Raw genomic sequence first — 286,685 nt, forward strand, 5'->3', positions numbered from 1 at the left:
ATGTAACCCTTCTCAGTATTTTCAATAAAATCACCTTACATCAGACTTCAGCTTCAGCTCCTTCTCCTTCCTTGAACCTCTAACCAGACTCAGCCACTTTCTCCCATCATTATTTATACCACCTGCCTCCAAAAAACCCCATCCAGTTTCAGCACAATATCAAAAACAAGCTGAAGACCATCCACATCTCCCCTAGAGCCACGACTTCCTCAGGCATTCTGTCCTTCCAGCTGTCATACACTAAACCTGTCTTTCCCAAATCTCAGTCATTTCTGTATCACCCTCATGGTGATGACCAGATCAGGTTACAACTTGTCCAAAAATTGACAACTTTTTGAAGAGGATATCTTTCTAAACTTAAATAAACATTTTTCACAGAAAATGGTATCCATTCCTAAAGATGCAAGAACAGTACCACTTGCTGTGCTCATTAGGGTATGCTGGATTTTGTGGCAGAAACAAGCAATCCCAAATTCTCAGTGTCGTTACACATCAGAAATTCATTTCATGATGGACCAAAGTCCACCACAGTCCAGACCATCCTCTCCAGGGCAGCAGTCCACCACACAAGTCTGTTTGACGCTCAAGCCTGGGCCAGAAAGAGACTGTTTTCATTTCCAGGGTGACTCTCCCCTCTCCAAAAACTGAGATATGCAAAACACATTGTACATCTTTATTTGCTTACATTGATTTTTGAATCCAAGCCCTCATTCTGCTGGGCTGGTAAAAAATTCAGCCCTGCTTTTGTTAGTGTTTCACTAAAATCACTACCATTAACCACAATTTCCTGCTCCTTCAGGGTGGTGCACAGATGCTAAGAACTTTCGAGCACCAATTGGGAAGCTGCCCAGAGTCTGGCCATCTACCCAGAGGAGCTGCAGCCAGGAGGACCATTCCTGGTATCACTGCCTTCAGATTCACTCACTCTGCTTCTTCCATGCCAAGGGCCACACCAGGCACCTCTGGTGATGCCCATGGCCCCTGCCTGGGATGTGCTCCCCCTGTGGTAAAAATGGCCAACCTCCCTAAGACCTGCTGAAAGGCCCTGCCATATTTGGGGGTTTTCCAGGGTGCACGGCTCAGGATCCCACTGAGACCCAAGGATTTCTTCCTCCGGCCCCAGCCTATGGCATTCCTTCTTAACCTGGGGAAATGCTCCTGTCTCTTTTAACACCTCTCCTATCAGCTTTCCTTCTCTCCTCAAACCCCATTCTTCTTTATGGGCTTAGACCAGAAGCCATGAAGTCAAATGGCTTCAGGGCCTAGGAGGGCATGTAAATGAGTGAAATCAGCAGGGTATAAGGCAAAAGGGAGTGGTGAGAGTGTGGCAAACTGCGGGCCATGTGGTCCATCTGAAGAAGAGAGTTGCTATTCAGCACCAAGAGCTGTCATATGGGAATTTTAGGACCAGAGTTGCCTGATAATCTGATTTTCCTGGGGAATCTCAGAAATCCAGATGTTTAGGTGAAATTGCCCAATTTTTAAAATACTATACAGGTCAACCAAAAATGCCTTCTAGGCCACAGTGGACCCTGTGAGGGCCAGTTACACCTGGTGGCAAGATGGCAGTAGCCTGTAGCCAACTGGCTTCCAGATTCAAGTATGAATGAGAGTCTCCTTCCCAGGATGCCCCTCCCAAGCCTCCTTGCATTTGATTGGCTCTGATTGGGTCACATGTCATCCCTGAACCAATCACTAAGGTCAAGAGATTATGACGTGGTGATTGACCTCCCTCTGGGTGGTGGGCCACTGGCTGAGTTATGAGCTACCCAAGCACATGGTGGGAGAGTGGAGGGAAGATTGCCAGAAGAAAACTGAAAACTGGAGAAATGGATGCTGAGAAGGCAGGTGTTCACCATAAGACACTTCTAAAAGCCCTCACTCAGTACCCTGTTTTGCACAGCTGCTTCAGAGGAGCTTAACAATTCTGAAGCCAGTGCAGAAAGACAACCCCCAATTACTGACATTTTTTAGCATAATAATTCAGTTAGGGCCAGCTACGTAATTTGCAGGATCCAGTGAGGTGCCTTTTTCAAAGAGTAGGGGAGAAATGCTGTTAAAGGTACTAAATAGTTTTTTTCCTTTTTCCCGTGGTCTCCCAACTTATGGAATCTTATTTGCTACATAATGTCCTAAGTAAGGAAAAATTACAATTTTAAATTATGAGCATGAATTTCACTGTTTATACCATGCAATGCCAGTTTAAATGCAAATGAAAAGGGCATTTAACTCCTCTGTAGAATTACCAGAATTACACAATTTGTATTTTGCAGTTCATATGTGCATATGCAATTCATCCTTACCAGAACAGCAGAAACACTGCACAAAACTAGCTTGGCTGTTTTTATTTCACTTTTTGATAAATGCACATTCTACCAACACTGTCTACCTTCAGCTACTGATGGGTAAGGAAGACAGAAAGGAAAGGATCCCTGGGGCACCCTCATCCTTCTCTTTCCTCCTGTAGCATCATTTTCTTTTTCTTTTCTTTTTTATTTTTTAGCACAACACGGGTCTTTTTTGTAAATTTTTAAACATAGTGCTCAAATCCAGGAAAAATCTCACAGATGAAAAGCAAAGTGATCATTAGAGCCTAACTGAGGAATACATCCTTGGAATTTTTCATTCTTTCTTTGGTAAACATTGTTTACCATATATATTCCCCCATCTGAAAAAGCCTGTAGATGCAGATGAAATATCATTTTTCTTTCTAGTTAAGTGCCTTAAACTTTCAGGTGTTGAAATTAGATATGCTAGACATCATATGAAACTAAATGGCAGCGAAGTTGACATGATCAGCCCAAAGGTAAAACATGCAGCTTAATTCATCCAAAAATCCTTCCCTCCAGGTGATTCAAAACCAGTAATGACACTAAACCTATACCGCATTCTAATGAGGCAGCATGTTTTTATCTAATTTTAAAATTCCTCCAGGTAGTAGTTGTCTTGGTGTCATGAAGAAAAAATTATAGTGAAAATCATAGGGTGCTTTTCAGTAATTCTTCAAAAACAAATGTGTCTCAAAGGAGAGAAATAACCAAGATTTCAAGACGTACGGGAAACAAATAATTTGTACACATATAGTTGCTTGCAAGCAAAAATTGAGACAATTAAGAAAACTGTATATGAAAAAAGTAAGTTCAACACAGCTACAATCTAGTTTCTAATAGTATACCAAAGGAAATGTTAGTACATAACTTTTATTTTTAGAAAAAATTTTAAAGGGTAGACCCATCTGGAGCCCATGAGGAAATTTTGTTAATTCTTCATAAAAAGAATGGTCAGATGGGCTTCCCTGGTGGTGCAGTGGTTGAGAGTCCGCCTGCCGATGCAGGGGACATGGGTTTGTGCCCCGGTCCTGGAAGATCCCACATGCTGCGGAGCGGCTGAGCCCCGTGAGCCATGGCCGCTGAGCCTGCACGTCCGGAGCCTGTGCTCCGCAATGGGAAAGGCCGCAACAGTAAGAGGCCCGCGAACCGCAAAAAAAAAAAAAAAGAATGGTCGGCTCATACAGGGAAGTGAAAAAGGATAAGACAGGATCGCTTGGTCATTTGTGTTTCTTAGAACAACACTGTCTTCCTTCTGCCTTCAAAGCAGGTTCTGGTTTGAATAGAAAAATTGGCCTCTCAAGGCTGTCAGTGTCCCTGCTTATTCAGATGCACGCTGCTTATCTCGTACTCTGAGTCGTGCTGAATTCCCGTGCACTGGGTCCGCTGGAATTCATAGGGCATCGTGGAAGCTGTGTGCAAATGGGGCAACTAGGAACTGCAGCTGCTATGCACATTATATGTGTCTCCTCTACTCACAGACGTGTGATTGTCCCATCAGACTTCACTTGCAAAAACGAAAGCTCAAAGACGGAATTATTAAAGGGTTTCAAGACAGTGACAGCAGGGCATTAAAGTGAGTGCAGAGCACCTCTGAACATGGGATCTGGACAGCTGCCCATGAAGCTGGCCCTGGCTTCAGGAGATACAGCATCCCTCATGTTGACACAGACACTGTATTATTCCCGATATTTCGACCCCATCATCACCACCCAAAACAACAGACTCCCAAAAGGTAGTAATTTAAAATAGGTTGGCAAATAGACAGGAAAATAAAAGCTCTGTAGAAGCTGATGCCAAGTCCAACAGCATTGCCTCTCTGTCTAATTGTATGTTGTTCTGCTCCCTAACGCTCCCTTTATATCCATCATCATCGAGTTGGTACAGATTGAGCTGTGCCGCCTGCTTGTTATCTCACGGAAAAACGTCCAGAAATAAATCAAGCCACCATGTGTACCTTTGCTAAAGAAGTCTGCTAAAGGAGCCTGGGTCCATGAATCAAGGCCCTGGAGATCTATCACTGACCGGTTGTCCACAAAGAAATGACTCACGCTGAGTGCATTTGGAACAAATTGTCTCTTATTTATAAAGCACCTATGGAGCCCTTGATCAATGCCAGCAACTCTTCTAAAATTCTCTTATTAATCCCCAGGACAACTCTAAAAGGTAAGAAACTATTATCCTGCCCACTGTACAGATGGGCAAACTGAGGTACGGAGAGATTCATTAACACCTGGCAACACAGCTAGTAGGCAGGTGTCCAAAAGGTCACTGCAATGGTCAGAAAGTCCAAGGTCTAAGAGAACCATTTAGTCCTGTTTTTCTCACCAGGCATAACACAACCCAGCCAAAGAAAATAAACCTTTACCCAGCTTGTCTGAAGCGAATGGAGGGTTCCTCTAGCCCCCTGGTTCCCAGCCCTGACTATATATTGTAATAACCTGGGCTGCTCTTAAATATCCAGATGCCCTGGCTTCACCCCAGACACAACCTCTGTGGGCGGGGTGGACCCAGGCATCAGTATTCTGCAATGCTGCCCCCTGGTTCCAGGGTGTGGCCAAGGTTGAGACCCAGAGGGGCCTGGCCCGCTCTCCCTGGTCGGTGGTGAACGATCGGGCACCAGCGCATGAGAAGAGCCACCGTTTGGGAATGGCTTATATTTTAATATAACCTGCCTACCTCCTCCTCTTCTTTTTTTTTAAGAAATTATTTATTGCCCCAGTGATAGCTCTGACCCTAACACTGGCATGACCTAAGGCAAGAGTCCAAATTGAGGTCCACATACCCTAAGTCTCAGTATTTAAGTTATAAATCAAGGTAATAAATTGTTAAATAAATATGTTCTATCCTCCTACCTTGACAAATACATCCACCTAACAACAAAACGGAAAAACAAAACAAAACACGTGTAAAGCAACAGTTCATCCAAACAATGCGTGGACATGGACACATCTGAAATAAATTTCACTTTCTACCAAAGACCAAAGACTGTGATTTGCTCTGGAGCAGGCCTGGGAACGGGCAAGTGCATTACAAAGAATTTCTCCCTCCCTTGCTGGGCTGCCATCTGGCTTCCTCAACTAATCACACGTGCAACCCATAGACACCATTTTCTTTTCCTCTTTTTGAGAAGGGAGGTCTTTCATCCACCACCAAGGCTCATCTGCTCTCCCAGCCCCACTGGTACCACCTGGGTCCCTATAAAGGGCATCCAACATGGAAGCCATAAGGTTTCTCCTGACTTCCTTCTGGCCAGGCCTAGAATCCGCTGCCCTCGAGGTGCCCCAGCTCCCAACCCCACTGACAACACCCCTGGTCCTGGCCACCCTTCTTCCCTTCCTAGACTCAATCTTCTACCCCAAAGGGCCTTGGCCACCCCTCAGGCTGATGGGGTACCCACTGACGGCACCCAGGGAGGGCAGACCCAGGGGAGAGACACATGCAGGCCCTGTGAGAAGACCTGGGGACTTGTGACCAGGGAACCCTGGGGAATCTCTGGTACTAAGGGTCCTGGTACCCCAGGGTGGTACAAAAGAGAGGGCATGGGCTGGGGTGCACCTGCCCCCTTGTCCCCATGGACTCCTTGCCCCAGTGCAGCCAGAAGTCCCCTCCCTTAGGATGAAAGGACGTTGCCGAGGACAGGGACCATCTTTTTCCCCTACTTTGCATGTGAGCAAGAGGCGGATAAATGTACACAACTCCCAGAAGTCTACACCCACTGGGTGGCGCCAGGATCTGAACTGAGCTCTCACTCCAAAGCCCGTGTTTCTAACCTATTCCTTTCCTCCCTCTCCCCACTGTCAAAATGCACCCCTTTTACATGGTTCTGCAAAGCCCAGCTACCCCGACAAATGTCCTAACCCCCCACTGACCGTGATCTTCCCAGCCCTGACCCGACATGGTCTCTAACAGGGCTCAAACTAGGACCTGAGCACCTCAAAAACCCTGGGGTCAGCCTTAGAGGAGAGTTTTAAAAGAATCCATTTCCAAGCTCTCAAACGTCAAGGGTGGTCTTTCCAAACCTGGATCTGAACACATTCTTGGTGCCCGCCCAGGAGTGCTCTGAGCACCCCGCTAACCCCCTTCTCCTACCTTGCCCGTCTTAACCACTCTTCTCCCACTCTACAAAAGGAAAAGCCCACATCTCCCCACCCTGAAATTCACTCTGGTGCAGCATCCCCATGTCCAAACCATCAAGGGCATCACACAAAAAAAAGAACATTCTAAATACTGGAGCAAATGTTGAGAAAACAAGGGACCCAAAAGTCTGGGGATAAATCCTTCCCCGAGTCCAGGAGCTTCCAACTCTCTGCTTTCAACAATATTACAGCAGGACTTAATTAAGTTGTCAGCTCGCAGATCATTAAAAATAAATTTTCTGACAAACCAACATGGGATTTTTGGCATACAACTCAGAAGGAGTTTAAATAATTGAGTGACATTGCTGTAACAAAACCCTTTCATTTCCATCCATGCAGTGTGAACAAGTTTTCTCAGAACTTACATCTATAAAAAATGAAAACTAAGAACAGAATTAATGCTGAACTCTGTATCATTACGGTAATAAGTAATTTCCTCCTTCTAAAAAGCCTTTCTAAAAAGCCTTATCCATCTTATTAAGAGATGCAGTCCAATAAAATATTAGTTTTTATGCACAATAATTATTTCTCATATTTTAAAAGGAATTTGTTATGTGGACCAATTATATTAATATAATTAAATTGCCAATTCAGGGCTTCCCTGGTGGCACAGTGGTTGAGAGTCCGCCTGCCGATGCAGGAGACACGGGTTCATGCCCCGGTCCGGGAAGATCCCACATGCCGTGGAGCGTCTGGGCCTGTGAGCCATGGCCGCTGAGCCTGCGCGTCCGGAGCCTGTGCTCCGCAACGGGGGAGGCCGCAACAGTGAGAGGCCCACGTACCGCAAAAAAAAAAAAAAAAAAAAAAAAAATTCAATCTAGAATTTTTTTAAGCCCTAAAATCCTTAGGGTGCTAACAGACCATGATTTGGCTTCAGTGTGTATGTAAGTCTGCTTGCAGAGAACTATGATAATCAATAAACTTTCTGAAGCATAAAAAAATATTTCATTACAATAAAACTCTGTGGAAATGAAAAGAAAGATTGTAAATTCAAGGAGAAAAAGGGACAATGTAAAACCTTAAAGAACTGGTTCATCCATTTTTAAATAAATCACGATGGGTATCAAATTGTTAGGCTCTTTAGATTCCATTAGGTACAATTTTTTAAAACATGTCACATTTCTATTTTAGAACATCAATATTTATAATATGCCAGGAGGAATATTCTTTGCAACCATTTACACTTACAAAGAAAATTTATGAATGTCAACCTCAAAATGTGCGAGGGGAATTCACCGTTTTCCAAAATGCTTTTGGGTGGCGTGCAAGCAAAAAACTACTGAAACCGCTGGCCTGTACCATTCACTTGGTCGCCAGTGCCCACCTTGGCACATGGCTCGGTCTGAACAGCTACTCTGTGCTGTATTGTTTGAATTCCCTCACGGCAGCCTTGTTTCTCCAGCTCAACTAGAAGCGGAGTCACAGGCTGTTTTGTGTCCCCAGTGCTGGCAAAGTATAGAATAAAGCTGAGCCTTGACGCCAGTGTCTCTTGATCGGCCTCTTTTAACTCACAAATGAAGATGTGAGTTGAAATCTCAAGCCCGCGGGCTGTTGCACGTGCTCCATGGTCACTTCATAAGCCCCTCTGGGTCTTAACTTCCTCATCTGTAAAACAGGGTCAAGGCCACACACCTACGGTATTGATGTTACAGGATTTTTACAAGGCTCAAATAGAATCATCTTCCCTCCTAGCTTTAACTCCAATTTTTCAAATATTACCTTGCAGCCTATCTGCTTGTACTGAGCTCACAAATCCCCCTAAAATAGAAGAGCCAAAAGCCCTTCCCCCAAAAAATCAATGTCCCTAACGACCACCACCCCAAACAAGGGAACCCATTCCATCTTCCTTCCCCAATGAGCCAAACATGGCCTAAAATTCCTTCACAAAACTCCCAGCTCTCTAAGCCACCACCGATTGAGCTGCGAGGTCAATTTCCCTCTGTTGTGTTTGACTATTGATGGTTGAGTGTCGGGTATATTGATTATTGAGCTTTCGATAACACCTCCCTCCCAGGAATTCAGAGGTCTCGTGGTCGAGCCCTTGGTCCTAGAGACCCACACTCTCTCCTGCACTGGCCTGGAAAGCAAAGAAGGCGTGAGAGTACCAGGAAAAAGGAAACCACGGAAGTGGTGCCTCCCCCTCCCCTCCAAAACAGAAGCTGGGACACGTCTCCACGTGATTACAGACACTATGCAGCGTCTCTGTTCCTTTTGTGACTCTTCGCCTACAAAGCCCGTCAGTGCTATTTCAGAGCTGCCTTCCTGTGGTTTGTTTCACGAATCTGACCAGGGCAGAACCGCTGCCCTGCATGCTGCTGCTGTCATGCAAGAGGCTGGGTGGGTTTTTTTTTCTTTTTTTATAGAATTTTTAAAGGTTACTTTCTATTCACAGTTATTACAAAATACTGGCTCTATTCCCCGTGTTGTACAATACATCCTTGAGCTTACCTTACACCCAATAGTTTGTGCCTTCCACTCTCCCACCCCTCTATTGCCCCTCCCCCTTCCCTCTCTCCACTGGTAACCACTAGTTTGTTCTCTGTGAGTCTGCTTCTTTTTTGTTATATTCACTAGTTTGCTGTACTTTTTAGGTTCCACTTATAAGTGATACCACACAGTATTTGTCTTTCTCTGTCTGACTTATTTCGCTTAGCATAATGCCCTCCAAGTCCACTCATGTTGCTGCAAATGGCAAAACTTCGTTCTTTTTTATGGCTGAGTAGTATTCCAGTGTGTGTGTGTGTGTGTACACATATACATATATATACATACCACATCTTCTTTATCCATTCATCTGTTGATGGACACTTAGGTTGCTTCCACATCTTGGCAACTGTAAATAATGCTCCTATGAATATTGGGGTGCATGTATCTTTTTGAATTAGTGTTTTTGGTTCTTTTCAAATAAATACCGAGGAGTGGAATTGCTGGGTCTCGTGGTAGCTCTATTTTTAGTTTTTTGAGAAATCTCCATACTCCTCTCCACAGCGGCTGCACCAATTTACATTCCCACCAGCACAAGGGTTGCCTTGTCTCCACGCCCTCACCAACATTTGTTATTTGTGTTCTTTCTTATGACGGCCATTCTGACAAGTGTAAGGTGATACCTCACTGTGGTTTTGATTTGCATTCCCCTGATGACGAGTGATGTTGAGCATCTTTTCACGTGCCAGTTGGCCATCTGCATTTCCTCTTTGGAAAAATGTCTATTCAGTTCTTCTGCCCATTTTCTAATCGAGTTGTTTGTTTTTTTGATGTTGATTGTATGAGCTGTTTATATAGGTTGACTAATCCCTTTTCAGTCATATCATTTGCAAATTTTTTTTTTTTTTTTTTTTTTTTGCAGTACGCGGGCCTCTCACTGTTGTGGCCTCTCCCGTTGAGGAGCACAGGCTCCACGGCCATGGCTCACGGGCCCAGCCGCTCCGCGGCATGCGGGATCTTCCCGGACCGGGGCACGAACCCCTGTCCCCTGCATCGGCAGGCGGACTCTCAACCACCGCGCCACCGGGGAAGCCCATTTGCAAATATTTTATACCATTCAGTCTCTTCAATAAATGGTGCTGGGAGAACCGGACAACTACATGTAAAAGAATGAAATCAGAACATTCTCTAATACCATACACAAACATAAACTCAAAATGGATTAAAGATCTAAATATAAGACCAGATACTATAAAAATCCTAGAGGAGAACAGAGAGAGAACCCTCTTAGACATAAATCACAGCGATATTTTTTTGGATCCATCTCCTAAAGTAAACAAAATAAAAGCAAAAATAAACAAACGGGACCTAATTAAACTTAAAAGCTTTTGCACAGCAAAGGAAACCTTTGACAAAACGAAAAGACAAGAGGTTTGTTTTATTAATGAAAAGACCTCTCATCCTGGGAAGCCCCAGGAAGGCAGATAAGAGAAGCAGGGTGACTCAGTCGATAAGTCAGGGAAGGGTCTTGGTAATTGTTCCAATTCACCCAGAAAATGAAGAACACACACCAACCTGTGTTTCAAGAAGACAAAGCTGCTCTGCTTGTGGGACTGGTCCCCAAGTCCACTGCTGCCACCCACAGGTGAAAGTCAAGACAGGATTGGGCTTCAATGCCAAATCTGCCACGTCTCAGTATAACCCCAGTTCTCTGTCCTGCTGGTGAACAACAGGGCTGTACTGTCCTCCCCAAATGGTCTCCCTATTTGCACAGAGTCCAGAAGGACTTACACACTGGGCTTTACTGTAATTCGAGTCTTAGTTTCAATCAATACAGAAACCTCAGGATAGAGGGAGGTTAAGGAGCCCCCAGGACCAGTTAGGAAGCTGCCAATCCTTGTTAGGCCGAAGCTGTAGAGCTGGTTACACTGCAGCAAGTCGCCTCTGAGGCTCAGACCATGAGCCTCCCCAGGCCACAGCCTTAGAAGGCATGGAAGGAACGGGAGGGTTCCTACACTGGAGGGTGCTGGCTCCTCCATGCCAAGCACTGGTCTCGGTGCCAGGGATAGAGCAGTGAACCAAAGACAAAAGTCTTAGTGCGGGGCTTCCCTGGTGGCGCAGTGGTTGAGAGTCCGCCTGCCAATGCAGGGGACATGGGTTCGTGCCCTGGTCCGGGAAGATCCCACGTGCCATGGAGCGGCTGGGCCCGAGAACCATGGCCGCTGAGCCTGCGCGTCCGGAGCCTGTGCTCTGCAACAGGAGAGGCCACAGCGAAAGTCTTAGTGGGGACGGGGACTTCCCTGGTGGTCCAGTGGTTAAGACTCTGCACTTCCACTGCAGGGGTCACGGGTTCGATCCCTGGTCGGGGAACTAAGATCTCACATGCCGTGCGGCCAAAAAAAAAATCCTAGCTGGGAACACAGATAATAAACAAGCCAAATAAAATATATTATATATCCAATAGCAAAAAGAGAAAAGGAGAAGAATACAGCAGAGAGGCTATACGGATAGGGAGTGTGTGTGTTGCAATCTGACATCGTGAGGTCAGCAAAGACCGTACTGAAAAGTTACTGAGTCAGACGTGAAGGAAATGAAGGCGGGAGCTATGCAGCTACCTGGGAAAAGAGCAATCTGGACAGAAAGAACGTAAGTGTGAAGGTCCCAAATAAGACCCTTCATGCATTTCTCGGTTACAAAACTTAACACAGCGTCATCAGTTGAGAGAATGATGACGAAAATTGAAAGAATCTTCCTCTCTTAGGTCCTACAATGCATTTATTCATTGTTTTTCCAGAAGATATGGTATCACAGTCATCATTCCAATGGTGAATATTTGCCTCACTACTGAGAAATGTACACCCACCACGCTGTGTCCAAGCCTTTCTGTGGATACAGTAACTTTTCATTGCCATATGCCAACTTATGATGATTTCAAAGACATTTTAAATGGCAATTAAACCTGCGGTAACAACAATGCCCATCACTCAACGCCCATCATTCAAGTGACAACAATATGGACAGTTATATAGATCATATATAATTTCATTATTTTATTCAAAGAAATCTGATATGTGCTATCCTTTCCTGACACATAAATTGAATAACTCGTTTTTTAGCGGCTGGTTTTTCAAATTTACTCTAGAAACAAATTGCATCAAGCTTGGTGCTAAAAGTCTATCTGATGAGGATCTTTCCACATTCAGACAATAACAACCGTGTCATATCTGTTGCCAGCAACCCTAAAACTCCAGCTCAAGACTGCAAGGCTCATGTTTTCAGAGCTTTTCTAGTGAGATGTGACTGATTAGCATGAAGACTGAATAAAAGATTAGTATACAAAAGCCAGCCCTGGTCTCAACAGCGAAAACCCGGAAACCGAAATAATTGGCCACCAACTAGAGAATGGATGAGTAAACTGTGATGTACTCAACACAGTGTGATACGAAACGAAAGTAAAAGTCTATTCCTTATAGCAACATGTCATGTCGTTACAGCACAAAGCATGGCACAGGCAAGTGAAAGAAGTCCAGAAAGACTACAAAAGGCATGATATGCTTTTATAAAGTTAAAAATTACCAAAATAATAAACAAATAAAAATGGGCCATGATTGGACCAATATGAGGGTGTTTCATGAACTAGCTCTAGAGCTGTAACTGTCTCTGGTAGTTGCTACCTCTATGATACTTTAATATTCCCCCTTTACTCTTCCAGGTACCTAGTTATTCTATACCTGGTTAGCTTTTTTGTTTATTTCTAATTGTCTCTGTTCAAATAACTAGTATGACTTCTGTCTCCCGACTCTGATTGGTACAGGCCCTCTCTGCCTGCCGTTTGCAATCTATGACAGCCTGGAACTCTGCAAAGTGCAAAAGCTGAATTTTCTTTCTTTTTTTTTTTAAATTAATTAATTTATTTTTATTTATTTATTTTTGTCTGTGTTGGGTCTTTGTTGCCGGGCGGGCTTTCTCTAGCTGCGGCGAGCAGGGGCTACTCTTCGTTGCGGTGCACGGGCTTCTCATTGTGGTGGCTTCTCTTGTTGCAGAGCACGGGCTCTAGGGTGCATGGACTTCAGTAGTTGTGGCTCGTGGGCTCAGTAGTTGTGGCTCGCAGATTCTAGAGTGCAGGCTCAGTAGTTGTGGCGCACGGGCTTAGCTGCTCTGCAGCATGTGGGATCTTCCCGGACCAGCGCTCGAACCCGTGTCCCCTGCATTGGCAGGCAGATTCTTAACCACTGTGCCACCAGGGAAGTCCCAAAGCTGAATTTTCTGTTCCAAGCTAAGGTAAGCATGAGCAGAGACCAGCAGGCATAGATCATGGCAGAGATAAATCCTGAAGCCCCTGACAAATATCTCCTCCTATTCTGTGCTCCTTGTCTGGACGTGGAGACAGTTATACTCAAATATAAGATGTATTTCACTACCCTACAACATGGAGAAGAAGCCAAACTACAGTTGCCATAGATTATCCCTCTGCTCTTATACAGTGGGACAAGGGAGATTATCCCTCCCTTACAGGTCCTGGGTGGTTATACCCAGATCTTCATGCAGCCCCAGTGAACTGAGGTCCAGACATCAGTCCTCGAGGTACCTGTCAAGTCCTCCTTGGCTGGGATCTCTAAGTCTGTGGTCCTGCCCGCCACATCCTACATGACACCATCCTGAGTCTCTAAGGCAACTGGACCCCCCAAACCCAGGCAGGAAATGCAGGTCCTCTTTGGTTGGAAAGCTACCAACTATGGGGCCGCAAGGACACGAGCCTCATCCCCTAATCCTCCATAAGCATGTGAGACTTCTCGTGGGACTTACCACAGGATGCCCTGCTCTCCAGCATGGTTTGCACACCCAGGTCATCTCCTTTCCACCCTGTATATTTCATCTCCTGCTTGGCTGGCTATGCCTGCATAACAGATTACCCTCAACACTTAGTACCTTAAAACAACAAACAGTTTCTGCAGGTCAGAAACCTGGTAAGTGGTTCCGCTGGACGGTTCTGGCCCAAGATCTGTCACGAGGTGGCCGTCAAAGGAAGCCATCCCTGATGGAGGGTCTACCACCAGGCTCACTCTCAAGGCTGTTGGCAGGAGGCTTCAGTTCCTCCCATGAAAGCCTCCCCACAGGGCCCCTCAACAGTGTGACTTCTTCCCTCAGAGTGAGTGAGTGACCCAAGAGCAAGCGATCCCAGGATGGAAGCCACAGTGGCTTTTGTAATCTGAGGACAGAAATAAGGCACCATCACTTCTACCATATTCTGTTGGTCACACAAACCAACCCTAGGATAACATGGGAGAGGGCCACACTGGGCATGGATACCAGGAGGAGGGCATGACTGAAGGTGGGCTACCATACCTGGCTACTTGTCTGTACCCTCTACCTAACGAGCCCCTTGAGGGTGAAAGCTGGGTCTTGTCCACCATTGTGTCTCCCGCACCTGACACACAGTCTTATCCTCTGGGTCAACAGATACCAATTTACAAGGGCAGGTCGCATCGTGTCAGTCTTCACAGCCACCGTAGTGCCTTGTCTCCAACGAGGGCAAGGTGGCAGGAAGGAAAGCAGGCAAGAGCCAGCTTCTCTATTTAGGACCAGGAAGAGAGGAAAATCAAAATAGGCGAGAGAAAAACCGAACACCTTCTCCAAAGGAGACGTTGTGAGCAGCATCCTACTGCGGAGATATCCCCATAATTGTGGAAGGGCATGTGGGACTATCATTGTAGCCAGAAGACAAATTCAAATTCAGCATCTCTGCCCTGCTGGGGGCAGGGCAGGGGTCCTCTTTGATAGAAAATCTCTTACAGAAGATTACTAATATTAATAGCTGTAAAATGGGGATAATAATATCACCAACTTCACAAGTTGTTGTATGGCTCAATCGAAACAAACGTTTGTGACTGTCTTCGCAAGGTATCTGGCAATCAGGACAAAAATCAATAGATGATAGCTACTTTTATTTGGTGGATATGAGTACCAAGTCCCAGACAGCTACAACCTCCACCAGCCACGGAAAGGAGCAACATTCTCTTCTCTGAGGAGTTCTGCTAATCCTTTCAGACAAATGAAAAGGAAGGAAAAAGTATTTCCACTAGAGCTGGCTGGCTATGGGGAAACAATGAGATCATTTTCTAATTAAGTGGCTGCTAGAGAGATACTTCCTCTGAAACCTTTCGCTTCTCATCTTCAATGAAATGTACCTGCCCAGAAAAATAATTAAAACACTGGAATGTCGCACAAGCAAGTCATCCCATTTATAAATTTACATGAAGTTTTTTGTGGGGGAGGGGATTTTCATCAAAACTGAAGATAAGGGTATCACATCCATCAGGATGCAGGCATACTCAAGTTGAGTCATTTGAAGAGGCAACAATAAAATACCTATCTACAAACGTTGGGGAAATCACAAAAGATAGGGAAGTACCCCAGCTCTAGAAAGCGTACACAGATACCACCTGTAGGCTCAAAGGAACATGGGGAAAGAATGGCTATCAAAACCTGGAAGGAGAGCTTCATGCGGAGAGGGCTGCCCAATGCCTGACTGGAGCCACATTCTTTAGCCAAGGAATGCAACCATCTCAAGTCAAACCTGCAGGCAATGAGGCAGGGGAATAGACACCCAATCTCATTCCTCACTCTCATCCCTCCCTCCAGTCTCCTGATGTAGATCCCCATTGGTCAAATCCAACCTGAAGCCAAGAAAAGAGAGCCCAATGCGTTTCCAGGGGTAGAGAGCAAGGTGGAGAAGAGTGGAGAGGGGATCTGGAAGGTCAGATAGAAAATATCCAATACATATATTTATGAATTTATAAAGAAAAACAGCAGTAACACATGTAACAAATACATGTTTACATAAGTACATCATGCAATCTTTTTTTTTTAGAAATAAACAGCATAACCACTGAGAAAAGATCAGAAAAGACAGAGATCAAATAGCTAAGCACACAAATTCAGGAAGGGCAAAAATACTACTGTAAAGGTGCAACAGATTATCATAGGTTGAGTGTAAGGCTACTCCAGAACTTCGTTTTTAAGTAAGATGCAGTGGGACCCTGTAAACCTATCCACAGTATTTTTTTTTCATGTTTCTGTAGCTAGGAATGTTATGCTTAAACAAGATGCACTAGCACCAGATACAATGGTTTGCTACTTAATTTAATTCATAATATCCTATGGGGGTTTTTTTAATTCATTTTATTGGAGTATAATTCCTTCACAATACCATGTTAATTTCTGTTGCACAAAAAAGCGAATCAGCTATATGCATACACATGTCCCCACATCCCCTCCCTCTTGAGCCTCCCTCCCATCCTCCCTATCCCACCCCTCTAGGTCATCGCAAAGCACCAAGCCATGTCCCTGTGCTCTGATGCTGCTTCCCACCAGCCAACTATTTTACATTCGGCAATGTATATACATCGATGCTACTCTCACTTTGCCCCAGCTTTGCCCTCCCACCCCATGTCTTCAAGTCCATTCTTTATGTCTACCTCTTTATTCCTGCCCTGCAACTAGGTTCATCAGTACCATTTTTTGTTTTAGATTCCATATATATGTGTTAGCATACAGTACTTATTTTTCTCTTTCTGACTTACTTCACTCTGTTTGACAGTCTCTAGGTCCATCCACCTCACTACAAATAACTCAATTTCGTTTCTTTTTATGGCTGAGTAATATTCCATTGTATATATGTGCCAAATCTTCTTTATCTGTTCATCTGTCGATGGACACTTAGGTTGCTTCCATGACCTGGCTATTGTAAATAATGCTGCAATGAACATTATGGTGCATGTCTCCTTCTGAATTATGGTTTTCTCAGGGTATATGCCCAGTAGTGGGATTGCTGGGTCATACAGTAGTTCTATTTTTAGTTTTTTAAGGAAGCTCCAGACTGTTTTCCATAGTGGTTGTAACAATTTACATTCCCACCAACAATGTAAGAGGGTTCCCTTTTCACCACATCCTTTCCAGCATTTATTGTTTCTAGCTTTTTTGATAATGGCCATTCTGACCAGCATGAGGTGACATCTCATGGTAGTTCTGATTTGCATTTCTCTAATAATTAGTGATGTTGAGCATCTTTTCATGTACCTCTTGGCCATCTGTATGTCTTCCTTGGTGAAATGTCTATTTAGGTCTTCTGCCCATTTTTTAACTGGATTGTTTGTTTTTCTGATATTGAGCTCCATGAGTTGTTTGTATATTTTGGAGATTAATCCTTTGTCTGTTGTTTCATTTCCAAATATTTTCTCCCATTCTGAGGGTTGTCTTTTTGTCTGGTTTATGGTTTCCTTTGCTGTGCAAAAGCTTTTAAGTTTAATTAAGTCCCATTTGTTTATTTTTGTTTTTATTTCCATTTCTCTAGGAGGTGGGTCAAAAAAGATCTTGCTGTGGTTTATGTCAAAGTGTGTTTTTCCTATGTTTTCCTCTAAGAGTTTTATAGTGTCTGGTCTTACATTTACATCTTTAATCCATTTGGAGTTTATTTTTGTGTATAGTGTTAGGGAGTGTTCTAATTTCATTCTTTTACATGTAGCTGTCCAGTTTTCCCAGCACCACTTATTGAAAAGTTTGTCTTTTCTCCATTGTATGTTCTTGCCTCCTTTGTTGTAAATTAGGTGACCATACGTGTGTGGGTTTATCTCTTTATTCTTTCCTGTACCACTGATCTACATTTCTGTTTTTATGCCAGTATGATACTGTCTTGATTACTGTAGCTTTGTGGTATAGTTTGAAGTCAGGGAGCCTGATTCCTCCAACTCTGTTTTTCTTTCTCAGGATTGTTTTGGCTATTCAGGGTCTTTTTTGTTTCCATAAGAATTGTAAGATTTTTTAATTTTTTAACTCTGTTTAATTTTTTAACTCTGTTCTAATCCTGTGAAGAATGCCATTGGTAGTTTGATAGGGATTGCATTGAATCAGTAGATTGCTTTGGGCAGAAGAGTCATTTTCACAATATTGATTCTTCCAATCCAAGAACATGATATATTTCTCCATCTGTTTATGTCATCTTTGATTTCTTTCATCAGTGTTTTATAGTTTTCTGAGTACAAGTCTTTCACCTCCTTAGGCAGGTTTATTCCTAGGTATTTTATTCTTTTTGTTGCAATCTTAAATGGGAGTGTTTCCTTAATTTCTCTTTCTGATTTTTCGTTGTTGATGTATAGGAATGCCAGAGATTTCTGTGCATTAATTTTGTATCCTGCAACCTTACTAAATTCATTGATTAGCTCTAGTAGTTTTCTGGTGGCATCTTTAGGATATTCTATGTATAATATCATGTCATCTGCAAACAGTGACAGTTTTACTTCTTCTTTTCCAATTTGTATTCCTTTTATTTCTTTTTCTTCTCTGATTGCCATGGCTAGGACTCCAAAACTATGTTGAATAATAGTGGCGAGAATGGACATCCTTGTCTTGTTCCTGATCTTAGTGGAAATGCTTTCAGTTTTTCACCTTTGAGTATGATGCTTGCTGTGGGTTTGTCATATATGGCCTCTAATATGTTGAGGTAGGTTCCCTCTATGCCCACTTTCTGGAGAGTTTTTATCATAAATGGGTGTTGAATTTTGTCAAAAGCTTTTTCTTCATCTATTGAGATGATCATATGGTTTTTATTCCTTAATTCGTTAATGTGGTGTATCACATTGATTGATTTGCGTTATTGAAGAATCCTTGCAACTCTGGGATAAATCCCACTTGATCATGGTGTATGATCCTTTCACTGTTTTGTTGGATTCCATTTGTTAGTATTTTGTTGAGGATTTTTGCGTCTATATTCATCAGTGATGAATACATAAATACATACAGAGCAAATACATAAATCATGCAGCAAGCACACATGCAGAGGAGAAAATTTTGACTCAACACCTGCAACCAAAGTTTCATCTCTCCCATGGAACCAGAGGACCTGAATATGACCAGAACTTGAATGCCAGATCCCTCTCAGAAGCAAAGTGTCCCTTGTACAAGAAGATGCTGTCTTGCAGAAAAACAAATATCATATGATATCGCTTATATGTGGAATCTTAAAAAAAAAATGGGGGTACTGATGAACTTATTTACAAAACAGAAGTAGAGTCACAGATGTAGAAAACAAACTTATGGTTACCAGGAGATAAGGGTGGGGAGGGATAAACTGGGAGACTGAGACTGACATATACACACTACTATCTATAAAATAGATAACCTGCTGTATAGCACAGGGAACTCTACTCAGTCCTCTGTAATGGCCTATATGGGAATAGAATCTAAAAAAAGAGTGGATGTATGTATATGTATAACTGATTCACTTTGCTGTACACCTGAAACTAACACAACATTGTCAATCAACTATACTCCAATAAAAATTAAAAAAAAAAAAAAAACAGGAGATACTATGTAGAAGCCCCTTTACTACCTTACCATAAATGGCTGGGTTCCAAAGGCATCCAAATGAAACCTGCACCACCAGCACTTCAGCATAACAACCCTCCTCCCTAACTCATGAAAGTCTGAACAAACCCTAGATCAGGGAGATGAATTTGAGCCCTGCTTCCTGTCTTCTTTCCTGTCCACCTTGCTATAAAGGTCTTTCTTTGCTAAAAAAAAAAAAAAAAAAAATCTCCCATCCTCACTTGCATTCAAACATGCTTCCTCAGATAGGAAAAGGGGGAATGATATGACAGTGAGAGTCCCTCAGACAAAACATAAACCCTGTGATGGAGCAGAGACCTTCATTCCCCACCGAATATCCACGTCCTTTTCCTTACTTCCCAGCCCCCTCGCAGTAGGTTAGAGCAATGCGACCAGTTCTGGACCACAGACTGGGAGCAGAAGTGGCGTGTGGCACTCCACAACCAGAGCATGTAAGACCCTCCAGATGATGCAGCTACAAGACCATGAAGCCCCTCTCAGCCTGAGTCACCAGGCACTACAAGAAGCAAAGGCTCCCCACCAACCCATGTCGGACACGTGGAGCTAGAGAAAGATCAACTTTCATGGTGTTAAGCCATCGAAACAGATAGCTGCTTGTTCCCTCAGCGTAGCCTTGCCTATCCTGACTGGTGCCGTGATCCGGGGATGCCCTGGAAGAGGCTTAGGCACGTGGTTGACGTCACTGCCTAACTATGAATGTTAGGAATTGTTTTGCCAACAATCTCGGGTTTTAGGAAACGTTTCTTTAGAAATATTTTGTAATTATGAGAGATGTGCTACATGCGGAAAATAACATAACAGGGTACCAACCACACAAATTTGAAAAAATTTCACATTTTGCCATATTAGCTTCAACTCTTTTCATCAGTAAAACATTACAGCTATAGCTAATGCCCCACTCCACACCCACCCCATTTCCCTCCCAGAGATGACCACCAACCTATGTGTCTGTGTGTGTCCTTTGAGGAGAGTTTACTCTGCTCATAAACAGAGTAAACTTGGCATAAACATAGCAATCTGATACCTGAGCTTTCTGCTTCGGGGGAAAAAATGAGAAAACGTGATGCTCTTATGCTTTTCTTTTACAAAAGAAGGAATTGTGACATTAACTACCCTTCCTCTTTTTCCATTTTTTTCCTTCTTTCTCCTGGTTTGCAAAACTACTTTAAGGTAAGAAATATGTGACTGTTTTATTTTTAAACACTGGCCTCAAATCAAGGATATTTTATTAGTTTCAGTTTTCTCGAGGAGAAAAAAATACCAGTTTCTGTTTTTGTTTTAGATTTTAGTGAAACCTCTATTTAGCTCTTGAATCAACTGCTTCTGTTCTAATCCCCGCATGGCCTCCTATGAGCTGGGTAACCTTGACCAATTTTCCTAACCTTTCTGTGCTTCAGCTCTCTTGTGTATCACTCAAGGTCCAGGATGAAATAAATGGCACACTTGAGAGAGGCCACTGAAGAGAATTTAATACAGGATCAACTGACGAAGGTACAGGCATGACGAAGAGAAATCGGTAAGAAATGGGAAGATCCCCCAGAGCTGGTAATAGCACGAAGCCATCATTAGCCTGAACAGAGGGGCAAGGGAAAGCAGTGGGGTCCAAAATCTGTTGTGACCCTCAGCTGGAAGAGAGAACCACTTGCCAGGAGCTGTGGCCTTAGGTGAGGAGCTCAGCCTTTGCCCCCTTATGACATTATGACTTAACCTTCAGTCTCCCGAAGGCCGCCATTGGAGAAACACAACTAGAATCCAGAGGACAAAGGAGCACGATGGATGCTGCCCCACGGGCCATGCTGCCACAGCGCCAAGCACAGGAAGGAAGATCTGAAGGGCACAGAGAAAATCGAGCACAGCCCACCCGTACCATTAGGACAATAACAGCACCTTTGTCATAGAGCTGTTCTGATGATTACATGAAGAAACATATAAAGGACAGTCTCTGGCACATATAAATGCTCAACAAACAATACCTTATAGCAGAATCATTAACTAGCCCACATAATCAGTATATATCTGAAGTACTGAATATGCCTACTGATACTAAATAACTATAGAAGTGAATTCTTTCTGAAAACCTGGGTGATTTATTTGTTTATTTATATATTTGTAGCAAGAAATTTGCCAAAGAAGTCATTTCCAAGCTGAATGTTTTCACCACACACTCAAAAAGAAAATCTTCATTTACTTTCACTAGGTCTGTACTGTGATCTAATATCCATTGCCCTTTAGGAAAAAAACAGCTCCTACAAAATGGAAATGATTTTTCTTCAAAGAAATGGCCACTCCAGATTTGTTGAAAGTGATTCAATATTTGGTTCAATATTTGTCCCCATGCCTGTGTCAAAATCTGGTTAAAAGAGAAGTTTAAGGTTTAACTATGGCCTGAGGAATGCAGTGCTGGCAGGCGTTTCAGTATAAAGGATTCCTGCAGAAAGTCTCACTTGGTCTTCTCCCCTTGAAAGCAAAGGATGAGTTTCCAAAAACCAAAATACTGATCAAGATCTCAACCCTAAAATGCAAAATGGAAGGCTGCCATCAATACCAATATATAATATATATTATGCTATAGTATCTAGAATATATAATCCAATATTAACTCAACATATAAAACATATCATCTAATATGTAACATATGATCCAATATTAAATATTGGAGGGTTGTCATATCTTGTGGCCAATGACTTTGTACCAGGTATAACCAGTGATTTGTGTAAGCCTGTAGCAACTCTAGTTATACAACTTGAGCAATTCATTCATAGCACTCAAACCCTAGTTGCATAACTTTACTCTCTACTTGTCCTTGGGCAAACCACCTCGATTCTCTCCACCTCCCTCTAGATTGGGGTGGGGGGGGCGGGCAGAGTGCCCACTTCAACCTGTAGCTCTACCACTTATTAACTAAATGACCTTGAGCAAATTATTTAAATTTGAAATGTGACAGAAAGAGGAGTTGGAGGATTCTGAGGTTTTTGTCTTGAATAAGTATACAGGATGGTGTTTGCCCTTTCCTGTGTCACTGAGTCAGCAGCCTGTTCTTATTTATTAGTTTATAACGAAAAGTTCCAGGCCTCGATCTGGACTCTCATCTAATGCCAAAGCCCGTGCATTTTGGTCCTTTACACCATATTCCCGTCATGCTTTGGCAAGTAAGCCTGGGCACTGAGCCTGAGCTAATAAGTCAGTCAACAGCAAGCTCTGACGACACTCCCCACTCAGCATCAATTTCTGGACTCAGCAAGATTGAAGTGATTTGCCAAGGGTCCCACAGCAAGTCAGAACTGGTGTTTTGGCTTGTACAAACTTATCCTGCTTGCCCTGGGTGAAGCTTCGTCTCTGAAGCAGCAATTATTAACCTTCTAGAGATCCTGGACCACTCTGAGAATCTGATGAAAATGATGGATCCCATCCCCTTAAAAAGCTAGGCGTACACAGCTACACAGACAATTTCTGGAGGTTCACAGACGCTCCCTTTAAAGCTCATCTGTAAACCCACTCGGGAACCCTGGGCTAAGAATCCCTGCCTTGGAAGCAAAGTTGAAAATAAGTAAATTAATACCAAGATGCTTTTAATTATTTTGAATAGGTAATAGACACACCTGAGGAAAAATACTAAAATAAAAGAGTACAAATGAGTATTAGATGGTCTCTCTCCTAGTTCTATCTTTTAGCATCTCAATTCCCCTGACCGGATGCATCCACTCCTAACAGATTCTCCTACAGACATCCGGAGATGGAGTGTGTATGTGTGTGTGTGTCACCTTTCTCTTCACCCACAAAGTAGCATCCTGTACACATTGTTCTGTTTCTTGTTGCCTTACCCTCCTATGATTGCACAGCTGGCTCTTACTGATGAACACTTAGGGATGTTTTCATCTTTTCCCATAAAGAAACTTCCGCCCTGGATAACCTTGAGCATCCCTGTTTGTGCTCATTTCGGAGTTTATCTGTAGCAAAAGCTCCCAGAAGCGGCACTGAGGGTCCAAGGACCCGTGCGTTTTACCTTGAACAGACTTTCCAAATTGCCCTCCAAAGGGAATCTACCAATTCACACTCTCACCAACAAAATCACCAAGTATTTTAATAACACTGCCACGTTTTCCCCAGAACTGGAAGTATTCATTTTTCAATTTAAAAAAAGAAATCCACTACATGAAATGCTTTCTGGCTTCTCTTGACTAACCCAAGTTATTCCACAAATTATTCTCACAAACAAAAACAAATAGTCTGATCCATATGTTCACATTCAGCACAGGCCAAAAGAGCAAAGGCAAGCCACAGACAAGCCTTCGGAACCGAACCCTTATCTATCAATGTGGGGCTCTTTCTTGATAATAACCCTTTCATCCCATAATTAATGGATAGACCGATGTCTTACCTGAATCAAAATTTGTTTCAATTCCAAAGGAACCTCATATGAACAACTCAGAACAGAGATAAAAGTTTAAAAGATCAAAATCCCCAGGGAAATTTAAAATGCCAAGGTCAGAATCCATTCTCATTTCAATTAGTTCCAGCAAAGAACTACTGAATCAGAGTTTCCAATGCTGCTAAAGCAATTGCTCATTAAGGCAAACTGAGAGAAGGCTCAACCTTGCCGTTTTCCCTTCATGCCGAGCAGAACGTCCCACGCGTTCCGAATTGGACACATGGTACCAAGTACATATAAAAATGAACAAGAAATTTTATTAAAGCACAATACAGGGGAGAAAAATAAACTTGAAACTGGATATATGGGCCAAGATTCTGTCCACGAGGTGCAAGGGACCGAAGCTCAAACTGGCTTCAGGAGAAAAAGTTAAAAACTCAGAAAGAGAATGTGCCCCTCACCCTTTATTAAGGCCTCTGACGTCGCACCACTGCCCAATGGGGTTTATGACTTCCTGTCTTGCCCCAGGGTTACTTCTCTAGGATCCCTTGCCCTGGGTGCTGTCTCAACGGGACACACACTCAGCTACCTTCCGCAGCCTCCTCTTGACCCCTGTCAATGTGCATTGAGTCCCCCCAGGCTCAGCAAATAGAGTCAGCTTCCTCTGCTGCCCCTGCCTTCAGTCTCCTCCAGGCCAGAGAGGGGCACATGTCCAAATGCCCACCTGGCAAGCTACCCCAAGCCCTCCCTTGTGTTCTGCTGCTGCAGAACACACACACACACACACACACGCACGCACACACGCGCACACACACACACACACACACACCCCATCTTTATCCATTCATCTGCTGATGGACATTTAAGTTGTTTCCGTATCTTGGCTATTGTAAATAATGTCGCAATGAACACGGGAGTGCAGACAGTGATTTCATTTCCTTTGGATAAATACCCGTACGTGGGATGACTGGATCATAGGGTAGTTAATTTCATGAGAACCCCCATACTGTTCTCCATAATAACTGTATCAATTTACATTCCCACCAATAGCACACTAGGGCTCCTTTTTTTCCAAATCCCCATCAATACTTGTTATCTCTCATCTCTTTTGGTAATAGCCATTCTACCAGGTGTGGGGTGATATCTCATTGCGTCCTGGATGTGACTTTACCCGTGATTAGTGGTACTGAGCTCCGCTAAGCTTGTGGCAATCTGTTCCACCGCAATGGAAAGCTAGCCTTTGAGAAGCAGGAGAGGTTGCCTGATGGCTCTGCGCATCTCTGAGCTTCCAGTCAGCTGAGGAGGAGAGGCTACCTGTTGGTTAGGATGAGCCTGGGAGAAAGTGCCTGGGCTCAACGTGCAATGGACGCAAGCTGGAAGGCAGCCACCACCAACAGGATGAAAATGGAGACCACCGAGCCACACAGCTGGTCAGGTGACACAAGGAAAACTGTAAGCTCAGATGTACTGCAGAGGCTGGAATACCCAGATCCTCCCCTGTCTTTCTTTTGCCTCTAGTTTATTCTAAGGCAAGACTCCTTACCATGCCCACAAGCCCCTGCAAGGGCTTACCCTGCTGACCTCCCTGACCTCCTTCCTCTCCACACTGCCCCTTCACAGATATATTATTATTATCATCACTTATTTATTTATTTATGCTGCACTGGGTCTTCATTGCTGCGCACAGGCTTTCTCTAGTTGCGGCGAGCTGGGGCTACTCTTGGTTGCGGCGCGCAGGCTTCTCATTGCCGTGGCTTCTCTTGTTGCAGAGCACGGGCTCTAGGTGCACAGGCTCAGTAGTTGTGGCACACAGGCTCAGGAGTTGTGGCTCGAGGGCTCTAGAGCGCAGGCTCAGTAGTTGTGGCACACGGGCTTAGTTGCTCCGCGGCATGTGGGATCTTCCTGTACCAGGGCTCGAACCCATGTCCCCTGCATTGGCAGGCGGATTCTCAGCCATTGCACCACGAGGGACGTCCCCACAGGTACATTCTTATCTCATCAGCTTTATTTCAGTGCCTGGAACATACCAATCTCTTCCCACGTCTAGGCCTTTGCAATGTATGTTCCCTCTGCCTAGAATGCTCTTCTCTTGGCTCTTGCTTTGGGTGGCTCCTTAGTTAGGTCCAGCAGAAATGTCACTTCTTTTACTAGAAGGCTTTCAAGAAGCCTTCTCCAAATGCTCCACCCAAAGGAGGTCCCTCCATCTCATACTCTGTCTCTGCACCCTGTTTCTTTCCACCGCAGCACTCATGAGAATTTGCATTTAGATTATATATTCGGTTGTTTGCTTTTTCACTGTCTATCTTTATCACTAGGAAGTACGCACCTGTGGCAGCTGGGATTGTGGCTGCCTATTTAATCTCTGCTTCCCCAGAACCTAGCAGGGTGCCAGGCCCTAGAAGACACTCGATCATTTTAAGTGGACAAATGGCCTTCCTACCTGCGCAGAAGTGCTCCCCTGCCATCCCTTTTCCCCTCCTCTCATAAGACCAGCAAGGCCCAGAGCCTTCAAAGTTCTGCTTTCTGAATCCCAGACATGCTCTTCCCAAGTCCTGGTGATCGTTCACCAAGGTAGAACTATTGATTAGCCCCATTTTACAGATGAAGAAAACGAGTCTCAGAGAAATGAAGAGATCACAGAGCACCCGAAATAGCAGACCCAAGACTTGGACCCACTTCCGTCCGACTCCAAAATCCACGTTCCTCCCATGAGCGTCTGTCACCTCCAGTTTTCTAGAGAAGGCTTCTTGGGAAACCTTAACATCCCGAGTACTCACAGCAGCCAGTCCATGCCAACCCAGGTGGAGGAGAGAAGGGTAAGGGAAATCTGGCTGAAAGGAATTTGAGGCAGCTTCCAAGGCAACAGGCAGAGAAGGCGTCCCCACCAGAGGAAAGTGCTCCCTGGAGACTGTGGGCTCCGTACAGACACTGGCTTGGTCCTGCTCAAGGCTGCACCTTCAGAGGTAAGAATAGTGCCTGGTATGTGGTGGGCATTCAGTAAGTATGGTTGAAAGAACTTAAAATGCTAATATCAAACTGTTAGGAGTTCATAGGTAGGTAACACAGCAAGGGTCTCAACTTGAGTAGAATCCCCGTACACACGGGCAGGCTTGCCAGGCATCTCAGTTATGTTGGGGTTTCTCAACCTGGACGCTACGGACATCTGGTGCCAAGTCGTTCTCGTCACAGGGGCTGCCCTGTGCGCCACAGAAGTGAGCAGCACCCCTGGCCTCTACTGTAGAGGCCAGCACACGTCCCCCTCCACGTGGTGACAGCCACCGATGTCTCCAGACAGTCCCAGAAGTCCCCTCGGAGGGCAAAACCACCTTCCTAACTCATGAGAACCACTGACTTACGTGCAGCGGAGCCTAATCCTTATTGAAACATGGGCTCAGACCCTCCGAGATTTTTGCCAGAACAAGGAAATAAGCTACCAGGATGCTTGGCTTGCCTTCCTTTCTTGTATAAAATTGACAATCTCTGTTTCACGAGAAATAAGGGGAGGGAATCAAGAAGACTCTGCAGGTCACCACGAGGCAACTGACTCAGGACACCGCTGGGGCTAGTGGGGGGCTTGGAGCTGCAGTCATGTTGATTCCTAGAGAAGCTGCCAGGGTAAATTTTCCAAGCGTATGGCTAGGTAACATCTGGACTTAATCTGAAATGAGGTTTCACTGCCTTCTCTCACCTTGGGATAAAAAAATATATGTATTTTTGTTCAGCCTAAATCGGAGTCTCTAACACTTAAAATGAGAGATCCTTGAACAGAAGAAGTAAGCCATACTACAAACCACAGAAAGATAGTGGGGGGAGGATACTTCCTCCATCTGAAATGCTGCCGGATTAAAAAAAACAAAGACCAAGGTTTCTCTTACTTTGCGGGTGCGATCTTTCTAGGAACAAGCAGTGCAGAAAACATGGATAAATCAAAAGAATTTTCTAAGTGGCACCGTGAAAGCTCTGTGCACTTAGAATCTCATTCTCCCAAGAGTTTCTTATCTGAATCGTTAAATACGCTCATCAGTCCGGAACTGATGCCACCTTCCTCGTGAACCTTGAGGAAAAGCACAGACTCCGAGTCCCAAACAGACTTTCACACCTGCCCTTCCTCCACTCTTTCGAATGTAAAGAGGAATGAACGTGTTTCCATCTTAAATGTCAGGCCTGCTCCGTGGGGGGCATCAACTCGGCAAAACATCAGAGGAAACACCAATCACAGGAGGGTTTTCTATTCCAGGTTGTGAAAGAAAAGCTCAGGTTGGAGTTCAGGGAGCATTTTGCTTAAACGTGACCTGTTACTTATAGACAAGGGAGCAGGTGGCGGTGAGAGGGCTCTCGAGAGTGATTTTTAAAATAGGATTCTGATATCTGGAACATTTTCTTCTGACAAAATCTTAAGGAGGATCTCAATAAAAAGCAGATACAAGAGGAGCCTCTGGGACTTCCGTGGTGGTCCAGCGGTTAGGACTCTGCACTTCCAATGCAGGGGGCGAGGGTTCTATCCCTGGTCGGGGAGGAAGTTCCGCATGCCACACAGTGCGACCAAAAACAAAAGAAGGCTTTTTCAGAGAAACGGGAGGTCTAGAAATCCACCCCAGGCAACACTTCGCACCAGCATCTTCCCCAAAACCTCACCATGATCTGCCAAAACAACTTGGAGCTCTGCGCTCTGGGGGACTGGGTTTTCCCTTTGGCACTGGGTTGCTCCATGGATTTCCAATAAACTGTCCTTGCATTTTTTTTTTTTTAGATGTTGGGGGTAGGAGTTTATTTATTTATTTATTTTTGCTGTGTTGGGTCTTCGTTTCTGTGCGAAGGCTTTCTCTAGTTGTGGCAAGCAGCGGCCACTCTTCATCGCAGTGCGCGGGCCACTCACTATCGCGGCCTCTCCTGTTGCGGAGCACAGGCTCCAGACGCGCAGGCTCAGCAGCCATGGCCCACGGGCCCAGTTGCTCCGCGGCCTGTGGGATCCTCCCAGACCAGGGCTTGAACCCATGTCCCCTGCATTGGCAAGCAGATTCTCAACCACTGCGCCACCAGGGAAGCCCCTGTCCTCGCATCTTGAGCTCGTTTCTCTGTCCACCTGCTGCCGCTCGGTGGCCTGGGAGCTGATTCTAGAGACTGGCTCACGAAAGTCCCCTGTCGCAGCCAATGGGAGGCAACAACAGGAGGTCCAAGGGCAAGAGGAGAGAGCAGTCAGGACATTTCTTCCCCACGGGCTCCCAGGATTGGTCAGCTCGGGCTAGTTTTGAACATGGCTATCTAAGCCCAATTTTCTAAGTCTGTTTCCATTTCAAACACCGTGGTTTGGATTTGGGGCTGAGAAATGTGGTCCCTGATATCAGTGTGCCTTAAGTTCGATCCTTCCCTGAAGAACAGTCACATTTTTTTACCTGGAAGTGGAATCTACTCTGTTGGTTGCCTGAGAGACAAAATGCACCGCTTTGTACCATTTAAATGTTAAGAGGGCTCAGACATTTTTCTGCAGAAAGCCTATTTCCCTGGCACTGAGTTCCCCAGTTCTCCCAGTTTCACAGGTTAGGGAGTTCTCTTTCATTAGAAAGTTTTTTAGAAAATGTTAGGGATGGATTTCATTTATATCAATTTCTTGCTGTGCTTTCTACTAAATTCCAAATTAATGCCAGCCCAGGGTTTAATAGATCAGATCCCTGAGGTCACCGTGACCGCTATTAACTGAGCACTAGCTTTGTGCAAGGCATGTTCTATTCACTGTCTCTCATGCTCCTAAAACCCCCAAGGTAAGCAGCATTCTTCCCAATGGAAAAACTGAGGCTTCGCAATAAGTGAAGTCACTTGGAAGAGCTAGAATTTGAACTTCTATGGTCCGGAAGCCCTAATCTTTTGTACATATGGGAAATGACTGTTAAGGGGTAGGAGGGTTCTTTTTAGGGTGATGAAAATGTTCTGAAATTAGACAGTGGTAATGATTGTACAACTTTCTGAACAGAAGAAAACCACTGAATTGTATACTTTAAAAGGGTGAATCTCATGGCATACGAATTATGTCTCAAAAAAAATATTTTGAACAGCACTCAGAACAATGCTTGGCTAAGTACTAAGGAAGTTTTCATTAAATAAATTAAAGTAAATTGCAAAAACAATAAATTATTATTTCAGATTTTAAAATCTTTATTCATCAAATCCTTCGGCCACCCCACCACACGAGATTTTTCAGAATTGTCTTCAATCTTTCAGAGCCTTCACCCTTTCGCCGCTTTCCCATATTTTCTGCAATCTCTCCCTCCCAGTTGGACCCCTTCCAACTCCAAATTTCCCTCTTCCTGTTATACGAAGAAATCCTGCTTTATGTAAGTTGGTGCAGCCACTGTGGAAAACAGTATGGAGGATACTCAGAAAACTAAAAATAGAACTACCGTATGATCCAGCAGTCCCACTCCTGGGCATATATCCAGACAAAACTATAATTCAAAAAATTACCTGCCAAAGATGGCAGTGTAGAAGGACGTGCGTTCACTCCCTCTTGCGAGAGCACCAAAATCACAACTAACTGCTGAACAATCATCGAGAGTAAGACACTGGAACTCACCAAAAAAGATACCCCACATCCAAAGACAAAGGAGAAGCCACAATGAGATGGTACGAGGGGTGCAATCAAAATAAAATCAAGGGGGCTTCCCTGGTGGCGCAGTGGTTGAGAGTCCGCCTGCCAATGCAGGGGACACGGGTTCGTGCCCCAGTTCAGGAAGATCCCACATGCCGCGGAGCGGCTGGGCCCATGAGCCATGGCCGCTGAGCCTGCATGTCCGGAGCCTGTGCTCCGCAACAGGAGAGGCCACAACAGTGAGAGGCCCACGTACTGCAAAAAAAAAAAAAAAAAAAAAAACCACCTAGAGACAAATGACAATGAAAACACGACAATCCAAAACCTATGGGATGCAGCAAAAGCAGTTCTAAGATGGAAGTTTATAGCAATACAGGCCTACCTCAAGAAACAAGAAAAATCTCAAAGAAACAATCTAAACTTACACCTAAAGGAACTAGAGAAAGAAGAACAAACAAAATCCAAAGTTAGCAGAAGGAAAGAATCATAATGATCAGAGCAGAAATAAATGAAATAGAAACAAAGAAAACAATAGCAAAGATCAATAAAATTAAAAGCTGGTTCTTTGAGAAGATAAACAAAATTGATAAACCATTAGCCAGACTCATCAAGAAAAAGAGGGAGAGGACTCAAATTAGTAAAATTAGAAATGAAAAAGGAGAAGTTACAACAGATACCGCAGAAACACAAAGCATCCTAAGAGACTACTACAAGCAACTCTATGCCAATAAAATGGGCAACCAGGAAGAAACAGAAAATATGAACAGACCAATCACAAGTAAAGAAATTGAAACTGTGATTAAAAATCTTCCAACAAACAGAATTCCAGGACCAGATGGCTTCACAGGTGAATTCTATCAAACATTTAAAGAAGAGCTAACACCCAACCTTCTCAAACTCTTCCAAAAAACTGCAGAGGAAGGAACACTCCCAAACTCATTCTATGAGGCCACCATCACCCTGATATCAAAACCAGACAAAGTTACTACAAAAAAAGAAAATTACAGACCAATATCACTGATGAATATAGATGCAAAAATCCTCAACAAAATTCTAGCAAACAGAATCCAACAGCACATTAAAAGGATCATACACCATGATCAAGTGGGGTTTATCCCAGGGATGCAAGGATTCTTCAACATAAGCAAATCAATCAATGTGATACACCATGTTAACAAATTGAAGAACAAAAGCCATATGATCATCTCAATAGATGCAGAAAAAGCTTTTGACAAAATTCAACACCCATTTATGATAAAAACTCTCCAGAAAGTGGGCATAGAGGGAACCTACCTCAACATAATAAAGGCCATATATGACAAAACCACAGCCAACATCATTCTGAATGGTGAAAAACTGAAACCATTTCCACTAAGATCAGGAAGAAGACAAGGTTGCCCACTCTCACCACTATTATTCAACATAGTTTTGGAAGTCCTAGCCACAGCAATCAGAGAAGAAAAAGAAATAAAAGGAATCCAAATCGGAAAAGAAGAAGTAAAACTGTCACTGTTTGCAGATGACTGACATGATACTATACATAGAGAATCCTAAAGATACCACCAGAAAACTACTAGAGGTAATCAATGAATTTAGTAAAGTTGCAGGATACAAAATTAATGCACAGAAATCACTTGCATTCCTATACACTAAGGATGAAAAATCAGAAAGAGAAATTATGGAAACACTCCCATTTACCACTGCAACAAAAAGAATAAAATACCTAGGGAGACAAAAGACTTGTATGCAGAAAACTATAAGACACTGATGAAAGAAATTAAAGATGACACAAACAGATGGAGAGATATACCATGTTCTTGGATTGGAAGAATCAATATTGTGAAAATGACTATACTACCCAAAGCAATCCACAGATTCAATGCAATCCCTATCAAATTACCAATGGCATTTTTTTTAACAGAACTAGAACAATAAAACTTGTAGGGAGACACAAAAGACCCCGAATACCCAAAGCAGTCTTGAGGGAAAACACGGAGCTGGAGGAATCTGACTCCCTGACTTCAGACTATCCAAGCTACAGTAATCAAGACAATATGGTACTGACACAAAAACAGAAATATAGATCAGTAGAACAGGATAGAAAGCCCAGAGATAAACCCACGTACATATGGTCACCTTATTTTTGATAAAGGAGGCAAGAATATACAATGGAGAAAAGACAGCCTCTTCAATAAGTGGTGCTGGGAAAACTGGACATCCACATGTAAAAGAATGAAATTAGAACACTCCCTAACACCATACACAAAAATAAACTCAAAATGGATTAAAGACCTAAATGTAAGACCAGACACTATAAAACTCTTAGAGGAAAACATAGGAAGAACACTCTTTGACATAAATCACAGCAAGATCTTTTTTGACCCACCTCGTAGAGAAATGGAAATAAAAACAAAAATCAACAAATGGGACCTAATGAAACTTCAAAGCTTTTGCACAGCAAAGGAAACTATAAACAAGATGAAAAGACAACCCTCAGAAGGGGAGAAAATATTTGCAAATGAATCAAAAGACAAAGGATTAATCTCCAAAATATATAAATAGCTCATGCAGCTCAATATTAAAAAACAAACAACCCAATCAAAAAATGGGCACAAGACCTAAATAGACATTTCTCCAAAGAAGACATACAGATGGCCAAGAGGCACATGAAAGGCTGCTCAACATCACTCATTACTAGAGAAATGTAAATCAAAACTACAATGAGGTATCACCTCACACCAGTTAGAATGGGCATCATCAGAAAATCTACAAACAACAAATGCTGGAGAGGGTGTGAGAAAAGGGAAGCCCCTTGCCCTATTGGTGGGAATGTAAATTGATACAGCCACTATGGAGAAGAGTATGGAGGTTCCTTTAAAAACTAAAAATAGAATTACCATATGACCCAGCAATCCCACTACAGGGCATATACTCAGAGAAAACCATAATTCAAAAAGATACATGAACCCCAATGTTCACTGCAGCACTATTTACAACAGCCAGGTCATGGAAGCAACCTGTCCATCGACAGATGAATGGATAAAGAAGATGTGGTACATATATACAATGGAATATTACTCAGCCATAAAAAGGAATGAAATTGGGTCATCTGTAGATACGTGGATGGACCTAGAGACTGCCATACAGAGTGAAGTAAGTCAGAAAGGGAAAAACAAATATCATATATTAACACATATATGTGTAATTTAGAAAAATGGTACAAATGAACTGGTTTGCAAGGCAGAAATAGAGACACAGATGTAGAGAACAAACGTATAGACACTAAGAGGGGAAAGCGGGGGCGGGGGGAGGGATGAACTGGGAGATTGGGATTGACATGTATACACTGATGTGTATAAAACAGATAACTAATAAGAACCTGCTGTATAAAAAAATAATATAAAATAAAATTCAAGAAAAAAAAGATACATGCACCCCTATGTTTAGCAGCACTATTTACAATAGCCACGACATGGAAACAACCCAAATGTCCATCGGCACATGAGTGGATAAAGAAGATATGGTACATATATACAGCGGAATACTACTCAGCCATAAAAAAAATGAAATAATGTCATTTGCAGCAACATGGATGCAACTAGAGGTTATTATACTAAGTGAAGTAAGTCAGAAAGAGAAAGACAAATACCATATGATATCACTTATATGTGGAATCTAAAAGATGACACAAATGAACTTATCTATGAAACAGGAACATAATCACGGACATAGAGAACAGACTGGTAGTTGTGAAGGGGGAGGGAGTGGGGGAGGGATGGAGTGGGAGGCTGGGGTCAGCAGATGTAAGCTATTATAGAGAGAATGGATAATAAACAAGGTCCTACTGTATAGCACAGAGAACTATATTCAATACCCTATGATAAACCATAATAGAAAAGAATATTTTTTAAAAGAATGTGTATATATATATATATATGTGTGTGTGTGTGTGTGTGTGTGTATAACTGACTCACTTTGCTGTACAGCAGAAACTAACACAACATCGTAAATAAACTATACTTCAATAAAAAAAAATTTTTAATTAAAAAAAAGAAATCCTGCTTTCCCGAGGCCCTTCGCTCCAATCCAGTACCATGCTCATTTTTGCGTATCCAAACCAAGAATCAAAGCGCCTTCCATTTAACAAGATTCCACCCTGATTAAAAAGCAATTATGATTTATGTTTTTTCTTACGCAAGTTATTGTAATAGAGACAATACATGTCTTCTCTTTTTCTTTTTTCTTTTTAAAGAATTCAGAGGATAGGGTGGAAAAGGAAAAGGTGAGTCAGTAAGCCAGAGACTGAGGAAGCACAGATGGGACTGAAAAACTACGAACTCTTTTCTTCTCGTTCACCATTTCTCCCCATCGATGACAAATTTCAGACAACTTTTGGTCTCAGGACTTCGTATTTACTGTTCCCTCTACATAGAATGCTTTTCCCACAGGAAGCCACATGGCTCACTACCATAACCCACGCAGATCTCTGATCAAATGTCCCCACGTTGTGACATTCCCAGGGTTCCCTGATCGCATCTCATCCCTGACACCCACAATCCCTCTCGCCTGCCTTCTTTCCTCTCAATAGCTTGCATTATGATCTGCCATCCTATGTAGTTCAGTATTTGCTTGTTTAGGGTCTCTCGCCCCACTAAAATGTCAGCCCTCTCAAGGCAGTCTTCCGTCTTTCTTATTCACAACGTATCCCCAGCACCGAGAACAGTGTCTGGTACATAGTAAGATGCCCAGTAAATATTATTTGGGTGAATGAATGAATGAATAAATGAATGACACAAGAAGCTAATTTTCAACAGGTGTTCTAGACAAGGGGTCGTATTTTGCACAGAAGGCAGGTATTACTCTATGTTGGGTGGTATGCCAATTCACCTGTATTATTTCCCTGGGTACCACAGAGACCTCTAAGAAGCCATTGTTCTGAAATACAATTACAGGGGAAAATTAGTCACTTAATTCAAAAGTGTTCATGCTTCTGTATAATAATTTGATGTGAAAAGAAAGACGTGGAAAGATATTAGTCTTATTGTCAGCACACTTTTTTAAGTTTTTAAAAATCAAGTCTCCTCTGTGCCTGTCTTGCCATTTCATCCATCAGGTTGAGAACTCCCCAAGGGAAGGGCCAGGCGGGAGCGGGTTTCAGGACAGCGCTGAGTGTCTGGGGAGGGGCTGGATGTCAGCTTTTCCCTGAGTTCTGTGAGCTGTCCCAGCAAATTATCAAACCCAAGGAGGGGGTCATGGGAACCTGATTTATAGCCGGTTGGTCAGAAGTACAGCTGACAACCTGGGACTTGCGATTTGGCATCTGAAGTGGGGTCAGTCTTGTGTGATGGAACCCTGAACTTGTGGGATCCGACACTAACCCTACGTAGACAAAGGCAGAACTGAATTGAGTTCTAGGACATCCAGTTGAGAATTGGTTGTTGTGGCGGGGGCGGGGGGGGGGGAAATACCTACACTTCTGGACCCAGAGGTGAATAGTAGAAGAAAAACATGATAGTCCTTTTCTCTCAGACCAGCCGGGACTACGGAAGCAGATACTGGGCGTGGGGCCCAGCATTCTTGTTCTCACAAGCCCAACAGGTGACTCTGGTACGAACTCAAGTCTGAGACCATTGCTTGCTTCCCCCTGGGAAGTCCCCGAGGGTCTAACCCTCCTCCAGGTAGTCTAGTATCCACGACTCTCCCTGGGCAGCATTGTCCCATCTGGGCTCACAGCACCAATCTCCAACAAACACCAGCGTTCACCTCCAGAGCTCAAAATAATATGCTGGTACCATTATTCCTGATTTAGGTAACACATATTACCTCCCCACCAAGAGGACTTAGCCCATAACTTCCCCTCTCCGTCTCAACTTTTGATATTTATAGTTCTGTGACTCTCTAGAATTTTAGATGATACGCTCAATCCTCTATTTCTTGTTCCATCAACAAGGGGATCCTGGACCCCCTGCTTTATAAGATGCTCATTAGCTCCCATCCCCTCCCCGCCCTTCTCCTCCCTCCAAACCATGTCACAACTTCTGCCCAAGACTCCTTTGCTTTTATGTTTCTAAACAGATCTTATTTACAGTTCATTCCCTCTCAAGGCAGTCTTTTTCTTTCTTATTCACAAAAGTACCCCCAGCACCAAAAACAGTATCTGGTACATAGTAAGATGGCCGGTAAATATTTATTGGGTGAATGAATAAATGTACAAATAAACGAATGACATGAGAAGCTAATTTTCAATAGGTGTCTAGACAAGGGGTCATATTTTGCACAGATGGCAGGTATTACTCTACGTTGGGTGGTATTCCAACGTAGTGTAACACCTGCCTTCAGGTATTACTAAACTTAGAAGCTAAGTCTAAATACGGAAAACGAGTGAATAGCCTTTATATTATTACGAGAGTATGTGTGTAAGGAGCATGGCACAGTGTTTGGCAAGAGTAAGCCCTCCATCAATGGTAGTTGATTATTATTTTCATGACAAGCTAAATATTGTTCAGGTTGGTAGCCAGACTCCAAAGTGGTCCCCAGTGATGCTCACCTCCTGGTATTCACGTTTGTGTGTAATCTCCTCCTACACTGAATAGGGTTGAACTGTTTGACAAATGGGATGTTGCAGAAGTGACAGTGTATAATTTCCAAAGCTAGGCTACAAAGAGCATCGTAACTTCTGCCTTGTTCTCTTGGGATTCCTTGGGCTGGGAAAAGCCAGACACCATATTGTGAGGACACTCAAGCTGCTCTGTGGAGAGGAACCTCCAGCAGTCAACACCAACTGGCCTGCCATGTGAGTGAGCTGCTTTGGAAGGGGATCACCCAGCCCCAATGAAATCTTCACATGATGCTAGCCCTGGCCTAGGTGTTGACTGCAACCTCATGAAAAATTTTGAGTCAGAACCACCAGGTTATGAATTCCTGACCCAAAGAAACTATAAGCGATAATAAATGTTTATTATTGTTTTAAGCCACTAAGCATTGGGGTAACTTGTTACGCAGCAATAGATAACTACTACACTTTACTGTAGTGTCAGCCATCCTATTGAAGGGCCATATTTCACAGTACATGACTAATTCCAAACGACATTATTCTAAGTCAGATAAAAAGATGCATCTCAGGACTTCCCTGGTGGTCCAGTGGTAAAGAATCCGCCTTCCAATGCAGGGGATGCGGGTTCGATCCCTGGTCAGGGAACTAAGACCCCACATGCCACGGGGCAACTAAGCCCGCATGCCACAAGTACTGAGCTTGTGCGCCTCAGTTAGAGCCCACGAGCCACAAACTACAGAGCCCATGCACTCTGGAGCCCGCGCACCACAACTACAGAGCTGCCCTGGAGCCTGCGTGCCACAACTAGAGAAAAGAAAACCGACACACCACAACTAGAGAGAAGCCCGCATACCACAACGAAAGATCTAGCATGCCTCAACAGAGACCCTGTGTGCTGCAACTGAGACCCGACACAGCTGAAAATAAATTAAATAAATACATACATAAACATGGGGGGGGAAGAAAAAAAAAAAAAGATGGGTCTCTTTCAACCAAAGTGGTCCTTTCAGCCTGTGCTAAGACTTGGTTTTAATTATCTACAAAATTCTTTCTTGATCCTAGTGGCAAAAATCAAAGCCAATTCTCTATTCTAAGTTACAGGTCAGCAACTCACTGAGAGCTTTCAGCTTAGACATTTCAACAAAGGGGAAGGCTTTCCAGAGCTCAGCCTTGCACCACACTGCCTGCTCCCTCCCACCTCTAAAGCACTGCAGAAAATCACCTAAGTACTGATAGCTTGCTAAACTATACATCCCCAGACCCCACTCCCAGGGATTCTGAATCAGTGGCTGCAGCCTGGACCCAGGAATCTGCTTTATAAAGAAATAGTCCCCCAGGTGATCCCGATATAGGTAGAGCTGCTCTGAGAGAAAAGATGCTCTAAAGGCTGGCGTCTCCTCTGCCCTGATCCATTAGCTGAGCCGTCACAGCTGGTGAGATGGGAATAACACTGGAAGCATTTGCCAGCATGGTTTCGAGCCAGGCCTTCTCCAAGTCCGAAGTCAGGGGACAGCAAGCTGAGCGCCACTGCGTAAAACATATACAGTCAATCCTTTTATCTGTCTCAGAAAAGATCCACCAGTGAATAACTCAGAGAAAAGTTCCTCTGGAAGAATCAGTAGCCATTCCTACCTCTTGTAGGCTTTTTATTTTCTTTCCCCGTTTTGCAAATCTGAGGGAATTACACCTGTTTCATTATATCAGATGTTCGGGACCAAGATTGTTTTTTAATAGCTCTTTAGAGTCTCATGGACAATGCAGGCAAAACAACACGGAAACCTTGAAAATCTGAAGTGTGAAAAGAAGAGCTGGTTCTTTCCTGCTACCTCGCTTACCTCTCTCAGGGACGCTGATTCAAAATAATCATTTCCTGGCCCTAGTCAATACCCATTGATTATTCACCACTGCAGTTATTAAAGCAGGTTGATGTAAGAAAGCTAGAGCTCGGCTGGTGCGAAGCATAAAGATTCTATTTTCAAACAAGACCAGAGATAATCTTGATCAAAGAAACCCACGGGTGCAAAACTGAAAGTCCGCACCCCAAGAGGCAAGCCCGCATAGATGCAGGCCCTTTGAGAGTAGTCACAATAAATCATTCTCTACACTCACATTCAATCAGTATCTATAAATTCTCTAAGATTTACATGTGCCAAGATTGCTGCAAGCAGAAAACCAAGATTTGTTTCTATTCCATAGTCTTTATCGCATTGTTTGCAAACTGGTGATTCCTGGGGCCCCATGTGGAGCTCAGAAATATTTGGTTACACCTGTAGAGGTTCTTTGTTTGTTTGAATTCATTGCCAACGTTTTAAAATCAGGAGATTTTACACTCAATGCAGATGGCAAGCCTGGGTCAGTTAGCATTTTCTGTGTAATAACCATTTATTGTCCCATGATTCTGGCGTTCAGAAATCTGGGCTGGGCTCAGCCAGGCGGCTCTGCTGGTCTAGGCTGGCCTGACTGATCTCTGCCAGCCATGTTCATGTGTTGGTGGTCAGCTGCCGGATCAGATGCGGGCTGGCTGGTCTAGGGTGGCCTCAGCTGGGACAATTGGCTCTGTTCCACCTTGTTCTCTTCCTCCATCAGGCTAGCCCGGGCTTGTTCACAAGGCAATCACGGGTTCCAAGAGCAAGGGCAGGTGTGCAAGGTCTGGATGCCTGGGCTCAAAACTCACACACCATTACTTAAGCTGAATTCTATTGCCCAAAGCAAGTCACAGGCCAGCCTAGATTCAAAGGGTGGAAAAACAGACTCCACCTCTGGATAGGAGGGGAAGAAGCTGAGGCCGATTCTGCAATTTTACACACAGCTTATCTTAAGAAATCAACAGATGGAAGCACACAGTGTGCTAGAGTATAGAGGCACCTGCCCCCTTAAGGGCCATGTCAGCGCCCTTCTGCACAAGCCTTGCCCTTGTGATTCACTGACACAACGGTCTGGCCCTGAGGGCATGGCAGGGTTTGCCATTCCTGATCCCAGAAGAAGTTCCCACCTTGTGTATCCCAAAGATCCGTCCCCAGCACTGTCAGTACCCTGGAATCGCTTTTCACTTCTCAGAAAACATCTCCTTTCTGTTTACCCTGTCTCCCTTCCCCCAATAAATATCCCATTTTCTGCTGGGAGAATTAATGGGGGAAGGGGATGTGAAAGGGGGGAGGGTGACTCTTCGGTAGTTGGAAGGCTCAGGAAAAGAGCAGCTTTGGAGCCAACAGACTTGGGTTCTCCTTGTAGCTCCAAGACCCCATGAACATAGTGTCTCTAAGCCTGGTTTCTCGTCTGTAAAACCGTCCCTGCTAAGTTTGCTTACTTCTCCTTGAAAATGCATTATGTTCGTTGATCCATACATTTTGCATAAATATGGACCCTTTTTTTTTTTTTTTTTGCGGCACACGGGCCTCTCACTGTTGTGGCCTCTCCCGTTGCGGAGCACAGGCTCCGGACGCACAGGCCCAGCGGCCATGGCTCACGGGTCCAGCCGCTCCGCGGCATGTGGGATCTTCCTGGACCGGGGCACGAACCCGTGTCCCCCGCATCGGCAGGCAGACTCTCAACCACTGCACCACCAGGGAAGCCCTGGGTACATTTTTTGATGTAACAAAGTTAGGCAAAAAAACAAAAACAAAAAGGAAACAAAAGCAACGACAACCCAGAAAAGCACTCAGAAATGAGTGGTTAAGGTTATTTCCCGGCTCAGCCGTGAGTTTACACCAGGCTTCCTACAAAAACCAATTCAGGACTCATGTGCAGAAGCGATCTGCTGAAAGATCCAGAGACTTAATGGCCCAGGGAGCTGTTTTATGTCCTTGCATTTACAAACTGTAACTTGCCTCAAAGCTCAGAATCCCTGGCAATGCCTGCCTCTCCTTGGTGGGAGCCTTGGGAGGGCCTGCAGCGCCTCCTGCTGGGTGAGGGCTCCTGGGACAGGGTCACCCGGGGCTCAGAGCAGGGTTATTGAGGTAACTCCGGGACAGATCCTCACCCTAAGGGACCTACAAGCATCACTCAGCTGCAAGCCGGTGAAGCCGGGGTCCCCTAACACCCACTTCCGAGGCCCAGCCCTGCAGCTCCCGCCACCTTCAGAGCCCCAGACCACCTTCCCCTTAACCTTCCTAAGCCTCAATTCCCTCATTTGCAAAATGGAAATGATGAGAACGCCGACCTCATTGAGGTGCAAATGTGACAATCCAGAGGAAGCCCTCAAAGCCCGGAAGCAGAGCGCACAACGCGTAGCAGCTATTAAGGTCAGGCCCGAATCTCCTCCGGATAACAGTAACATAACAAGAGTGATCTATAGCGGTCCCCTTCCCCACCCACCAGGAGTGTGGTAACAACAAGTACCGGGGATTCACCGTCTGCCAGGCTCCGAGACCCTTAGGCGCATTGAACGTTTTTAAACCTCAAGCATTTCCATAAAGTCCATAACATTATTATCCCCATTTCACAGATAAGGAAAACTCAGATTAACTTGGCCAAACTCGGCTAGAAGCAAGTAGCAGGACTAAAATTCAAAAGCCAGCAACCTGTGTCTAGAAGTAATAAAAACTTTTCTTCCTGGATAGATATTAGCAAGTCAAAACTCTCCCCACCTCCCCCCTTTTTTCCTTGATAATCTATTAAAAAAGGGAAACTAAGTGAATCAAACCGTTTTGTTTTCCCCCAGAGACCCTCCGTGTTGCGTTTACTACCTGCAGAGCTCCTCACTGGCCTGGCGGCCCTGGGTATTTGTCCTCATCTTACAGAAAGAAAATGGAGAAGCCAGGTCAGGCTAAGCACTTCCAGTCACTTGCTTGTCACTCCCAGAAGCCAGTGGCGGGTGCCCAGGCCAGAAGCCCGCGGTCTAGGCCGCACTGACCTGGTTCAAGACCCCAGTCACGATGCACAAAGCTTGCCAGGGCGTTAGCTTTCGTAGCCTCACTGAAGCCAAGTGAGGGAGGCTGAGGAGAAACGCCTCCAAATTGCCGGGAGACAGATGAGAGACTGGTGAGCGCACACACACACACCACATACACACCACACATACCTCACACTCACAACACACACACCACACACACACATCTCACACACACCACACACACACACCACACATACCTCACACTCACAACACACACACCACACACACACACATCTCACACACACCACACACACACACCACATACCTCACACTCACAACACACACACCACACACAGTTCTCACACACAGCTCACACGCACCCCTCACACACACACACACACCTGGTCAACCAAGAATCAGCATCACTTTTCAACGCCCCAGCGCGCTGAGACAAAGGAGGCTCTGAGTTCCCACGAGGTCTCAGGCAGAAGCTTGACTCACCCTGTACGTGGGCGCTTCCCCAGCTCGCCCGGCTCGGCAGATGCCTGTCGGTCTGTCTGTCCATCCGCCCTGAGCATCAGGACCGGCACGAGGCCCTGGGTTCGCAGCTCGAGAGTTGCGGGGTGAAATCCGAAACCGACCCCTGTCAACCGAGGGCCAGGGCAGGCCCAAGAAAGGGGCGGACCCTCCAGATGGGTGGGTGGTGCTTTCAACACGCAGGGAACTTACACACGAGGCTTGAAGGTTGTAACGAGCAGTTCTCCGCCCCGCGCCCGAGAATCTTAAAAGTTTATGTCGAGGCCTTAGCGGGCCTTCGTCATCCAGACCGTCTCAGCAACACGTGACTCTCGGGCTGTGTCCTCCAAATGGTTCCCACTGTGGGATGGCGGTCGGAAGGCCGTGGGAGGAGCCTCCAATCGTCGGGGCTTAGTTCAAGCGGAAGTCACGTCCTCTCGGTGACCTCCTCCTACAACCCCGAGCCCTCCCTCCCTTCACCCAACTTCCAGGCTTCGCTCGTGTCTCCGAAGTCCTCCCACGCGGCGCCCAGAGCTCTGCAAACACCACCCGAGGGGTCTTCGTCTTCCATCTTCCTCCCCCACCCCGACCTCCAGGCACCAAGCAGAGGGGCCTGTTTAACGTGGTCATCAGATTATGTGGCTTCCCTGATTAAGATCCTTCAATGTAGGGCTTCCCCAGTGGCGCAGTGGTTGAGAGTCCGCCTGCCGATGCAGGGGACACGGGTTCGTGCCCCGGTCCGGGAAGATTCCACATGCCGCGGAGCGGCTGGGTCCGTGAGCCATGGCCGCTGAGCCTGCGCGTCCGGAGCTTGTGCTCCGCAACAGGAGAGGCCACAACGGTGAGAGGCCCGCGTACCGCACACACACAAAAAAAGATCCTTCAATGCTTACTCACCGCAGCTAGAATAAAATCGCCTGATCTGGTCCCTGGCAACTTTTCCCAAACCCCTCAAGCCCCTCACTCCTTGCACACCGGCCACTCAGGCCTCCTCTGACACTCCTGCCCCCAACTTGCCACTCACATCACTTTCTTCCTCCTTTGGACCTGCACCCAGTTGTGCCTCTGCTTGACCCCCTCTTCCCCCTGGAAGCTCCACGTCTGCTCCTGGGCACCTTGCAGATGTCCAATGCCTCCTTCTCCGGGAAGCCTTTCTGATCACCCCTCGCCCAACACAATTCATGATGCTGTCCTCCCCCGGCTATCTGTTCTCTGCCCATCAGGCCCATCCAACTCGAAGCTCCCTAAGAGCAGGGACCATTTCCAAGCCACCCACCTGCATAACCTGGCAGAGTAGAGGGCAGATCGAAGATGTTCAAAAAGTATTTGAGGGAGGGAGGGAGGAAGGGAGGGAGAAAGGGAAGGAATGAGAAGACAGACATGGGAGAACAATCAGTAATTATTAACGTAATTTGTGATTATAATAGCCAACACCAGGGTGGGCCTGCTCTGAGCCTGGCACCATTCCACGCACTTCACATGTGTTAATGCATTTAATCCTCACTGCGAGTCCCCATGTTACATGTGCAGAGACTGAGGCTCAAGTGAAGTAACTTGACCAGTGTCCACAGAAAGCAAGCGGTATGGCTCAAGCTTGAACCTGGGCTTCGCTCCAGAGTTCATGCTCTCAGCCTCCAGGAAGGAGGCCCTAGATGTCCATCGCATAGGGGAAAGGACACCCCCTCCGCAGGGAATACAAGGCAGCCGCTTAAAGAAGGATTTCCGTATTTACTGACATGGACAGGTGTCCTTGATGGGACACTGGGTGGAAAAAAAAGCAAATGAAGGACACATGTTATAATCCCATTTTTTTGGAAAACATCAGAGAAAACAACAGCCAGATGTGATTGTTCACACACAGAAACGTGGCTGGAAGGACGCACAAACCTGGCTGATGCTGGCTACTGCTGGGAGGGCTTCCCAGGTCTCTCGCTCCAGGCTCTAGGCACATGGAACTCTCCCTCGAGACCTAGCAGGCTGCCCTATCCACAGTCCCAGAGCCCCAACTCCCCAGCCCCTTACTCGGCTTCCGCGCTGCATTTGCTGCTGCCTGACACCAGAGGGCACACTTATTTGTTTGATGCCCGTCTCTGTAAGGGTAAGAATACATTGAAAAAGAAAAAAGTTGATTTTCCCTGGTGCAAAAAAAGAGGAGAACCTTTGCATTGCCACTCTCCTTTTCTTAGATCATGTGATTCTTTCTCTGCCCCTTTGAGATGTATGTAAATCTTTTTAAAGGCGAAATAAGCCGCTTGCAGGTTTTTAAAACCCGGGAATGTGTTAAGAGTCTGAGAGCTGTCTCCTTGAAAGGTAAACATCAAGGAAGATAGCAGCCTATCTCCTAGGCCAGGTGAGGGTTTAACTTCGGTGACTAGCTCTGTGCTATAATTACATGTTTGTCACAGAGGCACAGGAAGTGTATTATTCCTTTGGATAAAGACAATTAGCAAGTACAAACGAGGGTGAACTATGTGTGAAAAACGGTGCTGTCAAGTCCTCTTACCTGAGAACTAGTTATTTTTTGTCTTTGGATGAAGCATCTGCTCAGCTGCATATAACAAGGCGCTTTCTTCCTGTCTCTGAGATCTCGTTAGTGAATTGCCCGTGATCTGCATCACGTTCTAGCTTAATGTTTACTCAATAATAAAATTCTTTTCTTTCTCTTCTCCTTTTGTGGAAAGGTTTTCTGTCAGCAGATTTGTTTTGAATTCTCCCCACCACCCCTCCCCGCTGGCTTGTCTTCCCCAGTAGAACATAAGCTCTGGGATACCTTGTCTTCCTACTTCACGGCTGTGTGCCTGGCACTGAGGAGGTGCTTAAAACCTGTTTATTGAATGAATAAAAGAAGTTGCTGGCTGTGTCCTTTGAGTTTTCATTGTTTACCATGATCAAATGTTACCTATGACAATAATTTTGCTAAAAAACAATTAAACTTTTAAAGACTCCACAGTTGTGCATACAAAAGGCAGCCACTGGTTTGCTTAACAGATATTGATTTTTTTTCCTGTTAATCCCCATGCTTCTCAGGCATGAGTCAGTCGTCTTTAAATCATTATTACCAAGTACTTAAGACATTCTTATTAGCAACATATTGAGACATCGAACGAACGAGAAAATCTTCAAACATCATAGTTCCAGCTAATCCAGATCCTTCCTGAGTACCGAGAAGTGATCGTTTCTATCTCCAAGGCAGTCGAGAGGAGATTCTTGGAAAACCGTGTCAGCACGCTCCTCCTCAACAAGCTACCGCTTTTCTTGGTGGTTGTTTTACAAGTAGCATCTCTCTCCCTGAGTGGCCTCACTGGACCGCACAGCTCGGGTTCTACGCCCTGTGCCCCCCACCCCGAAGCTTTTATTGGTGTCCAGTCCACACCATTCATACTCTTCTCGGAACGAATGAATGAAAAGGAACAATAATAATAATGGCCACTGTGCTCACCACGATCAGCTTTCGGGAAGGCACTGTACGTGCTGGTCCCTGTGCCGAGCATACACGTGCATGAAATTTCTCTTCTTCTTCACAGCAATATTGTGATATGGTGCTATTATTATTCCCATCTTACAGATGAGAAGACTGAGGTCCCAAGATGTTGAGTGACTTGACCCAGCACACGGTCAGTGCACCATAATGGGGGGACACAACCCCAGGCAATCTGACCCCAAAGCCCCAGCTCTTGGCCCCAAGCCATACAACACCATTTGTTTCAAAGCGTTGGACTAATCTTCTACCTTATTTGTGGAAACAAGAGAAAACCCAGCCAGGCAGTAACCTGAGGCAGGAGGAACCCGAATTCCTCTTAATAACTCACATTTTCTGAGCTCCTGCCATCAGTCAGGCACTAGGCACAGCACTCAAAAGGTGTCATCCCGGGCTTCCCTGGTGGCGCAGTGGTTGGGAGCCCGCCTGCCGATGCAGGGGACACGGGTTCGTGCCCCGGTCCGGGAAGATCCCACATGCCGCGGAGAGGCTGGGCCCGTGAGCCATGGCCGCTGAGCCTGCGCGTCCGGAGCCTGTGCTCCGCAACGGGAGAGGTCACAACAGTGAGAGGCCCGCGTACCAAAAAAAAAAAAAAAAAAAAAGGTGTCATCCCACTTAAGCCTCACACCAACCTAAGGGAGGTTCATTCACTGTCCACATCCCAGAGGTGAAGGCTGAGAAACACAGAGAGGTGTCGTGACTTGCCAAGGTGCCACAGTCGGTCAGTGGCTGAGGTGGAATCATATCCAGGTCTCTCCGCCTCCATGGCCCATGTTCTTACTGACGATTTTTCCCCCAAATGAGGAAGAAAAGCAGAGATGATGATCCAATGTCAGCCCAAGTTCAGACAAGGACAGACCTCCCACAGGGTGGGCCACGAGGAAAAACAGGTCGCTCGGAAGTGGGTGGTGGCAGCTACCACCGGTGACATTCTCCACGCCCCCCTTGGTGCCTAGCAGAGCCCCGAGCATGACGCGGATGCTGAATTAAATAGTGACTGAAAAACTGAGAGCGAATGCACCTCTTCCTACAGAGACCTACGGTGCATGCCTCCATGGTTCCCAGTTCAGACATGGTCTGTGGGGCGTGGAAGCCCGTTTTCTCCTCAGCCCTCCTCCTCCCTTCGTTGTGTCCCACAGGCCATCTGTGTCATGATGGAGGGAAGGGGGGTGGGGAGTGAAGCCTTTGTGGGGACTGATACCATGCCCGTCGTGCACACATGGGATTGCTCTTCATTTTTTCAGGAAGTCACAGACACATGTGTCGTTATTCCCATATCACAGGAAAAGAAAGCTGAGGTTAAAGCAGGTTACATACTTTCCTTGGGGCCGCAAGGCTAGTGTCACGAGTTCCCAAACTCCACCCTGACCCATTTGCCTCCGAAGACCCTGCCTCACAGAGGGAGAAGAATCAGTAGGTGCCACATGATGGAAGAAAATGTGCACACGTGGTCAGCACCCAGTAAGTGCGTGTTGATAAGTGAATGGGTGAGACTCTTTCAAGGAGAGGGTTACTAACAGGATCTACTGCTACAAGATGTCACTAACGATAGTTCAAGTTATAATAGAGAAAAAACTGGAAATCACGTATATATTTATTATAACCTATATTAGTCAGCTCGGGCTCTCATAACAATATACCACAAACCGGGTGGCTTAAACAACAGAAATTTATTTTCTCACAGTTCTGGAGGCTGGAAGTCCAAGATCAGGGTGCCAACGAGGTCCAGTTCTTGTGAGCATCCTCTTCCTGGCTTGCTGATTGCTTCTTGCTGTGTCCTCACATGGCAGAGAGAAAGAGTTCTGGTGTCTCTTCCACTTCCGATAAGGGCACTAATCCCATCATGAGGAACCCACCCTTATGACCTAATCTAACCGTATTTACCTCCCAATGGGCCCATCTCCAAACACTATCATACGGAGAATTAGTGCTTTAACATGTGAATTTGGGGGGAAACACAAACATTCAGTCCATAACACCCATTACCAGGACACTGGATTAAATAAATCATGGAGCACCTATACTATAGAATGCTCTGCAGCTTTTAAATAATAATATTGCACAATTATGGTTTCAACAGGAAAGACATTAGTGACAGATGAAGTGAAAAAGTCACATTATGATGCATATATACAACATCACCCCATTTCTACCAATACTAGGGGTGTGGGGTACTTTGGCAAGATCTGGATCTCACACCCATACCCTGACCAGAGGGCCACCAACCATTGAGATTGGACAGCTTCATACAAACTACAATAGGGAGGGAGGGGCATCTCCAATAGAAAGAGGGAGCTGGGCAGACAAAATAGACAGAAACGCCAGCCACACTGCCATGTCTTGAGTCCTTACTGTGTCATGCCCTGTTCTACAGGCACTGAACTATATTATCTCCTTTAACTTTCACAGTAACCCTTTGAGATGGGTATTATTACTCTCACTTCTTGCAAGTGAGGAAACAAGGGACTTAGATCGTTGGAGTCACTTAACAAAGATTCTAAACAGGGCCTGCACCACACCAAAGCTGTGATGTTCACCAACAAATCATGAAACCACAAAGCCTTACTTTTACTGCATCGCCCACTGCTGGCACATAGCAGGTGTTCAGAATAATGAATGCTGATTGGAAATGAACAGAGAGGAGGCAAGAAGTGATGTATGGGCACGGGTAGTTGGATTTGCTTTGGGAAAAGGGACAGAAGCAGGAGGTGGGGAATGGTGGAGGGAAACAGGGACGTGGGCTGGAGCCATCAGTTAAGACTCAGGCTTCCCCTGAGAAGTAAGAGGCCAGGGTATGTGCCAGGAGAGAAGTCATCAGGGCAGGAAGGAGGACTCCAGGTGAGCAGAAACAGTTTAGAGCAGACACTGCAGAATCTGACAGAGAAAGAGAACTGGAAGAGAACTGTTCTTGTCCTCAGGAAGACTCAGGTACAACCAGAGAATACGTAATGGGAGAAAACGTGGCAATGTGTCCCAAACACTGTTCACTTTCTATTTTATCACAGTTTATCTGCCTGTGCTCCAGAATCTACCTTCCCACATTCTTATAGAAAGGAGCCACAGTGAGTAACCCCGAGGCCCTGGACCCCTGAGCAGATTAACCATGGTTCCCTTGGGAACTGGGAAGAAGTAGTTCCTCCTCCACCAGAAGGGAAAACTCCTTTTCCTTCCTCCAGCACCCCGGCCCCCTTTAGGTTTCAGCCCCCTCACACACACACACACACACACACACACACACACACACACACACTGATGTGTGCCCCTTCCCATGGTACACGTGCACTTCCTGTGTGACACTCACCGCCGTGCACGGGCACACAGCCCTGTCGCACTGCCTGGAGTTACCACCCCCGTCCCCCGGCAGCCACCCCCTCTACCTCCCTGCCAGCAGAACCCCGACTGTGTTCAGGAAGACGATGTGCCTACTCTGACCTAAGCCAGGCCTATTTCTTTTGCTGGATCCTCAAATTCCAGACTCCCTTGCAGCTAAGAGTGTCCTGTGACTCAGCTGTAGCCAGTGAGACAGAAGGGGCTTCTCAAGGTGGGGGTAGGGTCCTGAGGTATTGAATTTGGGCACATCGATCCCCATCTCTTTCCAGTGTAGAACGGCTGAATGGCCGGCAGAACAGCTATAATTTCCCTTTGCACCTAGGTTTCTGGATACGAACTCATTTCTGCCAGTTGAATGCACTGGCAGAATATTTCGAAGGCAGAAAGGAGGCGGAGGCATCCTCCTGCGGTTTGGGCTGTTTGCTGCTGGTAAACAAGTGTGTGGAGACGTGGGGTTTTCTGCAGCAGAATTCAGGTGTGCAGTCGCCAGCCCACGGGTGTGGACCGTTAGTTGTGGCCGAGGCAGCCGCCTGACCCTGCTTTCCAGCGTCCAGTGATCTGTTCTGTAGAAGCTGGAAAGCAGCTGCAGTGGCAGTTTCCTGATCCTGGGGTCACGGCTCTGGCAGTGTGCTCTAGAATTCATTCATTCCACTGGCCGACCCCTGCCACCCACCTAACGGCTTGTGGCTTGTGTCCCCCCTCTTGCCGGCCTGTGTTGCTCTGTCCAGAGAGCCTTTCCTGGGGGGCCAGCCTAATGTCCACTCCCCCAGCTTTTCCAATGGTTTTCCAAGCAACCGTTCCCTGTGGTAAAAAAAAAAAATTTTTTTTCTGCTTAAAATAGCAAAGATCTAGAAACATAACATTCTGGATCCTCTAGTTTGAACCAAAAAAAGCTACCGGGGGCTCAGGCATGACAAAAGGATGAGAATAAGAGGCCTCAGGGAAGGTTTCATTTCTGTGAGCCTCAGTTTCTTCTTCTGCAGAATGGAGACCAAAGATTATTATTTTTATTACAGTTAATAATTGACTACCGTGGTAGACTGCATTTCCCAAACATGGTCACGACAACATTTCCCATTCCACAAGCCCTTCCACACGTGACCTTGTCACTTCCCGTCAAGTCGGAGGAATCTGACCCCCTCACTCCTGAATCAGGGCTGGGCTGGCCTCTGACTCGCCTGTAAGCAACATGATGAGTCAGGATCCGCCGACTAGAACTCGCAGGCTGTCGGAAGGGGTGCACGTCTCCAGCCCCGCCCATTTCTCGCGGGGCTTCAGCTCCGGCCCGCCCCGGCAGCGCGGGGCTACAGCCCCGCCCTCGCCGCTCAGGCGGCGGAGGGGCGGGGGTCGGTGGGCGGGGCCAAGGACGGCGCGCGGCCCCGGCCCCACCCCGCCGCTCCGGGCTCGGGCTCCCGCGGGCCCCGCCCACCGCGCTGCTCCCTCTGCTGTCCGCTGTGCGGGCAGCGGCGCAGGGCTGAGTACCATGGCCGGGCTGCTGGCGCTGCTGTGCCCCACGGGCAGGGTGGGCGCCCGGGTCCGGTCTCGCGCCGCCTGGCTCCTCGGCGCTGCCGCCCCCCGCGCCCCACCGCCCTTGTTTCTGCCGCTGCTCGGGACCGGGCTGGACGCCCCGCTGCTGCACGCGGCCCGCGGGAACTGCCACGGCCGCCAGGTAAGCCTCCCCGCCCCCACCCCGAACCCCGCGCGCCCCGATCGTCGGCCCATCTCCGCCGAAGGAGAGCCTGACTCGCGCAAATGCCCGAGACCGAGCACCGCCAGGGTCCCCAGGCCTCAGATCTCTACAAGTCAAAGAAGCGAGTTCCCAGTTTACAGCAGGGGAAACTGAGGCTCAGGGAGGTGTGACTGCCCAAGGTCACAACCTCCAGGTGATCCCAGGATCCCAAAGCGTCAGGCTGTACTGTGGTGGTGGACGGGAGGATTGGAGATGGGGCCTGGACTTGGTATCGACGTTCTCACTGGGCGGTAGAGTTGTTCCCTTTGAAGTCGCGCCGGGGCTTCCTCCCTGGGCCGAGGAGAAAGGCTTGGTGGGTGCTGCGGTCTCTAACACCGCCCCCCCCCCAACACTTGCTGCCACTCCCTTTTTATCTAACCTAGAGGGCAGGCCTCCCTGTCAGACTGCAGGCAGGACGCGGGCAAGAAACCCAGTGTTACTTCATTGCATCAATATTTCACTTCGGTTGCTTCTGTGTTTGCTAACTGAAAACTGGTTTCCATTCAGAATGGTAATGCAGACTATCCCTTTTTGAAAGTTTTGAAGTGGGTCTCCTTAAAGAAAAAAGGTGGTAAGCAGTGAAGTCTGGAGATCCAGAGCTAACAAGTTGGGACAAGCAGTGCCTGGAGGTTTGCACCTTTGGTCCCTTTGCCTGCCTGCATCCACTCACCAGCGGTGCAGACCTACCCCAAGTGCTGAAGGCCTCTGAGCCTGTTTGCTGACCTTGCAGGCGTTTAAAATAGCACCTTCCCAACAATAGTTTGGGGAACAGTTCCATGAGCTGATGTGGGCCTCAACATGGTGCCACCGGGAGCCAGTGCTTCCTGAATGTTGCATAGGCATTTGACCCGTGACCTTACCATGCCTCTGCCACAGGTGGAGAAACTTCCTTCCCTGCCTTCTGCTCCCCCATCGGACAGGTGGTAGATCTTGTCTCTGCCTCCTGAGCCCAGTTAGGGGATCCTCATGCGTCTGGCACCCTCCGCGCACACCCAGCTGTCTCCTGGTGATTCTCTGTGGATCAGCCCAGCTGTCCCTTCCTCCCGGAAGCCTTCCCTGACCACCAGTGATACCTTGGGTGCCTCCACTGGCCCCCTCCTCAGCCCCATGGGTGTGCATCTTCTATGCACTCATCATATGGAATGTCCTCCTGACTTGCTGGTCTGTCTTGTGAGCCTGGCACTGGCAGATGTGTGTGTGTGTGTGTGTGTGTGTGTGTGTGTATACTGCTCCCCCACCCCATATTTATTAAAGTAAGAAGGCTGTATTAGAAGGGTCAGGAAGGTTTGAGGAATGAGCCAAAAATTGCTCACAAGTTCAGATTGTTTAGAGTGACACCTGTTTTCATTCATGCAATAAGTAATATTAATAATAAACACTATATTTTGTTTACTTTGTACCAGGCACTGTTCTGAGTAGTTTGAAAATATTAATTCATGTAATCCTCACAACAACCCTGTGACGTAAGCAATACTGTCATCCCCCCCCCCCACTTAAGCCCAGAGAGGTTGAGTAACTTTCTGAGAATCACGCAGAGGTTACCTGTCAGAACTGGGATCCAAACCAGTCTCGTTCCAAGGCTTCTGCCCTCAACAGCTGTGCTGTGTTCCTCACTTATTCGTGAGTGTCTGCACTGTGCTAGGCACTGCTCTAAGGCGGCGGGGGGATAGAGCAATGAACAAAACAGACATATCCCACCCTCAGGGAGCCTGACGTCTAGTGGGAGGGGAGGGACAATAAACAGAAAAGGAAAATATCAGGCTTGATGTGAGAGGTGCTACTGAGAAATGCCAAGGGGGGAGGGAGGGTGCAGATGGGCAGGGCTGCAGGGAGGGATGCTGCCAGTTAATAAATAAGGTCATCAGGGAAAGGCTCCCTGAAAAGGCAGCGTGTGAGGGAGAACTGGGAGGTAGGACACTGGGGCTCAGAGAGCCATCTGCAGGTATATGAAAGCACTTATCTAAGAACAGACACGGGTGAGGTAGATGTTGTCTGCATCCAGGGCAGCGACTAAGGATACATCACAGGTTCTTAAGGTGATATTTCACAAAGAAATGAATGTCTGAAAAGTTTCCATTCCTTGCAGGTCATCACCTCATAAATTCCTTTATTTCAGTCTCTTTATTCTCCTCCAGGGTTAGGAAGAAAAATGCATGACCCACAATGATTAAAGAGATTTCCAGGATAAAAGGAAGAAAATTGTCCATATAAGCTTCTAACTCTAGAAAGTTAAAAACTAACTGCAGGGCTTCCCTGGTGGCGCAGTGGTTGGGGGTCCGCCTGCCGATGCAGGGGGCGCGGGTTCGTGCCCCGGTCCGGGAGGATCCCACGTGCCGCGGAGCGGCTGGGCCCGTGGGCCGTGGCCGCTGGGCCTGCGCGTCCGGAGCCTGTGCTCTGCAGCGGGAGAGGCCACGGCAGTGAGAGGCCCGCATACCCCACCAAAAAAAAAAAAAAAAAAACTAACTGCAGCACCGGCTAACAGGAAATTGTCTTTTGTGTCTGAATATTTTGTCCCTCCCATTGTCTTGCAGTAGATACTGGTTATTCTGTAGCTGGAAGTCTGGCTGCCTTTTTTTTTAAGGAATAACTTTTCTTTTAATATTTATTTATTAATTTATTTATTTTTGGCTGTGTTGGGTCTTCGTTTCTGTGCGAGGGCTTTCTCTAGTTGCGGCGAGCGGGGGCCACTCCTCATCACAGTGCGCGGGCCTCTCACTATCGCGGCCTCTCTCTCTTGTTGCGGAGCACAGGCTCGAGAAGCACAGGCTCAGTAGTTGTGGCTCACGGGCCCACTTGCTCCGCGGCATGCAGGATGCGGAATCTCCCCAGACCAGGGCTCGAACCCATGTCCCCTGCATTGGCAGGCAGATTCTCAACCACTGCGCCACCAGAGAAGCCCTGGCTGCCTTTTTTTCTTTTCTGGCCAAAAGGCCTTTTGCCAAAATAGAGGTCGTACAGAAAAGGGCTCTCGAGAGAGAGACAGTTCCACCCAGTCCTGGCAAGTAGACAGAGGGGACATAATGAAGTCTGGTTGGGCCAGATGTCCAGGGTGGAAAGTGAAAGGGGCTTTCACCCGTCATCAGCCTCAGGACGTTGTTTGGCTCTTGGAACCGGGGTTTGTCCACTGCTCCTCCTATCAGGGCCTGGCAGATCTCCCATCCGGGGCACTTCATCCGCAGCCAAAAGGCGGGTGGGGAGCTGTTTATCAGGAGCCTGAGCTCCCAGCGGCCATTCTGGCTGCTAGGCGTCAGAGGACAGGGCGGGCGCGGTGCAGGCCCAACCGAAGGGTACTGGTGACAGTTTTCCTTCTCCCCTCCAGAGCCTTGACGTTCTGGAACAGGCTCTTCCTTGAGGAATGTTCAGCTCTTGGGGGACATGAAGGGGAGCCTGCAGCACGGAACTCAGTCTGGGCGCCGCCAGCCAGCTCATAGCTTTGCCCCAAACCTTGGTCTCCCATCTGTCAAAGTGGGAGCGACAGAGGTGCCCACGTCGTGGGGTTGTGAGGGTTTTTATGGGATGGCGCCTTTAAAGTGCTAAGCCCGGTACCTGGCTCAATAGAAGGGGCCTCTCTTGAGGACACTGGTGGTTTTCCTAAAACCTTTCAAAAAACGTTATGCTTTCCTGCCTATCAGAACCAGCCTCTGGGACCCCATAAATGGATACTGGATTTTAGTAGGCAGTCCCCTTTTTTTAAGTGTTTGTTTTCTTAAGTCTGAAAAAAGCCCGCAGAAGTCAAAGCTAAAGGCAGAGAGGAAATACAGTTCGTCTCCCGCCTTAGGACCTTAACACTTAATTCCCAGGGACTGAGCAGCCTTTAATGAAACAGATTTAATTTTAATTGAAGCTTTAATTTAAAGCTTCCAGGTGTTTTGGGGTTTTGTTTGTTTGGTTTTTTTTTTTTTTCAGTCCCAACTGCAGTTTGGGAACAAAAGAGATGCTCTTTCAGTTGGGAGGTAATGAAAAGACTCTTTCAACTAATAAATCTGAGTTCTGTGCCAACTCTTTTGGGAGCAGGGGCAAATGAGCAGCTGCTGTGTATGATTAAAAATCAAGGATGATTCTGGGAAAGGTTTTTGGTTTTTTTTTTTTTTTTTTGGCTACGCTGCGCGGCTTGTGAGATCTTAGTTCCCTGACCAGGGATTGAACTCGTGCCCTCGGCAGTGAAAGCGCAGGGTCCTAACTACTAGACCACCAGGGAGTTCCCAATTATGGGCAAGTTTTAATCCAAGACTGAATTCCACCCCCTCCTCGCCGTGCGTGGAATGTGGCCCTTCACTGAGCCTTACTTAGTTCTTTTGGGGACACTAGGAGAGTCTGCTTTTGTGCCTTCTTATCTTCTACGTACGTGCAGCAGCCACGGTTTATCTTCCATTCTGGCAGCTGGTCCAGAGCCAAGCCCTCCTGTCCAGCATGAAACCAAGCTGAGAGGCTGCCCCAGGGGTTACCAGACACAACAGGGCTCCAGACACTGCAGACATTCTTTGTAGGGCAAAATGTACTGTGGCTCCCAGCTTGCCCTGAAGAGTAAATTTTAGAATCTGTACTTTGTATTTCAGTTGAATCAAATTCTGCTTCATAAAAAGGAATGAAGTTTGATACCTGCTACAACGTGGATGAACCTTGAAAACACGATAAGTGAAAAAAGCTGCCGTAGTCTGTTCGGGCTGCTGTAACACCATAGGCTGGGCGGCTTAAACGGCAGACATTCATTTCTCACAGTGCTGGAGTCAAGAAGTCCAAGGTCAAGACACGGGCAGATTCAGTGTCTGGTGAGGGCCTGCTTCCGAGTTCATAGCCAGCTGTCTTCTGTCTTCTTGCCATGTCCTCACATGGTAGAAGGTTCAAGGGAGCGCTCTGGGGTCTCTTTTACAAGGGCCCTGATCCCATTCATGAGGGCTCCACCCTCATGACCTAGTCACCTCCCACCTCCAAATACCATCCTGGTGGGGATTCGGTTTCAACATACGAATTTGGGGCGGGGGAGGGCTTCCACCAACATTCAGTCTGTAGCAGAAGCCAGTCACAAAAGGCCCCATGCTGTATGGCCCCGTTTACATGAAATGTCCAGAAAGGGCAAATCCATAGACAGAAAGGAGTTTCGTGTTTGCCTTTCCCCATCAGGATGGGGGAGAGAGGAATGGGGAGTGACTGCTAATTGGGTGACAAAAACGTTCCAAAATTAGATCCTTGTGATGGTTGCACAACTGCAAACACACATAAACCATCTGACTGTACGTTTTAAACCTTAAGATGGACTTTATGGCCTGTAATCTATATACCAGCAAAACTGTTACCAAAGTGGATGGGCCTCCCTGGGGAGGAGGAAGAAACGCACGTGGGGCGTTAGGTGGTGACGGCCCGATGGAGGGAACTGCACAGGAGCAGCTGTGTGAGGGTCTCGGTTTTAAAGAGAGTGCTCCAGGAGGGCCTCCCTGAGGTGATGTCGGAATAAAGACCTGGAGGCGGGGCTATGAGGACGTCTGGGGAAAAGCATTCAGGCAGAGGGAGCCACAGATGCCAAGGCCAGGAGCGGGCCTGGCCTGGGCTGCTTAAAGCAGCAAGAAGGCCACGTGGCCCGAATGGGGAGCAGGAAGGAGAATGGGGGTGGGGGGCGGCGGGCCTGGAGGGCTGAGGGGCTGGTGCTTCCAGGAGGCCTCTGACGGGGGTGGTGCTGTAATCCCACCTCGGTTTTTACAGGCTCCCTCTGGCCACTGTGTTGAGTGGTCAAGGGTGGGATTGGGGGACCAGCTGGGAGAGAGGCCACCACAGTAACCCAGGGGAGAGATGAGGCGCCTGGGCCAGGTGGTCCTGAAGCAGCGTTCCCTAAACCCACCTAGGCTGGCACCGCTCAGCGCCCCTCCGGTCAGTACCCCTGTCTGCTGCTCTGTAGGGTCAGCCCCTCATGGGAGACCTGCAAGGTCAGGCCCCGGGCCCCTGGGTGGCCCCTGGTCTCTCATGTTCCTGCCTACAGCCCGGGCAAGAGTAGCTCGGGAGGTCTGGTCTGAGTGCCGTCAAAGAAAGAAAACAGCCCAGGAGGCCGACTGCAGTGGGCCCGGTGGAGGGCGGGGCAGTGGATTCTGATGGGCAGACACCATCACGTCCTGAGGATGGAAGGGCGGGGGTGGGCCACCAGGGCTGCTGGCTTAGGGGACAGCATGGATGAGCACGAGGGATGGAGGACACAGTGCGGGCCTGGCGTGCGATGGGGGGACGAGGCTTGGGTGGGCAAGCCTCCAGAAGTATCTGAGGAGGAAGGGGTCCTGCTGCACTTAAAACCCTTTATCAGGGAGTTCCCTGGCAGTCCAGTGGTTAGGACTCCGCGCTTTCAGTGCCGAGGGCGCGGGTTTAATCCCTGGACGGGAAACTAAGATCCCAAGGCACAGCTGTGTGGCGTGGCCAAAAAAGTAAAAACTCCTGATCACATCCTAGTACCTGTGCATGCAATCCAGCTCGACCCCTAATACACCGGGCAGAGATGGTCCCTTCACTCTCCCAGTGCTAGGAGCCAGGCAAGACGACCAGGTTCCCTGCTCCCTGGAACCACACATTCCGGGCCTCTGGCCAACAGCAAACAAGCGAAGAACGGAATGCTTACGTACATGTATTTGTTATATTTGTTACATTATAAGCAGGACAACTCCTGAAGATGGAAATCTCAGAGAGGGAAGTAGAGATGTGATAGCATGGCTGCCACTGAGGGCAGGCAGCTGAGGTGGTCAAGGAGGCCTCTTGGAGGAGGTGACGTTTGTGTTTCCAGCTTAGGAAGTGGCTCACTCCAGTCTGTTGCAAGGCAGGTACATCTGAGAAGCGACGGCCACGTGGAGAGTCTGCTGAGGGCGGGCAGGAGCAGGGCAAGGGGAGGCGAGAGTGCTGAGCAGGTGTTTACCTGGCAACGCTGGCTGATCACTTAGAAGCACCAGGGGAACTGATATCTAATCGCAGTGCCCAGGCCTCACCCCACATCTATGAAATCAGAGGCTGGGCACCTGGGCACAGACAGATGGATCAGCAGCATCCGGGTCCCCTGGGAGCTCTTGAGAAAGGCAGCGTCTGCAGGGAGGCCCCAGACGTGCTTGGTCAAAGCTCCCACCTGCCCGCCAGCAGGGGCTCTGAAGCAGGGCAGGGCCGGGAGGAGGACCTGTGCCTCGTTGCGGTTGGAGGCTGCTGCCCTGGGCACCTGTGTCATTTCACTTTTGTCCCTGGGATGCCACGCTGCATGTCATGTGTCCCCACCCCCCCACCCCCACCGCAGCCTTTGAAGCATGGCTCCACTGCAGCATGTTCTAAAAATACAAGAAAGCAGCCGTCCCGCTGCAAAGTCAGTAGCCGGAGCTGACTGACCCAGATGCTGCCTGTGAGAAGAGCTCTGAGGTCTGTCGTTAGAGCTGAAGAAACCCTTTGATGTAAAAGGCACTCTCCATATTGAGGAGTTTTGTCTTTTTAATCCAAGGTTGTTTTTATTTCTCCCAAACATTCCAGGCCCTGTAGATGCTCAGTAATTGTTAACAAACACCCCACGCAATGAATACTTTCTGTACTAACCCGGCCGCTGCATTTATGGCCGGAGAACTAGCCCTCCCTTTCTCCGTTAAGATCTCAGGGGTAAATCTTGATTCCAGAAGTAGATACGTCACGGCTTTTGCTCCATTTTATTTCGTACCCACTGTCTTGTAGAGTCTAGCATGGTTGTCACGTCACCACAAACCTGGAGGCATTAAACGACACACATTTATTCTTTGACAGCCCTGGAGGTCAGAAGCCCAAACGGGGTCTCACAGGGCTAAAGTCAGTGTGTGGGCAGGGCTGGTTCCTTCCAGTGGCTCTACGGGAGAATCCATTTCCTGCCTTGTCCAGCTTCTGGAGGTGCTGCACTCCTTGGCTCGTGGCCTTTTCCTCTGTCTTCAGAGCCAGCAGCACAAATCTCTGCAAATCTGACTCTGCTGCTGTCCTCACGTCTGCTTCTCTGACCCTCCTGCCCCGCTGTGTCCACTCACAGGACCCTTATGATTAAGGTCCCACTGGTCCCACTCAGAAAATCCGGATGATTTGCCCATCGCAGATCCTTAACTTAATCCCACCTGCAAAATCCTTCTGCCACGTAAGGTAACATATTCACAGGTTCTAGGGACTGGGACCTAGACATCTTAGGGGCCATCGTTCTGCCCATCGTACCTGGTACCCAGCCCTTCACTGCACTCAGTGGCTTAGCGGGCATTAGCCTCAGCTGACAAAGAAAGATAGTAACTTATCTCTCACTGGACAGGAAAGAGCAGAACGCTGCCTGAATCTGAAGCTGCTGATGACCACTAACATCCTTGCTCCTGCCCTAAAGCGTCTCCCCTTCTTTGGCTTGTGCGCAGGACACCAGCAAAATCACTGTGACAACAGGCGGCAACGTCAGCAGTACAGAAGAGAAAAAGCAAAGCAAGTCGCAGCAGCTGAAAAAGATCTTTCAAGAATATGGTGCCGTTGGCGTGTCACTGCACATTGGAATCTCATTAATCTCTTTGGGCATGTTTTACATGGTTGTTTCAAGGTAAGATTTTGACAGTAGTAGATATTTGTTTTTCGCTGCCATCCAAGTGTCTTTGGGAATAAGAACTTTTTTCCTAAGACTTTATATTCATCTAGCTACTTTCATCACATTTTTTAAAATACTGTAAATGTCATAGCCAAATTGATCGGTTAACTCTATCCCTTTTGTGTTTGTCTGTTTGCCTCTCTCCCCTCCAGTGGTGTGGACATGTCAGCCATCCTGCTTAAGCTCGGGTTTAAAGAGTCACTGGTACAGTCGAAAATGGCAGCAGGCACAAGTACTTTCGTGGTGGCCTATGCCATCCACAAGCTGTTTGCACCCGTGAGGATAAGCATTACCTTATTTTCCGTGCCCCTGATTGTCAGGTATTTTCGGAAAGTGGGAATTTTTAAACCTCCAGCTGCAAAGCCTTGATAAACTCTTCAACTGTGGGCCTGAAAACCTACTTCTTTGAAATGATACATTTTGGACTGGTTTTATGATGTAGGGTTTCTGGTGGGGGTGAGGCAGGGGCTAGCTGCTGTCTTCTCGTGAATAGCATTTACTTTTGCCAGCAAAAATTCAGGGTTTCAAATCACTGTAATTTTTTTGCTTTATAAGTTTTGGTGATGCTATTCATCATAGGGCTTGTCTGCATCATCTACAGTGTCAGCAAAGCATCGCCATTGAGTTATCATCTGAAACAAAACTGTCAGCCAGGAAATGTTCCTTCTGGAGGATCACTGGTGAGGGTCTGCGTGCAGAAAGAAGCCTCAGGGGTTAATCTTTGCTCAAGTTCTTAAAGGGCAGCGATTCATTAAGCTGGTTTTTAAAGTTCCCCTTCCTCTAATATTTGCTGTCAGGCGGCCTTCGTTTTAATATGCAGTAATGTGCAGAACAGCTGCCAGTGCTACAATTAATGAAGCAGAATTTAAGACTTCACAATATGGAATCAGGATCTTAATTAGCATCAACACTTTGACGTTCATTACACTTGTTTGGTGGGAAAGAAAAACAAGTATTTCTGGTACTTTTCACTGATCCCAAGACACCTTCATATCTGGACATGATGGGGCCTGCCTCAGCTGATTTTTCCCAAACTTCATCAAAGTAGGTCAGAATCATTTGTCTCTGTTTCGGTAAAACACGGAAACTTCATCCAATAGTAATGGCATCAGTTGGCCCCGGACGCATGTGTCCTCAGGAATCTGGACACTGTACATATACGCAAAGCTGAGACAATCTTGGCCTGACTAACTCTGTCTCAGACTTCAGACATTCCAGAACTAGTGTCACAGTGTTTACATTGTGTTGCTACTTATATTTTTTAATTGAGTTAAAATTATGTATGCAAAAAAAAGATTTTGTATCACTCTCTAAAAAAGTAAAATTACTAGCAGTTGCTGTAAATGGGAGACAACCGCAAAATAATAATATAGGCCGGGCAGGGACCGAGCTAGTTTACCAGGTAAAGGGCGTGTGACTTTAGGCCCCTCGTTCTCTGTTTGGGACATTGGTTAAGAACAGAAATGCAAGCACACAGATCTCAGTTGAGACTTTCTCCTTGAGCCAGTCAGGAGCAAGCAACGGAGCAGGAATCTATTCCCGTGGGCTTCAGCATCACTGACGGGACACTGGCTGCACCCCAGGAACCCCAGTGTAACTGCCCTGCCACCATGGTTCAGGGGTTGCATTTATCTTTCTGGCTCCCAGATTTATTTTTTATTTTAGTTTTTTGGTTTGATTAACTACATTTGTGACAATCAGAAAACTCAAGGAACTATAAACTGATCATCCTGGTTTTACTGAGATCTGACTATTGACAGGTTTTCCTCGTTAGCCCATAGTAACCCATGTCAATCAGTTATTTCAGTTAACTTTTATGAGAATCTTTGTGAGCCAGATTCTCCACTTGCAAGATCTTTAAAGTGGATCTATTATCCCACCCCCACCCCCCCCTTTTAAAGCCGTTAGCCCACTGCCAAAAGGTTTTAGCAATTTAAAGTTGGAATTAGACTGCCTTTCTGGGGTCTAATTCCCAGGACACGTCCACATCAGAGAGAGATGGCACCAGTGCTAAGTAATTCCTCATGAGGACAGGACCAGCACTTCTGTGTTGCTGTCTGTGTGTGAACAGTTGGCTCTGGGCTCCTAACCACCTTCCTCACCGGCCTCCCAACCATTCAACTCGTGAGTAATGCCTATGCAAAAAAGCCGACAGGGATTCCTACAGGTTTAAGGGCTTGAATGGGAGTGTACTGAAAGGGCAAGCAATAAAACAAATTATCATACCAAATAGCCATAGCGTTCTCTTGTAAGCCCCAACTCCACTCCACTCCAGTGGCCAGTTGTCAGAACAGAACAGAGTAACTAGAGAGGAGAGGCAATCAAAGGACCAGGGAGTTACAGCATTATGTGAATTCACCAGCAAGATGTACAGATCACTTGTATTTACATTGTTTTTACGGAACTAGGGGAATAAAACTGATGATCTATTTTAAACACGTAAGCCATTGTTCACCTCTAATTTTTTATCTGACCAAATGAGCAGCTTAAATTCCGTGAAACAAATAAACATCTTTGTAAAGTTTATGAAGAACTTTTTATTCTTAGAAAGCCATCACTGCTGCTGATCATGAAGCAGCAGTGCGTGTGACTAGTTTATTAATGCTGTGCTGCTACAGTGAGCTCTTTTCTGTGCTTCTGTGGGATTGTTTGGGGAAATGACAGCTTAGCTAGTGTCACTGGTGGGGTTAGTCATGTTGTGTTGACTGCATCCGGGGTGGATGGATGAACTACTACTCTGGGATGTAAAAGCTCGAGACTGTGGGAACCAAAAGCTCCTTTGTCCCAACGGGGCTAACTGGACACGGCCGTTTTACTCAGTTCTTAAGTTTCCACAACTACTTCGGCAACTCTGACATGGAAGCGTATAGCCACGTCCTTCTGTGTAGACATTTCTGACCTCTGTAGGCCTCTTGCACTGAAAGTTGGCCATGAAAGCATGTTTCCTCTCCTAGTTCCCAGTAAGTTCAACACTTCCACCTTTGCCTTCATCATGGTCAAGTTCATCATCTTTGGTTGATGCATAGGTGTTGGCAGCCAGAAATACGTCATTTTACGTGATAGGAACACATAGAACTTGAGACCAGCTCCTCTCATGGCACCTCCTCATTTCTAGGCCAAGAGTGAACAGGTGGTGAAAAGAATTACCCCATGTACTGCAGACAGGTGTACTTGTGGACTCAGGTTTCAATTTCACACAGACGCCACAACTCCAGTGTGTCCCGTGGGAACCAGGTGACACAGGGAAGAAGGGAAGCCTCTGCCAGCTGTACTGAAGGGGCAGCAGGCGTCCACTTTATAAGCCACGATGAACACTGACAGCGCCTAGATCCAAGTACGGCTGCGGAGGAGGAATTCCGTTTAGGCAAACACTCCTTCACCGGAGAATCAGGACAAAAGCCACACTTGGAAAATCCATTTGCCAAGAACTGGTTCACCCCACGTGTGAATCTCTTTGCCATCCTGTTGAGAACACAGTCAGAGGCCAGGGATGGGCAGGTGTGGATGTGTAGGACTCCCCCGCTCTGTCCTGACCACCTGCAGCTCTGGTGGTCCCCCAGAGGCCCCCGCTCAGTCTCACCAGGAGGTAAGTGGCTGAGGACCAACAAGCAGGCTCGGCAGGGGTACTGGACAGACACTGAGAGCGGTCCTAAAGGAACACCATGGAGGTAAAAATACAAGTCTATACAAAAGTCTTTATTTTAACATTTAAAAGAAAGAATCACATGTTCATTCCGACAGCTTTACCAGACTGGGCCACCCGATAAGTTACACGCACACAGGGACTTGGAAAGTTATTGCACAGATTTTCAACGGGTCGAGTCAGGACCAAACAGCCGCCCTTCCCCACAGCCAGGCTGCGAGTCCATCTTCCACAAGGACACCTTACTCAAAACAGGCTGCGGGGTGGCTGCACTTGAACCTTGCCTCCAGATTGATTATATAACCACAGCTGCTCCCACTGCAGAGTGTCGTGTCTGCGGAGGTGGAGCTCTGAACTGGGAGGCCGAGCACTGCCTGCTCATAAACAGTATTTCCTGTAGCATCTCGAGGGCGGGCAGGCAGCAGGGAGATAGGCCAGCAGCCTGTTCCAGGCAGATTATCAGCAGCCCCGTCTCGAGGATTTCTGCCCCCAAAGATTCTTAAGATTGTTTGCTAGCTGATTCTTTTTTTTGACTACTCGATGGTTTTGAATTTGCCGTGATCCAGGGGTGTTCAAGTACTTCTTTGAGGGTGGGCCGCTGGCTGGGATTATGCTTCAGCAGTCTGGAAATGAGGTCCCTGGCTCCCTCTGGCACAAAGTCAGGGAATGTGAATTCCACCTGGGTAAGTGTACAATAAGTGACAGGGTCACAAATGTGGCTAAGAGAGAACAGGATAAATATTCAGATCGTAGCCTAAAGTCAAGGCTGATAAGGAATGATGGGTCCTTTCTAGTGATGTCTTACCCGTGATATTCTTTTGTAGGTCTCTTGGTATGTGTTTGCCTCAAAAGGAGGCTTCCCAACTAGAAATTCATAGCAAAGCACCCCAAGGCTCCAGAGGTCCACCTTCTCGTCATGCATCCGGCCTTCAATCATTTCAGGCGGCAAGTAGTCCAGGGTACCGCAGAGGGTGGTTCTCCTAAAAACGCAGGCAGGTTCAGGTTGACGTGCTTCTGTTTCTGATGCACAACAGCTGCTCAAAATCACCAACCATTACACTAACGCTGAGCGCTTTTCCTAGGCTAGATCCTGTGCTACGAAGCAGGTACTGTTATAAATCCCCACTTTTAGGCAGGGAGATGTACAAGATCTCACAGCTAGCAATCAAGCTGCACTCCAAATCTGTCCAACTCCAGAACTTCCTTAAATGATATAAAATATAGGATTTAAAGTATCACCACTATAAAATTTTGTGGACAACTAGGGAAATTTGAACATGGACTAAATAGCAGGTATTAATAAGGCTGTTAATTTTCTTAGGCGTGATAATGGTTGTGATTATACAGGACAATGTCCTTATTTTTAGGAGATGCACACTGAAGCACTCAAAGGACAAAGCACACTGTCTGCAACTTATACGTAGACGACACACCCAACATGGCAAAATGTTAACAACTGTTTGAGTGTAGGCACTGGATCGACAGGTGACCAATGCAGCATGTCTGTATGTTGTTTTTATAATAGAGGTTGGAAACAAACATCAAAGCAGGAGCAAAGACCATGCAGGTTTTGCTGGTTTACATCAGTTATTCTTTCCCTGGTGCCCAGTGAGCGCACAAATGCTCGCTCGACTGCATGGTGACCCAGGATTAAGGAGCTACCTCTCCAGACACCTAGCCTCTCATCACCACCGAGATTCAGGAGACGGCCTGAATCGGGGGGTTCTCAAATGACAGCACAACATCGAAGGAGCTCTTACAGTTACCAAGGTACGGAGGCGAGGAGAAGTGACCAACATTTACACAGTGTCCTCTTCAGAAAAGGATCAGCTACCTTTCCTGTCACGATGACACCACTGGGAGGGTTAAGGTACAGTTTAGCCCTGCGATGCCACGAAGCCAGGTGCCAACAGCTCCCACCCGTGGCAGACCACGAGACTTTTTTTTTTTTTTTTTTTTTAAAGAGGCTGCAGCAGCATATTCAGTGCCTTGCAGGAAACAAGTAGGAGTGGCCTGTGAAAAAACAAGGCTCCCCACACCCAATGGCATCTATTTTAGACTACACAATTTTTTTTCAACTGGCTTTAAGGTAATCTGGCTAAAACTTTTTAAAGACCTGCCCCAAAGTTGACAGACTCTTATTGGTGGATGTATGCTTTTAAATGCCCTACTTCACATGTGGTTCCAAAAGCTCACTTAAACTCCACTTACATTTTAAAGAGGAGAAAATGTTTTAGCTCTGTTGGCAAAGTTCACTTAAATTGTTTCATTACGTTGATCTCTCCACTTTAAGAGGAGACAGGAAAGGACTGTTCTGTTGACAGAGGACGAAAGAATCTTTGCCCCCCCACCCTGAAAGCTCCGTCCTGAAAGCTCCGTCCAAACCAGTTTGGTTCCTTTAAGTTCCCTGAAGAACTGTGCTCTTGGTTCTAGATCTTTGCAAGCGATGCCCTCAGAAACTTCTGTCTCCTGGTCCGGGAAGCAGTGGAGTCTCCCTCACACCAGTCAGCCAGGTGTTACTGCCCCTGTACACATGCTGCACTTCACCTGTCATACACTTGTCTTATCTTTTACTTATTTGTCCCCTTCATTAGTCTCTAAGGACATAACGCATCTTTTAACCCCAGGCTTAGGACAGGATAAACAGCCCAAAATGGCTGCGGAGTAAAAATGTTCTTGAAGACACTAGTTTACTATCAGGCCTAAATTACACCAAAGTACGTGCGTCAGTTACCTGCCCCAACTCAGCACACATCTATACTTTACATATTTTACTATTTAGCTCATGATTAGCCCCTGGGCTTTTGCTAAACTGAGCAAACAAGTTCCACGTCTGAAGTTACATACCTGGAGGATGGGGCATGTACTGACCACCCAAAATCTGCGATCTTAAGCTCTCCAGATGATCCGAGGAGCAGGTTCTCTGGCTTAATGTCTCTATGAATAACTCTCTTTGAATGACAGTAAGACAGGGCATTTGCCAATTCTGTGATATACTATTCAAAAAAAAAAAGTATTGAAAGTCTGTGTTTTAGATTTATATAACACAATTTTAGACATCTCTTCTGAAAGGAAACCCAACATAGATTTTAACATGTTTCGTAGATTTTTAAAGCCAAAACTAGAGAAAATGGATGACTCTACAAGAAAACAAACCAATTTAGTGTGCAGCATTAAGTACAAGTGATTCTGTGCTATGTTATTTGCTAACACAGCAGATGTGATATTGAAAGACAGGAAAACACAGAGACAGCACTACATCCCCACATGGCAATATATGGCCCAGCAGCAATGAATTAAGACAATATTGAAAAACTGGTATAAATTAGGGAGTCAGACATGTAAACGGTTTTTAACATTTAAAACAAAAACGCTTAAGTACAGACCATTCCCATTTTTAAACCAAGGCCAATTTACCACAAAAGGATTTGTCTGAAGCTAAAACTTTACTCTAAGAGCACCGGAAGAAAAAAATCCTGAACAATAAACTAAGAGCAGTTGTCCTGGCATGTTAAGTAGCGAGCTAAATTTGGGGACACACTACATAGTAATTCATTAGTCAGCTTCAAAGTACACAAGCAAGTCAGTCCTTTCGTTCGTTTTGTTTGCATTTCAACTAAAAGATCTAGCAAGCAGGTCCAGAATTTGCTTTAACATATAAATAAGAATGGTTTTATAGTATACTGAAAGAATATATTTAGCTCTGACTTAAGTTAGAGAAGCGTTTGTTTCCCAAAAGTAATTCTAGACAGGACTGAACATTATTTTATACCAAAAAAGGTGTACTAAACAAATGGGTAGAAACCAGATGTTATCGTCAGAAAGGACATTTTTCATTATTTTCAGCCAAAGCCAGAGACCAAAATTTAGACCATAATAAACTGAAAGTGAAGGCAAAGAAAGCTCGTCTCCTGCACCAAAGCTGGGTTGATGATGCCCTAGGAGCACACATTACTATTCCGGAGGGCAACAGGCTGTCCCTGCTCAAACCTCGGCAAGAACCAGAGCTCTCTGGCACCCAACTCCCTCCACACCTCCCACATTAGATTGTGGGTACACGTAAAGGTCCCTAACACTTCTCTAGAATTAGTCTTATTTTTATTAGAAAAGAAAAACAGGTGCGTGTATATATCTCCAAACTAAGGAATCTAGAAAGAACCAATCTTTTCTTTCAAATAGCTGTTTACACCAAAGTAAACTCCATCTGGACTGAGGAAAACTGAGTACTACAAATATTAATTGCCAATTAAATAAGAAACTAGTTTGGTTAACTAATATTTAAAAAGCAAATAAAATAGATTTCTACTTATCCATAGGGCAAATATTTAAGTTTAAAATAGTACGTCCTCGTTGCACAGACAGGACCAGAGGGTCATTCACCAATAGTGCTGTGATTTCATCAGAAGATAAAAGTAAAACCACCTGAACTTAATGCCATTTACATCAATGCCAAAAAGAAAATGAGTGTACATACTACCCAGAGACCTCCACCAAGAAACAGAACGAAGTAACCACCATTCAACAGGCCCATCATCAGCTAATTCAACAAAAAACAGCCCAAATTAAGACTCAGCTTCTTCAAACAATTTTCACACAATAAAGGAAAGTAGAATTTGGGGGGGGGGACAAAAACCTGATAATGTTGAACTTTATTAAGATTAAAAACATCTGCCCCTGAAAAACACAGTTAAGAGAATGAAAACATGAGCCACAGATGGGGAGAAAACGTGATAAAGGACACGTACCACAAATACACAGGAACCCTTCAAACTCAGTAAGACAACAACAAAAATTTTTAATGGGCAAAAGATCTGAAGAAACACCTCAAAGATGATATACAGATGACAACTAAACACATGAAAAGATGCTCAACATTGTACGTCATTAGAGAACTGCAAATTAAAACTGAGGCACCACTGTACACCTACTGGAAAGACTGACATCCAAAAGGCTCAACACCGGGCTTCCCTGGTGGCGCAGTGGTTGAGAGTCTGCCTGCCGATGCAGGGGACACGGGTTCGTGCCCCGGTCCGGGAAGATCCCACATGCCGCGGAGCGGCTGGGCCCGTGAGCCATGGCCGCTGAGCCTGCGCGTCCGGAGCCTGTGCTCCGCAACGGGAGAGGCCACAACAGTGAGAGGCCCGCTTACTGCAAAAAAAAAAAAAAAAAAAAAAAAGAAAGAAAGAAAGAACAAAAGGCTCAACACCACCAGCTGCTGGTGAGGAGCAACAGGAACTCTCATTCGTGGGTGGGAAGGCCAAGAGGGTATATCCACTTTGGAAGGCAGTTTAACAGTTTCTTAAAAGCTAAATGTAGTCTTACCATACAAGCCAGCAATCGCACCCCTAAGTATTTACCCAGCCAGTTTGAAAACCTATGTCCCACAAAAACCTGCATGCAATTGTTTATAGCAGCTTTACTCGTAATCACCGAAAACTGGAAGAAACCAAGATGCCCTTCAGTAGGTGAAGAGAGAATAATGGAATAGTATTCACCAATAAAAAGAAATGAGCTATCAAACCCTAAAAAGATACAGATGAATCTCAAATGCATACAGTTGTTTCCCACAGGGTAACTGGTTAACAATGCTACCACTACACATGAACACTGGAATTGAACAGATAAATGGATGGCGGAGGGTGGAACCCAAGTTTCTCAATGTTGGGGTGGAGGTTACAGATAAGCAAGGGAGGAGGGTAAAATGATCCATGTGATAATGGACTCATGTTTTGCTTAATATAGATACGGATGGATAAATATAGAAATACTTTTAGATACATGCATTTACATGGATTACTATACACATATTTCCTTGCTCTCTGTCAGCTGAAAGCCTAGAAGTAATAACACTCAGTAGCAATGATCATATCCAGCGCCCAGATCTTGGTTTCTAGTAACACTTTCCAATAAAAGGAACCAAAGCTCCGTGGAGAAATAACGAATTCTAAGACTGGGATAGGAAATGTACAAGATGAAGCTGGAACATCATCTTATAGCACCAGAAAACAAGAAAGTGCTTTTCCGTGCACGCACACACACAACGATAGGGACATATCCAAAGGACACAGGAACCACGAGAGAGCTCCCAGTGGCCAAAGCTGGAACAATGAGAGCAAACTGGTATTAGATTATACTCAAAGTATAAAATAATCCATGAGTCCATGTTAATAAATGATTGACTCCATTTTCTGACTATTTTAACATCATTTTGCCTTTGGTGTGGGTATTTGTTGTTATATGTCTTTTATGTCTATGGATTAATTTTGTCTGGTGAATCAAAGGATTTATATCATTTATCAAATTTGGAAAATTCCCAGCCATTATCACTTCAAACATTACCTTCTGCCCAATTTCTCTATTATTTTTTCCTTCAGGATTACAAAATTTATTACTAAATTTATATAAGAAGTAAACATTACTTCCAAATGTCAAAAATAAATAAATAAAAATGAGTGAGTAAATAAATAATGGAAAGTAGAGAAATATCTGGTACAGAATTCCAAATAACTTATGTCGATACCCTGCCCTATAGGAGATGAAACATAACCCCCCATGGGCTGTTCCTCTGAAAGGACAGAGCATGCAAAGGGAGAAAAAGAGTAACTTTACAGTGGAGAAACCTGACAAACACTACCTCAGCCAGGTGGTCAAGGCCGACACTCAGGGATGAGTCAGGTTAATAGTATGTATCCTTGATACGAGAATGCATTTTACCTCTGATCTTCCTCTCAAAACCCCATGACCCTCATCTAATCATGAGAAACTAAAGAAATCTGAATGAAGTATGGATTTCAGTCAATAGTTATGTACCAATATTGGTTCATTAGTTATGACAACTGTACCACACTGATAAAATATAAATAGGAAAATTAGGTGTGTATTAATAGGAGAAAGTAAGTCTGTACTATCTTCAGTTATTCTATAAGTCTAAAACTAATCTAAAACAAATTTTTCTTTTTTTTTTTAAAGAGAGCAACTATACATTTCCACAGAAACAGCTGTGGAAACCAACCACAATATTTCATTTGGTACCTGATTTTATCTGTATATAAAAGGTACACCTAAGCTATTTTGATTTTTCCATTTCAAATATTTGATCTGATTAAGCTATCTTCCCATGAGACAAAACCCCCTCTATTATATAATGAAAGGTCCACTGCTAGGTAGGACAGGTATAGAGGAAACAGAATTAGTCTGAACAAATGAAAACTTACAGTAGCAGTTCTCTGCTCATCAAACTTTGACAGTTTCTGAAGTTCTCTATAGACAGCTCCGAGGGGTGCATATTCCAGAATTAGGTAGACTCTGGTAGCATCATGGAAATAACCATACAGCCTGAGAATATTTGGATGCCTGCAACGAAGGACGAACACTCTAACACCTGGTTTTGGAGCTGATATGTACTGAGTATCAAACAAATGCTCATGTGAAACCAGTGGTGAAAACTGCTGCTGGCCACAGATCCCACTTCAACCCCCCTTGAGAATTTGAAACTACAGACCCACTGTAAGAAAAAGATGTACACTGCTATCAATTTACATGCATTTCAAGGTATTAATGGACCTTGGGTTTAGTTAAGACTATTGTCTTCCTTTAGGCCATCTATATTCTTAGGTGGGGAAAGAATTCAGATAAATATTAAGTCTCTGCAAATTGGAAAAAAAAAAAAAAAGACATGGCATTCCCACAGTAGTTGAAACCCAAACACCATGAGATAGACAACACAGGCAGCGTTCACAAATGGCATGGGATGTGCTGCTGACAACTTTGGACAGCTGAGCACAGGCTATCTGTTTTTTTGTTTTGCTTTTTTTTTTTTTTTTTTTAATTCACCGAAAGAAAAAAGAAAAAGATCCACTGGCCAAAGTCAACCTGTAGGCTGCCAGTTTGCAACCTAACTCAAAATAAAAGGTATCATTCCCTTTAATTACCCACCAAAACAAAACAAAACAAGAACACCTCCAGTAAATTACTCCATCAACAAAACAAACCTTCAAGCAATTTTTCAGGACCACGGCACTTAAGTCTAGTGAATTTAGTCACTCTGCAGTACTACGGAGCCAGCCTTCTACAAAGAAGTTTACAATCGTTTAACTCTTAAAGTTCTGTACGCCACTCTTCCTGGACATCTGAAAACTTACCTAAGGTGGGACTGTATTTCTACTTCCCTCCTCAGCTGATGCTCAACTCCTGCTTTCTCCAACTGAGCTTTAAATAATACCTTAAGAGCCAGGATAAACTTGCTTTGTTTTTCTCTCGCCAAATAAACATTACCAAACTTTCCTTTACCCAGCGGGCGACCAATTTCAAAATCTTCCAAAGCCCACTGCCTTCTAGGAAAGAATTGAACATTTTAAAATGTGAAGAAAACACATCTTTTCTAACAATGTATATTAGTGAGTAGTAGACATCCTATAAATTTTATATTCAAAGTTGTATTGAGTATGTACCCTCTGCAAGAACCAAACCAATAACCACAATTAATGAGTCACCACAGACATTAAGCCCCCCATGCCCCCACCGCCATCAGCTGAGTGACTCTGTGACAAGGAACAACCTGGACTGTTAGAACTGAAGCACTCACTGGGAAGTGTCCCACGGCAGTACTATGCCCTGGAGCACAGACCTATTAACAACAACACTTAGGACCGTAAGAAGGATTAGATGAGTAACTGGAGAGGGAAAAATGCTGCAGAACCACCTGTGAGCCTCTTTCAAACCAAGCACAGCCTCCACCACTCTGGTTAAGCGAGTGGGATGGAGCCCGCAGGGCAGTGGGGCGAGAACCATTGGATGTAGATTCTCAGAAAGCCTCCGGTAGGTGCTAGAGCAAAAAAGGCTATGGATTCATTCCTGGCTCCTATCACATTCTAGAATCTAGACAATTCAGAGACTGAGAGCAGGGGAAAATACAGCCAAGCTTTATTATGAGGAACAAGTATAATAATTCTGTCAATACTTTCAAAATACCCAGACAGTCATGTATTAGTCCATAGCTCTGCAATAGGACCACATTTTGTTGTTGTTTTTTTAACTTCCACCTCTTTACTAGAATAGAAAAAAGTATAGAAGCATACATAAACCATATGTAGTAGTTACTTCTGAAGGTGGAGAGGAACTTTCACTTCACACATTTCTGTAGCAGATTCATACAAGTCATTTCTAAATTTGGAAAGCAATAAGAAAAACTTGAGTCCCTAATAAACATCCATCATTAAAATTCCTTCTCCCTTTCTTTAAAGATTGGAAATTTGAAACATCTATATTTTCTAAGTGAAAATACAGTATAAAGACCTATTTTAAAAGTGTTCCCATAACTAAATTTGCAATTAAAAGGTGTATTCTAGTAGAATGATGGCACAGAACTCTGTAAACAAGATAAAACTTTACCTTTTTGATTCTTCATTTTTCTGTTTTGATGCCGCTTCCTTTTCAGGATTATTTCCTAGATAGAGTAAGTTAAAAACCTGTTTTTAGAATAACTATGCAGAATAAGTTAGAAATCTTTGATTAGAGATGAATATTAGTGTATGTCCAAAATATTAGTGTATGTCCAGAATGATAGATCTGAACTATTTCTAGTTTTTTTTTTTTTTTTTTTAAAAAAAGGGACTTTCCTGGTGGTCCAGTGGTAAAGAATTCGCCTTACAGTGCAGGGGTTGCAAGTTCTATCCCTGGTTGGGGAACTAAGATCCCACATGCCGAGGGGCAACTAAGCCCATGCGCCACAACTACTGAGCTCGTGCGCCTCAGCTACAGAGCCCATGCAACCTGGAGCCCGTTCACCACTACTAGAGAAGAGAAAAACAGCGTGCTGCAACGAAAAGATCCCGCATGCCTCAACGAAGATCCCGCATGCCAAAACTAAGACCCAACGCAGCCAAAATAAATAAATAATAAATAAAATATTTTTTAAAAAGACTACTTACTACACTGTAACCTCACTCCTGCCATTTGAAGTCTTTATAGAACCTCGAGAGTAAAGACAAGCAGATACATATAGCTAGGCCCTTAGATAATCTCCTTGAAGCCTCAGTTTCTTTTTTTTTTTTTTTTTTTTTTGCGGTACGCGGGCCTCTCACTGTTGTAGCCTCTCCCGTTGCGGAGCACAGGCTCCGGACGCGCAGGCTCAGCGGCCATGGCTCACGGGCCCAGCCGCTCCGTGGCATGTGGGATCTTCCTGGACCGGGGCACGAACCTGTGTCCCCTGCATCGGCAGGCGGACTCTCAACGACTGTGCCACCAGGGAAGCCCCCTGAAGCCTCAGTTTCTAAATGAAGAGCTTCTAAAGCAGAATTACCAATCTTCCCATCCATCACAAGCTCCCACCTCATCACCTTTTCCCCAGGAGGTGGGCCAGCCAGCTGTCCATTTGCTACAGACAATGTGCAACAAAACATAAGCCAACCACCACCTCCTTCCACTGTCTTGGTGGCCAAGGGGAAATTACATGGGACATTTCCACTTGTCTATTTCCAGCACTTCAAACTCTTAACAGCAGCACATTTTGCTCTGGTCAGGTATTTGAATTCAGGCCTCAACTGGACTCTTCCCCTCCCTGGTTCACAATCTCAGTTAAGGCCACCAGTATAACCACCATCCCCATGTCCAGTTTATTGCCCAGTTCAGTCAAGTCTGCATCCTAAGTGAGCTCTCGGATTTGTCTGCACCACTCCATCCTGGCTGTCTTCAAATAAGTTAACACTTCAAAATCTTAGCTTCCTCCTCCACAAAACCAAGTTAAAAACCATGGCTGCCTTTGTAGAGTGGTTACGAGGACAGAATGACACAACGCGGATGAAGGAAGCCTGCGGTGTGAGCGCTCACACCTGGTAAATGCTAACTATTAGCACCGACCCTGCTCTGCCTAGGTCAGGCCGCTGCCGTATCGGCCCCAAACCACAATGGCTTCCCTCCTATCTGGTACCCCTGGGTCCAGCAATGCTACTCTCCAATTCATGCCCCACATTCAGATGAGCTTTCTATAAAGGCAAGTCAGCCCGTCCTCCGCTCAAAAACCTTTCAGCAGCTTCCCAGTGCACACGGGATAAAGCCCCACTCACCGCGGCCAGCAGTGCCCACCTCGACCTGACCTGGCCCGCCTCAGTCCACCCACTCCCCACGCCGGGCACTTCCCTCCACACCCCAGAACCCTGAAGTTGTTCAGCTCCAAGAGTACCTGCTACAAGAACCCCATCCCTCCCCTCCGCCCCTACTATGCAATCAAAGAACACGGCACTGGTGCTGTGTCCTCCCTGGCTGCCAACTCTTCCTTGAGGGTGGGAGTCCGGCCTGGCCCACAGGAGACACAGGTACTTCACCCGGACACCAGATTTTCTCCCCATCCTCAGTAGAAAATGACGTAAAAGCTAGGGTTCCAAACAATAAACACACGTCTACACACTTGCTTTTTTAGCAACTAAAAAGAATGACTCTCCAATGAGCCTCAGAGCGCTGATTACCAGGTGCTGGGAGCTGGGGCTGCTCGCTCTTTTGGGTATTACTCAGCGGCCTGGAGACAGGACGAGGGGCGCTGGCTGCCTGCGTCGGCTTCTGCTTCAGGGGCTGTACGGGTTTTTGGCTGGAGACAAGCTTTTGCACTTGTGAAGGAACACGCTGCGAGGAATTTGAAGGACACAAGACCCGCTGAGCCTGGCCACTGTTCGCAGACACCGGATTCTGAGAAGGAAATTGCTGAGTCACCGGAACACGTTTTGGGCCATCACCAAGTGGAACTGTAGTCTAGATTGGGGAGGAAAAAGGAACTTTATGGTCTCCATGAACGAAAGCTGAATATCAAGAGAATATTCCAAAAGTTTTTTTTCCAATATAAGAAAATGAGTGTCACTCACTGATAACAGACGTTAGGGGAAAGCGATTTTAATCAGCACTTCCAGAGCATACAGTGTATGGCTGCAATACCTGAATGACACCGCCTCCCCTTCCCCAACACCCACCCCTAAAAAGCACGCCCCCATAAACAAATGTTCATGAACAAACTTTCATTGAAAAAAGGAGGCATTAAACACTAAGAATTCACAATGACTTGGGAATTATTATTTAGCAAGAAGCTGCAATTTGGAAACTGTATACCAAAATCCCAATTCCAATGACATTTCTTTGACAATACCTATGTTTAGAAAAGAGACTGAAAGAAATACAACAAAATATTCAACAGTGATTTTTTTTTAATTATTATTTATTTATTTTTGGCTGTGTTGGGTCTTCGTTTCTGTGCGAGGGCTTTCTCTAGTTGTGGCGAGCAGGAGCCACTCTTCATCGCGGTGCGTGGGCCTCTCTTGTTGCAGAGCACAGGCTCCAGACACGCAGGCTCAGTAGTTGTGGCGCATGGGCCTAGTTGCCTCGCGGCATGTGGAATCTTCCCAAACCAGGGCTTGAACCCGTGTCCCCTGCATTGGCAGGCGGATTCTCAACCACTGCGCCACCAGGGGAGCCCTCAACAGTGATTATCTTTGAGTAAAGAAGTTTTGGAGAATTTCTGTACTTGCCAGATTTTCCACAAAAGCTAATTACTTTTTTTTTTTTTTAACAATAATGACCACAGTTTTAGTCCAAAAAGCTAATTACTACTGATTTAGTAGTGTTTCAATTTCCAAGTGTTCAATACTGACAAAATGCATCTGAGGCAAAAGACAAAATAAATATAGGCTCTTCAAAAAGTTACTACCAGGGCTTCCCTGGGGGCGCAGTGGTTGAGAGTCCGCCTGCCGATGCAGGGGACACGGGTTCGTGCCCCGGTCCGGGAAGATCCCACATGCAGTGGAGCGGCTGGGCCCGTGAGCCATGGACGCTAAGCCTGCGTGTCTGGAGCCTGTGCTCCGCAACGGGAGAGGCCACAGCAGTGAGAGGCCCACGTACCGCAAAAAAAAAAAAAAGTTACTACCAAAATATATTATTTACATGCCTGTAAGTTGGATGTCACGAGTTTTTAAAATACTTAAATTCTAAGGCCCTGAGCTAATCAAACACAGGGCAGGGGGCACTTCCTCTAGCTTCAATGGAGGCAATTTCCTCATAAACGAGCAAACAGTGCCAGAAGAGAAGCCTCAGAATCCATCACCAGCTTGCTGGTACAAGTGCTTTCCAAGAGAGGGTTTCCAACTTACAGGAAAAAGAGATTGCTTCTGAAATTAGCAGCATCCACAACACAGCAGACGTTCAGGCAGCAAAAGACATTTTAAACATCAAGCAATTTTCTTTTTATGTAAATTTATTTATTTTTTTTTGGCTATGTTGGGTCTTCATTGCTGCGCATGGCCTTTCTCTAGTTGCGGTGCACGGACTTCTTATTGCGGTGGCTTCTCTTGTTGCAGAGCACGGGCTCTAGAGCACAGGCTCAGTAGTTGTGGCGCACGGGCTCAGTTGCTCTGCGGCATGCGGGATCTTCCCGGACCAGGGCTTGAACCCGTGTCCCCTGCATTGGCAGGCGGATTCTTAACCACTGTGCCACCAGGGAAGTCCCTAGAGCAATTTTTTTAAATGATTTTTATCATCAGAATTGAGAATCAAATACAGTGAACCAATTTAGCCTTTTTCTGGTTGGTCATTTTTACACTTTCAGCCAGTAAAAAAGGCTAAGTATCCATTTTTCAAAGATGAAGACTTCTAAAAACAAACCCCTCTCCTCAAAAAAAAAAAAAAAAGCAGTATTTATATTCTTCTAATTTCCTAGAAGGAAAAAAACCCGGGGATTACTTATATTAAAAGGATCTTTCTGTGAGAGACCCATTCACCTAACTGCTCCACAAATATTCATCAAATGCTAAGTAAGGGCCAGGGGGTCTCTGCTCCTGGATTCCAATCTCCCCCAAGCTGAACTGAGCACCCCTCCTAGGAATTACTCAGGTTATATGTATATATAGTATGGTACTGGCTCACACACCTACCCAGAAGGGCTCTAAGTTCTTTAAAGTCAAAGACCACATGCTTTTCACCGTTGTGATCCCTGCACCTGACACAGAACCTGGCTGCAATGCCCAGGAAATGCCCACTGAACTGCTGCTCGACATTCCTCTAAAGCGTGAGCAGAACCAACTACGGCAAAGAAATTAATTTCTGGAAAGCAAGGAAGTACGGGCAAGTGTTAAGCACCTACTACGTACATCATTATCCTGCATGCAATGGAGCAATAGAGATACTTAAACAGCTAACTGTAAGACAAAGCAGAGGAAATAAAAGTTACGGTGAAAGAAGCAACGAAGTGTTATTGAATGCGTAGAAAAATGACTAATTCCCACCCAAGAACGTGGTAGAGGGATCTAAAGTTACAACCCAGAGTAAAGGTAAAACGAATTCTAGATTTTAAACCCAATCTCAAACAACTCTACCCCAATAAAAAAAAATAATAATATAAATAAATAATAAAATAAAACCCAATCTCCCTTTGGGTTTTATAAATGTGACTTGAGATTACAGATTATTCGATTTACCTTAGGCCCCGAGATGCTGTTTTCTTTACATTTGTCCATGATGCCTGAAAAGAAAAAAGAACCACCTTTAATTTGTAAAAATCCACCTGCTTCCAAGTGTTATGCTGGATGAGGGTTATAAATCCTGATGAAAAAACCTCAACAGCACACAGAATTTTACATGTTTTGTCATCCAAATGAGGCTGATAAGGGAGCAGTGTTTTCTCGCCTGATACCACGTGCAGGCATGGGGCCTTCCCCCCACCTCACACGCTGCAGCCCGCCCCTCCCCCGATACTCAGACTTCACTCCTGAACCGCCCTGTCCTGCCCCATCATCTCTCTAACGGACCACTTTCATCACTGTACAAGCCAGCTTCCACACCTGCTGCCTTCAGAACAAAAAAGGTCCTCTTTACCCCAAAACTGACTCAAGCTATGACCACATCTCTGGCCTCCCCTTTCAACAGCAAAGCTCTGCAAGTCTCTACCACTTCCCTCACGCTGCCACAAGCTCCCTCCCACAGGGCTTTTATCCCCACTGCCAGCCCAGCTCCAGACTGACCCCTGCTGTTGCTAAACCGAAAGGTCAATTCTCGGCCTTCCTCTAACGTGCATTCCCTGCATTCCAGGGGATCCTGCACTCTTTTTCCACTCCTTTCTTCGCTTAGCTCGCAGATCTGTCTTCACCTTACTGCTGTCCCATCGCAACCGCCTTTGCTGATCAGCCTCACGCGTACCACCAATCTCAGTGTCTGAGGTGACTCCGGAATGGACTCTGCAGGTCTCCATCTACACCTGCCTACGGCCCCAGGACTCTGAACATCTTTAACAAGAGAACTCGAATTTGCATCTCCTGCCCTCCCCTCTCCTGCGACTGCCAGGCTCTCTAACAACCTGCTCAGGATCCCCCAGGAAGGTCTGCCAGGCGTCTCAACCCAACACACCAAATGAAACCTCCTCTCCGGCACACTTCTTTTCCCCTTTGCCATGGGGGTTGCCCAGAAACACTTCTTTCCCAACTACACTCACTCCTTCGGTGAGCTCATCCCGTCTCCTGGCTTTCAGTACCATCCACAGGCTGAGGATCCCCAAATTTCCATCGGAACTCTGACCAGCTGGTAATCTGAGAGCATCTCAATGTTAAACTGTCCCCAACTGAAATCCTGCTCCCTTCCCCACCCCATCTCCGGCAACCCGCTCTCTCGGATGGCGGACTGGGCTGCCCCCATCTCAGTAGACGGCAAATCCATCCTGCCAGTTGCTCAAGTCTAAAGTCTTAGCACAATCTTTTACACGGTTCTCCCTCAAAACCCTTATCTGATCCATCAGCATATCTTACAGGCTCTATCTTCAAAATCACTGCTCACAGCCTTTACTACTCCCACCTCGTCAAACCACAATTTTCTCTCCCCGCAATTATTTGCAAAAGGCTCCCCAATGGTCACTCTGCTTCCACCCTTCTCCCATTAAGTCCATTTGCAACACTGTGCCCAGTGATCCCATTAACAAGTCAGATATATGGTCCTTGGTTCAGAGGCCCCTCATGGTTCCTCAACTCAAATTCAAAATCTTACTTGCACATATAGGCCTATAAAGCCTCACAGAATGTGGATCTTGACCACCTCTGTGACCAGATCTCCTCCTCTTCTCTACTGCACACCAGCCATTCAGGGCTCCTCCCTTTCCCTGGCAGAGAAGTCCCCTGCCACAGGGCCTTTGCACTTCCTGTTCCCTCTACCTATGAGGCTCCTCCCTAAAAGAGAAGTGTGGCTGTTCCTTCATTTCATTCATGCTGAGATGCCCCTTTCAGATCATCTTTTACTTAACACCTTACATAACATTATTTGTACTTGTTTACCTTCTGAGTCCCCAGACTCAGATACCCAGCTATCTGCTCAGTATCTCTAAAGAAAATAAGCTCCACAGGAGGAAGAGCTTAGTCCCATTTTGTTCACTGTTACCTCCCCAGAACATGCCTGGCACACAGTATGTATGCTCATCTTTTGGGAATGAATCAATCCATTAACAAAACAGATCAGTAATAAAAAATAGTTTCTAACACTTAGGAAGTGTTAGAATCACTTCCTGTGAGTCAGGCACAACAACCTATCAAGTAAGTAGAACATAAACTCCAAGAAAGCAGAAACCTTTCTCTATTTCTCTTACTCAGATGCTCCTTATACTCTAGAATCCAATCAGAAAGCACTCTTCAGCCCCACGCTTTCACATCCACTTTATAAGTAATCAAATAACTCCACCTCGAAGCCGGGACCAGGCTAAAGAGCCTGGAGTCCTTATAAACAGCCATTTAGACATAATAGACAAAAAAGAAAAGGAAATACATTCTCCTCGAATTTCACACATGCTCTGATGCTTTCTTCACTCTCCCTAACAGTTACAAGCAGCAGACTCATGAGAGCACACAGACCCATGAACACTGAACCATCTTCCACAGAAGCTACAGACATTCACGCCAATGTAATGCACTTTCCTTCTCAGGAAGCACAGTAACAGAATGGAACATGATTCTGATCCAGAAATTCTGGAGAAAGCCTCAAGAAGACTGCTTCTCAGGTGATTCTGGCCTGCAGCGGAGTTCAGGAGTCACATGTCCAGACGACCTGCACAAGATCCCTGCAGTTCAAACTAGAGATCCTACTAGTCTAAACAGCAAAACAGATTTGCACTGTGGGTTGAGGCTTTTCCTTCCTTCGTTAAACCTGCAAATGTCTGCACAGATGCAAGAGAGTGGAGAGGAAATGAGTATGTCGCTGAGAAGCATTTAATTCAAAGAACTAGGAAGGTTAAGGATGAGCAGGAAACAGTGAAAGGGTGATAGCTACATCTACATCAGGAGGACATTCGCTAGAAATGGAGACTTTCAGGCCCAACCCCAGACCTAACAACTACATCCTGCATTTCAAAGACACCCCCAGATGACCAGTATGTGGCTGGGCTAGACCACGAATTCTCAACGAAACATCAGAATCACCTGCAGAGCTTGATAAAAATACAGACACCTGAGTCCTACACCCAAGCGCTTCTGATCCCTTAGGTGGGTTCATATTTTTAACAAGGACGCTCAAGTAATCCCGATAAGGGTAGTCCAAGGTCTACGGTTTGAGAAGTACTGGCCCAGGAAGGCCTCTTTGAGGAAGTTATTTATTCACCCACTCATCCGTCCCGCCCGGACAAGGGCCTTTTCCGGCTAGTCTACCCAAAGTAGCCCCCGGTTCCTAGCGCCCTTCCCTAGTGGAAGTTATCTTGCTACTTCATCGTCTGTCTTCCCACCCCCCAGAACGTAAACTCCAAGACAGCAAAAACCTTCTGTACCTCCTTACCCAGGTGCTCACTGAACACGAGAATCCCATCAGAAAGCACCCCCCCAGAGCCCCCCCCCCACGCCACACAACTCAACGCACTCCAGGTGTTTAATAAACACCAGGCGGCATGTTACAGGGCGTCTGGGGACCCAGGAGCTGATGGGAGGGCGCTGGAAAAGCACAGGGGGACGCAGGGAGGAACGGGGGGGGGAACGCAGGGAGGAACTGGGGGACCAAGGGAGACTTTCTCGCCCCGACCCTCCCCTCGCCGGCCCAGCGGCCCCAAAGACCTCTTCCCTCCCACCCACCCCCAAAGGCCACCCAGGGTCCTCCCGCCCGCCTCACAGAGATGCCCCAGGTCTACGTACCTACGGCCTCCCACCTCCGACCCGAAGGCTCCGAGTCCTCCCGAGAGCTCGGCCGTTAGGAGGCAAAGTCTTCATTTTAAATAGGAGTTAAACCCTCGAACCCGAAAGCTGATTGGTCGGGGCTAGAGAGGCGCTGCATTTTCATTGGTTCAAAACCAACTCGACGGCTTGAGTCACGGCCCGGCGGAGACGGCGCGCAGGCGCACTTGCTTCGCAAGGCCCCGGAAGTGATGGAGGCAAAGGCCCGCCACATCTGCGGCCGTTCTAGCGCCCGCGGTGCTCTCCGGGTCTGACATTTGTCCGTGAGGCAGCAGTCCCTTGGCGTCAGGATTGCCGCGTCGGAGATAAAGTCGGAGGAGGTGAACGAATCTCTAGAACGCGCCCGTAAGATGGCGAGAAGGGCAGGAGCGAGTGGGGTCAATCGATAGCGCAGCGCTCGGAGCGATGCCCTTTGTGCGTGCGCAGTGAAGGTGCGCCCGGAGCGATCGATTGGGCAGGATTCGCGTCTCCATTTTTCTAGGAGAGAGCGCGGGAGACCGAGAGAGCAGGACGTTCCGGTATGGGGGAGCCCGGGGTGCGTGGAATGGCGGGTGCGGTCGGCTAGCGCCTTTGGGGCACCACAGGAAAGACGCGGGCGAGGCAGGAAGAGTCAATAGTGAGCGGGGTGGCATGCGCCCTGAGTTGCCAGGCTGGGCCCGCACTCGCTCCTCTTCCTCAGAGGCCTCTCTTTCACCCTCTGTTCTTCGCTAGCCTCTAGCTCGGGGTCATAGCGGAGCGTACGGTGAGGGGGCGTTTGTGTTCTCTCCCTGGTCTTCCTTCCAACTACGGGTACAACCAGTCCTGGACTGGTTACTTCCTGTCTTCGGGCCGCAGACCCTTCACCTGCAAATTGGGGGCGGTAATTAGGCGCTTTCTAGCCCAGCGAACGGACGTTCTATGGGGACTTGAGAAGCAGGGCTCGTCCTCTCTTTTCCTATTTTAATCTCTTGGTAGCCCTATGATGCGCCTGGCACGAGTGAAGGATGGAATAGTGGTTAAGCTCTGGGCTCTGGGGTGGGTAATCCTGGTGGCCACTTTAACCTTGGACGAGTTACGCAGCCACGTTTTACTTGCAGTATTTCCTAACCTCTTTGAGCCGGTTTCATCATCTCTGTTGTGTCCTAATATTGTCTACACAGGCATGGATTTATATATATTTGCTTAATACCCATCAGTAGAGCACAGTAAGAGCTCAGGCTCTGGGTTAGGATCCAGGCTCCGCCATTTACAGGCTGTTGGATCCTGGGTGAGTTAACCTTCCTGTGCCTCCGGTTGCCCACCTCTAAAATGGCATAAGCTGAAGATTGAATGAGGTAATGCATATTAGTTGCTTACACCATGTGTGTTATATGCGGAATGTCTAATGAATTTTATCTAGTTTATCATTAAGTTTTTAAGGAGCAGTACACGCAGCAATTAGAACACCATCTCTGGAGTCAAACCGCCTGCGTTCTAATGCTGGTTCCTCCAGGCACTAATTCTGAGACCTTGGGCAAGTTATTTCCCCTCCTCACCTGTAAACAAGATTACTGGACCTCCTTTATAGAATGTTGTTGAGGATTGAGATGAAACATGGTAAACACATTGGCTATTCTTATCATCAGTAGCCTCAGTAATTCTCCAGAGGGCCTTGGGTAGTTAAAAACACTGTTCCCGCCCCTTTCCTACAGCACCTCCCACTTTCAGAATCACCCCTGTGAAGTGGTGTTAACTGCCCACTCCCCGCCCTTCTTTCTTATATTCTTCTCTCTCTCCTGTGCTCTGCCTTCCAATTTTCTTCTGTGCCACAGCTACCTGTCTGCCTGTGACTTTTATTCTTTATCGCTGTTCCCCAGCTCCTGCAGCTTTCCGATACCTGTACAGATCTACACGTGTACAGACATTGATTTTTATAATCAGATTATCTAATCATGTCAACCAATTGGAGTTCTTTTTTTTTTTTTTTTTTTGCATAAACTGGAAACCATCTGTAATTTTCTCTTTTGCTTTCTGAGCCGGAGAGAGAACTTAAACACTTGTAAATCAATCTAAACGCACAGTCCTTCCAGTTTTTCCATTTTTTATAGTTATTTTGGCTGTATCCTATTTGCCAATATTTTATTCAGCAATGCTTTCCAAAGTATTCTGTAATTAAATTATGTAATGTAACAAGCTCGGTTGCCTTGAAACATGTTTTAAGAATGACCATAACTGACATTAGTAAACATAACAGCTTAGCTGGTGGAAACAGTAGTGTCTAGACGTCCAACAGTAGCAGCTGTTGTACCTATTGCAAACATTAGCCAGGGTTTCATTAACAGAAGAAGTGGAAGATTCTGGGATAGCAGTAAAGAATAAAAATTGCAGGTGGGTAATTTAGCAGAGAAAAAATGTTCATGAAGAGAGGTTCTACTGTAAATATTGGCTAACGTGATTTGAACCATTTCTGTGTGCTGCTGTGCTCAATGCTCTACATGTATCATCTTGTTTAGCCTTCACTGACTTATTTAACAGCTGAGGACCCTGATCTCAGAGAAACGTAGTTGCTGACCAAAGATAATGCTGATAGAGCTGGGATTTAAGCCCTGGAAAGGCTGACCAGATTCCTGTGTTGCTTCTGTGGTTTGCTAGTGCCTCTGCCCCTCATCATCTCCTTTTTTCTCTCTTCCAGCTGGCAGGGAAATTACCTTCCTCTCCTCCAAGATGTACAGAACCAAAGTGGGCTTGAAGGATCGCCAGCAGCTCTACAAGCTGATCATTAGCCAGCTGCTCTATGATGGCTACATCAGCATTGCTAATGGCCTCATCAATGAAATCAAGCCTCAGTCTGTGTGTGCGCCCTCGGAGCAGCTCCTGCACCTCATCAAACTAGGTGACTTGAGAGCGCACGTTCAGTGAGCCCGTGACAAGCGTTCAGATGTTTGTCAGGATTGCTGCCCTTTACTTTTAGTGCCTAGTATGTGTCGAGCACAGTGCTGGGTAATGAAGGAGAAAGCGAAGTCCAGAGTGTGAAGGTTTTGAGCAGGTTCTGGCCTCAGGGTCTTTATGTGAATTATCTGGAGCTTTCTGCCGCTGTATTATTGACTTCAAGTCTCAGCTCAGATGTCGTCTCAGAGTCCTCCTCATTTCTTCTAAAATAACCCGAACATCTTCCCCGTACCTCCGCAAGTGCTCTAAAACAGCAATCCCATTTCCTTTGTAACAGAATCACTGTCTGAAATTTTCTATATTGTTTTGAGTTTCCCACACAATCCATACCACCTGCCAGAAGACTGCGAGTTGTTTTGCTTTGGGTTTGGGTTTTATTTTTTTGGCTGCGTCAGGTCTTAGTTGTGGCACGCAGGCTCTTTGTTGTGATGTGCAGGCTTCTCTCTAGTTGTGGCATGCGGGTTTTCTCTCTCTAGTTGTGGCGTGAGGGCTCTGTAGTTTGCAGCACGTGGGCTGTCTCTTTGCGGCTTATGAGCTCAGTAGTTCTGGTGCCCGGGCTTAGTTGCCCCGCGGCATGTGGGATCTTAGTTCTCCAACCAGGGATAGAACCCTCATCCCCTGCATTGGAAGGCGGATTCTTTATGACTGGACCCCTGGGAAAGTCCCAGACTGCAAGTTTAATAAAGATATTGAACCTTGTCTTGTTCAACAGTGTGTCCAGGTGCTTGCCTGTGTCATAGAAAGCACTCAGTAAAATACAAAATTGCCAAACATATTTATACTCTTTGACTTGGCAGTGTAAACTGTTCGAATTGGCCTGAGGAAATAAAATGAATTCCACTGAAATGCCCAACAATATGGAATTGGTTGTACATGTTCTCATATTCATAAAGTTGGATCCAACAACATGATGTGGGTGAACGTTTATTACACTGGCCAGGTGTTTATTCCATATGGGTAAATGACCGAGTATGTCACACCACGTTACATATTGTGATTTTATTTGTGTTTTAAGAAATGAAACAACTGTGCGTGGAGAAAGGTCCAGAAGAATTCATACCGCCATGTTAACAGTAATTATCTCTGGGTGATATAATACAAGGTTATGTTTGTTTTTTGTTCATCTGCATTTCTGATTTTTCCTATACTAATAAAAATTGTTTATATGATATGTCAAGTTATTTTTCAATTTAAAATGGATTTTCTGGGCTTCCCTGGTGGCGCAGTGGTTGCGAGTCTACCTGCCGATGCAGGGGACACGGGTTCGTGCCCCGGTCCGGGAGGATCCCACATGCCGCGGAGCGGCTGGGCCCGTGAGCCATGGCCGCTGAGCCTGTGCGTCCGGAGCCTGTGCTCCGCAACGGGAGAGGCCACAACAGTGGGAGGCCTGCGTACCGCAAAAACAAAACAAAAAAAAAATGGATTTTCTTGTTAAACTTCAGTTTGTTTAAACCTCAACATTCTTTCAAAGATGTTTCACTAATGTTATTACTAACAATATATCTGACTTAGTGAGCTTCAGAGCTGCTACTAACAGATCTCAACACTAAAAATATTAAAATTCGAAATCGGGAAAAATGGACAATTTAATTACAGAACTGCTCTTTTTCAGTTTCTGTAGTTGTGGTTAAAGTAGAAACTTTTGGAGGCAAGTATCTGGGGAGGTGACTTTACCTGTTGGAACCTAACCTGCCACAACGCCTGTTGCCTTACAGCGTTGTCACTGTTTGTGCACCCAGGTCACAATACATAACTTTGTACAGTATTAAGTACCATGCAGCTCCAAGAAAGAGTAAGTTGACATCAGCAAACATCTTTCCCAGTTTGGATCCAGAACTTTGTCCTGTCTTTTTAAAATAACGTTTCTTCATGCCCTTAATTTTTATTCCTTTCAGGAATGGAAAACGATGATACTGCAGTTCAGTATGCAATTGGTCGGTCAGATACAGTTGCCCCTGGCACAGGAATTGACCTGGAGTTTGATGCAGATGTCCAGACTATGTCCCCAGAGGCTTCAGAGTATGAAACATGCTATGTCACATCCCATAAAGGACCATGTCGTGTAGCTACCTATAGTAGAGATGGGCAGTTAATAGCTACTGGATCTGCTGACGCTTCCATAAAAATACTTGACACAGAAAGAATGTTGGCCAAAAGTGCCATGCCAATAGAGGTAAAAATCCTGGTAATATACTTACCATTTGCCTTTTGTTGTTCATTCTTGGGAGAATGAGAGCATAGTTTAAACCAGTTTTAACTTAGCATAGCTGTAGAATGTATACTTTGAGCCAGACAGATTTTACACTTCAAGATTCTCTTCTCTTCTTGCTGGCCTAGGTCATGATGAATGAGACTGCACAGCAGAACATGGAAAACCACCCAGTGATTCGAACTCTTTACGACCACGTGGATGAAGTCACGTGTCTCGCTTTCCACCCAACAGAACAGATCCTTGCCTCTGGTTCAAGGGACTATACTCTTAAATTATTTGATTATTCCAAACCATCTGCAAAAAGAGCCTTCAAATACATTCAGGTTAGGAATGTTTGGAAAGGAGCTGTATGCATTTTTTTCCCTAAATACAATGAGCTGTTGTGTGGCTCTTCTCTTGTTAAAAGTCGTCTCAGTGGTCATCCTGTGAATAGAGAGGATGGCAGCAAGGACGCAGCGCCCACTGCAAATGGCACGGCTCTCATGCTGTCACGCGCCCACCTCTGGCCAGTGAGGATGGCTGCCGGTCACAGATACAGTTCAGAATGCACATCACATTTTAAAGGTTGCAGATTCCTGTTTAAAGACAAAACACAACGAACTTCTCTAACTTAGGGGAATTAAAAAATTATTCAGTTGAAATTCTCAGGTGTTTGCTGGAAAAGCGACATTTGGTGCTCTGTTTTGAATATGCGGTTCAGAAATGCTAATGTTTTTGTAGTGGCTTCCACTTCAATATTTGGAGCCCTGGGACAAATTAAAGAAACTCTTCTTATAGTTTATTTTTATTCATTAATCGTATGTGAATGTGTCATAGATTGATAGTATTCCCTTCTGAGTTCACCCATTGTTTATGTGCAAATGATGAAGCTCACCAGTGATCTTCGGAATGATCTCACCAGTAGATAGTTTCGGAAATCTTTGTTCAGATGGTCCTTTTGTGTATTCCAGAAAGTTCTTTGTTCTTCTCTTACCTGTGTAATATCTAGTCATTGTTTTATGGGTTCTTTGCATCAGCCAAATATTTTCCCCATTTCCTGTGGGTTTAATTGTTCACCACTTGGTCTCTTTCCCAACAGGAGGCTGAAATGTTACGCTCCATCTCTTTTCATCCTTCTGGAGACTTTATACTTGTTGGAACTCAGCATCCTACTCTTCGGCTTTACGATATCAACACATTTCAGTGCTTTGTCTCTTGCAATCCTCAAGATCAACACACTGATGCCATATGTTCCGTTAATTACAATCCTAGTGCCAATATGTATGTGACTGGCAGCAAGGACGGCTGCATCAAATTGTGGGATGGTGTTTCAAATCGATGCATCACCACTTTTGAGAAAGCACACGACGGTGCTGAAGTTTGTTCTGCCATTTTTTCCAAAAATTCAAAATACATTCTGTCAAGTGGAAAAGACTCTGTAGCTAAACTTTGGGAAATATCAACAGGACGAACCCTGGTGAGATACACAGGTATGTGAGAAGTTGATATTACTTCACATTTCTGAGGCATTTTAGTTTCCAGAACTCTTAGATCCTCGAACTAGATCCACACAATAAGTCTATGTGGATCAAACAAGAGGCAGAGCTGGAAATAGAACCACAGTTTCTTTGCCCTTCTCAAATGTTAACAGCTAAAATTAGATCTGATTCCATGCAAGTAACACTTGAGAATTAGGTGGTCTGTTTGTAGACCCATGGCCTGCCCACTTCCCGCAAAAACATGAAAGCAGTCCAGAGAAGAGACTCAGTAAGTGAGAGGAAAGATCTTGGCTCATGCCTGAGAGAGGAGAAGGAGCCCCCAAAAGAGACCCCAAGTGTTCCGAACCTAGATATAAAGTGGGCCCTTCAGACAGAAACACAAAATGGTCAGTCTGATTGTCTAATTTATGTTGGTCTCTAATTGTAACAGTTGTGCCTGTGAGCTCTTTTTATGAGATCTGTTTAAATTTATCCTATCACTAGTAGTCAGTGTTTGTCTAATTATTTGATAGTAAGTATTAAAATATTGTCTTTCATTTTCCTGTTCCTTGTAGCAGCAAAGGCTGTTTGGTAGAAAACTTCAGCTAGTTTCCTCTGTTGTGAGATGTTTGTGTCATACACTGAAATTTCCATGACCACAACTTTAAAACTCACAAGAAAACAACACTGTTGTAAGGGACTGCTGGGATGTTAATAAGTGAAGAAAATTGAAGAGTTGGTGACATCTGAACCACTAGGGTGCAGCATAACCTACCATAGATTTACCTTATTGTAACCAGAGTTTGCTTCCTGCCATCTGGCTTCTGATGTAGATGGTATAGCTAGCAAGTCTTGGGAAGAGTCATTTTTGTTTTACGAATGTTTGGGATGTTTTATGGTTATATGTGGCTGATTGGTTTGTTTTTCTGGAGAATTGGGATTTAATTTTAAAATGAGATTATAATGAATTTATACGCAAATTCCCTCTTTTTCTAATTCACAGTTTAAGACCCCTTCATGTTAGCACTATTGGATCTGCTTTTCCAGTTTTAATCTTTAGTTAGAATTCAGAGGGCTCTTGAAATAATGAAGGAAAAGGAAAAACTATCAAGTAAACATTAGAAATTTTGATGTTAAAAGTTAATTTAGGGCTTCCCTGGTGGCGCAGTGGTTGAGAGTCCGCCTGCCGATGCAGGGGACACGGGGTCGTGCCCCGGTCCGGGAGGATCCCACATGCCGCGGAGGGGCTGGGCCCGTGAGCCATGGCCGCTGAGCCTGCGCGTCCGGAGCCTGTGCTCTGCAACGGGAGAGGCCACAACAGGGAGAGGCCCGCGTACCGCAAAAAAAAAAAAAGTTAATTTAAAACGCTATAAACAAAATTAAATGCTGGCTAGGGAAAAAAATATATAGCATAGGTAATAAGCATAGGTCATACGCTGCTCAGTAAACCCAAGAAAAGATGACCAACTTCACTATAAACCTAAGAAATGAATATGGAAGTATCTTTTTGCTCATCAGATTTCAGGAATTTAAAAGATTGGTATTATATAGTATTGATAAACGTTTCAGGAAATCACATATTGTTAGGAATATGATTGGTAAAATACTTCTGAAGGGCAGCTTGGTGTCATATTATCAAAATTATAAATATATATATTTTTGACTTGCTATATCCACTGTTAGAAATTTAACCTAAAAAGATTTTTGGGAGGCATGCACATGCACACATAAAAAGGTTTTCATCCCAGCATTATCTGGAGTAGTGGAAAGTTAGATAGAATATAAATGTCCAGAAGAAGCATTGAGAAAATTGTTACATAGCCTTTCACGGCATGCAGCCTTTAAAAATAAATACTCATAGTAATGCTTGTTGAACACTTATACTGCAAAGCTGAATGGGCATTACACCTCATTTTAATCCCTGCAACATCTTGTGGGCAGGTGCTGTAATTATCCCTGCAGAGCAGAGGAGACAGTTAAGGCCCAGGGATGTTATTCATTCGAAGTCACATCGCTAATAAGTACTGAGTCCAGATCCAGCACCAAAGTGTGTATTTTTATCCGTTAAGCTATATTCCCTCTTTGTAGGTCTCCACCACAAACTGTTGAATAAAAACTGTATGCCGTATGCCCTGATTTATATAAATTACAAACGCACACAGATTGGAAAAGATATTCACCAAAATGTTGACTGTGTAAAATTATCAGGCAGATTTTTTTTAATAGTTCATATAATACTTGAAACATAAAATATGCTTTTTTTAATTCATGGTGAAAAACAAAAAGCATAGAGTTTCCTCTTGGAGAGTGGCTGTTCATCCATCCCAGTGATTCTAGTCCTAGGAATTTAGTCCTAAAGAAATAATGTGTTCTATACAAAGAATGTTTGTCACAGTATTACAGTTGGATACAAACTAACTGCCTAGCAGGAAAAGAATCATTACCTAATGGTGCTTCCAAACAATGGGATACTTTGCAGCCAGTAAAAACACAACGTATCCAACATGAAGTTAGATAATGTGGCACCACTTTTGTATTTTTTTAAGGTGTTTTTATGCCTAAAAATCCATCAGAACATTAATAGAGTCGCATTAGGTGGTGGGCCCAAAGGTGATTTTCTTCTTCATACATTTTTTAGAGTTACCAAAATTGCACAATAAATGTGTATTACTTCAACAACTGTAAAATGCAGTTTTTACGTCAACAGAGCTAATAACAAAAGTAGAACAGTCTGGGCTCTAAGATGTGAACTGGAAAGCTAGCCCTGGTGCCCAGGCCTTAACCTCTCGGTCTCTGCGCAGGTGCTGGCTTGAGCGGACGGCAGGTGCACCGGACGCAGGCCGTTTTCAACCACACGGAGGACTACGTGCTGCTGCCTGACGAGAGGACCATCAGCCTCTGCTGCTGGGACTCGAGGACGGCCGAGCGCCGGAACCTGCTCTCGCTGGGCCACAACAACATCGTGCGCTGTATCGTGCACTCGCCCACCAACCCCGGCTTCATGACCTGTAGCGACGACTTCAGGGCGCGCTTTTGGTACCGGAGGTCAACCACGGACTAGAGCCGCCGGCGTTAAATAGGGTTCTTTCCTCGAGGACTCCGCCCCTCCTTCCCCTTGTGTCCCGCCATCAGCTTCAGTAGTAAGTCATTGTACCATCTTTGGCAGTTGTGCCGCCACCTCTGCGTCCTTCTGGGATTTGTATGAAAGAATCTTTTTTTACCTTGATGGAGAATCATGGTGGAAAATGTTGGAAACACAGATCTGTGCGGTTGTTCTGCAGTCACTGATTATTACAGTGTGATTTTCATCAGTTTTGTAAATACAGGACTTGCTATTTCCCTTGATCATTTGAAGAAGGATGGAGTGTTCAAGTGCTTTCTAGATCCCAAGTGGATCTGTCGTGAGGAACGTTCATTTGGATATTTTGTCAACTCTTGTGCCTGTTTTACATCCCCTTTGTACCTTTCCTTTCAGAATACATTTTGGCAGATACGGGGGCATATGGCTCTGAGAATCAAGAGTTTTATGCCACGTTAAAACCATTTTAGAACATCGATAGTATCAATTCTATCCTAAAGTGACATCACTCTGATAATAAAGTTCAGATCTGCGACGTTACTGGTAACACATTTTTCACTGCAGTGAAACTAATGACCAGCTTTTCCTGAAGATTTATAGGAGGTCTGTCTCCCATCACACGTCCCACATTATCCTTTCACAGCCTAAAATGCTTGTCTTCAGTAAATGTGTTTCTGATGAGATTATTGCCATTTGATAGGAAACATTGAAAATACATCCAGTGTAATCAAAACTAGGTGAGCCCGCTATTGCTCTCAGGTGTTGCTCATCTTCAGGAATGATTACTGTCAATTGACTTTGTTCTTATGTAATTTTAAATCTTACTTTTCAGTTCCCTTCAGCATGAGCCGTAACTACTCATCGTGGATAGACCCAGCAGCTGCATTCTCAGAAGATTTTTTGCAATTAACGAACTAATACAGGTTTTCTGGTTCTTGAAACTTGACAGTGGTTCTCTGGATTCAACTCTAGCTAGGTCAGAGAGCCCTGAGCTCCCCTTACAGAGAGAAACTTTGGTTTATCATTATCTCCCAATACAAATACCTCATGGTCTGGGTAGGAGTACCTAGAAATACAGTCTGGGATCATTTGATAAAGATACTAAATATGTTAGTTGTTTTATGTTACAGGAATTTTATAGTCTTCTGAAGTTTATTGTATAAAAAGTCTGCTTTAGACATCATCCTTAAGGATCATTTTAACTCTTTGGTCTATAAAACCATTTTCAGCATTCTTAATATGGTAAGTCACAGGTTTTAGTTAAGATTTCCAAAGAGCTATATTTTTTGGTCCGTAGTGAGTTTAAATTTATTTTGTGTCCTCATTCTGCGGTATTTGAGCTTGGCCATCTGTGGGTGCTTTTCTTGTACGACCAAAAGAAACCTATTGGATAGAAACAAGGATAACCAGTTCTACCCCAAAATTACCAACCAAAACTACCCACGTTTTCCATCTTTCAGCCTATGAAACTGTAAAGCAGAGGTTCAACCTTTCTGCTTATTCTCTCTGGCACATGCACTGGGATGACCACACTGTACTCCTGATACAATTTCCATTGGACCTTTTTAACTGTTCATGTATTTAAATGATACTGCCTACTTTTTCCAGCTTTTGGAATAGTCTCAGCAATAGATCTGTAGTTTCAGGACTTCTGTTTACAAGATCAAGATGCTTTTGTGTGTTTCCAAAATAGATTTCTTTTTAAATTTTTTTGCTTTTAAAAATCACATTAATGTTTGAAACTGGTGTAAATGCCAGGTATATTACATGGACTTGGTTTCATCACATCGTTAATTATTGTACCACTTAATTTTACCACATAACACCCTGACATTCAGATGGTGAGTAATATGCAGTTAAGAACTTATAACTTCTATGTTATTTTTTAAAGACATCTGATTTCTAAAATAAACTTTTTGTATATAATGATAATTTAAAGCTAGTGTTTGTGGGGTTTTTTTTTTTTTTTTTTTGGAGCTTGCCTTGAATGTTTCTGTATTTGAACGTAAGCTCTTGAACAGCAGTTGTGACTTTGGACTGACACTTTTCACACTGTTTCTTCAGTGCTTTGTTCTAGAAGGCAGATTTTCGTAGCTTAATCACCTTTAGCTGTGTATCTTTGCTCTTCTATGAATGTACAATTTTTAGTATAATCTGTTTCTTTAGATGGTTCAGAGAAATCTGGCTTTCGCCTTAAGCTTTGGTTTCTCTTAGGAAAGGAGATGTTGGGGGCATCTAAGTCTCAGCTCTGTTGAGGCAAGTCATTTCCAGGCGATAGCTTCCTTTTCTGTGATTGAAGAACTTTATCAAAATCATCCCCAACATGCACTTCAATCACTGAACCTCCTTTTTTTAAAACACATGATATAAACAATTGGGAGAGGGGAAAAACATTTACTTCTTGGGGGACACTTCTTCTGCTGAAAAAAACAGCAGGCCAGACAGAACCCTTTCAGTACGAACCTGGATAGAATTTGTTTTTAATCACTAAGTAGATAGCTGAGCTAGCAAGAAAGTGAGGGGGTTTCTGAGGCAGACCCCACACAAAGCACACATCCAGAGGATTAACAGTGACAGAGCTGCCGGTTGCACGAAGGACATTTGTCAGTCCCTTGCAGCCTAAAGATTTCTGGGCTCTGAGTCTTCACGAGGTTAGGAACTTTGATCAAGACCCATAAAAAAAACCCAGAACCCAAAAGTGGCCCCCTCAGCAAAAGGGCGAACTGGACAAAATCCCCACCTCAGAGAAAGAGGAATCCGGCCCCACACTGCTGGTTCAGGTTTGCAGGGAAGGGTCTGGGGCGTTGGCACAGGGGAGGGTCTTCGAGAATCTCATCCACAAACAAGGGTGAACCAATCCACACTACCTATGCGGTTTGGAGAAAAGCAAGCTGAGAATTCCAAGCAACTCCAGCTGGTAGTGGCCATGAGTGCCAGACAGGCCAGCACCAGTTCTCCATGGATGAGCACATCTTAACACCAGGCCTCAATTATTCCTTCTCCCAGAGAGCGCTAGGAGTCACGTGTTCACAAGTGAACATAGGAAGCAGCCACTGTGATGAGAATCAGAAACGAGTCAGACTTAGTGGAATTAGCAGATGCACAATATATATGTAGAACATGTTTGAAGAACTAAAACAATAACTAAAATGGGGCCAAGGATCAAGAGACGTCAAAAGTAACCAAGTGGGTTTGAACAACAAAAACTATAAAACATTCAGCACGTCCATAGCTTTCGTACCTCATGTTTTTGCCCTTTTTCTGGAGCCTTTGCCTTTGCCTTTGCCTTGCTACTCCCTTAGTGAGTGTTTTCATCTATGAAGCCTCTTTCGCAGTCATTTTCTGGCCAATTTACTCTTCTCTTCCTGGCTGCTCACCCGCAATGACTACTGGCCTGTGGTGTCATTTTCTGCCCTGGTTTTTCTTGATCTCCCTGTCTGCATTCAGCCTTTTCCTCCAGCTTTACACCCCCTCTCCACCTGCAGTGTTTCCTTTGCATCCTTTTCTTCAAGTCTTGCTCTCATTCTTTTTCCCTCTCAACCTTGGGATCAAAATTCAGGCTCTTAAGCTGAGCTCTCACTAATAATTACAGTAGCTGTAGGATGCCAGTCCTCCCTGTATTATCCCTATACTAGGGTATTTAGACGAATTTCTTGGCAATTTATGAAATCCTACTTTGACCAAAGGAGCTGTTTTGAGCTACATTCATGAGGTTAAAATCTGCCAGATAATAAGGTGATTTTAAAGCAGCAGAGTCTGAAATGTCCTGCCAGGCCTTTAAGGCTTTGGACATTCTGAGTGGTGTTTGGCTGGACTTTAAGAAAAAAGTCAGGTATTGAACTACCACTCATGGAGCTGAATGGCTGAAAGTCCACACGAAAACAGCATGAAAGCATATATAAAGAGCAGTACGCAAAAGCCATCTGCCTTCTTGCACATTTATTTATTTATTTTTAATTTATTTATTTGGCAGTGCCGGGTCTTAGTTGAGGCAAGCGGGATCTTTAGTTGCGGCACATGGGATCCAGTTCCCTGACCAGGTATCAAACCCGGGCCCCCTGCATTGGGAGCATGGCGTCTTAGCCACTGGACCACCAGGGAAGTCCCTGCCTTCTTGCACATTTATTGGGAGCTGTGGAGGTGATCTGACTCCCTAGGTTCTGAAAAGAAAATCAATTCAAAATACTGTTCTCGGGAATTCCCTGGCGGTCCAGTAGTTAAGACAGAACTCTGCATTTTCACTGCCGAGGGCCTAGGTTCAATCCCTGGTTGGGGAACTAAGATCCCGCATGACACGCAGCCAAAAAAAAAAAAAATACTGTTCTCAGTGGTACATTAGTTAAGAGAGGAGGGGTGGGAATTACCTCATTAGAAGCTCTCTCACTTGGTTCTTTTGAATTCTAACCGTTTCAAACTTCCGCCTGCAGTATATTGCGAAAACCACCCAATTTTCTAGAATGGTCAACTCTCGCAATATTTGTGCACGTAAGAGACTCATTTGCCTTAAGATGTAAATATGAACGGATTGCAGCAAAATGTCTACAGCCTTTCATTCAGAAAAATCTTAGCAGGGTCAAATAGGAGTCTGAGAACTCAAGCCCCTTGTTCACAAAATACTACACTAAATATCTATGTAGGGGTGAGTATTTAATTTCTGGGCCAAATCCTATTACATTTGTATGTTGGATTTTGGTTCTGATTGTTTTTCCTTAAAAAGGCTTGCAGGGACTTCCCTGGTGGTGCAGTGGTCAAGAATCCGCCTGCCAACGCAGGGGACACGGGTTTGATCCCTGGTCTGGGAAGATCCCACATGCCGCAGAGCAACTAAGCCCATGCGCCACACTACTAAGCCTGTGCCACGATTACTGAAGCCCGCGTGCCTAGAGCCCGTGCTGCAAAACAAAGCCACCGCGATGAGAAGCCCGCGCGTCACACTAGAGAAAGCCCATGCACAGCAACGAAGACCCAACACAACCAAAAATAAATAAATAAATGAAATCAATTTTTTAATAAGACATGCAAATTACAGCATTCTAATCTGTATAGGGACCTTTGAGGTCAGCCCTTCAGTATAGGGAAGAATTACTGTCTGGAGTTTGAGAATGTGATAGGGACCGTCCAAATTTGAGTTGGTGTGAAATCTGTCTGTTGTCTTTTTTTGTGTGTGTGTGGTACGCAGGCCTCTCACTGCTGTGGCTTCTCCCATTGCGGAGCACAGGCTCCGGACGCGCAGACTCAGCAGCCATGGCTCACGGGACCAGCCGCTCCGCGGCATGTGGGATCTTCCCGGACCGGGGCACAAACCCGTGTCCCCTGCATCGGCAGGCGGACTCTCAACCACTGCGCCACCAGGGAAGAAGCCCTGTTGTCTTTTTTTGTTCATCACTGTGTGACCTTGAGTGAGTATGTCCATCCTTTCTTTTTACTTTTTTTCAAATATATACGAAAGTCAATAATACAGTAGAAACAATGGTTGCCAGGGGCGGGGGTAGAGGAGAACAAGGAATGACAGCTGACGGGTACGGGCTTTCTCATTGGGGTGACGAAAACGTTCTGGAATTAGTGGTGATGGTTGCACAACTCTGAATATACTAAAAAACACTGAATCGTACTTTTGTGGTATGTGAATTATATCTTAATAAAGCTGTTATTTTTTTAAATTCAGTATCAGCAGTACAGTACAGTGAATCCCCATGGACTCATCACTCAGACTCCCCAATCTTCAACTCACGCCCAGTATTGTTCTACCTCTACCTCTATCTACTTTCCCCTTGAATTATTTTGAATTTTCAAATTTTATCTGTAAATATTGCAGTATATATCTCTGAGAGATAAGGACTTTTTAAAATGCAATCATAACATTTTTCCGTCTCAATATATATGTGGAAACATTGAATCTTGGTTTAATAAATTCCCACTCTGGAAACATGAACCTCAGCCTTAGCTGGACAGTGCTTGCCTCTTCCTCATCTGAGGTGCTACATGGCCCATGGCCGCCGACACAGAGGAGCTGCTAGAGCCAGAAGAAAAAGCAGGAGGGAAGAGGTGCACCCAAGAGAAACACCCGGATTCACATTTAACAACATGGAAATCACCTGCTATTTTGCAGTGGCCTTTGCCTCACAAATATCACCTGTTATATGCATTGCAGTGGTACTACTTTAATGATTTGTCTCATCTGTAAAGACTAACAGGATAAAATACTTCTGTTAGGCCAGGGTCTATACGGCTCTGCCCCAGCTTCTCGTACCTTGCCTTCCTCGTGAAGCCTTCCCTAAATTACTCCCCCACTCTCCCATCTCTGTCCTCCTCTCTATGGATCTCCACCTTGAGCTTGTTGCCAAGTCAGTTTGTGATCGTTCTGTGCGATCACCGTTCCCTCCCTGTTAACTGCTCCCATCAACAGCATGTCAATTACTTGGCACTGCAAGTTAACTTCCAACACCGGTAACAATTTAAAATATAGATCCTGGGGACTTCCCTAGTGGTCAGGTGGCTAAGACTCTACACTCCCAATGCAGGGGGCCCAGGTTCAATCCCTGGTCAGGGAACTAGATCCCACATGCCACAACTAAGAGTTCGCATGCTGCAACTAAAAGATCCTGCATGCTGCAACTAAGACCTGACACAGCTAAATAAATATTTTTGAAAAGAAATAAATAAAATAAAATATAGACTGTCTCAGCCAGAAGTCAGTCAGCTATTTCCACCTGTAAATCCTTCCTGGTGCTCAGACTTGTAGGGGCTACATGTGGGATAGCCTGCAGACAAGACAGTAAGTGCTGTAATCACAGGAGAACAATGAGAGAGACAGCCCATTGGAGGTGGAAGCTGAGCCCCGCTGGGAAGGATGGGTACCCGTTTGTTTATGTGAAATAAAAGTGTGAACATGCCTAGCAAGGAATCTGCTCTCCTGTGGGTCCTCTCTGGATGTTTAGTCTGAACTTAAGGAAAGTGGAAAGACTTAGCAAGTCGTCCCGAACTGTGTGAACTAGTGGGGCATCACGTGGGTGGGTCGGTGAGATTTGAGAGATAATGTATTGATAAGTACTCCGCATAACCCTGCTGCAGAGCCAGCACTCAAAGACCAGGGGGTGAGTATGGGGGTCAGAGCAGGGGGAAGCGGAAGAGTGCACCTGACGGGAAAGATGTGGGACGAGGTCCCTTGGGCACGCCCCCCACCCCCGCTGGACTTGTTTTCTCCGGCTGTTGCAGGGTAAGTTTTAGGGGGCAGGAAGGAAGAAACACTGACTGTTATCACAAATTTGTCCTGGTGGCCTCTAATCAGAGAAATATGCTTGGTCTGTCCAGGGGGAGTTGTTCCACAACGTTCAAGGGATGAGAATGCCGTGCGTTCATAAGTAGGAACTTCACCCTGTAAAGCAGAAGACTTTTTTTTTTCGTTTTGCGGTTTCTTGTAGCAAATGTGTGACAATTTATACTTACAGACATCACACATTGAGGAGTGAGTGTGGTCTGGATTTCTGGTCTCCCTTCCTTCACCTCTTTTCTTCTCACCCTTTCCAGAAAGTTTGCCTGCTGGGAGAATCATTCTGACAATTTCCTGTGCTGTCAGCTCCATAGAATTCAGTTTCTGAGAACCAGCCAGAGGCATGCAGTGACATTGCGTAACCACCTCTGAAGTCAGAGATATCAGCCGTGGAGCTCAAAGGAGCCGTTTCACACCAGCAACATGAAAGGAGCTAGCATCACGGACGGGGCGCCCAAGGTGAGTGGCGGGGCTGTGTGCAGAGGCAGACGGAGCAGCCTGTTTGGGTTATAAGGACAGCGGCCGATTTCAGGGCTGAGTTTCTGATGAAGTCAAAGATGAATACCAGTAACATCTAAGTTTGAGAGGAGAAAGTTTCACGTGAGTTTAAGTATAGAAACTATATGTGCCGTAAAGCTCCTGACCAGTCTGACTCAGAGATGGTTGCAAATTACTTTCTCGCAAAACCCAGTTTACGCGGTTGATAACACAACCCATCCCTTTGTGTCCATTCACCTTCTAACAAACTTCCGAGCAAGACATGGGTCTCTGCCCCAGCCCTGAGTCCTCAGCGGGCCTTCCTCATGCTGTTTTCACATTACCTTCTGTACTGACATGCATGAGTGGAGCTCAAGTCTGTGACAGGAATCAAAAAGGATTTGCTGTTTAGAATGTTGAAATGGCTGCTAAAAGAAAACTGCTTGGACACAAGGAAAAGTGAAGGTCAGGGTTATTTTGCTACATCTTTTTAAAATTTTAAGTAGAACAGGAAAACAAAATGAAACAATTATGAAATGGGGAGCTTGCTTATATGATTAAATATGTGTTATTTATTATTCTAATAGTAACAACAGGTGTCACTGGTGGAATGTACAGCTGAATAACCCATGACAGTCTCTCTTATGTAGATTGCGACCCTAGAATTTTGTACCCGACTATTTGCTTTGAAAAATTTTAAACCATTGGGAAAATAGAGAAGCAAATTCAGTACACCTGTGCACATCCCTTACCTACGCTCACCGACTCCTGACACCTCGTCACATTTGTATGCATCTATTTGTATATATTTAGACACAGGCTACGTTCACGTTTTCCAAAAATCCAAAAACATCCTTTCTAGCTTTTTTGGCTGTTATTCTTTCTTTGCATGTTTACTTGTTTTTTTTCCAGCCCAGGACTCATTCCAGGATCACACATTTTGTTTGTTACGTCTCTGTCATCCTTAATCTAGAACAGTCCACTACTTTTTTTTTTTTTTACATCTTTATTGGAGTATAATTGCTTTACAATGGTCTGTTAGTTTCTGCTTTATAACAAAGTGAATCAGTTATACATATACATATGTTCCCATATCTCTTCCCTCTTGCGTCTCCCTCCCTCCCACCCTCCCTATCCCACCCCTCCAGGCGGTCACAAAGCACCGAGCTGATCTCCCTGTGCTATGCGGCTGCTTCCCACTAGCTACCTACCTTACGTTTGGTAGTGTATATACGTCCATGCCACTCTCTCACTTTGTCCCAGCTTACCCTTCCCCCTCCCCATATCCTCAAGTCCATTCTCTGGTAGGTCTGTGTCTTTATTCCTGTCTTACCCCTAGGTTCTTCATCAGTCTACTACTTTTTTATTTCTTTCATAAAACTGACATTCTCTATGAATATCCAGATTTTTTAACGATTTATCCTTTTATTTTAATGGGCCACTTATTCTGCCCAATTTCTATAGCACTTTACAATGTGTAATTGTAACATGTATGTGTGTAATTAACATGTATATATACATATAGCATATGTATATGTGATAGTCCCAGCATCCCCATGATGCTATATGTATATATACATATATGTGATAGTCCCAGCATCCCCATGAATTTCTATTATCGACATTATACAGATAATAACAGCTGACCCTTACTGACTGTCCATCTGTCAGGCCTGGTCCTGAGTGCTATTCTTGCTTTTTCTCATTACATCCTCTCGACATCTCCATAAGGTAGACGTGTTACTCTTATCCCCATTTGACAGATGAGGAAAGTAGGGTTCATTGACTTGCCAAGGTCATTTGCTAGTAAGTGGAGTGCCAGGAGCCAAACCCAGACAGACTGACGCAGACCCAGACTTAACCAGCTCACTGTATGCTGACCCTTAGGCCAGAGGTCTGCAGTCTTTTCATAAAGAGCCAGCTAGTATTTTATGCTCTGTGGTCCACCTCTGATCTCTGGTGCACATTCCTGTTTTTATTTTTTATTTCTGGCTGCACCTCGGGTTTCGGGATCTTAGTTCCCGGACCAGGGATCAAACCTGGCCCCCTGCTGTGGAAGATCAAAGTCCTAACCACTGGACTGCCAGGGAAGTCCCTCTGATGCATATTCTTTTTTGTTTTTACAACCCTTTAAAAATATGAAATCATTCTTAACTCTTGGACTGGTCATGTGGATTTGGCCCACAGGCCCTAGTTTGCCGACCCAAGTCTTAGATGAATGATGTCTCAGCTCGTACGGATGCACCCCCTACCCAGTTACAGCAGCACCAGGGCGAGAACCCAAATCTTCCATTCCTAGCCCAGAGGCAACCTCAGTTCATGCTTTCTTGGGTATCCCTACAGAACTGCCAATGCACATATAAGATAATATGATTTTTTTTAAAGGTTTTTCAAGAACAGGAGCAGTAACTGAACAACTGTTGAGCTTCTTGTCTTTTACAGTGAACAGTACATATTAGAGCTCCATCTGTTTTAGCACCACTGACCTACCTCAGTATTTTCAATGCCTACGTTGTCATTTAGGTGCTTTTGATTAAAAGGTAACACAATGCTTGAAGGAGTCATACCATGTGAGTGGTTCTCAGCATTGGTGCATCTGACTTTAAAGCAACCCTGACTTTCACTTAGGGGCACCCAGACTCCTTTCATGCCCCGAGGTCAGCCTGTGTACGTCAGGAGGTGAACTGTGCCTGCCCTTTCAGGCTGTTCCCCAGTGTTGCTGCTTGACAAACAACCAAGAGCTCCTCGTCAGTAGAATTTCACCTTTGTGCACAGTGGATTTTGTGTAATTGTCTGACTTTTATTAGGTTTCCGGAAACTGTCTTACAAAATGAAGAGAAAACTAAAAAATAAACATGGTGGTATTAGAGCTAGGAAACACTGGTCTCAAACAGTGTAATTGCAAAAGGTAGAGACCGTTGTGTGTTGCCAAGGCGGTAAATCCAACATCTCATTGGACTGTAGCTGATTGACTCCATGTTCAACTCCATTCATGAAACGCTGGAAAATTAGGTCTGAAAGACAAGGTGAATAACTGGTTTTACTATATGTAAGTCCTTGCTTTGGATTTTTGGTTGTTTCAAAAGTGCCTTATTTATGAAAATAGAGTCTGCATGTATTTTAGTGATTTGGTCCCGTTTGTTGCGGTTTACTTCTGAGCGTATGTGTCTGTGTGTGCGTGCGCATGTCCACACCATTAGAGGTGATGCTGAAAATAGCATCTTTGTGTACAGGCATCTTTGTCTCCCTGGAGTGAATGGCCAGGAATTGAAAGAGGAATCCTGGGTCAAATAAGCATGGTATTTTGTTTTCCATCACTTTCTGAGAACTTCTAAAATTTGAAAACTTAGTTTCCATAGTATTTTCTCTACAATCTGTATTTTCTCTCTTTTATAAATAGAGCCATAGGCTGTTTTGCTCACTTGGTTTTCTGAAGGGAGTTTTCAAACCAAGTGTCTTTACCATGTTACTGAAGGGTGGATGTTCCAGAGCACTGATCAAAATAATATTTATGTTTTAAGAACGTTTAAACATCCTGAAATGTTCTCAACATTTCAGATTCAGCTTCAGTTAAAAAGCAAACATCCTGTGGTCCTCTTCCATCTCAACTCTGAGTGGGATGGTTCTAGATTCACTCAAGGAGGGTCTAGGTAAAGACTTAGAATAAAAAAAAAAACAATCACCAACACTCCCAGGGTTAGTTTAGACCCTGACAGGCTGCAGGGGCATTGGATGAGTCTGCCGCTCGCCAGGACTCTTCTGCTCTGGTACTTCTGGGCAAGAACGCTCGGTGAGGCTTTGTTTGTGAATGAGGAGCAATTTCAGGCTCTCCTTGTACCTTTAAAGCTCTCAGATGGTAAGCAAGACACTTTCAACTCAGTCTTTGTCGGAGAAGGGCAAGTGTGATCACGGCAGGGAACTCACCATCACCCACCAGGCCCTGCCGCGTGCCACTCTCACCAGCTCCCACCACCTCAGTTCCTTCCCCTTCTCCCCTGCTGTTCCCGACCTGGGAATGCTCCTCTCTCCCTGTGGCTTGACCACTGGGTCCTCCTCTCAAGCATCTCCCCATCCAGAGGCCTCTCTGGACCACCCTGTCTAAACCACCTCCCTTTTCCACATCCATCCCATCATTCTCATCATCCGTCCCAGCCTCACTTAACAAGATTGGAAATTGTCTTGCCTTTGTTTCGTCCTTTGGAAATTCATCTCCATAAGGGACAGATCTGGCCTTTCTTATTCAGTGCTGCATCTTTAGTGCCTACAGCAATGCCTGCACATAGTAGGTGTTCAAGAAACACTTTGGTCGGTGTGCGTGTGTGAATGAATGGGAGGTTACCTGGAGTGCAGATAGAGAGCCCTTGCAACATGGTCACGAGGACAGGAATAGTACTTCCTGCTTACCAGATGTCTGGGAACAGAGGTCACCCCTGACTCTCAGCTCTTCTAACCCCTACCTGGCCCCATCCTGACCCGCCTCTCAACCTAGATGCTTGAGAATTACCCCCCTCGTTCTCCCACGGCGAGATGTTGCCTTAGATCTGAGCCTGTGCAATTGAAGTCACGGCCACAAGGACCTGTGGTCTCCCTCTGACCTCACCAGCAGCCTCATCCCTTCACCTGCCTCCCAAAGCAAAACAAGTAACCACAGCACCCAGCTTGAAAGCACAACTCATGGTCCACTGTTTAGCCTCTCACCCAAGACAGAATCATTGCGCTCTGGGGGTTTGGGCGATCAACACAGAGCCGACATTCCCGTGGGATCAGACAGTCGGTAAATAAGTAAATGGACACAATGATCTCAGGTGCTGACAACTGCCCTAAAGCAAAGAAAACAGGGCTTCCCAGTGGCGCAGTGGTTAAGAATCCGCCTGCCAACGCAGGAGACACGGGTTCAAGCCGTGGGCTGGGAAGATCCCACATGCCGTGGAGCAACTAAGCCCATGCTCCACAACTACTGAGCCTGTTGCTCTAGAGCCTGAGAGCCACAACTACTGAGCCCGTGTGCCACAACTACTGAAGCCTGTGTGCCTAGAGCCCGTGCTCTGCAACAAGAGAATCCACAGCAATGAGAAAAGCCCGCACACCACAACAAGGAGTAGCCCCGCTCGCCACAACTAGAGAAAGCCCCCGTGCAGCAATGAAGACCCAACGCTGCTATAAATAAATAAATAAATTTATTTATTTTTTTAAAAAATTAGTATTAAAAAAAAAAACAAAAAAAACAGGGTGACCTGATAGAGGTGATCCACAGAAAGGGCCGCTCTGGAAACCAGAATGATGAGAAAAGCTTTCCAGGCAGAGGGAACAGCAAATGCAAGGGCAGGAATGAATTCAGCAGAGCAGAGCATCCATGAAAACGCCAGTGGTCAGAGCAGAGTTAACAAGGGTAGAAAGTGTCAGAAGCAAGATTTGAGGGGTAAGCAGGGTCTGTTCACATAGGGCCTCGTCGACACTGTAAGAACTTTGAAGTGCATTCTAACTGCAGAATGCACTCTAACTGCATTCAAACTGCTACTTTACACAAGCCACTGGCCTGTGTAAAGTAGGAGATAACATGGGCTGATTTACGTCTTGTAAGACATCTTAAGGCTGCCGTGCACACACAGACAGTCAATAGGAAAGAGCAGAAGCAGGGACGTGAATCAGGAGACAGGGCCAGGGCTTCATTTTCCATTTTGGATGGTACCGTGCTGTTCTCAACGCACATGGAGAAGAACCGTTTGCTCTGTCTTTTGAAAAAAATAAAACGTTTGGTGTTTGAGAGTGTCAGGAGATGTGATCAGAAAGAACAGTAAATAAAGGTATAAATAGCTTTTATTGAGGTACATGTGCTATATGCTTTATTTTTTTAAGAAACGGATGTTTATTTTCCACCAACTTTATTTCCATTTTCTTTCATTCATTCCCCAAATATATTGAGCCAGACGCTGCTCTAAATGCCACAGAAGACAAAAGTCACTTTTCTCAATATTTAATAAACTGTCATTAGCGTTAAAAATCCATTACCTTCTATTATTCTTTCCCCTGTTCGATAACCTTTATTCTCTCTTTTTTTTATAAATTTATTTTTTTTCTTTATTTATTTTTGGCTGTGTCGGGTCTTCGTTGCTGTGCGCAGGCTTTCTCTAGTTGCAGCGAGCGGGAGCTACTCTTGGTTGCGATGCGCGGGCTCCTCACTGCGGTGGCTTCTCTTGTTGCGGAGCACGGGCTCTAGGCACGCGGGCTCAGCAGTTGTGGCTCGTGGGCTCTAGAGCGCAGGCTCAGTAGTTGTGGCGCACAGGCTCAGTTGCTCCTTGGCATGTGGGATCTTCCCGGACCACGCCTCGAACCGGTGTCCCCTGCGTTGGCAGGTGGATTCTTAAACACTGTGCCACCAGGGGAGTCCATAGCCTTTATTCTCTTAACATTGTATTTGCTATAGAGCTCACTTTGGGGGGGGGGGGCGGCGGTGCAGAAAAAAGGCCAGACAGAACACCAACTGCTTATACTACAAGTTAAAAATGTTGCCAGGAGACTTTTCAAAGGAGAGTGGCCTGCATGATAATGGAATGAGGAAGCGACCTTAAAAATGTGTGTGGTCATGTTGGAACTGTGATGACTCAGGGGGGAAATGACAAGAGCCTGGAGGGGAAATAACTTCAAAGGAGGAAGGTGGGAGGCTGGTAACAAAGAAAAAAAAAGATACCACTACAAGTGATATTCGAAGACTCCAACATGAGTTGCAAAAAGGGGAATTAAGTATTTTTGGAACCATTTCCAAACGTATTGCCCATAAACCATGTGTTTATTGGAATGGAAGAGGGCTCCTGTGTGCACATGGCAAGGACAGAGATAGGAACAAGAAGGCGGAGTGTGCGTCTGCGCCTGGGACGGCATCTCCTGGCTCTTTGCGGGGAGGCTTTGCCAGCTCTTAAAACTCCTCTAGGAAATGTTATTCCTGGTCAAGTCTGGGTTCTGCATCGGGCCCACTCACTCCACGGTGAATCGATTGTTCTTTTTCTTTAAACCCTTGCTTCTCCTTAGAATCAGGAACAGTTTTGTTTGTTACAGGCAGCTTGTCTTTTGGGGCTTGGAGGGGGTGAGAATTGGGGTAAGAAAGCAGTAGGGTGCCTCTCCCTCGGAGACGCTTGCCATCTAGTTAACAAAAAGTAAAACGTGCCTGTGGAAGGTTCTCTTGGGTTCAGAATTTAAACTCAGAGGAGGCTGAAGGGGCACGACAGTCAATTACTAATAGCGAGAATGTCAAGTTGCTTCTGTCCTACACGGATGTTTCCCAACATGGAGGGGATCAACAGCCCTGGGGAAATCAACAGGGACAGTTACAAAGCACATTCTCTATAACCTTCCTTGTGGCGCTAGTGACGGGTTTATCTGTGGCTCATTATTGACAACAAAATGAATAAACCCAGTGAACTGGAATAAATGCCCACCAACAGACTGAGGGAAGAACTTAAAGAACAGGTGGCTCGTTGCTTTCCTAACACCCCCAAAAATGACCCTAACAAATGGAGAATTCGGTGAACAAGTATGAACTTTCACATTTCTCTATGATCCAGTAAACAGCTTGGACCAGTTTTGAATTCTTCCTGATCAATCAAGTGGAAAATAATCACACCCTGCAGGGACTTTGACCTCATTCATACAAGATGATTTTAGGTGTGGTACACAGATAGAACATTTCTTAATGTTAGCTCTGTATTTTAATGTGCATTGGAAAAAACTAAAACTAGCTCATCAAACTTGTAATTTCATAGGTCATATTGCTTTGGGAGACTTTTTTTTTATTGGCTTAATTTAATATTTTCCTTGAAGTTAAAAATGTACAGACAGCACATGGATATGACAGGAAGCATGCAGTTAATAGACACACGAAGTTTAAGAAACACAGTCTTAGACAAAGCTTTCTCCTAATTGGCGGTGGTATAATTGCTTCAGACCAATCAAAGGACACGAAACACCTTCTTTCGTCTCCATGCCTTTGATCCCCTTTACGCTTCAAAACAAGAAAAAGGGAAGGAAGGAAAAGATGAGAAAGGAAAGGATCCCACCTGTCATTTTCTTTAATCCCTCTGATGGCTTTCATGAAGTAGGAGATAAGAGCAAGACGAAACCATGCAAAATGTGGGGGGTTGCAGTTGGATGGGAACCCTACACTTTCAGATGAGGATACTGAGGCCCAGGAAAATTCTCAGCTACTTGCCCTCCTCCCTCCATGTGTTTCTCACAAGAGAGGGCTGAATTCTCAACCACTTACCTTGGCCCAACATTGCTCTCAACTCCTCTTTTCCCCAAACCAAATACCTGAAACAAGAATTCAGAGACTTGTCTAGCAAGGAGTGAACTTGGAGGTGGGGAGGGGGTTTGGGGGACGGATGAATAAATATCCTGAATCTCTAGGGCACTACAAGCTACAGAAACAGTTTGGTATAACATGAACCTGTCTTGGGCCACATCCAAAAATATCAATTACTTAGAAGACCTGGGAGATCTTTATTGTTGCATCATTTCAACCCTTGGGCTTGGACTAACAGAACCTTGTTCACCTTGTTCATGGAGAAATCAGTTAAGGTTTGTGTGTGTTCGCAGACTAAGCCATGGTCAGGCTCATTTTTAGAGGTGTTGGGAAAACAAGGAATCCTTCTTTTATTTAAGTTTTTCTTTTTCTCTTATATCCCTTCTCATTTCCAAGTTCACCAGGTTTATTCCCTTCTTAGTCCCCAGTGCCTACAGCTAAGCTGGAGACAATGGCTATTTGCATCCAGATGGGTGGAAGGGAACCGGTGTGTTATGTAACCGGCCCCTATCTTTCCCACCCATGGCTGTTGGTTTCACCCCAGATCTCTCACCCCACCCCAGGTAGGGACAGCTGCAGAAAGAGCAGTGCTCAGGCACAAGTGTTCTAGACCCCAAACCTCACAGCATGCCAGCACCAACTACTACAGGAGTTCCCTTCTGAAGTGATTTCTGCCAATGTTTTCCAGGGTATGGACTAATCACCTTTAAAAATAATTTCTTTAAAGGATCAAGACGAAGGTGAATGTCTGTATCTGAGTTTCTCTCTTCTGGAATCCATTTCCTGCAAGAGTTCAATTGCTTAGGACTCAGAGTGAACTGTGTAAATGCATCCATTACTTGTTATTCTGCATTTTTTCCACTAAGTTAAGGAAGTAGGTAATGATGTTTCCCAAGCAACTATCCCATCAGTGGAAATTATCAAAAGTTGTTTTATGTCCCACGTTTTGAAGCAAAAAAGAGAGAAATTGAATTTTGTTTAGAAAGCTCTATTCTACTCAGTTAAGTTTTTGGCTTTTTTCGTTTTTTTGTTTTTTTTTTTTGCGGTACGCGGGCCTCTCACTGCTGTGGCCTCTCCCATTGCGGAGCACAGGCTCTGGACACGCAGGCTCAGCGGCCATGGCTCACGGGCCCAGCCGCTCCGCGGCATGTGGAATCTTCCCGGACCGGAGCACGAACCTGTGTCCCCTACACCGGCAGGCGGACTCTCAACCACTGCGCCACCAGGGAAGCCCCAAGTTTTTTTTTTTTAAAGCTTAAAGGTGACTCTAAATATAAAAGTAATCTGGAAAAAAGCATTTCAGTATCTCAGTTAAATGACTTCAGATCACTTCCTACACATTCTGGAGCCTTTTAGTCCAGAACTTTTCAACTTTTTCAGAAGCGGAGCTGAAGCTAAAACTCAGTTATTTTCTAGCCTATCTGGCAAATTAATATTAACCACAAGAAAGACAGCAGTTTTCCCTCAGCCTCTCTCACTTAACTGCTTTGCTAAGTTTTTTATAAAAATAGCTCCAAGAGAAGCAACTCTTCTTTATGCTGTGGGATGATGGAAGAAATTACTTAGCTGTCACCTCATTTAAAAAAAAATTCTAAGTATTTCTGAAAATGAAATGCAGATCATTGCAGCCGAGCTGTGTCAAGTTCTACAGCACCATGTTAGGCATGACACATTAAAAGGAAATAATTTAATATAGTTGCAAATCTCAAGGCAAGTTCTGGTTGTGAAATATACCATTTTGCTATGTTAAGTGACTCGGTTCCCTGTAACTTGTGGAATTTTACTTTTCAATGTAAATGTGGCTATGGAAAGCTACTGAAATTCATGAAAGGAAAGAAAAGTTAACTTAGAGAAGAGAAAGAGGAGGAGGCCTGATGGCCTGGTGGCCCATCTCAGCTGCAGACCTCATAATACAGTTCCACGTGGAAGGAAAGCAGCAAGTGGTTATCCCAACGCCTTCCCCGATGTTACGCGAGTGCAAGGCACAGCTGCAGTGTCCTGCAGCTGCTGGTCCTAATTTCTGGTCTTGGGAACAGTCCCCTCATGGGGGCCCCTCCCACTTGGCCCAGGTGTTTGTGCCCAGGACCATGTCATTCTGCAGCTGACCACAGGGGAGGGGACGTAGTGGTGGCAAAGGCACCCAGCCTCTCCTGTTTACCTGGAGACTTATTCGATGCCTCTCTAACTTACCTGGGCCAGGCCAGAAAAACCCTTAAAGCTTCACCCCACCTAAATTTCTGCGATTCTTAACACACCTACGGTTAGACCCTGTTGCCTTTAAGTGGTAGGTTTTTGTTGCCTTCTCTGGATATCGTCTGTGACACTACTCTCAAGGAGCTAGGGAGAAAGAAACACAAAATCAGCTGGTTCTCAACAACTGTCCAAGCACTTCTCAGCATTTTTCATGCTGTAAAGGATCCTCTGATGGATGGGCAATGAGAGTCCCATCAATGGTGTGAGTTATCCCGGAAGTACACAAAGGGTTTCCCCAGATGCCAGATGCTTTTGTGTGGCAAACTGCTTTTGGCTGAGATGAAGACTGACTGGGTCAAGGTTCCCTTCTATCAAATCTGGGAGTAGAACAAGCTTAAGTGATCATGGAAAGCAGGAGCTCAAGTTCACCAACGCAGAAGCAATTCTCTTCTAACAGAACAGAATCTTTTTTAAACACTAGATTTTTATATTGAAAAAGCAAAACACATACATATGGCTTTAAAAATTCAAACTGTACCAATGAACATGGACTGAAAGCATGTTTTCCTTTAATCCCAGAGCTCTATAGTTTCCTGGTCTCCGGTTCAGCTAGCCAGAGGGGGAGCCCCAATGACTTATGTCATCTTCCAGAAAGATGCTGTACTCATAAAAGCATACATAGGGACATACTGTCTGCACAGTTTCTCATCTTGCTTTTTAAAGTATTAATCCTTGGGAATTCCCTGGTGGTCCAGTGGTTAGGACTCCACACTTTCACTGCCCAGGGCCCAGGTTCAATACCTGGTCGGAGAACTAAGATCCCACAAGCCACGTGATGCGGGCAAAAAAAAATTAATACTCTATTTTAGAGAATGTTCCACTTCGGCTCATTTAAACTCTACCTCATTATTTCTAATGGCTGAATAGTATTCCATTATACAAATGTGTCATTATTTGCCAGTAATTACATTGAAGCCATTTCCCAAATTCTTAATGGAGAATCTAATTCTGATCCTCTAACCATACAACTTACCCAACTGAGTTAAAAATGTTTTTATCAGCTTACCATGCCTCTCTCCAGAGGCACACTTTGTCATTTGCTCATCCATCGAAATGCACATGCCATCTCACAAAGGATAGCATGCTAAGCACTATGATTTGTAGGCTAAAAGGGCAGACTCCAGGGTCAGAACTGCCTGTGTGCCAGTCTTGGTTCTATTCGCTGCCCCCCGAGCAACCTTAGGCTAAGTCACTCACCCTCTCTGCGCCTTAACTTTTCATCTCTTAAATGGGACATTAGTAACAGTCCCCACTTTATGGGATTGTGACTATCAAGTGAGATAGTCAATGCTAATTACTTATCCCAGTGCGTGGAACAGAGTTGAAAAGCTGTGAGCAACCCTTATTAAGGCGGCATTGGCTACATAGGGAACAACAATACAAACGTGACTCAATATGCATCCCAAAGATTAGAGAGGATTTTTTTTTCTCTTTGATTAATTATGGGAACTTAATAGCAGTTGACACATACAGTGTGTAAGAAGTCTGCGTTGTAAGTGGGGAGCCTTCCCAGATAGCCCTTGCTGTGACTCCTTAAAGCCTGTTGAGCCCTCCCTTATCTCTCCCCAGATTGCCTTGCAGAATGCTGTCACCCATCCACATCTCTCATTAAAAAAGTGTCATGGGGATACTTTGTTTCTTCCTCAGGGTTGTCCTCCTTCCTCTGTCCTTCTTCCCTTTTTGGAGAATGTGGGTGGGAAAGGGAAAATGGAGGTGGTGAGGGGATTTTTCTCATGCTCTTGGAAACTTTTCTTTCTCTCTCTCCTCTCTCGATTTTGTTTAACATAATGCGCTTTAAAATATGATGGAAAATAAACATTCACGAGCCAACAGATAGCACCATTCTCTCTGCTTTGATCTTTCTAAGCCTATCTATGTATTTATATAATATGAAATACTTCCAAGTACATTGAAGGGGAGACCTTTGTCTTTAAAGATGATCAAAGAGCTTTCTCCGTTCCGCATTTACTCCTATGTTCTCAGTCTGGGCTCAGCAGCCTCATAAAAGATGTATTAGAGAATATCTCATTGATCTCAAAGGAAAAGTTCCTACATCCAGGAAAAACCTTCATGAACTTCAGGGGTTCACATTTCCCATACATCACAGGGTTTGAAATATTTACAGTGCATGCATTTTAAAAAAATTGTGGCTTATGTGTAACTATTCTCTCTCATGGCCCTCAGAGGGGGAGTATCAATCATTCCATCACCTTCCCCTGAAACTAACTACTACTTCCAAGAATTCTTGGAAGTAAGTCATGGAATCTGTGAGAAGGAAGCTAAAACGCTAAACATGGATGCTTTTCAAAGAAGGATTTTAGTAGAAGAAAAAGGCCTGTCTTGTTAATGGGGTTCCACGATGTCGTACAGAGCAGGGACCCAGCAACGGCTTTCTGCTCAGGGTTCCTTCCACGTTTATGATCTCTATCTCTTCCTGTCTGGGACACTTATTTATTTACTACTTCCTGCCGTGAGCGGGTGACCCTGTGGTATGATTTACCTTCCCAAGGAAATGAAGATTTTCTGGCTACTTTAATGGAAAATATTCCAGGATCTCTACTCTCCTATCCCCTGGCCACTACCTCTGTCATTTCAAGAATACAAGAGTCTGGGGGTGGGGGGAACACTTGTGGAGGATGAAGCGAGAAAAAGCAGGATTGGGTTGTGATGCTGATCTGACCCTTGTGAAGGGAAAGAGGGGAGCAAGCAGGGGAGGGTGGAGAGAGCCTCAGACTGTGAGCATTTTGCACATAGTCTTGGATAACATAATGGGGGGGCGATGGGGGGCTTCAGAACAGATTGCCCATTAGAGGAGTCCTGCACTGGGCAGAAAGGCTCCAGCCCCCGCTTGTTAACTTCCAGTTTGCAAAGGAAACCAGTGTGGGGCCTCTAAGAGCCCAGCAGTGGGCTGGACTCAGCCACAGAGTACTTCATTTGGCCCAAGTGTCATCTTTTGAAATCTGCCTGAGTGTGCCGCAGTCTCCACCGCTCCCAAACGTCTGACACCTGGCCTGCCTCCCTGACGTAATACTGCTTGCCTGGCTCCTGTGACCATTTGAGTTTGCCTCTCCTGCCTATAGACGTCATTAACCCAGCTCCTTCTAAGTTTACATGCATCTAGACTTCAGCAGATTAGAGCAGGAAATTGACTTGGACTCGGGGAGGCTGTGCACTGAATTGACAAGAGCAGGCTTCAGAGTCCGACAGACTCGAGTTTGAATACCCAGTCTACTGACTGCTGCTGTGTGACCTTACCCTCTCCTAGTCTCGGGCACCATAAAGCTCTAAAATGAGGCCAACACAGCCAGTGAGCCCCCCACCCCCACCCCATCCAGCTCGAACACTGAGTTTCTACAGCTTTGCTCTTTCAAGTGAACTGAAGAAAAGTGGAAAGTAAAGCAGGAAGGCAAGCCAGGCTCTTGGAGAGCCAGCATGGGGCAGGAACTGAGGAGCTGTGCCCACCCTCCCGGCCCAGAGAGGGGATGACCATCCTGGCAGTGGGAATGATGCAGAAGCCCAAAGAGCAGCTTCAGCAGGTGGCATTTCTACAGGCTCATCTAATGTGATTCTGCTTAGAACTGTAGCTGCTGGCTCTTCACATCACTGCAGAAGACAAAGTATGAGAACCAAATCTGTCTCTCTGCATCTTACTTCCCTTGGTCCACAGCGTGCCTCTCTTCCCTTCTCTGGCAGTTACAATCCTGCCCTTCTTTCAAGACTCACCTCAGGGTTGCCCGCAATCCCTCGCCAGCTCCTCCTGGCAGCGCTCCTAGAGCCAACTGCCACCCTTATCTGAGCCTCAGGCATCTCCCGCCTGGACTGGACCACTGGCTTTGATGAGCCTCTTTGGCTTCACACTGGCTCCGTGGAGTCCCCTTTCCACCCAGCAATCAGAGATAAACATCAACCAATACGGAAACCAAGCCCCAGGTTTTTGTTTACTTCTCTCCGGACCACCTGGTCATCTTTCAGTTTCCCTGACTCACAGTGCACTTCGCATAGACACACAAATTCACTCCCTCCCTCCCTCACCCACTTTTCTTCCTCTGCCTGGATGATTTGTCCCCCTTTCTTGATCTGACTAACTTCTACTCACTCCCAGATTGCAACTTCCATGGCCCGTTTCTCAAGGGAACGTTCCCTAAGCCCTCATCCATCCCCACTTCCCAACTGCACTCATAATTCCTCATAAATGTCTATATCTTCCTTCCTTGCACTTAAGAGAAGTAGAAACCCTACGTTTATTTCTGATGTGACTGGAATGTGTCTCCTCTGCTAGGACGTACACCGGCATGAGATCAGGAACTGTTTTGTTCACCACTGTATCTCTAGCAGAGTGCTGGGCATATAATCAATGCTCAATGCAGTCTTGATGTATGAATGATTGAATGAATGAATGAATGAAGCTAGCTAGTTACTCCCATGACTCATTGCTGATTCAGTATAGATTAGCACATTGCATCTGGCCATTGTGTGAACGTCTCCCCAGAGAGGGAATCTGTTGTTTGCCTTCATCTCCCTAGTCTCCTTTCCCTTCTCCCAACTGTTGTATGAAGATGGGCATTTGGGGGAAATGTCCTTTTTGGAAATTGGTTAAGAAGGTTTCTTCCGTTGTACCTAGAACCTAACTGTCTTTGTGCCGAAAGAGAATAAAAATATAAACATATGCCCTCTTTCATCTCTTAAATATCTACACGAATGTTTCCAAATTATCACCCTGTTAAAAAATAACTTGGGAGTGGCCTCAGTGACAATTGCAGTTGTTATCAGGATGCTTTGCAGTCCTCGTCAGTCCCTTCCATCTGTTGTCTATAAAGTGTTCAGCGCAGTGCTGGGGCATGGGTTCACGATGCCTGTTTGCTGCGGCTGCTATTTCTTGTTCTCCCCACACGGCCAGCCTGTCCATAAAAGCCTGGGTTACCCCGACCAGACTGTTTCTTGAACATGCCTAGAGGGTCATCACCTCCAAGTCCCGTGGATGCACGTGGAGGAGCCCAGCCTCCAGCGTGTGGTCAGGGACATTCTCTTCAGGAGGTGACTCGAGCTGAGATCTGAAGGAGGATGAGTCATTCGTGCAAAGATCTGGCAGAAGAGCGTTCAGGGCAGGAGGACTAGCATGGGCAAAGGTCCTGAGGTGGAAGCAAGCTTAGTGCATCGCAGGAAAGTAAGAAAACGATGCAGCTGGAGGGAAATTAACGGGAGTAGTAGCAGCTCGGGAAGCCGATCAGGCCGGGCAATCCGGTAGGGAGTTTAGGTTTTGTTCTAAATGGGGTTCTGAGCAACTGGACATTTTTAAACAAGAGACCAAAAGTCTGATTTATGTGTATAAAATACCACTCAATGCAAATCAAAACTACAATGAGGTATCACCTCACACTGGTCAGAATGGCCATCATCCAAAAGCCTACAGATAATAAATGCTGGAGAGGGTGTGGAGAAAAGGGAACCCTCCTACACTGCTGGTGGGAATGTAAATTGGTGTGGTCACTATGGAAAACAGTATGTAGGTTCCTCAAAAAACTAAAAATAGTGCTACCATGTGATCCACCAATCCCACTCCTGGGCATATATCTGGAGAAAACCATACTTTGAAAAGATACATGCACCACAATACTCACTGCAGCACTATTTACAATAGCCAAGACATGGAAGCACCCTAAATGTCCATCGACAGAGGAATGGATAAATAAGATGTGGTACATGTATATTATACAGTGGAATATTACTCAGAGCCATAAAAAGAATGAAATAATGCCATTTGCAGCAACACGGATGGACCTAGAGATTATCATACCAAGTGAAGTAAGCCAGACAGAGAAAGACAAATATACCAAATATCATTCTGGCTGGTGTCTAGACACTGAATTGTCAGGGGAAGTGTGCAATAACCGATGTGAGGAGAAGGCTTAGAGTCCACGTGACCTCGGACAAGTCATTTGACCTCTCTGACCCTCCATTTCCTCATCTGTAAGATGGGAATAAGAAAACCTACCTCTGAGGCAGTTGAAAATTAAGTGACATAATGGCTTCAGTGCCCCCAACACAAGTCCCCATTCAATATAGTCCACTGTTACCTACCTTTTCTGGGAGAGGAACTCCCCAAGATTTCTCATATTTTAAAAATTCTTTTATGACACAAATTTTGATAGTCTGTTATTAAAACTCTAAGACATTAATTGACTGCAGGAGATGTCTCTGGACCAATTATAATGAAATACTATTCTGAAGGGAATCATGTTATAGCAACATATTTAGGATTTTCCTTTGCTGGGACTTTACATCCTTTAAGATGCTGGCTGCTGCTCTGAAGGCTTCAGGCTGTAAGTGCAAAGTAAACTGTGTCTCCATTTTGGACACAGCTGTGGGTGCCCGATGGGGTGAGTGATCACACAAGCCCATCGTTCTCTGGACAAGCATCCCCGCCTTTTGTAACAGGCAAATCCACTGGCTAAGCTGATGCCAATCTGGGCACTTCAAAGCAACTGCCATGTTGAAGCAACTTCTCTGTCTAAAGATACACACGATCTTATTTCTAGACAAGTGCAAGCACGTTTCAGATGATGGGCTTTTTCTTTTCAGACTACGTTAGATGTATTTCATGGGAATTGTGACGATGGGTTGGAGATTGTGTTTTGTTTTCCCATTTCTTCCCAGAGTGGACAGTTAAAGTATCATTTTCATAAAGGTAAAATCATGAGTCTCATGCGAATATAAAATGAACTCATGTCAAAGATTTTATTAAACTGAGTAATTAATGAAGGAACCAGAAAAAAAGTTAAAAGAGCATTTGAGGATCTAGGTATCTGGAGACAATTCAATACAGTAATATTGGGATAGGATTGCAGGGCTGGACACGAATCTGATTAAAATCCAGCCAACAAGGTAATAAACCATTAACATTTCAGGTTATCTTTTCTTACTGAACAGAAGTTACTGGCTTCTTTAACCAGAAAAAAAAAATCCACAAGGTAGCAAGTAACTTTACTAAGTCAAGACCTTTAATCAATACCCTTTATAAGATTCGAAACCTCCCTTCCCTCTAAATGCTTCATCTCTGCTCGATTCTCCAAAGCTGAGGACCCATATTCATGTGAAACCAACTCACAGCACACTGAAGGGACAGTACTAGAGTGGGCAGACTAGCCAGGCCTCGAGGTCCATCTTCTGGACATCTCAGGGGTCATTCTTACTGAAAGCCATCAAAAAGAGTGGCCAGAGAGTCAGAGAGCTTCCTTCTTCTTAGACAGAAATAGGAGCTCTCACCTTGGTGCTGTGTGTCTCTTTACCTTCCAAAGACTTGAACCTAAGGCATCGCATCACTCATCCTTAACCACTCATTAACTAACCAAGTAGCCAGTGAGCACCTACTGTGTGCTGGAATCTGGGGATACAGTAAGAGCAGGAAAGTGTGGTCCCTGCTCTCCTGGACGTTATGCTCTGCAGGGAGACAGATACCAAATAGATGATCGCCCGCTTAATGAATTAAATACAAGGGTCATAAATCCTGATATGGAAAGGTGTTAAGAAAAAAAATGGGGAGAACTAGCTTAGTCTGGAAGAATATGGGTAACAGGGCATCATCTTTCAAGGAAAGGACACTTTAAATTAATCTGAAAGGATGAGAGGGATTTCACGGGGAGCAGGGGGGCAAGGTGCTAACTGTTTCACAGGGAGCAGGGGGCGCAAGGTGCTAACTGTTTCACGGGGAGCAGGGGGGCAAGGTGCTAACTGTTTCACGGGGAGCAGGGGGGCAAGGTGCTAACTGTTTTGGGTAGAGGGGACAGCTTGTGTGAAGGATTCGAGGACCCCAAAAGGGTGGCGCTCCTGAGTGGCTGGTGAGGAAGTGACGCCATGAGGCTGGACAGGAGAGCAGGGTCCTGGAAGTTTGGGCTTCATCCAAAGGGTGCTGGGGAGACGTCGAAGGGCCGTAGGGTGAGGAATGACGCGATCAAAATTTGTGTCCCTGGAAAGTCCAGCACTGGGAACAGTGCTGGTAAATACTCAGTAAACATTGGCAGAATTCGTGAAGGAGCACAGGGCTGGCCCAAGGGGAAGCTTCCCCTCGGATCCCTGGCTGTTAGCTCTAACTCAGCTCTTTGCTTTCCAGTTGAATCTCATAAACTCACTCAACCTCAGACAAGTAAGGCTTTATACCATCCCTCTAGCTGAGGATCTGTGGTTCACCATGGATGAAAGAGAAAATCTCCGCAGGCAGCAATGACCCTCACTGTACACCAGCCCTTAACGCTTCAGGCCCTTCTTCCTTCTTTGAAAAATGAGTGAACAGTGGAGATGCCCCAGGGAGGTAACGCCCTTCCCAAACTGCAAAAACATTTCAAGTTTTCTTGACAAAGATTTTAAAACGAATGCGCCATCCAACCAAGAGCTGATGCACAGGGTATGTTAGGGTGCAAGGAAATGGGCAGTTTCATTCAAGGGTCAGGGTGGGCAGATGTGGAAATGACTCAGACCTCGCTGGAGGGCCGTGAGCAGCCCGGAAGGGGGAGCCCCAATGATTTCCACCTGCAACTCCCCTCCCACAAATGTGTCTGTGGAAATAACAGGGGGAGTTGCAGATAGTTGGCTATCAAGGTAATCATTTCAGCATTGTTTGTAATCGCTAAAAACTGGAATTAGCTAAAATGTCCCCAAATCAGGAAGTTCGAGTATGGGTCATTCATACAATGGAAGACCATTCTGCTATTTAAAAGGATAGTGAAGAAAACTGTTTATAGGCTGACGAAGATGTTCACAATCTATTTTTAAGTGGGGAAAAGCAGATTATAAAACTGGATGTATCATAGATTCTTATTATGTTTTTTTAAACATCTTTATTGGAGTGTAATTGCTTTACAGTGATGTGTTAGTTGCTGCTGTATAACAAAGTGAATCAGCTATATGTATACATATATCCCCATATCTCCTCCCTCTTGCGTCTCCCTCCCACCCTCCCTATCCCACCCCTCTAGGTGGTCACAAAGCACCGAGCTGATCTCCCTGTGCTATGCAGCTATCTATTTTACATTTGGTGGTGTATATATGTCCATGCCACCCTCTCCCTTCGTCCCAGCTTACCCTTCCCCCTCCCCGTGTCCTCAAGTCCATTCTCTACGTCTACGTCTTTATTTCTGTCCTGCCCCCTAGGTTAAAATATAATTGTTACTCTAAGTATGTGTATGAACATGTAAGTTCAAGAAAAGGTCTGGAAAGACACAGCCAAAGAAGTAACAGTAGTGACCTGTGGTTGGTGGCACTGTAGGTGCTTTTGGCTTTTTCTATTTTCTTACCGTCATTTTGTATTCTTTCTTTATGAACTTTCATCGCTTTTGTAGCAAGGAAAAAAAGGCTCATGTACAAAAATGTGCATGATCTCCTAGGATCTCAGCTGCTGTAGATTTTATGGAGGATTTTCAGTGCCTCTTTGCCTGCAAGGAGGATTTGATTCTCCTTAGTCTTCTCAGATATACATGCATGTGTTTCCCCAAATCCACAGACCTGATTGTGGGTTTAAGATGGTATTTTTCAGCAGTTGGCCATCCAATTCCATTTTTGTGACAGAAAAAGAAAACATTATTATGCAAAAAAAAAAAAAACGGCATCAGTTCTCAACCAATGTAATGGGAGGATTGGTCGTTTCCGCTTTATTTATAAACTGTACTAGGGGCTAGTGTGTATAAAAAGTATAATTAACTAAATTTGATTTTTTTAAAAAGGCAGCCGGAAGAATGAATACCAAAATGCTGTAAATAGTTACCTCTGAGTGGTGGGATTGTAGGTGATTTTCACTTTCTTCTTTTTGCTTCTCTACATTTCCTAATTTTTCTGTAATGCACTGATATAATAAGGGAAGGAGGCGATTACTTTAAAACCCACAGAAACAAATTGCATTCTTTTATTGACAGCAGAAAATTCCAGTAAGAAGGGGTTTTACCATTGCCGTCGTTACACCAGGTGGTTTTGCGTTTTTTGGAGGACTGTGTGGCTTACAGAAAGAGCATGGGTCTGAGAATTAGGAGACTGCCCGTGTTTTGATCCTGGCTGTATAGACTAGTCACTCACCCCCTGCGTCTTTGTTTCATTGCACGTGAATAAATGAACATTGATGGAGCCTCGCCTATGCGCCTGGGTACGTGCTTGATGCTGGGGAGAGAGCAGCAAATCGAGTGAGGTCTGGTCCCGGAAGTCATGGAATTTCCAGTTCCAGTCGGGAGAAAAACAACCACCAGGCAAAGGGCAGTAGAATCATCTTGACACTTTACAGCCAAGCATTACTGAGCACTTAGCAAATGCCAGGCACTGTTCAATGAGCTTTCTACACTTACCAACCCATTTAATTCTCACAATAACTCCATCAGGTAGATGGTACTATTATTCCCATTTTACAGACAAGGAAACTGAGGCCCAAAGAGAGTAGCTAATTTACTCAAGGGCACACAGCTAGGAAGTCACAGAGTCAGGATTTCAACCCAACTCTGTGCTAGGCTGCCCTCTACCGCATAACTAGGGGGGTCATAAATTAAATCAGGACCGTGAGAGGGGAGAGACTGGACCTGGTCTCAGGGTGGAGGTAATACTTCCTGGAGGATCTGACATTTCACCTGAGACCACGCCCCACACTCCCCAAGGATGGGTAGAAATAAATCAGGCAAACAACAGGGACGGGGCCTCTGGGGTCGAGGAAACAAGATAAATGAGCAGCTGTGACTGGGTGCTAAGCGAGTGGTATGGCTGAAGTGGTTACTGGCAATGATAATGACCGTGAATTCTTTCGCCCCTGCCCCCAGATGCTCTTGGCCAGGGCACTTTATGACAACCACCCCGACTGTGCCGATGAGCTGGCTTTCTGCAGAGGAGACATCCTGACCATTCTGGAACAAAATGTGCCAGAAAGCAAGGGCTGGTGGAAGTGTTTGCTTCACGGGAGGCAAGGCCTGGCCCCTGCCAACCGCCTTGAAATCCTCGTGGAGGCCCCTGCCGACAGGCCCTGTCCCCCTTTCCTGAGAGGCCCGGAAGATGCTTCCACCAGCTCCCAGGAGACCTATGAAGTGCCCACCCTGCTCAACCCCTCATCTCCAGGCCCTGTGTACGAGCAGATGAGGAGTTGGGTGGAGCGGCCTCTGCCTCCCACCGTCCAAGTCTATGAAGTCCCTGACCCGCCTTCCAGCGCCAGAATCGTCTGTGAAAAGACTCTAAGATTTCCAAAGCAGGTAAGCCTGTTTCTGGACAGAAGAAATAGGTCAAGGGGTACGTAGCACCCAGGGGCTTAACTACCCTTGAATCGTGGGTGTCCGTCAGGAGATCAAACATACAAGATGGGAACCAGATGGCCGGGGTGAGTGTATGAGCTTGTGTTTGGCGCCCACTTTGGTTGTCATTAACACTCTGGGCACCCTGGCGGTTCCTGGCTCACCGAGACACCCACACTTTGCAGGAAACTAAATACTTAGTCAAGCTGTGTGTGAAAGCATCTCAACATTCATGGTGGTGTTTTTTTACACCAGGAACACTAGGATGGCTAGTGGTAAATGGAGGGGTTGAATTTCCATGGGTCAAAGGCAGGAAATCACTCATCAGATTTAAAATTTGTATTCCTTTCCATCCAGAAACTTTACTTTCAGAATAGCTGCAGAAATATACAAGAAGGCAGAAATAGATCTGGATGAGGAGGCCATAGGCACTATAGCGTTATTTGTTACAGGGAAAGATCCAGGATGCCTAACTGTGTATTCATGGGGTATTTGTTCCGTAAATTTCGGCATAACCTATGATGAGCTACTATGCAGCTGTGAAAAAAAGATGAAGCAGTCCTGTAAGGTATTTATAAGTGGGGACAAAGAACCATTTAAATAAAAAACAACCTAACAAAGAAAAACTCAAAAAAAAAAATTGTGTGTGTATGTGTGCATTGAAAAGAATACACACCAACGGTGGTTACGCTTAGGAAGTGGAACTGGTTAAGGAGAACGTGAAAGAAGGCATTAAGCAGGGACCTTTAATTTATTCGCTCCTGTGTCCCCAGCATCTGGGACCATGCCTGGCATGGGGTGGGTACTTGATAAATATTTGATGAACAAAGAGACTAGGAAGTTGATTTGTGCGTTAGGCAGAGCATGTGTTACATCTGTAGTTTTTAAAAATAACAATTTTTAAAAAACAGAGGAAAAGAAGCGCTCAGTAAATGCAGAATGAAACTGTTTTTTTTTAAAGAAGGAAAGGAGTTAAGAGAAAAATAATGTACTGTTTTTCCCCAAGCGCTGGCCTTCATGAAGTGTTAAGAATGTAGAACAGATTTGCATATGGTCTTCAGTCACTGCAGGCATTTCCTGCCGCCACACACTTTGCTTTCAGCTCAGATGACACATCCCACCCGGCCCCAGCTCTGCATGGAAGTCCCGGCGAGGTCTGTGTCCAGGAAGGCCCACTCCTCCCATGTATGTGCTGGCCCCCCCCCCAGCGCCCCCCCCCCCCGAGCAATATCCCACCTACCATGCAGGCCTCCTCCACACTGGCTTCTTCAGACAAGGTGTTGATTCCTTAAGAGATTTTGGGGTACTTCAGGCTTCCTAGCTCCCCGGGGCTGCCATGCAGAGAACCAGCTGTTACACAGAACAGCTGCCACTCGTAGGCACTGGCTGCAGACACCAGAAGGAGGCAGCCCAGTCTCCAGCATCCATCCGTGAGGTGGACCCCAAGTCACTTTTCGGGAACAACTGGCCCAGATCTAGGCCTGGCACACTCAGCTGTCATCTGAGCAGCTGACTCGGTGCTGGCTTCTCTGAGAACAACAAGTGGCCTGGGCTGAAGTTAATGGAGTTGCTTTTCAAAACCACTAAAAGACACACACAAAAAATCAAAGGCCCCCAAAAAGGACAGCAGCTGCAATGCCCACTGTTCCCCAGGGATCCCAAACCCCCAGCACAGTGCCAGGCTCCTGCAAGGTGCTCTGTAAACATTTACGGAACGAATGAAATGACCGGATCCAACCTAAGGCTTCACAACCATGGACTCACTGTCAACTTCTAGACTGACAACGGTATGGAAGGAGAGATGAGTTTACCTCATCAGAAAAGGGCCAGGGCATTAGCTGTAACATTTGTCCTTGACATGAAGCGTGGAGCTCTCACTGGTGCAGGCTGCGGCCACGGACAGAAACCACGGCTGCCAGAGGGGAATTTAGAAGCGAGGGACTCCTCACCACTCAAGCAGGTCTTGCTGTGGCCCCAGCAAAACACCTGGGGAACTTTCCTTCCTTTCACTCCCGCTTAAGTTCCCTCCATCGCTGCCCTGTCTATATTTTTGCTCCCTCCCGCCTCCCTTTTTTATTGCCTTCTCCGTGCTTGGGGGTCTTTTAAAGCAAGAGATGCCATCTGTGGCTTAGAAATCAGGAGTCCAGGTTCACTTGGCTTTGGGGGCAGCCACAGCTATGCTGGGTGATTGGAGACATCCCAGCACCCCTCTGTACTTCTCTTTCTTGCTCTGTATCAAGAGAGGGTGGGGCTCCATCATTTCTAAGTTCACCTCAAGTTGTATCTTTTGGTGATTCTGAATAATTTTGCTTCTTCCTCTACTACAAGAAGGAAGGAGCTAGAAGAATGCAAGATGATAATCAGTTAAGAATCTTCTGATTCACAGAAAAGGCAGACATCTTCTCCAAGTTCGGGTAATCTAGCGGTGAGCCTTGAGTCTGAGACCGCCCAGAAAATATTCCATTCTGAGCAGAAGCGGACATTGGTAAAACCGAGCACGTCCAGCCATTAGCTTTGAGCTGTTTTCCGACGGGCGGTTCACAGGGTTGGTACACGGCCCGGGGGACCCATTTCAGAGATTCCCCGGGTTGAATATCTCTAGATTAAGGTTGGCCAAAAATTAAAAACCAAGAAGGTGGAAATATGTCACCTGTCTCAAGTTGTCCTAATAAGGGATTCTCCGTCTTTCTAGCTGGAAGAGACCCGTGTAGATTAGAACAACTCTTCGCTTTACAAACGAGGAAATTGATTCCCAGGGAGGTGAAAGGCCCATCCAGGGTCATACCCTGATGAGCACTAGAGACCAAAGTTTCTTTGTTGTGTCTGTCTCTGTCTACACCCCTGGACTGACAACACCCAAGGCAGAGCCCTTGGCCTACGCTTGATCTTGTTCACCTGGCTCTGTGGCTGACGCTATCTATTTTGTTTTATTGAAGTTTAACCTATAGATCCTAAGGGTATGTAGTTCAGTCGCTAGTATCCGGATCTAGAAAAAGAACGAAACTAACATCGCAGAAGCCCCCTCCCACCTCTCCCAGCCACTTCCCCCCAGGGTAACCACTGTCTTGAGCTTTGTTTTACTTTTTATTCCAACTTCCTTAATATAACATGCCGGCCTCTCTTAAAAAAATAATAAAATAAAATGACCATACAAAGAAGGTATTTGATTTTGGTTTAAATTCAGAGAGGGTAATCTTTTGTATTTCAAGTAAGAAGGTCAGATTTCCTGATGAAACTGCTTTTAGACCCTCTAGTTCTCGACCTGGAGCTTCCTTCTGTCCTCCAAACCTTTCAAAACCACATTTCTCAAAACAGGTTCCTTAACTGATTGCCATCTACATTTTCCGAGAAACACTGGGCATTTTTGAACTGACTTCTTTCCACCTAAAATTCCAAACACAGGAAAGTCCCCTTGTAGTCTGTAGGTTGTCTCTTGGGCAAGTGTGACCCACAAAGTCAGCTGCATAAATAAAATGGACCTGTGGTGATTGGGGAGTGGTAGGCAGTGGAACCGTGTTTGGACAGGCTCTGCGGTGGGAGAGAGCTCGCTGTGTTCCAATAAGGAGGGGGGTGGGCAGGGAGGAAGGAAGGTGATGGCTGACAACGGGGGACACACCATGCATAGTCCCTGGGGTTGGGCAGGGCATGGCCTGCAAGGAGCTTGGAATTAACCCAGAGCATAATGGGGAACCGTTGCTGAGTTTGTCCTGGACAGATCAGCCAAAGACCAGCAGGGACCAAGTCCGGTTTACTAATCTGCGGCAGTGAAGGGGATCACAGAGCAGAGGATCAGGTAGCACCTGTAAAGCCCCCCTGCCTGCCTCATTCACGGCTGCATCCTCAGCATCATTAGACAAACATTAATAACCCAGCGTTCGAATCACAGCCTGGGATCCCTAGAGAACAGCAGAATCACCCGGGAAACTTGATGATACAGCAGTTTTTCAGTTTCTCCATCAAGACTCAGAAATTCCGTACCACGGACGCGGAGCCCAGGAATCTGCATTCCAGCCTGCTTCTCAGGTGAGGCTGATGCAGGCAGCTATGGACCAGCATGTGAGGAAGACTGCCCTCCACCATGGACCTCCCCAACAGCGTGCTGCTGTTCCCAGTCTCAGAGCGAAGGGCTTCCAATTAGAGGTGCCCAGAGAACATCCCAGTGTGTCAGAGCTGCCTTTGCTGTCTCATGACCCGTGGACTCAGTGGTGACGTTTCTTTCCCTCAACTCTTCTTTTTCTCCCCAAGGCCCTCTTCACAATTCCCAGGCCTGCTCGGACCTCGTTGCCAGCTCTGCCTTGCCAGGTGTACGATGTGCCTGCCCAGAGCCGGTGCCTCCCAGCCCTAAAGGTGAGCCTCAGCCGTGGCCCTGCTCTTCCCACACCTCTCCATCCATTGTGGGGTCTCAGGGTCACGCAGACCCTGCATTTCGGCTTTGCCACTGAGATATCTCCTGGAGCATCAGTCCTGACTCCAAAGGACACATCTTCCCTCAGAAACCAGCTTTGTGCCCAGGGAGCCCAGACCTACTCACGAGAACATTACTACTGTTTGAATTCTGAATATTTAAAACTTTTTTACTTTTCATTTGTAATAGATACTTTATATCCACGCATATGTATACACACAAACATACACATACACATATCTGCACCTTTTTTTGTTTTTTTTCGGTTTCCAAAGCACTTTTATTTTGGCAGGCGCGATCTTAGTTCTCCTGCAATGGGAGTATGGAGTCTTTTTTTTTTTTAATAGACCTTTATTAGAGTATAATTGCTTCACAATACTGTGTTAGTTCTGTTGTACAACAAAGTGAATCAGCCATATACATACATATGTCCTCATATCCCCTCCCTCCAGAGCCTCCCTCCCACCCTCCCTATCCCACCCCTCTAGGTCATCGCAAAGCACCAAGCCGATCTCCCTGTGCTATGCTGCTGCTTCCCGCTAGCTAACTATTTTACATTCGGTAGTGTATATATGTCAGTGCTACTCTCACTTCGACCTAGCTTCACCTTCCCACCCCGTGTCCTCAAGTCCACCCTCTGTATCTACATCTTTATTCCTGCCCTGTAACTAGGTTCATCAGTACCTTTTTTTTTTTTTTAGAGTCCATATATATGTGTTAGCATATGGTATTTGCTCTTCTCTTTCTAACTTATTTCACTCTGTATGACAGACTCTAGGTCCATCCACCTCACTACAAGTAACTCAATTTCATTTCTTTTTATAGCTGAGTAATATTCCATTGTATATATGTGCCACATCTTCTTTATCCATTCATCTGTCGATGGACATTTAGGTTGGTTCCACGTCCTGGCTATTGTAAATAGTGTTGCAATGAACATTGTGGTACATGTCTCTTTTTGAATTATGGTTTTCTCAGGGTAAATGCCCAGTAGTGGGATTGCTGGGTCGTATGGTAGTTCTATTTGTAATTTTGTAAGGAACCTCCATATTGTTTTCCATAGTGGCTGTATCAATTTGCATTCCCACCAACAGTGCAGGAGGGTTCCCTTTTCACCACACTCTTTCCAGCATTTATTGTTTTTAGATTTTTTTGATAATGGCCATTTTGACCGGCGTGAGGTGATACCTCATTGTAGTTTTGATTTGCATTTCTCTAATAATTAGTGACGTTGAGAATCTTTCCATGTGTCTCTTGGCCATCTGTATGTCTTCCTTGGTGAAAAGTCTATTTAGGTCTTCCACCCATTTTTTAACTGGACTGTTTGTCTTTCTGATATTTAGCTCCATGAGCTGTTTGTATATTTTGGAGATTAATCCTTTGTTGTTTCATTTGCAAATATTTTCTCCCATTTTGAGGGATGTCTTTTTGTCTTGTTTTTGGCTTCCTTTGCTGTGTAAAAGTTTTTAAGTTTAATTAAGTCCCATTTGGTTATTTCTGCTTTTCTTTCCATGACTCTAGGAGGTGGGTCAAAAAGGATCTTGCTGTGATTTATGTCATAGAGTGTTCTGTCTACATTTTCTTCTAAGAGTTTTATAGTGTCTGGCCTTACATTTAGGACATTAATCCATTTGAGTTTATTTTTGTATGCAGTGTTAGGGAGAGTTCTAATTTCATTTTTTACATGTAGCTGTCCAGTTTTCCCAGCACCACTTATTGAAGAGGCTGTCTTTTCTCCATGGTATGTTCTTCCTCCTTTGTCATAAATTAAGTGCCCATATGTGCGTGGGTTTATCTCTGGGCATTCTATCTTGTACCATTGATCTATATTTCTGTTTTGTGCCAGTACCATACTGCCTTGATTACTGTAGCTTTGTGGTATAGTTTGAGGTTGGGGAGCCTGATCCCTCCAACTACGTTTTTCTTTCTCAAGATTGCCTTGGCTATTTGGGGTCTTTTGTGTTTCCATACAAATTGTAAACTTTTTTGTTCTAATTCTGTGAAGAATGCCATTGATAGTTTGATAGGGATTGCATTGAATCTGTAGATTGCTTTGGGTAGTATAGTCATTTTCACAATATTGATTCCTCCAATCCAAGAACATGGTATATTTCTCTATCTGTTTATGTCATCTTTGATTTCATTCATTAGTGTTTTTTTTAAATTTATTTTTGGCTGCATTGGGTCTTCGTTGCTGCACGCGGGGCTTCTCATTGCGGTGGCTTCTCTTGTTGCGGAGCATGGGCCCTAGAGTGTGTGGGCTTCAGTAATTGTGGCATGCGGGCTCAGTAGTTGTGGCTTGCAGGCTCTAGAGTGCAGACTCAGTAGTTGTGGCGCATGGGCTTAGTTGCTTCGTGGCATGTGGGATCTTCCCAGACCAAGGATCGAACCTGGGTCCCCTGCATTGGCAGGCGGATTCTTAACCACTGTGCCACTAGGGAAGCCCCTCATCAGTATTTTATAGGTTTCTAAGTACAAGTCTTTCGCCTCCTTAGGCAGGTTTATTCCTAGGTATTTTATTCTTTTTGTTGCAGTGGTAAATGGGAGTGTTTCCTTAATTTCTCTTTCTGATTTTTCATTGTTGGTATATAGGAATGCCAGAGATTTCTGTGCGTTAATTTTGTGTCCTGAAACCTTACCAAATTCATTGATTAGTTCTAGTAGTTTTCTGATGGTATCTTTAGGATTCTCTATGTATTGTATCATGTCATCTGCAAACAGTGACAATTTTACTTCTTTTCCAATTTGTATTCCTTTTATTTCTTTTCCTTCTCTGATTGCTGTGGCTAGGACTTCCAAAACTATGTTGAATAAGAGTGCCAAGAGTGGACATCCTTGTCTTGTTCCTGATCTTAGTGGAAATGCTTTCAGTTTTTCACCTTTGAGTATGATGCTTGCTGTGGGTTTGTCATATATGGCCTTTATTATGTTGAGATAGGTTCCCTCTATGCCCATTTTCGGGAGAGTTTTTATCATGAGTGGGTGTTGAAATTTGTCAAAAGCTTTTTCTGCCTCTATAGAGATGATCATATGGTTTCTATTCCTTAATTTGTTAATGTGGTGTATCACATCGATTGATTTGTGTTATTGAAGAATCCTTGCATCCCTGGTATAAATCCCACTTGATCATGCTGTATGATCCTTTAACTGTTTTGTTGGATTCTGTTTGCTAATATTTTGTTCAGGATTTTTGCATCTATGTTCATCAGTGATATTGGTCTATAATTTTCTTTTTTTGTGATATCTTTTTCTGGTTTTGGTATCAGGGTGATGTTGACTTCATAGAATGAATTTGGGAGTGTTTCTCCCTCTGCAATTTTTTGGAAGAGTTTGAGAAGGATCGGTGTTAGCTATTCTCTAAATGGTTGATAGAATTCACTTGTGAAGCCATCTGGTCCAGGACTTTTGTTTGTTGGAAGATTTTTAATTACGGTTTCAATTTCATTGCTTGTGATTGGTCTGTTCATATTTTCTGTTTCTTCCTGGTTCGGTCTTGGAAGGTTATACCTTTCTAAGAATTTGTCCATTTCTTCCAGGTTGTCCATTTTATTGGCAAATAGTTGATTGTAGTAGTCTTTTATGATACTTTGATTTCTGCAGTGTCTGTTGTAACTTCTCCTTTTTTTAAAAAAATTTCTAATTTTATTGATTTGCATCCTCTCCCTTTTTTTCTTGATAAGTCTGGCTAAGGGTTTATCAATTTTGTTTATCTTCTCAAAGAACAAGCTTTTAGTTTTATTGATCTTTGCTAGTGTTTTTTTCATTTCTATTTCATTTATTTCCTCTCTGAGCTTTATGATTTCTTTCCTTCCACTGACTTTGGGTTTTCTTTGTTCTTCTTTCTCTAGTTGTTTTAAGTGTAGGGTTAAATTGTTTATTTGAGATTTTTCTTGCTTCTTGAGGTGAGGTTGAATTGCTATAAACTTCCCTCTTAGAATTGCTTCTGCTGCATCCCATAGGCTTTGGGTCATCGTGTTTTTGATGTCATTTGTTTCTGTGTATTTTTTAATTTCTTCTTAGATTTGTTCAGTGATCTCTTGGTTATTTAGTAGTACACTGTTTAGCCTCCATGTATTTGTGTTTTTTATAGTTTTTTTTTTCCTGTAATTGATTTCCAATCTCATAGTGTTGTGTTCAGAAAAGATGCTTGATACGATTTCAATTTTCTTAAATTTTCCGAGGCTTGATTTGTGACCCAAGATGTGATCTGTCCTGGAGAATGTTGCATGTGCACTTGAGAAGAAAGTGTATTCTGCCACTTTTGGATGGAATGTTCTATAAATGTCAATTAAATCTATCTGGTCTATTGTGTCATTTAAAGCTTGTGTTTTGTTATTTATTTTCTGTTTGGATGATCGGTCCATTGGTGTAAGTGGGGTGTTAAAGTTTCCTACTCTTATTGTGTTACTTTCGATTTCTCCTTTCATGGTTGTTAGCATTTGCCTTATGTACTGAGGTGCTCCTTTGTTGGGTGCATAAACATTAGTTATTATATCTTCTTCTTGGATTGATCCCTTAATGTAGTGTCTCTCCTTATCTCTTGTAACAGTCTTTATTTTAAAGTCTATTTTATCTGGTATGATTATTGCTACTCCAGGTTTCTTTTGATTTCCATTTGCATGGAATATCTTTTTCCATTCCTTCACTTTCAGTCTGTATGTGTCCCTAGGTCTGAAGTGGGTCTCTTGTAGACAACATATAGGTGGGTCTTGTTTTGGTGTCCATTCAGCCAGTCTGTGTCTTTTGGTTGGAGCATTTAATCCATTTACATTCAAGGTTATTATTGATATGTATGTTCTTATTACCATTTTCTTAATTGTCTTGGGCTTGTTTTTGTGGGTCTTTTTCTTCTCTTTTGTTTCCTGCCTAGAGAAGTTTCTTTAGCATTTGTTGTAAAGCTGTTTTGGTGGTGCTGAATTCTGTTAGCTTTTGTCTGTCTAAAATGCTTTTGACTTCTCCACTGAATCTGAATGAGAGCCTTGCTGAGTAGAGTAATCTTGGTTTTAGGTTTTTCTCTTTCATCACCTTAAGTATATCCTGCCACTCCCTTCTGACCTGCAGAGTTTCTGCTGAAAAATCAGCTGATAACCTTATGGGGATTCCTTTGTGTGTTATTTTTTGTTTTTCCCTTGCTGCTTTTAATGTTTTTTCTTTGAATTTAACATTTGTTAGTTTGATTAATGTGTGTCTTGGTCTGTTTCTCTTAGGGTTTATCCTGCATGGGACTCTCTGTGCTTCCTGGACTTGGGTGACTAATTCCTTTCCCATGTTAGGGAAGTTTTCTACTGTAATCTCTTCAGATATTTTCCCAGACCCTTTGTTTTAATCTTCTTCTTCTGGGACCCCTATAATTCGAATGTTGGTGCGTTTATTGTTGTCCCAGAGGTCTCTGAGACTGTCCTCAATTCTTTTCATTCTTTTTTCTTTATTCTGCTCCTTAGCAGTTATTTCCACCATTTTGTCTTCCAGCTCACTTATTCGTTCTTCTGCCTCCGTTTAAAAAAAAATTTTTAATTTTTTTAAAATTTTTTATGAGTGGGATTGTGTTCCTTTCTTACTGGTTGTTTGGCCTGAGGCTTCCAACACTGGAGTTTGTAGGCTGTTGGGTAGAGCTGGGTCTTGGTGCTGAGATGAGGACCTCCGTGAGACTTTACTCTGATGAATATTTCCTGGGGTCTGAGGTTCTCTGTTAGTCCAGTGGTTTGGACTTGGAGCTCCCACCGCAGTAACTTCTGCCCCACCCCCAGTACATGAATCAAGATCCCCCAAGCCACATGGGGTGGCAAAAAAAAAAAAAAAAAAGAACAATAACATATTAAAAAATAAACTTAGACTAGGAAACTAACAGATATAGTAGAAAGAACATAAAAATAAAAATATACATGAATCAGCAACTGGAAGGTACATCACTACCACAATAGTAAAAAAGAGGATGAGGGAAAAGAAAAAAAAAGGAAAGGAAAAAGAAAAAAAAAGGTGGGGGGAAGGCCTTGGCTGTGGAGGGCGGGGCCTAAACAAGGGCGGGTTTGGGTGGTGGGCAGGGCCTATGCTCAGGACCCACAGGGCTGGAAAAGGCCCTGAGGGCTGTGGCGGGTGGGGCTTAGGCTCAAGGAACAGAAGGGGCCCAGGCGTGCCCCCCACCCCTGGTCTCAGAGGGCGGGGGACCTCACCTGGGAACCCAGCAGGCTTCCTGGGCTCGAGTAGGCAGGGCAATCGCCCTCCGCTCCTTTCCCTCTCCTCCCGGAGGGCCCCTCCTGCCTGCCTTTCTTGATCTCCCTGGCCTCCCTCCTCTGCCCCTGGGACCCACGCGGCCTTGAGGGGGCTTTGGCGGGACAGCTACCAGCCGCGGAGCTCAGCAGGCTCCCCGGCCCCAGTGGGAGGGGTAATCACCGTTCACTCCCCTCCCGCTCTTCTTGGAGAGGCCCTCCTGCCTGCCTCCCCTGGTCTCCCCAGCCTCAGGGGCACCAATCCTGTCTGGCCCCCATTTCTTCTCCCCGCTCAGTCCTCCCATGTCCTACCAGTTCACTTGGGGGTTCCTCCCGTCTCCTTGGGCATCAGGGTCCCACACCAGCAGCCGGCAGTTGCCCTAGTTGTGGGGAGACGCTAACTTGGTGTCTTCCCACACTGCCATCTTGACTCCACCCCCCTGCACTTTTTAAAAGTAATAATATCATGAAGGATATACATCTTTTTTGTTGTTTTTTGGCTGCGTTGGGTCTTCGTTGCTGTGCGCAGTCCTCCTCTAGTTGCAGTGAACAGGAGGGCTTCTCTTGTTGCGGAGCACAGGCTCTAGGCACGTGAGCTTCAGTAGTTGCAGCACACGGGCTCATTAGTTGCAGCACATGTGCCCTAGAGCGTGTGGGCTTCAGTAGTTGTGGCGCAGGGGCTTAGCTGCTCCGTGGCATGTGGGATCTTCCTGGACCAGGGCTCGAACCCATGTCCCCTGCACTGGCAGGTGGATTCTTAGCCATTGCGCCACCAGGGAAGTCCCACATCACAGTCTTAACATTATCATTGGTTATCTTAACATTGATTATCTCTGGGGGAGGAAATTTTAGGTTTTGGGATTTTTTTAAACTTATTTGAATGTTACTAGTACATCACTTCTGTAAGACATGCTTCGTTTAATCAGAAAACAACTTCACTCGCTTCTCAGCCCATCAAAATTGCCCCGTGGCTGTGTTCTCCCCTGCCCATCAGTGCACATCGGAATGGCCTGGGTGCTTCACCCACGCCTGCATCCTGGAACCACACTCAGGGGCGCTGATGTTTGAGGTCTGGGTGGGCCCCGGGCAGCAGTAATTTTAACGCTCCCAGATGGTTCTGGAGCACAGCCAGGGCTAAAGACCACTGCTCTAGTCTAAATAAAAATTCAGGCCTTCTCTGTGACTTCCTGGTCCCTCACAGGTAATAATTAGTCTCAATGGAGGAATTTAATGTTCAGTGCAGGCAATACCCGAAGTTCCTACTATATTTAAAGCGAAAGCTCGTGCTCTCTCAGCTTGTTTGCAGGGCCTGGGCTCCTGCTGCAGGGACGGAGGGCTGGCTGGATTCTCTGCTAGTTCCCCACCTCGGGTTCCTTCTCACTGGGTGACCTCAGGCTCCTGCGGGGCTGAGGGGAAGCAGGGAGGCAGGACAGAGGTGGAAACGTCCCGCGTGCCTGGTTCTGTGGGAGGGATGGTGCAGTGTTACCCCATGGAGGCAGTGAGCACTGCAGGCTGATTCTTTCTCTTCGGGGACATTTTTGCGAGTGCCAACCCCTCCCCGCCTCCCCCGATTGCCAGGTATCTCTCTCTCTCTCTCTCTCTCTCTCTCTTTTTGGCTGCGTGGCTTGTGAGATCTTAGTTCCCAACCAGGGATTGAACCTGGGCTCTCAGCAGTGAGGGTCTGGAGCCCTAATCACTGGACCACCAGGGAAGTCCCATGCTGGGTATCTCTTACCTGCAAGTTGCACAGGGTGGGCAGATGCTTCTCCTCTGGCCGGTGGCTGAAGGTTCCTCCCTGAGCTCCAGGCAGCCGGTCATCTCCAGCCTCACCCTCCTGAGATGCTCTCACCCTCTAGGCCTGGCTCCAGCTCCCATGCAGCCCACGTCTGGTCCACAGAGAACGCACGGGCTCCCTCAGCCGCAATGGACCCCAGGGCCAGGACTGGGGGGCGGGTGGGGTATGGAGAATGGGGCACTTTCTCCCCCAAAGTTTTAAACAAAGACACATTTGCAGGACTTACTTCACTTGCCTCGCCCTCGTCCCGGCCCTGTGGATCATTTCTTTATTCAAAATGTTGATATTTTGTTCATCACGATTTTTTCACATCAATTGCGATTTTAAAGTGTATTGCATTAAAATATTATTTATCTTAGACACAGAGTTTGTTGGTGCACCTTTAAATGTTATGCCAAGGCAGGCGCTTCCCATTGCTCCGCCTGGTCCCCGCCCTGAGAACAGACCCCCTCAGCCCAGCCACCACCCTGTGCTTTGTCAGAAGATTCTCACCTTTAACTTTTCTCAAGCAGAGTTAGACATTGTGCACTATGACCCCAAGCTCAGGTGGCACAGCTCAAATCTCGGAAGGTTCCGTGGGGCACTTTCCACTTTGCCTGAAGGGAGTGAAAAGCATCCTTTCCTCCCCCCACTGAGAAGGGGAGAGCAGGACACTCACAGCCCAGCTCGCTCCAAAGATACCCCCTCTCCAAATTCCAGCTTTTTCTCTTTTTCTTTGCAAAACCTGTTTTGGTGCTCTCTCACCTCGCTTTGGAACATGGAACCTGTTTTTTTTATCCTAAAATATGTATTTCCTAATTGTTGCACCCAAAAAAAGCCTATTATCTGTAGAGGCGCCATGTCTTTTGCTCATTACTGGGTGTATATATGTCATATGGTTCAGTGCGTAGTCGTTAGTAGGCACTCAGTAAATATTTGCAGGATGAATACATGACTTACAAGCACAGGAAAATTTCTGCTGAGAAAAACAAGAAAGGAAAAAGACATAGTAAGTCCCAATCTTATATTTATTCTTCTTTAATTCAATCTTAAGGTGAACTAACAAGAGGAAATGAACTACCGTTTTTAACTGCAGCTGCAGCTAATTCTCTCTATAGTTTGTCCCCACCTTCGATCTAGAAGTCACCTTTTCTAAAGCGCAGAGTCCATTGTTGAAAATATACCCAGTAGAGCACACACTTCCACCATGAAAGCATCATGACTGAAATCCCCCAAGTCTTCAGTGATTTGTGTTTTCATTTGGAAAAAAAAGGAACACTGAAGTGGAGAGAGTTTGTGATGTGCAGCCATCAGGAGGGAAAAATTCATGTTGTCCTTCTTTGTGGTCTTTCTCCAGGAGCCAGGGAAGCAGCAGCAGCTATATGACATCCTCCCCAGCCCCCAAAAAGCAGCACTTGGTCCCCCTGCCAGCCAACCAAACGTAAGTATGACGGGCGCTGAGATCCGATGCTATGCAAACCTGAATGGCCTCTGGGAAATGTTGTTTGCTTGGTCAAAATTAGGAATGCAGGGCTTCCCTGGTGGCGCAGTGGTTGAGAGTCTGCCTGCCGATGCAGGGGACACGGGTTCTTGCCCCGGTCTGGGAGGATCCCACATGCCGCAGAGCGTCTGGGCCCATGAGCCATGGCCGCTGAGCCTGCGCGTCCGGAGCCTGTGCTCCGCAACAGGAGAGGCCACAACAGTGAGAGGCCCACGTACTGCAAAAGAAAAAAAAAAAAAATTAGGAATGCAAATCCCTCACAGCAGAACTTACTTCACTGGAGGCAAAACTTGTAACTGCAATGGCATTCAGGAACAGAACAAGCTACGTGGTTTAGATCCTTTAACTTCCATATGCCTCCGTTTCTTATTACAAACTTATGTGAGAATTGACATAATCCCTGCAAAAGACCTAGTACAGTGCTTGGCACAGAGCAAGAGCTCAGTAGACTTTATTTTATTTTGTTTTATTTATTTATTTTAATTAATTAATTTACTTATTTATTTATGGCTGTGTTGGGTATTTATTGCTGCAGGCGGGCTTTCTATAATTGTGGTGAGCGGGGGCTACTCTTCGCTGCAGTACGCAGCTTCTCATTGCGGTGGTTTCTATTGTTGCGGAGCACGGGCTCTAGGCGCGTGGGCTTCAGTAGTTGTGGCTCTTGGGCTTCAGTAGTTGTGGCTCACGGGCTCCAGAGCACAGGCTCAGTAGTTGTGGCGCACGGGCTTAGTTGCTCCGCGGCATGTGGGATCTTCCTGGACCAGGGCTCGAACCTGTGTCCCCTGCGTTGGCAGGCGAATTCTTAACCACTGCGCCACCAGGGAAGTCCCTTGAGCTCAATAGACTTTAGATAAATGCTTCTTCTTATTGTATACCTTGGAAACATGTTGCATCAAGGTAGGTTTTTATTTGTATAAAAAGGAGGTGCCTTAATTTGAAATCTGTAATCCATGTTTATCGTTGGATTCTGTCACATGTATAAATAAATGTACCTATGCCCAAGGTGGCAACTCAGCAGTTTCACAAAGGATGCATAGGAGTTTGTTAGACAGAAAGCAAGGGGTTGGGAAGACATTTAGAGCAGAGGAACCAGTTTGGGTAAAATTAAATATAGTGGTTCAAGAGAGCATTCTGTGTTCAGGGGAAGGTAAACAGCAAGGGTAGCTGGACTTTTAAGGAGGGTGGTGGCAGAAGCGGAGAGCAAGGAGGCTCAAAAGGAGGTTGGAGCCCGACTGTGAAGGGCTTGAGTGATAACAGCAGTGGGGAGCAACAGAAGAAGCGTGAGTGGGGAGTGTTGATCAGATTTTTAAGAAGCACAGTGCCAAGCACTTGGTGGGTCCTCAGTGTAATACACATGTGTCACCTGAGTCGCTCATACTGTCTTTTTATTGCTCCTAAACTGGGTGACTTTGTGTGGTTTTTCACAGGGGCAGAGTGTTCCCCTGATGTCAAGCATTGCCTTAAGGAGAGGCAGCTGCAACACGTTGCCAAGCCCTCAGAAATCCGAATGGATTTATGACACGCCAGTGTCTCCGGAAAAGGCTGATGTAAGAAACGCATCTCTAAGCAGCTTTGTGGAAAAATCGGGGCACCGTGCTCTCCCCAGGTACATGTCCAGTTTTCACAGCCCTCAGAACAGCAGAGCAAGGACCCTCAGTCCACACCCGCAGAAAAACGTGCCCATGCAGAAAAAACTCAGCCTTCCAGAGATTCCTTCTCATAGCTTTCCACCACCCAGGGATGCATTCCCTTTGGATGAAGGTGTCAGCTACAAGGTCCCTGCAAGCTTTCTGATCTCCCGAGTGGAACAGAAGAACACCAGGCTGAACATTTACGACGTCCCTAAAGCAGTGCTAAGTGTCCCTCAGGCTGGGAAAGAGCTGGGAAAAGCCGATGGGCCTTCAGAGAATTCCATGGACCATAATTCCTCATGGTTCTCCGGACGGGCAGCATCGCCGTCTCCTGAGCCAGACGGCTTGTCCGTTTCCAGTTCTGACAGCAGAGCCAGCGTCCTTTCCTCATGCTCCTCCACGTCTAGCCACTCTTCTAGCTCCTTCTCGGAGGAGTCAGCCAAAGAGCTCCCCTTGGACCTGGACTTGGCCAAAGAGACAGTCACAGCTCTGCAGCACAAGGTGGACAACTCTGTCGCGGGCCTCTTGCTCTTCGTCAGTAGGCAGTGGAGGTTCCGAGACTACCTGGAGGCCAATATCCACGCGATCCGCAGGGCTGCCGACCGCATAGAGGAATCCTTGAGAGAATTTCTGGATTTCGCCTGCGGCGTCCGTGGGACCGCCTGTAACCTCACCGACAGTAAACTTCAGGCCAAAATTAGGGATCAGCTACAGACAATCTCCAACTCCTACCAAATCCTGCTTGAAACAAAGGAAAGTCTGGAGAGCTGCGATTGGTCCCTGGAAGTCCTTGTGACCAACAAAGTCCAAAACAGCCTGGATGACCTGGAGAGATTTGTCCTGACGGCGCGGATGGTTCCAGAAGACATCAAGAGGTTCGCCTCCCTCGTCATTGCCAACGGGAGACTCCTTTTCAAGCCGAACTGTGAAAAGGAAGACCCCATGCAATTGACCCCAAATGCAGAATTTAAGCTTGCAAAATCCATCTGGCTTCCCCAAAAGGAGATTGAATCATACCAAAGGAATGCTTCTTTTCAGAAACAAAGGGAAAGCAAACACCCTCCTGAACTATTAAAGAAAAATAGGACAGATGTTTGTGAACAGGTGAGTTCAGAGTGGTATACTATAAGGGGACTTTCCATTTTTATCTGGAGTGGTCGCCAGTAAGTTAGATGATGAGAATCTGTTTTATCGTCTTTGGGGAGATAAGGGTTCCATTTTCCAGAAAATAAAATTCATGGAAGTAAAATTCTAGGTGAGCTCTTAGTAAGAAGTAAGATATGTATCTTAATATTAAGGCAGACAGGATGTCTTCTGGAAAATTGGGGTTTTGGGCTTACCTCTGATGCTAGGATTAGAAAGGATTTTGAAAACCTTGTGAAACCTGTTCTTTGAACAAAATTTTTCACCTCATCATCAAGTTTCTTTGCATTTTTCACAGTTGTAAATTTAGTCATTGTCAGTGTGTTTCTTAGAAACAGAAGAGGAACTGTAAACACTCTTCCAAGTTGTGCATGGTCCTAGCAGCCTCCAGACTCTAGTTACTCTTAGGAATACTTTGCTCCATGAGTCTAGACACTATAGAAAGAGACCCTTAGTTCAAGAATTGCAAGTTGCAGGGCTTCCCTGGTGGCACAGTGGTTAAGAATCAGCCTGCCAGTGCAGGAGACACGGGTTCGAGCCCTGGTCTGGGAAGATCCCACATGCCTCAGAGCAGCTAAGTCCGTGTGCCACAGCTACTGAGCCTGCGCTCTAGAGCCCACGCACCAAGAGCCCGTGCTCCGCAACAAGCCACTGCAATGAGAAGCCTGTGCACCGCAACGAAGAGTAGCCCCCGCTCGCTGCAGCTAGAGAAAGCCCACACGTGGCAAGGAAGACCCAATGCAGCCAAAAAAGAAAAAGAGAGAGAATTCCAAGTTGCAAGAAATGCAGCAGGTAACCTGGGGCCTGTGTCACGGAGATAACTCAGTGCTTTCAGCCCCAGTCTTGGTTTTCTGCTGACATGCCTGGAGGTGCAAGAGCTTTAACACACTCTAGAGAAGCTGGAAATTTGGTTATTTTTCGTTTCCCAATAAAATTGTGTGTCATTATATTAGGCCATGTTGGTAGGCAAAATTCAGCCCTCGGGCTGCTGAAGTCTCCTTTGTTGGAAAAAGTCATTACTAGGTAGAACCATCAACAAAAACATAACGAGGAATGCCCAAGTTATAAAGTGGACTTAAACAGCTATATAATAGTATAAAGACCATTCCAGTTGGTAATTTGAAGGGATTTTATGTTTCAGGAGTTGCCTAGCCTAGAAGAGAAAGAAACACCCATCTTGGAACAAAGGTTGGATGAAAACAAAGACTTAGAAACCCAGGTAAGCGATGATGCTGACTCTCCGATACTTCTGATGGACTAATAGGCTTCATCCCCAGAGATGTTTCCTGCTGTGAATAATTCAGGATTACAGCCCTGACCCACATGGGAGGAGACTTGGTTTTGTGACGGTTCTTCCTTTTTTATAATAGAAGGAACCCTGGGGATGAGCAAGTCCAATGAGCCCCAAAACGTGGACCATGGTCCTTTAACCATCAGTGAAATAATTCTAGGTGCTCTGCAAATTTATCACAGGAGATACTGACATGGCATGAAGTCACACGGACTCACATTCTTGTTGACATTTTTTCCCCTTTGGCTTAAACAATAGAAATTCATTTTCTCACAATTCTGGAGGCTAGAAATCCAAGATCAGGGTTCGTTTCTCCTCCGGTGTCTTTCCTTGGCTTGTACATGGTTGTCTTCTCCCTGTGTCTTCACTTGATCTTCCCTCTGTGCGTGTATCTGTTTGACATTCCCTTTTAATGTTTCTGATTACAACAGAAAAAACATTTTGGTTTGGGGCCTGTGTATCTTCAACACCTCTCTGACATTTGATCTTCTTCCTTTTTTTTTTAAATCAAAAATGTTAGCATTGTACTTATTTTTCTTTGCTTACCTCCTATTAGTGGCAAAGGATAGTAGTTTTCCATTTACCGATTTTAAAAGTTTTAACTTAAGTAAAAACAGCTGATCACTTAAAAACAAGGATGTAGCTGACCGAAGTTAAGAGGAAGATGGAAAGGGCGTAATGTGTGAAGGTTTTCTTTGAATCACTGAAGCCTGGGAACCAATGAACCCATTCAACCTCCTGGCTGATGGGGGGTGGGAAGGGCAGCATGGGCGAGAAGGGACAGAGATATCCAATGATGTGGACAAGATTGTTTGCCTTCTCAGAGGCCAACTAAGATAATAACCCAGGCGTCCTGATGCTTCGTTCTGCAAACCCCAAACCCAAAACTTGGGGCCTGTCAGATGACTAAAAGTCATGCTATTTTGTTCAGCACGAAGTATGCCTTGGACCAGTGGTTCTAAAACCTGAGAGTGTGTCATAGTTTCCTATAGAGCTTGTTAAAACCCAGAGGGCTAGACCCCACCCCAGAGTTTCTGATTCAGTAGGTCTAGGGAAGGGCCTGAGAATTTTCTTTTCTAACAAGTTCCCAGGTGCTGGAGGTCCAAGGATCACCCTTGGAAAAACCCTGCTTTAGACTGACTGCTTCTCAGTGGGGGTGGCAGGGGGACCACTGACCATCAGGTGGGCAGTTCTTCACTGCGTGGGATGGACTGTTCAGCATCCCTAGCCCCCTGTCCACTGGTAGCCTGTAGTGTTCCCTGGTCAATGTGACAACCAAAAATAGAGATTTCCAACAGCCCAGAATAAAAATCATAGTACATTTTTGTTTACCTACAGGTAATACTCCCAAGCCAAGATGCCAACATTCCAACGTCCAGATGGTTGCTCCTCATTTCTAGCCTCTGATGCATTCTTCTCATGCTCCCTGCCCCCCGAGAGCCCATCTCAACCAACACCCCAGGCTTTTCTTCCCTTTACCTGTCTATCTTAATCTGTTTGTGCTGCTACAACAAAGTACCATAGACTGGGTGGCTTATAGACAATAGAAATGTATTTCTCACAGTCCTAGAGGCTAGGAATCCAAGACCAGGGTGCTAGCAGGGTCAGATTCTGGTGAGAGCCCTCTTCCAGGCTGCAGACTGCCCACTTCTCATTGTATCCTCACCTGGCAGAGAGCAGAGGGTGGAAGCAAGCTCTCGGGCAACCCTTGGAAGCGCACTAACCCCATTCCTGGGGGCCCCACCCACATGATCTCATCTAATGCTGGTCACCTCCCAAAGGCCCCATCTCCCAATAACTTCACACTGAGGGGTAGAGTTTCATGGTATGAATTTTGGGGAGACACAGTCAGACTATAACACTGTCTGAGTGCTTCTGAGCTGGATGTTTTAAGACCGTAGGTTGATAAGAGTGCACAGTTTAATAGAAAGAATGAGAGTTTCAGACTTGCTGACTAGGCTAAGAGCTCCAGATCTTTATTTTGCTAGTAGAGTGACCCTAGGCAGCCTCTTCTCTTCCGGAAGCCTCAGTCTCCTCACCTATAACCTAACAAAGGGGCTTTTTTTTTTAACTTTTTATTTTATATTATAGTTGATAAAAATGTTGTGTTAGTTTCAGGTGTATACAAAGTGATTCAGTTATACATATACATGTATCTATTCTTTTTCAAATTCTTTTCCTATTTAGGTTGTTATATAATATTGAGCAGAGTTCCCCATGCTGTACAGTAGGTCCTTGTTGGTTATCCAATTTAAATATAGCAGTGTGTTTGATTATTACCTGGAGAAGGATTTCCACTAAGTTTGATGCTGAGAATCTTTCAACAGTGAACGGGCTTTGGTTCCACATTCCAGAAAATAAAATTCATGAAAGTAAACTTTAAATAAAACTTTAATTAGCAAGTAAGATAAATATTTTAATCTTAAAGCTGGTAAGTCAGTATATTTTTATTTCTTCTGGAAATTTGGGGGATTCAGATTTACCTCTGATACTGGAACTAGGAAGGGTTTTTTAAATGCTTTAAAACCTGTTCTTTGAGTAAATTTTTAAATCTCACCATCAAGTTTTCTGCATTTTTTTTTAAGTTATAAATTTAGTCATTGTCAACGAGTTTCTTAGAATGGGTTTCTAACAGTTTGTAGAGAGGATTGAATACGATTTTATATGTATCTAATATGAATGATTTTATGTATATAATGCAATATATAAAATTATATACCTGAGAGATAATTTATATGTAACAGTGCTTTGAAAACCTTAACATTAATTTCTTAGGCAAATGTTGCACTGTGGGGCTTCCCAAACAAAACTGTACTTTTTCTTACAAAAAGTCTAGCAAATTGAGCAAAAACAGGAAAAGAGAGACAACCACAGCCTGTCGATCGAATCTCTCTCTTATCCATTGTTTCCTTTCTCTTCTCTAGAATCCTAGCTCCCTTTGCCCCCGACCTTTGAGTCAGCAGAATCCTGAGAAGAAAATCCGCCTTTCTGAACACTGCCGCCTCTATTTCGGGGCGCTCTTCAAAGCCATCGGCGTGTTGCACAGCAGTCTCGGCAACGGCCAGCCCCCCGAGATCTTCATCGCGCAGAGCAAGCTAGTCATCATGGTCGGGCAGAAGCTGGTGGACACGCTGTGCCAGGAGACCCAGGAGAGGGACGTGCGCAACGAGATCTTGCGCGGCAGCAGCCGCCTCTGCAGCCTGCTCAAGGACCTGGCGCTGGCCACCAAGCACGCCGTACTCCAGCATCCCAGCCCCGCCGCCCTGCAGCACCTCCAGGCTGAGGCCAAGAAGCTGGAGCGGCACACGCAGCAATTCAGGGGGATGTTGGAATGAGCCTCCTTCCTCCTTCCTTCTCCGTGTTAACTTCTTCGCTTCAGCTTCACACCCACAACCTGTGCAAGTCTGTGCTCTGGGAAAAGCCAGCCTGGGGATACACCAAGGGGTGGCAACAGCCGTGGTGCCCAAACCCAGTATTACCAAGTGGCTGAGCAACCCCAGGACATTGGCTTATCCCACAGAGAGTCAGGGAAGAGAATCAGGTGTGAACTAAGGACCAAAGTTTTTAGCCTATCATGTAGGGCCAGTGTGTGAAATGAAGTTACAGAAATCAACTTTTATATTGGCTAAATGTGTGCCTGTTTTAAACTCAGTCATTCAGTCCTTACTTATTGGGGACCTATTATATGTCAGATTCTAGGTTCTGGGCATATAGCCCTGAATCAGACTGAGGCTTTGCCCTCAAGGAGCTTACAATCTAATGGGGAGACAGACAAATGATGAAGAAATACATACACAATGTACTAGCTGCTAGGGAGAAAATAAGTAGGAGAAGCGGGGAGAGATTATTTTCAAACAATTTCTGTTGCATCTGATAGAAAATATAATAAGTTTTTCATTTTGGATTAAACTAATTCTGTGAGATTGGTACAAATTATGTATCTGCATCTTACACCAAAAAAATACATATATATATATATATTGCTATTTTGTCTGAACCTAGTAAAACAGGCATGTTATAAGTAGCAGTAAATTTGCAACATAACATGTTCTGTTGGGTTCCCTATTAATTTATTTTGTACATTATAGGTTCTGTGTTGATAAATTCAGTATGTGGGATCATAAAAGGTTTACACCTCAGTGGTCTCAAATGTGTTACCATTTATAATATTATGTAAATACAGTCATGAATTGCAACATCCTTTGTAGCAATCTTTTCTTTGGAAAAGTCTTTGATCCGTGTCACTTGGGTTCTGGTACCAAAGCAACATGTTTACTTGTGTCATTTAAACGCTTCTCCCCAAAGTGTTCAAGGAGCTACAGAAGAGGCCAAGTTCGCACGCGCAAGGCTAGCTCAGGAAAAGCAAAGCCAGGAAGTGTGGTATAATCAGGATCCTTATCGCTGGGCACAGATCTGAGAGGGGCCCAGAGCTCCCCCCACCACCCCCGCAAGTCAAACCACCTCCTCTTCCTCTCCTTGTAGCTGGGGCTTTAGCTTACGTTGCTATGGTTACATCATCGCTTCAAGTCTTCACATCTCCTACGTGCACCTCAGCCACTAGGCATCTCCAGTCTGGAAATCACCTGAAATGGTACTAGCTCCGGTTCCTACCTGCTACTTAGTAAGCTCTTTTAAATTGTTGACTGCCAAAAGACTAATTATTTTCATTGAGTTAGTCTCAGGGTCCCTAAAGAAGGACCCCGTCTTTGTGAGGCTTGGTTCCCTACACTAGAATGGAGAGAGCCACATTCTGGGAGCAGCTGTGATCTGTATCAGCTACGACTCCTTCTGTTACAAGGAATCAAAAACCGTATCCATGCTCTCTTAAGCAATAAAGGGAATTTATTGACTCAAGTATCTTAAGTTAATCCAGGGGCAGGCTGGCTTCAAGAACAGCTGGTTTTAGGAATCCCACTATTGGGCATATACCCAGAGAAAACCATAACTCAAAAGACACGTGCACCCCAATGTTCATTGGAGCACTATTTACAATAGCCAGGTCATGGAAGCAACCAAAATGCCCATCAACAGACAAATGGATAAAGAAGGTGTGGTACATATATACAATGGAATATTACTCAGCCATAAAAAGGAACGAAATTGGGTCATTTGCAGAGACGTGGATGGACTTAGAGACTGTTATACAGAGTGAAATAAGTCAGAAAGAGAAAAACAAATATCGTATATTAATGCATGTATGTGGGATCTAGAAAAATGGTACAGATGAACCGTTTTGCAAGGCAGAAATAGAGCCACAGATGTAGAGAACAAACGTATGGACACCAAGGGGGGAAAGTGGGGGGGGGATGAACTGGGAGATTGGGATTGACATGTATACACTAATATGTATAAAATAGATAACTAATAAGAACCTGCTGTATAAAACATTTTTTTAATTTAAAAAATTTTTAAAAAGAACAGCTGATTTTGGGTCCTCCAGCAGAATCATCAAGGCCCAATTTCTCGGTCCCACTCTCTCTGTGTTAACTCTCATGGTTGCAGGGTGGCTGCCCTGAGTTATGTCCTTCTTGGTTTGTGGCCAATGGGGAAGAGTCTTGATTTTTGCTTGGACTAGTTTAGATCAGATGCCTGCCCCTGAAAGCTCCATGATGAGAAGGGCATGTAATACCCAAGTTGTCCTAGACCTGGAATTCACCCCTACACACACACATGCACGCAAACACACACGCGCGCGCGCGCACACACACACACACACACACACACACACTCCCATGTGTCCCGAGAGAGGTAAGGGGATGGATCTGACAAGAACTGTGACATGTCTGAGATTTTCTCCTACTTCAAATTCACAAGTTAGCCTGTGACAACTTCATGAATGCTGAGAGAAGACACGAGACTGAGGTCAGAGGCTATGTCAGGGTCCCCAAGACGAGGTCCAGTGATTCGATAGGAGGATTCACAGGTTCCCACATATAGCTGTGCTCACAGCTCTGAGCCATCACGGTGAGAGGAGACAAAGCAAAATCGACAAAGGGAAAGCGCACAGGTGGCGGGGGGTGAAGTAGCAAGGAAACCAGGCTCAAGGTGCTGAGAGTCCCCTCCCAGAGGTCACACAGGACACCCTTAATTCCTCCAGCAGCGAGCTGTGACAAACACATGGGCAATGTTGCCGGTTAGGGAAACTCTTGAGAGCCTGGCCCCCAGGGTCTTCACTGGGGCTGATCATGCAGGCAGCCTCTGTGTGGCGTGGACCAAAATTCCAGACTCTCCAAAGGAGAGCAGGCATCCAGCATGAATCACATCATTTGTACAAACAGTTTAGGCCCTGCACCATTCTTACCAACTCTGGGGATGGTGAAAACCCTCCTCAAATCCAAATTCCTATCCAAGCACCAAAGCCAACCTTGCAAGCAGGACTTTCTAGGGAGATTAGTCAGGCCTGTCATGTCAACTCTCCTGCACAGTCAGGGGGCTTTTCTTACAGCCTCGCAAGCAGCTTATGTTTCATCTTTGCATCATTTCCTCACATCCCTCAAGTCCCAGGGGCAATGCAAAGGTGGGCCCATGTGATGCTATACACACAGTGGGTTTGCATCAAAGCCAAAGAAAAAAAACCCTGGACATAGGAAGCCCCAATCTTTTATAGTATCTGTGTAAACCTGACCAAGCTTTGCCTCAGAGGGAGACCTTATCTTTACGATATTGGACAGCAAACAATCCCGCCCTTCTGCTCTGGAGGGAGAGGTTATCTCTGTCTTCCAAGGGAGTTTGTTACAAACATCCTGGAAAGGATAGTCTAGAAAAAAATGTCAAGTCAATGCCTCTGCTCAGAAGATGTGCAGAAACACGAGAGACCCTTGGAGCGCTGTGTCCCAGCTGGAGCCCCTAGCAAAGTTAGCAATGGTGTTAGGAGGAGGGGTTGCTCCAGGGAGACACCAATAATTGTTTACTCCACGGGGCAAAATGATGTTTTACACATGAGTGATAACAACAAGATGTATCTATTAAGGGATTACTATATTCCAGACACTGTTCTAATGCTTTAGATGTTTCAGCTCATTTAGTCCTTTAGAAGTGACATAGTCTCCAATAGGTAATGGACAGGTCCCAAATGGTTTCAGAATACTATGTATGTACGTATGTAAGTGGAGAGATCAAGCCATGGATAGAGCCAAAGAGAAAGAGAAAGACAGAGAGAGAAACACACACACACACGGATCTGGAGCTATATCTATATATACTTCCTTTTTTGAGAAGAGTTCAAACCAAGGACCTTTGTCAACAAAGTACAAAACCATTGGGTTTAAAATAATGCAAACTGCTGCTCTCAGCTAAATGTGTTTCCCTCCTTTTTTTTAAAAGAGAGCAGTTGTGGGATGAGTTTCCACTGATTAATTCAATAGGAAAATTACTTCTGAAAAAAACCTGTAAATTAGGATAAAATCGTATTTTTTAGCTTTCAGCAACTTTTGGCTAAGTATTTTTCTCTAACACCCAGACTTCTGTACTGTTTCCTCTCCAGGTAGGAAGAGGAAATGGTGGGTGGTATGGTGGTGATGGTGGTGGTAGCAACTTGATCTCAATTAAGTTCAATTTCATCAGGAAGATGGAAGTGGTAAGAAGCCTTGTTTAGAGATCTCCTAGTGTGATAAGCACTGTGGACCCAAGCACCCAGTGGCAACTATTTTTCTTAACAAAGCATCTTTTAAAAACTTTATGTTCTCCCCAGGTAGGCACCCCATGTCTCCTGAAGCTGCCCCTTTGCAAAAGTTGCCCATTTATGTAGGTTATTTGCTAATGCCCTTTTCCTTTCATTCATTCAACATTTAGTGAGCACCTCCTATCTGCCCAGGCCTCTGCTGATCACTAGAGGTGCTGCAGGGGCCAAAGCAAAGACTCTGCGTCATGCAGCTTTCATCCCAGCTGAGAGAGATGGAAAACCAGGGCCAGAACCGGGTGAGGCGAGTGAGGCACTCTTTTTGGATGGAAAATGTAAGGGGGGGCTCCCCCAAAACTTAGTAATCAAGATAAATTATACTTTGATGCCATATTTTAAAAATCTAAATCAATGCAAAAAATCCATGGTGAACAAGATATCAAAATTTAAATTTATAACACGGTATCAGTGGTGGGAAGTGCAAGGAAGAAATTAAATCAAGGTAGGGGGTAGCATGATGGAGGAGATGTGCTTTTTTAGTTGGAGAGGTCTGGGAAGATGACTCCGAATAGGGGACCAGGAGCTGAGTGATGCGTCGCTGAAGGGAGCTGGTCTGGCAAACATGGGGAAGAGTGTTCTGGAAAGGGAATAGCAAGGTGAGTGCCCAGAGTAGACGTACACCTGGAGAGTTCAACGGAGAGGAGCATGCCCGTGAGGCTGGAACTGAGTGAGACATAGAGAAGAGAGTGACATGAGCTGAAAGGAGTAGCCAGGGGCCACTTCATGTAAGGCCCATACAGTCCTGGAATATTTTGTTTTCGGTCACACCGTGCGGCCTGTGGGATCTCAGTTCCCCGACCAGGGATCAAACCTGCACCCCCTGCAGTGGAAGCTCGGAGTCTTAACCACTGGACTGCCAGGGAAGACCCTCCTAGAATATTTTTAATATTTCACTAAAACTGCAAACAAAAAGTAATTTTTGTCCTGAGTTATCTCAGCAATCAATTCCATTTTCTACTTTATTTTATTTTAACCATCTTTGGGTTATCCTCCCAAGTGTAACCTTAAATGAGGCTGCGAAATTCTTGAAGAATCCTAGCACAGAGTTGTTTTTTTTTTTTTTCATGCTAACTCTTAAAGTGAGTTACTCTGCATATCAACTTTTTCCGGAAAGAATTCTTATTATTTATGTTATTTATTTATTTATGGCTGCGTTGGGTCTTTGCTGCTGCGCATGAGCTTTCTCTAGTTGTGACGAGCAGGGGCTACTCTTCGTTGCAGTGCACGGGCTTCTCATTGCGGTGGCTTCTCTCGTTGTGGAGCATGGGCTCTAGGCACGCGGGTTTCAGTAGTTGTGTCACATGGGCTCAGTAGTTGTGGCTCTTGGGCTCTAGAGCGCAGGCTTAGTAGTTGTGGCGCACGGGCTTAGTTGCTCTGTGGCATGTGGGATCTTCCCAGACCAGGGCTCGAACCCGTGTCCCCTGCCTTGGCAGGCGGATTCTTAACCACTGCGCCACCAGGGAAGTCCCTCCAAACAGAATTTAAAACTGCACCTCTGGAGAGCACATGGGCAGAGCTAACCGGAAATCAAACCCTCAACAGTTTAGAAGTCTGAAATATTTGGGAACTATAGTAACACCCAGTAGAAGCATTTAAAGTATTGGTTCTTAGCCTGGGCCTCGGGAAGTCATGAATGAAATACATACACGTATAAACTGTAGCAAAATTTCCTACATGCTTATGGATATTCTTCTGCGGAATAAGTCCAAAGTTTTCATCAAATTCTCCAACAGGTCCAATGACCCCAGAAAGGTTAAGGAATACTGATTTTGCTAGAGGGTAATGTTTTTCTCTTTCATGATTTCATTCCTCTCCTGCCCTTCAAGTTCACAGTTTGATCCAAGGATCAAAGTTGTCACCAAGGATCCTCTTAAGGGAATATCCTTTACTGGTTCATTCAGCAAAGGCAGTGGGAAGAAGCTGCTGCCCAGTGCGCTGGAAATGAAATGGCTCAAATCAAATAAAGCACGGAATACAATGCCTGACAGCTCTCAACACAAATTAGTTGCTACTGATGATAATAATCAACTTAGCTGTGTATGGTCTGCAACAAGAAGTAACTTAGAGACCAATACTCTAAAAAAAGAAACAAAGGAGGAAGAGAAAAAACATCCAGCTGCCTGACCTTTAATGCCCTGAGAGTCATCACCACTGGGTGTCATCAGCAGCTTTGCGGGGAGAAGTCAAGGATCCTGGCATCTGTGGTTAGATGGGCCTCATTTGAGGAAGCCCCTTCCTCATCTCCTACTCCTACTTCCTTGATGTGTGACCCTGACCCAAGACACCTTGGACATCTGAGACTCAGGTTTGTCCTTCGGGAAACAGAAGGCATTACACCCCCTACTAAGATTGTGAGGACAGAAGGAAAGAATGTTTCCAAATCTCCCAGTGTAGGTAGAATCATGGTTTGATAAAGAGCAGCTATTTTTTTTTTTTTTCGGTACGCGGGCCTCTCACTGTTGTGACCTCTCCCGATGCGGAGCACAGGCTCTGGATGCGCAGGCTCAGCGGCCACGGCTCACGGGCCCAGCCGCTCCACAGCATGTGGGATCTTCCCGGACCGGGGCACGAACCCGTGTCCCCTGCATCGACAGGCGGACTCTCAACCACTGTGCCACCAGGGAAGCCCAAGAGCAGCTGTTTTTGTTTTTTCTGCCCCAAATGAATTCAGTGAGGGGTAGATATACTTGTCAGAAAATAGCACTGGTTTGAGAGTCTGTCTAAAGATCCTTGGGTTTTTGCTATTCTCTGTCTGATTTTCTGTCCATTGCTGTAAGAGAAAACTAATCTTAGAACCCATTCCCAGCTCTCACTGACTAGCTGTCTGACCGTTGACGAGTGCTTCGATCTTTCCAGCCTTCTGTTTCCTCCCCTAGAAATGAGATTCTAGGTGTACTCATCAGTTTTAGGGGCTGCTTGTCACCTCTCTCTGAATGAGTCTGTACTTTCTTTTGGTTTACTGACTACTGAATAGTGAGTGTGCCAAAGATTCTTCTAGGCACTGAGGATGCAACAGGGAATAAATCAAAGTCCCTAGGGAGTTTACAATTCTTGTCATGGGCATAAAAATAAATCATAAGCCAATGAGAGGCCAGCTGATTAAAGGGTTTATTTTCTTTTAATTCCCATTAACTGCAGTAACAGATAACCCAATCTTATAGCCCCTGAGGTTTTCATATCCACATACACTTTATTTTCTGTTCCCAAGTGGGGAATATTTTCTGTTTTTTATGTTTCACTTTGGTCAACGTGGTAACATCCATTCATAAATGGTCGGCTTTACTCGCAGTGGATAAGCTTTCCCCTAATATTTGTAATAATTAAAGGAACAAATGGAGAGATGGTCAAGAGCATGAAAGCAGACAATCATGGATTTTAACAGGGGTTTTGCATGGGATTTGTGTTCTCATTATAGATATGATACAGCCTGTCTCTTGGAAACATCAGTGTACGTTTTATAACTATACCTGAGTCTGTTAATTATACCTCCTTTATCCTTTAATTTATTTTTAATTTTTTTATATACCTGCGTTTTAATAAGTAAAATATTTTTGCCTGGGCTTCAGTCTGCTGTGAATGAAATGTATACATGTACAAACTGTGTGCACTATTTCATATGTATAAAATATACGTGGCAGTATCAGAAAGTTTCAGGCCTTAGAGGATCTTACTCCTCCATAATCTCATATAATATCACTTCAAAGGATTTGTTACGAGTGCTTAGGTCACAACTGATGCTCACTAAAAAGATACGTTCTCTTTTTGAACACATGAACGTTAACTGAAATAACAGTTCCATCCATATTCATCACTAATTGCACGAATAAAATGCAGCCCTTCCCTCCACGAGCTCCCCAGCCTACGGATGTCTGCCCAGAGTCAGACAGGCTGGGGCCCGACGGGCTGCCGCGAGGGAGTGGAAGAACGCTCCGCACCCTGCTTCGCACTCGAGGCCCATTCAGCACTTTGCAGCAGCTCCCGCCGTGGGGCCACGCCCAGCGCCCAGCGATGTTCTCCATGGCAACCAGGGCGGGGCAAAAGCCCCACCCCACCCCCGCCGCGTTGCGACGGGCGTTTTGCGTCACTGCGGCGCGCCGGAAGTGACTGCTACAGTCGCTAGGCAGCCCGGAAGTTGCGGCTGTAGGGGTTTACTTTGGACTCTGACTCCCGGCTTGCGATGGGTTGCGACGGGGGAACAATCCCCAAGAGGCATGAACTGGTGAAGGGGCCGAAGAAGGTTGAGAAGGTCAGTGACATGGGTCCAGTGGGGCCCGGGGGTAGTGGGGCACGCGGACGCCCCCAGGGGGCGAAAAGAGGTGGGAGGGGGAGCCAGCGGGTTTCCACACGCAACTGTGCTCATTTATCCCTTTCAGAGAACTCAAGATTAACCACAGTATTAATAACGGGCCTCTATTGAGTGCGTGTTGTTGCTATTCACCCGGCAGTGCGCATAATATGGGGTATCTCATGTAATTCTCAAAACAGCTCTACGGGTACATACTGTCAGAAGACATGCAAATTGAGGCTCAGGAGGAGAAAGTTGTAAAGCTAGTAAGTGGCAGAACCAGGATTTGAAGTCTGTCTGCTGCTAGTAACAGTGATACAAATGGCTGCTCTTTGTTGAGTTTTGTACACACTAACTTCGTTTTCTCAGTGAAGTCTTCTCAAACTGTTACCTATGAGATCAGGTCCTCCTCTTTTTTTTTTTTTTTCTCTGCTGCGCTGCGAGGTATGTGGGATTTTAGTTCCCCGACCAGGGATCGAATCCGTGCCTCCTGCAGTGGAAGCGCGGAGCCCTAAGCACTAGACCGCAGGGGAAGTCCCCAGGTCCTCCTCTTTAAAACTATCTAACAACCATGTAGACTGCTTTCAGGTTGGTTAATGTTGATCTCAGAGGATGGTAAGCTCCTGGTGGCAGAGCCTGCACCTTTTACCCCCTCTACAACTAGCACAGCTCCTGGTGCAGTAGATGTAGTGGATAAATGAATGAGTGAATAATCCCTAATGCTCACCAGTAATTGAGCAAATTATGTATTATAATTTCCATGCTACTAACAGGGAAATTGAGTCAGTAGCGTGACCAAGATCATGCAACTGGTAGGTAATGAAGCCAGGATTCACATCCAGTTATTCAGGATTTCAAAATTAGCACTAGTAATTACTTTTTAATAATAGAAGGTGTGTAAAGTACCTAATACAAGTGGCTGGCACATTGTGGATGGTCCATATGAGTCTCCATTCAGCAGCCAGAGAAGTCTTTTTTAAAGATAAACTCCACATATCAACTGTATTTAAACCACTCCAGTGGTTTCCCATTGTATTCAGAAAAAGAATCCCACAAGACCCTGTGTGGTCAGACAGGGTCTGATGTAATTACCTCATCTTCTGCCCTTCTCCAGCCCTTTCATTCTGTTCCAGCTACACAGGCCTTGTTCCTCAACCTGGAGTATAATTTCCTCAACCTGATATGTTCTTCACTGAGATAGTCATATCATTTGGGTTTTGTTTTTTTTTTTAACATCAATCAGTTCTTTACTCAAATGTTATCTCAGTCCACTGTAGCCAAAATACATCTCACTTCTGATCACTCTATCCTGTTCTGCTGCTTTATTTTTCTTTCTTTAAATAAAAATTATTTATTTATTTATTTTGGCTGCGCCGGGTCTTAGTTGCAGCATGTGGACTCTTAGTTGCGGCATGCATGCGGGATCTAGTTCCCTGACCAGGGATCGAACCCGGGCCCCCTGTGTGGGGAGCGTGGAGTCTTACCCACTGGACCACCAGGGAAGTCCCTACTTTTCTTTATAATGATTATCACTATATTTGTTCTTGTCTCTTTCCTATATGGACAGGGTCCTTGTATGTTTTATTTCTGTGACTCCTGTGGTGTGTCTGCCACACAGTAGACACCCAACAAATATGTGGAATTTGAGAGTGAATGAACACCCAGGAGGATGGAGCGTACCCTCTAATCATACCAACATGTGCAGACATTAATGCTGGGTAGTTACCACTTGTGTGCGAGAGCTTTTACCCAAAGAGTATTCAGCTCAGTTTTGTTAACTTGTGCCCAGAGCTGAAGAAGTAGCTTAATGAAAGGCTTGGCAAAGAATAGGTGTCAGAAGGGGATAGAAAAGAAAAAGGGTGATCTGAAACAACTAGAGTGCCCAGGCAGGATGGAGTTTTATTATCCTTATTCACTCAACAAATACTTATTAAGTGCTTACCGTATACACCATTCTAGGCCCTGAGGATGCAGCAGGAAACAGAGTCCAGCCCTTGTATAGCTTACATTTTCAAATAGGTAAATAATAACATTTGTTGATCACTCATGTGGTATGTTGGGTCTGGCCCAAAACATTACTCAAATTTGATACCTTGCCCTGAAAAGAGTGACCCTAGAATAAATGTTTTCAGAAGTTTTGGGGGGACCAATTTTTAAATTCCTGGGCAAGGAGTAATCTGGAAAGTAGATCCTAAACTTGCTGAACATGGCTTTTTATTTTTTTAAATTGATTTTTTGTTAGCTGCGTTGGGTCTTTGTTGCTGCGCGCAGGCTTTCTCTAGTTGCAGTGAGCGGTGAGCAGGGGCTACTCTTTGTTGCGGTGCACGGGCTTCTCATTCCGGTGGCTTCTCTAGTTGCGGAGCACGGGCTCTAAGCGTGGGCTTCAGTAGTTGTGGCTCGCGTGCTCTAGAGCGCAGGCTCAGTAGTTGTGGTGCACGGGCCTAGTTGCCCCGTGGCACGTGGGATCTTCCTGGACCAGGGATCGAACCTGTGTCTCCTGCATTGGCAGGCAGATTCTTAACGATTGTGCCACCAGTGAAGTCCCCTGCCTGGTTTTTTATCCTAGCTCCTTGGTCTGCTTGTGTGTTTGTGACCTTGACATGTAACTTAACTTCTTGGTATGTCAGTTTCCTCAACTACAAAGGTAAAAATCCTAACTCAGAAGGTTTTATGAGGGCTAAAAGACAAGTCACTGAAACTGCTTAGCACAGTGCCTGGCACACAGTAAACACTTAAGTAGTTGTTCCTGCAAAAATTAAATTTAAGGGAATTTAAAATTTTTTCTTCCTGTTTCCTTTCAAATGTGCCATCCTGTTACATTATTCAGGTTTGACATTTTAGGAAGAGGAAAGAGTGGGACATGGAATATTAAATAGGAGAAAATATCATTTGAGGACTCGGGAAGGTCTCAGATCTGGATCTTTATACTGTGGATAATGGCTTGATATGCCACATAGTGAGCAGTTGGCAAAAAACACTTCTGTTAAATTGCTGATTTTATAAAGAATTATACAGTCTGTGCTGAACTGTTTTTTTTTAAAAATGCCTATCTTCTCAATTCTTTGTCCTTAAATTCTGCTACAACTTTGGAGCCTTTCCCATTGTTAGGAATTAACCTGTACTGCTTGTTTTTTCTGTATGGCCTTCCTAACTTACTGTTAAGATATAGATATTAATATGTAACTAGCATAAGCAATATAATGACTTGATGTGAACTGTTTCTTTGTACATGTCATGTATAGAGAGGCCTTTATTTGACATAGTGTCGGTTACTTGTGACTTTTTAAATCCCAACTTCGTGTGTCACTATCTTTGATTTAAAACACAAAAATCGTGGGACTTCCCTGGTGGTGCAGTGGTTAAGACTCCGCGCTCCCAATGCAGGGATCCTGGGTTCAATCCCTGGTCAAGGAACTAGATGCCACATGCTTGCCACAGCTAAGGGTTCGCATGCTGCAACTAAGGAGCCCTCGAGCCACGACTAAGGAGCTGGTGAGCCACAACTAAAACCCGGCGCAACCAAATAAATAAATAAATAAATATTTTAAAAACAAACAAAAAAAATTGTCACAGTGTGGTATTACTGAATAAGCCTTTATATGTGGAACTGTGGACCATGTGTCTTTCAGAGGTGAAAATTAATTGACAAGATTTTTTTTCTTTTCTCAGGTTGACAAGAATGCTGAGTTAGTGGCCCAGTGGAACTATTGTACTCTAAGTCAAGAAATATTAAGACGACCAATAGTTGCCTGTGAACTTGGCAGGTGTGGTTCCTTTACTTAATAGAGACGAGTTTTTATTAAATGATCTTAAAAAGAATTTTAATGTATAAATGCTGTTCTTGATTCATCAAATGTGAATGATCTCCAGCAAATTTGTGAAGCCTGGGTTATCATTCCCTGTCTCAGAACATACTTCTGCACTTTTCTATTCCGTTTGGTTTATTTAATCCATGGGTTGAAAACTCAGGGGCCATTAGGAGTTAAGTTATAAAGATAAATGCATGAAGGACCCATGTGGGGTCAGTAGGGAATGGTGAGGACTGGGGGAAACTGGAGAGTTCACATTCCTGTCTAAAAGGTAGCTGCAGGAATTCCCTGGTGCTCCAGTGGTTAGGACTGACTCAACGCTCTCACTGCCAAGGGCCCAGGTTCAGTCCCTGGTTGGAGAACTAAGATCCCACAAGCTGTGCTGCACGGCCGACAAAAAAGGCAAATTAAGGGTAGCTGCTATTCAGTTCCAGCCTGTTGTTACAGTTCAAGATTGTAGACTGATTCCAGAACATATGGTTGTTTTTTTTTCTTTTTTTCAGGGAAAGTTGAAAATGTGTACTTTTATATTAAACTTCCCAATTTAAAAAAAGCCTTGTTCAGGTCACATTCAGTCCTCAGACTGCCAGTTTGTAGCCCTTTATGTAAACTAGTTTCTTTCTTTGTATGCTTTGGAAATGGTTGATACAGGATTAAATTTACTTTTTTTTTAGGAGTGCAGGGCATTTCTATTATCAGACGTAAATGACTTTGGATTGTACTCAATTTAGTCTCCTTCCTTTGGGTGAAGGTTGATTATTGCCAGAATGTTTTGACTGATCTTTATTGTTGCAGACTTTACAACAAAGATGCCATCATTGAGTTTTTATTGGACAAGTCTTCTGAAAAGGCTCTTGGGAAGGCAGCCTCTCACATTAAAAGCATTAAGGTAAGACAGGTGATTCTGAAGTGCTCCGGCGCTTTCAGTGGTTAGGGTTTATTTTATAGAATTCATGTAAATTTTAGACTGAACTTGGAAATTTGGAATTCCAGTCCTGCCCAGCCACCTAATAAAGGTGTGATTTGGGGCAAGTCACTTGAAGTTCAAACCAGAAGTCCTCACACCCGTACTTCCTGGATTATAAATCTGTTGTGAGTTCATCTGTGGGAAAGAACTTCAAAACTGTAGTATACGAGTTTCAAAACTTCGAAACTTGTATATTGTGCTATATAGGTTTGGGGGGGCATTATTTTTATAGTTAAAACTCAGCCACTCGAATTTTGGTTTGGAAGACACTTTTATAGAATTAGAGATTTTTATAGGTGGATAACTATTCAATCATAGTGGTTATCTCCTGCTGATTAGAGGTTCTGAAAGTTCTTTCATAAAAGTGGAAAAACAAGCTTTTTAGTAAAGGAAGTTTGTTGAGAGGACAGAATCTTTCAAATCTGGTCAGTGGGAGAAAAATCAAAGTAGTGAAGAATTCGAGAACCACCAGGCTTGACAGGTGAAAACACTCGCTGTGTATGACATGTTGAGGCCTCATGGCTCATCAGTGGGGCGCTTAAACTAGGTCCAGAGCCCCTGACGCCCAGGCTACGGCTTTGAGTTTTTTCCTTCTTCCGTTTCTTTTTAAAAATTTTTTATTATTATAATAGGCTTTTTGTTTGAGTTCTCGGGGTAATTACAGAATATGTTTATTTCAGACAAATTAGTGATTCTGAGATGTAGCTGTTGGTAGTGCTGTAGAGGTAACCATGCTGACTGTTGCCATCGTTTCCTTGGGAAGAGAATTCATTTCTCAAAAACCCATAGTAGCATAATTATCTTATCTCAAAAATGCGATTATCACTGAAATTAACTTATACAAGTCTATACTTAAAACACAATATATAATGTATGTGGTTGAACTTTTAACTTCAATGCAAAATTTTTTTTTCTAAGAAATCACAACTGTAAAGACAAAAGGATTCACATAAAACAATGCAAAGGTTATTATTACTGCAGTTAATAGTCCACAGACACTCTGAGCAGAGAACTTGATGAACACGCAAGCAGGAAGCCGACCCCGTGTGTGGTGGCTTTCCTTTCAAGGTGCTCAGCTGCTCTCTGGAGTGTTGAAATCAAATGGTGCGGTTAAATATGAAGAAATGCTTCAAATGCTAAAGTGGGGCTGTTAAGTCACTCCTTGTAAAACTGAATTTTGAAAACCGGAACAGCTGGATCTTGGAGTGTGACAGTAATCTCCGGCTAATATTCTGCCTTGGACTCATTAGACCATGGCCTCACAGATTTACCGTCTATTTATCTGTTAAATAAACGTGGCTGGTCAGTAATATGAACAGCCTCAGTGAGGCTTCATCAGCCAGGGAAGAAAGTGTTCCTTTCTGGATGAAACTAATACAAAGCTTTCTTCTCTTAGTGGGGTAAATTTTCATGTCTGAAGTTACTTTGCCTTATATAGCAAAATGCTTGTAAAATAGAAATTAATTATTTGCTAGACAGTGCATTTAAAAAATTTTGTTTTCTATCACAACTTATGGTTTAATTTTATATCCATGTTAATTGATGTTAAAGGAAAGTAGAAAAAGAGGTTTGAATGGGAAGGGACTAGAATAATAATTAAGGCCAAAGATGATCCATTTGTCAAAGGAACTCTTAAAATATTCATGTTTTTTTCACAGAATGTGACAGAACTGAGACTTTCTGATAACCCCGCCTGGGAAGGAGATAAAGGAAACACTAAAGGTGACAAACACGATGACCTCCAGCGGGCACGTTTCATCTGCCCTGTTGTGGGCTTGGAGATGAATGGCCGACACAGGTCAGTAATGGGCGTGGGCAGATGCTGTGGAGTCTGGGTGAGTAATCCCAGTGCTGTTAGGATCTGTGCCGAAGCTTAATAATCACACAGATTTCTTTAAGGTGCCTTTTGGTTTGGGTGGCGCACAAGGCCATGTTCATTCCCTACCAGCCACGTGTAATGTGGCCTCTTTGTTGTCTGCAGCTTTCTGTTCTTGAGGTCAGGAGAACCTAAAGTAAAGAGGGAGTTGAAACATTTGTCTTGTGACACTTAAGAGACTTGAGTTGAGTTCTTTGGTCTTCTCCTATGGGAAAGAAAGTAAAGGACAGATATTTCCCATCAAACAAATGCCATTTCCTTAACAATTGCTTAAAACTCTGCAGTGGAAAACGGTCTTACAGAATGTGTGGTTGATCGGTCAGTGAAAGGCCCGGTTGATGATGATGACTGGCTTTGAATTTGTAGCTAACAGATCCTCTGGCTAGAGCACCAGAAATCTTAAGCTTGAGATTTATATTGCAAATGTAAGTAAGTAAGTGTATTTCCCCCTTAAAAAAATACGAGTGTCGAGTGGATTAGTAGGTGCCTTTTTATAGGATGTCTCACTTTGCCAAAGCTTTAAACTTCTTTCCCACCATTTAGAAATATCTTTAATAGCTGGTAGTCCAGACTAAATTTCACAAGAGGAATATTCTGGGGAATGAGATTCATGTACCTAACCTTGTCCTACATGTGTGTGTGTGTGTGTGTGTGTATATGTACACATTATTTTGAGGTGAAAGTCATAACATTCACAGTCTTTTTAAAGTGTATGTTTCAGTGGCATTTAGTACATTCTCAGTGTTGTGCAACCATCACCTCCATCTAGTTCCGGAACATTTTCAGCACCCCAAAGTAAAAACCCCCTACCCATTAAGCAGTCCCTCCCCATGCCCCCTCCCCCCAGCCCCTAGCAGCAAACAATCTGCTTTCTGTCCAGTGGATTTACCTATTCTGAATATTTCATATAAAATAGAATCACACAATATGTGACCTTTTGTATCTGGCTTCCCACTTCTTTTTAAGAAAACCATGGTTCACCCCCAAAAGAGGAACTTAGCAGAAACAGACTCAACTCTGGCGTCCTGAGCAGGGGTTACCTGTAGCCTGTTGCTCCAGTTGTGGCTTCCCCCAGTTTTTTCCCTTTCATTTGCTGGTTAATCTCTTCTCCCTTTTCTCTTCTCGGTTAATTGAGCTTTGCCTGTTTTGGCTTTGCCCTCTTCCTGTTAATAGGGCCTCCACACTCAAAAATTGATTTGGGGGTTAGTTTGTATATTTAATAACGTTTGTATAATAAAGATTTAAGTGTATAGAAAAATAGAAATAGGTTATTGGTATAATAAAAACATTTAGCCTTTGTTTAAAGAAAAACCAGTTCCTAAGTCACTAATACTTAGTAAGCACTCATAAAGCAGGTTTTTTTTTAAGTCCTAAACAACATTTAATGAATATTAGTACAATGTTATTAATTTGGTTTTCATTAGAGGAATCTGCATCTGCTATAATCCCTAGGATTAAAAGTTTCTATGGAGAAATTAGAGAAAGTTTCTATGGTGAAAAGTTTGGAGAAAGTTTCTATGGTGGTATTTTTTAGAGGAACATAACAAGTAAATGTGAGGGGCTTCCCTGGTGGTTCAGTGGCTAAGACTCCACGCTCCCGATGCAGGGGGCCCGGGTTTGATCCCTGGTCGGGGAACTAGATCCCACATGCTGCAACTAAGACCCAGCACAGCCAAATAAAAAAATAAATAAAGAAGTAAATTAAAAAGAAGTAAATTGTGAAAGTGCTTTTTGCACCTTTACCCCATCCTAGCCTCCAGTGACAGCACTGTTAGCTGTTCGGTGTCTAACGCCCCCTACAGACCTCTGCAACCCCAACACACAACACACTTCCCTGCACCTCTGCAAGAGAGACACAAATAGACATGTATGCTTCCCACCGGCATGGAATCATATTACACATATTTTGTAACCTTATTTTTTTCTACTTCTCTGTCTAATTTAAACATTTTCTTGGCCATACATACAGATTTCCTTATTCTTTTTTTTTTTTTAATTTTTTTGGTTGCATCGGGTCTTAGTTGTGGTAGGCAGGCTCCTTAGTTGCAACTTGCCGGCTCCTTAGTTGTGGCAGACAGGGTCCTCAGTTGCGGCTTGCGGGCTCCCCAGCTGTGACACACAAACTCCTACTTGCAGCATCATGTGGGATCCAATTCCCGGACCAGGGATCGAACCCAGGGCCCCTGCCGTGGGAGTATGGAGTCTTAACCACTGTGCCACCAGGGAAGTGTCTCACCTTATTCTTTTCAATAGCTGTGTAAGAGTTCATATTTATTTAACCAGTCCTCTGTTGATAGGCATTAGGTGGCTTCCTCTTCTTCCTTGCTGTCCTACACAACTTCATAAATACATACTTGTGCATGTGCACACTTGTGGGCATGTTTCTGTAGGAGAAAGTCTGCAGAGTGATGCTTTACCTGATACTACTGCCAATTGTCCTGAAATGTTGTGGCCACCCAGCAACACGTGCCTGTTTCCTCAGACAGTTTCCAACTGGATACCTTCAGACTCTTTCATTATTGCTTGATAGGTAAAACACTGTATGTCCTTGTTTGAAATGCATTTCTGTAATTAAAAGTAGGGGTTAAGCATCTCTTATGTGTTTTGGCCATTTATATTTCTCTTGTCAACTGCATGTTAACGCCCTTTACCCATTTTTCTATATTGTGTACTGTTGCTTTTATAGACCTCTTTGAATATTCATAAACTCTGAACCTCATATGTGTTTAAAATATTTTCTCCCTGAGTTCCTATTCTGTCTTTTGACTTTTTATGGTGTTTTTAAAAAAATGCCTTTATTTATTTTTATTGATAGAGTCTTTTTTCCAAAGGATTATTGCAGGGGGGTAGGAGTGGAACTTTGGCCTATGTTTGTGGTTTTAATTTCAGCACACAAGTTTCTCCTCTCTCTGAAAAGTAGAGCTTTTCCTAAGTGACTAAGAAAACTTTCCTAAGCTGAAATGGCGTAAATCGAACAAGCAGTTACCCTTAAGACACATCTTGCTAGCAGATGCACAAAATAAATAGGGATAAAGCACAGATGGTCACAGACACAGTTCCAAGCTATGGCAGCTTGACACTGAGATGCTGAATGTAGTTCCTCTAGAAGGAGCTCGGGGTGCGAGCTGCCTGTATAACAGCTCACTGCAAAACAAATGCTGAGTGCCATTTCTTAGTTCTTGCCATTTTTCATAAAAGCAGAAATCCACTTTGGATTTCTTTCCGTTAGCGAAAATAGGTACTAATGTAGGTCTTTCGTAAAAATCAAGTGGCGTAAGGCAGACTTTCAGAAAGCGGGGTGTGCGTGTGTGTGTGTGTGTGTGTGTGTGTGTGTGTGTGTGTGTGTGTGTGTGTGTGTGTGTTTTAAGCACTTTATTTATTTAGGACACACTGATTTTTTTTTTTTAATGGAATCAAATATAACCATTTTTTTCTTTGAGGTTCTTGGCGTTTGTGTAAACGAAACAAATGTTAATTGCTAAATGTGGGTAATGATTTTTGAATTGTTATTTAAGTCATTCTCCATGTTGGATTATTTCTCCAGGTTTTGTTTCCTGCGGTGCTGTGGTTGCGTGTTTTCTGAACGAGCCCTGAAAGAGATAAAAGCAGAAGTCTGTCACACGGTGAGTTGTTAACATACATCATTTGTTCCTTCCCAGTAGCTGAAGAAATCAGATGGTTTGGGGTCCCCCCTCCATGTGTCATTTCAGCATCTTTCAATTCTTTCTGAAACATGAATCTAATTAGTTGCTTCTCTGCTTAAAACCTTTCTAGTCCCGTCCTTGCCGGAAGTAGAGACTCAGACCGCCTCTTGTGATGTGTCCCTGCCCTTCTGTCCTCTCCTGTGCCTTTGTCCCCTCCACCGTGACCTGCCAGCGGGAGGGGTCCTGCTCCCCGAACCTTAGTTCCAGAGCCATTGCTTCCTGTGTGAACCTTGCTGCTGTCTCCTTCCCTGCTCCCTGGGCACCTTATTATCCCACTGACCGCATCACAGTGTACTTGCTAGTTAGGTGGTGCTTTCCCTACTGGACCATGAGGGTTTCTTCTTCTAACTCTTTTTTTTTTTTTTTTAAAGACTTCATATTTTTTTTGAGCAGCTTTGGGTGCACAGCAAAATTAAGAGGAAAGTAAGGGGTTTCCCCTGTACCCTCTACCCTCACACGTGCCTCCCCCATTATCAGCATCCCCCCCCAGAGCGGTTTACTTGTTCCAGTTAGTGAGCCTACGTTGACACCCCATCATCACCCACATCCCCTTTACATTAGGGTTCACTCGTGGTGCTGTACATTCTGTGGGTTTGGACAAGTATATAATGACGTGTATCCATCATTATAGCCTCACGTGGTGTATCTTCACTGCCCTCGTGATCCCCTGTGCTCCGCCTGTGAGTGTTTGAGAGCGAGGGCAAAGCTCGTCCATCCTTCACCCTGCCAGCCTTGTTCTCCCCAGGGCAGGTCGCACGTCCTCAGTAGACGCTCTCGGGAGTGAGTGAACCCATCACGTGAGGGCGCGCCTGCTCAGCTCACGTGAGGGCGGTGCTGAGGGCTTTGTCCTCACGGGGTTGCTGCTGCAGCCTGGGACATCTGTGTCTGGGTGTTCCGCCGGTCCGTGGGGAGCCTGGCATTTACTTTAATGTCATGGATACCAACAACTCCTGGCTGCATTTTCACCCACATTAATTCTGCTTGGATTTCCTTAGGCCTCCCAGTACTGTTTCTCCCTGTTGTGAATTATTCTTTGATCCAGTAGCTATTGTGGAACAGCTGCCATGGGCAGTACCGTCCTAGGCACGTGGGGTGGCGTACATTGTAGATAAGATTGATCCAGTCCCTGCCTTCATGGAACCCACATTCCAGTTGGAGAGAGAGACACTCAGGTAACCGAGCAAGGCAATACCGCTTGTGACAGCTGCCAGGAAGGAAGCGCAGAGGGTGAGGTGCCGGAGGGCGAGAGGCCCCCTCAGCGGTGGTCGGCGGGGGCGCCTCTGGGGCTTTGAGCTAAGACCCGAGGGTGAACGGCAGCCAGCCAAGCGAGGTCTGAGCCGAAGCTCAGAAGTGGCGGAGGACTTCGCTAGTTGAAGGAGCAGAGAGTGCGGTGGATGGTGGGGACAGGAGAGAAGTAGATGAGGTTGAGGGTGAGGCAGGGGCCACCTTCTGTAGGGCCCAGGTGGCTGCGCTGGGGCTTGTGGATTTTACCCTAAGAGCAGTGGGAAGCTGGGGACAGCTTTCGGCCAGGCCGGATGTACTTTAGTTTCAGAACGATTTCTCTGTAAAGAAGTCAGACGTGGAGGAGGATACGCTCAAATGTGATTCCATTTATTTGAGACTCAAAAGACAGACAAAAGGTGATTGGTAGTGAAGAAGTCAGGGAGGGGCATGGAGTTGTTTCCAGTTTGGGGCGATTACGGATCAAGCCGTCAGAGAATTTGGAATCTGTCTCATTAAGCTTTTGCCAAAAAAAGAGAAATTCAAAGAATGCATTCAGGAATTGATTCATGTCGTTTATTGTCCAGTATTTATTATGTCTCCTGTGTTCTCGACGATGTTACAGGTGTTCCCAGGGAGGATGGGATGTGAAGGAATCAGTGCCTGTGCTCAAGGAGACTGCAGTCGTGCAGGAATCAGGTTACATGAAAAATAATATTCTGTTTTGTTTTTTGAGGCCAGTTGCCAAGTGGATGTAAGGATGCTACTGGAGTTGAAGGGCCAGAGAACTTTCTGGCTGTGCTGGTGAGAATTGGCTTTATGGGAGGAGACATTTGTTCTAGGCCTTGAAGGCAGAGCATGTTCTCACGGGTCAGGCTTTCCCAGAGAGTGGGACATGGCTGCTGGCATAGGCGAATTGGTGTGAGGGGTCCACAGACAGGACCCCAGACGCCCCTGTGAGACATTGCACAGCAGGACGGTAGCTCCCATTCTGGCGCACCCTCTGCCTGTGTGCCTGCCTGCCTTGTGGAGAAAGTCTCCGTTTGGTCCTCGGATGGTTTTAATACATCTCACTGAGCTCCCGAGAGAGAGCGGACCTTACGCTCAGAGCTTTGGCAGGCAGGGCCTCGAGAGATATGTTTGTGTTCTCTGCATTTTTATGCTTTCTTTACATTTATGGCAAGGGGTACTGTTTTTATACATATGGTATGAATATAAAGTCAACATTTAAAGTAAATTTAAGTAAAAACAATGGGTAGATTTAACGAAAAATATTAAGATACTGACGGTACCTTAGGCAGGGGAACGCCTGAAGTTTGAGAGACGCCCTTGTCAGTGATGGTGGGTGCGCTGTGGGCAAAGGGAATGTGTGGGAGAGGAGAGCAGCCGTCACACTCAGGGGAGGAAGTGCCGGGGCAGCCTGTGAAGATGGGGCCTCAAGATGTAGTCCTGGCCCAGCCGCTCAGGAGCAGGGAGAGGCCAGAGATGTGAGTCAGACTGCTGGCGGAAGCTCTGAGTGCCAGGCAGAGGGGCAGCTCGGGGGGCATGCAGCAGGCGGCCCTTGACGCCTTTGCAGCAGCACAGCGCCTGGGGAGCAGCGGGGTGTAGGTCTGTGCAGTATGGGCAGAGGGAAAAGACTAAACAAGAGCAAGAATCTGACAGCAGGTGAGGAAAAGGAGCCTGAGAGAGAAGTATCGTGAAGGAAACGGCTCAGCTGGCCTGGGCTTCCTGCGAGCAGGAAAGGAACCTCGCTCGCATTTGTTCTGTGTCCAAGTGTCTGCGTGTTTTCACAGATAGTGCGCGAGGCGTTGTCTGAGTGTTAGACACATCCGCAGGCACACTGAGGAAATTTACTTGAAAGGATATAAATATGAGAAGGTGAGAAATGAAGCTGAAATTTATTAAAGCAGCCAAGTGTCCTGAATCAGTGGTTCCCAACCCAGGCTGCACTATAGAATCCCCACAGTGGTTTGCTAAGTTCCCACTCCCCACCTCAGACCCCTCGTGAGCATCTTCAGGGTTAGTGTGGAGCCCGCACGGAGTTCCACTTTCATATAAGCTCCCGGAATAATTCTAAGGGGCAGGCAGGTCTGGGGGACTCGGGGATCGAAAGCACTCAGGCTTCTTTCCCCGACCCACAGGGATAACTTTCTTAGATTGGCGTGCAGTTGTCCCTTCATTGGCTGACGCCAGGCATCCGTAACCATCTTGACAGACTTGAAGCAGAATAGGAGTGTCTGCTCACAGCTCTGCAGAGAAGTTGATTTTATTTCATGGAAATGCAACATTGCAAGGGAACTCTGAAATCATTTTGTTGGTGTCTGGGAACAAAGTGCTAGTAAACGTCTGAAAGTCTACGTAGAGCGCTTCAAGGGGAAGGAAGGAAGTAGGAGGAAAGGGGAAGCAACTGCATCAGGATTGCGCAAGAAGCCAAGACCAGTTGAGGACCGGACACCGGCTCCTCCAGCCTCCTAATGGGGGCTGCCAGGGCTGTTGAGACCACCTGCAGTCAAGACAGGACCCTGGCTGGAGTCCAGGAACACCTCAGGGACAAAATTCTCTTAAAAATAAATCTGTTATCAGAAGGGTAATATTTTACTCTTTTCACTTGTATAATCTCCTTAAAAATTGCCTTTGAAACATAGCTAGATTGAATACTCTGCGTATTAGTTTGCTAGGGCTGCCATAACCAGGTACCACAAACTGGGTGACTTAACAGAAATTTATTTTCTTACAGTTCTGGAGGCTAGAAGTCTGCAGTCATGATGCTGGCTGGGTTGGTTCTTCCTGAGGGCAGTGAGGGGAGGATCTGTTCCAGACCTGTCTCCCTGAGTTGTCGGTGGCCTCTTCTCCCTGTGTCTGTTCATATTGTCTTCCCTCTGTGGAGTTTGTCCCTGTGTCCAAATTTCCCCTTTTTATAAGGACACCAGTCGGGTTGGATTAGGGTCCACACTAGTGACTGCACCTTAACTAATTGCATCTGCAGAAGGTGACATTCTAACATACTGGGGATTAGGACCTCAACACATGCCGGGGCGGGGGGAGCATAATTCAACTGATAACACGATACAGTTTAGAAAATCAGAGCATGGGACAGTCAGTCAGTGGCACACTTGAGTGGGAGTCATTCATTCGGGCACTCACAGGACCGACATTGAGAGCCTGATATATATCAGTTTTGGTTCACACACCAGCACTGGCTGGCTTGGGAGTATAAATCACTTCACCTCTCTGGGCTTCAGATTCTAGTATGTAAAACAAAGGAATTGTAGTAAATTTTTGGACGCTTTCCTTTTAGACCCAAATTCCAAACAATGACATTTTTAAATGAAGAAAAAATCCAATGACAAATTCGTATACTGTCATTAGGAATCAAGCTCGTACTTCTAATTTCAGGTCTCTAAAGTTTAGTAATACTAAGTATATCAGTCAAGGTTGGCTACGTCCTGTAACAAACAGCCCCCCAATTCCAGTGGCTAAGAACGGTGAGAGCTCCTGGTTAGGCAGCTTTCTTTTAAGGGAAACTCAAGGACTCAGGCTTCTTCTGTCCTGTAGGTCTGACTTCCTCTGGTGTTTAGAGTATTCTCCATTCAGTTGGCTGATGGGAACAGAGAAGGAAGCATCTAGCTTAGGAGGTTTTTATGGGCCAGGCCTACTTAATGCTTCTGTTCACATTCCGTTGGCCAGAACTCAGTCACGTGACCACAGCTACATGCAGGAGCCTGGGGATTATAGTCTAGCTGGACGCCCGGGAAGAAGAGGTGAACAGGAGCCACTTCTGCCAAACCAGCAAAAGGAAGAGTGATGGCGCAGTTTCAGGAGCTGTAGTGCATCGTGAAAATGTGAATGAGGGAAGATAAGGCCACAGTGTCAAAGTCTAAAGCAAATATTTTCATGTTTTACGTAATGTCTGAAATTTAGAGGAACCAACATCATAAGAATAGTGTCAGGGACTTCCCTGGCGGTCCAGTGGTTAAGACCGCACTTCCACTGCAGTGGGCACGGGTTCAATCCCTGGTCAGGGAACTAAGATCCTGCATGCTGCGCGGCACGGCCAAAGGAAAAAACAAAAAAAGGAAGACACCTTCCCATGGAAACAGAAAGGAATAAACAAGTAAACAGACACGATAGAATGTGATATTAAAAAAAAAAAAAAGAACAGTGTCAGGAACCTCCGTGATACTGAGGGTGTGCACGTTCTCTGCTTTTCCCTGTGTAGTTCCATCGACATTTGGCTTTTCAGTTCCCTAGAAGAGACTCCAGGGTTTGAAGTAGCTCTGGTTCTGTGTCTAAAACACATGGTGTGCACACTTGATTTCAGTAAACAGAGTCCAAAGAGATGTAGTTGCTAGGTTTCTTTGTTTTCACTGTCAGCAAAGCACCAGCCGAAAAATTAGTTGTATTCCCCACTATGTTCTTCCCTTCTTGTAACAAGAAGAAACACATCGGAGTAATCACAGGTTGCAAAATAAATGATGTGCTTGTTACTCAAAACACGGTCCATGGTCCTGCGAATATTGACATCGCCTGGGAGGTTTTTGTATTTTTGTTTTTTAAGAAATGCAGACTCGCAGGCCCCTCCCCAGACCTGCAGAATCAGAAACCGCATTTTAACAAGAGCCCCAGGGCACTTGTATGCACAGTAAAGCTTGAGAAGCTGATCTGGGCGTTAGAGGTGTGGGCAGCAGTGTTTGACTTGCTAGCCTTCTGGCTTCATTTATTTAGGCTTTGTGACAGGTGAGTGCGGTGTTTAAAGTCAGAAGCGAAACAAAAATTTACACTCGTATACCTTTTGTTTGTTTGTTTTGAGTACTTGTCATGGAGGGGGTGGAGTGGAAAGGGGAGAAAATAAGGAAGGGGGTCTCTTCAAAAGCGGTTGGCAAATTCTGCTGTTCGGGCCCAGCCTCCTTCACGCTTTTCCTTTCTACTGTCTTTATGGTCTTTGTGAATATTAAGCCTCAAGAAATCATATACAGCACAGGCAGCTGTAGACTTCTACATGAAAGAAAAATACAATAGAAAAATTGAACAGTAGACTGCGTGTTAGCAAGAAGGTTCTGTTCCCCAGAAAGTTAGAGGAATCATCTCAGTATCCCTGTTATCCTCAAGGTTGCCTTTAAGTTACAGTTTGTAGCAATGTATTTCAGACGTGTTTTACACATGATTTAATTTTGTTCTTTTACTTCATGAATGAGTACAGCCAGAGGCTGAGTCAGGCTGGAGAGAGCAGCAGCTTCTTGCTGGTTCCGATGCCCACGGAGCCTGCTGCTTTACCTTGGCCTCCCTGGCCTGTCCCCTGACGCTCCACTGAAACCCAGCTTGCGCTTCCCTGAATCTCATGCTGCTTCATTCCACCGTGCCTTTAAGTTATTTTATTATTTTTATTTTATCTCACTGTTACTGAGAGGATTCACTGAGATGACTTCTTCCATTATAATGTTTGAGCCCTCTGAGGGCAGGTATGTGTTTGTATTTGGGTTCTGTGAGTTGACGTTGAAATGAGATGAAGGAAGGCTTATCTTTTAAGTAATTTGAAAAGATTTAAGCTTCTCCTTTATTTTTTATTTTATTTAATTTTAAAAATGCAATGGGGTGTGCACTTACTTGCAAATGGGTTGTGATGAAACGTAAGGGACATGACTGTGGTGAACCTGAGCTTTCGGAACAGCCAGTCGGAACACGGCCGTGAGCTGTGTGTCTGCCTGTGCGCGGGGAGGCTGCTCCGAGCTGTCTGGGGCTCTCATGCCCTCCTCTGACGGTCCTAACCCGCTACTGTGTGTTCTCCCTGGGATTACGTATCTTTGGGGAAGCAATGTTTGTTTAAGCAGAGATTTTAATATGCTGTGGGTAGCTTGGGTTTGATTTGTGGGCTGTGCTTTCAGAGCCTCTTTTCCTTCTATGTAGTTTTCGTGCTTTTCAAGGGCTATTTTCATTGAGTGGATTTCATTTCATTTCTCTGTTTGGGAAGCGTCAGTTCACTGAGGGGTTATACTTCGCCCTTGAATTATCCATTTATTTCTTTAGTGTCCTCTCCTGTGGTTCCTGCTTTTCCTTTATTTTAGTTGTTTTAAGTTGTGCTATTTAATAGTTGTATATTTCCAGCCTTGTATGACGCCGTGAGCTCTTTTTTAGAAAGAGAGTATGTTAAAAGTCCTCGACAAAACAACAAAGATTCGCGGACTTTTGGCAGACCTGAATCTGTGAGTAGAGAGAATTCAGACCATTCATGCCTTTGACCTGTGCTGTTCTGTATGGTAATCATCAGCCACATGTGACTATTTAGATTTCAATTAATTAAAATTTTAAAAGTTACGGTTCCCTTAATCAGCCACTGCAGCCACGTTTCAGATGCCCAGCTCTCCCCGTGATTGTGTCTGGTATCAGACTGTGCAGATGTAGACCACTGCATCATCACAGCTGCACGGCTGCAGGGACCTAGGGCGGCCTTTGTAGGAAGTTGTGTTTCAACTCCAGAATTTTATTTTACCCAAAGGAAATAGACTCTTCCATGCTTTTCTAGGATTTCCAGAACAAAGTTACATTGTTCCCAGCCAGAGATAAGCATATTTTCTCCCATTTTCTGTGGGAGTTTGTTCTTTTTTAGAATCTCATCCACAGTAGTATATCTTTAAGACAAGATATGTTCTTATTCTAACCGGAGCCTGAATCTAAGTGTTTGGGGGACTTTGATTTTCAGCAGCTGTTAAGTGAGGCAGTCGAGCCTCCAGGATACTTACCCAGTCACCAGTGGGACTTTGAGTTATTTTTTCTCTTGTGATTTCTTTCTCAAAGCCGTAAAAGTGGCCTATAGTCAATAGCAGAGTCTTGTTGGTAGCACGTTTCTAAACTCATTTCAGGACTAACTTGTGTCAAGGAATTATTTTCCCATTCTTTTTGGTTGAATGTTCTCTGATTTCAAGTTAGGGAAACAGAATTATACCAGTAAGAAAGCAAACATTCTCTATAACTTCCAGCTCAGCGGTTCAATTTCATATTAAAATGACTCTCCCGTTTGAAATGCCAGTGTGGTTCCACAGGGACCTCCGCCTGCCCTAGAACTTTAAGTCTGTGCCACCGCTCCAAGCATGAGACCACAAGAGGCTCGGTCGAATCAAACTGGTTGGCAAACAAAGAAGGTGATTGAATGATCCAGGGCAAGTCTCCTGGTCCATACACACAGGCGTCCTGGACATAGTGGCCTGCAAAGGGAACACAGAAACTTAGCTGCCTTTGTTTCCTCATCAGTTTACATCCACGTGGAAAAGTGATGCACTTCTAAGGCCATCTGTAAGGCCTCTCTGCTTCATGCCAGTTCAGATTAAATGGGGTTTCCATGATCTCTTTGACAGGGGCTTTTATGTTGAATTTTGAATTCATGATGGAAGGGAAGCTTTCATTTGTTTGGTTAGTGATTTCTGAAATGTTTAATGGCTACTTTAGGTGAATACTGTAGAATTTTAGCTAGTCATGAGCACGAGGGGGACGTAACAGCCATCATTTGCCAAATAACACCTAAATTCTGATAGCTGCTGTTTTAAGTTCCATGAACTTTTCAACTATTTTCCTCGGTTGTGGGTAGTTCATAAGAGTTGTGTTGGTTTTAATAACCAACACATTGCTTCAGCCTTCTATAGCTTCAACCTTCTTTTGGTTTTGCAGAGTGAGTTTGATATAAATAGAAGTAATTAAAATTGGAATTCTAGTTTGGATCCAGTACTGATTGGACTCCTTCGAGGTGAACTCAGTAGCACGTTTTATGTGTCTGACACTGTGCTTGACTCTTCCTACTCTTTTTTTTTTTTTTTTTTTTTTTTTTTTTTGCGGTACGCGGGCCTCTCACTGTTGTGGCCTCTCCCGTTGCGGAGCACAGGCTCAGCCGCTCTGCAGCATATGGGATCCTCCCGGACCGCGGCTCAAACCCGTGTCCCCTGCATCGGCAGGCGGACTCTCAACAACTGCGCCACCAGGGAAGCCCCCTCCTACTCTATTTTAATCCTCCCACCAACACTGGGAGGTGGTTTCTGTCATCACCTTCAGTTTGCAGAGGCAGGAGTGCTCAGTTTGCGTGTAAGGGAAATTTCTGTCCGTTTTGGAGACCTTGCTCTTTTCTCTGCTCAGTGCTGCCATGCTCTCTCCCCCATGCTGATACTGTAATCCTACTTCCAGAAACTTATCTTAAGGAAATATTATTTAAAAGAGTTGGAACTGCATGCATAGAAATGTCCAGTGTTGTTTGTAAGACTGAAAAAAATCAAAAGGGATCTTTTCCCTGCTAAGCGTGCATTCGTGTAGTGAAGGGCCTAGAACTGGCCCATGGTAAGCACTATATGCGTGAAAGCTGTTATCATGATCAGAATCTTTTTAACTGATAGACTCTCGGTGCAACGTCACAGAATCTCAGTAGTATTACATTTAACCAGTTGAAAGTGTAAATATGAAGACGACATGAAAAGCTTAGGACATAGTGAAAGAGGGATCAACTGCACCTTGATCGTAACTGCATACTCTATAGCTTATGTACGTATGAACTGGAAGGGAACACAAATAAATGGAACTTTGTCAGAATTGCGTTAATGCTGTTTTGGTGATTAAAAATAAACAAATTCTTTGTTGCTGATAGCAATGGGATGGCTCTGCACTGTGTGCAGAGCTGGGCCATATGCCCCCCCAGTGGCGTGGCATCAGGCAGCCGCACCTGGTTTGAGACCCAGCTCTGCTACTGCCTTTGCCACTTCCTGTGCCACGTTCTGTGACTCTGGGAGTGACCTCCCTTCTCTGAGTCTGGGGTTCCTCGTCTGTAAAGTGTGCATAATGATAGTTTCTACCTGCATATCGCTGTGAGCATCGACAGCAGGCCCAGAGCCGGGTTCCAGAAGGGTTTACCACAGACCCTGCAACAGTGCTTGGCCTAAGTCGGGACTGACTGAATGCTGGCCAGGGTTGGCCCTGTACTGCTTTGCTAGTAGAACCATTTGCACAGTGAAGCTAGTGATGGCAAGAACTTTCTGAAGTGTTTACTTGTAGGGAATAATGATTCTCGTTAAGACTCGCAGTGACTAGATTTTCTTGCAAACATTATTAAAATACTCAGATTTTGCTACTCTAAGAATTTGGAATCACTTTATCATTGACAGCCACAACCCTTCATGACATCTTTTTTTTTTTTTTTTTGCGGTACGCGGGCCTCTCATTGCTGTGGCCTCTCCCGTTGCGGAGCACAGGCTCCGGACGCGCAGGCTCAGCAGCCATGGCTTACGGGCCCAGCCGCTCCACGGCATGTGGGATCTTCCCGGACTGGGGCACGAACCCGTGTCCCCTGCATCGGCAGGCGGACTCTCAACCACTGCGCCACCAGGGAAGCCCCATGACATCTTATATACCATTGGTGAATCACTTTTTCAGGAAGAATCTGAGCCTCTCCTTTTCTGAGCATTTATCCGCCAGTCCTGTCAACCCCTGTGAGCCACTTACTGTCTGAAGAAAGGCCAGGGTTGTTTGTTAGTCTGTCGTTTAACTGTTACCTTCTTTCTATGTGACTATCCCCCTAGCTGAATCATATCTACCTTTTAAAAAATACTAGAAAATTATTCCAGTCCTTCTGACCTGGTACCTGTTCAGGAGGATGGCTGTGCACATGGCAGCGGGAATTGTTTGTCTTTGAACTGTTCTGGTATTAGATTTTCCATTTTTTGTTTGTCCACAACCTGTTTCTTTTAGATCAGTCTTTAAATCAGCTTGGAAACTGGGCGAACCTAGTTTATTTTGCATTATCTGATATACTGTATTCAGACCCGAGGACTGTACCCAGATGCCTTGTGAAAATAGGTATGTATCTCTGTAGTAGCTCCCGTGGTGGTTAGGGAGCTGCTTGTAGACAGACAGCGCAGGGCCCAGGTATCCCTGGAGAGCACGTGCTCTGCCGAAGCCGCCTTCACACACGGCTTTGCTCCAGTCTTCCCGCGTTCTCTGTCCACCACCAGCTGTGGCCCCAGAGACGTCAAGCACACTCTGTTTTCCTTCCCCGGAGTACACCAGAGAACTTGCCATCTTTCTACTGGACTCGTCCGTATCATGCTGCGAATTGTCTGTCATCCATCGTTTCCTCCCTGAGACTGTCTGCTCACCCTGGGGGTTCAGGGGTGCAGAGCGCCGGCCCCAGAGAGCAGGCACGGATAACTTCCCGGGAGCCAAGTTCTAGCTCTTCGACTCCGGAGGTGTTTTCCCCGAACCGATGCACCTGAGAGCTGCTCTGTAGCCAGCTAGTTCTCTTCCAGACTCTTCACAGAATAGAGATGTCCTCTCCTCCACCCCAGATCTGGCTTTTGTGTATTGCCCTGGTCACTAAAACCTCTGGCACACAAGACAAAGGGGCAAAAGAATTCACAGTCCCTCAGGGAGAATCTCCTGAGGGCAAAGCAAAGAGACCTTTTTTCAGCAAGAACTGCGTAAGAAGTATGGGGGCAGCTGGCTGACCCCACCGAGGAGCATATACCTGTGTTACTCAGGTGTCTGTTCTAGTAAAGAGACCCAGGGAGACAGAGAACTCATTTTAAATAAATGTTAGGGTTTGAATTCTAGGAGCAGGTGGGACAAGCCAGATAGCTCATGTGTTTTCATCTTAAAACTTTAAAAGTTGCAGCCCTGTTGTGTGTTCACTTTGTGAAAATTTATCGACTCAAATACTTAGAATTTGTCTACTTCTCTGTCTGGATATTATAATTCAAAGGAAAGTTTTTTAAAAATTGACACCGTGCTAGTTGGATCATCACTAATTCTTCCAGATTGCAGTAAACATGACTGTCAGTCTTCTCCCACTGTTTTCGAGGCAGCAGTTGTACAGTTTTTATAAAATTTGAAGGCGTTTTGTGGCTTGGGTTTTGTTTTTATTTTTGTTTTGGCCACACTGCGTGGCTTGCAGGATCTCAGTTCCCAGACCAGGTACTGAACCCAGGCCCCGGCAGTGAAAGCCCAGAATCCTAACCACTAGGCCACCAGAGAACCCCCTTGGGTTTTGTTTTTACCTTTGCAGCCATCATGAACAGTTCCCTCCTTGTTTTTCCATTTAATGGCTCGAACATTTCCTTCCCATCCGGTGTTTGGGGTGGAACCTGGAGCATCTAAGGGAAAAGACATGCAGGCATACAGTGAGCAGATGAAGGGGAAGCCCAGCCTCGTTCAGAATGCATGTTCTCATCTGATGAAAGGCTAACGCTTCTGGGGGCGGGGTGTGTGCTGCACCTGTGGTAGTATCAGGCTGGAGCGAGGTCCCGTATTCCGTCTTTGTGCTTAGACTTCGCTTTTCATCCCTTCCACCATCCCTAGTCACTCACCTAGTATTGACAGCGTGTTATGTTGGGTTTCTTTGGATCGCGTTTTCTCCGCAGCAGCTCTCTGGGGGTGATTTGAAAGGATTTTCAGTGGATGTGAGAGGTTTTAAAAAGCTCCTAACCCATTTCTGCTGGATTTCATTGTTTGCACTGTCGCCTGGACTGACTGATTCGCTTAGCTGTTCAAGCTTGAAGCCACATTCGCAATAAGAGCCAATCAGCTTTATAGAAAGAGCAAATAAGCCCATTTAAAGTAGTGCATCAGATTTCCCTCTACCGCTAAGAAAACCTATCTGAAGTATCATGTTAGCCACAAACAAAATTACTAGTTTTAATATTTTCCATTCTTAACGAGCGCCTAGCACGATACCTGGCACTAGTAGGTATCCAGCAGTATCTAATAAGTGAAGGAAGAAAGGAAGAACTTTCCAAAGATCTGTGCTCAGAAGTTTCAAAAGGCTCTATTTGAGGAGATGCACAGTGCTGGTACTTCCTTCTGGAGAGGGAGCAAAAGCAGCCAGCCTGCTGTGGGAACACGGCGCGCTCTCGGCAAACCTCAGATCCCCAAAAGCAAAGACCCTCCTGGACTACCCCAGTGGAAGGTCTTACAGAACGCAGAGCTGTTTACCAAGGCAAAGAGCTGAAATAGAATCTTCAGTTAAGGCTACACTTCTCCTGTTGTTGCCCCTGGCCTGAACAGACACTGTTTTTCTGGATTGTTCTTACCTTTCAGTCGGTTCAGAGTTACCCAGTAATGTCGCTCTGGGCCGTGGATGTCTTTAGACCACCAAAGCATGTCTTTTGCGCGGGTGTCTGTTAGTACAAACTCCACAAACTTCCTTGTTAGTACATAGTAAGCACTTCCAAAATAAATTGTTAAGTTATGGGGTGGTTCATCTTTGAATCTTTCATTTGGAGGTACATAGATATCTTCTTCAGGGGTGAATTCGGGATGGCTTTGACTCGTCTTGGATTTAATGCTTGGTGGCTGGATTACTCCAGGAGTTATATTTTTATCATTCCATTTGCTTCTGATGTAGTGTATGATTTCTCTGTTAGTTTTGATTGGAAAATCCTGTCCACAAAGATTAATGACATAGTTCCATTGAAATTTGGAATGGACTAGATCTTTCATACAATTAATATCTGCCTGTAGTCTCCTAAAGCCAGTGTAAGCCATTTTCTCTCTCGTTGATGAAATAAAAATATTTTCAAAACAATTAACCAGGGATTGCACAGCAGTCTTATACTTCTTGGGGGCCTTTTCATCAACATGAATACAGTAAACATTTTGAGGCACATAAATGGCTCTGAGAAGCTGCACAAACATAGCCAGCTCCTTATGAATAGTTATAATATATGCCAAAGGGAAGGTGCCCTCTTCTGCAGACAGTGGTCTGGTTATGAAATGCAACTCCTGGGATATCCTGGAACAATTTCCTGGCCTGTGTAAATGAGCAAGTATTTCAGATCCGTGAGGGTTTTTACAGAATTTTGCAATTTGGGGAGCCACCTCTTTCCCTTCAAACAAAGCTGAACACAGTTCATCTGGATAAAAGCCACAGTCCACTACTGCTGGGTAGGTGGGTTCCTCCTCTGGTTCCTCAGGAGTTGGATTCCTTAAATAAAGAAAAATGAAGACGCAAATGGCTACGCACACGAGAAGACCTGGCTTTGTGGCTCGCAGCTGGCTCATGTTTTGAGCTCCAGTCGCCTTCTTATTACCATGGTTTAAAATGTTTTCCTCTAAGCTTCCTAAAAGAGCAACAGGCAGAATTTAGGGTGTTGTTAACTTTATTCCCCCCCCCGTCCCTGCTAACTCTATTGGTGTACACATATTTAAAGTGTATGATTTGATCAGTTTTTATATATGTGTATACTCATGAAACTGTCACCACAGTCATGATAACAATCATTTCTTTTACCCCTAAAAGTTTTCTTGGACCCCTTTTACTCCATCCTCCTTCCACCATTGTCTCTGGGAAATCACTCATATGCTCGTGTCACTGTAGACTAGTTGGCATATTCTACAGTTTTATATAAACAAAGTTATACGTGTGTACTTTTTTGCCTGGATTTTTTTTCACTTAGGATAATGATTTTAAGATTTCATCCACATCACTGCATTTATCACCATTTTTCCCTTTTTATTGTTGAGCAGTATTCCATGAAATGGACGAGCCACAATCTGTTTATCTGTTCATCTGTTGAAGGACACTGAAGTTGCTTCTAGTTTTAGGATATTACAGGATGCTGTAAGCATTTGTGCACAAGTCTTTGTGTAGACCTTTGTTTTTGTGTCTCTGGGGTAAATACCTAAGAGTGAAATGGCTGGCTCGCATACAGGTATATGTTTAACTTCTTAAGAAATTGCCAGGTTTTTTTCCAAAGTGGGTGTGCCATTTTACATTCCCCCCAGCAGTGTATGAGAGCTCCATTTACTGTACATCCTCACCAACACTCGGTATGGTCAATTTAAAACACTTTACCCAGTCTAATAGGTGCATAGTGGTAATTCATTTTGGTTTAACTTTGCATTTCCCTGATGACTAATTTTCATGTGTTATTGCCCTTTTATTGGCAGATAAAAATCTCAAATATTTGTTTTGGACATAGATACTGTCCTGTTCGGCGTTATTCAGAATTTATCTTACGCCATTATTCTGTATCGTGTTATGAGAATATATCTTTCCAATAAAGAAAACAACAAATCAAGAGAAATTTTGCGATCACATAATTCAACTTGTTGAAATGAGTTTATGAATTTTTTTTAGAGAAGGCTTCAGTGATTAAAAACAAGATATCTTTATCTAATAAAACTATTTGACAATAATTTAGTTTCCTCTCTTGAACTCTACAGAGATGCATGAAGAAGTATTTTAATTAATTAATTATTGTTGGCATGCAAAGACCATCCTTTGGAATTTAGGGAAGAAAATTGATCAGGTAAAATGTCTATATTGTTAGTAGTTTTTTCCCTTGTTTATGAATTTTGTCTCTAGGTCTCTGTAAAAAGTCACATCATTGCTTGTTCCTACTTCCTATTTTAAAAAAAATATTTATTTGTTTTATTTTTGGCTGCGTCGGGTCTTAGGTGTGGCACGAGGGCTCCAGAGTGCATGGGCTCTGTAGTTGTGGCACGTGGGCTCTCTGTTGTAGCCCTTGTGCTCAGTAGTTGCAGCTTGTGGGCTTAGTTGCCCCACAGCGTGTGGGATCTTAGTTCCCCGACCAGGGATCGAACTCGCGTCACCTGCATTGGAAGGCAGATTCTTAACCTCTGGACTACCAGGGAAGTCCCCCTACTTCCTGTTTTTAAAAACCCATTTACTTTTTTTTTTTTTGTGGTACGCAGGCCTCTCACTGTTGTGGCCTCTCCCATTGCGAAGCACAGGCTCCGGACGCGCAGCGTCCATGGCTCACGGGCCTAGCCGCTCCGCGGCATGTGGGATCTTCCGGGACCGGGGCACAAACCCGTGTCCCCTGCATCAGCAGGCGGACACTCAACAAGGGAAGCCCCCCATTTACTTTTGACCAGTGTTTATCTCAGACTTGACATTAGGCCCTTACCTTTCCACATCATTATTGCAAATGCCATTTGGATAAAGCATTAACAAGGCAGCATTTTGAGTTATCCTGTGTTCTTAAACTATGAGCCCATAAAAACTGTAAATGCTGATTGTGGATTTTAAAAACGTATTTATTTTCATTGTATAGTTTCTTTTTGCCCATCATGCTTCAAAAATAAAACAACCACTGCCCAAATATGTCAGGTTACGTTTTACTCTGGTTCGGTAAATGTTGATTGCCCCCAGCATAAAACGTTATGGCATAATTTTACAGGCATTTTTATAAATTACATAATACCTTTTATAAGCACAGTCATCATTATAATTAACACATTTCATATCTGGTCTCTAAAATAGACACAACATGTATCATAAAAACAAAAATTCAGTTGGACGGAAATACCTTCTTGAAATGAAAATAAAGCTTTTAACTGCTTCTCTGTTAAGAATTTTGGTGAAAGGTAAACCATGTACCATAGTTCGTTACATTTTCTCCTGTGTTTAGCTTTTGCATGGGAAGGGGGTTTGGGGGGTTTTTTGGTTTGTTGTCTTGGTTGTTGTTTTTAAGCTTATGGTCAAAGTGTAAAACATGCTGGTCTCATCACAGAAATGTTAGCCCCACTTCACTGACAGACTATATACCCCATGCAGAGCCCAGGGGATTGGGTATTTTCAGTGTTTTATGATAATTAAGTGAAGACACATCCCACGTGTAGTCCGTTGTCCTTCAGGGCAATACGTTGGCTAAATGCTTTCCCTCCCTTATTTATAGAGAGACAGGCACAGGAGCTTGCTCACAGTTAATCTGCTGCCTTTCTGCCTCGTGTTCTGTTAGTGCAGTGCTCACAGTTGCCTGGTTAAATCTTCCTTTTGGCTCAGGTTCACTTTGAAATTTAGAAATCGGTGTGGCTAGAATGCCATGTTGTGGGAAGGGTCACCAGCTTTATTTTCATTGTTTCAGTACAAGCTTTTCCAGGTAGTCAGGACAGCCTTGTAATGAAGCCTTTGGAGCCTCCACTGCTGCTGAATTTTACATAGTTCTTGCTGTGGCTTTAACCTGCTTCTGGTGGACAGTGTGAAAATCCCCACAGGAATCAACTCTTTAGGGCCTGGCAGTTTTTCCTTTTTAAGTCACGATGAGCATCACTTTCAGCTTTGCAGACATTTCAGTTCTTGGTGATTTGTTGTCATGGTTTTGTTGCTATAATGTGAAATCAACTTTTGTAGTCATAATGAAACTGTAATTGTTAAACATGTGCCTTTTTATCACTAAATTAATTTCCAAGAAATGTAAGTGATGTTTTCCAGGTGAGAGGAACATGCAGCCCATTAAAAAAAAGTGCAGTCTTACTGATTATTGAGCAATTTTTTTCCTCCACAAAATGTTTAAATTTTTATTTATTTTAAAGACTTTAGAAAGAGTGGCAGTTATCATTATATATCATGGAGCAGATACAAAAGTTCTTTATTCAGACCAGACCCATTATTTTACCATTCCAGTGTTCTATTTCCTCATGTACTACTGAAATCACAAATGATTTCTAAAATTATTATTTTGTGTGTGTGAGAGAACATCTTAAGGCTTTTTTCGTATAGTGTCATTCCTTAAATTATCTTTCCTGGCCCTTATATATTTTGATAATCTTTTAGCTCCTCATATCTGCAGCCTTTAGTGAGTAGCATCATTAAAATATGTATAGTGTACAGTAGAATTGAATAGCTTCCAGACAGTGAATAATGTTTTGAAGATTACACGTTCAGTTGACTGAGGACATATGACATCCAAGGGATTTTGTAGAATATCTTTCGGTAGCAGTAATTACCAAAGTTACGGTTAAGGATGGTATTAAAATTTTTTCCGTTTCGTGGTACTAGAAATCACAGATGATTCCCAGTTACAGTTCTCAGAATGGAATTATTTTACCTTTTATTTAGGTTTTTGTCCAAGCATAAAATATTGCCAAGGAGTTGTTTCAAAACACATTACTATCCTAATTATGAGAGCCGGCAAGCATGTTTTCCTTCTTCTTTTCTGCCTTCTTTATCTGTCTGTAGTGCCCCTCTCCCACCGCCCCTACTGTAGGCCTTAACAGCCAAGAACAGAAGTCAGCAATATGGGTCTGGTACTATGTGTTGCCACTAGAACACTTAAGGGCAGTCATTTTGAATTTGTTATGACGGGATTTAATTTGTTATATAGGCTTTTCAGGGGGAGTTGGCAACATCCTGGATAAATTAATTATTTTGCTAAATCTTTTATACTTTGTGGGTTTTGTTTTTTTTTTAATTTGGTTGCACCGGGTCTTAGTTGCGGCAGGCAGGCTCCTTAGTTGTGGCTCACTGGCTCCTTAGTTGTGGCGTGTGAACTCTTAGCTGCAGCATGCATGTGGGATCTAGTTCCCTGACCAGGGGTCGAACCCTGGCCCCCTGCATTGGGAGTGCAGAGTCTTAACCACTGCGCCGCCAGGGAAGTCCCTCTGGTTTTTTTTTAAAGGTAATTCTTGTTAGTAAATAGAAAATGGGCACTTTAAAGATGAACTTGTAATATTTTGCCATATATTCTATAGACTATTACTGTTTTAGAGTATTAACATTAGCTTAACCAGATTAAACAATCTAGTCTTTATTTTCTGGACTGCAGATGGGGGTGTATGATAGTACCTGCCTCATGAGGACACTGGGCTAGGGGTGTGGAGCAGACGGCTGAGCGTTTCCCTCTCAGCCTGGCCCGGGGCAGTGCTCAGTGCTTGAGCGGGGTGGGGCTACTCGGTACCCGCCAGTCCCGGAGCAGTGAGACCCTCAGACCAAAGAAGTCACTGTAGCTGCAGCAATGAAAATTTTGTGTCTGTTATTTTTGTCGTCTCTGGGCTCAGAATGATGTCCAGAGCACCCTACAAGTTAACAGTTTTTTCTTGAACTATTTGAGCTTTATCATAGTAGTTAGACTGATTTCGAATTCAGACCGTCAGAGCTGTCCAGTAAAATAGATGTCTTAATCACACATGCTTATTCCTAAAATGTGTATACGTTTCTTCAGCCACTTTGATGTGAAGGGGAAAACTACATTTTAGGATATCTATTTAAAACAATCACAACAAAAACAACGTTTTTATTAGAGGACTGTTTTTTGAGAGGAAAAGATGCCTGCTACTTCTGCATTTTATAAAATTACTGATATTCCAATAGTTCTATTTTAAAACCATGGAGGAGGCACAGAAAAACATATTTTAGTAATAAGACCTGCTCAGCCTGTGCCATTCATGATCTCTGCATAGTTAACGAAGCACTTACCGGGAGAGGCTCGCATACGGGGTAGAGGTCCTGGCCGCGTCCGTGCCCAGCCTGGCTTTTTTTTTCCTTCAGTTGCTTCCTTGCTGTGGCTCTGGCTGAAATCACATGAACAGAGTTGCTTGGCAGGTTTTGTTACCCTTTCATCCCTGGAGGATTTTATTCTTGTTGATCCTGACGCATGGGTTGGAAAATAGAACCTGCGTATTTCTTCAGGGCTGGCCCCCTGCCTTATAAAACAAACAGCAGAAAACACCCAGCCCAGGTGAAGGGCAGCGCAGGGTAATTGTTGGATTCTGAAAGCTGGATGAAATCCTGGCAGTCCTGGGTCAAATTCTTTAAATGTGTTTAAAAGTAGGAGGCTAGGTTTGGTTATCGGACACTTTTTCATTAAAGGGATAAATAAAAGTCATTTAAAAATCTCATTTGATTCCTAAGTAGCATTCGGAGTGCTTCAGTGTGGCTCTCCAGAGGCCTGACTTCAGGGAGGCAGGTGCGCCCTGCCGTGCCCCGTCCTCCCGCGGCCGTCTGTGCATGGTTAGTAATGACTCCCTTTCGTTATTCTCCAATGGATACTTTTCCTCCTAACATCCTTCCTTTTCTGGTTTAAAAGGTCCTCCCGCTCGCTGGACCTCTCTTTAGGTTTATCCCAGATGTGTCTGTCGAGAATAGTGAAGCCAAGAGACGTGAATCACACCCTGCAGAGACTCTCACCCTCGTGGGTGTCCAGACACCTGAGCTCTTTATTTAGTCAGCCGAGTTCAGCTTTTCTTCACCTGCTGCGGTGACTCGAGATACCTGTTGCTCTTTTGCAGAACAGATGTTGCTGTTGCCCTAGAAAGATTTCTTAACTAGGCAGCTAGAACCTAGTCTCTTTAGTCTTAAGGGGACGCAGCATTGCTACACGTGTGACATGTGTGCCTTTTATATAGAAACAGGTCCGTGCAGCCTTTTAGTGGGGAGACCGTGTATATGTTTGCATGGAGTTGTTCACATTCTGTGAGTTGAGAGACTAATTTTATCAGACAAGAGTCAGGAAGGAAAGGCCACCCTGTCAGCTGCTGAAGTGTTGCTCCAACTCTGCCCCAACCCCAAGGGCTTGTTTTAAATTGTCCTGTGAGTGCTGCTGAACTGGCCTGGCAGGTCCGTCCCTGGGGGAGGAGGATTGGCGCTGGATTTCACCTGGACCTCACAGGCTTAACCTGGAAAAAAGCAGTGGAGGAACCTGAGAAAATGATGCGGAGAGTTGCCTGCGTGCAGCTTTGTACTCCCATAGCTCTAAGGGAGACACAGAGTAAAACCAGCCATGCTGAACGGAGTGTTGTAATAAATGGACAAAAAAACAGGCTTAATGTATCAGCTTCTTTTTTTTTTTTAATTTACTTTATTTATTTATTTTTGGCTGCATTGGGTCTTCGTTGCTGCACGCAGGCTTTCTCTAGTTTCAGTGAGCGGGGCCTACTCTTCTCTAGTTTCAGTGAGCGTTGGCCTACTCTCATTGCGGTGGCTTCTCTTGTTGCGGAGCACGGGCTCTAGGCATGCGGGCTTCAGTAGTTGTGGCTCACAGGCTCTGGAGCGCAGGCTCAGTAGTTGTGGCGCACGGGCTTAGTTGCTCCGCGGCATGTGGGATCTTCCCAGACCAGGGCTCAAGCCTGTGTCCCCTGCACTGGCATGCGGATTCTTAACCACTGCGCCGCCAGGGAAGCCCTGCATCAGCTCCTTATACTGATGTGATTCAACTAAAATTTTTGAAAGATCAAAATCCTAATAAATAAAACAGACATAGAGCATAAACATGTAAATTACAAAAGAGGCGCTGTGAATACAGTGGGGTGTTTTATGTTTCTTAAAGCCAAAAAGGAGCTGTCTTCTTCTGCTTTTTAGGTTAGCATAAGTTTTTTTTCTCCTTCCTTTACGTGGTGTGATGGGCATTCTCACATGTTGTAAGGAGTGTGAAGTTCATGACCTTCTAGAGGAGCTATTTGGCTTTAAAATTTCACTCCCTTTCATCCTGGTTTGAAATATTTCTTTAGGTCATGTTCTCATTCCTTCATTTAGCAATTATTTACTGAACATCCCTGTGTGCAGGACCCTGGGCTTAAGACTCAGCTACAGCCATGAAAGATAAAGACAAAACCTTCCCATTTGGAGCTTACAGTGTGACAGAGGGAAGCCCTGTTTTAAAAGTCAATACACACATACAGGCATACGTTCATTTATCATAAGCCATGAATACAGGAAACAGGGTTCTGTGATAGAGAACAAGCAAGTCTCAGAAGTGGAATTTGGGGGTCAAAGATGCATGTAATCAGTTGTTCATCACAATTATTATTTGTAGGAACAAAGATTGAGAAACCACTATTCCACTTGTTTGTGATATAAATATACAGACATAGTAGCATATTACTCTTGATTCTGTTTCCTTCAGCACTTTCCTACTGGCCTTTTTTTTTTCAATATTTAAAAAAATTAACATCCAGAGGTCATGTAAATATACAACGTCTAGTCTGCTTTTCTATTTAACATATACTGAGCATATGCTGTGTTGTCGAAAACTCTTAACATAACTGTATACGCTTCCTTTTTAGGAATGTATTATGATTTATTTAGCCATTTCCCACCTTTTTTGGACATCTGAGGTACAAGTCATAAAAGGAAGCAAAACTGTTCCCTGTACGGGAACAGTACACATAGAAAAATGGGAAATCCAGGTGTTTTCTACTTTTATAAGCAAAGAGAGGGTCAGTCCCTTTGGGCCGCTGGCCTTTGCAGCAGCCCCACTCCCTTTCTAAAGCCCCCCCGCCCTTTAGTCCACGGAGGAGAGCCCCTGTCTGGCAGCTGACATCGTGGCAGAAACCTGCTTCCTGCCCTGGTTTTACTCGCCTCCAGGGACGGGCTGCTCCACGCAGGGCCCTGGGTTCCAGCAGAAGCCTGGTGAGGTCAGGCATGACCCCAGAACAGGTGCTGGGCCCGTAGCTGGAGGGAGGGCCACGTGCTGCCGTCCCCAGGGGCTGCCCGCTCAGGTCCAGGCAGCTGAGTCCTTGAGGGGTGGGTTTGGTATTAGTGGATTTTTTGAATTTTGGAGACAAAGAGCAAAATATCTCAAGTTTTAACGTGCAAGGTTCCCGGCTCAGTGTTGTTACTAGCAGCTGATTCAACTCTAGGACTACAGCTCGGGTACAACACACCACAGCTGTAGGCAGGACAGGGCCCACCGTCACACGTAGACAACTAAACAATCGTGTGCAGGGAAGGAGGCTGCGGACCACTGGCACGATCAGTCAGACCCGGGCAGCAAGAGTGGTGGAAAGAGGCGCAGAAAGCCCGCGGGGGAGGAGGGTGAGGGCTGTGACGGGGCAGGGGAGCAGATACGCTAAGGAGGGTTATTGACGCCAGAGCCCCAGCCCCAAGCCCCACCGGGCCTTATCTACCACCTGATTCTGTTCCTGCAGATCCTTTTTCCTTCTGTCTCCAAGGAGGACAGCCCCCAGGGGAAGGCTCTGCCCCAGTCTCCCACAGCCCGGGGCTTCCCAGGTGGTCTTCCCCTGCAGAGGGGCTGTTCCCCTCCCCTGGCCTCCTGGCATCTCTGTTCTCCAGAGGCAGCCCTGGCCAGACGCCATACCAGACGCCCCCTGTCTGTGCACAGAGCTCCTCTCTGTGGCACCAGCCTCAGGCTTTGTGGGTCTTTACCACCTTAGAAAAAGAGCCGACTTTGACCTAGAGCTGTGGGTTTTGGACACAGAACCACAATAAATAACCCCAGCTAAGGCAGCGGCCAAGGAGAGTCAGCAGACGGTGACCGGCTCCTCTGTGTGTTAAGAGGTGCTGGGAAAGCTGTGGCAACTTTTAAGAAAAAGAGCAGTTGCGTGGCTTTTCTTGTGCTGAGAATGTTTTCTATGAGAGAGATACTGGGCGTGGACTCGGCCTACGGCCGTCCTCACCGCCCAGGTTTGTCCAGTGATCCAGCAGGGCTGTGTATCCCTCAGATGGTAAGGGGCAGAGACCCAGGCAGAGTCTAGAGAAGTCCACGAGAAATCCAGAGTCTAGAGAAATCCTTATGCTTTCTCCCTTCCACGAGGGGGCACAACTCCCAGCGAGGAAAATGCAGCAGCGCGTACTGTCATCCCTCCCTGTCGGTTGGGGGGCTGGGGGGATTGGCCCAGGACTCCCGCATATACTGAAATCCGCACATGCTCAAGCCCCTTATATAAAGTGGTGTAGCGTTTGCGTATAACCGACACCCATCTTCCCGTTTACTTTAAGTCATCTTCAAGTTACTTATAATACCTAATATAATGTAAATTCTATGTAAATAGTTGTAAATACAGTGTAAATGTTACGTAAATAGTTGCTGGTCTGTGTAAATAGTTGCCAGGACCTGCACTGGTACGTGGCAGCTATTTATATAGTATTCAAGTGTTGCTTTTTGGAACTTTCTGGAAAATATTTTCTTCCCAAATATTTTCTGTCTGAAGTTGGTTGAATCCATGGATGAGGAACTCAGGTTATGCGATGCTTCAGCTTAGGGAAGCTAGTTAGAGACACGATGCTGAGGGCTGGAACTTGGAGTTCCATCCGTGTTAGGAAAATGCAAAACTGGTGATGGTTGAGTGTTCAGTGCCCAGCTCTGGGCTCCATTCCCTACGGCGTTACCCTTAATTCTTGCCTCAACCCGATCATGCTGGGAGTTCAGTTTATCCCCATTTAACAGATGCGGTAACTGAGGCCAAGGTCTAGGCAGAGGGACTCTAGAGAACCCACAGGAAGAGGGAAACAAACCCCCGAAATGGATGCTGGCCCACACACTGTCCTCAGCAGTGCTGGCTCCCCAGGGAGCAATTGAAAATGCAGATCCCCTGTGGGCATGACAGTGGGCAGCTGCAGCCCAGGAAAGAGCCGAAATGCAGGCTGTGCCTCCGGAATGGTCCTTCCCCTCTCCTGCTGGGATTTAGTCCATTTACCCTAATTGGCCAACTTCCTAAACTCTAGAACAGTGGTTCTCAAAGCCTGGTTCCCCCACAGGCAGCATCTGCATGACCTGAGAAAACATTAGAAATGCAAATTATCGGGTCCCACCCTAGAACTCCTGAATCAGAAACTGGCGTGGGTCTCAGGGATCTCCCTGGAGATGCTGATGTAAGGTCAAGGTTGCAAACCTCTGTCTGGAATGTGAGATCCCCCGGCCTCTTGCTTTTAGCCTTGGCTCAGCTGTGTGTGAGTCTCACAGGCTCTTATTAAGTCAGTCCTCATGAGATGAGCCAGCAGTAGGTGCTCAATAAGTATTGCTAATGATCCCTTAAACAGACATTTCCTAAACGTCCACCCTGTGCTTGGGTCTTTGCATGGGGCCCCTGGAGGTCGGGTCCAGTGGGGAGGCCTGTAAGCTAAGAAGCCCAACACAATTAGGAAGTGGGAGGAACCCTGCAGAAATCCAAGTTCCTAGACACCAGCCAGGGCCAGTCTGGCAGGCAGGCCTGCTATGCTACCCTGTACACAGAAACTTTCCCAAGCAGGACTCGGGGTCAAAAACTGGCCAAGCCAAGGTGCAGGCGGGGAAACAACAGGAATTTCCCAAGAGCTTGAGGACCCGTGGTTGGGCTAAGAGTGAGGGCCTGAGGGTAGCTGCTTTCCACGTGGTGACGGAATCTGTCGTCTTCTCTCTTTCGTCCTCTTCAGTGTGGGGCTGCCTTCCAGGAGGACGACGTCATCGTGCTCAATGGCACCAAGGAGGACGTGGAAACGCTGAAGAGAAGGATGGAGGGGAGGAGGCTGCGATCCAAGCTGGGAAAGGTACCGGAGTCCTAGGCTCAGTTCCTCACCTTCCCGAGTCTGGGCGCAAGTCAAGTCTGCAGGTTCTGCTCCAGAGCCTGTCGCAAACCCGCCAGCTGTGCTGCTGGTGCTGGTTCGGGGTTCACTGCGATCAAGGTGTTTTTATGACCAGGCGGGCCTGGGCTCTGGAAGATTCCAGGCGGCCTTGCTGGGTCGAGCTCAGTGGTCTGCCCTGCGCTCGGCTGCCTCATCGGTGAAGGGGGGCGGGGGTTCACGCCACCTGCGGGGGGCGGGTGTGGGCAGGAGGGTAGAAAAGCTCAGGCCTGTGAAGTGCGTCCGGAGGGCAAGGCGGCCACCACGATTGCTGCGCGGGCACTGCGTGTAAGAGGCTTGGTGTCACACCTTGTAAAACTGAGGAGGAGTGAAAGACACCACCCCCAGCACCTCTGCAGAGCCTGTGCGGCCCAGGTTTGAACGTCCTAGAGATCTGGGGGGAGCCCGGGGCCTGTGCTTCCCACCCACTCCTGGGAGTGCAGATGCAGATGCGCACACGCATGCAGCCACACACACACGCATGCAGACACACATGCACACGCGTGCATGCGCGCGCACACACACATGCAGACACACACACACGCACACCCCCTCCCTGCACTCCCTGGAGCGAGGAGACAAGCAGCCTTCCCCCCGTGGAAGCCGCTGCCTGGCCGTCCCGAGCCTCCCCTGGCCGCGGTCTTGAGTGGCGCCCCGGCGATGCTTGCTGATGCCCGGCGCTCTGGGTCGGGGGTGCTGGGGTGAAGGCTTTGCTTTGCGCCCCAGGTTTAGAACCACCTTCCATAAGCAGTGGAATCCGTGCTTAATGATCTGATGTGATGAGCAGGCTCAAAACAGTTGATCAGCTAAGAAATCATTCAATGTGTCATTGATTCTGGATCCAGTAGTAAATTTGGTTCAGGGTAAATGTGGGAGAAACTTCATGCCATCAGAACTAAGGCAAAAGAATGCCTAAAGTATTAGAAAATTAGTTTCAGTGTCTTGAGGACATAAAGTTGTGAAGAGAAATAGCCTGCCTGGTTCTGTGCTACTGGCTGCATTTACCAGTGATGTAATGATTAAAGATTTTTCAGCTTTTTCATTCTTTAAAATCATAATAGAGGAAAGTGCAAGACCGTATCACCCTGGAATAATATATAATTCATGGTCGTGAGGCTTTAAAAAGCTGAGAATATGATAGCTGTATCGTTATTGTGTGTGGGCCCAGAATTCTCAGAGCCAAACCACTGGCATTTCCTCCTTTGATAGCTTCACTTAGGTAGAAAATAGATAATGTGTGTGGATGGTTCTGTAGTACAAGGAATTGTGCCCAGCTTTTGTGATCAAATACCAGTAGAAGTGCTCCGTGAAGCGGTCTTGTACAAGGTTATTGCAATATTCATGAGAAAGAAAGAGACACTCTGTCATTTAAAGGGGCGAGTTCGGGTTTAGAAGCGAATAGAAGTTTGAGGTATTTTTGAGGACATTTACCAACTTGTTCTTTGTTGCTACTATTGATCAAGTTCAGTTTTTAAGAAGCACAAAAGGGAAAAATTGTATTTTAATGGAAGCTCCTAGAGACATTGGTATGGTCATTAGCCGCCTTCTTACTTTAGTGAGCTGTCTCCTCTGTCCCAGGCTTCCTGCCAAGTTGTTCAAAGCCCGGTGGAACTAACACACCCCTCTCCGGAGGCAGGATACTTCCCAGACCTTCTGGGAATGCTTCCTAGAGACGGCTACCAGGAAACCAAAATATTTCCCCAGTATACCCGCAGCTGGAGACAGGGCATAGCATTTCCTGTCTAAGGCCTCATTGCTCGTGCTTTTCAGATAACCTCAGCTCTGAATGGAGGGCTTAGAAATAAGCAGCTTTCTGCATTTTTTTTTTTTTGAAGGATGACGTGTTACCTTCACAAATGTGAATGCATGTCTTGCATGTGTGAAATGAACAGGATGTGTTTATGTTTTATGCAAGTGTTACAGATCACGTAGCATATACATATTACAGGTTCAGGGCCACTGCCTGAGCAAGGTCTTTGATGTTTTCTAGTGATGGGAGCCTTCAGAAACGTTTAGGCTGCGTATCTTTAATGCCACCTTTTGCATGCTTAGGAAAACGGCATGTTTAAAGTAAATTCTCTGAGTGAACGTAAGTCCTGTTTGTCCTTTCTGTGATTGAATTAGCTGTGTGGTTTTAGAACGGTTTGTTGCATTCCTTAAATTTTTGCTGACCAGTTTAACGATTATGAGCGACAGAATTCTGACAGAAGTGATCCAGAGCTGAGGAGAATTGGCTCAAGTGTTCCTTAGTACAGGCCTCAAGCCCTTATAGTTAAATACACAAGTGTCAGAGCAGTTGGACAACTTTGAAGAAGTCTTCCTGGAAAGGTTGAGATTCGGTACTGGCTGGACTTACGTTATCATCCAGGTAACTGCTCTTTTGTGTGCAGTCGTCACCATTAACACTGACTGTTACCACTGAAACCTGTCCTCCGCATTTAGATTTTTTGAGGATGTGGTTTTGGAATGTAACTATACAGCTGAGCAGATCTCTGCGGATGTATGTCATGTGAGGCCAGAGTGCACAACTGGAAACACGTGGGGAGGCCGAGGTTTAGGGCAGAGGATCAGAGTCCTCTTCAGCGGGAGGCCTGCCCTGAGTGACCCGTGTTGGCCTCTCACTGGGCTCCCGGACTGGCGGGAGCCACACTGACACCGAAATCAGTGCATCTGAGCACGTGTCCGCCCCTCCCCCCACCCCCTTTCTTTTCACAGAAAACAAAGAAACCCAAGGTGGCAGAGTCTCTCTCAAAATCAGATGTCAGTGAAGGTAAGATGCTCAAAGAGGTCCTTATCTTAGCAAAAATAAGGCCATAGGCCTGTTTCCTAAATAAGTTCCTGATGTTGTTTTGTTTTGCTTACTTTGTTCTTTCACAGAAGCCCCAGGACCATCAAAAATGAAGACAGGGAAGCCCGAAGAAACCAGCCTTGATTCTCAAGAGAAGAAAACCACCTTGCCTCCCAGAAGTGCAGGTGGGTCCTATTGAGATGGCAGTGGGCCACTTAGACAGCTGGGAACCTGCGTGGGTGCGTCACGGTTTTGCTGGCGCGAATTCGAGAACTCAAGCTCGTCCTAATGGTGTCTCTGAATAGTTCACTGAGCTCTCTTGGCGGGTAACTAAGAAACAGTTGATTCACCTTAGAGCAGGAGCCCTCTCGGGACAGAAGGGGTGCGGGCACAAATGCCAGTTTTCCTGTGGAGTCTGCACTTGGTGCCAGGCTAACAAGGGGCGCCGAGGCCTGACTCAGGCGTTCCCTAATTTAAGGCTGGGGCTCGCTGTGCACCACGTGTGCACTCGAGCCGGCCTTCCTCCACCTGCTCTTGACCGAGAGCCGTTCCATTTGGTGCATAGTCCAGAATTTAGTGCCTTTGCCTGGAAACTCACTACCTTTAGCAAAGAAAATAGTATTTCACAAAGAAGAAAAGCACAGATTGAAGAGGTAAATAAAGGAGTGTGTAATCCTGTGGTGTAATCGCCCTCCAGAGTGTTCATGGGTTCCAGTACCCCGACACACACCTCAGCCACCTGGCCTCGGGGTCTGACGTACGTCATCCCCAGAGCTGGGACCAGTGCCGAGAATATATAGCAAGTCGTGATGAGTGTGATTTTAGATACAGTAGCTTCATTTGTTTTTAGGACTCGGCAATTGAGATAACGTATTTCAACATTCATCCCCAGAAAGCAGGAGGGAAATTCCTGGGATTAATGAACTTCTGAGGATGTGACATCTGGAATAATCTGTAGTCCCAGCTTTGAAGTTCTGGGCTGTTCATTTTTCCAGCAGCGCAGGGGAGCTCTTCCGGAAAAGCCGGGAAGCCTCCGTGTGGAGCCACGAAGAGGTCCATCGCCGACAGCGGAGAGTCAGAAGCTTACAAGTCCCTTTTCACGACCCACAGCTCCGCCAAGCGCTCCAAGGAGGAATCGGCCCACTGGGTCACCCACACATCCTACTGCTTCTGAGGCCCAGGGCGCGGCCTCGGCGCGCCCCACAGCTCGGAGCCGGCGTGGCAGGGCAAGACGGGGGCTCGGTGACCCTGCCGGCCCCACCCCGTCACCCTCTCCACTCACCTCCCCCAGTGCGCGTGGACCCGCCCACGGCCGAAAGCACGCTGGCCGCACTATTTATGCTTAAAATAATTAAAGATGCCAGATTCCTCACGGGTATGTGGTTGGCTCATTTTGACTCAGACTCTTATGGTTTTGCTCGCGGTGGTTAATTAATTAAACAAGCCAAGTGAAACCGAACTTGAGGAAGGGCGAGTTTGAAGTGCATTCCGCCTGCAGGGCTGTGGACTGTAGGAGGGGTCGTCTTGGCGCCAGGGAGGGGACTGAGGGGGCTTCCTTGCTGATCGCCTTGATGAGAGAGGAGGTTTAGTTGGCACCCGATGATTTCGTACGAAAATAAAGTAAGTCTAAAGTCTGCTCTTGTTCTCATCTCTGTATTTTTCTCCTTTCTTCCCCGAACGTTGAGTAAGAAAATTGCAGCCATTGCACTGATAGCGATTGTAGTTCTATGACATCATGTCAATTCCACTTTCTCTCTCAGCAGAAGATTATAAAAGGGGGAAACTGTGCATAAAATTGGTGTATCTTATCCATAAAGTGTATTGAAGTGAATAATTAATGAAATTCTCCTATGAGACTAAGAATCAGGAACATCCAGGTTCAACACTGCCTTTCTGGAGACAGTTGTATCATTCAGAATGTTCTTTATACCAGATCCAGGGCCCTGGTTTCCATGAAAAAGCAGGCAAAGGAGCTGGGGGAGGAAGGTCGGAGGCGGGAGGGAGCAGCCTCAGAGGGAGGATTCTGGGGAGGGGGTGGAGAGCCGAGCGCAGCCTGCTCCGTCCCGGGTCCTGTGCCTCAGCGGGGTGGGAAGTTGGACCTGAGGACGTGTTGACATTGTGAATATAGAGGAGTTTTATCAGAATGACACTAACATCAGTGAATTTCTGTTGTGGACTTTTCCAGAACAAACCTGAAAATTATCTATTTTCTTTCCCAGATCAGCATTTATATACCTTTACATACAGATAAGTCTGGTTATAATAGCCGTGCCTATTTCCTAATCAATTCTTGGGCCTCGCGCCCCCGTAAGCCCTGCACAGATGCTCTTGGCAGGGAGCCCCACATCCCCACCCCAAGCTGGGGGAGGATGTGCCCCAGGGCAGTCTGTGCCGCCGGATCCCACTCTCCGTCTCTCCTCCTGGTTTCAAACCATCTCACAGAACTTCATCACTCAACACAGTTAGAGGCACAGGGGAGGCACCCAATGGACCCTTGGTTATATCCAGCAGAAGGCTTTATTCCCCGGGAATAAGTGTGAATCAGGTGACCCAGCGGAACAGGTACAAGCCCTGCGTTCCATTAGTCGGGACTTTTTGTTTCATGTCATTTTTAGAAACTGATGGTTTCAAGTGCACTGGCCGTTGAGCCCTGGCTGTACTCCTGGCAGCGGCCTCTGTTGTCCTGCAGGCTGTGTCCCTCTCGCCTCAGAGTCTTCACACCTGCCTGGACGTCAGCCACTTCCCCATCTTACCCAGCCAGCTCCTGATCATCCCACACGTTCCACCTGAATGTCTTTTTCAGGAAAGCCTTCCTGCCTGAACCAGCCTAGAGCTGCCCCCTTGTGTTCTCTTAAAGCTCTCTGTTCTTATCACAAATGTTATTTTTTTCTTTTTTGGCCACACCGTGCAGCATGCAGGATCTTAGTTCCCCAACCGGGGGTTGAACCCGTGCCTTCTGTATTGGGAGCGTGCAGTCTTAACCACTGGACCACTAGGGAAGTCCCCCATCACAACTTTTTTTTTTTTTTTTTTTTTTTTTTTGCGGTACGCGGGCCTCTCACTGTTGTGGCCTCTCCCATTGCGGAGCACAGGCTCCGGACGCGCAGGCTCAGCGGCCATGGCTCACGGGCCCAGCCACTCTGCGGCATGTGGGATCTTCCCGGACCGGGGCACGAACCCGTGTCCCCTGCATTGGCAGGCGGACTCTCAACCACTGCGCCACCAGGGAAGCCCAGCCTTATCACAATTTTAATGAAATAAATGATACTCTTAATTAACTCAGGCATTGCACACTCAGGTGAAGTCAATGAGTGTAACTGTGAGGCGATAGGGAGTGGTGGGGACTGTGGAGAAAACATGGCCACCTAGAGGGGCGGTTGCTACTCAACTCCAGCAGAGAGGGGCCCCCGTGTTACCAGATGGTCCATACTTTTCAAAGGAAACTTAGTTTCCTTTGAAATCTGGCCTTTTTAAATGAAGCCCTCCCCCCACCGACATTTAAATATTGGCAAATAATCATTTTCAGAAACAATGTAGGCCAGAATACATCAGTGGCTCCTAGTCTGTAGCCTCTGTTTTTTTGGTTGTTTTTTTTTTAGCCTCTGGTTTAATATCTTTCTTTCCCACTAGGCTCTCAGCTCCACAGGGACACATGCCTGGGCTGCTCTGCTCACCACAGCGTCTGCAGTCAACAAATAGAAAAACAAAAATAGATGCACTCTCCCAGTAGAGCATGAGGGTCAGAAAGAACATAGTGGCAAGGAGATGGCCTTCTATCACTCCCCCGCCTCTCTTTTTATTGCCCTCTGGAAATTTCGCTATTTCCCTTTAAGCCCTACTCCCAGGCAACCCCTGCGAGCCTCTTTATCCTCTGCCCTGAAGTCATCACATTGGCCAGAGCTGGTTCTGGTTCAGGGCCTTTGTGACATCACCAACCGCCCAGCCCAGCCCTGGTTCCCAGTCTCCGGGTGCAAGGGCAGACCAACCCACCATGAGCCACTTTGTCCCCCATCTCTGCTCACCATGCGGACACTGAAATGGTTCTTGTTCTTTCCTCTGTGCCTCTCCTGCGGCTATGCCTTTACGTTTTCTTCTCTGAGAGATAAAGCCAGAGAACCCCAGGAGAAGGCGCCTTGCGGAGCGCGCTTTCGAATTCGGCAGAGTCTCCCAGAGCACGCCCAAGGCTGGCTTGCGAGCAAGTGGCTCTGGCCTTTCTTTGTTGTCGTGCTGTATGTGATGCTAAAGTTTCGAGGAGATAGTGAGACGGGTAAGGTAAGGATGGCTCCGTATTTCACACCACGTTGATTCCACCGCAGAAAGCTTAGACTCAGAGGAACACGTACTCTGGTTGTTACAGGCAAGACGGTTAAGTACAACGAGTATGAATACAGAGTACCTACTTCTGGTCCTGAGAAACATTGGCTAACTCATTTCCCGACGTGTCCTTAGGGAGGATGGGAGATCTTAACTCACAGAGGTGGGGACTCATAGTTGAAGACCACCTTCTGTTTACTGGGCAACTAAAGCCTTGGCTCAATATTTATCCTGTTAAATCAGATGTTTCAAATTGAGGATAGATTCAAGAACTTGGCGTGTTTCAGGTCAACATTAGTTATGGAGGCAGACTCACTGCCCCTGATTTTTAATTTCCCTAGCGTTTGAGTCATTACAAGTTGCTGAACTGAATGGAAATGATATCATTTCCCAGGTAAAGGAAAAGACCTGTCATAAAGCATCAGAGGTGTAAAGAGGTAACAGCCTGTCCATAAAGTGGCTGAACAGCTCTGAGAAGAGGAAGGGAGAGAAATACGGCAGCATGTTCGCTCCTGGACAAACCCCCCGCTTCAGGATTCTGTGTCCAAACTGATGGGAGCAGGGGTTGGCAAACCTTTTCTGTAAAAGGCCAGATAGTTGATATTTTCAGCTGTGCAGCCCATTCAGTCTGTGTTGCAAGGACTCAACTCTGCTGTTTGAGCATGAAAGCAGCCGTAGACAGTATGCAAATGAACAAGCCTGGCTGTGTTCCAATAAGACTTTATTAACAAGAAAAGCTGGTGGGCCAGATTTGGCCATCGTTTGCCAATCCCTGGGCTAGATCAATGCTAGAGCCAACTTCTCTTAGGTGAGCCCAGCTCTCTTAGAATTGTGTCAAAACCAGCAACATCAACAGTATTATTCACCCCGAATATCTTTCTTGACAGGAGCAGAAGAATCCTCCGGCCCTTCGAGGCTATTCATTACGCTCTCCAACAAAGAAAAATCAAAATGCTTCCCCCAGCGAAGACCATGCATTCAATATCCTAACCCAGCTCGAGATGGACCTTGTGAAATTCATGTCCAAGGTGCAGAATCTGAAAGCCGCCATGGCAACAGGCGGTAACCTCAAGCTTCTCAACTCAGAGATGCCTGCAGCCCCACACAATAATATTACAATATATGAGATATGGGGAGAAGAAGACTCCGAGTGAGTGGATTTGTGTGTCAGAGTAGGAGAGAAAAATTTGAGTGTTTACAAACCATAGGCAAACTAGTAAAACTATTCTGAAGAAAAAGAATTCTCGAATTTGGGGCCTTTTTCCTTTCTCTTTTTTTAACCTTGAAAAAAGTGTGAGACCAGTAGCCATAGCAGTTATTGTTTTGTTTAACTGTTGTTTTTTGTTTGTTTGTTTGTTTGTTTTTACATCTTTATTGGAGTATAATTGCTTTACAATGGTGTGTTAGTTTCTGCTTTATAACAAAGTGAATCAGTTATACATATACGTATGTTCCCATATCTCTTCCTCCTGCATCTCCCTCCCTCCCACCCTCCCTATCCCACCCCTCCAGGCGGTCACAAAGCACCGAGCTGATCTCCCTGTGCTATGCGGCTGCTTCCCACTAGCTATCTATTTTACGTTTGGTAGTGTATATATGTCCATGCCACTCTCTCGCTTTGTCCCAGCTTACCCTTCCTCCTCCCCATATCTTCAAGTCCATTCTCTAGTAGGTCTGTGTCTTTATTCCTGTCTTACCCCTAGCTTCTTCATGACATTTTTTTTCCCTTAAATTCCATATATATGTGTTACCATACGGTATTTGTTTTTCTCTTTTTGACTTACTGCACTCTGTATGACAGACTCTAGGTCTATCCACCTCATTACAAATAGCTCAATTTCGGGCTTCCCTGATGGTGCAGTGGTTGAGAGTCCGCCTGCCGATGCAGGGGACACGGGTTCGTGCCTCGGTCCGGGAAGATCCCACATGCCGCGGAGCGGCTGGGCCCGTGAGCCATGGCCACTGAGCCTGCGCGTCCGGAGCCTGTGCTCCGCAACGGGAGAGGCCACAACAGTGAGAGGCCCACGTACCGCAAAAAACAAAAACAAAAACAACAAATAGCTCATTATCATTTCTTTTTATGGCTGAGTAATATTCCATTGTATATATGTGCCACATCGTCTTTATCCATTCATCCGATGATGGGCACTCAGGTTGTCTCCATCTGCGGGCTATTGTAAATAGAGCTGCAATGAACATTTTGGTACATGACTCTTTTTGAATTATGGTTTTCTCTGGGTTTATGCCCAGTAGTGGGATGGCTGGGTCATATGGTAGTTCTACTTTTAGTTTTTTAAGGAACCTCCATACTGTTCTCCATAGTGGCTGTATCAATTTACATTCCCACCAACAATGCAAGAGGGTTCCCTTTCCTCCACACCCTCTCCAGCATTTACAGCAGTTATTGTTTTGTTCTTGCCTTCCTCACTTCCTCTAGAGTGGAGGGTGGTGAGAAGTGCATGGACAGAGGCATTAGTGTAGGGTGACATTCTTGGCCACTGTGCCATGGCCCTTGTAGAATAAGGCTTTTGGGAAATTTGTGGTAAGATGCTGATATTATTTTCTTAATAACTATCTTTACAGTAGCTATTTTTGCAAAAGACAGAACCTTTTTTTATCTTTATGATTTATTATATTACAAAGGACAACTTTATAGGTTTTAAAATGAAATAAAATAAAAAATTATTGTTAGGAGGTGTGTGTGTCAAGGGGATGGTGGATTCTAGAATCATTTCATTTTCTTACCACCAGAAAAGTCATCTTATTCATTCTGTCTCATGGGTCCCATGCATTGACTTTTCTACTACAAAACTAACAGTTACATGTGTCTAAGTGGATTCAGAGAAATGGAGAATCAAACCATGTTTTAATGTAATTCAGATATAGATGAGCTAACCAGGGGTTCCCAAATTGGTCAATATGAATATTCTTTATAATACTTATTTAAAATATGGGTATTTGGGCATGTTTGTATGGCTAATGGAAACTACACTTACTCCAGGCTGTTCTGTTAGCTCATGACCTCTAATCTAGGCCAGCCTGGTAGTTTTAGAGACATGCAGGGACTTCCCTGGCAGTCCAGGGGTTAAGACTTCGCCTTCCAATGCAGGGGGTGCGGGTTTGATCCCTGGTCAGGGAGCTAAGATCCCACATGCGCCTAGTGGCAAAAAAACAAAACATAAGCAGAAGCAATATTGTAACAAATTCAATAAAGGCTTTAAAAAAAATGGTCCACATCAAAAAACATCTTAAAAAACAAAAAAGAGAGACCTGCAGGTGCAGGCCTGGGCAGAGACGTCAGCTATGCAAGACCATGGAAATTCCCTTATTTCCACTTCAGTCCAAATTAAAGTGGGCTTGACTCTCCATCACCTTCCTTCCCAGCCATAAAGAGTTCAAAGAGTTCATCCTCATCGTCGGAGCACAGTCCTCAGGGTCAGTCGCACATATGTGTTCGGGAAGAGACCTCAGATCAGAGCCGGCCATCTCTTCCCCTCTCGTAACTGTGACGCTACCTTTGAAAAGTGGTCCCTGAACCCTTTACTTTTTGCCGAAACTTCAACTTCCAGGATGTGGAAAAACTGGAAGGAGCTGAGACGCCTCCTTTGTGCCTTCTGTTCTCTTTCTGGGTGTTTTCAAGCAAATGGGACTATATGAGTTATTTTCACAGCACATTCTGAAGAAATGCAGATAAGGAAAAAAGACTTTGGTTTTAACCTGTGATGTCAACATGGGGCACATTTTAGATTAGAATAGAGATAATGTAAAGGTTGCCAAACCGTGGCTCATGGGCCGGATCAGCCCACGGCCGGTTTTTGTGCAGCCCATGAGCTAATAATGGTTTTTATACTTTTAAATGGTTGAAAAAAATCAAATGATGAATTGTATTTCATGACATGAAAATTACATGAAATTCGGGAATTCCCTGGCGGTCCAGTGGTTAGGACTCTGCACTTTCACTGCCGAGGGCCTGGGTTCGATCCCTGGTCAGGGAACTAAGATCGGCAAGCCACGGGGTGAGGCCAAAAAAAAAAACCGAAAAATTACACAGTGACCATAAATAAATTTTTATCGGAACACAGCTGTACCCATGTACATATTGCCTATGGTTGCTTTTGTGCTCTGTGGCAGAGTTGAATTACTGCACGGAAACCATTTTGGCCCCAAAGCTGAAAATATTTACTAACTAGCCCTTTACAGGAAAAGTTTGCCAATCCTAGTTTATGCTAATCTTATTTATATGTTAACAACCAGAAAAGGTGTTCATCGAGAACCAGTGTATTCAATAACCTTCACAAATAGCCCCTCTTTGTCTGATGGGCAAAAATGTAATTTCATATCATATTTTTGTGTCTACTTTTGTCCAGGTCACTACCAGCTAATGAAGGGAATCCTAAGAAAGAGCAGAACATCAAAATGCCTTATAGCAAGTCGATCGAGGACATAAATGAGAACGAAATCTGCTGTACAATTGGATTTAGCAATTCCCATAAAATAGCGTCCCGGGTCTTTGCCTCGCCCTAACACAGAGCTGTGCAGACCTCGGTGTTGCCTGGAAAACAGTGTTTCCTCACCCCAGTCCATTTCATGCAATATTTTCAGGCAAAAATGCATTAGATATAGGTGGAGAAGCCAGAGCTCCACAAAGCTGCTCGGCTCTGTTGTTCCAGGGTCAGCTCAAACCCCACTGTTACCACACTCGCAGTGACTCAGCAAATCGTAGCCGCTGGATCGCTGTAGTTGTCTACACCTGCTGTCTCTGTCCGAGGAGGCTCACTCGGGTGGTTGGCAGAATTCCTAGACAAGACCCCTCTCCTGGGGGCCTGAAGGGGCCACTGCCATACGCGAGGTGATGGGTCGTGGGGCGGAGACGTGAGGGCAGCCTTCAGGATCCAAGAATGGTCCCCAGTCAACAGCTAGAAAAGAAACCCGGAATCTCAGCCATACAACTGCAAGGACATGGGCTCTACCAGCAACCAGTAACCTGGAAGAGGCCCCCGAGAGAAGGGATCCCAGTCTGGTGAGACCCTGAGCATATGAGGCCACCTACCAGAACATAGACTCCCAACCCACAGAAACTGTGAGAAAATAAATGTGTGTAGTGTGAAGCCACTAAGTGGCTTTGTGGTAGTTTATTACACAGCAGTAGAAAATCAATACAGAACACACACACACACACTCTTTCCATCCGCTCTTTCTGATGCTTTGGATGACACATCCACGCTCCCTCTGGCCTAGTCACCAGCCTCTGAACCAGGGGAATGGGACCAAAGGAAATACTGGCAGAGGGTCACGAACAGGGCTACCCTGCTCCTGGAAACCAGAGGTTACAAAGTGTTGGCTCAGGGACCAAACCTCCCCCCACCCCAGCATGTTTGTTTGGCCCTAATCATATTCTCTAACATTTTATCTTGAAATTTGTAGATTCACAGGAAGTTGCAAAGTAGCAGAGTATCTCCTTAGACGCTTGGTCTAGTTTTCCGCATTGGTTTTCCCCAGCGGTTACATCTTACTTGAGTACAGTCACAAAACCAGGAGACTGACATTGCAACAATGTGTGTGGGGAGTTCTGTGTTGTTTTATCCCGGGTGTGGAGGCGTGGACCCACCACTCCACCATCCCAGCAGAGACCCCCAACTCCTGGCAACCACCAATCAGTTTCCATCTCTGTGATGTTTTTAAAATTTTGTTTATTATTTTATATTTATTTTTGGCTGTGTTGGGTCTTCATTGCTCCGTGCGGGCTTTCTCTAGTTGCAGCGAGCGCGGGCTGCTCTTCATTGTGGTGCGTGGGCTTCTCATTGCAGTGGCTTCCCTTGTTGTGGAGCACAGGCTCTAGCCACGCAGGCTTCAGTAGTCATGCCTCATGGGCTTAGTTGCTCCACGCATGTGGGATCTTCCCGGACCAGGGTTTGAACCCGTGTCCCCTGCGTTGGCAGGTGGATTCTTAACCACTCCGCCACCAGGGAAGTCCCCAATCTCTATGAGTTTTGTCCTTACAAGAATGTTTATGTGAATGAAATCATACAGTGTGTGACCTTTTACTTTTTAAAAATATTTATGTATTTATTTAGCTGCGCCGGTTCTTAGTTGTGGCACGCAAGCTCCTTAGTTGCAGCATGCAGGCTCTTAGTTGCGGCGTGCAGGATCTATCTAGTTCCCCGACCAGGGATCGAACCCGAGCCTCCTACATTGGGAGCTCAGAGTCTTAACCACTGGACCGCCAGGGAAGTCCCCTACAGTGTGTGACCTGTGAGGCTGGCTTCTTTCACCCGACATAAGGCCCTTCAGATCTATCCAGGTAGTCTCATGTGCCAGCACTTCGTGCCTGTCTGCTGCTGAGTCCATGGAACCCTCTGCCTGCCGTGTGGGGGAAGTTTTGGTCTCTTGTAGGTTTCGGTTATAATTACAGAGCTGCTACAAAGAATCGTGTGCAGGTTTTTACATGAACACGCATTTTCATCTTTCTGGTATAAATGCCCCGGGTTGCGGTCGCTGGGTCACATGGGAAATGCATGTTTTGGCTTCCAGTAAGAGTCAAAGATTTAGAAGAAGATACACCCAGGGAACTGCCGCTCTTTCCTCATCCCGGCTACCCGGATCCCACACCCTCCTGCCCTCCACGAAGCCCTGTAGTGACGTGATCAGCCCCTTAGTTTCTGTTTTGTCCTTCCTTTCTCTTGCACAAACGAACAGATGCGTGTGTATTTTCTTATACCCCTTCTTTCCGACGTGAAGGACAGCAAGCTTTCCAAATTCTTTGGGGCTTTGCTTTTTCCACTTAACAGAAGGTTCTTGGAAATCCCTTCGAAGTGGCTCTTAGGGGGTCTTTCTCATTCTTTTTTCCCGCTGCAGAGTGCGCCATTGTGTTTGTCCAGCCCCTGTCTTATATGCGGACATTCAGGTAGCTTCCAGGAGTTTGAAATGACAAATAATGATGCAGTGAATAACCTTGTGCTGTGGTGTTGGAGATGTATCTTCAGGGTAGGTTCCTAGGAGTGGGTTTGGTGGGGAGAAGGGTGAACGCATGTGTGGTTTTGTTAGGCATTGCTAAATTTCCCTCCAGAAGGGTGGTGCTGAGTCGCGTTCTCATCAGGGGTGCCAACACAGCGTTTCAGCTGCCCGAAACGCCGGTCTTAGAACGCTTTGCATGGCTTGCAGTTACCGAAGAATTCCACTAGGTGGCAGACAAAGCCCGTCACAGGGAACAGCGCTCTTGCTTCCCGAAGATTTCGTTTTCAAGGGCCCTCGATAACAGTCACGTGTGAGTTGAAGTAGTAGCTGTCATAACACTTGTATCCCAGTTAGCAACTAGCATTCATTGTACTGGTAGTAATGAAAACATTACTTTGTGTTAACAATGAACATTTGTCGTTTGATTATTCACTCATTCAGTCAAGTATTTGTTCTATGCACTGTTCCAGGCTCTGGGCATGAGGAGATAAAAAGAAACAAACATCTTGCAGGCAGAGAGCTTGCATTCCACTGGGGGAGAGACAAGAAACACGTACATAGTCCAACATGTAGGCTGTCAGGTGGGCCCATGTACTACAGAGAAAGGTAAAACAAGGAAGGGGAGCAGGGTTTGGGGGTCAGTGAGTGAATGGTTGTTTAGGATCTTAGTGTGGTCGGGGAAGGGTTGCTGAGAAGCCCTTACTGGAGGGAGTCAGCCCTGAGGACCCACGAGGAGATGAAGAGGACGTGGGAAGAGGAAGTGCAAAGGCCCTGAGGCAGGAGCGCCAGGCCTCAAGGCGAGCTGCTGGGGGTCCCATGCTTGGGCCGAGTGAGGGAGGAGATGAGGTGGGACACAAGGAGCGGGTGCCTCGCAGGCCACCGGCAGGACTCGAGTTTCCCTCCTAAAGAGATGAGGGCTGTGGGGAGACTGTGGAAACCCTCCTTCCCCCACTCCCCGGACAGAGATGCACCCATCCCCCAGGTGTCTCCAAACGGCCCAGCCCCGGCCACACCTGATCTGGGCTTTGTCGGTCTCTGTTCTCAGGGGCCCTTGGGGGTGGGGGATATGGGGACGACAGGTGGGGGGAGATGAGGCTTCCTGTGGGAGACGAGCACCTTTCAGGGGCCCTGCTGTGTGACCTCTGCCTTCCATTGTCTTTGGGCCACTTAACAATTCTGTAAACTGTAGAAAATGGGTAATACACGAAGCCTCGGTGTTTATCAAAATGCAGGTGGATCTCATGTAAGGGACGCAGTTAGTTGTGCAGCTCTCTGTCTGTCTGTCCTCCCGTCGGCTTCCGGTCCTTTGAAGCCTCCTCTGAACCTGCTGTACCGTCCTACTGGCCCCTCCTTAACCAATGAGTTGAGTCACGTTTCTGACACATGATCGTCTTATATCGCATGAGTCGTGAGTCTGCCGCTTCAAAAGTTCCCTTTCCCGGTGCCCCGAGCCCTTCTCAGCCACGGTGCGGACATGAAGACACCTCTAGCACGTTACCCCAGGAGGGGAAGAAATTAGATTCCCTTCCATTTTGAAAACCCATAAAAAGGAAATGTGATGGAGAGGAGGGGGCAGTGGCTGTGGGAGGACCCGCTGCGGCCCAGGCTCTCCTGTCTTCCGTTCTCTAGGTGTCAAGGACACCCAGGGGAGGGGGCCCAGCGGGGACCTGCCCGAGGGTGGTGACCCGGGAGATGGAGCACCCTGGAGGCAAAGGGGAGGCTCTGAGCTCCTGAGGGCAGAGCCTGGTCTCACCCTGAGCACCCCCCGCTCCTCCCAACAGACCCTCGCTGCCCTGAGCACCCCCCGCTCCTCCCAGCAGACCCTCGCTGCCCGTGCAGGCGAGAGGGAGGCCTCCCCAGCCCTGAGGTCACTCCTGGCGCCCTCAGGAAAGCGCTTGCCTTTACTGGGCAAACCTCCGGGTTCCTTCAACTTGAAGAGCCCGCGAGTCTGCTCAGTACGTTTCCTCCCCGCCGTGTGTGGACTTAGACATCAGGCAGATGCTGCAGGAGCTTTGCCTCTCACTCGGACCAGTGCCTTCCGGCCGCTTCGTTCTTCCAGAAACACCCTCTCCCCTCCACTCACTCATCCTTCCTTCCGTCATTTATCTGTCCATCATTCAACCAGGACTCAGGAGCATCTCACTGTGCGGACATGGCAGTGGGTGCAGAGGATACAGGGATGAGCGAACGTGGACCACAGGGAGACCCACCTCACACACCTTAGAGGCTGCTCTCGAGAAAGAGACTGTAAAATGGTGCAGCCACTGTGCAGAACGGTATGGAAGTTCCCCAAACACTTAAAAATAGAATTTCCATATGACCCAGCAAATCCTCTTGTGGGTATAAAACCCCGAGAATTAAAAGCAGGATCTGGAAGAGATGTTTGCACACCCAGGCTCATAGCAGTGTTGTTCACAACAGCCAAGAAGTAGAAGCAACCTAAGTGTCCATGGATGGATGAGTGGATGAACAAAATGTGTCTTATACATGCGTTGAGTATTATTCGGCTTCAAAAAGGCCAAGCACCCTCTGGGCACCAGGAATGCAAAGGTAATCAAATCCTACAGTATTATTGGGGGCTGTCAGACAATTAGGAAAAACAGACAGTGGCTACAAACACATAAAAATATACAACAGCATTCAGGAGTGGGTAAGTGCTGTGAAGAAAAATACTCCAGAGGAGGGGTCTCTTGTGCCAGATGGTCAGGGAAGACCTTCCAGAGGACACTTTGAACAAACCTGTGTGAGGTGAGGACCCAGGGATGGGAAAAGCAAGTGCAAAGGCCCTGAGGTTCTCCTAGAAACCCACCCCTTCCTTCAGAGGGCCGACCTCCATCCTTAATTATACCTTCATTTGTGTTGTAATTGGGTCCTTAACGGATATGCTGTCCCCAAATGTGCCACTTTGGCATAAGGATTATTTTGAGCTGAAGGCAGCTGAGGCAGGAAGAGTTCTCCACCCTCCCCTTTTCTGCCTAAAAGCAGGACATAAATTTCGCACTGAGGAAGGTGCCCCCCTTCCCAGCACACCAGGGGGAGAACAGTGACTCTTATCATCAAAGACTGGAAGTCGAAACCGAGATGCATTTGCATAAACAGACCTGACTAGAACAGTCCTGTTTTCCATTAGTTTCCCCCATATATTTCCTAGTCACTTGCCCACAGTCTGTCCCTTGAACCCTAAACCCTCTTTCCTTTGTTAAAATGGTATATAAGCCCCTGAGTCTACCTGCTTCTTTGATTGTCACTTCTTTTCTGTGAACTCCTGTGCACACAAACAGTAAAAATTGTCTTCTGTTCACCTTTTATTAGTTTAATTCATAAACCCCTATTTACTGAGTGTAAGAAAGTAGAGGAAAAGCTTTCCTCCCCAACATTTTTTTGTCTTTTTTTTTCTTTTATTATTTTATTATTATTTTCTTTCAGTTTTTTTTTTTTCCCCAACATTTTAAATTCTCTATTTTTAATAGATTTTGGCTCTTCTTATTCTAGAGTTTGGATGTACCGTAATTTAACCAGTTCCCTACTGGTGGATGTCTGGGTGCTCTCCAGTGTTTTCTTATTTCGAACACATATGGTACCTATTTCCCTAGATCGGGCAGGATTTGGTGCTTCCCACTTGAGGCCGTGCAACCGCCATCTGCCAGTGTTTGGGTTTATTCCACAGTCAGCAAACACAGAAAGCGCAGCCCGCCAAGGCACTGAAAACAAAAACCCTGCAGTGGCTTTTTACACGTGACTTATTTTAGAATTTCTAAGCACAGTTAAGTGATGACTCATCCCACTTAAATTCTGAGCTGTTTAAAGGGCCATCTGGTTCATCAGAATATGAAAGACTCTGCCCAGCAACCTGGAAAAGCACCCAAGATGAAGACCCAGTGCTTTTTAACCACTGATGGTGAGTCCCAAGGAATGTCAGCCGAGTGTTAGCTCCTTGAGGACAAGAATGTTGTCAACTAAATAACCTGCATAATGTCTGGGCCTATTTTTGTAAAAAACGTTTCCTTTTTTTTTTTTTTTTGATTACATAGGCAATGCAACCCAAAGCACAAGTAACCAAAGAAAAATAGATAAGTTAGACTTCATCAAAATTAAAAGCTTTTGCGCTCCAAAGGAAACTATAAGAAAGTGAAAAGACAACTCAGAGAATGGGAGACAATATTTGTAAATTATATATTTGACAAGGATCTAGTATTAAGCATATAGGAAGAGCTCACAACTCAACAGTGAAAAGAAAAACACCCAACTGAAAATGGGCAAAGGACTCAAAGAGACATTTCTTCAAAGAAATGTACAAATGGCCAATAAGTACATGAAAAGGTGCTCATCGTCAGTCATCAGGGAAATGCAAATCAAACCCACAGTGAGACACCACTTTGTACCCACTAGGATGTCTGTCATCAAAAAGGCAGACAAGGGCTTCCCTGGTGGCGCAGTGGTTGGGAGTCCGCCTGCCAATGCAGGGGACACGGGTTCGTGCCCCGGTCCGGGAAGATCCCACATGCCGCGGAGCGGCTGGGCCCGTGAGCCATGGCCACTGAGCCTGCGCGTCCGGAGCCTGTGCTCCGCAACAGGAGAGGCCGCAACAGTGAGAGGCCCGCGTACCGCTGCAAAAAACAAAAAACAAAACAAACAAAAACACCAGTCTCATACCCATTAGCACTCACTCCCCATCCCTGCCCCGCCACTGATAACCACGAATCTACTTTCTGTCTTTTTGGATTGGCCGCTTCTGGACATTTCTCATAAACTGAGTCGTACACGTACAGCCTTTTGTGTCTGTAGCATGTACCATGTTCCTTCTCATGGCTGAATAATATTCCATTGCATGGATGGACCACATTTGGGTTGTTTGCACCTTTGGGCTATTAGCTCTCTCATTGTTAATCACATCACCTTACCTCCTTCATCGTTATTACGCCATCATCCTACTTATCTACCCATATCTGTTTGTTTTCTCCCTCCCTCACTGCACTGTAAGCTCCAAGCAGGCACAGAGTTTTGTCTGAATCACTGCTGGGTGCCTGGCCCACAACGATAAATGAGTGATTGGAATTGGACCTGCTCCCACTGAGTCAGGCCTCTGGGAAGTGAGGGCATCATGAGCTCAGGGAGAAGAAAGTTCTCATCGTTTCCAGGTGTGGCCTGGAGACGCGGCTTTTCTCTTGGCCACCGCGACCTCTGCTTTGAGGGTCTGCACCACCAACTTTATCTTCCTCTGAACCTTTCACGTAAAGGGGAGGTGTTGGGACAAGTGGTGGAAACGGGTGCGCTGGGGGGAGCGGGGTGGGGGTAGTTGGGGTGGGCGGGGCCACTGGGGTGGGCGGGGCCACTATCTTCTGGGAACCGATTCTTGCTGGTTCTGCCGAGACACCAACCATGCAGTGGTTTCAACAGTTACCCCATGGAGGGAGGTTCCCACCTGTAATCAGCTCTCCTAGCCCAGATGAGGATGCTGATAATCCCCTCTGCTCAGCATTTATTTTATTTTATTTTTGTAGTTTGGGGGAAATTTGCCAAATATACCCTCTTTCCAGGAAAAGGAAATTTTTATTTCCTTTTTTTAAAAATAAATTTATTTATTTTATTTATGGCTGCATTGGGTCTTTGTTGCTGCGTGCAGGCTTTCTCTAGTTGTGGTGAGCGGGGTCTACTCTTTGTTGCGGTGCGTGGGCGTCTCATTGCAGTGGCTTCTCTTGTTGTGGAGCACGGGCTCTAGGCACTCAGGCTTCAGTAGTTGTGGCACGCGGGCTCAGTAGTTGTGGCTCGCGGGCTTCGTTGCTCCGTGGCATGTGGGATCTTCCCGGACCAGGGCTCGAATCTGTGTTCCCTGCGTTGGCAGGTGGATTCTTGACCACCGCACCACCAGGGAAGCCCAATTTCTATTATCTCGACTTCATTCTCAGACCAGCCTTCCCCCGTGCTTGCGAAAAGGCTGCCAGGAGCTCCTGAGGCCACCGCCATGGAGATCTTTCCTTTGGCTTCCTTTCAAACGTCTCATGGCCTCTCATTGGCTCTTTCTAGATCATCTGCCCATCCCCGACCAATCGCAATGGCTGAGGTGAAAGCAGAGTGCTGATTGGCTTAGGCCTAGGTCACAAGCCCCATCCTCGGCCTGGATGCTCAACTTGGGGAGACATGTGGACTGGGGGCAGGGGCATGGAGGAAAGCGGGGGCACTTATTTCCAGAGGAAGGATGGATGGAAAATGCGGAAGGGACACCGAATACCATCTTTATGAGAATGTAAAGTGAAAGCCTGGAGTGGTGGGGTTCGTGCTCAGGGATAGCTGGGGCCAGATCAGGGAGGGCCCAAAGGGAGGTGCTTGCAGCTTAGATGCAGGGGGCGGGGGTGGGGAGGTGTGGAGGATGTGAGCCAGCATCCCGGAGACAGCAAGTCTCATCCGTGGGCTGCCTGGCTCAGGTGGTGATGGTGGCCAATAGTTTCCATCTTTGAGTCAATTCTTTCATCTTGACAACGATGAAATGCTGCTTCTCCTGAGTTCCTTCCTTCATTGACTTGTAATCCACCCAGTATACTCAGAGGCCCACACACTTTTTCTGTAATTGGCCAGAAATAGTAAATATTTGGGGCTCTGAGGGCCATCTGGTCTCTGTCACATCTGCTCAACTTCGCTGTTGTAGTGACAGCCGCCGTATTATTCACATACTGCCTGTGGCTGCTTTTGAGACAATATGTACCGCAGAGCCTAAAATTCCTATCTAGCCCTTTACAGAAAGTGTTTGCCAACCCTGTCATATACTAGGAACGTCTTCCAAGGGAGTAAACACCCTTCCTCACCACCATGTTTAGTGACTGCATTTTGCTTTTCCCTTCCATAGACTTTTCCAAAGCTGCTCTACTGAGGACCTTTATTTCCCTGGCAAATGTTCTCAGAAATGAGTTTGTTAAGGAAGACACCTGAATTTGAGAAGCAGTGGGACAAGTGTCCCCAAAGCCCCGCCTGACTTCTCTCCCGGCCCAGCCCTGGTCTCTAAGCTCTGAAGGGCTGAAAAACGGACATTTTCTCAGGTACGTCTCCTGACTCAAGAACTTGCAACTTTGCAAACCCATAAAGTAGGCCACCTACTCAGGAATCCCACTGGCCCTGTCCTGATAGTACAGGACAGTCCCCGCTGGTCCCTGCAACCTGGACCCAACCACATCAAGCTGTTTACAAGGAGCTCCTTGAAAAATTTCCCCCTTAATTACAGTTTAAGCTGTGCTGAAGAATCACTTGCTTGCCTGGGGTCATGACACATCAAGCTGGGCAGGGGTCTTCTTGTTGAATCAAGGAGGTGGATTCAAGACAGAAGCTTGAACCAGTTTTTCTAGTTCCCAGGCACCCTCCAGATTCTCCTCCGGGTTTACTTTTCTTAGGTAGAAACCTTACCTGGATTTGCAGAGAACATGGGGCTCTTTGTCATCCAGGATCCCTCAGGGGCCCACGGGCAAGTTAATTGTTTGGAAAGTGTTGCCTCTTAGGCATTTCTTTTTTTCATAAAAGAGGAATTAGAGTCTTTGGGTCCTATAACCTTGGATTTCTGCCAAGTTTCCTCATAGCATTTTCACCTGAAAAAGATAAGCCTTTCCCCTCCTGAGCCAGGAGAGTGTTTCTTGTACCAACAGTGGTGTTTGAAAAGCCCAAACTCTCAAGCCTGGCTATACCCCTGCATTTATCATGTCAGACATCCCAATTGCAGGTGTCATCTCCCAACCAACTTTTAGATGGATTGGAAAAGCCAGAAAGAAGTAAGAGGGAATCATTATAATCATTTTTCAGATTTATAGCATTTTTGCCTTTTAAAAAAATGTTTGGGGGGCTTTGGAGTGTGTTTAAAATTTATTTTAAACATTTTTTTTTCCCCCTGTGGTTGTAAAATGATGCACGGTCATTATAGAATCAGGAAATCTTAGACTGGGCAAAAAAACAAACATAGCCACCAGCCCACGGTCAAGGAGGTAAACATGAATAACCCTGTAGGACGAACTTGGGCCCCGTATCATGCATTCTCCATGCAGTGTGGTGTTCAAAGACAGAGTCTTTCAAGAGAAATGAAAGACAGGAATATTGTTGCTTGTCGTTACAACAGGTACGTGGAGAAATACACACGTAACGCAACCCCCATGCAACCATTTTAAAAGTAATTGTCCAACAAAAAGAGATCCAGAGGGAAATTCGGCCAGTCCTGGACTATGTGGATGACTGGTACCTTATAAGAAAGATATTTTGGCAGGTGATGGAATTCTTCATTTTATAGCTAGGCTTCTTTGCATCATAAATCAATGATTCCTAATTCTGGGGTTCGCCCAGGAGGGCTACATAAAAGCCACCTAGGTTGCTGATGAAAAAATACAGACTCCCACCTCCTTCCTTACCTGAGATTCGGACTCAGTTGATCTCACCTGGGAACCTGTGTTTCTAAACAGGCCCATGAGGTAATTCTTATAACAGCCAGGACTGAGGATAATCAATAAGGAGTGTCAACATCCTTTCTCACCATCCTTTTAGTGTCTACCTCAAAGTCAAATCTCCTTCCCCAATTTCAAAGAATCTGATTGACTCTGCTTGGGTCACATGTCCCACTCCTGGACCAACCACTATGGCTAGTGAAATGAGACACTGTGATTGGCCAGATCTGGGACTTATGCCCTTCTCCATGGCCAAGAGGATGGGATATTGTGATGGACAGCAATGCTGAATCATATGACAGAGTCAAGGAGAAGTGTTTCCCCAAAGGAAGTGGCAAGGGCCCCTACTGGGCATGTCATTCCAGGAATGCCTAAATCTTGTTTTAGCCCAATCCACTCCTTCCCCTTAAGGTCCACCCACTACAAGAGGCAAAAGCAAATTAAAAGTCAGCTTTATTATTATTATTTTGGCCGGTGCTGCATGGCATGTGGGATCTTAGTTTCCTGACCAGGGATAGAGCCCATGCCCTCTACAGTGGAAGCATGAAGTCTTAACCACTGGACCGCCAGGGAAGACCAGCTTCTTTATTATTAACTGGACTTCTGGCAGAACTCAATTGTTGATAAATAGGGGGGTACCTCTTGGCTTAGATGTGAAGATGGAGAAAAAGGATAGCCTTTCATCTCCTGCCAACTACCAGTCAACTTCACCTGGCCACTGGGGGTGAATCACGCCAAGGGATGAGAAACAAGGATGTAGAACTTGAAAGCTAGAACTGCTGGGGTCAGGAGCCGCTGTTTTAAGTGACAGTGACCTGGCCCATTAGTAAATTAGAATTTGACCCAATTAGATTTGTAAGTCTTCCTCCCTGAAGGGTAGGAGGGAGGAACTACAAGAGTTCAAGTTGAAAAATCCCAGGGAAGCGCTCTGATTGGCTCAGCTTGGGTCACATGGAAGAGACAAGGAGAGAGAACCCCAATATGCCCCCCTGCCAGAGAATTCTGGGTAAATAAACGATTATTCCAAGTACCTCCTTACTCATTTTAAGATGCTGTGACATAATAACAAATACATATTTTGTCTCTGCCCCCCATTTCCAGGCACAAAGCTCCTAAAACCCTTGGAATCTCTGGAGTGAAAAATGTCTTTTTGTATGCTAATGAGATGGCTGGTGACTGGGGCTCCTGGGTAGCCTCAGGATGGGAGGCTGGGGTGGGGTTGGTTGCCAAGGGGAACCAACCACCTGCTTAGAGGGATGGAACTTCCAGCTCCACCCACTGACCTTTGGGGAAGGGAGGGGGGCTGGAAGTTACTAGCTGGCTGCCAATGATTTACTCAATCGTACCTACATAATGGAACCTCCATAGAACCGGCTGAAGGATGGGATTCAGAGAGCTTCTGGGTTTGTGAACACCTGGGGGTGCTGGAAGTGTAGGATGCCTGGAGACGGCCATGAAAAATAATAATAAAAATATATTTTTTAACTATAGACTGACAGTTCCTGAAATGCTAGTTCCTGAGAAGGAGGGGTTAGGCATGGGGATGTACTTTAAATATGGGGGATCTGTCTTGAAGCAGTGTCTTCTGAGAAAGCGCCCTCTGTTTTGAGTGTATCCTTATTTGGATTGCCTTGCCGTGGGGGTGCTGATGGACATGGGGTGGGGGCGATAACCCCCAATAATAATAGCCAAACATCATGCAGCACATAGGACGCTTCCTATGTACTTCATAAGTATCAATTCATTTAAACCTCAAAATGACCCTATGAGGTAGGGCCTTTGCAACCTTTCTAAGGCCGCACAGGTAGCAAGAGTCACAGGACCTTGAGCGTCGTGCCCTCCTTGCCTTCAGAGAGGCTTGGATTCTGGCTTTGCAGCTCCCCGACCAGGCAAGCTGGGGTGCTTACCATTCTTATTCGTTTTTTCGGTACGCGGGCCTCTCACGGTTGTGGCCTCTCCCGTTGTGGAGCACAGGCTCAGCGGCCATGGCTCACGGGCCCAGCCGCTCCGCGGCACGTGGGATCTTCCTGGACCGGGGCACGGACCTGTGTCCCCTGCATCGGCAGGCGGACTCTCAACCACTGCGCCTCCAGGGAAGCCCCTGCGCCACCAGGGAAGCCATTCTTTAGCCTTGGTCCTCCAGCTGCAGAACAAGGGTAATTCTGGAGTTGGGCAACGATGAAAGCACCTGGCTTCGGTGCACCCCAGAGGAAAGGGGTGATACTTATGCTGACCTAGAGCTGCAGCGGGTCTGGTGCCAGGATCCGGGTTTGGTTGGTTGCGTCTCCAGACTGAGCTGAGGTCTGTGCAGGGAGCAGCTGCCAGTGCCCTGCCCAGACACAGCGTGGCCGCATATGGAAGGATGGAATAAGTCCCTCTGGAAGCTTCTCCCCTTGAAACGCCTGACATTAAGGAATCTTCCTCCTTTGCTCTCTTTCTCTCCTCCCCTCCTCCCTTCCTACCCCCCCCCCCCGCCGGCTTTTTTTTCTTTAAATTCCCAATGTCAGTTGATGCCTTTTCAAAAGAACCTAACTAAGCAGGACAGGCAGTGCGAGCACAGGCACTAGGCAGGATTAAGGGAAGATTAAGATCCTTTGTCAATTTCTCCTCGTCTCCGCAGAGACAAGACCTGAAGTGTTGCTAAAGGATCCCCCTGGTGGGCTTCCCTGGTGGCCCCGGTCCGGGAGGATACCACGTGCCGCGGAGCGGCTGGGCCCGTGAGCCATGGCCGCTGAGCCTGCGCGTCCGGAGCCTGTGCTCCACAGGGGGAGGGGCCACAGCGGTGAGAGGCCCGCGTACCGAGGGAAAAAAAAAAAAAAATAGAATCCAAAAAAGAATCCCCTGGAAACCACTTTCTCTGGGGCCTCCTTTGGATTGCCTCTGGCTGGGTGGAGCTCCCACGTGTGCAGCCTTCACGCGGAGCGAGCTGCCAACCTCAGAGCGGGTGAGCCAGGGCGTTCGCATTGGGTTGGGTCTCCATTCCGGGGCCAAGTCGACTCATCTCTGGGGCCAGTTGCTTCAGACCTCAGAGACAAGCCACGTCCTGCCAAGAGACGTCTGCTTCCCAAATGCAGGGCCCAAGGGTGCGGTCCTGCGGGCAGCCCCGCCTGCTCCTCCCTGGGTCCCCTTCTTCCTCCGTTTCTCCTGGTTTATGGAGGAAACATACAACCTGCTCTTCTGACTTAAGGCCGGTCCCCCATCTTGCTGCAGGTCCCACCCTTTGTGACTTTCTCCAGGATTTCAAGTCCTTAATTATTCCCTCCATTGTCCCAAATTTTCCATTTCTCTCTCCTCTGCATCTCACCAGCCTGCAGCACTGCTTCCTTATTAGAACGAGAACAGAACCCTCTGACCTCTGTGAGCCCCACCAGCGTCCACCCTCATTTATCTGTTTTCCTTCACAAACTTTTCTCCGTTTCCTCAGTTCCCACCCGTTCTCCAGCCCCCTGCCCCACCCCCGGCTTCTCTCTCACCAAGGGCACCTCCAACCATGTTACAATATACAAAGGACCCACTCATGTCCTCACGTGATGAGGCTTCTTAGCTGCACTCCACACAGCTGACCACTTTTTTCTTCCAGAAGCTCCCTCCTTTCTTTCCTTCCGTGACACGCTCGTGGTTTCTCAGCCTCCGTCTTCGGCCCGCTCCTCGCCGCCCTCCAAGTGCTGGCCTCCGCACGGCTCGCCCTAGTCCGCTTCATCACTGGGCTCTCACGGGACGACCTCATCCACCGCCAAGGCTTTAAATGTGCCCTAGCGGCTGAGGGCTCCCACGCTTACTCTCGGGTCCCGCTGTCACCTCACAGATTGATCGCCTACCTGACACCCCTACTTGGATGTCTCGTGGGCTTTCCACACTGAACGTGTCCAAATGAAACCTCGCGTTGTCTTCTTCCCCACCTGTCTCCGCCCCAGGCCCCCTCAGCTCCAGGAATGGTACCGCCCTTCAAGCCAGACGCCGGAGCCCACGACACCCTTGCTGCTGCTGCTTCTTCCTCCCTTAAGCTCCCATCCAATCAGCCACCAGCTGGCAATTCCAACGCCACTTTCGTCGTCCTCACTTTTCCACCTGAGGCCAGGCCACAGTCAATGCCCTCCTGGGTGATGTGACAGTCTCCTGCGCGATCCCCAGCCCTCATTTCTCACACTGCTGCCCTTGGCATCTTTCTAGAACGAAAGTCGAATCAGGTCAGTCCCCGCTTAAAACCATTTCATGCTCCCTAGGGCTCTGAGGGGAGGTCTAACTGCCTCAACTCAGTTTACACAACCCTTCAGAGCCTGGCGTCTCGCTTCCTCTCCCGACTCCAGGGCCACCCCCGCAGGGTGCACTCTGTGTCCCTGATAACCTGACAGGCTCTCGGGTTCTAGAATGTTCTTTCCACTCCAGGCCTTTGCACTTGCTGCTGCCTTCTTGGGCTACCCTTACCTACCCTGCTCCCCACCTCTGGTTAGCTCCGACTCATCCTTCTGGCTTGACTTAAATGTCCCTTCCTCCAGGAAGCCCTCCCTATCTCATCCTCCCCAAACAAAACAAAATCAAATCAGACCTAAAAACTGAGTCATAAGCTCCTTTCTTCCCTGAGGAGGGATCACGAAAGCTGTGTTTGCACAACAAGCACACCGCTTTTACTTGCCTTCCTTGTTACAGGTTCATAGAAATGGGGTCTAAATATAAACAGTTGCATAGCACTAGAAAAACACAAATCTTGGGACTTCCCTGATGGTCCAGTGGTTAAGAATCCACCTTCCAATGCAGGGGACACGGGTTTGATCCCTGGTCGGGGAACTAGGGTCCCACGTGCCGTGGGGCAACTAAGCCCGCGTGCCGCAATGACTGAGCACGTGAGCTGCAACTGGAGAAACTGTGTGCCACAACTACAGAGCCGATGCGCTCTGGAGCCCACGCACCACAGCTACTGAGCCTGTGCACCACAACTAGAGAGAAGCCTGCTCGCCGCAACTAAGCGCCGACGCAGCCAATAAATAAATATTTAAAGAAAAACACAAATCTTTACCTGATATGCGACTGATGTGATTAGCTGATTGGGACAGATCATCAGAAAATGAAATAAAAGCAGAGACTTGATTAATAAAAAGTATACCTTGCTCACGTAAAAAGATACTTAACTGGGTTTTATAGAAACTGAGTTCTTTTCTTCCACATGGGTAGTCAGTTATTCCAGTGATAGATTACAGAATTGGCTTCTGCCTTTCACGTATTAAATCACAACACCATCTTCCAGAATTGTAAACACATCCTTGGCTAGTTTTGTTTCATTCATATCATAATTATCATCATCGTCACTTAGGACGGCTTGAGAAATGGAGGAGGAGGCTGGCTATAGCATATTTTGACCCCCCTTGGCCTCACTATGAGCTGTTTTCCAAGTGTTTGGCCCCTACTAGGGGCTGGTTCAATACCGATGAATGAATGAGTGAGTGAATGAATGAAATCGCACTCAAACCAGAGTTCCAGGTTTCATGTTGTTGGCCTCCAGCTGTTAATTTCAGCACACACACAAGACCAAGCATGGCTCTTGCCCTGCAAATCATGGAACCATCGGATGACAGGACGGCAGGGTCCCCGGAGCACCCATGGCCCTTCTCCGAATGCATCAGTTGAGCTGGCTGAGCCATCGCACGGAGCAGGCAGGCTGCAGGCTGGGTGGAAGAAAGCGTGGGGGGAGGGCGCAGCGGCCAGGTCGTACCTGGGCCTGTGGATTTTATTCTCCTTACGGTGAGAAGCCCTTGGGGAATCAAACACATCACCTGATCTGATTTCCTTTTTGTTTGCTTTGCTTTTTTAAAGATCACTGCAAATCTCTGGAAAACCAGATCCAGGACTGGAGAAAGTAAAGGTAGGAGAGTGTAAACACACAATTGTGACACCAAAGGAGGCCCTCCCCACCCTTAATGGCAATGCCTAGAGTCAGATCGCCATCTTGTGGTCAAGCCTAGAAACTGCACCCTCCCGTCTTAGTTTCCGGTGCTCCTCGCAGTGGAGGGGCCCGGATTTGGACCCCCAGTGACTTGTCCTACCAGAGTCTGAGGTCTAAAAGCCTATGTCCAAGTCCTGGTTTGACCACCCCCAGCTGTATAACCAAAGAGGATTCAGGTTTCTTTATTTTTTTAATATAGATTTATCATTTATTTATTTGTTTGTTTTTTGGCTGTGTTGGGTCTTTGTTGCTGCACGCGGGCTCCCTCTAGTAGTGGCAAGCGGGGGCTACTCTTTGTTGCGGTGCGCGGGCTTCTCATTGCAGTGGCTTCTCTTGTTGCGGAGCATGGGCTCTAGGCGCGCGGGCTTCAGTAGTTGTGGCACGTGGGCTCAGTAGTTGTGGCTCGCGGGCTCTGGAGCGCAGGCTCAGTAGTTGTGGCGCACGGGCCTACTTGCTCTGCGGCACGTGGGATCTTGCCGGACCAGGGCTCGAACCCGTGTCCTCTGCATTGACAGGTGGATTCCCAACCACTGCTGCACCAGGGAAGCCCTGACATAAATTTTTAAATGAATAAATAAATGACGAAAACAGGAAGCTCTTCCTAACACTACAATGCAAACTAATTAAATGTAGAGAGAATGATGGAATTAGAATATTACTCTTTGGCAGTCATCATAGAAATAATTCAGACAAGATATATCCATGGATGCTAAAATTAGTGGGTGAAAGTAGAATAGGAATGGGAAATTAAGTATCTCCCCCTGAAATACTTATTAAATGCAGAAGAAGAAAAGGAACTTTACTGTGGAGGAACTTGGCCAAAGCATCTTAATCAAGAGACCAGTGCTCACATCCTCAGTCACGGGACAAGTTGATATCACATGCTACATGATAGGAGACAAGGAGAGGAACACAGCATCCCTACTGTGAAATTCCGGGCAGACATGTAACCAGAGTCTCATCATAGGAAGCAGTGGATGAACTCAAATTGAGGGTCATTCCACAAAATACTTGTCCCATCATCTTCAAAGATGTTAAGGTCGGGCTTCCCTGGTGGCGCAGTGGTTGAGAGTCCGCCTGCCGATGCAGGGGACATGGGGTTCGTGCCCCGGTCCGGGAAGATCCCACATGCCGCGGAGCAGCTGGGCCCGTGAGCCATGGCCGCTTGGCCTGCACGTCCGGAGCCTGTGCTCCGCAATGGGAGCGGCCACAACAGTGAGAGGCCCGCGTACCACAAAAAAAAAAAAAAAAAAAAAAGATGTTAAGGTCATGAGAGTTGAGGAAGGACTGAAGAAATTCTCCAAATGGAAAAGACAGAAGAGATAAGAGAACTGGGTGTGAAGTGTGATCGAGTTTGGATCCTTTTGATATAAAGGACAGTATTATTAGGATGATTGGCAAAACTCTGAACGAAAAGTATATGCAGGCTAAATCTAGCAAAAAAAGTGTAAAATCTTTATAAAGGAAGCATAAAACTTGACCAAAGGGCATAAACTTAGGCTTCAATCAGTGGGAAAATATCATGATTGTGTTGGCTTGGTAATGAGTTAATTTGCCTCGACTGGACTTCATTTCCCACAGTTCCCTTCCCCATATGTTTATGGTTAGGGCGGCCCTAGAGATTCTGGTTCAAGGCTCGGCAGAAAGCAGCAGCCTTATGTTTTTTATGCTCATACAATTGGACCACAGTCACCAGGCTCTTCTGTAGCTCATGTACCTTGTCACTCACCTGCTGACATACCCCTGCCCTACTCAGCGTGGGGCCAGCTCCCTCTGCCTATGTTGGGCTCATGTTTGGGCTTCTGTGCTTACAGGTGCCCCTTGGACTCTGACTTCCCAGAGGCCAGGGACCTCTTTGATTTTCCTCCAGGTGTTCAGCAGCAGGGCCTCTGGTCTTGGGCAGAGACCCTCGCACACAGTGAGTGGGCTTTTAGGATTGTCAGTTGCATATTAACTGAGCACCCAGAGTTGGCTCCATCCTTGATGATTGTGTCAGGCACAGCTCTGAGTTCTGGCTCGCAGAGCCCCGAGCCCACGGATCTCCAATCCTAGGCTAGTGGTTCTCAAAGTGTGGTCCTTAGACCTGCAGTATCAGCACCACCAAATTCCTGCCCACCCCTCCCCCAGCATAATCAGAAGCTGGGGGGGGGGTTATGCCCAGCAATCCACCATTTAACAATCCCTCCAGGCGATTCTCATGCACATTGACAATTGAGAATAGCATTGAGAACACTTGAGTTCTAGAGTTTTGGAAGACTGCCAATAAGGGTAGTTGGGTTAATTCCCGGCAGGAAGAAGGAAGAGAGTTTTCTGAGGCCCACTATCATTCCCAAAGGGATCGTGCATTTCCAGTTGCCCACCTGGGGAGCTAGGCCCCACAGATGGTGCATTTAAGGCTCACGTCAGATTTTCCCATTTTAAATCTCTGCTTTCTTGATTTATTTTTATTTTTCCAAGTAGGACTTCATATGATTTATTGGATAACCATTTCTTCTTTCACTGATAGGAAAATGATACCCTTTATCATATACCAAATCTACATGTATATTTAGGTGTTCCCTATTTGAATTTTCATTTTATTTTATTTTTTTAAATTTTTTTGCTTCTTTATTAGAGTATAATTGCTTTACAATGGTGTGTTAGTTTCTGCTTTCTAACAAAGTGAATCAGTTATACATATGTTCCCATATCTCTTCCCTCTTGCGTCTCCCTCCCTCCCACCCTCCCTAGCCCACCCCTGAATTTTTAAATGTTTCAGTCTATTGAATTTTTTATCTTTGAACTAGAATCATATTGTTTGTTTCAGAAAACAAATTGTTTTATTTTGTTTTCAGAAAAAATCTTTTTTTGGAATAATGCTAAAAATGAGTATCATTTCAAAAGTATTTGAACATGTCAATTATATCTCAATAAAACTGGCAGAAAAAAAATTGTTTGACAACGTTGAAATAACAGCCAGTAATTTCCCACCCTTCCACCCTCTCAATCTCAGGCCCAAAGGCTAAGGTCTGGGTTAGGGTTCGCAGCAGGATTAGCAAACGAGAACCCAGTGGAGATGCCAGCATTTCAAAGACAGCAGCGTGCCCAGCCTGGGGACCAGAAATGGGGATGTTTGCATCTTTCCCCCAAACTTCCGGTGGTCCTGACCCTCTTCTTGGGAGGGTGGAACTTCCGGCATTTGAAAGGGCACCTCCATCCTCCACCGGTCCCACCGTGGCTGGTGTGGCTCCAGAACAGACGCTGGCTGCGTTGCACGCACATCGCACATCACAGTATCTGCCTCGGTGGTGCCTAGGAAGGTCACCAATCCCCATTTTAGAAAACAGTGTTAAGGGACTTCCCTGGTGGCGCAGTGGTTAAGAATCCACCTGCCAATGCAGGAGACAGGGGTTCGAGCCTTGGTCCGGGAAGATCCCACATGCCGCGGAGCAACTATGCCCGTGCGCCACAACTACGGAGCCCATGTGCCACAACTACTGAAGCCCGTGCGCCTAGAGCCTGTGCTCCATAACAAGAGAAGCCACCGCAATGAGAAAACCCATGCACTGCAAGGAAGAGGTGCCCCCGCTCGCCACAACTAGAGAAAGTCCGCGTGCAACAATGAAGACCCAATGCGGCCATAAATAAATAAATAAAATTGAAAAAGAAAACAGTGTTGATACCTAGACTGAGCGAGAGGCACGTCCGGAGCCTGAGAAGAAACAGCGACCGTGGAGAAGGAAGGTCGGGCCCAAGGGGCCTCAGCTCCCTCAGGACCCCCTTCCTCCAGATCAGAGACAAACATGGCATGTGTCCTTGGAAAGCATTTTTTCAGGATGTACAACTGGTTGTGTGAATTAAGAAATGAAGTGTCGGAAGGATGTGTTATGTACCAATGGCAGACAGCAGTGGTGTAACTGAGATTCACCTGGTTATCCCAGTAACTCACGCTTTCTAGTCTAGCCTGAGAAAACGAACAGGGAGCAGTTCCCCAGCTCCTCCATTTCTAACCTCACTGCTGAGATGTATTTATTAAGCACCTGCTCTGTGCCAGGCACTGCACTGGGCTCATTGCACAGTAGCTCTCCTTTTATCAGCACAGTAACTTTACAAGGCAGTTATCTGTATCATCCTTGTTTTTTTTGTGTGTTTTTTTGTTGTTTTCTTTTTGCGGTACGTGGGCCTCTCACTGTTGTGGCTCCTCCCGTTGCGGAGCACAGGCTCCGGACGTGCAGGCTCAGCGGCCATGGCTCACGGGCCCAGCCGCTCTGCGGCATGTGGGATCTTCCCGGACTGGGGCACGAACCCGTGTCCCCTGCATCGGCAGGCGGACTCTCAACCACTGCGCCACCAGGGAAGCCCTATCATCCTTGTTTTATAAATGGAAAGACTAAAGCTCAGAGGGTTACTTAGTAACTCAGCCAACATCACCCAGCCTGGAAGTGGCAGGGGAGGGATTCGAACCCAGGTAGTCTAGTTCCAGACTGTGTTCTAGCTCCTCTGCTGTTCTCTGCTGGCCAGTCTCACATAGTTTGTCTCTTGAATGTTTGGCGTATTTGTTTCTTATGGCTGCTGTAACAAATTACCATAAACTCAGGGACCTAAAACAGTGCCTATGTATTCTCTTACAGTTCTGGAAGGCAGGAGTCTAAAACGGACGCAGAGCTGCACCCCCTCTGGAGGCTTTAGGGGAAAATCCATTCTTTGCCATTTCCAGCTTCTAGAGGCAGCCTGCATCCCTTGGCTCAGGGCCCCTTCCTCCATCTTTAAAGCCATCACCCCAACCTCTGCCTCCATCATCACATCTCTTAACTTCTGACTCTCATCTCCTGTCTCCCTCTTATAAGAATCCTTGTGATGACATTAGGTCCATCCCGACAATCCACGATGATTTCCCACCTCAAGACCCTTGATCACATCTGCAAAGCCCCTTCTGCCGTGTAAGGCGACATATTCACAGGTTCCGGGGATTTGGATGTGGGTATCTTTTGGAGGCCATTACTGTGCCTAGCACATTTGGTTACTTCCATTTTGTAGAATAACAGCAAAAAGCATTTTTAACGCCTTCCTAGACCTTAATCCCACTGGTTTAATTCCGCCAGAAAAACCTGCCGGTCGAGCAAAGCTGGGTTATTATACCTCCTGCAGTAAAGGAAAACACCACTTCAACAAAGTCTCAGATTAGGGAAATTAGGGAATGGTATTTATAGGGTTTTAGGGCCCTGGCTGGGCGATTTTAAAGCAGTTTTGCAAGGCAGCGAACTGGTTGGAATCGGGCCGTTTCTGACACAGCAGCTTTGGAATGGTGGGCCCAGGGAGGTGAAGTTTTGAAAGCAGAGCTGATGCATAATCTTATCTTCCAGAAGCAGATATTTCGTGGAACCGGCAGCAAGTGATTTTTACCTGATCTCAGTATTGCTTAACACTGGGATTATGTGAGTTTTAGTTCTCACTAATTACAATAGTAGTAGTTCCCATTTTTTGAAGCTCCTCCTACAGCCAGACAACTTGCGTACATTTTGGAAAGGACAACAACCCTAAAGGCAAGTATTTCAGCCTAATCTCAGGATAGCATAATAATCCCCCTCATGGATTCGGGAGTCAAAAAGTCCTGCATAAAAATCCTGCCTCTGCAGGAGAATAGTTTCTTCATCTGTAAAATCAGGATAACACTTCCTGCTCTGAGGATGAAGGCGAGTATGCAGTGCTCCGGCCGGTATACACCGTGTGTTCACAGGAGCAGGGGTCAAGCATCCTTGTTCGCCCACAGACCTGGGTCATGCCTGGTCTCCCAGCAGCATTATTAAAAGTGTCCCTTTTTTTTTTTTTTTTTTTCCTGCACTGTGCAGCTTGCAGGATCTTAATTCCCCGACCAGGAATCAAACCCAGGCCCCCTGCAGTGGAAGCTGAGTCCTAACCACTGGACCGCCAGGGAATTCCCTAAAAGTGTCCTATAGATGAAAAATTATACAGGCACTGTTCAATACAGTGAAGCTATGGTTATTATTTCTACTCTGTAGGTGAAAGGGAGAGGCTCAGAGAGGTTAGGTGATCAGCTCAAGGCCACACTGCTGAGTGGGCAGAATTTGCCGCGTCAGAGGCGCACGGCTGGCCAAATGCTGCTCCTTCTGCCTGGAGTACTGCCCCCATCCTAAGCCCAACCCAATGCCACGCTTTGTGACTGTGTATTTGTGTGATGTCTTAATTAAATCCATCCCCCCCCTAGTAGATCAGGAGCCCCATGGAAGCCAGACTGAGGTGAGTGTCATTAGTGACCGTACGGCAGTGCCTAGAACAGAGGGAGCGCAGTGGGTCCTCCACAGAGGTTTGTTATTTGCATGCAGGTGACCAGCCTGCTGCCTTGTGAGGATTCTGTAAGCAAGGCAGCTTTTCTCTTCCTGAGACCCAGGCTCAGCAGCCGCCCCAGAGTGCTGGGAAGGCCCATTACCCCAGCCGGAAGAATGCACTCAGTAGAGGACAAGACCTGTTCCCACTGTTAATCGGGGGCCTCCCTGTAGATACCGGAGAACTGGTGAATAACAGAGCTTTCACCATACTTTCACCTAAAACGGCTCTGACAACCATCCACCTTCCACAGCAGGGTAGACACAGGAAGTAGGAGAAACTGTGCCCATGCACTGGGCTCTCTTGAGTATGGTTTATACACTAGGCTGACCCCAAATGTCCCCAGTGAAAAGGATTGTTTTCCTGTAATTACTGTCCTTTGGGCTTGGCCCTCACAAAGACATCGCATATGCAATTAGCTGGGATTTCTTGGCTCTGATAAAACAATGTATCCTCTTAATAGTAACAGATGTCAAGGAACGCTTGAGACATTGGTCTTCCCTGCAGGGGAGGAAATTAACATACATAGGTATAGGTACTTGGTTCGATTCAGGGAATATCTGATCATGGTATTAAAAGTTCCAGGGCTGCAGAAGAGTTTTAACAAGACAAATCTGCGCTGACCCCGTGACTCAGCAGTTTCAATTCCTGGGACCTCATCTTCAGAAACCAGCATCAGGATGCTCCTTTTATCTCTCTTTGTGACGACAGGAAAAACTGGAATAACCTAAGGGCCCATTAAGGGGGAAGAGGTTCAGCTTCAGCAGGGTGCTTCCATACAATGGAATGTCTCCCAGGTGCTTAAAATAATGAGGCAGAAGCCAAAGACGACATCAAGGGCTGTGGAGAGAACAAAGCCAGCGTTAAGTTATATGTGTGTGTGAATGGATACTCAGATGAGAGCCTAGAAATGCAAATGAGTTCAGTCTGTTCCCCCTCCGGAATTTAAAAAAAAAAGAAAAGATTGTATTCAGGTATTACTCGGGTCATTTAAAAAACACACACAGCATTAAAACGAACAAGAAAGTAGCAACTTTTAACGGCGGACCTTAGCCCAGCACAATTCCACTGCAGGTAAATGCTGGTGTTAACAGCTCAGCTGCTTCCTTGGTAAGGTTAGCCGGTTGTGGCAGAGCCTGGCGGCGGGAGTCCTAAATTAAAATTAAAATCTCACCCAGATCCCTCCCAAAAAAAGCTGAAAAATCAACCCCAACCCCACTCTGCATCAGATGAAAAGTCTTAACTAGGTCAGGGGTTCCCATTTTTGGCATTGCTGACATTTGGGGCAAGAGACCTCTTGGTGGTGGGGAGAGGGGGTGGTGTCTTCTATATTGTAGGATGTTTAGCGGCATCCCTGGCCTCTACGCACTAGAAGCCTGCAGTAAACACCACCGCCCCCCAGCTGTGACAACCAAAAATGTCTCCAGACATTGCCCAATGTTCCCTGGGGGCGAAATCGCCCTCACCCCCGCCCCTGGCTGAGAGCCGCCTGACTAGGGTGATCTGTGTTCAGGTTTCCTTGAGATCTTTCTGATTGCCATCTCCTGAGCTGAGGGAATTACTAACATCGACCCCTTTGATTCTCAAAAACGCCCTGTCTGATAAAGTATGTAGTCACCCTGGCTCTGACCCTTCTCCCCACAAAAATGCACCTATGTTTGTGACATCATCCTCCTGACGTTTGGGCCCCAGTCCCCTTGGGGGATAAAGAAATTAACACGTACTGTGACTAACACTTACCGTGAGCCTCAGTCAGAAGCATCTAGATTGCCACCTCACTCTTATTTCACGGTCCACTTGTATGTTTCAACTTTGCCTTAAGGCCAAAGTAAAATTGGGAAGCCGTGAGGAATGGACAAAGCACTGTAACGTATTTGAATGAAGTTCCTTTGAGGATTTCAGCCAGTTCTAGGTTTTTACACTTTAATTTTTTTTTTTTTTTTTTGAGATCTCAGCACTGCTAGAGGGTGAGGGTTCCTCTTGCAATTCTATGAATACAGAGTGATTGGTTGTGTCAGGCACAGAAGTAATCCCTAGGGGTACAGCAGTGGACCAAGGACAGGCCCCCCACGTCCTGGGGCTCTTATGCTGGAGTCAGGGCGTGGGGTGTTGATATTGACCAACAGGCAATAAATAAGAAAACTGACAAATGAACAAAACACTGCAAATTGTGATAATTCAGATACCCCTCGGGAGGTTCCCCCCCCCCCCCCCGGGCCCTCCCACCTGCCTTATTCTCTTCCCTGGTGCTCGGCATCTCCTGACCTTCTCTATATTTGACTCATTAGTTTATTAGGTCCTTTCAGTGGAACGGAAGCCCCAGGAGGACAGGGTTTTTGGTCTGTTTTGTTCCCTGCTCTATCCTTAATGCCCAGAATAATGCTGGGCATGTAGTACATGCTCCTTAAATAGTTATGAAATGAAAGATGGGGAAGAGAAAACTCCGGGCAGAGCTGGGAATCACAGGGTGGAGGGACGTCGTGGACCCAGGTGACGGGGGTGGGGTGGGGGAGGCCAGTTTGAGAAGATGACGCGTCTGACTCAACCCTGGTCCGAGAGGGGACCAGTTAGTCAGGGCTTCTCACGGGCCGATGCTACGGAACCGTACATGCTGAGCACACCACAAAGTGAGTCCCCTTTTTTCTTTTTTTGGCTGTATTGGGTCTTCGTTGCTGCACATGGGCTTTCTCTGGTTGTGGTGAGTGGGGGCTACTCTTCATTGTGGTGACTTCTCTTGTTGTGGACCACGGGCTGTAGGCGTTCGGGCTCAGTAGTTGCAGCACATGGGCTCAGTACTTGTGGCACATGGGCTCAGTAGTTGTGGCGCACTGGCTTTGTTGCTCCGTGGCATGTGGGATCTTCCTGGACCAGGATTCGAACTCGTGTCCCCTGCACTGGCAGGCGGATTCTTAACCACTGAGCCACCAGGGTAGTCCCGTGAGTCCCTACCCCAAGAGGTTGAGCATGTTTCCATTTTAGATGTGTGGAAACTGAGGCACGAGAGGTGAGGGAACTTGCTAGTGGGGGATGAAGATGGGACCCCAGGCCTCCATCCCTGCACGGACCCGGGCAGCGTGTGGGCCCGATGGCCTGGTCCAGGCTCTCAGCCTCCTGCTGGCTCTGACGCTGACCACGCCCCTGGCCTGACAGAGCAGAGCCTGGGAAGGCAGAGGTGAGGCACTCAGATAGGCAGACACAGCCGGCTGGGAGTCCTCATCTCCAGTGGAAGGGTCACGGCCACCCAGAAGCTCCGCTGACTTGTTGGCACCCCAGGCTGGGCACAGCTGGTCACCTCTGACTCCCTAATCCCACTGGGAGCTCTAATCCAGACCTCTGGGAGGTGGAATTAGACAGGGAGTGGGAAATTGTACCCTTTATCTGTTGTTTCAAATTCATTTACCATAAACATATATCCTTTCTTTTTTTAAAAAATATTTATTAATTTATTTGGCTGCTTCGGGTCTTAGTTGCGGCACATAGGATCCTTGTTGTGGCATGTGGGACCTTTCCCTGTGACACGCGGGCTCACTAGTTGTAGCGCTCAGGCTTAGTTGCCCTGCTGCATGTGGGATCTTAGTTCCCCGACCAGGGATTGAACCTGTGTCCCCTGCAATGGAAGGCAGATTCTTAACCACTGGACCACTAGGGAAGTCCCATGTATCTTTCCTTTTATAATACTGATGATTCCAGTCTTTAACCAAAAAGTAAAATAATCTAGTACTAGAAAAGCAGACAACTCAGTAGGAGTTTGAGAAATGGCAAAAGGTATCAGTTCCCATTAGCAGAGAAAGAATTGATTATTCAAAAAATATTAATCAGACTTAAAAAAATGATGCGTCATTTTTTAGTCCCAAAGAAGGACAGATATAGCCAAGAAGATGTATAAGGTGAAGTCATAGTAAAAAGTAGTAGAAAGAAAAGAGAAACGATGACTGGAACACCAGGCTATGAAGAAAAAGGTGGACACATTTTACTATGTAAGAATTTCAAATGTGAAATATTTCAAGCATGAAGCAAGAAGAGGGGATAATAAATACCATGGCTTCCTGCTCGGCTCCTGCCTCACAGAGGACAGCAGAGCGCATTGAAACCCTGGGTCGTCTTCCATAGCCACCCCACATGTGAACTGTCCCGAATTTGTAAGAGATGTTTTTTCCTCCCCTCCGGCCTCAGTAGTGGCTGACAGTGACGTCCATTCAGCGCCAGCCTGTGTTAAGCTCCCCCACGTAGGTCACTTTATTTACTGGTCAAACGTGATGACATTGGGCACCTTGGTGCTGCCTGTGTGACAGATGAAATGACCGAGGCCAAGGTGCCAATCTGGAGGGTCCTTATTAAGAGGCAGCCCTGGCTACTCACTCGTTAATAATCTGCCTTAAACACTTGTGTTTGGGTTGATCTTCCATAATTTTTTACCGCAGAGATTCGGGGAGAGTGGGTGCTGGCCTACATCCTGTCCTCCGTTGCATGCACTCCCCAGGTGGGTGCCTGGATTGACTGTGGGCAACCTCAAGGCAGGGAAGAGCCCTCCTGCTGGGAATTAGCCCATTTACCTGAACTGGGGACCAGGTTTGTGCTGCCTTTTACCCAATACTTTTTTTTTTTTTTTTTTTGGCCGCGCAGAGCAGGGACCTTAGTTCCCCAACCAGAGATTGAACCCGGGCCTCCTGCCGTGGAAGTGCGGAGTCCTAACCACTGGACCACTGGGAAATCCCCATTACCCGATACTCTTGAACTGAACATTGATCGGCTCAGATTCCTTTTAGCACAAGGCCTGGAACGTGGAGGTTCTTACTGAAATAAGGAAGAGAAGGAGACGGTCTCTGTGCTCAGGGAGGCCAGAGTCTGGTGCGGAGACCCACAAGGAAAGAATCACAGAGGAGCCCCTCCCCCCGAGAGGGTGGGAGCTCCCCTGTGACTGAACATCCTGGGTGCAGAGGGCAAGGGTGGGCTGCGGTGGGAGGGGGCAGGGGGCAGAGCTGAATCTTGTGCTAAGGCCATTTCTGTTGGGCCTTTTTGTCCTTGCTTGTGTGTTCGGTCTTATTTTTTTTAATATTTATTTATTTATTATTATTTATTTGGCTGTGCCAGGTCTTAGTTGCATCATGCGGGATCTTGAGTTGTGGCATGGCATGTGGGGTCTTTTTACTTGCGGCATGCGAGATCATTTTTCTTTGTTTTGTTTTGTTTTTAGTTGCGGCATGCGTACTCAGTTGTGGCATGCATGTGGGATCTAGTTCCCTGACCAGGGATTGAACCTGGGCCCCCTGCATTGGGAGTGAGGAGTCTTAACCACTGCACCATCAGGGAAGTCCCTGTTTGGTCTTTTTTTTTTTTTTTTTTTTTTTTTGCTGTACGCGGGCCTCTCACTGCTGTGGCCTCTCCCGTTGCAGAGCACAGGCTCCGGACGCGCAGGCTCAGCGGCCATGGCTTACGGGCCCAGCCGCTCCGCAGCATGTGGGATCTTCCCGGACCGGGGCACGAACCCACGTCCCCTGCATCGGCAGGCGGACTCTCAACCACTGCGCCACCAGGGAAGCCCTGGTCTTATTTTTAATAAAATAACTTTTTCTTCCAGTTTTATTGAGATGCAATTGACATACAGCCCTGTGTAAGTTTCAGGCCTACAGCATCATGATTTGACTTACATCCATCATGAAATGGTTTACCATGAGAAGTCTAGTTACCATCTGTCACCATACAAAGAGGTTCCATTATTAATGACTATCTTCCCCCCATGCTGTGTAGCATCCCCAGGACTCATTTATTTTGTAACTGGAAGTTTTTAATCTCTTAAATAAAAACCAAAAGAATTGGGTTTTAATTATAAAAGTAAGACACGCCCATGATCCAAATAAGTCAATGTACAAGACCACACAAAGACAGAAAACAAAAAGTAGACACTTTCATGCCCGTGTCACTCACTTCCCGATTTTATTTCCTATGATTTTGTAAATTTTCAAGTATTTGATTCGCAGTTAATTTGCAAAACAGATGATCACATGCCATGCTTATGCCCATGCCTGGGGCAAGCCCCCTTTGGAAAGCTGTGGTCTAATGTTCCATCACGGCTCTAGAAAGCGCCTCAGAAATATACCTTGCAGTTGTCCCCCTGCCCCACACACCATCCAGCATCAAATAAAAATTCACGCATTGCGTTGGCCTTAGTCTCTGTAACCTAGAACAGTCTCCCATCCAGCACCTCCCACGCCTGGCTAGGGACCCTTACAATGGGCTACACTGCACTTGTCTCGTTGGTCCCTGGTCGTGTCTTTAACTCAGTCCCTCTTTTCTGTAAACTGGAAGTTGGGTTTAATTAGATTCAGGCTAAACTTTTTTGTCAAGCATTCTTCATAGGTGGGGTTGACAGAGATAGCAAATAAAAATATAGGCTGCCCTACATTTCAATTTCAGGTAAACAAGGAATACTTTTTTTAGTGTAAGCTATGCACCATGCTCGCTCTCTCTCTCTCTCTCTCTCTCTCCCTCTCTCTATATATGTATATATATATATATTTTTTGGCTGCATTGGGTCTTCGTTGCTGCATGCAGGCTTTCTCTAGTTGCGGTGAGCGGGGGCTACTCTTCGTTGCGGTGCGCGGGCTTCTCGTTGCGGTGGCTTCTCTTGTTGCAGAGCACAGGCTCCAGGCGTGCGGGCCTCAGTAGTTGTGGCTCGCGGGCTCTAGAGCACAAGCTTAGTAGTTGTGGCGCACGGGCTCAGTTGCTCAGCAGCATGTGGGATCTTCCCGGACCAGGGCTTGAACCCGTGTCCCCTGCATTGGCAGGCAGATTCTGAACCACTGCACCACCAGGAAGTCCCCCCATGCAATATTTGTAGAATCACTTATACTTCGAAAAAGGTATTTGTTGTTTATCCGCAATTCAAAATTAACTGGGCGTCCTGTATTTTATCTGGCAAACCTGTTAAAATCACGATGCCACTGTATGCTCTGTAGGGCCTCTCTGGGTACCACGGTTACTGACGGCGATGTGGTCACCAGGTTACAATGGTGACTTTCAGACCTCTTGACTACTTGGAATTGACCATGTCAGGTGTGGCACCTTGGTACTCCCCATTTGACAGATGAAGTGACCGAGGCCGAGGTGCCGATCTGGAGAATCCTTTTGGCCCTGGGAACGGACCTCCCGGGGTGTCTCTGGCTGCTTTCAATTCTCCTCTCTCCACCCTGCACATATGTGGAGCTCCACCAATGTCCAGGTTTTTGCTGACTTTCCCGGGGTACACGTGGAGGGTTAGCAGAAAGATCACAGACTCTGGAGACTGACAGGTCTGCTTTCTATTCTGACACTGATGTCTCCCGGCAGGGTGGACTTGGAAAAGCTAAACGGTCTCTCTGAGCCCCATCTGTCCACTTTACAGATGAGGAAGCCAATGTCTGAGCCATTGGGTTGCTTTGAAGATGAAAACAGAATTCATTCAATAAATATTTTTAGGCTCCTTGATTATATCCGTGGATGCAGAAAAGACATTCGATAAAATTCCATACAATTTCAAGTTTAAGCAAACCAACAACCTTTTTTCTATAAGAGCAGTTGAGCCTGATAAAGGGTATCCACCACAGATCTAGAGAAAACACTCTGCAGCTGGGGGGCTGCAGAGTGCAGCCTGTGGGATCTCAGTTCCCCGACCAGGGATGGAACCTGTGCCCCCTGCAGCGGAAGCACAGAGTGCTGACCACTGGACCTCCAGGGAATTCTTAATGGTGAAAATGTTTCAGTAAAGTTAGGAATCAGACACAACCTTCTCTGTTACTGCTTGTATTCAACGCTGCACCAGAGGTCCTGGCAGCGTCCTTTCTGTGCTCTTGTACACTGATTTATGCGGATCACGGGTATATCTTTTTAAAAATAATTAAAAACCAATCATTTTATTAAAAATACAGCCAAACACACAAGCAAAGGCCTAAAAGTCCAAGAGAAATGGCCTTAGTACAAGCCTTAGCTCTCCTTACTCCCCAGTTGCAAGCCAACCCACCCCTGCTGAGAAAAAAAGAAAAAAGAAGGAAGAGATTATAAGGATTCAAAGGAAAGAAACAAAAATGTCATTATTCAACGATAACATGACTATATCAAAAATCCAAGAGAGGGCTTCCCTCGTGGCTCAGTGATTAAGAATCCGCCTGCCAATGCAGGGGACACGGGTTCGAGCCCTGGTCAGGGAGGATCCCACATGCTGCAGAGTAACTAAGCCCCTGCACCACAACTACTGAGCCTGCGCTCTAGAGCATGTGTGCCACAACTACTGAAGCCCGTGTGCCTAGAGTCTGTGCTCCACAACAAGAGAAGCCACTGCAGTGAGAAGCCCGCGCACCGCAATGAAGAGTAGCCCCCGCTCACCACAACTAGAGAAAGCCCACATGCAGCAACGAAGACCCAATGCAGCCAATAAATAAATTAATTAATTAATTAAAAAAACAATCCAAGAGATTCAACAAACCATTACAAGTAAAAGAGATGCATAACATTACTGGAAAAATGATTAATATTTTAAAAATCTATACACAAGGAAATAAGAACTAGACACATAGTTAAAAATAATGATATAACAAAAAATGATAGAGCAACAAAAATAGTTAGGAATAAATCTAATAAAAGGCATGTAAAGGGCTTCCCTGGTGGTGCAGTGGTTGAGAGTCCGCCTGCCAATGCAGGGGACACGGGTTCGTGCCCCGGTCCTGGAAGATCCCACGTGCCGCGGAGCAGCTGGGCCCGTGAGCCATGGCCACTGAGCCTGCGCATCCGGAGCCTGTGCTCCGCAATGGGAGAGGCCACAACAGTGAGAGGCCCACGTACCGCAAAAAACAAACAAAAAAAGGCATTTCTCCAAAAGTTTTGGAGAAATTTATAATACTTTGCTAAAAAACTCAAAGGAAGTTTTACATAAAGATCAGTTTTCCTCAAAATAACTTCCAAATTCAAGGGAAGCCAATAAAAATACGTTAGTGAATTGGCCCCAAAACTTGGCAAGGGTGATTTTAAATGCATAAGTTCTTTATGGATTTTAGACTCTAGAGTCTGGATTTTAGCCTTTGGAATTTTGTTACTTTGTAAAAGATCAAAGAAGAGTCAAGGCAATTTTGCAAAATAAAACAAGAAAGAACATATCTTAAAAGATTTTAAACTTCCTCTAAAGCTAAGTGGGAAGTACAACAGGTGGTATCAGACTAATGTACTAGAATAGAACTCAGAGAAGACCCACACTTCTGTGGGAACATGTATGTGACAGGGGTGAATGGACAGCTTGGTAGAGAGGAAATGGATTCGTTGGCAAACCGTTCTGTGTAACTGGCTATTATAAAAAGATAAATTAGATTCCTGTTATTAGATCATTCACTAAATAAATTTCAGATGGATTAAAGAACTAAATATGAAAATGAGGCACCGAAAACTTTTAGAAGAAAACAGAAAATATCATGATATTAGGGTAAGGAAGGATTCTTAATCAAGATAAAAACAACAAAACTATAAATAGAATGTTGACACACTCAATTGCATTAAACAGGGTTTCTTTTTTTTTAATTAATTAGTTACTTTATTCTATTTTTGGCTGCGTTGGGTCTTCATTGCTGCGTGCGGGCTTCTCATTGTGGTGACTTCTCTTGTTGCGGAGCACGGGCTCTAGGCACGTAAGCTTTAGTAGTTGTGGCACGCGGGCTCTAGAGTGCAGGCTCAGTAGTTGTGGCGCACAGGCTTAGTTGCTCCACGGCATGTGGGATCTTCTTGGGCCAGGGCTCAAACCCATGTCCCTTGCATCGGCAGGCGGATTCTTAACCACTGCGCCACCAGGGAAGTCCCTAAGCAGGGTTTGTTATGGCAAAAAACCAAGATACTTGATATGAAAAGTCCATAGTATGTGCAGTGCTTCAGAATACAGGATATAAATCCTAGAAAACAAAGAGAAAAAAGTCAAGCAAAAGCAGCAGAGGGCTTCCCTGGTGGCGCAGTGTTTAAGAATCCACCTCCTAATGCAGGGGACACTGGTTCGAGTCCTGGTCCGGGAAGATCCCACATGCCGTGGAGCAACTAAGCCGGTGCGCCGCAGCTACTGAGCCTGTCCTCTAGAGCCCGCGAGCCACAACTACTGAGTCCACATGCCACAACTACTGAAGCCCGCGCGCCTAGAGCCCATGCTCCGCAATAAGAGAAACCACTGCAAGGAGAAGCCCACGCACCACAACGAAGAGTAGCCCCCGCTAACCGCAGCTAGAGAAAGCCTTGCGCAGCAACAAAGACCCAACACAACCAAAAGTAAATTAAATAAATAAATTTAAAAAAAAAGCAGCAGAAAGTAGAAAAACAGGCAAAAGATGCGAACAGGCAATTCATAGAAAAGAAAACCCAGATGAGTGGGCCATTTGTTTTGCAAATTAACAAAATATTTCAAAATTTAAAAACAATATGTGAAACTTAGGAGGAGAATGGCTAGGGGAATAGAGAAATTAATCTTTATTTTGTGCCCTTCCTCCTATTCTTGTTTTCTAAGCCATGCATATACCTCGGTTATTTTTTTATATGTCTCATTTTAATCATTAAAAACTACTTATTTTAGTATGCGTAAGTGTAAATATATTAGCACTGGCATTTCAGAGCAGAGGGAATTGTAAGTCTGCGGTCTCCCACTGGATAGGGGGTTCCATATCCAACCCCACTTCCTGTTCCCTACATCCCAGTTGGACTCAGTGAAGGTCAAGGTCCCGCTGTCAGAGCTGGGCTCCCGAGTGGGCTTCTTTGCTTACAGGCCTCCCCACTGGACCCGACCTCCAGGGGCCTCATGCAAAGACCCAAGCACAGGGTGGACGTTTAGGAAATGTCTGTTTAAGGGATCATTAGCAATACTTATTGAGCACCTACTGCTGGCTCATCTCATGAGGACTGACTTAATAAGAGCCTGTGAGACTCACACACAGCTGAGCCAAGGCTAAAAGGGAGAGGCCGGGGGATCTCACATTCCAGACAGAGGTTTGCAACCTTGACCTTATATCAGCATCTCCAGGGAGATCCCTGAGACCCACGCCGGTTTCTGATTCAGGAGTTCTAGGGTGGGACCCGATAATTTACATTTCTAATGTTTTCTCAGGTCATGCAGATGCTGCCTGTGGGAGAACCAGGCTTTGAGAACCACTGTTCTAGAGTTTAGGAAGTTGGCCAATTAGGGTAAATGGACTAAATCCCAGCAGGAGAGGGGAAGGACCATTCCGGAGGCACAGCCTGCATTTCGGCTCTTTCCTGGGCTGCAGCTGCCCACTGTCATGCCCACAGGGGATCTGCATTTTCAATTGCTCCCTGGGGAGCCAGCACTGCTGAGGACAGTGTGTGGGCCAGCATCCATTTCGGGGGTTTGTTTCCCTCTTCCTGTGGGTTCTCCAGAGTCCCTCTGCCTAGACCTTGGCCTCAGTTACCGCATCTGTTAAATGGGGATAAACTGAACTCCCAGCATGATCGGGTTGAGGCAAGAATTAAGGGTAACGCCGTAGGGAATGGAGCCCAGAGCTGGGCACTGAACATTCAACCATTGTCAGCTACTGCTGCAGTTTTGCATTTTCCTGTAACAGAGCTACCTACCTGTGCCAAAACAGATGGAGCTCCAAGATATATCCTTGAGGGGAAAAATGCAGGTTGCAGAAGGATACAGAGTTTTATTCCCGTATATGATTCATGGAGCCCTATATGGAAAATAAAAGAATAAAAGCCAGCAAAGAAGGAAATACACCAACTTCTTTTCGCCTGGGTGATAACTTGCTCTATTGTTTTCCTTCCTACACTGGGAGGGGAGCACACAGGGGGTTATGCTTCCATTTTTTAATATCTAAAATACTTCATTTGAAATTTTTAGGTAGTAAATTTCATCAATGTTTTTTCTTTACGTCTTGGTGTTTTGTTTTGTTTTGTTGCGGTACACGGGCCTCTCACTGTTGTGGCCTCTCCCGTCGCGGAGCACAGGCTCCGAACGCGCAGGCTCAGCGGCCACGGCTCACAGGCCCAGCCGCTCCGCGGCATGTGGGATCTTCCTGGACCGGGGCACGAACCTGTGTCCCCTGCATCGGCAGGCGGACTCTCAACCACTGCGCCGCCAGGGAAGCCCTATGTCTTGGTGTTTTAAGTCACATCCATGACTAAACTTTTTCTTACGTCTTTAACGCTTTATACATTTAACTCTTTGCTATAAGTGTACTCGTTTTTGGAATAAGGAGTTAAGTTCTTCCCCAAAATCCTTCTCCTTAATGTCATTTATTGAATAATAGGTTCTTTCTCCACTGGTGTGAAATGGTACCTTTTACCATTTACCAAAGCTCCATATATATGTGGGTAGGGTATTAAGTGACTTATTCAGTTCCATTAACTTTTCTGATTGTCCTTGTACCAATACCAGATCATTTAAGAAAAAACTAAATTGGCATTTTTGTTAATAGAGCACATGTTCATGGTAAACGATGTCGGCACAACACACGAAGAGGGTAGTTTCCCACCATCCCCAATCCTACCTCCCAGCGATAAAGGTCTGGGTTAGGGTTCATGGCAAGATTAGGAACGAGAGCCCAGACGGGGTGCCAGCGATTCAAAGGCAGCCATTCCCAGCCCCTTAACAGCAGGCAGGGGTGGGAGTTCCACTCATTTGCTAAGATTCTCAGGGGTCCTCATTCATTAGCTGGAAATGGTGCACCTTTGGGGCTAGCAACAGGATCAGCTGTGACTGTTATTTCTTTAACCGATGACGAAAATGAAGTCCTAAGCCATTAACTGTCTTGTCCAAATTCATGCTGCCAGTTGGTAGGTGAACATTTTCAGGTTAGAGCTGCATAGTAGGACACGTACTATTACTTTTGCCTGGACCATCTCTCCTCCAGCACGCTTTCACACTTTGTAATTCTGTATATTGGATTGAGGCCAGAAGCCCACGGGGGCAGACACAGGTCTGTTGGGTTCACTGCTGTCTGCCCAACGCCTGCAATCCTGGGAGATGCCGGAGACGCGTAGTAGGTGGTCAGTGGATATTTGCTGATTGACAGGGTAATGCTTAGCCTACTGCCTGGAGCCTAGGAAAGGCTTAAGACATGCTAATAATTACGGGCTAGAGGGCATTTGTCTACAGACAGGCACGGTCTCCAAGTGGCTGGTACAGATGTTCTCAGGCTGCTCAGAATGCCAGCAGCACGGGGCGCATTTCATAACGGACAAGCCTGTTTCTACCACTCATCTGCGCAGGCGCAACAGTGCTGTTTCTCTGAGTGATACTGAGCCTGTGAGTAACAGAGCCTGCATCATTTTGGTTGCTTTTATCTAAACTTTGGTCCCAAGCCACCTTTCACAGTCAGCTGGACCCAGGAAGTGGAGAGAAATCATGGTCACCCACCGGGCTTTCTCCGACATAGTTCTTGTGCCAAGGCTGTTTGGTTCTCATGCTGGACATCCAGGCTCACGGGACTTCCCTTAATCACCGCACTTATGGGGAGGGGGTGCCTCCCAGATTCACTGCCCTCTGATAAGATGAAAGTTCTAGATTCTTCTAAAATATTTTCTGTTACTAGAATAACAAACCCTTCCGGTCTTGGTCATCCTCCAGACATCCTCTACCCCAGGAGAAAAAGTATTGGTTGTATGTATTGAATAATTTGAATTCCACAGAGTGGACTCTTCTGCAGGTATTTTAAAAAATGAAACGTACTGATAGATAATAATGCAGAAGCATGGCCAAGAATATTGCCGGGTGGTACATTTGTGTAAAATAGCAAATAGGGCTTCCCTGGCGGCACAGTGGTTAAGAATCCATCTGCCAATGCAGGGGACACGGGTTCGAGCCCTGGTCTGGGAAGATCCCACATGCTGCGGAGCAACTAAGCCCGTGTACCACAACTACTGAGCCTGTGCTCTAGAGCCCACGAGCCACAGCTACTGAGCCCTCACACCTAGAGCCCGTGCTCTGCAGCAAGAGAAACCACCGCAATGAGAAGCCCACCGCAATGAAGAGTAGCCCCCGCTCGCCGCCAACTAGAGAAAGCCCACGTGCAGCAACGAAGACCCAACGCAGCCAATAAATAAATAAATAGCAAAGAATAAGATCTTTATAAAAGCTGTTTGCAGAGATATATACTTCAGTAGATAGAAAAAGGACTCCAAGAATTTATCAGTCATCTGGGGGTTAAACTCAGGAAGAAGGTTTACTTCTAGGAGAAAGCCAGGGAGATGGACATTTATATGTTCTGTAGCTGTACAGGTATACATATTTCATGAATGTTTTATAACCAAAATATATTCATGCATTAGTGGGTAATTTAAAAAAAAATACATTGAAACAAACAAACAAAAAAACCCAACAGAAAGTTATAAAGTGGGAATAATGCAAATCCCTGTCCCACCCAGTCACCTACCCTCCACCCTCCCAGGTGGCCACCACAAACAGCAGTTCTTTAGATCTGTAATCGTTCCTTTTGTGAGTAAATATTTGTGTTCAGAGAAAATGTTAATAGCCGTGAAGTTGGATGGTTATGCCTTGGGTGCGGCCCCAGGAGGAGAAAGGAATTAAACCACACCTCCCACAAAAAGGAAAAAAAAAAAGAAAAGAAGGAAAGAAGCCATAAATGGAACACTTCTTTCTGAATGTGATCTCCTGTGCGTGTTACGGAGAGACAGCTGTCAACCTCCGTCTTTTAAATAATAATGATGTTAATTAGAATCATACTGGCAGCCATTGTGTGCTGGACCCTGTTTCAACTGCAGCTAAACTGCCTTCTCTTGAAAATGGAGCTCACATCTTATTTCCTTTTTTTTTTTTTTTTTTTTTTTTGCGGTACACGGGCCTCTCACTGTCGTGGCCTCTCCCGTTGCGGAGCACAGGCTCCGGAGGCACAGGCTCCGCGGCCGTGGCTCACGGGCCCAGCCGCTCCGCGGCATGTGGGATCTTCCCGGACCGGGGCACGAACCCACGTCCCCCTTAATCGGCAGGCGGACTCTCAAACCACTGCGCCACCAGGGAAGCCCTTATTTCCATTTTCTTTGTTATTATTATAGAACGTTTTCAAACCCATCCAAAAGTAGAACTGTACAGCGACCCACCCTTCACCCGGACTCATCACTGTTTCAGTCACCACCACTTTCTGCCCCTTGCTTTTCGTCCATCTCTCTCCTCCACTCCCCCCATCAATATTTTAAAACGAACCCAGACTTTGTATCATTTCACCCAGAAGTACTTCAGTGTGTCTCTAACAGGTAAAGACTTTCTGCCTGTTTGTTGTTATTCTAACCACGTAACCCCAACATGGTTATTACTCCCGATAGAAGTTAATAGTAATTTCTTGCCATCTACTAACCAGTCGCTCTTCAATGTTGTGTTTTTTAGTCTGGCCAGAGGAAGACCTGAACAGTTTTGAGAAATTGCCCAACACCATAAGGCATTTAAACAAAAATAGTAAGTGGTATCCCTGAATGAGGGCCACCACATCCCCGGGATCTTGTTAGAAATGGAAAAATCCCAAACCCAGACCCATGCATTGATAAACCAAACCGCCAGTTTAAGGAAAACCATGGGTGATTAAAGTCTCTTTACTGCATAGCAGGTAGTGGCCAGCCCACTCTGGATTAATCCACTTTTTCCCTGAGATCTGGATCTTGCTTGGCTAGAAGAGATGTCTCCTTCAAGTCTTAATACCCACAGTAAGACCCGGCATGCCGCAGGCATCAACCAGGTTCTTGGGGACAGAGAGGTCCCCACTGTTCCGAAGCTCTCACGCTAGTGGAAGAGACGGACAGCAAATTTATAATTAAATAAAATAATTGCAAGTTGTGATTGCTCCTATATCAGCTGGATGAGGTCTCTTCTGACATCCTGTTTGTTTGTTTTATTTTTATTGAAGTATAGTTGATTTACAATGTTGTGTTAATTTCTGCTGTACAGCAAAGTGACTCAGTTACACATATATGTACATTCTTTTTTATGTTCTTTTCCATTATGACACCCTGTTTAAATTGCACTGGCTCCTAAGGCCTTGTCCCGCCAGCCCAGCTCCCCGCCCTCCTCGCTCCTTCTGCTTCACTTTGCCCAGTTGTCCTCACCTCCAGATGTTGGGCCTGGATCTTTCCTATTTATGTGTTCATTGCTTTTCTCTTTGGCTAGGGTGTGAGGTGTAGGATAAATATTTGCTGAATGAAAGTCTACTAAAAGTTTTTGAACAATGAAGGAAAGCACTTACGAGTGATCAATAAGAGTCAGCTATTCTTTTTTATTTATTTTTTTGCTGTACGCGGGCCTCTCACTGCCGTGGCCTCTTCCATTGCGGAGCACAGGCTCCGGACGCGCAGGCTCAGCGGCCATGGCTCACGGGCCCAGCCGCTCAGCGGCATGTGGGTCTTCCCGGACCGGGGCACGAACCCGTGTCCCCTGCATCGGCAGGCGGACTCTCAACCACTGCGCCACCAGGGAAGCCCAAGAGTCAGCTATTCTCTTAAAAATAAATCTATTTCATTCCTACCCACAGAAGAGTTCCTATGAGGAAGGAGGCTGATACAAACAGCAACTACAGAAAATGACTTGCCCTGGACCCTGCAGTGGGTGCATGCCTCCACCCCATGCTGTGTCCTTCGGAAGAAATCCAGGAAGCCTGAGGCCAGAGCGCAGGTGAGTCACTGAGGACTCTATGCCCTTGTGGCCGTCCTCCAGGTCCCCTGTCTGGATTTGTATTTTTTTCACCCGAGGGCTCTGCATCAAGAGGCTGGTGTTTTATTGTCCCTCCTAGACATAAAAGGGACCTAATCTCAGCCTCATCAGTATAAAGATCTCAGGTGTCTCAAGATGTGTCTGTACAGTCAGAGTAATTCTAAAATTCAAGCGGGAGTTTTGGGGGGAGGAGGGAAGAGCGTAGGGTTGAGGCTGGAGCAAAGCAAATACTGATAGATTCGAAGCGCTCATGGAGGATGAGGGCAGTGAGGCAGGTGTAGAAACAAGGCTGAGAGCTTTCGCGCTCGGTCTTGGAACCGGGGTAGGAACAGAGTGTTTAACACGCAGAACAGCGACAGCCTCACCCACGCCTGGAAGGGAATCTAGGAAATGACAAAGGCGGCACTTCAAATGGAAGGGATTTAAAAATAAATGCTAATGGATATGTTTTTGTTTGTTTGTTTGTTTTTTATATTTTTTTGGCCACACCGTGAGACTTGTGGGATCTCAGTTCCCTGACCAGGGCTCGAACCCGCGCCCCTTGCATTGGAACCTGGGAATCTTAACCACTGGACCGCCAGGGACGTCTGCTAATGGACATGTTTATCCATTTGCAAACGGTAGCACGAGTCTTCCCCCTTCAACCTCAAACACACACAAATATACACACTACCAATTCCATATGGGTTCAAAACCCAAACCTAACACACAAATTCAGGGAGAATCCTTGAAACAAGACAGGTAAAAAGATAGTGTGATGGAAATGGGAGCAAATAGCATGGAATACAAGTGGTCAGTCATTATGGGAAAAGTTGGTCACCACCGTTTTGACCCTCAGATTGTGGAGAAGCTAAAAAATGAGACAGAGGGCTTCCTCGGTGGTGCAGTGGTTGAGAGTCCCCCTGCCAATGCAGGGGACACGGGTTCGTGCCCCGGTCCGGGAAGATCCCACATGCCGCAGAGCGGCTGGGCCCGTGAGCCATGGCCGCTGAGCCTGCGCGTCCGGAGCCTGTGCTCCGCAACGGGAGAGGCCACAACAGTGAGAGGCCCACGTACCGCAAAAAAAAAAAAAAATGAGACAGAGCTCCAGGTAATAATTCAGAAGAATAGCCAAGAATATTGCTACATGGAAAATTCACGTCCAACAGCAGAGATTAAGATCTCCTTTGTAAGTTGTGTGCAGAATAAGGGCTTAAACAAACAGAAAAAGGATTCAAAGGACGCTTCCCAAAGTTCTTAATCATGGTTACTTGGGAGAAGCTAGGGCGTTCATTCTCATTCTAATGTACAAACGTGACCTTGTGAGGACGTGGGCCTTCTCGACACGATGGGGGTGTGTAATCGGTTGCCGCATTTTAGAAACTAAATGTAGCATTAGTTACAAACTCTTCTTGCGTTTCCCCTACAGAATGTACCTGTATGATTCTGCAAATCCCACACATCCTATGGGCAGTTGCTCCATTACATTCTACAGCACAGAAGAGTCTCCCAATTCCTCATGGCAGCCAGGCCTTAAACAGCCTGTGGGTGGCTTTTGTTTGGGCCATGGGCTCTTTGAAAAGATGACTCAGTCAGGTAAGTGGTTTGGCACCTGGTGTCAAACGTCTCACACTTGAGCACACAGGACCTGCCCGGCCTGGAAGGGCAAGTCTTGAACCTCTGTGGGCCTGGGGTCCCTCCTGTGTGCGGTGGAGTCACCTCCACAGGTGCAGGTCCCACCCCTCTAAGACACCACACCCCATCACTTCCTACCCCTGCCTTTCCTTCTAATACCTGACCCATCTTAGTTATGAGGTTCGTGGTGGTCCCCATGGTAAGATCTGGGGAGCAGGACTTGGCTGCTTTCCTTCCCCACCATCCCCCCAGCCTGACCTGGTACCTGGAGGTACTCATAGTACATCTGCTGCAGGGACGTGGGACCCCCTCATCCACCACCCGGGCAACCTCAGAAGAGCACCTTATTTACAAAACACCCGCTGGTAGGACAATGCTCAGTGGAGCTCTGGAGATAACAGGAGGAATGTCTGTGAAGACTGAACGATGGAACTCCTAACCCCACCTTAGCTCCCAACCTGTGCTGCCCCAGGGCCTTGCCCTCACTCCCCTTGCCTCTGCTTCCCCTAAAGGTCTGCTGTCTGACCTTCTGGCGCCTCTCGATTTCAGCATCGCCTCCTCTGGGAACCTGCTTCACCTCCAGCACAGGCCAGGCTGCCTTATACCCACAGCACCCCTGTCTCTCCGTGGTGTCGCCGCCTCTGTAAAGGTTGGGTTAGCTGTGTAGTCGTTTGCCGAGATTTTGTCTCCCACCAGCGATGCGAGGCCCCAAAGAAAGGGGTTGGAGCCTCTTTTGTTGTCTGTGAGCTGCCCAGCACGTAGCCTGGGAACACTGTCGGCGCTCCATAAGTATTTGTGGAATGAAAGATGGACAAGAGACAACTCCCGACAGAGATAGGGAATCGCAGGGTGGAGGGACATCGTGGAGCCGGGTGACAGGGGAGAGGCCGGTTTGTGAAGGTGACACGTCTGACTCAGCCCCGGTCCAGGAGGGGACCAGTTAGTCAGGCCTTCGCAGGTGCCGATGCCCCAGAAACACAAGGACACTGAACACACCACAGAGCGACCTTTTAAGGTCAAGGCTACCACTTCAGACACTCCCCACGGGGCTTTTCGCTTCTCTGTCTCCAAACCCCAAGAGGTTGTGAACGCGTGGCCCATAGCACCCGGAGGTTTCTGCTCTCATGGGTGCAGCTCTGCCCTCTCTCCCTCCCTTCGCTGGTGTCTGTTTTAGACCTTGGTGGAATGTAGCACCCAAACTCCCTGGGCTCCATCACCGTTAGGGCTCTGTCAATTCCCAGTGCTTAGAAATTAACACTGTATCCCACCCCTCCCCCACCCAAACCCCATCCATGGCGAAAACTTTTGGGGTGTCAGGCCAGTGGAGATTTGATTTGATTTATTTATTTTGCATATTTACTTCCAGTTTTATTTTTTTTTATTATTATTTTTTTTTTGCGATACGTGGGCCTCTCACTGCTGTGGCCTCTCCCATTGCAGAGCACAGGCTCCAGACGCGCAGGCTCAGCGGCTCACGGGCCCAGCCGCTCCGCGGCATGTGGGATCCTCCCGGACTGGGGCATGAACCCATGTTCCCTACACCGGCCGGCGGACTCTCAACCACTGCGCCACCAGGGGAGCCCCAGTTTTATTTTTTAATGAAAATTACTTAAAAACTTATACATGCTCATTATAAGGAATATAGACACTATAGCAAATACAACAATAAATGTTTTAAAAGCTCCCCAAATCCTACTATCTAAAAATTATTACTGCTAATATTAGGAAAATATTATTAGATACATTTTTCTTTGCATTTACAGAGAGGAGGATGGACAAACAGGTGAAAAATGATACCTCAGTATAATTTTAATTTGTATTTCTCTTATTAGGAGAGAAGTGCAGAATCCTCTCATGTGTAAAAGTCGTCTATACTTCAATACCTGTGTTTTATTTATATTTCTTGCCCAATTTTCTATTGGGGTTGTTGACTTCTTATTTATTTGTAGTAGATCTTTTTATACTACATAAAAGATCTTTATATAAGGTAAATTAGCTCTTTGTTATGGATTCATTTAATAATGTGCTGGATTTAACTTTTAGTGAGTGGATTCATTTTTTTAAATTAATATTTATTGCAGCATAGCTGCTTTACAATGTTTGCGTTAAGTTTCTACTGTACAGCAAAGTGAATCAGCATATATCCCCTCTTTTTTGGATTTCCTTCCCATTTAGGTCATCACAGAGCATTGAGTAGAGTTCCCTGTGCTGCACAGTAGGTTCTCATTAGTCATCTATTTTATACATAGTATCAATAGTGTACCTACGTCAATCCCAATCTCCCAATTCATCCCACCACCCTTCCTCCCTAGAAGATTTTAAAAGTTCCCTGAAGGATACAGGATGGCTGTAGGGTCCCGGATGTGTGGTGGATGCTCTGCAGTATTGGGTTTTAACACTGATGGCTGCCACCATCAGCCCGGCACTGGAAGGCTGACCCCAATTCCCCCTGCCCACTCCCTTCTCCCACCACTGCCAGCCTTCTGAGAGGTGCAGAGGCAGACCCCTTGGCCTCCCCAGAGACTGTCCCTGAACCATCCATTCCCTTTCCGTCGGATAGAAGGAGAAACTCAAATCTAGAGGTGGGACCGTGGGGGCAGGTGGGAGGGGATGGGTAACCTTCTCAGAAAACCTCTGGCCGCCTACCCACAGGAGATGCAAAATAACAACCAATCCAGAAGGTTTCTATCGTATTCATAGCCCACGCTTCCTTCCCCAGTGCCAGGTACTCTGCTCACTGCTCTTACGAAGGGAAGCTAAGCAGAACATTCTTATGGGGACCTACAACTGTCTCATTTACAAAGGAAGAAGCTCTACCTGTCAGAGGGACAGGGCTGTCCTTGCCCGCCTCCCCCCTTTCTTCTGGGGATGCTTAGAGCAGTAGATCTCTTATCCTCTAATGGACTCCAAAATGTAATTCTTTTTTTTTTTTTTTTTGGCGGTACGCGGGCCTCTCACTGTTGTGGCCTCTCCTGTTGAGGAGCACAGGCTCCGGACGCGCAGGCTCAGCGGCCATGGCTCATGGGCCCAGCCGCTCCGCAGCATGTGGGATCTTCCTGGACCGGGGCACGAACTCGTGTTCCCTGCATCGGCAGGCGGACTCTCAACCACTGAGTCACCAGGGAAGCCCAAAATGTAATTCTTTTTAAAAATTAATTTATCAATTTTAAAATTGAGGTGTTAATTGACATACATTACATTAGTTTCAAGAGTACAACATAATGATTTCATGTTTGTATATATTGCAAACTGATCACCACAATAAGTCCAGTTAGCATCTGTCACCATAGTTACAGAATTATTTTTTTTCTTATGATGAGAACTTTTAAGATCTACTCTCTTAGCAACTTCCAAATGTGCAATACGATATTATTATTATTATTTTTAATTAATTAATTAATTTATTGGCTGCATTGGGTCTTCGTTGCTGTGCACAGGCTTTCTCTAGTTGCGGCGAGCAGGGGCTACTCTTTTTTTGTGGTGCGCGGGCTTCTCATTGCGGTGGCTTCTCTGGTTGCAGAGCACGGGCTCTAGGCACGCGGGCTCAGTACTTGTGGCATGTGGGCTCAGTAGTTGTGGCTCACAGGCTCTAGAGCACAGGCTCAGTAGTTGTGGCGCACAGCCTTAGTTGTTCTGCGGTATGTGGGATCTTCCTGGATCAGGGCTTGAACCCGTGTCCCCTGCACTGGCAGTCAGATTCTTAACCACTGCACCACCAGGGAAGTCCCAATACGATATTAATAACTATAGTCCTCATGCTGTACACTACATCCCTGAGACTTATTTTTTTTTTATAACTGGAAATTTTGACTCCCTTCACCCATTTTGCCTGCCCCCCCCCACCTCTGTCAACCATCAATCTGTTTTCACATGTATGAACTTGGTGTTTTGACTTTGTTTTTGTTTTTAAGATTCCACATAGAGGGACGTCCCTGGCGGTCTGGTGGTTAAGACTCCTCGCTTCCAATGCAGGGGGTGCAGGTTCGATCCCTGTCTGGGGAACTAAGATCCCACACACCACTCAGCCCCCAAAAAAGATTCCACATATAAGTGAGATCGTATGGTATTTTTCTTTCTCTGTCTGACTCATTTCTAGCATAATGCCTTGTGTGTTGTTGCATGTGGCAAGATTTCATTCTTTTTCATGGTGGCATAGTATTCCATTTACTTACCCACTTATTTGTCCCTTCGTATATCTATTTAATCATGCAGTAAATGAGCATCTGCTTGGTGACGAGATACCAAGGGCACCAAAGGGCAGAGATTCTCAAAGTTTCGGTCTAAGGACCTCTTTACATTGGAAAAAATTACTGAAATTCTCAGAAAGCTTTTGATTATGTGGGTTAGCAATAGTTACTGTATCAGAAATTACTGAGACATTTAAAACATTTATTTGAAAGTAACAATAATACACACCCATGACATATTAACCTAAAAACATATTTTATGAAAAAAGTAACTATATTTTCTAAAATTAAAAAAATATGTAGTGAGAACAGTGGTTGGGATTTGTCTGTTGGTTTGTTTTTACATGTTACAGCTCCCTTTAATGCCTGGCGTAATAGAAGGCAACTGGGTTCTCCTGCCTGCTTCCGCCTCCAATCTGTTGTGATAGTACACATCACGTAGCCTCTGGAAAATTCCACTGAACCGAGGGAAAGAGGCAAATGACATGCTGTTACGAAATAGTTGTGCTCTCATGACCCTCTGAAACAGTCTTATGGACTCCAGTGCCACGAGGACACACCAGCCAAGGGCAGTAGGACCAGACAGGGCTGGGGGTCACCAAGCAGCCCATAGCGGCCCTGTAGGCATGGCAGCCCTCTTCTCCCTCTCCCTTGACCTCCTCCCTTTGTTTCCTTCCATCTCTTCCCGTATTCCTCTCCAAACTTCCCCTGCCTGTTCCCTTGCTTGGCTAGGTAACTCCCTCTGGAAGCTTAGCGTCTCCGCTCACCTTAGGCTTTTCAGACTCCGAAGCCTGTAGCCCTGCTTTTTATTTGGTGTGTGGCCTTGGGCAAGTTATGTAGCTTCTCTGACCCTCATCCACTCCCTCTTCAAGGTGAGGAAACTAAGACCTGACGCACAGAAGCATTCTGTAGAGTCAAGGAGATTTTATAGTTATAACCAATGTTAATGATGCGGCCTCTCTCTGCTGGCAAGTTCTGTAGGCAGGGAATGGAACAGACACACGCTTAGGCCCTCAAGGGTTCTACGTCTTAGAGAAGAGGTGCATTTTCATTCATAAAACAAATAAGTATCGAGTACCTCCTATATGCCTGACACTGGATAACATATGTAAAGCACCAGAGTTCAGATTATGAAATCCTATGCAGCAGTTTTTAAAATGAGGTATTCGAATATGGTTAGAACTTGAAGATACATTATTAAGTAGAAAATGCAAGTTGCAGAATGATATAGGAATATGTAGTACCATTTATTTATAAGCATGCAAACACATCTATTTTTTTCTCTTAAATATTTAATGTTTTGGGGCTTCCCTGGCGGCGCAGTGGTTAAGAATCCGCCTGCCAATGCAGGGGACACGGGTTCGAGCCCTGGTCTGGGAAGATCCCAAGTTGCCCTGGAGCAACTAAGCCCGTGCGCCATAACTACTGAGCCTGCGCTCTAGAGTCCGCGAGCCACAACTACTGAGCCAGCGTGCCACAACTACTAAAGCCCGCATGCCCTAGAGCCCATGCTCCACAACAAGAGAAGCCACCGCAATGAGAAGCCCGTGCACCTCAACGAAGAGTAGCCCCTGCTCGCTGCAACTAGAGAAAGCCCACGTGCAGCAACGAAGACCCAACGCAGCCAAAAATAAATAAATAAAATAAATAAATTTGTTTAAAAAAAATCTAATGTTTAGCTATTAATTACAAATCTAATTTCCCTTATATAAAGAAATCATGTATTTTTACCTGATACATCTAAACATCATTTGCAAGTATAAAGACCTGAAATAACTTAAAATGAATTTACAAAATATGTTATTTAAAATATATTATTACAGGGGCTTCCCTGGTGGCGCAGTGGTTGAGAGTCCGCCTGCCGATGCAGGGGACAGGGGTTCGTGCCCCGGTCTGGGGAGATCCCACATGCTGCGGAGCGGCTGGGCCCGTGAGACATGGCCGCTGAGCCTGCGTGTCCGGAGCCTGTGCTCCGCAGTGGGAGAGGCCACAGCAGTGAGAGGCCCGCGTACCACAAAAAAAAAAAAAAAAAAAAAAAAAAATAATGACATTGCTTGATATAGTACCTGGCACAGGTATATGAAATATATACAGAAGAAGACATGAAAAGGTAATTTCCTCTTCCAGCCATGATGAAGCCTCGAATACTGGCCTTGCCTTCCTGCTGTAAACAACTGGAAAAGTGAATAAGATAATAGGAAACAATTGTTTTCAGACACCAGACCACCAGCATCACAGGACTGTGGTCCCTGGAAGAAGGGTGACGTGTGCCCTCTGATCGCCCAGCCTTCCACCTGGAGCTCCTGTCTGGCCAGACCGGCTTCCTGGGCGTGTGACCTGTGCACTTACAAGTGTCGCAATCTTGAAGGGCCTCGTGCTTGGGTTAATGCTCTGCTGTGACTGTCCTGGAATTCTTAACTTTTGAACAAGGGTCTGGATTGTCATTTTGCTCCGGACCTTGCAAATTGCCATGTGATTCCCACCCTTAGGAGTGTACCTAAGAGGCGGGGACCCGTGCAGACAGCTGCAGCCTCAGCCGGGGCAGGGCCAGGAGCCGTGGCGCTGCCTCGGCCCCGCCCTGAGCTGCTGAGCAGCCTTCTGCAGCAGCGGGAGCAGCCCTAGGCCAGAGCTGCAGTGAGTCACTGAACATGCTCTGCCTTGGTGGCCATTCTCCAGCCACCGACTGGATTTTGACGAACAAACCAAGATAACGCAGGGTTTCTCGACCTCGATGCTGTTGACATTTTGGACCGGATTGTGGGGGCACCCTGTGCACTGTGGGATGTTAAGCAGCATCCTTGGCCTCCACCCGAGAGATGCCAGGAGTGCCCACCCCTGAGCTGTGACAACCAGCAATATCTCCAGACTTTGCCAAATGTCCCCTGGGGGAGAAATCACCCTGTTGAGAGCAGTAGCTTTAATCGAGAGCTGGGCCCCAGGCCTGGCTTTTTCCTGTCTCTTCGAGACCTAACAGACATCTAATCTCAGCCTTATTAGTACAAAGATACTGGATCTTTCTAGCTATACATTCTGAGTAATTCTACTCGAAATGGAAGCAAGATGTGTGTGTGTGTGTGTGTGTGTGTGTGTGTGTGTGTGTGTGAGTGACTGTCAGGGGTGGGAAGAGCCTGGCACATTGATTCCAAGACTTTTCTGGAAGTCTTGAATCAGGGAGATGAGGCAGATATGGAAACAGGGCAAAAGCTACAGTCATCAAAACACAGCTTGGGGGACTTCCCTGGTGGCCCAGTGGTTAAGACTCTGCGCTTCCACTGCAGGGGGCACGGGTTCGATCCCTGCTTGGGGAACTAAGATCCTGCATGCCACACGGGGTGGCCAAAAATAAATAAAATATTAAAAAAAAAACAACACAGGGACTTCCCTGGTGGCGCAGTGGTTAAGAATCCGCCTGCCAATGCAGGGGACACGGGTTCGAGCCCTGGTCCGGGAAGATCCCACATGCCATGGAGCAACTAGCCCGCGAGCCACAACTGCTGAGCCCGTGTGCCACAACTACTGAAGCCCGCGTGCCTAGAGCCCGTGCTCCGCAACAAGAGAAGCCTGTGCACCGCAACAAAGAGTAGCCCCCGCTCGCCGCAACTAGAGAAAGCCTGCATGCAGCAATGAAGACCCAATGCAGCCAAAAAAAAAAAAAAAAAAAAATCCCACAGCTTAGCACTGGCATAGGAATAAACTATTAAAGAAGGCAGATGGGAGGGCAGAAAAATACACATGGACAGAGGTCAACTTGTACGATTAAAGGGACGTTTCAGTCTGCCCATCTGCACTGTTAGGGCCATCGGCTATCATCTCTCCATTTGGGAAGAATAAAAATTATGTCTATCTACCTTAGACCATGAATACATCTCCCTTCCCACTTACCCCCCCATACCAGCTGCATTAAAGATCGAAACATTAACAAGAATGTATGAAAATCATTGAAAAATATCGTTCCAGTTTTAGTACTTACCCCCCCCATACCAGCTGCATTAAAGATCGAAACATTAACAAGAATGTATGAAAATCATTGAAAAATATTGTTCCAGTTTTAGTACATGTGCTGCCGAGGCGAGGACTGAAAAAATATTGAAGAAAACGTACCTTGATAGAAAAATGGGCAAATAGCGCACATGGTTTGCAGAAGTCACACATATGACCAGCAAATATTTGAAAACATGCAAATCAAATGTACCCTTTTTCTTTTGAGCTAATAGCTGATCGCCAAAAGTTAGGGATCAGTAAAATCACCTCTTTCCACTTTGTAATTGGGAGGAAATGGACACGTTCCCTACACCGCTAATGTAGATCGTGCTGCTCTCCTAGGCTCTGGTGCCCAAATCCCACTTCTAGGCATCACACCTGGAAAAGGTACATCTGCGTTTCTGCAGGCTCTCAAAGTCTCTCTAGACTCACCCTGGCAAGCCCGAGGCCTTAAAGAGCCTGCGGCCGTGTTTTGTTTGTCCCACAGGCTATTTTAAAAGACAACTTGACTCAACTTGTTAGGGTGTGAGTTTAGTCTTCAGCAGACAGGTTAGTACGTAGTGTCGTATTTACCCATTTCTGCCACCTCCCTCGCTCTGAAGGGCAAGTTACTGAAGCACTGTGTTCCTGGGTTCCTGCACATGCAGAATGGAAAGAGAAATAGTTCCCCTTCATGGGGTTCCTGCAGGATTAAATGAGATAATACATGCAAAGGCCCAGGAACAGTAAGCCACACGTGGTAAGTGTCAAAGCAGGTCAGCTAGGATGCATAGGAAAAAGGCAAGTAAAAGCAAAAAATTCTAATGTGACAGCTATCATAAACATTAAACTTAAAACTAGCAAAAGAGAAAAAAAAAAAGGAAGGAAGGAAGAAGAAAAACCAAGGAGGAAAGCAAAAAAAAAAAAAAAAGCGAATCTACACATATCGGCATGCAGAGATGTCCCCACTCTACAGCTAAGTGCAAAAAGCAAATTGCAGAAGAGAAACTACTCTCGCTAGTGTTATTACAATTTTATGTTTAAAATGTAGATCTAATGTAACACGTATCTTCTGTATCACATGTAATATAGATTATGGATGGAAAATGTGTAGAATTATACTTCTGTGTTGTAATGGTGTTTATCTCTGGGAATGGGAAAACTGGGGACTTCCTAGTTTATTTATTTCCTTTTGCACTTGAATTGGAAACAACCCCATCATTCAAGTCCCTGCTCAGAGATCACTTCCTTTACATGATCACCTCTTTGAAACACCCCGTCTCCCCACCGTTCCCAGCCCCTGCCCTTGCCTCCAGTGCCACCTGATGCTATATGTGTCCGTGGTACTTACTGTCTGTCTCCGGAGACCCTGAGCTTCTCGAGGGCAGGGACTTGGCCCTTTGCCACTGTCCCCTGACACAGGAGAGGTCTTGGCAAGCTGCCTGCCCAGTGAATGAAGAAGCCGGCCACCTGGTGAGATTATCCAAGAGGGGAACAGCACTTCTTCTCTAGACATCTACTCTGGGCAGAATCCCCCAGAGCTAATAGGTGCAGTGTGTCCAGAGGGCCTCCTTCCATTCTTCTCTGGGCCAGAGTCAGCTCTTCAGCACCGCCTGCCCGAGCCACAGGCTAGTCAGCTCCCCCTGGCCTGTTAGGCAGCCTGGCCTCTGTTCTAGCATTTCTCCTCTTAGCATTTCCTCCCCTCCTCCCTTCTTCCCTTCCTTCCTTCCTCCCTCCCTCCCTTTATAATAGTTTACTTAATACTATTGCCCCAGCCAGTATAAGCTTCATTGGTTTGGGGATTTTGTCAGTTTTGTGAACGTTCTGTATCCCCAGAACCCACAATAGAGTTTGGCATGTAGGAGGCCCTCAAAACATTGTTGGAGGGATGCGTGGCCCCTCCTTCTAGAATAGGGGTTACCGGAGGGCGGGTTCCTAACCTGGTGACAGCCTGGCAGAGATGCTCATAACTAACAGTTGGAGGAACGAAGGAATGAATGTCTCCAAGCGCCTCTCACTTGCTGATTAGCCCGAAGGCTACCGACGTGGCAGGTGCACTTAGGAGGTGAAGTTGGGCAAATGAGGGGTTCAGGGAGGCGGCTGAGTGTGGGTGGGAGCGGGGGTGTGGGTCGGCGGTCAGCCTGAGAAGCAGGTTCAGCTACGGATAGAGAGCAGCCTGTGCTCCGAGGGTAAAGAGAACGCAGCAGTGATGACATTGCAACAGACACTGTGTAACACTTACGTTGCCCAGGCATCCTTTTAAACCCTCTGCGTACACGATCTCATTTCATCCTCACCGCTACGAGGTAGGCACTGTTATCTCCATTTTGCAGATGGAAACACTGAGGCACTAAGAGTTGAAGCAGAGTCAGGACCTGGAGCAGACACAGCGGCGCCCAAGCCTGTAGTCTTCATCAGGGAGTAAGAGGTGAGGGTGTGGCACATTCCGGGAAATGCAGACACCATCAGCCTTCCACCTGTCCTAAATGCGATAGGAAATGTAAGGCATTCGGATCCCCTGTTTTCTAGTGTTCGGTACCGTGGGGGCACTGACCTCCCCTAGTGCCCTGCCAGACAAGGTAAGGCAGCGCTGGAGCCTGGGGCCAAGGACATCGTGAACCCCTGGATACACATCAAATAGCCTCCCAATCGGAAAAAGTTAATAAAAGCTCTACAATCAAAAACCACGGCTCTAGCCCAAGCCCCTCCTTGCTCAGTCTGTTCACTCACCACTGTCAACTTGCGTCAGCCCACCTGGTAGGGGCCACAAGGGGCTTGGGACTGCGGGCTGATGGAACATATCTCTCCATTGCACAGTAACACAGGGTCATAAAACAACCGCAACCTGTCTTCATTTAAAATTTTGATATTTTGTTCATCAGGGAGTTTTTGTGTGTGTTCATTTTGATTTTTAAAAACTAGTGCATTAAAATATTGTCCTGATTACTGCATTTTGGGGTGTCCTCTGAAATTCTGCTTCCTCACTCTAATTCCAGCCCTGGTCCTTTCCCTCCTGTTACTGACCTTGGGGGTAACTGACTTGCCCTTCTTTTGGGAGTCATCAGGGCAGGCTGGTGGTCCAGGTGAGGGGAACCTGTAGATTCAGACCTGTCCTAAGGGTGTGGGTCCAAAAGGAGAAACGGGTGACTTGCTTGTTTGGATAGGATGGGGCGGAGGAAGTCTTGGTTTCAGGTCATCACCTCTTTGGGGGCCTCAGAATTTTCCTGAATATAATTGAAATATGGATTTATAATCTAATCCTTTGGGTGGGGGAGGGGACATAGGAAGAAACAATCAAATTCTTTTTTAAAAAAATCATGTTCGACTTAAACTTCCTTGCCTCCTCTTCCTCTAACCCCCAAATCCATATAAATGATAGAATTTTTATAACCTTGTATACAAGAATGAAAAACTGTTTCTTTAAAACAAAACATAGAGGGACTTCCCTGGTGGTGCAGTGGTTAAGAGTTCGCCTGCCAATGCAGGGCACACCGGTTCGATCCCTGGTCCGGGAAGATCCCACATGCCGCGGAGCAACTAAGCCCGTGCACCACAACTACTGAAGCCCGTGTGCCTAGAGCCCGTGCTCCGCAACAAGAGAAGCCACCGCAATGAGAAGCCCGCGCACCGCAACGAAGAGTAGCCCCGGCTCGCAGCAGCTAGAGAAAGCCCAAGTGCAGCAACGAAGACCCAACGCAGCCAAAAATAAATAGATAGGCCCAGACTCCCCAGCTTCTCCACCGGAGCCAACAAGAGGTTTATTTAAAGGGAAAGAAAGAGACTATGGCACTGTTTCCTCCATTAATTGTGAAAGGACGGTGCAAGTTTGGGGGCTGGATAAATGTCATTAGTGGGCCCGGCCCACTGGCTGTAAAGGATGTAGGCACACCAATTGCTGCTAAAAGAACAGGCTTTTATTTATTTTTATATATTTTATTTTAAAAATATATTTATTAAAAAAACCCAAAAATAAATAGATAAAATAAATAAATTTATATTAAAAAAAGCATAGAAAACAAACTGTGGTTACCAGGGGGTGTGTGGGGATAAACTGGGAGATTGGGATTGACATAAACACACTACTCTATATAAAATAGGTAACTAAAAAAGACCTACTTCATAGCACAGGGAACTCTACTCAATCATCTGCGGTGACCTAAATGGGAAGGAAATCTAAAAAAGAGGGGATATATGTATAACTGTTTCACTCTGTTGTACACCTGAAACTAACACAACCCTGTAAATTAACTATAGTCCAATGAAAATTTTTTAAAAAAAGTCTAAATGCTGGTTTTGAGCAGGGTACATTGCTTGTTTAAAAGGCCAATTTGTGATGATTAAAGAGTATCCTTTCAATACAGAAAGAGTTTGGGTGACCTGAACCACAAAGAGGGACAGAGGAATCCCTTAAGCTATGCAGTTATGGTTTTGGAACATGTGCATTTGATTCATTATACACAGTTTCAGAGTCTCATATGTGAACACCTGAAACTATGTATTAGTCTTTAAGATTTTTTGGTTGGTGTTCCTGGTATTTAAAAAGGGTTTGGGAACTGATATTTGTTTTACATTAAGAGTGGCTATAAAGAATAATTTCTTTCTTTTAGGTTCTGGTTCTAATTTGGTGTTGATTTTTGCTGGCTACGTTTTCCCTCTGGATCCTTGGGTTGCCATGGTACCATTTTGGTTTTTTTAATGTTGTTGTTTCTGGGCTGACAGCCCCACTGAAATGAGTTCCTACATGCAGAACTCAGGAGCTTGGCATCACGTTCAGGGAAGAAAACGTTTGTGTGCCATGTGAGGAAGATGCTAGCAGTAAACTGGAGCTACTGCAGCCTGGCTTGTAGAATTTAAAAGAGTGGGCAGGGACTTCCCTGGTGGCCCAGTGGCTAAGACTCCACACTCCCAATGCAGGGGGCCCAGGTTCGATCCCTGGTCAGGGAACTAGATTTCACATGCCGCAACTAAAGATCTCACATGCTGCAACTAAAGATCCCACATGCCACAACTAAAGATCCGGCACGTGGCAAGGAAGATCCCGTGTGCGGCAACTAAGACCTGGCGCAGCCAAAATAAATAAATAAATGAATAAATAAATAAATATTAAAAATAAATAAATAAAAGAGTGGGCAGAGGAGAAAGGACACAGGTGGCTGCCTGGGGGCTGGGAGCTCTCCCCCTGTGGGCTCTTGCTCCAGCCTCCTTGCAGACCCCACTAGTGGCAGCTGTCTAAAGAGACCCTGGGGAGCTTGACACCTTGTCCAGGTGCCAATATTTCATAATTATGTGTTGTGGCAGTACAAGATGTTTCAGTTTCTGAGGTCAAATAAATACATTTAGGCATTAACAGTGGTCATTGCCTTTTAAAAAAAATTATAAAAGTAAGATGCAATCAGAGCAGCAACAATAAAAGAAGACCAGAAACGTAACAGCAACAACAATAACAAAATCTTTGTTTCTGGATTAAATTGTGAAATAAAACCAGGATGTTAACAGTGATTAGTGTGTTCATTTTAAAAAATAATTAACACAAGACACATCAGTTTTAACCCCTCCCCACCACAAATGAAAACAAGACCCCATCCATAATGAAGTAAAAAAATCACCTTTCTCTCCATACCCTCCCCCCCCCAGTCCCATCCTATTGCCTGAGTGTAGCTACACCTCAAACTGTGGCCTGTGTCCTTTTCATTATTCCTATAGTGGGACCAAAGGGCATAGCATGTTTCGATCTTAGAATAGAACCGTATTGATGATCAAAATCCTACCTTACACCTTCAGCTAAGCTATTTTCCCTGTAGTTGTGTATTTTAAACCACTTTACACTAAGTTGTGGCTGTGCTTACACCACTTTTTGTTTTTGAGACACGTAAAAATGTACATTTCACTACATGGATGGTTCTGTCATAGGAATTTCTTGGTGCCTTTTAAAAACTGTACCTTTGAAGACTACTGGGGACAGAGAACCTCTGGGAGAGTTTCCCAGTAGGTGGGGCTGAAACCTGCAGTTTTCCTGCCATTTCTTTTTTTCTTTCTTCTAAAGCATATGTAGAGTAATCTTGAGTAAGTTTTCAACTCACCTCTCTGGAAAAGAAGCTGTTTGGTTGCCTGGGCAGGTTCTGTATGAAAACTATCAAGGACTCAGGTACTGAAGGGCAGCTTCTGTACAAAGCTAATTTCTCCTCCTGGTGACCTGGGTGGTCACAGTGGGTCCCCTGTGGTACGGTCAACAAATGGCATTTATTCTTGTGTTTACAGTCTTCCTTAAGACTGCATTTTACTGGGCTCTCAGCTGTGTGTGTGTGTGTGTGTGTGTGTGTGTGTGTTTCCTTTTTTTAAGTCACCTAGGTCCTTTGCCTCTTTCCTTCAGGCAAAGAGCATGTGATGACCAAGGTGTAAGCAAGTCTCTCTGGCACTTAAGGAAGACCCCAAACCCACCCACCTCCTTCTCCTCCAAGGAATTCAGTGCCCCTGGTTCCATTTTAGCTGGACCTGGAAACCTGCGAGGTGCCTGGAGGCAGATCAAAGCCAGAAATGAGGGCGGGGAATTCACGGAAATGTTAATAGATCTGGCTGTGGAGACAGAACACATTTAAAATGTCCTCTGCCTGCAAGACGTAGAATACATTTAAAATAGTTTTGTGATGGAAGGAGCCCTACCTACTGCTGGTTATAAACAGACGTAAAGATCAGTCAAAAGACCGGGAAGACCCTTTTCAATTGGCGAGTTTACAGTTTCCAAGGGGAGGAGGGCAGGGGAGGAGTAACCAGGACCTTCAGGTGTGTCTTCCAATCGCGATAGCCCGTTTTGGCTGTGAATTGTACCCCCCCATCCCCCTTCCGTTAATTAAATAAACGCTCGGAGCACTTTACAGCACACGACGCGGCCCTTGGGGACCTGTTCCTGCGTTGCTCCCATTCTTGAAAACCTCAACTCACAGAGGGTTGAAGAGCTGGCAACATGAATTTCCAGTTCCTAAAGGTGAGAAGAGAGGTGTTGGGTGGAGGACAGATCCGAGGACCGGCAGGGAAAGAGAGGGGTGCTGGAGGCCTGGCTGCCGGAGGGGGTGTGTGCCCGCTGGGTGGGATGGGCGCCGCTGCGGGGTGCACGGTGGCCCCTGGACGCTGCGCACTTCTGGCGCAGGAAGCCGAGTCCGCGCCGCTGGGCGCCTGGCCACAGTGGGCCTCCTCGCCTGGCGGCGACCAGATAAATAGGTGAAGGCCTCCGGGCTTAGCTGGCCTGGAGGTGCCTGGTGTTCTAGGACGCCGAGCCGCGAAGGCCTCCGGGGACACTGGGCTCGCGCCTTGGCCCTCCTGCCTGCGCTCGGAGCGGTTAGGCTGCACCCGGATGGGCCCAGGGATGTTAGTGGGTGGAGAGGTGACAGGCACTCTGAGGGCGGGGGTCCCCCGGGGCAGGGAGGCGAGAGCCGGCTTGTCTCTAATAGGTGCCCGAGAGCCGCTAGGAAGGTGGCCTTGAAGAACAGGCAGGCTGGTGGCTTTGAGGTAGTTGGACGACTGAAAATTCGCCTGCTGACAAGTGGGGCGATGGTCCTCAAGTTAGAGACTCTACCACGACCGCTGCGCTCCGCGAGCGCTCCGCAAATGAGAGCTTCTCCGAAGCTTGGGTCCTACAGGCTCCCCCAGCTCCGCGCTTCGCGTTTTCTGGTTTGCGAGGATGCTTGCAAAGGAAGAGCTAAAGGCTGCGAAACCCCTTTGAGGACCCGGCCTGGCGCGGAGCGCTTACAAGTGAGCAGTAGAAAGAGTTGGGCTGGACCCTGGGCTAAGACGAGAAGCATCTGTGCGTGTGTGTAGCCGCCAATTTGAGCATCAGGAAAAACAAACTGCTATTTTGATATTATTGCTGCTATTTTGGAGTGACTGAATTATTTAATACATGTGGCGCCCCGGACGTGCACCTTAGTGGGCTTAGACAGTTCGGATGCTCTTGGACGCCAAGTGTCCGTTCAGTGGGTGCCGGTGCTGCGAGGGAGGGCGTGGGCTAGCGCGTGAATGGGCGCCCTCCCGGACTGCTGCAGGCCCCGGCTTTTCGGCTCTGCTTCGCTGGGCCCCGCCTCTTAACTGCGGTCCCAGCCGGAGCCCAAGCTGTTCCGCGGGGCGACACAGACACCTTGTTTGGTGCACGGCGCCCGCGAGGGCGCTTCGGAGCCTCCACCTGCCGCTCGGGCGCCCCCTCCCCGGGACGGGAAGCTGAGTCGCAGGCCTGCTCCAGTCCAGCTCTACCCGCCCCGCCGCCTTCCTGGGCTTGCCATGGGTGTGGAGGCGGCGGAAGCCTGCCGCCCGGGTCTGGGAGCCTTGTTTCCAGAGGCAGCTGCCCGCGCATCTTTGGAGGTGGCGCACTGTTGTAGCGCTGCTGTCCTCACAGACGCCTTGTCGCCTCCGGTCTCTGGTTTCTAGCGCCATCCGAGCGGGCTGGGGGCCGGGGTCCAGGGTTTCAAGCGTGTGGGTTGAGTGCAGGCTCCCTAGGGGGCGACAGAGGGAAGCCGCTGACAACCGTCCAGCCCCATACCCTTGATTGTGCGAGGCGAGCGGCGAGGCTGCTCCCCGGGATCCCCACGTTCTGTTTACACTTGGCGTCTGCGAAGCCGCGGAGGGTCGGAGGGGACACCCTTCCCAGGCCGTGGCTGCCTGAGGGCGCGGCCACGCAGTCATGCGTCTTCGCGCGGCGAGGGGTGGGGGCCTTGGGGGAGGTCTGTCTTGAGTGTGGGAGCCATCGGCTCTCTGCTCTCGCTCTCGGCTCAGAGCAGAAAAGTTGAGCTCAAGGAAGGGCTGAGATTTCCGGCATCCGGAGCAGGGCGCGCGCGTGCCTGGGTTCCGTCCCTGAAGCAGAAGCTGTGCGTGTTTGGGTGGAGTCGGCCTGGCCGGGAAGGTTGAGGATTCGTTTGTGCCGCCTTCCCCATCCAGGGCACAGAAGTTGCGCTCTAGCTTGAGCGCGTGTCCCTTGGAGGGGGGCAGCGTCCAGGTCCAGGGCGCTGGCTTGGGAATGAATGGCCTTTGCCGAGCGGTTCCGAAACCTCTGTGCCCTTGGGGCTCCCTAAACGGAGGTGCGCAAACCCTCGGGGCCCATCGGCTCCCTTTGCCTCCGCCATAGAGGCCCCGGGGCTGCGAGGGATTTCCGTCCCTCCGGGTGGCTTTGGCGAGCGCTGCTGAGGAAAGGAAGGGCAGCCAGGACCTGGGGCGGGGGGTTGGTGCCTTGTTGCCCAGCCCTGGACCCAACATGCCCGGCGGTAAAGTTGCAGGCGTGGACGAGACAAGTTGTTCAAGCTGCATCCCCGGCCGGGTCTTGGAGTCAAAGCCGGGGCTAGAAGGCCCAGTGTGGAGGAGAGCTCCTGCGTCACTGGTCTGGATGTCTGGGGTGCCCAGAGGCTCCGCAGCCTCCCTCGAAAGTACCTGGGACCCCAATCTTCCACTCCCAGGGCGCCAGCATGCCTACCGCACCGGGTCCGATACCTGCCCTGAGCAGGTGCCCCCTGCGCCCACTCCCGAGTACCAGGAGCGCTGCTTCTGCGGTCTTCTCTTTTACCCCCCGTCCCCCCCCCCCACGGTGTCTTGAAAGCTAGGTGTCGGGTCGTGTGTGCACTGTCTTTGTACGTATCCTAGTGCAGAGCCCGCAGACAAGCCTGAAAAGCCTCCAGTGGTTTCGTCTCCAGGTTTTGTTCTCACAACTGGTCGGAATATCACCTGGAATCTGTCTACTCTCTGGGGCGAGGAAGAACCTTTCGCTTGGAAGACGCCTATTTTTATTTTGGTTATTTTATTTTAGGCCCATCTCGGTTTAAAGAAATGCTAAAGTTCAAACAAGCCCGGGCGGGAGTAGGGAAGCAGTGGGTGCATTCATTCTGTGAATTGGGAGCAGCGTCCACTCCACAGGCCCGGGGCAGTAAACTGATAGGTATTGATTATTGCAAAATCGGATTCGTAATCAAATCGAAAGATTCCTTCTCTGATTCCCTGAGAATGTTTAAATTCAGCTCCCGAGAATTAGCGACTTTCCCCTTGAAGCAAAAAGAAAAAAAAGGTCAATTACAATAATCGGGCCAATGGATTTCGTTTCTTTAAAATGTTTCAGCATTGCGCTTTGCTTTCAAGGTTGGGGGGCAAATGCATATTGGGGGGAGAGGCAACGTTTATGTGGAAGGAAGTTTCGTTTTCTGCCTGTATCTGCGGACCCCGGGTGCTCACCTCTCCAGCGGGGGTCCCTCCACGGCCCCTCCTCCTCCCCCCACCTCTTCCCTCGTCCCCGCCTGTGACGTTAGGGTTGCATTCAGCCCCGCACCCCTTTTCAAGGTTGAGTTGAGGCTTCTTGAGTGCCTGGCCCGTCGGAGGAAGCTGCCGAGCCGGCGCCGGGCAGGGCAGGGCCGGGCGAGGGTAGGCGGGTGCCCCCCACCCGCCTCCCGGCCGCAGCCCAGCCTTGGAGATGGAGCTTCGGGCGATGGCGGCGAAACGCCGTTGTCCGACACTTCGGGGCCGGTGGAGCGGCCCACCCGCTCGGTGGCGCTTGGGGCCGACTCCCCAGAAGGCCTTCCCACCCCCGTCCCCTCGGAGGACCCCGAGCGCACTGTGCCCACGCCGTGCGGGGGAGGGAGTCGTCCCTCGGAGGGACTGGGACTCCAGCTGCCTGATTCCAGTTTAAACCTTAAATCTCCTTGGAGCGGGTGTTTGGGACGTTTTAGGAGATAGGGGGACCTCAGCTGTTGAGACGTCTTTTGGAGGGTGGGGGAAGGCGCTGTCGGTGAAAGAGGGGGGGCTCTTGGGTTCGGATCCCGGTCCCCAGCTCTGCCGTCCTCAGGTGTGTGCTTGGTGAGGGTGACTGATGGATGGCGTGATGGGGGACGCTGGCCTCTTAGGTTTGCGGCTGTCAGCGAGGTGCGGCCCATTCGACTCCTCTCCTAAGCCCCCCGAGGCGTGGGTCTCCGCGCGGCTCCGGGCCAGGATGCGGGGCGGAGCTAGGCTGGGACTGGCTGGGGGCCGCCCCGCCCGGCGCCGGGGCCTTCGCGCCGGCCCCCGGGGAGGAGTTATGATAATTTCTTCTCATTAAGGCGCCCGGATCCCCCGGCTATCGCCTGGACACACACTGCGGGCGCGGCTTCCCCGGTCCCCGGCCGCGGCCTCTACACCCGCGGCGGCACCATCTACAATCGCGGAGCCGCCGATGCGCGTCCAGTGACCGGGACGGCTAGGCCCGCGCGCGGCGGGGGCAGCGGCAGACGTCTGGCCACCGTGACCCCAATTTTGGATTTACCGCTCGGGGGGTGGGGGGAACCTGGATTTAACTGGCGACTGTTTTGGGGGACGCCGGACGCCATGTTGTGGAAAATAACCGATAATGTCAAGTATGAAGAGGACTGCGAGGTGAGCTGGGCACAAGGGCGCAGCCTGGCCCCGCCCGAGTACAGTCCCGGAGGCGCGGGCCACTGGACCGAGGTCGGGGGCGAGGGCGCAGGAGCAGCGAACAGGCACCCACCGCTCGCCCTCCGATGGGACAGGGTCCACTTTTCCGGACATTCCCTAGTGCGTTTCTCCGGGGTCCCCTTCCCGAATCGGGCCTTTACCTAAATATCCAGTCTCGGGAATGGGGCCTGGAAAGAGCGTAGCAGATCCCACCCACAAAGCTTACCGGCCGGTTTCTCGCGAAGCAAAACAGCCCTTTTCCCCGATTTCTCGGAAGAGCGCTGGGTCTGCAACTTTTAGAGGTGGCTTTTACGCACGAAACCTCCGTCCCAAGGAGTCAGACGAGGTGACCTGCCGGCGACACCTTTGCGGAGTCTCCTCCGAGGCGGGCTTGTCACCTGCCCCGCTACCTCCTTGGGGAAACAAGAAAACAACCGAAGTTTGGCTTTCCAGAGAAGGGGGGGCCGGGGGGGGGCGCTGAGGCCAGATGGGGCCGTAAGCGCTCGGGAGTGCTCCAGCCTGTCGGACAGGTTGAGCTAGAGTTTCGGAGAGTGGGAGGGAGGGAGGCGGCGAGCGGAAAGAGGAAGAAGACGTGAGCCCAGGCCCCGGGAGAGGGGAGCGGTGGCGGCGGGGACGCGGGAGAGCTGTGCGCCCGCGGGACCTAGAGGGGCTGCCCCTGTTTGCAGGCACGGGCACTTCAGCTAGGGGGCGACGGTGTCATAGCTCTCCTGGTCCCCCGCCACCCCTGTGACCCCGGGAACACATGGCGACACGTCCTTTGAGAATTAAGTCGGACAGCCGTGGGGCGAGGGAACGTGCCCAGGCAAGGTTGCCCAATTTTCGGGGTCCTTCGTTCTCCGTGCCCGATTTGTGGGGAAACTGACGGTGGCTGGGCAGGACGGCGTTACTTGGTCGGGACACAGCTAGCAGGGAGCGCACCCCTGGCTGCGGCGGGCTCCTCCTTGAGTCCCTTGGGCGGCGCTGGGTGGCTGCCCCCGCTAGGGAGGGTCTCTCGCCCGGAGGTCTTTGTCCTGAGGGCGTGGAAGGGAGGGTCCCTGGGGCGGGGAAACGGCGCACTTCCTGCGCGGCGCGCATTCTTCGCGCCCACCGCTTCCCCACTTTGGGCCGACGACGCCAGCATGTGCGGGCTCGTGAGCGACCGCGCTCTGCGCTGCCTGCAGGCTTTCTCCCCGGACCCCTGCCCCAGCTTCTTCCGGCCCAAGGCCTGGCATTCGGATTTGGAGCCGCAGAATACCTCGGGCGTCAGACCTTCGCCGCGGGGCCCGGAGGGCACGTTCCTCCAGGTCTTTCTCCAGTTTCCCCTTCCTCTGCGGACTAGCGGTTGACAACGAAACCCCCGGGGCACGTTGCTCCCCGGGGCCTTTTGGCCCGAGGGCAGGCCCCGCGGGGGTCGGTCCGGGCTGGTGCGGTGGGTCCCCGGGGGTCACAAGGCTCGGCGCGGTGGCCGCGGGCCGTGCGCAGTAGCGGGGTTTCGTACTAACCGGGTCTCCGTTTCTGTGCCCCAGGATCGCCACGACGCGAGCAGCAATGGGAACCCGCGCCTGCCTCACCTCTCCTCCGCCGGGCAGCATCTCTACAGCCCCGCGCCGCCCCTCTCCCATGCTGGAGTCGCCGAATACCAGCCACCACCCTACTTTCCGCCTCCCTACCAGCAGCTGGCTTACTCGCAGGCAGCCGACCCCTACTCGCATCTGGGAGAAGCGTACGCCGCCGCCATCAACCCCCTGCACCAGCCGGCGCCCACCGGCAGCCAGCAGCAGGCCTGGCCGGGCCGCCAGAGCCAGGAGGGGGCTGGGCTGCCCTCGCACCACGCGCGCCCGGCCGGCTTGTTGCCCCACCTCTCCGGGCTGGACGGCGGCGCCGTGAGTGCCCGCAGGGACGCCTACCGCCGCTCGGACCTGCTGCTGCCCCACTCGCACGCTCTGGACGCCGCGGGCCTGGCCGAGAACCTGGGGCTCCACGACATGGCGCACCAGATGGAGGAGGTGCAGGTGAGCGCCTCGGCCCTGCCCGGACCCGTTCGCCCCACTGCCTCTCTCCTACCCCGTCCAGGCTCCCCCGAACTTAAAGGAAACTTTGTCATTTCTCCCCCAGAATGTCGACGACCAGCACCTACTTCTGCATGATCAGACGGTTATTCGCAAAGGTACGGAGTGAGCACGAGTTCTTTTCTTCCTGTGGCATCACACACCCTGTAGTGGTTCTTAGCGGTAACTGGGAAGTTATTAACTTATTGGTGAGGTAGGGCTTTTGGTATCCGATTTGGGACATTTGTGGTGGAAGGGAGTGACAGGGACTCGAGGCAGATAGGTTTTAGGAGTGAGAAGACGGGGCATTTCTTTAAGATCTAAATGGAAAAAGATGCTCTCAGGAGCTGCCCCTCAATCTCCGGATTTGTTACTCCATAGTTTTCCCTTGGTGGGTGTTACTTCTTGAATTCGAGAGTGTTTTTACAATGCTCCAGGAAAGAATCCCAGAGTGAGTTAAGGCTGTGACTTAATTTGGAAAACAAGTCACCACATATCCTTAGTGGAGTGATTGGTTCTGTGACAATTTTAATTGTTGAACGGGTTGATGTGATTTTATTTCTGATTTCAAATATGCACAGGGGTAAGGAGCCTTAATTCTGACCTGCAAAAAGAAGGTGGGACACAGTTTGGTGTACAAAACAGACAGCCCTGAAAGCATCAGGCTGGGTGATCTGTCGGGTTCATGCAGGGATGAGGGGGGCGGGGGTTTGGAAAATTGGATTACTTGGGCGACTGAGTGGCTCATGAAATTAAGCTACGTACTGCCAGGATTCCCAGTTTAGCTCTGTTGGGAAATGGGGTCATCCTAAATGAAATGTAGCTATGGTCTGTTACTTGAGGTTAAACTGTTTGAAATCAACTGAGGAAAAATGAGTTTGGGGGGAAAAAAGAAAAAAGAAAGAAAACCTCAGAAAATAAACTGAATTTCCCAGTAAACTTAGAACAGGTGTGTTTGTATTTTAAAATTTACTGTGATCAGTTGCACTGAAAGATTTTGCCAGATGATTATGTCCTGTGATTTTGGATATTCGTTGAGTGAGGGGGAAAAAAGAAATCTTCATTTATTTAGTTATGAAGTAGTCTTTTGAAAACAAACGTTCTAACGAAACAGATTTTAACAGTGGTCAGAAAATGCAAACCCTCCACGCGTGGGATCTTGACTAATTAACTTCCCAAGGTGTTAAATTGTGAAATTCAGATTCGATTATCTTTGAAGAATATGGCTTTAAAAAAATCTGCTTGCAATTTATAGTCCAACATGCAGTTAGTTGTTCAAAGAGCTCTTTCAGCTTTGGTTAGTGGTTTGCTTGGGAACGCCACTTCTGATCTTCACTCACAGGTCCTATTTCAATGACGAAGAACCCCTTGAGTCTCCCTTGTCAGAAGGAGCTGGTGGAGGCTGTGATGAATCCCAGCGAGGTCTTCTGCTCGGTCCCTGGAAGATTGTCCCTCCTCAGCTCTACATCTAAATACAAAGTGACAGTTGCCGAAGTCCAGAGGCGACTGTCCCCGCCTGAGTGCTTAAATGCTTCATTACTGGGAGGTGTCCTCAGAAGGTACATGGGGACACGTTCTGGGCATGGCGGTTGAATGGTTGGGGATGAATAACAGAAAAGGACCAGGGAGATAGTTTTAACATTTATGGAACTTTGGTACCTAACGCTGAATTCTCATTGGCTCAGGGAGTTTTAGTACACATCTTCTCTTTTAGAACGTGCCAGATGTAGAAGGAAGTGTTAAAACAGCGCTAACAAATTCTCATTTGGTTAGAATTTGATTCCCTTGTATGAGTGGTAGCATCTGTATTCAGAGTAGAGGAGCTCCATGGGTCTGGTTCCCCCAGGGAGTTGTTTTTTGGGGGGCTGCTGCAGTTTCTACAAGTGAAAATTTGTCTGCTCTGTACAACTTGCAATGTTCTGTGATTAAAAAAAAAATAATGTTGGCGATGCTGAGAAAGATTTTTGAATTTTACAGGGATTAAGTAATAAATTAAGGATTCCCTGTATCACTTGATTATGAGCCACGTAATGTAGGTTGTTTCTGACAGATTTCTGTTTTGTGAGCAGCATGTTAGGCATTTAGAATTTTAAAGTGGTTTCTTGAGAAAAGAATTTTTTATTTTATTATTATTTTGCTCAGAGCCAAATCTAAAAATGGTGGCCGATCCTTGCGGGAGAAGTTGGACAAGATTGGGTTGAATCTTCCAGCGGGGAGACGGAAAGCTGCCCACGTCACCCTCCTGACATCTTTAGTAGAAGGTCAGTGGAGTTGTGTTTTTGTTTTGCGGTGTTTTTAGTTAGTGCTGTGTTGAGTCTTTAATATTTCTCTAAAGAAAAGGTTAGGGACTTCCTGGCGATCCAGTGGTTGAGACTTCGCCTTCCAATGCAGGGGGCGTGGGTTCGACCCCTGATCGGGGAGCTAAGATCCCACATGCCGTAGGGTGCGGCACCCGCCCCCCCCCCCCGCAAAAAAAAAGGTATAAGAAAAGGTTAAAAACAACTCTTAGTCACAAAAGAGAGATGCAAGCGATTTTGCCATGCGTTCATTACAATGAATCACAGTCATTTAATCAAATAAGTTAACATTTAACGATGTGTCTGCTGAAGTATTCTGCTCTGGGTCTCCCAGAAAATCATTGTTAAAAAGAAACGGGTTTTCCTAAGACATCACATTATCAGATGAACCAGTTTTTGAAGGATGCAATCGATCATTTGGTACACCTTTTCTTAAAACTGGTTACCGGTGGGCAGCAGGACCGTTTCTAGTCTTTGTAGCTGTGGAATATTGGGACTGTGGTCAGTGAAGAGAAAAGCCCTTGTATACAATGAGCCTAGCCCAATTCACAGTTCCTTTGTTCATTTTCCCCATCAAAAAAAAAAAAAAGTAATGGGGCCCACAGATGAGCCCCTCTCCCCAGTCCTAAGATAGGATGTGACATTTCAGTTTCTTGAATGGACCTGCGCCCCGAACCTGGAAAGTAGCCAAGAATGCAATACGGCCTTTTACAAAGTGGGCAAGGGAAAAGTGAAATAATTATTTTTCAAAACAAAACAAGCTCGTTGTTACTGCGCACAGGAAAATGAGTTGATGAACACGGAGGGGGCTTATCCGTAAGCCTGGAGCGGCCGCCAGCACCTCGCCCAATCAGCAGGGCGCTGGGCCCCGGCTCGGGGGCCGGGGGAGCCAATGAGGGGTGGTCTCCTGGTAGTCAGGCAATCTTTTGAACACTTTCTTTCCCTGGTCTAAATGGCGCGACCGCGCTGCTAAAAGAGACTTGGCAGGGCCCTGCTCTACCTTTTTACGAGTGTCTTTGGAGGTCAGGGCAAGGAGAAAGGAGCTGCCTGTTCGATGCTGTTGGGGACCAGCTGTCCTGCATGGAGAATGGTGGATTCCGCGTGCGTGGAGCATAAATGCGGCTCCCCTAGGTTTCCTTACCGGCCAGGCAGGGGTGCTTGAATGAGAAAGCGTGTGCCTGAACAATGGTTCTCAGATGTTGATTTAGTGAGTCGGGGGAGGGAAGTGGGGATGGTGGGTGAGGTCCACCATCTGGGTTTGTAAAACTCTAGCAGCCCCAAATCTTGGAACCAGAAAGAACCCAGCGCCGCGGGTGGGAAATGACACCCTCCCCTCGTTTTCCTCCCTCTGTGCCCCCCAATACCTGAGACGAGAGGGTAGGTAGGGCTCCTAACATTTCCGGTAGGAAACACTCCTGCTTCTCTTTCTTAAAGCAACATTCTAGAGACTTACCTCCACCAGTAATGGGGCGCTCTCATTTAGAAACAAAGTTCCGTATCAAAGACTTTTGTCCCAGTTTCATAAAGAAAAGTGACAGTTTGCTTCTTTGTCAGTCATGCTCACTCCCCCTAAGTTTTCCGACTTCTGCACTACCAACGGATGCTAGATGCTGTTTTAGCAGCGAGAGGAGCATCTGCTCAGCTTGGGCAGAGGACTGGGGTAACATCGTTTAAGTACAGTTAAAATTTTCAGACTTTTTTTTTTTTCTTACATTGTATGATTTCACCCTAGGGGAGGGTACCCACTGCAAGTACCCAGGAGGTTCTGCTTACTGGCTGGATCGTTGTCCCCTTGTGTGATTGCATTTTAGAATGCAAAATGACTGCTAGACCAATACCGATAGTGCTGGAAAAAGAGGGAAGGGACAGTTTGCCTTGGGGACCACAGTGGCCCTAAAGTCTGTTGCCATTGCCGATTATTCTAGGTGAGGCTGTTCATTTGGCTCGGGACTTTGCCTATGTCTGTGAAGCAGAATTTCCTAGTAAATCCGTGGCCGAGTATTTAACCAGACCTCATCTCGGAGGACGCAGTGAGATGGCAACTAGGAAGAATATGCTGCTGGCGGCACAGTAAGTATCCAGGCTTGAGAATTTGATGCCCCGATGCCCTGACCTTGCAGCTGAGGGGCCAGCACAGTCCCTGGTGCTCAAGAACGAAAGGCTCCTTAAGTAAGTTAGGGTGTTGAGCAAGAGGAAATGGCAAGGAGCATCTTTGACAGAGTCAAATTAGAGTAACTTTCTGTAGCATTTAAAAGAATTAGAGCAGTGAGTGTATTGCTCAGAATGAGTGTTTTTGAGCCGTTTAGTTATTCAGCTCAAACTAGTGAAGCTACTCTTTCATTATCTTATTTGCATGTCTTACAAAAATGTGTTGAAGACAATTTATTTTATCACATCCAGTCAAGATCCTGCGCCTTCTGCCTCCTGATAACAAGATGTTTTTGATTTTTAAAATGTAATGATCGGGTTGTGTGTGTAGGAGACGAGGGCAAATGAAATGTCTCAAAACGACTTAATGCAGCTGAGGGATTTCTCACAGAAACCAAGAGTAAATGGATTTTAAAATCATGGTAAATGAAGCAGAACTAGTCAAGTGGGAAATAGGGCAAAAGCGAGCAGTGAACCAGCCTGTATCGAAAGAGTGAGTTTCAGGGAAATGAATTCAGGGATCTTGACAGAATTGGTTTAAGGAACCAATCTGCATCAAGTAAAGCTAGCCCTTACTCTCCTAGGCTGGAATTCTGACTCCACCTCTTACCAGTCCTGGTGACCTTGGCCAGTTGATTCTGGCATTAATCCTTTTATCTTCTCTAATTGCAGTGAGGATTAAATAAGATAGTACTTAAAAGAGTTTAGTTCAGGGCTTCCCTGGGGGCGCAGTGGCCAAGAATCCGCCTGCCAATGCAGGGGACACGGGTTCGAGCCCTGGCCCGGGAAGATCCCACGTGCCACGGAGCAACTAAGCCCGTGTACCACAACTACTGAGCCTGCGCTCTAGAGCCCAAGAGCCACAATTACTGAAGCCCACGTGCCGCAACTACTGAAGCCCGCGTGCCGAGAGCCTGTGCTCCGCAACAAGAGAAGCCACCGCGATGAGAGGCCCACGCACCGCAAAGAAGAGTAGCCCCCGCTCGCTGCAACTAGAAGAAAGCCCGCGCGCAGCAACGAAGACCCAATACGGCCAAACATAAATAAAAAGAGTTTAGTTCAGGGCCCAGCACAGAACAGGTGCTAAGCGCGGCAGCTGCCTATTGCTATCAGTTTAAAATGTACTTCCTTGGCCAGCCCCAAATTCTCGTTGCCTCTAGGTGTCATCCCCACACTAGTTTGTGCTCTTTACCTGTCACGGCCTAGATTGAACTCAGTGGTGTGTGTTGACTGTCTTTCACAGGCAAGTGTGTAAAGAATTCACAGACCTTCTCAATCAAGACCGAACTCCCAATGGGAACAACCGGCCCACTCCGGTCCTGGAGACCAGCATTCAGAACTGCTTGTCTCATTTCAGCCTGATTACCCACGGGTTTGGCAGCCAGGCCATCTGTGCTGCTGTGTCTGCCATGCAGAACTACATAAAAGAAGCCCTGATGGTCATAGACAAATCCTACATGAACCCCGGAGACCAGAGTCCAGCCGATTCTAGCAAAACCCTGGAAAAGATGGAGAAGCACAGGAAGTAAAACAGAGGTGAACAAAGGGCCGAAGCGTTTGGAAGGAAAAGAACTCCAAAACCGGTCTCGACCAGGACAAACTGGGAACCCCGCTTGCCTGGGGGACAGAGTTTGTTATCCACCTTCCCACGAAAAGGGCCTCCGTCGGATTTCCAGATCTTCACGTGCCCTCCTGGATTCCTTAGTACTTAAGGAGTGCTGAAGTGTCTCCTAAGCTCTGGACGCGCTCTCGGGAGGTGACAAGTGCTGGTTCTTTACCCATTAAGCTGATACTTTAGTTTTTGGAACCCCATTCTTCCTTTCTCTGAAAGTGGTGCTACAAGTTTTGGAACCTTTTAAATAAATTCCCTGGGCTAACAAAAACCCACACACACATAGCTGTTGAGATGTCAAATTGATGTGATTCAGATCCACTATAACTTTCAGTGTTAAGGTAAAAGTATTTATGTAGCCTCTTCCGTCTCACCCTACATACCGCGGGAGGCAAGGATTCTGTCCGCTTAAGAACTGGTTAATAGGTTGGTATTTGACACACTTTAAATCCCTTGTTCACAGGGACCCTTCGGGTTTTACGAAACTTGTAGAAGCAAAGCCTGCTGATGATTTTATGTTTTTCTTTTTAAGAAAAAAACAAAACAAAACTTTGAAAGTTAACTCTTCAAATAGGAGGAGACTCTGAAAAGACATGTTCCTTTAAGGTACGGAAGCTTTATTTTGCGTATTTATTTCACATCTTGGTGTTTCGAGAAAACTTGAAAAGGGGTGGGCATGAAGCATTTTTTTTTGCTGTCTCTCATCCCAAGTCCCAGAGGAGAATTCTGTATTTTGAGAAGCTGCGTTGAGTGTACAGATTTTATTTATGCATAATTTAATGGGGTCTGTAAATACGGGTGCACTTCTTACGACTTTTTGAGAAATGGGATTCAACTTTAATATTAGCTTTTAAAGGTGACGGGGTAATCTAAGACACATCTTTAGGCTTTATTCATATGTACACAGGGTATTAAGAGTCAAGAGTATCGTGAGTGCTGTTCTCGACTCTGGAAGACTCTAATTTAATTGAAGCTTTCTGTTCACAAAGCAATAACTTTGTCTTATTCCTGTTGGGCTGACCCCCAAGATGAGTGTGAAGTACAGTGTGTGTGGGTGAAAACGGAGTTTTGGAATTGAGCTCCTTGCCTGTAAATGTTCCCTAAATAATTGTTATGTATATGAAACCTGTATAATAAAAAGAAAGTATTCTCAGTAGAAGCTGTGAAAGTCTGGTTGTAACTTGATGTGTTTTTTTTAATCTTCTAAGAGGAGTGGAAGAATGGCAGAGCTGATTTCTGGGTTTTGGCTGTGGCTTAGTTAATGAGACGGAACAGGAGATCTCTGTGCCGAGGGGAATCTGGAGTTTCATTTTGTCTCTCTTGGAAGACTGCTCTGTTGCGCCACGTCTCGCACTCATCAGTGGTTCTCACGACTGTGTATGGTACCATCTTCCCCAACACAAGGGCTGTTGGGAGATGTGTGAGGGACGGTTGATGGACAACAAGAGAGGAATCCATAGTTTGGGAATCATGTCTCTTGCGTAAGGCTGCTCAGTTGAGAAACACTGTACTTATGGTGAAGTTGCCACCTCACAATTTTGAGAATGGAAATGAGATGATTGTTGGTAAATCCTTGGGCAGATCCTCCTTGGGAGGACTTGGCATTCAGTCAAATGCAAGCAGTGGTTGTGTGGTAGGTGCTCTGAGTGTTTTCAGTCAATTGAAATGCTCCATCTTTGGGAACGTTAGGATGCCCATCGATCCAAGGGATCCTAATCATGTTGTCTGCTGGGCAGATCAGAGGTTGGGTCTCTGTACTTGCGGAGCAGAAGAGACCAGCGGGGCTTGTGTACTTGCTGGATGTGTGCAAGGATCTTGGGTGCACACCGACAGTCCTTGAGTTCAAGTTGAAGTGGCCTGGCACATCCTCCAGGAAGTGAGATGTTTATAGTTTGGCATGAGTGGCTGCACTTGAACGTTGGATAAGGCTATTGCTTCAACTCCAGTCTCATAATCCTTAATTCGTAACTCTACCAAATGGTCAGCAATTCCTGATTTAATGTTGGCATTGGATGTTGTTAAGTAACGTAAACTCTGCTAGCCTGATACTGTGCTCTTGGCGGCCTGTTCTTGGCCACTGAACGTTCCCATTAAGTCGGATTTATCGGGCTGGTGTGTCAGGATCACAACTGCTTTGCGTTAGAGCAGCAAGAAGGTCTCACACTGGCGCTTACTTCTCAATCAAGACGTGAGACGTTGGGTGTTAAGAGGAAGTCATGGGGGCAAAGGGCTGAAGGAAAAAGGACTGTTTTCTTATCGGCATCTTCACTTGCCTTTGGACCAGAGTCTGGCTTTGAGGAGCTGTGCTGAATTGTAGTGCAGACAATGTTCTGGAATCAACCCAGGATTGAAGTGAGTCATAAGCAGGGCTTATGCCTGGCTCAGCGCTCAGCTCTCCTTTTTCCTCGCTCCCACTGGACACCTGAGGACAGCTACCGGGTTCCTGGGTCCAGTGCATGATAACAGGTCTTACTTCCCAACACTCTGAGCTGATGCTGTGGAGAACAACCAAGCAGCCTCGTGAGGTCCCCACCGAAACACTGGCTGTCTTGGCTTTCCCTTCGGTGAGAGAAGGGTTTCCTGCCCTCGGAGCGCTTCCAACTCCCAGGACCGTCAGATCAATGGACTCCTGTTTTTCCCAGGGGCCAGTGTTTTTGTTTCAAGTCTTGTGTTGGTAAGAATTCTATTCCTTTCTCCCTTTTCCTTTCACCCTGTGCCGTTGTTGCCGGCTGGCTCTTTGATAGGTTGGGCTTGCTTTTTATGAAGACACGAGATGCTGCTGAAGTCTTTGCCCTCTGGGAGAAGAAATGAAGATGCTCCCTTTTTTTCCCTGGTTGCACCGAAGGAAAACCATTGTCTGAAGGCACGTGCGGTCTAACGTTTATAGATGAGAGGGACTCGGCAGGACTCAGCATCTGTAAACTGGACACCTGCCCATCCTGGTACCTGGCACCTTGGAGGTGCTTGCCTGCCTCACAAGACACTCAGAGGTTCTCTGGAAGGTCAGAGGGTGTTTTCAATAGTACGTGATGGTTGTCTTATCTCCCAAGTGCACACAATTTAAGTTGTGCGTTAGGAAAGGGACGGTTAGTCTGTTTCTCATTTGAAATGATTTCATAACAACCATCATTCTTTTCTCTTTGGGGGCCTAGTGTCAGGGTGAGGTCTGAGACCTGAAGTTCCTGTATTTGGATGTTAAAACACAAAACAGGATAAGGTCATGGGTGGGTGAGAGACAGAGAAACTCCTTCTAAGGCCCCGCAGTGGTGGGGATGCGGGAGCCACTGCCTGTTTCCCGGGGTGAGTGTTGGTTACCAGCTGTTGTGGATTCCCGTACAGGTTGCTGTGACTTCCGAGGACTTCGGGTACAGGTCCTCCTTGACTGACGATGGGGTTAAATCCCAATAGACTTATCCTAAGTTAAAAATAGCTTTAGGTCAAAAGCATATTTATTGTACATCAACTATACCTCAATTTTCTTTTTTCTCTTTTTTTTTTGGCTACACTGTGCAGCTTGTGGAATCTTAGTTCCCGGGCCCTGGCAGTGAAAGCACCAAGTCCTAACGACTAGACTGCCAGGGAATTCCCTATACCTCAGTTTTCAAAAAAAATGTATTTAATTCACTTAACCTATCAAATGTTAGAGCTTAGCCTCGCCCACCTTAAACCTCCTCAGAACACTTAAATTAGCCTACAGCTGGGCAAAATCATCTCACAAAGCATATTTTATAGTAAAGGGTTGAATACCTCATGTAATTTGTTGACTGCTCTATGGCAGGTGGAAACCAGAATGGTTGTCTGGGTCCAGAGTGGTTGTGAGTGTGAGTCACTGACCCTCATTGGCCACCGCCCAGCATCACGAGAGGGTATCACTAGCCCAGGAAAAGGGCAAAATTCAAACTTCGAAGTATGGTTTCTACTGAATGCATATCATTTTTGCACCATTGTTAAGTTGAGACGTAAGTCAAACCATCATAAGTCAGGGACCGATTGTACTTCTCTAGTCTTTTCCTTTTCCCAGGGTGTGTTGGGGTAATGAAGTGGCGGTTTAGTTTGCCTTCCTTTACAGCAGGTGGAGAACCCAGGAAGTAGCTGCCCTTGGCTGCAAGGGGAAGAACAGTCTGAGGTTCGTTTAAGCACGTTTTCCAGGTCAGGGAGCTTTCTCTGATCCCTGGCATGGCAGTGACCGTCGGCCAATGCCTCTCTATCTGTCTGAGCTCAGTGGGCAGTGAGACTTTTCCCTTTAGTTGGAGATAAGAAAGGTTTGCTTTCGAAATTTCGATGCCGCAGCGCACGAGCGTGCTCTTCCCAGGGGCAGCTGTTGCTACTTGATGATCTGATCATTGTTGACTTACCTTTCTCATATCTCAGATACATTGAATTTCTCTTCCAGTTGACAGTCTTCATTTGCTTCTCTGAAATCTGCAGGCCACCGGGCTGGGAGGCTTGGTGACACTTGGAGCCATCAAAACCCGACTCCTTCCTGGTTTTCTCAACCCAGGCTGGCGTTATGCCCAAGGTCCACTCATGCAGGGTGTACCTAGCCTTTGTCCGCTAGCAACACAACATGATCTGCAGAAACAAACCTGACCTCATGATTTTTGAAAATTACTATTACATTGGAGTCCATAGTTTCATGGAATGCTCAGTTACTTTTCGCACCATCATAAACACTAATTTCCCTGCCTCGTTTGGATAACATTTCGATGCGGGAGACGGGTAGAAGGAAAGCGTGGAAACTGAGAGGAGTTGAAAGGCATTACTCCAGGGACCTCTTCGGGAAGAGCTTTGTTAAGAATGTTTACAAGGTCAAATCTCAGTGGGTTTTTTTTTTTTTTTCCTTCTGGTCGCCCCCTGAAGCTTGTTGGTTTTAGTTCCCAACCAGGGATTGAACCCAGGCCCTTGGGCCCTTTGCAGTGAGAGTGCAGAGTCCCAACCACTAGACCACCAGGGAATTCCCTTGGGTTTTTTTTTTTTTTTCTTTTTCATGACACATCGAGTGTCCCTTGAGGCTTCCCAACATTTTCCAAGGAAACATCTTAGTCTTAAGGAATGATCCTCACAGGTGAGAGTATGGGAGTTGGATGGGCTGAAGAGGATACCCTGGCATCTGGCCCTTACTGAGATTAGAAGGCCTTAGGGACTTCATGGGTGTTAGGGGTTGAATTGTATCTCCCCAAAAGGTATGCCCTAGTTCTAACCCCTATACCTCAGTTGTGACCTTATTTGGAAATAGGCTTGTAATTAAGATGAGGTCATGCTGGAGTCCAGTGGGCCTTAATCCCATACGACTTGTGTCCTTACAAAAAGAGAAGAGGCACAGACACACGAGGGGAGAAGGCCACGTGAGGTCAGAGGCCGAGATTGGAGGGATGCAGCCACGAGGGTTGCTGGGTTGCTGGCCACCTCCCGAAGATGGAAGAGGCAGGAAGGATTCTCCCCCACAGTTTTCAGAGGGAGCGTGGCCCTGCTGACACCTTGACTTGGATGTCTACCCTCCAGATGTGTGAAACAATAAGTTTCAGCTGTTTTAAGTTGCCCAGTTTGTGGCACTCTGTTATGGCAGCTCTAGGAAATGAATACAATTGTTAAATTCTTTTTCCTTTGCTCTTTTCTTCCCATTGATCTTTCTGTGGGTTCTTTTCTAAACATGCATATCATATCTGCACAAAGAATGAGAAAGCCACCTCCATGGTCTAACCACTGGGCCAGGTCCAATTAACATCATGGAGACCCTTCAGTGTTAAATGAAGCATCATTTTCCTGCTTGTACCTTCTTAACAGCTACGTTGATGCATGGTGCTGTCGCCTGGTGGCAACTGCATTAGCCAGTGACCTGGTCTTTCATCATCTTGGGGAGAAGTCACCCCAACATCCCTGTCCAAAGCAAATTCAAAACTCTGAGAGGTCCCTTTCACTTCCTTCTACTTGTTTCATTTCACTGGGTACCTCTGGGTATCCCAATATTGACCCCTGAGAGCAATGGCTGCTAAACTTGGCAGGTCATCAGAGGTCCTTGGAAGGATCAGATATTGAGGTCCTTCTGTTGCCTTTGACCTACTGAATCAGAAACTCTGGGCCTAGGGTCTAGGAATCTATTTTACTAAAAACAAACTTCTCCGATCTTGATGGTGAGCTGAGTTGAGGAACCACTGCCTTCCAGCATCTTCTAGCTCTAACGTTTTGCTGAGTCACATCCCTTCTGGATGCTCTGTGTCCTCAGCACCTTCTCCAGGTGATGTGCTCCGGCTCTTAGAATCTTAGATGCACACGGTGATCACGGAGCACTTGGGACACATTATGGTTCAACTGTCTGGCTTCTCCAGTGGACTCTAAGTGCACGATGGCAGGCACCAGGTCCATCTTGCCCTCCAGAGTCTCACCGCGCACTGACTAGCCCGATGCCCAGCACAGGGTATTTGTTCCATAAAATATGTTGAATCCTGGGGCCGAGCTGGGTGAGAGTGGCGTTTCTGGGGTGGTCCCTGCAAACAGCCCTTCCCTGGAGACACTTCATGCCTCAGGGCCACATAGGCAGCCAGAATGACCCACCAGAAGGTGTTTCATCCTCTCTTCTCCTGAGCTAATCCAGCACACGTGGTGGGCGAGTGTTCTTCTTAGGGAAGATGTGTATTAGGATTGAGTAGGCGGTGCCTCTTTCTACCCGCTGCCCTTTTTCAGGGTCTGAAATCTGTCTTGTTATGTTGGGGATTTTGACATCATTCTTGGATACTGGGAGTTGGCCTCTTCCTGTTCTCACTCCCAGCCAAGGTGGGGTTGATGTGAGTCAACTTTCACTTTGGGATCAAAGAATCTGGTCCAGGTTTGGGACATGGCTGAGGTTGAGCGCCCTGTTCCCAAGGCAGATCGGCCTGATCGGGGTCAGACTCAGCCACTTCCTGCTGTGTGGCCTTAGGCACGGTCCTTCACTTCTCTGAGCCTCCTTTGCCTCACCTCAAAACTGGCATCTTAGTTGCCCTCCCATGAGGATGTTGGGAAGATGAATAAGATGATGATGTACCACAGGGTACAGCATCCTGCCTGGTGCCTGCTCGGTAAACAGCAGCTGCTGGTATTATGAACTTTTCCCGTGCCAAAACTGTCATTCAAAAATGACCCAGGAAAATGCAACTGACATTTGAGCTGGGAGCTTGCCTAGCTCGTACTTAGCTGCTAATGCCCTGTGCACCCCTGCTAGCCTCTGCCCTGAGTTTGGTGGCATCACCAACATCTTTTCTACAATAGCTGCTGTTTCTGATGCACTGGGGTCGGCTCCAGCCTGCAGAGACCCTCTGTCCTCTGCCTCAAACTTGATGACAAGTTGGAACCCATCATCTTACAGAAAACTCTTAGAACTTACATAACCTTTTACAAGACCAAATTGATAACAGTTTGGTGAGTGATCCTACAGATGCTAAGGTTTTCAACTCTGGGACTTATCTCCTAAGCAGTCATTGATTCATTTCATCAATAAACAGCCAGAAAGCACCTGTTTCAAGTCAGCCAGTCTTCTCGGTAGTGGAGTAGCAGACAAGCATCCAAGACAGATGAACCCCCCCACCCCAGAGCTTACTCCTCAGTATGGGAGCCAGACGTGGATCCGACACATAACTAAGGAGAGAAGTTTTGAGGACGCTAAGTGCCACGATGCAAATAAGACGGCGACTAGGGATAGAGAGGAGGTGCTGAAAGAGGTGGTGGGCAGTCCCTTAGCTGGGGTGGTCAGAGAAGGCTTCCTGAAAGAGGGGACATTTTAACTGAGCCCTGAATGATGGGAGTGGGCCAGCCACAGAGGCCCCAGGTGGAAAGGAGCTCAGGGATGGGGAGAAGGCCAGGGCAGCAGCATGGAATAAGAGGAGGGGGGAGGTGTGACACGGAAGCAGGAGTCAACTCATGGGGCTTGGCGGCCGCATTAAGGGGTTTGAATTTAATTCCAATTGCAATTTGATTTGAAGCAAGGAAGAGACGGAATCTTTTAAATAGACGATTCCAGGCTTCCCTGGTGGCGCAGTGGTTGAGAATCCGCCTGCCAATGCAGGGGACATGGGTTCGAGCCCTGGTCCGAGAAGATCCCACATGCCGTGGAGCAACTAAGCCTGTGCGCCACAACTACTAAGCCTGTGCTCTAGAGCCTGTGAACCACAACTACTGAGCCTGCGTGCCACAACTAATGAAGCCCACGCGCCTAGAGCCCGTGCACCGCAACGAAGAGTAGCCCCCGCTTGCAGCAACTAGAGAAAGCCCGTGCGCAGCAATGAAGACCCAACGCAGCCAAAAATAAATAAATAAATTTATTTAAAAAATTTTTTATTTTAACTTGTTTCCTGACTTTGGAGTCAGCGCAGTTTCTCACCTGAAGCAATTTTCTGGAGCACAGGTGAGGGACGGTAGGAGGCTGCCCCTCCACCCGCATTCCCCATTACTTTTTCTCTTTGGCCAGGAATACTGATTTTCTGTGAGCAGAGACTTTGATTGTTCCCCCACTAACATCCATACATACTCTTTTTCCCACAAGACAGAAAAAATTCAGTGCTGGCAGGCACCAACCATTTAGGAAAATCTTCAGAAAGAATTTTCTCAGCTGTTCCGTTTTAATTGTTGTTTTCCCTATCCATTGTTGCGAACTCGTTCTAGCTGATGACAGAATGAATTTAGGTGTCACAAACAATTCCATTTTTATTGTTGACAAAAGTAATACACATCACATGCCGCTACACTCTTAGAATATCCTTGGGAGGACAGATGAGGGCCCACGAAGAGGCTGCCCTGGGCGGGGGGCTTGGAGGTTGAGACCAAGGCTGAGGGTCGGGGGTGGCCGGGAGGTGGATCTTCCACTCTATGTCATTTTGTCCAGCTTGAATGTTTTAACTTGAATGTGGTGAAAACCAACAAAACCTGCTTACAAACCTAAAAAATAAAATAAAATAAAAACCCTAGGTTTAGTAAAAGCACTGAAAAAATAACATCTGGGGAATTCCCTGGCAGTCCAGTGGTTAGGACTGCACACTTTCAGTGCTTAAGGGCCCAGGTTCAATCCCTGTTCGGGGAACTACGATCCTGCAAGCCGTGTGGCGCAGCCAAAAAAAAAAAAGGAAAAAAAGAAAATGCAGAATAACCATTTATAAATAAATAAATACATACATAAATAAAATCTGATGCTTGCTGTAACACAAAGAACCTACAGAAAACACACCTGCACCATGTTATTTAATTCCCTAACAACCCTATTTTAGCCCATTTTGCAGATGAGGCACCAGAGGCTCAGACAAAGGTGAGGAAATTGCTGAAGTTCTTACGGCCAGTGAGCCGCAGAGCCGGCTTCCAGAGCAGGCCTGGCTGCGTCGGGGGTGGCCCTTCTGACCCAGTGCTGTCCTGTCCCCAGATGGTAAGATATTACATTATTGAGCACTCAGTACGTGGCAGCCACTGTTTTAGACCCTTTTCATATTAAACTAATTTACTCTTCCCGACAACTGTAGGATGTATGTATTACAGCCCACATTTTACAGATGGGGAAACTGAGGCTCCGAGCCGTGAGTTGCCTGCGGGAGGTTCCTCACTTGGTGGATGGGCAGCCCAGACTGGAGCTCTGACTCCAGCGTCTGGTCTTGGGAAGCAGCAGCCTGTCCTGCAGGCAGGCCGGCCAAGGGGTGGTTCCTGGGAGGGACCCTCTATGCCTTAGTTTCCGAGTCTTTAAGGAAGGGCCCATAAATAGAAGATAAAAATATCTGAAAGGATAAACGTTCTACCTCATGCAAAGTGCTTGGCTCAGTGCCTGGTATGTAGTAAGTGCTCAAAAAAAGTTCGTTTTTAAGCTTTTAATCTTTTTTTTGGCCGCAGGGCATGCGGGACCTTAGCTCCTCCACCAGGGATTGAGCCCACACCCCCTGCAGTGAAAATTCGGAGTCTTAACCACTGGACTGCCAGGGAATTCCCAGTTTTCAGCTCTTTTGAAACAGGTGGAATGGAACAATCTCTGGTCAAAAAAGAGAGCAAAAGAATAAGAGGAAGAGAGAAAGGAGGGGGGCGAGCAGGAATGAAAGGAAGGAAGGAAGGAAGGAAGGAAGGAAAGGCAGAGGGAAGGAAGGAGGAAAGAGGGGAAGGCAAGAAGCCCCACTCTGTGCCTCCATGGTAGGCTGGCCCCTTCCACCCTTTGCAGAGCGGGGGAGGGTGGAGCTCCTGCCAACAAGCTCAGGGTCCCTGCCCAGTGTCCAGCTCCGGGTTGCCTCAGGCTTCAGGGCTCAGTTTGCCATCACCGCTGCCCTTCCCATGGCTCGCCTTTCTACCTGGCACCTTTTCCTCTACCTCCTGTGCTCTCGCCTACTCACTCCTTCTCAGCCCCAGCTCCCACCTTGGGCATCACCTCCTCCTGAAGTCTTCCCAGTCCTGGGCTGGCTTAGGTGTCCTCTCAGTTCCCATCACACTTCTTACACTGTGTGGAAACTGGCTGTGAGTATTGCATCCAACAACTATCTATAGAATAAATGAATAAATCCATTTATACCAAAATTTCAGAAATTGCTGAAGTGAATCTCACTTCAAGACAGTGAAGGTATTCTCCCATCCAACCATCCATCCATCCATCCATCCATCCATCCAACCATCCATCCACCATGCTAGTCCCTGGGTATATAAAGTGAACTAAAGCTGCCCTGGGCCCTGCCTTGTGGAGCCCACAGTTCCAGACATCAGTCCAACCATCACAGGCACATGTAACTTCTGACTTGGAGTCCTCTGCGTGGTGAAAGGATGGGGATCTAGTGGAAATGTCGCTGCCTCAGTAGCTTTTACAACAGAAAAAATTTTAATTTAATTAATTAATTTCTGGCTGCATTGGGTCTTTGTTGCTGCATGAGGGCTTTCTCTAGTCGCGGCAAGCAGGGGGCTACTCTTCATTGTGGTGAGCGGGTTTCTCATCGTGGTGGCTTCTCTTGTTGTGGAGCACAGCCTCTAGGCATGGGCTTCAGTAGTTGTGGCACGTGGGGTCAGTAGTTGTGGCTCGCGGGCTCTAGAGTGCAGGCTCAGTAGTTGTGGCGCAAGGGCTTAGTTGCTCCGCAGCATGTGGGATCTTCCAGGACCAGGGCTCGAACCTTGTCTCCTGCATTGGCAGGCGGATTCTTAACCACTGTGCCACCAGGGAAGCCCCTTCAGCAAATATTTATTGAGTCCCTATGATGGCAGGAGGAGGGGGAAGCAAGCGTTGGGCTGGGGCTACAACAGCAGATCAAATAGAGACAAGCTCTCTGCTCTTACGATTGGACATCCACCAGAGCTCCAAGACGGGCCAGCCACGGGGGCCCTTATTCCTATTACTATGATTACTATTATTAGTATAAACTGGGGCCCACAGGAGGAAATGCAAATGGTGTACAGAGGTGAGTGCATTTCCCTCCCACCCCTGTCTCTCTGTCTGGAAACAAATCTCATTGCCAATTAGGTGTGCATAAGGAGATATTTTAGGCACATACACACAATTACATGTATTTCTTATTTAACCCAAATGGTGGCATTTTGTGCACACAGTCTGGTACCTCGCTCTTTTCACTTGGTTTATCACGTGGGTGGTTCCTTACCAGTTCATACAGAGCTGCCTTGTTTTGCAAGATGTCCCTTTGTGGGTGATGCTCAGATAATTCATCCTGTTCTGATGCGGTTTAGGGTGTTTCCAGTCTCCAGTGGATATAAGCAAGGCAGCGGGGAGCACACCTGTTCACAGGCCATTTCACATGGGTATTTATTTGCAGATTGCCGGAACCAGAGTTTTGTCCCTGCAGTCTACATGAACAGGCCTGCTGGGGGTGGGGACGGTGCTTTACATGGAGTGTTCAAGGAGTCTCACTGAGGAGGTGACACTGGGGCTAAAGGGCTGGGAGGGATCATGTAAAACTCCCAGGACTGGGCCTCAGCAACGTTTGCTGAGATGCGAGAAGACTCTATTACGACTTTTGTGCAAGTAAGACCCAGAAAGTCAGTCACAGGGAAGGAAAACCCGTGGAAGCTGCCCTCGGCTTCTTTTAGCTGGGACCCCTGCGGCCGACCCTCCCCTGGAGGTGGCCGGTCTTGGAGCTCCAGTGGATGTCCAGCTCAGGATGAATTTCATACTGGTTCTGAAGCCGGACACCTGCAGATGCCCTGTCACAGTAGGACAAGGAGTCAGAGGAATGGGCACACTGAGGGCCGCTGGCCTTGTTTGCTCAGAATTAAAAATTCCTCAAGCTTACAGTTCAGAGAAGGTGGAGGTGGGGTGAGCCCAAGGGTGGGGCTCATTAGAACTTTATTGACTGTCAACAGTGGAAGGAACCTTAGAGGTCATTGGCTAAACCACTGATTTGGAAAAACAAAATTTGTTTAAATGGTAAATTCCTTTGATGCCCTTGAAGTGGTTATTTGAAAGAATTACAATAGTAACAAGTATTGTTTATTTATCACTTATTATGCACCAGGGTCTAGGCCAAATGTTTTACATCCATTATTTCTTTTCAATCTTCCAAATAACCCTCCAGGGAGATACTATCATTATCTGTGCAGTAAGTGAGGCTGAGGGTGGTGGCCTCGAGTCCCCTGGCTGAGATGGGGTCCCGGCTGCCTCCCTCTGACTCTGGGAAATGGGATTGGAAACTCCCAGGTCTTGTTCTTCCAACCTCCTGTTTACGGTTGACAAAAGTGAGAACCAGCCAGGAGGATTCATTGTGTGACCAGGAGACAAAGTTAAGAGAAAGTTAAAGATCTTGGCCCAAGAGAGTGCACACATCTCTATGGTTTTGATGATCCCACCTGCCATATTGGCCCGCAGAGAGAATGGTCCAAGAAACACCCATTAGCACGATACAAGGGCTGGGTCTCCAGCTGTTTGCCAAATTGGAGTGCTGTATTCTTAATTTTTCTAGTCTGATGGGTAGAAAAATACCCCGTGATTACAATGAATGCATTTTAAAGAAACCTACCAAACGTTGGTGGGCCACACTCACCCTCCTCCCCAGTGATCTACAATGTGGGGCTTCAGGTTCTGGTTCCCCTCTATTTTATTTTTAGTATAAATTTATTCATTTGTTCATCTTTGAACTCAATAGTGCTGTGTGCCAGGCACTGTTCTAGGTGCTGGGGACACTTCAGAAAATTTCCCTTAGATCCGTCAGATGGAATACAGCCCTGCCTGCATCTTGATTCCATACTTCTAGTCTCCAGAAAGGTTAAATTCTGTTGTGGCTTCTGTCTATGCTTAAAAGTCAATCAGAGTTGGGATGTATTTTGAAGGCAGAACCAAGAGGATTTGCTGATGGGTGGGATGTGATGTGGGAGAGAACTGGAGGAGTCCAGGCTGGTCCAAGGTTTTTGTTCTCAGTGTCTGGAAGGATGACTGGGAATCAGGAGCAGGTTTAGGAAAGAAGATCACGGGCTCCTCTTTGGAGAGACTGAGTCTAAAGTGACTATCAGACATCCAAATAGAGGCCATCATGCATAAGTTCCCACCTGCCCTTTATTTTGATTATTTTTTTGCTTGAGGATATTTATTTTTTATTTCTTTTTATTATTTTTTATTTTTTTTGCGGTACGCGGGCCTCTCACTGTTGCGGCGTCTCCCGTTGCGGAGCACAGGCTCCGGACGCGCAGGCTCAGCGGCCATGGCTCACGGGCCCAGCCGCTCCGCGGCACGTGGGATCCTCCCGGACCGGGGCACGAACCCGTGTCCCCTGCATCGGCAGGCGGACTCCCAACCACTGCGCCCCCAGGGAAGCCCGAGGATATTTCTTGTAGATCTTTACAAGGTGGTACATAAAGAAGTGCCTCGCTCTTGTTCGTAGCTGTATAGTATTCCGTTGTATGGATGAACCGTTTATCCTATCGTATGGAAGGACCAGAACTGGGCATGTTTTCAAGTGATTGGATGAATCAAATTACGTATGGTGGTTTGTTCTTCCATGACAAACATTTTTTTGAGTGTTTACTGTGTGCTTGTGCCTGTGAGGAATCTGAGAGCAATAACTTCATCAGGGAGGTACTTTGATGCAGTGGGGGAGGGGCTGCAGCTTCAGATCCACACTCTGTGAAATGGGTTGTTGTGTTTTCTAGAGAAATAACTGACACGAAGCCCCCAAAACAGTATTTTGACGTAGGCACCCAACATGTGATATCACCTGCTACCATTCCTTATATAACCATGTCCCAGAGGCTCGAGAGGTGCAGGGTGTTTTGTAAATACGAGTCCCATCTTCCTTGAAAAATCATGTGGTCCAACAGCTCCGCTTTGGAGATTCACAGTCCTCTTTAATGCACCAAAGGCTCTGATAAATCCTGCAGTAAAGAAACTTTTGTTTAACCCACTGTTGTGAGAAATGCTGGCTTTGGTTGACACATCAGAGATCAGACAAACATCATAAAAAAACAGGTTTGTGTCAACTTTTCAATGAGTGATGCCTCTCTTAGGTGTAACCTCTTGTCTTGTTCTTTTGACTCTGAAGGTTTTCCTCCGTTTTGTCCTTGAAGACAGTGCAATAGTCTCCGTCTGATCACTACACACGATCTCTGGGGGAGGCCCCAGCCGTCCGCTGTCAGGCCTGGGCTCACCCCATGAGGCACCAGGGTACAGTATGCAAATTAAATAGCACCCGGTATGTGACTTAAGTAGCACCCCACCAAGAGAGCTCCCTCCCATGGAAAACCGGACCTACCCTGGGTCTTTCATGAGAACATTTTTACCCTGGGGCTGCCCGAGGTTTAGCTTCTGGAGTTACAGTATAAAAGGGAATGGCTTTAAAAACCTCAACGCAACTTCTTGGGTGATGGAAATGTTTTAAAACTGGATAGTGGCAATGATGATGGGACTCCAAAAGTTACTGAAAGCCACAGCACTGGGTACGTGCAGTGGGTGACTTTGGTGGTATGGAAGTTATACCTTTATAAAGTTGTTTTTATAAAAGAAGGCAAAAAGAGAAAGACCCAACCATCTCTAGTCCTGAGTCTGCGGAAGGGATCGTGTTTCCTCTGCAAGTTACACATGGGGTTTTCACAGGGCAGAACGTGTGCTGTGCCACAGGTGGGCTGGAGAGGGCGTTCCGGAGTTTCTCCTGCAAATGGATGAATTCATGGCTTAGGTGGTGGGAGCTTCTGCCCATGTAGAGCTGACCAGATCAGATGTCCACCCCCAAAGGGCATGATCGCCTTGCAGCCAGAAGCACTTTGGCCAGCTGCTTGCGCTGTGATTTGTGGTTGACTTTGCTGGGTGGTGGTTTCTGAGGAAGGACAATTACACTGATTGAGCCTTTCAGGAAATCGTCCCTGAAGAGAGGTAAGAAGACCTTAATTATGGCCCTGGCTGCCAATTAGAGTGAGATCCCGAGTTTATGAATCCAAGAAAGTCTCACCAGACTTCTGCTGCCCCTTGGCTTTTAGCTCCAGAACATGTACAAGGGAAGATGGGTTCTAGAATTTACGGTATCGGCTCCCAACTTGGTCTGTAGTTTCTTTGAAATCATTTAGCTGCTTGTCCTTAAAGAATTTCTAACTGTGATGTAGGAGAAGAGTTTCCAGTTTATGTTCTCTTAAAGGGACTCAAATTTCTCCCTTCCTTTCTCCCTCTCATGAACGCACTTACGTTTCTAGACACCTACTGTGCGCCAGGCCCAGTGTGGGCACAGGGATGCGCCCTGGAAACCAGACAGGCTCTTTCTCACCTCCGTGGAGAGTCTAGCCCAGTGAGGATGTATAGCCCACACCAGCCCCTGCCCTCCCTCTGCCCTTTGCCGTGTGACCTGTGACAAGGGGCGGACCCTGCCCCACTCATGGCAAAGCACTCAGACTGTCCTGCCTGACCCTGGAATTTTGAAATCACGTTTCAGTAAGTCTCTATGGACCCCACTCTATCGTTTCTGCATTTATAAGATATTTATTGAGCACCTACTATGTGCCAGCTCATTTATAGCATACGCTGATGAATCAGGTAAACCTGGTCTCTGCCACAGAGGTGATGGTCTAGCGATGACAATTGTCACCGGTGCCCTTTGCCCCCATGGGATCCTCCCAGTGACTCATCTCAGGGGTGGGCACCATCTTGTTTCCATTTCACAGACGCCGTCATCAAACGGTAGGTGGGAGCCGGTGTCCCACCAGCCCAGCCTCCTGTCGCTTCCATCCTGTTGCTGACCACCGACTTGTAGTCCCTGAACCTCAGCAGCTGAGGCCGAGGGTGATCTGTGTGGACGCCACCCTCCAACCCCCACTCAGAAAAGCTGGAGAACACTCCTGCATTTCAAGGTCATTTCCATAAGAAGTGAAAATCCGATCTGAGCTGGCCCTGCCTAGTGATTTACAATTCCCCAAACAGGGCGGTCCCACCTAGTCTTGTTGTCTCCCTTCTGATCCACTCAACCCTCTACCCCCACCACGCCCCACCTCAGTTCCTGTTTATTGCTATGGACTTGTGACAGCGAAGGGCCTCAAACAACAGAGAAATGTAATTTAAAAAAAAAAGTTAAGGAATATTATGATAGCGTCTAAAAGTTCACATTGAACAAATAGACTTTTTTTTTAGACAGACAAATGCAATGTAATGTATCATTCAAAAATGGATTGACTAAAAGCAGAGCTGTTAAGAGAAGGGATCTGGAATCGGGATGAGCCTGGACCCAATGCCTGCCTCTGTCACATCATGGCTGTGCCACTTGGGTAAGTAAATGGGCTGCCAGCCTCAGTTTCCCTGTCGGTCCCATGGAGAGTTGGTGAGGTTTCCTGAGGCAATGCAGGTCCAGTGCTGTGAGCGGTGCCTGTCCCGTAGAGGGGCTCTGTCTGGGGGTTTTATCTGAGGCAGTGCCGGTGGGCAGTGCCACGTGGGACCCAGTATGCAGCCCCATGTGAGACCCAGTGTGCAGCCGTGGATGGCGTTTCCTGTGTGTGCACCTTGGTGTCAGCAGGGATACTCGCACTTGGAGGGGGTCCAGACTCAGGGTTTGAGGCTGGTGGTGAAAGTACAGCCTCGTGGGGTCAGGGGGTGGGGGGTGGGTGCCTGCTCTGCCGTCCTCCTTGGAGAAGCCTTCTAGGACCCTTCCAGGTGCGCTTGACCAGTCATGACTTTGCCCCGGCTGAAATAGAGGTAACAGCAGGACACTTTGCAACGGAGTTGATTGCATTCTCATCCTGGAGATGGGATAGTGACGTCCAGGGGGTCAGAGGCCACATTTTATCCATCTTTGTGCCGCTCCCGTCCAGCCCAGTGCCCAGTGATTGGATAGCAATGCTGGGGTCAGACTGCCTGGGTTTGAGTTTCAACTCCTCTACTTACCAGCTGTGTGCTCCTGGGCAAGTTACTTAACCTCTCTGCGCCCTGTTTCCTCATTGGGAATAGTAGTAATAGTAGTCCTCGAATGAAAGGATGATTTTGAGGAGGAATGAAGGTCTCGCATGTACCTTCCACTCTGCGTGGCACGCAGTAGGCATTCATTCCTTCATGGACCCATTCAGCACATGCTCATTCTCTGCCATGTATACACCAGGTCTTCTAAATGATGGGAGTCAACAGAGAACAGCTAGACAAAGATCCCTTCCCCTCCCAGAACTTCTATTCTAGCTGGGCTGCGAACAAATAAATAAACAAGCGAAATAGATAGCATGTTAGATAGTGATGAATGCAATGGAGAAAAAGAAAATGAGAAAGAGGAGGCCACCCTCAGTGAGAGGGTGATGTTATGACGATGATTAATCTGTAAAGAGCAGGTATTCTACACAAGACGGGGAAGCAGTGAATCTGGGCTCATTTCTATGTTTCAGTGAAGTGGCATTAAGGTAGGGGAGTGGGAAGTGGGGGGTAAATTAAGGGAATATTTTCTCCAAATGACCTAATAAAGTTGCTTTTCCTCCAGACATGTAAGAGGAAGGCTCAAGCTCCCACCCACTTTGGGCTGCTCCAGGAAGGTGGAAGTGATAGGTGATTCAGCACCCACCCTGGAGGACCCTAGAATTCTGCTCTTACAGCTAGATTTGCCTCTTGGGGAGAGCGTTGGACCCCCAGAGGGTGGGTCTGGCCAAGGTCAAAGCTTATGCAGAATCCTCATGATAGATGCCACTGAGACTGGGTCATTTGATGATTTCTTGTCATTCTTCTATGGACTTAGTTTAAAAATGTGCTTATTTTATGAATGTTCTCTCCTCCACTGCTTATGGGGAAGACACACTGCAGAATGAACTATCACATCAGTAGAAAATGTTCTGTTCATCTTGGTCCCACTGAGCCTAGCATATGGGCAAAGCAGCTACTGTATGCTAACTACCATTAGATGCTTACCACTTCATTCATTCATTCATCCATTCAGTAGACTTTTGTCTGCTGTCATGTACCCAGCATTATTTAGGCAAACCCCTATGATCCAGGGGTCAACAGACAGTAAACAAGTAAATGGTCAAATACAATGAAAGCACAGCCCATCTAGAGTTCTATGAAGGAAATAGAGAATGATGGTGGACGTTGGGCAGTGTAGGCCAGGTGGAGGTGCCATTTGAGTTGACACTTGAAGGATGACAAAGAGCTGCCATGGGAGGATGCGGGAGGAGCATCTGGCAGAGGGAACAGCATTTGCAAAAGTGCTGAGATGGGAACAAACCCTGGCATGAGCGAGAAGTTTAGGGAAAGCCAAGGTGGCTGAGCTGGTGGCACAAGGGAGCCAGTGGTGCGGACCAGGCTTGAGCAGGGCTTGATCAGGCAGCGCCTTGCAGCCCGAGGTACGAGATCTGGAGTTAATTCTGAGAGCACTGGGTAGCTTCTGGAGGGTTATGTTTTCAGATCACTACTCTCGGGCAGAGGATGGACAGGAAGGGGGTCGGGAGATCAGGGAGGAGGCCCTTCGGTGCTTCCGTGAGAGGAGCAAGGATGGGGCTGGGGGTGCTGGTGGTGGACACAGTGGGTTTAATGGTGGGCCCCCAAAGAAACGTCTACGTCCTAATACCTGTACCTTGTGATTGTGATCTTATTTGGAAAAAGTCTTTGCAGATGTAATTAAGTTAGAGATCTCTAGATGAGATCATCCTGCTTAACCAGATGGGCTGTAAATCCAATGACATGTGTCCTTATAAGGGACAGAAGAGGAGAAAACACAGACACATGAAGAGGAGGAGGTCCTGTGGCCATGGAGACGGAGATTGGGGTGATGCAGCCACAAGCCAAGAACATCTGGATCCACCAGAAGCTGCAAGTGGCACGGAGGGATCCTCCCCTAGAGCCGTCAGAGGGAGGACAGCCCTGCCGACACCTTGATCTCAGACTTCTGGGCTCCAAAACGTCCGTTGTGTTAAGCTGCCCAGTTTATGTTAATTTCCTGAGCCGCCCCAGGAAACCAATATGGTGTGAAAATGGTAGGAGTGACAGGATAGCAGTTACATTGCCTCAAAGTACCTTCTCACAGGGGGAACGTAACTTGACGGTGGAGATGCCCGGCCGATACCACTTTGACCGAGGGACCAAAGTTAACCTCGCCCGTAATGCCACCTTACCCAAGGAGGGTCCTCCTGCCCGGTGTTGCTGGAGCCAATAGAATGAGACCGAGTTCAGTTCAGAAGCCAAGGAAAGTTTTATTCTTTGACCAAAGAATGGAGAGGACTGAACCCATGCTCTAGAGCACAGGCTCCCCTCGACCCGACCCAGGCCGTGGGCGGGGCTGCTTCCTAGGGATCTCTGCGCGCGGAGGGGCGGGGGCGGGGCTTCTGCGCGGCCCGCAGAGCTGAGCGGCCAGGCGCCTGCGCAGCCCTCTTGCGCAAGGAACTCTGGTCTGAAGGGCTGGGCGCCTGGCCTCTGCGTGCCGCACCGTGTGAGCCAGTGACAGCGGACGAAGCAGAAACGAGAAAAAAAGGTTAGACTTGACTCTTATTACCCAGATTCTAGTTTTATTTCCTGGAACTTGTTAGTGGGCTTTGCTGGTGACAGTGACAGACTCATGTATGGTACTGCCTCCCGGTGGGATGGGACAGGACGGGATAGGCGCCCGTCTGGGGCCGGAACCAAACTGCACCCCGAACTGCTTCCTCCGGGGAGTCGGTGGGAACCCTTGTCCTCATCTTCATCTTCGCCTTGCGCAGAGGCTCAGGCCAATCTCAGACATCTGGGGCCGAGGTCAGGCCCAGGCCAGACGCCCAAAGTTCACTGTCAGTAACAGAGGTGCAGAGAGGAGCGGCCTTGAAGCTTGTGGCGCAGGGGCTGCCTTGCGTGTGCTCCGACCGAGTGCTTCCTAACT

The 286,685-nt window shown here is 46.4% G+C and overlaps 8 protein-coding genes across 14 annotated transcripts; 6 read left to right on the top strand and 2 right to left on the bottom strand.

Moving 5' to 3' along the window:
- Positions 1-50,371: 50,371 nt before the first annotated feature.
- FAM210B (family with sequence similarity 210 member B) lies at positions 50,372-61,782 on the top strand. Its single transcript, XM_082670473.1, has 3 exons — positions 50,372-50,623; positions 59,044-59,219; positions 59,417-61,782. Exons 1-3 carry the CDS (start codon positions 50,438-50,440, stop codon positions 59,631-59,633), a joined length of 579 nt encoding a protein of 192 aa, XP_082526599.1. The 5' UTR covers positions 50,372-50,437; the 3' UTR covers positions 59,634-61,782.
- A 1,220-nt stretch (positions 61,783-63,002) lies between these two features.
- Positions 63,003-81,103, bottom strand: AURKA (aurora kinase A). The gene is made up of 9 exons (XM_082671011.1): positions 81,030-81,103; positions 77,358-77,401; positions 74,370-74,649; positions 72,298-72,352; positions 71,049-71,240; positions 70,122-70,260; positions 65,755-65,903; positions 63,713-63,887; positions 63,003-63,586 (listed from the first exon to the last, which is right to left on the bottom strand). Exons 2-9 carry the CDS (start codon positions 77,394-77,396, stop codon positions 63,407-63,409), a joined length of 1,209 nt encoding a protein of 402 aa, XP_082527137.1. The 5' UTR covers positions 77,397-77,401; positions 81,030-81,103; the 3' UTR covers positions 63,003-63,406.
- A 178-nt stretch (positions 81,104-81,281) lies between these two features.
- Positions 81,282-92,617, top strand: CSTF1 (cleavage stimulation factor subunit 1). Its single transcript, XM_082671313.1, has 6 exons — positions 81,282-81,586; positions 83,719-83,919; positions 85,871-86,148; positions 86,313-86,510; positions 87,266-87,656; positions 90,446-92,617. The coding sequence occupies exons 2-6, from the start codon at positions 83,751-83,753 to the stop codon at positions 90,703-90,705; spliced, it is 1,296 nt and encodes a 431-aa protein (XP_082527439.1). The 5' UTR covers positions 81,282-81,586; positions 83,719-83,750; the 3' UTR covers positions 90,706-92,617.
- Positions 92,618-98,416: 5,799 nt separating this feature from the next.
- Positions 98,417-141,551, top strand: CASS4 (Cas scaffold protein family member 4; the record flags this gene model as incomplete). Its single annotated transcript, XM_082671583.1, has 6 exons — positions 98,417-98,452; positions 119,804-120,226; positions 124,511-124,612; positions 134,008-134,091; positions 135,579-136,886; positions 141,141-141,551. The coding sequence occupies 6 exons, from the start codon at positions 98,417-98,419 to the stop codon at positions 141,549-141,551; spliced, it is 2,364 nt and encodes a 787-aa protein (XP_082527709.1).
- An 8,454-nt stretch (positions 141,552-150,005) lies between these two features.
- RTF2 (replication termination factor 2) lies at positions 150,006-190,223 on the top strand. Of its 3 annotated transcripts, none has more exons than XM_082670062.1 (9): positions 150,006-150,140; positions 153,849-153,943; positions 154,784-154,877; positions 156,614-156,753; positions 160,376-160,454; positions 185,614-185,727; positions 188,515-188,569; positions 188,677-188,772; positions 189,583-190,223. In XM_082670062.1, exons 1-9 carry the CDS (start codon positions 150,072-150,074, stop codon positions 189,759-189,761), a joined length of 921 nt encoding a protein of 306 aa, XP_082526188.1. In that variant the 5' UTR covers positions 150,006-150,071; the 3' UTR covers positions 189,762-190,223. The 3 variants fall into 3 exon arrangements, with proteins under 3 accessions (XP_082526188.1, XP_082526189.1, XP_082526190.1); XM_082670063.1 differs by having other exon boundaries at positions 189,586-190,223; XM_082670064.1 differs by having other exon boundaries at positions 189,480-189,596.
- LOC309832375 (beta-1,3-galactosyl-O-glycosyl-glycoprotein beta-1,6-N-acetylglucosaminyltransferase 7) lies at positions 160,318-174,779 on the bottom strand (the record flags this gene model as incomplete). Of its 3 annotated transcripts, none has more annotated exons than XM_082670056.1 (3): positions 160,318-160,421; positions 172,778-172,873; positions 173,810-174,779. In XM_082670056.1, the coding sequence occupies 3 exons, from the start codon at positions 174,777-174,779 to the stop codon at positions 160,342-160,344; spliced, it is 1,146 nt and encodes a 381-aa protein (XP_082526182.1). The 3 variants fall into 3 exon arrangements, with proteins under 3 accessions (XP_082526182.1, XP_082526181.1, XP_082526180.1); XM_082670055.1 differs by lacking the exon at positions 160,318-160,421 and adding an exon at positions 165,365-165,578; XM_082670054.1 differs by lacking the exon at positions 160,318-160,421 and adding an exon at positions 168,732-168,955.
- Positions 190,224-192,610: 2,387 nt separating the features above from the next.
- Positions 192,611-194,055, top strand: LOC309832504 (protein FAM209-like; the record flags this gene model as incomplete). Its single annotated transcript, XM_082670355.1, has 2 exons — positions 192,611-192,859; positions 193,789-194,055. The coding sequence occupies 2 exons, from the start codon at positions 192,611-192,613 to the stop codon at positions 194,053-194,055; spliced, it is 516 nt and encodes a 171-aa protein (XP_082526481.1).
- A 60,448-nt stretch (positions 194,056-254,503) lies between these two features.
- On the top strand, positions 254,504-266,476 carry TFAP2C (transcription factor AP-2 gamma; the record flags this gene model as incomplete). 3 transcript variants are annotated; one of them, XM_082671314.1, is made up of 7 exons in its annotated part: positions 254,504-254,704; positions 259,894-260,379; positions 260,483-260,534; positions 261,758-261,974; positions 262,558-262,676; positions 264,638-264,782; positions 266,104-266,476. In XM_082671314.1, 7 exons carry the CDS (start codon positions 254,504-254,506, stop codon positions 266,387-266,389), a joined length of 1,506 nt encoding a protein of 501 aa, XP_082527440.1. In that variant the 3' UTR covers positions 266,390-266,476. The 3 variants fall into 3 exon arrangements, with proteins under 3 accessions (XP_082527440.1, XP_082527442.1, XP_082527441.1); XM_082671316.1 differs by lacking the exon at positions 254,504-254,704 and adding an exon at positions 258,281-258,328; XM_082671315.1 differs by lacking the exon at positions 254,504-254,704 and adding an exon at positions 259,507-259,671.
- Between the last annotated feature and the right edge of the window lie 20,209 nt (positions 266,477-286,685).

This window comes from Grampus griseus (assembly GCF_964374135.1).
Source record: "Grampus griseus genome assembly, chromosome: 14".
Classification (NCBI taxonomy): Eukaryota; Metazoa; Chordata; class Mammalia; order Artiodactyla; family Delphinidae; genus Grampus; species Grampus griseus.

Coding starts and splice junctions, on each gene's coding strand:
- FAM210B (XM_082670473.1), top strand. CDS start 50,438: ATGGCCGGGCTGCTGGCGCTGCTGTGCCCCACGGGCAGGGTGGGCGCC. Junction 50,624..59,043: donor GGAACTGCCACGGCCGCCAG/GTAAGCCTCCCC, acceptor GCTTGTGCGCAG/GACACCAGCAAAATCACTGT. Junction 59,220..59,416: donor TTTTACATGGTTGTTTCAAG/GTAAGATTTTGA, acceptor TCTCCCCTCCAG/TGGTGTGGACATGTCAGCCA.
- AURKA (XM_082671011.1), bottom strand. CDS start 77,396: ATGGACAAATGTAAAGAAAACAGCATCTCGGGGCCTAAG. Junction 70,261..71,048: donor GAAATACAGTCCCACCTTAG/GTAAGTTTTCAG, acceptor CCTTCGTTGCAG/GCATCCAAATATTCTCAGGC. Junction 63,587..63,712: donor CCTACAAAAGAATATCACGG/GTAAGACATCAC, acceptor ACACTTACCCAG/GTGGAATTCACATTCCCTGA.
- CSTF1 (XM_082671313.1), top strand. CDS start 83,751: ATGTACAGAACCAAAGTGGGCTTGAAGGATCGCCAGCAGCTCTACAAG. Junction 86,511..87,265: donor GAGCCTTCAAATACATTCAG/GTTAGGAATGTT, acceptor CTTTCCCAACAG/GAGGCTGAAATGTTACGCTC. Junction 87,657..90,445: donor AACCCTGGTGAGATACACAG/GTATGTGAGAAG, acceptor GTCTCTGCGCAG/GTGCTGGCTTGAGCGGACGG.
- RTF2 (XM_082670062.1), top strand. CDS start 150,072: ATGGGTTGCGACGGGGGAACAATCCCCAAGAGGCATGAACTGGTGAAG. Junction 153,944..154,783: donor GTTGCCTGTGAACTTGGCAG/GTGTGGTTCCTT, acceptor TTATTGTTGCAG/ACTTTACAACAAAGATGCCA. Junction 188,773..189,582: donor CTTGCCTCCCAGAAGTGCAG/GTGGGTCCTATT, acceptor TCATTTTTCCAG/CAGCGCAGGGGAGCTCTTCC.